Genomic DNA, 277,470 nt, shown 5'->3' with positions numbered 1-277,470 from the left:
GACAGACACCATTGGAAGGAAAAAAAGAGTCATCATGATGCCTGTGTTCCGGGTCCAAGGCCCATCACATTTCTGCAGCATGGTTTATTTGGAGAAAGCAGCATGTGGGTTACCAATTTGACCAACAGCAGCCTGGGCTTCATTCTCACAGATACCAGCTATGACGTTTGGATAGGCAACAGCAGAGGGAACACTTGGCCCAGCAACATCTCGTCCCCTCTCCCAAACAGGAGGAATTCTGAGCTTTCAGCTAACCAGAGTAGTTGGAGGATCTAAGAAACAACTGACTTCTTTCATGTTCAAAAGGTGATGCTATCCTAGCTCGGGGAGGAATGAACCAGGCTAAGCTGAAGCACATCCACTTATTTTAGGTGAAAACCCCATGTACTTACTCAAGGGCACACTCAGTAGGATGAAGAAGTTTGTGGGGTTGTCCTTCCCTCCTCACTGGTTTTGTGGTTTGTTGATGATGATCATTCAGATGGAGATGGTACACTTGTCACTAAGATGGATACTCTTCCTTCTGCAGCTTTGAGGAAATAGATAAATATGACCTCCCAGCAATTATAAACTATTGAACAGAAAACAGGACAGTAGCAGTTACTTTAGATAGGTCATTCGCAAGGCACCAGCATGTCTTTTTGACTGATCTTGATGACAATATAAAATGTCTCCATTATTTTTGGGATTTGTAAAACAGATCTTACTAAAGTTAAACTGTATATGTGAATGTCTTGAAAGAGTAAGCTGTTTTTTTCTTCTCTCTTTTTGTTTTTTTCTCAACTTTTATAGCCTTTTCCACTATGCCTCAGCTGCCTCAGAAAACCAAAATGTACTTTGATTTGCTAACTGTGGACACAGTTACATTTCTTCAAAGTCCATTTAAAAACCTTGCATTCTTTTCTGACTATGGACTTAAGGTATGTTGGTCCAGACTATATTCTGCATAGCCAAAATGAACATAGCTTTTCATAGAGTTTCTGAAATTACCCACATAGTATATTTCAGATAATTTACAGCAAGAGGAATGCCATGCTCCATCTCTTTTCATAATGAAAGAATCACACATCTCAGTCCAAAGTCCTTCTGTCCCCTCTCAGATTTACTCCCCAGAATGTCCTGGCAGAATTAGAGCCGAGAGCTTAGGGCAGACATGCACACAGAAGGTATCAAAATATTGGTGAATAAAACTGATAGGGAGACTCTGAAATGAGACCTACCATTTACTGCAGGAGTACAACAAATGTAAGAGGTCATACACATAAAATCATGGACTAGAAACATTTAATAGGGTGCAAGGAGGGTTCACTCGTGGGCAACCTCATACCTCAATATGGAGGTAAAAATAGAAGCTATGAAGTGGTGGTGCTTTATGGAAAAGCATGACCAGTCTTCCTATTTTACGAGTACACTGGCAATTTCACAGATGTTTGGCACCAAAGAGCTCCTACCACACATTGACTTGGGTGAGCTGATCCTTTCCACATTCTGTGCCTGATCAAAGACCTTCAAGAGTGTCTTGTCTATGATCTTTGGATTTCACTGGGAGAACGTAAATATGGTGTGTAGGAATCTGCAGAGGGCCCTCAATACCTTTCTAAAGGAAAAAACCTTGTCTGCCCTGTTCCATGAAGCTGAATGAAACGCACTGTGAAATGTGCTCATTTCCTTTCAAAGCCGAGTAGGTACGTATGCATCACGCTCCCCAGCAGGGACTTCAGTACAAAGTGTAATCCACTGGTTGCAGGGAAACTTTCCCAGCTACTTTCCTATGCACAACAAAGCATAAAGTATTTTAATGGTCCTTGGTGGTCAGTCTCCTCTACTGGTCTGCTGCAATGCATCAGGTATCTTTGTCGGGTTTGTTTTCATCCCTTCATAAAATGCTCGGTAGCTTCTCGAGCTGCCTGTACATCATCAAGTAGAATGGCCCCGAAGGAGTGGATCTGCAAAGAGAAATATTTGGAGCTGAGGATCCTGCATCTACAGCAGGCACATTCCAGACATCTTATTTCGGACTAGCTCCAGTCTTGCCCTGCAGCCTGAGTGCCATTAACAGTCAGACTGCAGGAGATATTCTCCTGGACAGTACCCAGTGAAGCTTGTTACCAATTAAACTGATTATTTCTCCTTCTTCCCATTGTGGGCATGGAGAACAGTCACTACCAGACCCCCTTTGACACTGAAATTGTGCTATGCTGCCTTCACCCTCTCTTCCCTCAGCTAAATGTACCCAATTGTTTGCACATTTCTTTGCAGATCATGGATACAAATCCATGTAGCAATAGGACAAGGGGTTACCATTTTAAACTAAAAGAGGGTAGATTCAGACTAGAGATACAGAAGAAGTTTTTTTTATGATGAGAGTGGTGGAACACTGGAACAAGTTGCCCAGATGCCCCATCCCTGGAAACTTTGAAAGTCAGACTGGACGGGGCTCTGGGCAACCTGACCTAGTTGAAGATGTCCCTGCTCATTGCAGAGGGATTGGACTAGATGACCTTTAAAGTCCCTTCCAACCCAGACTATTCTATGATTCTATTAAATGGCCTCTTCCTGATCTTCCATGGACCATCACCAGTTTATGCATCTTCTCAGGAGAGTGTGCCACAAGCTGCATATCTTCCTAGTGTGACACTCCCCCTCAGAGACCCCAGAATAACTTTGTTGGTTTTGTAGCAAGAGCACACACTCAACTTTCTGAAGTGTTGTTGCTCAACAGTGTTAGTCTTCATTCTGTATATGTTCACCAGTTTTTCTTTTCTATGTATAATTTTTTATAAGATTCTTTACTGGACTTCGGCTTATCTGATGACTAGTGAATGACAAAGAGCAAAACTAGAGGCAATGAACACAAATTACAATCCAGGGGGATCAGGTGGGAGGTGGGGAATCCTTCTTCCCCCAGAGTGGGGAGCAACCCTGGCACAAGTCCCCAGAGAGACAGGAGGTCTCCATCCTGGGGAGGTTCAGGTCCTGGCAGGGCCAAGCCATGGCCACCCTGACCTTTTATTGCTCATAGACCTGTTCCACTTAGACTAGAGATGTTCAGAGGCTCCTTCCAGCCAGCATATCTTTGATTGCATCATTTCAGGCCAATTCTTCAGTCTACAAGGAATATTTTGAATTCTAAACCCATTTTCTAGAACATTTTCATTTCCTCCCATTATGGTGTTAACCACAAACTATGTAAACGTAATATCCTTTCATTTATCCAAATTAGTGACAATTGGGCCTGTGGCAGATCTGCAAGACAGAGCTGAAAAACCTTGCCAGTTCAATGATAAAAACCATCTTTTGAGTTTCCTCTTTTAAACTCATCACACCCCCACAGAACTATGATTTCATTTAAACAATTTCATTTCTGGATTTGCTACAGGGAGTTCAAAGCGGTGTACTGAGAGCTTATGATAGGGGTCTTTGCTATATACATGTAAGCTACTTCAAATAGCCAAGGTCATGGTCTTCCCTTTCCCTTACGTGTTCTGTTGCCATTCATGCTTGCTTGCATTACTCTGGTGCAATTCCTTTGAATTGATTGTCCTCCCTTCACAAATTGGACCTGCAAGTAGTAAGTCAGCAGGACCTCTGCTTGGAACAATAGTAATTTCTATTCAAACTTTTGTTTACAAATACTTTCTAAATGTAATCAAGTATTAGATGCTTTCCACTTGCCCACTGTTTTTGTCACAGTCCATAATCTGACATCTATAGCAGTAATGACTGTGTGACCAGCTACTGTCTGAAATCTATAAAACTGAAGTCTCCATGCTGGTCGTAAATTTTTGAGCCATAAAGAAAAGCAAGGTGCTAAGCCCTTCTGCCACCCAGACCTAAAATCACAAGGTGAATAGTGAGCAATTAACTCTGCATCCCTTGGAGCTTGGGAAATTCTTGTTCCATGGCAAGAAGAGTACCAGAGCCATAGAAAAAACCTTCTTTCTTCCTTAAGCAAGAAAAAACATATTGTTCAGAAAGTGGCATGCTTTTTACCTGGAATAATTACACTGCAGGTAAGGAGATATGATGCTGACAAATCACGGGATGGCAGGTCCTCATGGTGTTGATCTAAAGCAATCATCTAGATGTGTCTTCTTTTCAAGAACTTGCTTCCAAACACTTTCCTGCTGTTACGAAGCTTAAGGAAAGTAACCAAAAACCACAGAAGATCCATTTAGAAGGCACCTCTAGAGGTCTCCAGTCCAACCTCCTGCTTGAAGTAGGACGATCCACCAGCATTAGATCAGGGCAGATAACATTTTGCTTGCTCATCAAATTGTCTGTAGCATCAGAACCAAAATTTCTAACAGGGCAGAAGTAATTTACTAATGAATTTAGATTAAAATTGCTAATTTAATATGCTCACTGAATTGTAGTGCATAAGATTAACACCACATATTTTAACAAAATTTCTCTACTTTCTAGAGAAAACCTTTCCAGATTTTGGGGTTTTTTTGGTTTTTTGTTTTTTGGTTTTTTTTTTTTTTTTTTCCTAATTCCCAAAGAACAGCAATTGCTGTCAGGCAACAGGTATTTTGTTGCATTGCAGCAATGGCCCTCCTCTGTAAAACCCTTGTTTTCTGTCCCTTCAGATGAGTTCACCACTCTACAATGTGAAGGATGTGGAAGTGCTGATGCCCATCTGGTGTGGTGGAGAGGACTGTCTGGCTGATTCCCAGAACATTGCTCTCCTGCTCCCCCGTGTCAAGAACCTGGTCCACCACAGGGTCATTCCCAAGTGGAACCACCTGGTTTTCCTATAGGGGCTTGATGCAACCGAGGTTTTGTACCAAGAAATCGTTGACATGATGAAGAAACATCCATAAATGTGTTGGTTTGATTTGATAGGCTTTTTGCTGATATGTCTTGTAAGATTTATGTTATCTTTAAAAGATTTTGAAATTTGTCCCTATTTGGACCACCTGAATGTAGTAGGAGTCTTTATGCTATTCCTGACTGGCACTTCATTTCCTTTCTTTTTCCTTTTTTCCTCCCTTTTTTCTTTTTTTTTTACTCCCTCTTTTTTTCTCCTCCTTTTTTTTTTTTTTTTTTTTCCTTCATCAGCCATGTTTATTTGCAAAGTATAAGAAACATAGATGAGGAAACTCAGGTTTCAGATGTTTCATTTAGACTCATCCCACTGATCTATTCTCTGAGACATGATGGGTCCTGTGTAGCCTTTCCCATGTGGTTACCTTTAAAGTGCCTGCAATTCCCTTGAGACCTGGGAGTTGGACCCCCTTGTAACTCAACTGATTCCTGGCTTCATCAGAGACACAAAATTCACTATTGCCATCTCAGAGCTGGCACTGTTACTCCTGGACCCTTAAAACTACCAACATGGATCAGAAACCAATGTAACAGGTCTGTGGTGAAAAACCACAGTAGAAATACATCTCTATAGAGGCAATACAGTACTAGTGTTTTTGAAATTCTATAAGAATTATAATTGATCACATTTTTAATGCTTTTTTTTTCTTTTGACAACTGAGACAACAAAAAGGGAGAATCGAGAAAGTAATAAATCCTGAAAAGCAGTTACAAAAAAGACAGTCCAGCATGTGATTGTGATTAGTAATGTGCAAAATCCAAATGAAAAAGGGGCTTAGGGAATGTATGAACTGCCTACATCTTAGAGTTCATCTGTCTTAAACTGTCTTAAATATGGCCAGGTTCTGAGCATTTGCTCTGAACAAAACTACAGAAGCATTTCTTTGTGTGGTCAAACATGTGGGAAGACGTTTCTTCATCCCAGCCTCCCTAAATACATGGGAAATAGAGGCTGAACCGCTATACCTGAGTTCACATGAAACAAAATTTTCAGGTCCTCCTTAAAACCCAACTCAGTATATTGACCTTTGGTTAGAAACAGAAATCTGATGTTAAACATGGTGACAACTATTTTTCCTGGTTTTAGCAATATTTTAGACTAATCAAGGCCTGTGGACCAAAAGAAAACATGTCAGGGAGTTATTCCTTGTCTTAAACAGGCCCATTTATGCCATGAGAAAGAAGCCTGCTCATCCCATACAGCACTGGGATGCTCTCTAGGTGCCGGTATGATGTTGACTAGTTGTTGTTTAAAAATAGCTATTTTTCCTGTGCTGTAGTGTAGGAAATATTTTTAAACCTTCAATGCAAGAAGAAGTCATCCTTCAACCTAGCTGAGTGCCCCCAGTACAGCACCTCTTATGATGGATTGCAGGTCTTTGCATGTGTTTCCCCCAAACAAGAGAGAGGCAAGAGTGTCTATCGTGGTGTGGAAAGGTCCCTGAGGAAAGCTGCATTTCCATTTTATGGGGACTTGAAAATTTCTTTCTGGCTTTTGTTCCCGACAGTCCTTTTTGGAATGGATGCAAGCTGTATTATTTTTGGTTGCACTTGCAGATCTGGCCATTTCATTTACCCTGAGTGATAGGGAGGTCTCACTTCTTTCTTCAATTCAACAGGCATCTGCAGAGCAACTGAATGGGTGGGCATCCAACTGGGAAGCCCCACGTGCTTCAACATGCTGCACCTCTTGCACCACAGCATTTACAGAGAAAGTGGTGACCTCAGAGATGCCATATGTTCACAATTTTTTCTTTAGCTTGAAAGAAAAACAGGTATAATAATATCATTGCTTCTGCTAGCCAAAATTCTGAGGCTCATCAGAAAAACTTGATAAAGATGCTAATGATGTGAACATCAGAAGAATCAGCTTGCTTCAACGAGGGAGAATCTAGTTGCAAGGAGAAGCAATGTTTCAAGGAGAAATTACTCAAAGTCATGCACCGAGGTAGTGCCAAATTTTCAGTCTGTCATGCTTCCTTTAAAACTTCCTGGAAGATCTGCATCACCTAGAAGTAGCTGTGAAAGGCAAAGCAGATTGATGAGAGGTGAGGAGGAACACAGAAAATAATTTTGGGTGGACACCAGTCTTTCCAAATGCTGTTGTGGGTCATTTTTGATAACAGAATTCATTACTAGGATTGGCTTGGTTGAAGTGAATGACAGTGATTCCTCTCTGATGCTGGATGTCCTTGTGCTGGCCTTGCTGACCACTGTAGGATGCTACTCTTGTGCCATCTGAAACGCTCACCTTAACATGTAACCTCAACCTGTTACCTCAGCACAGCGGGGCAAGTCAGTCAGGACTCTTTCTGCAAACAATCTCCCATCTTTCCAAGCCAGCCATAATACCATTGAATGTTCTGTGCTGGATATTGCAAGTCTTTGCCCACCTGATTTGCCAGTCTATGTAAACTTTTGGAATCTGCAAGCATCCTTTGGCAAGAAGATTCACGGAGTGACTCCTACTGAAAAACACAACAGCACACCATGGTCGTGGCACAGTGAGGATGCTCTGTATTTGTTCCTCTGCTGCTTTCTTCATAGGTCCTGTCCTAAGCCTTTCTTCTCTGAAGAACAAAGTCAGCAAGCAGAAATGAATATTTAATGAAAGATATTTATGAAGAGAAGCTTGCATTCATTACAGTTTCCTGGTATATCATGAAGCCACACTGGTTGCAGTAAATAATTAATTATTTAATTATTTCCCCCCTCTGTTTCCTTCCTAAATATGTTGCTTCTGCTTCTGCCTCATTCCAAGAAGGCTTCTGTAAAATTGTCTTTTGAGGTCATTCTCTTTCCCTAATAAGGTTTTTCAGTTCACTTGAGACAGTCTATTTCCAGTAAATACTTTTTTCTCTTCTAAAAAAATGACTTGTAAATTTTACTGGATCATCAGATTACCAGATTAGGCAATTGTTCGCTTTTCTGTCTTCAAGAAATTCTCAAAGCAGCTATCTGAAACACAAATTCTTGCTTAAATTAATCCTGTTTAAACACTTCTCTTTTTTTAATTCTCTTTCCAGTTCTGCAGAAACAATTTGCCCAAAGCAAAAAAATGCAGCTTCACTTGGTATTTTGCCATAGGTACAAAAGGGCTTTTCCCTGATTGCTTTGTCTTCTTTGTTGTACCTAAACATTTTCTTTCTCTTTTAAAACCCTGAAACAAAGCCATGACCCAAATCCTGCAAAAATGGAAATAGGTCTGTTCCCAGCAGTGGGGGTGTTTGCTGCTGAGATGCCTAGCATATGGCTGCACCCAGGAGGTGTTTATAAACAAACAAACAAATAAACAACAAACAAACCCCAAATCCTTCCCTGGGGGCAGCAGCTGTACAGAAGCGGTGGACACCCTGGGCATGGCCCCTCAGCCAGGAGTCGGGATGCCATGGCTCAGCCAGACATGGGGCATTTGCTGACTCTGCTCCCGGTGGGGTGTGCTTGGTGGGCACCCGGGGAGCTGGGAAACATGGTGCAGACCAGGAATCATGAATGCACTAATTGCCAGCCTGGGGTGATCTTTCTATGCACTGATGCTGTTTTCCATCAGTGCTTTTACCCAGATGGTGACCAACAGTTGGATGGCTGACTCAGGGCTGGACCACAGACCCCGGGACCTCTTCCCACCACCACCACTGTGACAGGCTGCATGACACCCCAGAGGCTGCCACCCTATTCCTCCCCAGCAGCCCAGTCTGGTCTGACATCCCTTGCTGGGACCACTGGGTTGGCATCCAGGTCCTCAGTGTACACCAGCACTGCCATGAGGCCATCACCGCTCTGCAGGAGGACAAATCTCTTTTATTGCATGCAGTTTTGGTGGGAAAGGGTAACTGAAGCTGACAAGGCTGCATGCTGGATTCCACCACCTGCTGAGTCAGCAGATTGTCTCTTGGCTGACAGATGAATGCTTCCCTAAATAAAAGGATGTCAAACAGATTTTTGTCACAGGGCTCATGGGCTCCTGGAAGAACAAGTCTCAACTGGCTGGCTTGAGAGGGAACTGAGCTGCTGCACCAGCTAAAATCCTGAGATCCCCAGCAGAGGATTGTGAAGGGCTCTGAAGGCAAGGGGAGAGAGCCACAGGTGTCATGAAAGGGATGGTCTCAGCACTCGTCTCTTATCAATGCCAGCTGGTGGGGTGGTCAGGGTGATCCTGTCCCAATCCTCCTGGCCCCACAGGTCTTCCCTTCTCTCTGCACAGCAAGCAGAATGGATGGATGGATGCTGGGGGCAGCTTTCCAGTGCCTGGAGGGTCCTTGCATTGCTTTGTCACCTGCTTTCCCATCAGTCATCCTGGAGGACAGGTCACACTAACCCAATCACCAAAGGACATTCATCTTGGTCTTCACCCACAAGTGCTGCCACTTGTTCTACCCTGTGATGCCTCTGGCAAAGGTTTGGGAAAGCAGTGGTCTGCTTCCATGTTAAACACCATGTCGCATCCCCAGACCCTTGCTCAGGTTGTCCTCTTGGCATCTCCTTGGGAAGCGGAAGCAGTGTCACCTCTTGCTGTCCTCCTCCACGGAGGCACCAACCCTGACCCAAGGCACATGCATGGGGTTAAGGCAGGCTGTGAAATCTTACACAAACCAGTTGATCTTGTTCAAGCACCTGTGGGGTTACCAGCCAACACCCTCTTCATTAAACTGATTCTGCGATGATTGGCAGCTGGATCAGCATGCACAGTGCCTCTGAGGGTGCAGCTGTGGGCTGCGAGGTTGGGTGCTCTCATCACTGGGATGAGAACACCATGACTGATGGACAAGGAGCCCCAGGGCCAGGCAGCGCAGGGCTGGGACATCACCCTCTTTGAGAGCACGCAGCAAGTAATTCAGTGGTTTCATGCAAAAGGCAACACAGGGACACATATTTTCCTAAGCAAAATTCCTCATGCTAAACATACATTTTAGCCAAAGGTCATGGCATACCCTGGAATGATTCCATATCAGGAATGCAGCAGCCAGAAGGCAAAAGGTAAGGTTGAAGTCTGAAGACTTCCAGAATGAGAGAAAATTGTGTTATAAGAGGTCAAACCTCAGCCCTTTGGGTTTCTTTCTACCACTGGAGAACAACAGGTGTATCACAGTTCAGACAAGGGCCAGGCACAGCACTAACTTCACCATTAATATTTCCCCTTACTTCTCTTCTACTCATGTCTTCCCTTATGTCTTCTCACTAGTTCCCAGCTTTCTACTGCTTCATCAGGGGTTGTTCCAGTGTCTAGGATTTCATTTCTGATTTTTTCTTAAGAGTTATGAACAAGAAGTGATAGCTCGCTTTTTTTTTTTTTTTTTTTTTTACCATAGACACAACATGCACTTGAGAAAGCAGGTATTTGCAGGTGTTAAATACATTTGTATTTCCACTTTCTTAATCAGAAGCACCAAAGAAGTTTGGGGAAAAAATTGTATCTGGAAAATGATATCCCAGTATTGACAAAATATACTGGGAAGAACCAGACAACAGCTGGAGGAAAGAGAGAAATTAGAAGAAGATAAACTGGTAATCCATCCCATTGCTGCTGTGATTTCTATATTCCCCAAATTTATCACCTGGCATCTGGAAAACTAGCCTTTTTGGGATGGCCTGGAAACCTCTGACTTTATAGACAATGTTTTTTCCTTACTTCTCTTAACAGTAAATACTTTAGAGATATGGGTGCACAGGAAAATTACCTCATCTCAGCTATATCCACCAGGGCAAGTCCTGATTGCCAGTTCATTTAAATCATATTGATTGATTGAGGCAGCATTTCCTTGCTGTATTTTGTTGCATATAGATGCAATAAACATTCGGAAACATTTTGGGCAAGAAAAAGAAATGAACTATTCTTTGGAGCATTCACCCAAGGAGCCCTTAGATGCTTCAGTATTTGTAATTGGTCAAAGTAAACTGATGGAGAAGTTGAGGGAGATACTGCTCTTCTCATAAGCATTCAGCACGCTGAAATGATCAGATAAATGTATCTCATGCCACAGAATCATTCGCCCACAAAAGAAGAGCTAGGCCTGGAAGAAACTGGGTGAAACAAGTGGTGGTCTGAAGACAGGTCCACCTGAATGCAAATCTCTTTAAAATCACACCAGTTAAAAGGTGAGTGAAATCTTTGTTCAGGCAAATGAGATGTCCTTCACCATACATGTGATGGTGAAGAGCTTCCTCCTGAGGTGGAGGTAACTTCGGTAGCACCCAAGGGATATATACTTCCCAGCACATCCCGCAAAACCATGGCTGCTGTGGAGATATCTTCATAAAGTAAAAATGTTCATGCCATCAAGCATGGTGAGGATTGGAGGGAATTGGCAATCGATATTGATCATTATCTATGATTAATGATGGATTGGGTTTCCTCATTTCAGCAGTAAATAAATCAGCCTAGATGGTCTGTTAGCAGGTCTGTGAGTGCACAGGGTAAGAACTCCTCAATCGCCTCAATTTGCCTCCTAACTAGTGACTCACATGAATCTATATTAGTCTGTTGTACGGTAAATATATTCCCTGGTATTTTTACCCCTTCATCTGGATCACAAGCTGCCCACTGTTTTTGACAGCTGTCCATACAATTGGTTATTAGGAACCATGTGGGAAGAAATACACCCTCACCCTATATTTTTAATTCTAAATAATTAAAGAAGTCAAACCACAACTCAGGTGAAATGTGCCCATGAGCACGTGAGTAGAAATGGGCCATTTTCAGGTTTGGGCTGGAAATCCCAGCTCTTATCTCAGAAGACAGGTCCCACTGCAGGATCTGTAGGAGCAGGGGGGCAAAAAAATCTCCAGACTGGTTTTTTTGAGTGGAGGTCAGCAAGTTTATAGCTGGGTTTGATGTGGCACTGGCGACAGACAGACCTGCTGGTCCTTGGCTCCTGAGCTACTCTAGCCTGGTGGAGCAAATTCATTCCTTGTGGAAGATCCCAGTTTTGGAAGCAATATAATATGGTGGTTAGGACTTTCTCTGGTTTCTCATCATTTTGTGGAGGAAATAACACGAGCCTGACTTCATTCCACTTGAAAGAGGAACCTGAAGTATATTGCCTGAAGGTGCAGTCTGAAGTATATATGTGATTTGCCCTCATTAGCCTCAGTATTATGTTACAAACAGTAAGGGCAACAGCCTCCAATCCTTCATAACAATTTCTTACTGTTATCAGCCTTTAATAAGGCAATCTATTGACAGATTGACTTTGGCTGATGCTCCCTGAAGTGAATTCTTCTCTTTTTACTATTCAGATACAGGTCAGGGGTTGGTATACCTTTGCAAATACTGAGCTGTGTGCTCTAGATTAAGCAGTGCCTTGCAGAGGTCCACAATGCGGCTGGTGGTGGCACCACCAGATGCCTTATGGCAATCAGTGCTTTGAGACCAGTTTTCCAGTCCCACAAGCTGCTTGGCTGACATCAGTTTGGGTTAGAGAGCAATGCTTTATCCTTTAAATATATTTTTCTCTGTGTTAAAAGGTGAGGGATGCAGAGGCTGTAAATTAATCTCACTGATTTTTAATCCACCCTGACTGTCAGCATTTTTATTTTCTTTGGATTGGAGGTCTTAAAACCTTCTGCTCTCTGGATTACTGTGGGCATCTTTTACCATGCACAGAGATTTACAGGCAGAATCATGCACAACTCTAGAGGCAAACAACTATTTTACCTACTGGTGAGCACATGTAATAAATAGATGGGGCTATGATGCTGTTAGACTAAGCATGAATATGCTCACCACATCCAATGCAAGCATTGATGAGTGGCTCTGCTGGCTCGGCAATTATCAGTGAAGTGGGGAGATGCTGGTGCCTGTTCCTTGGAAACCTCAGATCTCCCTGAGTTTCTGTTTCTGATTGTTTACCTCTTTAGTCAGGTTTTCATGCTGAGGTCTTTCTCCCAGGTCCTGGAGCTGCTGACAAGATGGAAATAGCTGAATTCTGGTCACTGGGTGACACCAAGAGGGACTTCCTGTGGTCCCAGGTCATCTTCTTCTTGGTGTCAGCTTCATCTATTCAAATTGCAATTCCCACCCCTGGCATAAAAGATGGAGCTCTGAAAACTTTGTTTGCACCACTCAGCAAGGTGAAAGACATATACAGAGGATTCATCCATACCTGGTGTCAGGCTACTCTGTTGCTAGAAGCTGACAGATTAATAGCTTTGGTAACTGCAGGACTTATCTCTGAATAGTCCCGTTGGTAAGGCAGAATCAAGAAAACAAGATGCTAGTCTACCATTTTTGGTGGGCTCTGGAAACACGTCTCAGCACTGCTTCTGGCTAGTGACATTGTTCAAGGTCCCCTGTTTCTACCCAATTATTAAACATCATTTAGCTGATTCTGCTTCTAAAGCTTCTTTCTCCATTTTCTATTACTGAATTTGTGGCAAATTTGCAAATGCTCTTGGATCTATTTCCATGCACATGCCTGCACACATACTCAAAGGAAGAGAAATGGCTTCTTCAGGTACTCCTCTGCAGATGCTGTGAGGCTCAGCAGCCAGGTAGCTCTGGTCCACATTAGCCACACTGGATGTGTAGAGGATGCTTTCAGACAACCAGCCTTGTCAGCTCTCCCCAGAGTCTGAAACTAAGTCACTGCACTGTGAGCTCCTGCCCTGTTTAATGCTGCACAAATATAGGCAAAAAAAAAGAGATTATATTCGTTGCAGAGAGCCATCAAAGAGTTAACTCATTCAGGGTAAACAGAGTTGCTGGAATTTACTCTTCTTGTCCTGATGGTTGGGTTTTTTTGTGTTTTGTTTTGTTTTGTTTTTCATTTAAACACTAAGAAGCTAGACAGGATGAACAAGAAAATCTTGGCAAGAAACTGTGTGACTGGAGATGGATAGCTAGCTGGATTTATGAGAAGAGTAAGGGCTCAACCCCTCCAAGATCCTCTTGCATATTTTATCAACAAAAAATCACCAATTTTTGAAATTTACTCTGTACAGGGAGGGGGCTCGGGTGAATTTGACTACTGCCAGCTATGCCCAGCTCAGACCCCCTCAGCCAGATGTGACCTCTTTCCTTTTCCTCCCCTGCAAACCCTGGGGACTGCCAGCTCTCACCACTCATGCCACTGGGTGCTTCTGCTTGTCTGTCTTCAGTCAGAGCTGCAGAATGCTGTCGAGCACTCAGTACTGGATAGAGGGTCCTGTATGGGGCTAAAGATGGCATGGTTTGGCAGGACCAGGCACTGGGAGCACTGCCAGCAGCGCTGGAACTTCACAGCATTTGCTTGTGCCTCCGTCACACTCGCCATCCTGCTCATGCCAACCCCATTATCCCACAGGTGCTGCAGAGAGGTGAGATGTGGCTGCTGCGGTGCCTGGCCCAGGGGCTGGGCGATGCCATCCCACACACTGGAGCGAACCACCACAACCCTGAGCAGTTCGTGAACATCATAAGTGCTGGGGGGGGGGCATGCTTTCCCATGGGGCAGGCCCAAATTCCTCCCCAAGGGACCAGTTGGAGTCTCTCCATCCCTTACCCCTGTGTCTGCACCCATGGGGAGCCAGGGGGAACTGGGCACATCCTCCCGGGCTACGCTGAGCTGCTGGCCAGAGGGTCACTGCATCGCTCCTTTGCCGCTTGTGTCACTCTCTTCCCCCATCTGCAAGTGGAACAGTTTGGCCTCTGGAGTGTCTTGGGATCCAGGGACCCTTGCTGTCTTTCAGAGGGTCTCTTCCAAATGAGAACCTCCTCAGGTCTCCTGGAGATGGTCAGATCGCATGTCCCATGTCTTGCTACTCCGCAGGTAGAAAGGACTTTTGAGGGGGCAGGGAAAGAGTCTGAGCATCTTCCTTGCATGCAACATCCCTGCTCATTGCTCGCTACTCACTGTCCCTCCAGACCCCAGTGGCAACTTCCCCAGGAAGCTGTGTCTTTCTCACCCTGGATTTCCCTCACCACATCAAGCAAAGGGCAGTACCCCACACTGGGGAATTTCCTACCCAGCTGAGCTCTATTAATATATTAAATTGTTGAGGATTCCCTAATAAGCCAAACACAACAGTGCTGAATGAGCTCTGCCTTTTCCAGGACCTACTTATCCTCTGACATATGTCATGCTTGGGACAAGGTGTGCCAGGAGTCAAGTCAGACACACCCACCTTTTTCCCCACTGGTTTCTCTCCTTGCAGAGCCAGGTAATCAATTTCCATGAGTATCTCAACAAGAAGAACCAAGTCCTGATTAGTGGTGGCTACTTCCTGACCATGAACTGGATTCCTGGTAGCAGAAAGAAGGCTGGAAGCAGAGGGCACACATTGCCCTGAAGAGAGGCTTGGCAGGTCCCTTTCTCCTAAGCAGAGAAGGCAAAGTGAGTATCATCTAAGCAAAATGAGGATTATCTTTTTAGAGAGTGATGTGACTGGAGTCTGTACTGCAAGGAGCGGGGGACAGGAAGAGATGTGGGTCCTCCGGGGAGGCAAATATGTTTTTCTCTGGGCACTGGTGGGGAGGAAACAGCCTTGAGCTGGACCTGGGACACAGGAGCTCCACACTGTTTTGCTGAGTCTGAGATGAGGCAGCATGACCCAGTGAGCCCCAGCACCTGGAGAAGGAGGGCCATAGTGGCTCCTTTCTCAGAACAAACCCTCTGCCCTGGATCAAGGTTTCCTGACAGCTCAGGGCTGGAGGTGGCAAAAATATTTCAAACTGGAGGAGAAAAAGCACCAGCAGAGAGAAGGACGTGGAGGGGAAGCTACTTTGTCCCCTGCAGAAGACTTTCCATTTGTGATATGAAAGTATCACACACCCATGGTTTGGAGGTGAAGGCAGCTCCTTTTCCATTCCCAGGTACTCTCATCAAACAATCTTTTTTTTTTTTCTGTCATTTCGAGGACCCAGGTTACTTGTGTTGCTCCAGCATGGCTTGGCTTTAGATGGTAGCAATTTGGTTTCCTGTTTCCCCAACAGCAGCCTGGGCTTCACCCTGATAAACATGAGATATGACATCTGTATCAGAAACAACTGGGGCAACAGCTGGCTTCATCAGCACCTGAACTGTTCTGTCAACAAAGAGGAGTTTTGGGATTTCAGGTGAGGAGGCCACCAAGGACACAGCTGGGATGCTGGGCTGCCAACACCAATTGCCTGGTGTGCTTGGGAGGTTGGAACATGAACACCTCCTCCAGCTTTTCCCCTTGCTCCGCAGCTTCCATGAGATGGCCATGTATGACCTCCCTGCCATGGTGGACTTCATCCTAAGGCAAACCAGGCAGGAGAAACTGTTCTACATTGGCCACGCTCAGGGCAACTCAGTGGGTGAGTGAGAAGGAGGAGCAGGGTACCAGGATGCCATGAGAGAGGGGCATCAGTATCCATCCCAAACTGGAGACTGCTGGGCACGGGGCTGTGTTGGCCCATAGGGCCGCTTTCCCCAGCTGCCTTCTTGGTCCTTCAGCGTGGGAGAGGTTTGCCATATCTTCCTCAGCCATTCTGGGCTGTGATGACATCCAGAGAGCTGCACCTTCATTTTATTCATACCCTGTGTCTCAAACAGGGGATCTGGGATGCCAGGAAGAAATTCATGTGCTTGGGTTCACATGGCAGTTACTTGTAAGTCCTCTGAGGTCTCCTGTGGTTTTTTTTTTTTTTCCGGTTTCATAGCATTTTCAAGCATGCTGCAGCTGGCTGAGAAAATCAAATGGTTCTTTGTAGTAGGTCCTGCCTACAGTTTATGTATGGGTAAAGGTCCAGTATTAAGTCTTTTCTATCTTCCTGATGCAGTAAGTAAGGTAAGTGGTGTGTTCTCGTTTTCTCATCCTAATTAGTTATGCAGTTAATAATTGCTAGCCAAAATCAGGAAGTGGAGTTATTTGTGCCACCGTGGCAAACTTCCCCCTGAGCTCCCAGTGCACTGCTGGGTTGGTGCTGCTGGGTTGACGGGGTTGATGGTCTGCCACATCGCTCTATTTACCGTGTGGATAGACATGGCAGCAGGATTGGTGAACTGTCCCCTCTCCCCATGTTTCCTTGGTGACCACACAGGTCCCTGCCATCAGCCTCATCTTCCAACCCTTGCATGGGCTTGCTCCACTGGATGACACCTCTGCCTGTTGTAAACAACCCACCCTCAGAAGGGACTCCCTGAACACCAAAACCCCAGTCTTGAGGGATGGACAATCCATGCTGATTCCCTGGTGCAACCCTCACCCTGCCAAGCCAACCCTCAGCTCTGTAGACACCTACGTACCATCCCCAGTAATGGCTTAAGGAAGTGGTCATGGAATAAACTGAGATCACTGCTGCAAGAGCACATTGCAGTCCACTGCCAACCACAAAGTGAACCAAGAGTAATGGAGAAAGCCAGTATTTTCAGCTGAATTTCTCCAACATCCATATGCTTCTTCCTCCAAGATGAAGACATTTCAGCATGAACAGTTAGGGACAGAGAAAACCGGTAAGACTCTAATTTGGATGTACCGATGGTGAGAGTTTGTTTCTGGCCGTCAGTGGCTAATGAAGGGTGAAACCAGGAGGACAGTCCTAGACTGACAGAATTGACACCAGGTTCACATGAATAAATCCTCATTGGATCGTCCCTTCCTTCAGAAAGTGAGATCATTAATTTAATTAAAGCATATTCTGAATGGTCATAGTGGGTATCTTGAAATTAAAAAAATGGATGCACCTTTCATTTTTTGCTGATTACAAAGAGTTCAACCATGGTTCATCACCACCTCATGGTCATGTTGTCCCAGGGATATCTGAAAAGCTGGGCAGAGGTAGCAGCTCTCAGAAGACCTAACAGGCTAATTTTCCAAACAATGCCCAAGAGACTAGACTTTGAGCACCCTCCAGACCAGTGCTTGCTCCCCTGCATCACCAACCTTATTGGCCATGAGCACTTCCCTGACTGGAACCACTGGGATCACATCTGAAGCCTGGGCCCCAGAGTCACTGTAGGGGAGGAGGTAGAGAAATTGGGAGCAAAGCTGAGCCCAGGGAAAAAGGGAGTGGTGGGGGAAAAATTATTTTGATATCATTTCCTAAATGTGATGTGATAATGGTTCTCACTGTCTTACTCTGTCTGTTAAGTGGTGGTGTTGTTAGTGTTTGAAACAAATAACGTTCTTTTTCTTCCCCTAACCAGTCTATCTTTTTCTTTTGCCCATGACCATAATGGGTGATTCATCCCTCTCTGTTCTTATCTCCATTCCTGAGCCTTTTGCTTTATTTTCCCCTTCCTGTCCCTGAGAGGGAAAGGGTGAGCGAGCGGCTGCATGGTGTTCCTGTGCCCTCTGGCTTAAACCACTAAAACACCCCTCAGCACATCTACAGGCAGATGATTACTCTGGTTGCTCCAATGGATCCGAATCCATGAGCAGTCCACGTACTGCCCTGGGATGGAGGAGCCATCCATTCCCATAGTCTGTGCATGACTGGCTTTTGTACCAGGATTGTCACCCTGCTCTCTCATCCCTAGAAACATCTTCTGTCACCCTATTTCACACAGATTTAGTGAGCTAACACAGTCCTGTGATTTCTCTCTGCCTTCTGTGACTACAGAGTGCCCTGGTGGTTTACCCTCCAAGCTTCTTCCTGGTATGCAGTACTATTTCTTTCCCTTGTTTTTGGAATTATTTAAGTAATAAATTCCCATGCTGAAACCCAGTCTGACTCTTGTCTTGGTGGGCATCACTGAGGTTGTGTTGCAGGGCAACTGTGCAGGACTTAGGGGATCCCAGCTCTGGGTATGACGAGCCCCTCCCCATGCACCCCTCTCACACCCAGCCCTCTGGGACTTTGCAGGGGGCAGGCAGGGATCTTCCAACACTCACTGTGCCAACACATGCAGCTTTGCTCTTCCCTCCCTGGCCACAACCACATCCTGGCAGTGGTGTGGTCATGCATGATGACACTGCAGAGCACCCTGTCCAGGGCCAGTCACTCCTTGGCTGGTTGTGGCCACACGCAGTTTGGGTCCCCTCCCAGTGAATCCACCCAACACTGTTGGCAGTGGAGGAAGGAGGGGGACGAAAGGGTGGGCAGAGTATGGTGCTCAGAAGACACTTTTACTTTCACAGGAGCAGCCCATGAAAGCAGCATGCCTTAAGACACATGAGCAGCTCAACTCATAGATCCTGCCAGTTTGAAGATTCATCCTGTACCTTTGCTTTTGAGCCTGGTTAATCAGATGGAGACCGGTCATACCATATGGGAAGGTACCTGGGGGAGTCACTTCTTCCCTGGGTAATACCTCCAATTGGGAGTATATCTCCATCTTTTCACACCATCGTCAGCTTGGCTCCTGTGGCCTTAATGCAGGAAGCTCAAGCACAGGCTGTGAACATCAGCCCTCACTCTGACCCCACAGTGTGCCCTGCTCCTGAGGCTGAAGCATCACGAGGAGATGGGACAGTGGAACAAGAGGGAAGGAGGAGGCTGGCAACACCCCTCCCATCCATCTCCCATAAAACCTGGTGCCCCTGTGCTGCTTGCTAAGTCAGCAAAGCCACTTTGTCCCCATGCTTAGATGGGACAGGGGTCACTTAGGACACTTCTGGGCTGTTTACTTACAGCACAAGTAAAGATCACGTCCTCACATCTCCTGTCCCAACTCTGCATGGGCACTCAGTGTGCAGAGTTGGGAGGATGGGCAGGCAGTTTGGGAATGTCTCACCAAAATCATCAGTGCTTTGGTGGGGGTGATCCCCTGCCTTGAGCCCTATGAAATTCTCTTTTCAACCCCTGCATTTTGTTGACAGTGTTCTTCACATGCATCTTAAACTTAGATAGACTTCACAGGTGAGTATCACACATCTCTTGGAGGTATGGATGGATGGATAGATAGATAGATAGATACAATAGATGAGTGGATGGATGGATGGATGGATGGATGGATGGATGGATGGATGGATGGATGGACGGACAGAGAGAATAGATAGGTAGATAGATATTCTTCAAACATATATGCTAAGAACAGAGTATTATTCTTAGATAACAGTGGGCCATGTTAAATTCAACTTCCTAGAAAACAGAGCTAGGATTTTGCCATAAAGCTTACCCCAGGAGGTGATACGGGTGGGTTATCTACCAGGAAAGATCTAGCCTAACACCAAGACACAGATGTTTCTCTTTCACCACCTCTTGGGTGTGTGGTGTGCATCAGCATCTCTGGATTCATTCTACTGGCAGGAATGTTTCTCTCCTGCAGTCAGAGCTCACCCCCTCCAACCTTTCCAGAAACACAGACAATGTCACTTTCCACTCTTCCTTCATCTGAACCTGCAACCCAAAGCACACACTCAATTTCTGGAGTAAAATTTTGTGCTTGCAATGCCCCGAGCCAGCAAAATCTAGAAAACAAAATAAACAGGGTGTCCTGCACATCTCACCCTGGCAGTCGGGTGCAAACACAACCCCAGTGATGCCCACCAAGCAAAGGGTTGGAGTTTGGCTGTGATACAAGGGTTTATTGCAATCTCTAGTCACAGAGGGCAGGCAGAAATTACACCATTACATTTAAGGCATTAAATCAGTGTGGAATAGGGTGATAGGAAGCATTTTTAGGAAGTGAAGAGCAGAGTGGCAGCCCTCACACAAAACACATGCCCCATGGCACATGGGAAGGGGTGGCTCCTCCGTCCCAGGGCAGCATGTGGACCATTCATGGATTTTGCTTCATTAGAGCAACAATCTGCCTGTACATGCGCTGGGGAGCATCCAAACCCCAGTGGTGGTCGAAGTGGTTCCAGTCAGGGAAGTGCTCATGACGGATGATGTTGGTGATGCGGGGGAGTAAGCGCTGGGTCTCCAGAGGGGGATTCACCCAATCCTGCCCACCGCTCCACAGGGCCGTTGGCACCGTCATGTCTTCTATCCTGTAAAAGGGAGGGGTAGCCTGGGAGGGGAGAAATGCTCCAGTTATTTACGAGCTCTGACACTAATAGCGCTAATGGATGGGGTCTGCTTCTCCTGGCATCCCATGCAGACCATGCTGGCCACTGGAGGAGGCTACTCCCATCCTGGTCCTAGCCAATCTCATCCTCTGCTCTCCTTCTACAAATGCCCACTTACCTGGTGGTACTTCTCCTGGTTCTTCTCCCCATAGTCAAACTGCTTGAACTCCCCGGTTTTGGCGGTCTGAAAGGCAGAGGCAAAGGGTTAACCCCATACAGATAACGTCCTGGATCACCCTCATCAAAAGCAAAGGGCAGCAGCAGGGTCCAGGTGAGGACACTTGTGTCAGGGCTGGCTCTTGCTGGTGCCCATCCCGTTGGCCAGAGCAAAGAGGGAGTCCAAAAAACACCAACATGGTGTTCTTACCCAGGACGGAGGTGGGTACCTGGGTGGCTCTGCCTTGGCCAGTCAGAAACTAACAGCTAACTAACAGCTGTGGCTTTTCAGACACCATGGTAGCTTCTATTGTCTTCGCCTGATTCTGCCTCCTTACCTGTGTCAGGATGATGAAGCAGCATTGTAAAATATCATATTCACCGATTAAAAGAAAAAGCATTGGTTACAGTCATTATAAATTCAGAATTTCTACCTGTCCCCAATGGAGAAGAGTTTTTACTGATGTATAGTCTGGAAAATGAGCTAGGTATACATCCAGTCGGCTCTATGAGAAAAAGAAAGCATTTTCTAAGTCAGTTGGGAACGATGAAAATCTTTATAGGAAAAAAAATAAAAATCATTCTGTCTTATAACTGCAATATAAACTTTATATTCTCCAGCAGCTTTATTCTGTTCAGAGCTAGGAGTAGCTTTTAAAGGTAAGCTAGTTAACCACTGCTTTAAAATGGAAATACAACTGGACCAGTTAATTTTTGGGTCCTTTTTTTTTCTGTAAACTTGTTGCAGATGAGGCAGGAGTTACCTTTCCTTTGCAGACAAGACCACAAGTGACCCTTTACTAATGAAACTTCCATTATTTTTAACACCCTAACACCACTGAAAGAACTCTCCAAATAACAGCTGCCTTGAACAGTGCTTTTCACACCTTCTTTTGGTTTTTTATACTCAGTTTTGTATCTCATTATCTATGTCCAGGTGTCTAGAAAAACTGGAGATGGCTGTGACCTAGAGAGGCTGATGAACCCACCACATTCAAGTTCTTGTTGTACCCGCCAATAATGAAGATCTCATTTTCACAGATTTCAGCTGTTAGTAGGTTGCTGCATGCTTTTGCAAGGATGGCTCTCTCCTTCCTCCCCACCAAAGTCAGCTGTTTTGTTCCAAATATTGCCTGAAAGAGCACAAAGAAACAGGTCACCAAGGGACCTGCAACACATGTCCACTCTCCACAAGAACCTCTTGCTTCCAAACAGCGTTGATAGGCTTTTGACATATTTGGGCTAGCCAACTTCTTGAAGAGGTTGACCTACGGTCACACCCAACTCCCAGAGCAACATGAAAACATCCTTTCCATGCCATGCTGTCATCATGCCATCCTCGTACATCATGTGTAAGGTACCAGTTTCTAAAGCTCAGCCCATGATTCCCAGACTCATACCACTCATCTGCCACCTTTGTTAACAGGTTTTCCTCAGGGGGAGAATGCCAGCTCCCCTTCCAGCCCTTCTCCAGCTGCTGGAGCCAAGGGTGGAAGGGAGATGGTGTGGGTCTGCTCTGAGCACCTTTCAGGCTACAGGACTGAGGGTGATGAAGTCAATAAGCAAAAAAATAAACAGGAATGATAGAGAGGTATGGATATTTTAAACAGTGAAATCTGGTTGTGCTCAACTGGGTGGAGAGGGACATCCCTGCTGTTTGGGGTTTGGGGATTGTTCATCTCCCCATACTGTCTTCAACACCTGCCACAGGCATGGGCTCAGGGCACGGTGGCGACGCAGGGGACACGAGTTGTAGAAAGCTTCTGGGTTTCAGTAGTAATAACACACAAGCACCTCGCGTACCTTCAGCACCACATCTGGTAAAAATGCTATCTTTAGCACAGGGCCTTTGACGTGATGAAAGGTGTAGAGAGGAGCCAGTGCAAAGAAGAGTTTGATTTTCTTAGCCAGGTGTGGCATGCTTGAAAATGCTATAAAACCTAAAAAGCAGTGAGAGATCACAATGATAACCCCAACAGCAACAATGCTCATCCCAGAACTCCTGTTTGAGACACAGGGTCTGAACAAAATGAAGTGCTCCTGGACGTGAGCACAGCCCAGGCTGGGCAACACATGGCAAACCTCTCCCACGCTGAAGGACCAAGAAGGCAGCTGGGGAAGGTGGCCCCATGGGCCAACACAGCCCCGTGCCCAGCAGTCTCCAGTTTGGGATGGATACTGATGCCCCTCTCTCGTGGCATCCTGTCACCCCGCTCCTGCCCATTGCCTGCTCCTCCTCCTCACTCACCCACTGAGTTGCCCTGAGCGTGGCCAATGTAGAACAGTTTCTCCTGCCTGGTTTGCCTTAGGATGAAGTCCACCATGGCAGGGAGGTCATACATGGCCATCTCATGGAAGCTGCGGAGCAAGGGGAAAAGCTGGAGGAGGTGTTCATGTTCCAACCTCCCAAGCACACCAGGCGATTGGTGTTGGCAGCCCAGCATCCCAGCTGTGTCCTTGGTGGCCTCCTCACCTGAAATCCCAAAACTCCTCTTGGTCGACAGAAAGGTTCAGGTGCCGGCGAGACCAGCTGTTGCCCCGGTTGTTTCCAATCCAGACATCATACCCCTCGTCTGCAAGGATGAAGCCCAGGCTGTTGCTGGGGAGGTTGTCCACCCAGTCACCACCGTCTAAACTGAACCCATGCACTATCAACACGGGTAACCTGGATCCTGAAAGAGGAGAAATTGGGTACTTCACACAAGAAAAATCCTTCCCATATAGAAATAAAATGGCCCCGTGCATCTGAGTATTATTTTCTGCAGGTTGCACATTAAATATTCCCTTCTCCCATTATTTCCTTGCCTCTGCTGGTTGCTTTCTTTATTTGAAGGACTTTTACCACCCCTGGCCCTGAACTATCAGGAAATCTTGGACCAGGGTAAGGGGTTTGCTCCAGGGAAGGAGCCACTGGGTTTAACTGGGTCACACTGCTCCATCCCAGACACAACAAAACACAATGCTGAGCTCCTGCATCCCCAGGGACAGCTCAAGGCAGCTGGGTTAAAGCTTCTCATCCCTCTTCCAGCTGCCAAAAGTCTGTCTGAAGGCATGGGTGTTTGGACTGGCTTCCCCTTGCACACTGCCTCATCTCTGAGCAGGGTCACGGCTGCTTCATCCTTAGTGAAACTGAGCCCACCTGAGTGACCAGTGTCCCCCTTGCTGTGGGGAATGCGGTTGAGGGTGAGGAAGTAACCATCCTCCGTCAGCACATTGTACTCCTCGCTGGGATATCCGTGGAAACAGATCTTCTGACTCTGCAGGGACAACAGTCCAAAGGGAGAGAGTGACCCACTGGTGTCCATCACCCCACACCTGACCCAATGACACCCACTGCCACCACCCACCCTCTCTGGTGTCACCTCCATCTGCACACAAGAGACCTGAAGGTCCATCTACATTAGAGGAAGACCATGGAGAGGCCAACCTCAAGCTGAGGGCATGAAGTGAGTGAAACCCACGCAACTAAAGGAAACTCTTGGTGTCTCAAATGCCCTGGCTGACCCCAGGTGCAGATGCCAGGGTAATGGATGGGGTAAACCCAGCTGATCCCTCAGGCAGGATTTGGGCACACCATCTGGGGAAGCCCAGGTCCCATGGGGGGTGGGTTTGACCCCCTGACACTTACGATGTTCATGAACTGCTCAGGGTTTTGGTGGCTCACTTCGGTGGATGGGATGGCATCGCCCAGCCCCTGGGCCAAGCACAGGGCCACCAGCAGCAGCCACATCTCACCTCTCTGCAGCACCTGGGGGATAACGGGGTTGGTGTGAGCAGGATGGTGGGTGTGCTGGAGGCATGAGCAAATGCTGTGAAGCTCCAGCACCACTGGCAGCACCACCAATGCCTGATGCTGCAACATGCTTTGGGTGTTTTAAGCCCAAACCACACCAGCTGCGGCATCATACAGGACCCTCTGCCTGGCAATGGGCACTCAGCAACATCCTGCAGCTCTGGCTGAAGCATTGAGCAAGAGCACCTGGTGACACATGGGTGGCTAGGGCTGGAGGTCCCAAGGGGATGCAGGGGAGGAAATGGAAAAAGGCCACATCTGGGCTGGGGGGCTCTGAGCTGGACACAGCTGGAGTTGCAGGGTTTCAAGGAAAGCCACATCTGTCTTGCCCTTTTGCCCTTCCCCAAGACTCCTCCTCCAGACACTACCAAAGGCTACCCAGACCTCTGGTTTGACCCTACAGAACTGCTTTTATGGTCCCTGCCTTGAGTGTTAAAGCCTGTTGGTGCTGCTGCTCATCACCTGGAACAAGCAAGTCCCCTCTCCAGGTGGGGGTGGCTGCTCTGCAGGGATGTGACCAGCCTCTGAGAGCCCTTTATCCACCTGAAAGCCACAGCCACACCATGTGGGTGGAGGGCCACTGACTTACGTTTTGTATCTGTAGAGGTGTCTTAATATGTCAGTATTACATCCCACCAAAATCCACCTGCTAACACTTCCCAATCCCCTACGCAGTTAGGAACCCATACCAAGCGTGTCTTGATGACCCTTCCCACCTGGCCCTGGTCCAGCTGCAACTGCAGTGTGGGACAAGCAGCCTCCAGCCATCCCTTCCCTGGGAAAAGCATGAGGATGTTTCTCAGGGAAAGAATTGTACCCCAAGCAGCAGGGGTCATGTCAGAGATCTGTTCTTCAGGAGCTCCCCTGCTCCATCCCTGATCACCACCATGTTCTCCTGGTGTGCTCTGCTGTCCCCAGCACACCAGCTCAAGGGGATCCAGACTTCAGGACAGGTCCAGTGAAGTTTATTTCCCTGGAGACCCTGTTGCAGGAGCTAGAAAAGACTCTCTGCCTACCAGAGGAGCTGTCTGGGCACATGTTCCCAGCACCCTTCCAGCATGGAAAGGTCTTCATGGGCTGCTCAGAAAAATGGGAAAAACTACCCACTGCACAGCACCATGTAGGCAGCAGAAAAAACTCACTATCACACATTACAATAAAGTGTCAACTTAAGTCTTGCTCAAGCTGACCACCAACATCATGGTGCCTCACCCCATGCAGATGAGTATGTCCTGGGTTGAAATTGCTGTGGTGATCGAAGGAAGGAGAAGTCAGATTGCCCCATGACCCTGTAGACAAACAGCATTGCTAAACCTGATCTCCCCTACTATCACTTGTCCTGTCCAGCTGCCGAACACCAGTGGCCACAACTGCAGGTGGGATCCATTGGTGCAAATCACCATTTTAAGGTGTTTTTAGTCTGTAGCCCCTCCAAACTGCATGTAGAAGGCAGGTAGGAAGGACAGCAGGAAGGAAGGAATTACAGTGGCAGCCTTCTCACCAGGCTCAATTGCACACAGACACAGGCAAGATGTGGCAGGCCATGCCAGGGGACATCAGAGAGTGACCAAATTACTGAAATAGCCACTTCAGCAGGGACCAAGAAGCCAAGCCTACACAGGAATTAGATGCCAGAGGGGCCCTCCCCATGCCAGATATAACAATATGCTTCCCAGCACTGTTTTCCTGTTGAAAAACCCACCCTGAGTGTTCATACCAATTGTATTTTCTTGATGAGCGTGTCACTTAGGAGATGCCTTCTTTCCCCTGGGTCTACACCTTGGCTTTCAAGCCTTGGCTGGACAAAACCAGGGCTGGCCTGAGCTGGCACTGGGGATGGTCCTGCTCTGAGTAGGAAGTTGGACCAGAGGTCTGCAGAAGTCCCTTCAAAAAGCCTTTCCCCATCCCCTGGGTGGAGAGTTCTCCATCCTTTCTGAGGTATTCCTGCATGGTCCATCTCCCCTACACCTGCAGCCAGCCCTTGCACATCATCATATGCAAGTAGACCTTCCACTGCCCCATGATCAACAACAGCCCACAGGCTTGTGGTTTCTGTGGCTCATGCCTGGCTCACAACCCTGCACACTTTGTGATGATTTCCTCCACCCAGTACCCCCTTTCCCAGATCCTGAGCAGTGGTACCAAGATTTCCCATGTCTTGGGGGTCACCACCATAGCTGAAGGCTTTTCTGCCCACACCGTGTCATCCGGATACTATGGTGGCATATGACAGTAGCCATGACCTGTGACAAGCTGTGCCACGAAGCCCACAGGTGTGAGTGAGGCCTTCTCGTATCCCAAGAGATTAAAGCCTTTGTGTCAAAGGAGGAAGGATTAGGAAGACAATGAACATACCTGTGGCATTCAGCAAGCAGTAATAGAATCCTGGGTTTTCATGTAAAAACATGTTAGGAACCTGTAAAGACTAGACAAAAGGACAGTCCCCAGCCTCCTGCACCCAAGCCTTGGGGTCACACCATTCATGAGAGTTGTGTCCATCCCCATGTACCCGGAGCCACCCTGAGCTGGAGCATTCCCTGATCCTGCCCCAGCGCGGGAGGACTCAGCAGAGATGTCAGCTCACTGGCAGGGGACCAGTCCACACTGCCCACCAAGCCTTGCATCCACAGAGCTCAGCCACAGCAGGGCCGTCTCCTCCAGTCCCCAACTGCCCATCTCCATCTGACCCAGCCACATGCTGCCACGCTTCAGAGCTTCAGCACCACCTGATGGCACCCGTGCGCCAGACCCTGCGTGTTCTGGACCACTCATCTCAGCTGTGGGTCCTCCCAACACTTGCTTCTGTCATCAAGCCAAAGTATGTAGCAGAGCATATCAACAGACTTGAACAGAGCCCAACAGAACAGAGACTGCAACATGTCCTACCATCCAAACCCATAAACACTATCTCTAGTGGCAAACTGCTGCTCATCTGTGAGTCCCTGGGCACAGGCAGGCAGGATGGAGGACATCAGAAGTGGTCTCTGCTCCTTCTCAGAGGTGCCATTCCCCACTCATCAGCTCTGGGTAATCCAATCAAGCCAAATCTAGGGGTGCAGGGACACCCCATGCTCTTCACACAGCCAAAATGGTTGGAGACCCAGGAAAATGTCTAACCACAGCCAGGAGTACTCACAGTGCTCCCTCAGATCACTGGGAAGTACCAGAGCTCATGCTTGCAAACAAAATATAAAGGAGCTCAGATGCAGAACGGCAAAACAGACCCTTCAGAGAACACTTTAACTGCAATGGTGACTGAAATGCCCAGGTTCTCCATGGATAAAATGAACAGCTGGAGGGATAATAAAGCCTCTCGACTCAGCTGGGATCTTGTCTTTCAGCAACAGCCTGAGCTAGAAGAAAAGCACACATTGCACATCAACCTGACCTGCTGCTCCAGGCCTGTCTGTGAAGTCGGGAGGGTCGACGGCACTGAGTGAACCTGTCCTCTTGGCTTATAAAGACACACGGAGAGGTTGGGACCTGTCTGTCAACATCTGAAAGACCAGTCCTCCAATCACACTGCTCACTCTTCCTCTCCAGCCCGATGAATCAGACACGGCATCCCAAACCCCAGGGAGCCCAGCAGCAAAGCACGACATCCTGAAGGTAGGTTGGGCAATGGCCCCATCACTGGGAACACCCAGGTCTTGTGGCATCCTGCAATTGGGAGTTGCATTTTTGGCATACCTCTGCAGAGGGATTCCAGCTGCCTCATCTGTAACGCAAAGGGCAATGTGCTCTGGGGCTGCCAGACAGGTCACCAGCTGCTCACATTGGCTTTCCTGGTGTAGGTACCCATTGGCAATGCGTGTCAGCTCTGCATGTCAGCAGCAGCACAGGGATGACCATGATGCCTAGAAGAGGTGATGCAGCCATGCCTGGGTTGAAAGGGAAGAGGCAGAGCTCACCCAGGAAAGGAGGAAGAAATACCAGGTTCACATGTCACTGACAGCCTGACTTCTATCAGTGTGGAGATCCTAAGAGTGGAAATCCAAAGGGTACAAAGCAATTCTCATGTAGGCAGGCATGACAATCAGCCCTCCATGATGGCTCTGTGTCCACAGGCTACTTCAACCACAGGTCTTCCAGCCCCATCACCTCTCATCCTGCCAGGAGAGCAATGGTGGTGGGAAGGGTCCTCTGGGGTCTGCATCCCAGCCTCCCACTCACAGCAGGACTGTCACCCGCAGCTGTGGCTCTGTCTAGCTGAGGTGGATACATATGACTGCAGAGCAGAATCCAGGAAAAAGCCAGGTGGAGGAAGACAAGCATAACCAGGCTGGCAAATGGGACAATTGTCCCTGAGCCAGCAATTCACGCATTAACAGTTTCTGGTCTACACTGTTTTCCAGCTCCTGTGCAGTGCTCACTGAGAATGGGGTCCCACCTGGGTGTACTTCTCCTGTAGCTCTCATGGTTGAGATATTGGACCTCTCCACTTTCTGCCAGCAGGGGAAAACAGAACAGTCAGCATGGGAGATGCACAAGGTCACAGCCCAGATTCTCCCTTTCTTGCACCACCCCATGACCCCCAAGAACTTGCTGAGATCCTGGAACCCCCTCTTCTGGTGGTGGGACATGAGTATTAATGCACAGGCCAAAGCACAGTGACACCTGCTGCCACGCCAGTCCTGGGAGAGCAGGCTCACAGTTCACATGACCCAGTGTATTGCCTTTGACTATGCTTCCTGCATGTAAGAAATAATAAGTCTGAAGTACTGGCCATAGACATTGTTTTGAGAGTCCTCTCCCCATGCCACAGCCCTGCTCACACCCTCCCTGGGCATTTACTGACAGCCACCTCTGGAGACATGTCTGCCATGCTGATGTGCCCTTTGTTTTGAACTGCTTTTGGATGTGACTTTTCACGGCAGCAAGGACATTAAGTAAGAAGAGTTCCTCCTGCCTGTGGGTTATTCAAGTCCCAGGAACCGCAAGACTGACAGGGGACTCCCAGTCCTGAACAAGTAAGAAATGTGTTTTCCCACCATCAGATCTCCACAGAACAACCAGCAAGTCAGGCTCTTTGCAGGTAACTTCAAGTCCGAAGCCTGTGATGCAACAGGTCATCTGGGTTAGAAGAAAGCCCAGACCAGGACCGAATTGGAACCCACTCATTTCACGGCACAACTATTCAATACTCAAATTAGGCTGCCTAATTTCCATGGCCAAACCAGCCTGACTGGGGAAGACCTCTTTCACACCAGCTCCAGCTCTCTTTCTTGGGTTCTGACTCATGAGCCTTAATGATAGAGTATGTATTGGAAGGTTATTCAAGAACATTGCTTTCTGTGGAAAGCAAATTGGACTCACGTGGCAAGATATGAGGTGATAGGATTTGTGTCAACGGCTGACTAGATCAGTCTAAGATCTAAGATCTTGGTCTAAGGCAAGTTTGCCTGAGCATCTTGCTCTTCCTGCAGCCAGGTGTATGAGAGATGAGGAGCTGCTCTGGCTGAAGGGGATGTAGGTGTCTCATGCACACAGGGGCAGCATCCACTACATGGATGCTTATTTCTCCTTGAATTAGGGTGCCAGCACAAACATCACCATCCTCTCTGAGAAACAGAGCAGCCTGTTCCCATGTGGTGGGAGGATCTCCATCTTACTGACTGATACGTTTGTTCAGCGCTAGCAAAACAAGTAGGCTTTGCTCTTGCACCAAATTGCTCTGAAGTCCTGCCCTGTCTTCCATGGACCAAGCTTATCCACAGCCCTGGAAGGACAATGTCATCTCAGTTGAAGGAGCTCAAGGAATAAGCATCCAGGTGCGTAAAGAGCCCAGCAGAAGACAGAATGAGTCATAAAGTGCTTGTGAGTCTTTCTGGGTGCTATCACTGGTGAGCAGAATATTTCCTCTGCGAGTGCAAAATACCTCTGGCTTGTATGGACCCATACTTATTATGGTTTTGACCATTAGAATTATTGTTTGTTTGTTTTTCTAAATTTAAATGTTCCCATGAAAGTACAGGATGTTACACTTTGCAAGTCCTTCATCTAATTACAGGGCTTTTGGGCACCATTCCCCACACCCAGCTGAGGTCCTGGAGGAAGCAGTCTGGTTGGATAACTCAGCACAAGGCTGAGTTTCTTTGAGCACAAATGTCAGGACTGAAGTTCAGGGCTCACAGTGCTGATTGCACAGTCCGAGCAATCTAAAAGGCAGCATTTATTTACCTGAAAACTTGTCCTGTAGCCTTTTTCCAAACTCTTTTACAGTGGCTTGTGCAAACTAGAGCGTGTATCTCTAGTGCTTCTGGTGGACATAGAGTGTTCAACAGAGGAAGTCTAGTGTTTTGAAAAACGTGAAGAGGACACAGTGCAAAACTAGTTTGGGGGGGTTTGAGTTAGCTGGGCTATTGAAGGAAAAGCAGAGAAACCAAAAGGAAGTATAGAAGACTTGCAGGAACACTTCCACTGACTCAAGCACCTACAAACTTCTCTGATGATGACCTTGCTGCTCACTGCACTCCTACTTGGTCTGGATGGCCACGTTTGCAGCCTTTCCTCCCTTGAAAACAGTTACATAGGGGTGGCAAAATATCAAGCTAGGAATGCTCTGCCCTAAGTGTCCTTTCAGGCAGTGTCAGGCATGGACCTGACAAGGCAAATGTGAGCATTCCTACAAGAGACGAGACTGAAAATCATGCTAAGAAGTGCCATAGAACAAAGTAAACATTTAATCATCAACTTGACCAAGAAAAAGATCCAAGGCTCCTTCTACACAAGATGTACCTGCACTGAAAGCCTCAACCGCAGGTACCCATGAGGAATGTAAGCACAAGTAAAAGGTTAAGAAGTGACAGGGAAAGACACCAGCATGTGATTGCTAGGGTAAAACCCATGCAAGATATTACTGGGTGCCGAGAAGGGGAAGATTTCACAACAGCTTGCCATTTGGGGCAAGATGCTTTTGTACTCTAATGACTTCTACCCGGCCCTAGAGTTACAGGAATGGTATTTCCTGTATCAACACTTGTGAAGTGTTGTCCCAGGACAGGCCAACATAATAAATTATCTCTTCTCCAGTGTCCTGCAGAACAAGATCAGCAGTTGGTGAAAGGCCCAGCAATACAGACAGATTTTAGGGAGAAAAAAATTCTCAGCAGATGTAGTTAAGCACTGGAACAGGTACCCAGAGTGTTGGTGGGATGTCCATCCCTGGAGATGCTCAAAACTGAACTGAACAAAGCCTTAAGAACCCTGATCTAGTTGGAAAATCACCCTGCTTTGAGACTTGCTAGAAGATAGAGACCTCCAAGGATCTGTCCAACCAAAACTACGTGCCTGTCTGAGGAGGACTGAAGAGCAGAAGTTCAGCAGGATTGATGCTCCAACTTGACATATTGATTGACGTATTGACATATTGATTGACATATACACACAGTGTTGGACCAGAGGACTGCTAAACAGATGAGGAAGTCTCCTGAGCAGAGGCTTTGGTGAAACTAACACCCACAGGAGAGTCGATCGGGGACTTTGCAAGGTGGGGACAGACAGGGCTGCTCTGCTGGGCCACCCAGCTCCACAAAGGAGGGTCCTGTGTCAGCTCAAGTGCAACAGAGGCTGTTGACACTGCAAAGGAGGGCACATGGGTGCATCTGAAGGCACCCATCACAGACGTTAAGCAAACAGCAGTGTGCCTGAGCTCCCCAAGCTCCTCCTGATCAAAAGAAATGTCCAGCTGTCCTATAGACCTGCTGTTCCCTATCCAGACATCATCCTCACATGTGGCAGCCTCTTCTCTGGAGACCTCCTGAGGTTACAAGGCCTGCTGTAAGGCTTTAATTGTTCCTTTGTAGTGTAAAGTACTTGGAGAGAAAACATTACATTTTCTCTCTTCCTTGCTCCATAAATTGCAGGCATTGCTCCCATCAAGTATACATGACCAACACTGAATGTGTCTGTGTGGGGTCTGTGAATGCTCCAATGAGGGGTAGGAGTCTGGTGGTGTTTTAGGTGGATCAGGAGTAGTGACTGTTCCTTACAGTTCCCCTAAACCTACAGGGCAACCACACCTGCCCAGTAGCTGCACTCAGGTATGTGCACGCTGAGACACACATTTGGCATCACTCCTGAATCCGATGCCTTCTGCCCGTGGCCCAGCTCCCATGCTGACTCATGAGGAAGCTTTGCAAGAGGTCATCTCAGCACAGAGTCCCAGCAGCAGTGTTGAGGCCTCTAGGACATTCTCCCCTCCAGCACATCACCACAGCCTTCCTACAGCTAGAGCCAGTGATGCTGGCCGTGCTTTGGTCCAAAGCTCAACCTTCAGGAAACTCCAGGAGCCTGCACAGGGCAGAGATGCCTCTTTCAGTAACCTGCTGGTCCAGTAAGGGACCATTACAACCCATCTGTCCCAATAAGATGCTGACCACCAGGTCCAAAGGCTGGTCCTTCTTTTTTTCCAGGAACAAAAAGTGGCACCCAAGAAAGAGCAGATCATGTTGGCTTGATATTTACAACAGATAAGCAGTTAAGTCTTTGGGTGAAATGCTGATGAGGCGTAACTGGTAAATCCCACCTGCAGGGACTAGGTGCCTCTTGGAAGCTTGGCCACCAGGAAAAGCCTGGGAGAAGCCTAGAGCTGTTTCCTGTAGAGCAGAAGTTGTTATCAAATAACAGGTGATGCATCTGTCCTTCCTGAAACTGCTGTTTCTTCCACTGCCCCATTCCCTGTGTGCAGACACGGTGGAGAATGCTTGCTTTTCTGGTGGGCAGAGCAGAAGTAAGAAAATTCACCTTGGAAGGAAGAGGGCAAGGGGTAAGACAGACTCCCAAGAACCACCACAGGGCCACCTTGCTCTGGGGTGGCAGTGCCACCTTCCCCAGCACCCCAAATCCTGGGGTACCCAAACTCACTGGGCACCTCCAGGCATTGGAAAGCTGTCACCAGATCCTGGGCAGCTTCTGACACTCAGCCCATGGTCACAGCACACATGAGAACATGATGAGACTGGTCGTCTCATCACACCCATGGCTTCCTCCCTGCCTGCAGAGTCCTTCACAGACCTCTGCTGCTTCCCTGGGGACCTCAAGGCTTCTGGCACACAACCACAGTGGCTTGGTTCCTTGTCAAGCTGGCAGGTCATGTCTTGCTCTTCCAGGATCCTGCGAGCCCCACAGCAAAAGTGTGTTCAGCATCCTTTTATTTAGGGATGTGTTTGTTAACACTGGCAGCCACTTGCGTGCTGCCCAACAGATTGTGGGAAGGTGGCCATAGATGTCACCGCACACAATTTTCAGCTGAAAAGGAGGAAAGATGTCACAGGTTATACAAGCTGCAGAGCTGGGCTGACACCAGCTCTTCCCCAGCGCACATTGGCCGGACCCAGGCCGCTGTACGTGTCTCAGAGACATGGGGATGTGGCTGGGCACTGCGGGAGGGAAGACTGTCTCTGAGGACTGTCAGCGGAGCCAGCAGTCGCATGGCTCCCTCCTAGGCAGACGCAGAAGCAATGAGAGAAGAGACCAGCCTTGGGAATTACATTGCCCACTTCATAAAGATGGTCTGGGAAGAGCTCTTGTATTTGGACACTGTTCAAAGACCAGACCAAGGCATTCCATAAAACCTGGTTCCCAGCCCAAAGCTGCCTTTCCCCACTACTTCCAGCATTAGGGACAGCCCCCACCAGCAGATGAGAGCCTTCTCCCTTGGCTTCCGCACCACCAATACTAATCCAGTGGCATCCTAAATTCTTACCTCCTCTTTCCCACCACCCCGGAGCCTGCAAGGGCTGCAGGGATGCTCCCCAAAGCCTGCTCCTGCCTAGCCCAGCTCACAGCCTTCAAACTGTGGTTCTCCGCAGTGCTCACACACCATCCCCAGTGCTGTCACCAGACAGGCTCAGGCAGAGGAGACTCCTGAGATGCACAGAGCTCCGCAGGAAGATCTGCACAGATCTTCTCCTTGCAGGAGCTCCCCAGAAAGTCCCCAGGTGCCGCAAAGCCAGCTCCTACCAGGAATCAGGCAGGGACACTCCCCACCCAGAGCAGCAGGTAGAAAGGAGTTAGACCCAGCTCTGCCCATGCTTCCTGAGTCCTCACAGGCAGCTTCTGGCCTCCAGGCTCACCTTCATCTATCTCAGTGTCTTGCAGCAATGCCTGATGAGTCTTCCTCAGTCCTTCAGAGGTCCTTCCTTTCACACCCTCTCCAGAAACCCCTGCTCCCCTCCATGCCTCCCTGCACAAGCTGTGAGACCACAACTCTCCCTGCGTCTACCCTCCTACTTCTCCAGTCCCTGTCCCACCTCTTTAACTTCTCCTCCTGGACAGGCTTGGCTGCTCCACGGGAAGGATGACTCCTCACTTGGCCCTCCTGCTCCCCTCAAGCCAGAGGGGATGCGTGCCTGGATGCAAGCTCTGGGAGTGGGTTATTCCCTCTGCTTGGCACTGGGAAGGCCAAATCACAATGCTGTGTCCTGTTTTGGGTTCCCAGGGACTACTGAGGCATCCTCAAATCAGAGCAAGCCTGGAGACACCCTGGCAATGGTGGGTGGAGGTCAGCGTGTGTGAGGACATCCTGGGGGCTTGCTTAGCTGGAGATGAGGAAGGGGGATCCAGCGGCATCTCTCCCTGCCCAAAGGAGATGCTGGGGAGACTCTGTTCCGAGGGGCACAGCAAGAACACCAGAGGAACTAACACAAGCTGCAGCATGGGAAACTCTGGCTGGCCCCAAGGAAACAGCCCATCCCCATGTGACTGGGGCGTCCTTGGGACAGGGGCCCATGCGGTAGGGGATCCCACGGCTCAGAGGCAGGTATCGACTGGCTGAACAGGCTCAGATGCATTTCAGTGGGTTACTTGTCAGATCCAGAAAATGATTCACTGAATCAAGACCTCAGATTTTCCTCTCAGCCAGGGCAGCACGTCAGCACAGGTCCCTCTTGGCACACCCTTCTACTTGTGAGCACCTCGTGATCTTTGCTTTGCTATTCGAGTGTGAAAAACTACTGCATATTCCCTGAGAGCACCCAGCACACATGTGATAGGTGTCACCTGCCTATGGCTTTGTCTGCCCATGTAAATGTCACTCCCAGACACATGCACCTCACCAAGAGGCTTGCAGAGCATCTGAGGAGGTTGCTTTGGCACCATCCACTCAACCACCACCATGTCTCTGTTGGCACAATTTAAACGGTGCCCAGTGCCTTCAGCACAATCGCCATGCGCATGGTCAATAATCAGCAAAATCATAGCTGGAGTCAGGATGTGCTTTCCCCCACCAAGCAGGAGCTAAGAGATACTGAGGGGCCCGGGAAGATGCATCTCCAGGGCTGGACCTGCCCCTTGGCCAAGGCAGCACACCATGGCCACACACTCCACTGCCCAGGGAGGAGCCTGCAAAGGTGCTCTACCACTCACTGCCCAGCGCCCAGGGGATGACTGCCGCTCCTTGAAGTCAACGCCATCTTTCCGCCCTGCTGCTGACCTGCCATGGTTTGCAAAATAGCTTCACGGGGAGGTGAGGGAGGGAATTAGTCATGTGAGCAGTAAAATGATTAGGTAGCAATGGAGATTAGCACAGACTGTATGAACCTTGCTTCCCCTCCTGGTGACAAAGGAGGAAAGCAAACTGAACACAGAGGTGCCCTGGGTTTTCTGGCCTTTTTTTTTTTTTTTTTTTCAGTAACAGACTTTACACTCTGCTACTAACAAACCAGAAAAACCTGAGCTCAAGTATTTTGCTATATTAAACTCAACAGCCCAGATGCACACACAAGAAGAAACATCTCACCTGCTCTGCATCAGAACACCATTAAGCTTTATAACCAGCTGAAAACCACAGAGGAATTATGGAGGGGCTTATTTTTCTCCCTCCTGCTCCTCCGCTATGGCAGAAAGAGGAAATGCAGTCAGCCAGGGCATCATGGTGATATCTCTGAGGGTCTGTGGTCCTGCCTTGCCCCACATTGGGGCCAACTTCACAACTGCAGCAGGTTGTTGAGGGCCTGAAATGACAGTATGATTTATCAATGCATTATAACGAATGCAACAAAAACACACCTATCACCCAGCTGAAGCAGCACAAACACAGTGGGTACATTACAGTTCATAACATGGATGGTGAGAGGGCTGGACAGGGCCAGGCTGCCCTTTCCCATCCTCACCGCAGAGAGGGCTCCATCCCCACAGAGCTCCTGCCCTGGGTGGCCTGGCCAGGCTGTAGAACCACCTTATGAGGTGGCACCTCATACTCAAGGACAGATAGACAACTGTGGTGGTTTTTTTTTTTTTTAAATATACCTAAACGCTACACTTTCCATGAGGGTTTGGGCAGAAGATCATCACCCTCAACAATGCTTTCACAGCACCCTCTGCTGCCCAGGCTTTCCCTTTTCCTTCAGCGAGCACAGTCCCATGGACAACAATCAGTCCAAGACATCAGTGCTTACATGACCAGACAGCAGCTGGCTGAAGAGTCGGTAGCACCAAGAAATTTAGGAAAGAGTACACAAGATTAAAGCTCCTTCGGGCACGTGGTCTCATTGGAGGCAGAACTATGGCACCAAGGAGATGGGGGACTGTGGAGAATGGAGGGCACAGTCACCAGGATGCCCCAAGGCTGTGCACCCACCCCAGGATCTTCCCAAAAGTGCTGATATCTCCACAGGAAACCCCTCCAGGAGCAGGAGGCTTTTAAAATGTTGCTGTCAAATTGCTGTAAATAGAATAAAATATTTCAGTTGGAAGGAACTTGCAAAGATCATCTAGTACCATTGCCTGACCACTTCAGGGTTGACCAAAACTTAAAGCACATTGTTAAGGGCATTGCCTCTCAAACACTGACAGGCTTAGGGCACCAACCACCTCTCTAGGAAGCCTATTCCAGTGTTTGACCAGCCTCTCAGTAAAGAAATGCTTCCTAAATGCCAAATCTGAACCTGTCCTGGTGCAGCTTTGAACCATTCCCACTCATCCTGTCCCTGGATCCCAGGAGAAGAGCTCAGCACCTCCCTCTGCATGTCCCCTCCTCAGGAAGCTGCAGAGAGCAATGAGGTCATCCCTCAGCCTCCTTCTCTCTGAACTAGACAAGCCCAGAGTCCTTAGCCACTCCTCAGAGTACATTCCTTCCAGCCCTTCACCAGATTTGTTGCCTCCCCTCTGGGTGCATTTGAAGACATTCACATCGTTCTCAAATGGTGGGGCCCAGCACTGCACACAGGGCTCCAGGTGAGGCTGAACACAGCAGGACAATCCCCTCTCTTGGCCGGCTGGCCACGCTGTGTGTGATGCACTCCAGGATGTGGTTTGCCCTCTTGGCTGCCAGAGCACACTGCTGACTCCTGTGGAGATGCTGCCAACCAGAACCCCCAGATCCCTCTCTGCAGGGCTGCTCTCCAGCCACTCCTCTCACAGTTTACACTCGTGCCTGGCATTACTCTGTCCTAGGTGCAGAATCCAGCACCTGCACTTCTTAAATTTCATCCCATTAATCACTGCCCAATACTTCATTCTGTCCAGACCACTCTGCAAGGCCTCCTGTCCTTCAAGAGAGTCAACAGCACCTCACAGTTTGGTAGCATCAGCAAACTTGCTAATGGGGCATTCAACTCCTGCATACAGACTGTTGATAAATATATTGAACAACACTGGCCGTGGGACTGAGGCCTGAGGAACACCACTGGTGACTGGTCACCAGCCAGATGTAGCCCCATTCAGTACAATGCTTTTGATCTGCCCTTCAGCCAGTTCTTCACCCAATGCCCTGTGAACCTGCTCATCTCACAGCTGGACAACTGGTCCAGAAGGATGTTGTGAGGGACAGTATCAAAAACCTTACTAAAATCCAGGAAAATGCATCCACCACCTTCCCTTCATCCTCAAGACAGTTGACATTATCATACAAGAATATCAAGCAGGACTTTCCCTTTATGAACGCCTGTTGACTCTGTCTGATGACTGCATTATTCTTTAAATGCCTTTCAACAGCACCCAGTATAATCTTCTCCGTGATTTTTCCAGGAACGGAGGTTAGGCTCACAGGTCTGTAGGTTCCTTGGTCTTCCCTCATGCCCTTTCTGTAGACTGGAATAACATTGGCCAGCTTCCAGTCAGGAAGGACCTCCCTGGACTCCCAAGACCTTTGACAGATGATCAGGAGGAGTCCTGCCATAACATCCACCTGTTCCTTCAGTTCTCTGGGATGAATCCCATCAGTCCCCACGTACCTGTGAACATTCAGCTGATGCAGCTGGTGCCTTACAATTTCAGTGTCCACAAATGGAAAGCCACTGTCCCACACTCATGGTCCTCCAACTCAGGGGACAAGGCAGCCCAAAGACTATCAGTATTATTAAAGACTGAGGCTATTATTCAGATGACCACCTCAACAAGCTCCAGTGTTTACTTTAGTCCTCCTCTTGCCATTAATGAACTTTAAAATTTCCTTCTTGTTGTCTGACATAACGCTGACCGGTTTCAACTCTAATTGAGCTTCATCCTTTCGTGTCTTCTCCCTGCATGTTTGAGCCACGGCTCTGTCACCTTCCTGTGAAACCTGACTTTGCTCCCAGAGATCGTACGACTCCTTTTTCCTCTTGAGCTCTACGAGGAATTCCCTGCTCAACCAAGTTGGTCTTCTGCCCTACTTTCTTGATTTATGACATGGGAATTGCCAGCTCCTGAGCTTCTTAAAGGTGCTTCTTAAAACTGACCAGCACTTGCCAACTCCTGAGCCCTCAACAGCAGATTCCCAGGGGACTCTGCTAAGTATGTCTGAATAGTTTAATGTTTGCTCTCTCGAAATGAAGAGTAGCATCTCTGCTGCCCTTTTTTTCTCATTACACTGACAATTTTCAACTCTACCATTCCATGATCACTGTGGCCAAGACCTACCATCACATCCCCCACAAGTCCTTCTCTATTTACAGATAGCAGATCTAGGAGGGCACCTTTCCTAATCAGCTCTCTGAGTACTTGTGGCAAGAAGTTGTCCCCTACAAAGCTCAGGAATTTCCTAGACCTTCTTGTCACAGCAGTATGATATTGCCAGCTAATGTCTGGGAAGTTGAAATCTCCCATAAGGACAAGGATCCAGAAATTGCTCCCAATTGCCTACAGAATAACTAATCAGTGCTTACATCCCATCTGGGTGATCAGTAGTAGACACCCACTACAATGTCTGCTTTGTTTTCCATCCCCCTCATCCTCACCCAGAGGCTCTTAACCACATCTTCACTAACTGTGAGGCTTGTACCATCAAACCTCTCCCTTATATCTAGTGTGACACCTCCACCTCGCCTGCCCTGCCTGTCCCTCCTGAACAGCCTGTAGCCCTCCATCTCAGCACTCCAGGCATGGCACTCATTTCACCAAATCTCACCAATACCAGTGATGTCATAGCTCTGGGAACTGACCACTGCTTCCAGTTCATCCTTTTTAGTTTTTCACAATGCATGCGTCTGCATTTCAAGCATTTCAGATACACCTCTAAGACCTCTGTGCTCCCAGGAGCCATGTAAATGTTCCCACTAGCACTGAATGAACAGCAGGGATGGACAAGAGTCTGAAGACTGAACTAGGGTATTCAGTCTTGTGGTGACATCTTTAATTTGGGCCCCAGAGAGGCAGCAAACTTCCCTGAAAAGAGGGTCCAGTCTGCAGACTGGTGCTTCCATTCTGCACAAGATGGAACCACCAATGGCCATAACTCACTGTTGTTTCTTCTCAGCACTGATCTTAATGAAGGTTTTGTTATGAGAAATTGGTCCCTTTGACTTTGCCAAGACTCCTTGCTCAGCTTCTTCCTCTGTCTCATTATGTGCTTCATCCACTGCACCCAGGGCCTCATACCTGTTCTGTAAGAGTATCTTAGAGAGTAAGAAGGGGTTTCTCTTACCACTCTGTGCTGTAACCTCCTTCCACCACTCCTTGTGCCTTGGGGTGCTCCCTTCCTCCTGGCACAAAGCACATCCTGGACTGCCTCCATAGCAGCCACACTGCGTTGGTGTCTGTGCATCAGAGATGGCTCCACTGATCCATCTCCTTCTCGTACTCTCGAACACTCCTCCAGCTCTGTCACCAAGCAGATCAGGTCATCAGTCTGATCCCACCTCCCACAGGCTGGCTTGCAATCACTGCATTGGTTCTACCAGGTACAAGAAGCTCAGGAGAAGCAGAGGACATGTTTTTATCTGGGTGGACACCATGCTGCCACCACTGCTCCGGCATCCATTGCAATCTCACTGCTCCAGTGTCCAATGTGACCTGACTTTTACCAAAACAAGTTGAATCTGGCTATGTGTGTCCCTGAAGTTCATGCATCTTTCAAAAAATTGCATTCCAAAACTAGTTTCAAAAGGCAACAAAAGCTTTCAATATTTTGAAAAAATCTAAGGAAATACAAAATGTACAAATGTTAAAATCACTAAAAAATCAATTTCAGAAGTCAAGCGAGTCCAAAACTCCCTCCTTCTACGCTGTCATGCAGGCTTGTAGTCAGCAACATCTTCAGATGTTTCCTTGAACTCCAAGTGCTCTAGTTCACTGGTTCACAGCTGGACAAAAACTGCGTCCCCCAGACTATGGGCAGATAAAACCCATGTGTGGTGGATGTTCACTCCCATGATTCACGCCGTGTACGCACAAGTCCTGTCAGAATCTGGTACTAACTATAGCACCAATGAGAATGTAGTTCAATGGTTCACCTTGCAGTTGCTTTTGAGTAATCCCCTCCTCTCTCTCTTCCCTTCAGTGGGTGTTTGTTGTCACAAGAGGAAAATAAAATAACTTTTTAAACCTCTGCAATAAGTTTGGCTTTTAAACTCAGAATTCTTAATTATTATCCCAATTTCGCAGATGGATGTTTTTAATTCCTTTTAGATGAATAAGAGGAATATATTCTTTCTCCAGTAATGACCTTCACTCTCAGCGCTGAAAGCACAGATTGTGCTGTGGTGCTGAGCCTAACGAGCACCCTACACCATTTCACTCATTAGCTGATACTTGGTACATTCTGCATGCTGCAGTCCTGCCTTCCTCATTCAGGGCCAGATGTTGGGCTGAGCTTGCAGCTGCCTGACATAAATGCCTTCTGCACCTCTCCGCCCAGCTGGGGATGCCAAGGCAGTCCAGATATCCCAGCAGCTGCAGGCTGCAGCATGCACAGGTCTCCTTTGGGCAGATAAGTCTGCCAGCAAGAAAAATCTGATGCTCTGAGATCTGACTGTGGCTGTTTTTCCTGACCCGCTTATGCCTTAACAGTCTGTGTAATAATTCACCCTCAATTAAGGTCACTCTGGGGGCCTCCCAGCACGATTTTATCAGTGCTGCAGGAGAGGTTGGTAGTCCTGGGGCTGCAGCACTGGCAGTATTGAGATACCAGCTGGGACTGGTGCAGAGAGGGGTGAGGGGATGGGGGTGCGGGGCAGGGTGGGGCATGTCTGCAACCCGGTGGTGCACAAAAGCCTCAGCAGATGTGCTGCATCCTCTCTGGAGAGTCTCTATCCCACAGCAAGAGCCACGTCATGGTCTGCATGCTGGAAATCTCTGGGGACACCCTGCTGAAGGCTCAGCTCCTGCTCTGCTCTCTCTCCCTCCATCAGACTCAAGTAACAGGGGAAGCAACGTGGCCCCAGACTTGATGTGAGGAACAGGAGTGGCTGTCGCTCCACCAGGAATCTCTCTGATGTCCTGTCCCCAAAAGGAAGGCAAGTTATGTTGGCATACACAGGGAAGAAGAGGGAGTGATCTCCTGTCGGCATATTTGATCCTGTTTTTCCAGCTTTCCTCCTCTCCCTGCAGGGGAAAATTCAAACTCAGGTCTGAGTCACCGCTCACGAAAGGATGAGCCAGGCTTTTGGCACTGCCTCCAGCTAGTCTTTAGTAAAACCCAGTCATTACAGCTTAAAATCAAGGTGAAATTATTTAGGATTTCCACAGAATTCATGGCTGCATTTCAGCAAGTGTGTCTTGGCCAGACCTGGCAGGTACTGACACCAGGACAGATGACAGGAGCCCACAGCGTGCAAAGCCACTGGGTTGCTGCAGCGTGCCAGTGTGCAGGCACGTTGACAAGGAGTGGAGTGGTGGCTTCAAAGGCAGTGCTGCCAAAAATGATACCCACAGCCCATGCTACCCCTTGCTGTGCCCGCAGGGAGCCACCAGACAGTGGCTGGCCAAAGGCGCCGCCAGATGGGAAGAGGTGAAGTCTGAGGGAGAAGTGCGGGAAGGGCAAAAACACCTAACAAGGGCTGTGATGAGTGCACACAGAGATAATTGACCAGATGGAGGTAACTGAAAATTGGGTGGGCACAGACACCCATCAGAGAAAGTCACCTATCGCTGTGGTCCAGGGGGGCATCCTTAGGGCTCAGTAAGAAAAGACATGTCCTCCCACCAAAACTGCACACAACGGCTGGTGAAAGTGAAAGGCAACTTCATCCCCAGCTTCTTCCCTCCCCAGGGATGGCTTTCTTTTTCATCTTTTAAAGAGCACCCCCAGCAGTGTTGTGGAAGAGTGTTTTAGGTCACTTAAAGAATCACTGTCAAAGGTATAACAAAAGTGATTTTAATGTGAATTTGTAAAAGTGCAACTTAACAAAGTTCAATGGCAAGGTTCACTCTACTGCTTAGACTAACATACAAAGGAAAATCAAGTTAGAATTAATTTAAAATTATTTATACAGAGACCAAAGCAATAAAAATGGTAAGGGAGACCCTCCCGTTGAGCCATGATGTTCAGATTGGACCCCCTTGTTTTCTAAACTCCTTCTCAGAGAGGAGTCTAGGTGCAGCTGGATCCAGGCTTAGTCCTAGACTTGGTCAACAGTTTATGTCTAATGGAATTAATATAACGGATAAGGAAAATATCTTGTTGAGTTATTATGCCAATTTGTTGGGGAATTATTGATTATGGCTCCTACACATCTTTGACATAGCAGCAATTTTTAAGACACTGTTATGGTAAAACAGAAGATTAGGTTGAACAATTTTTAAGAATACCTAATCATCAGCTAATTATCAGGGTGATTTAAAAAAAATAATTATAATCAACATTATAAAGTTTCCTAAATTGAATACACATACACAAACACACACATAGAGAGGTATAAGGGTTAATGTGTGAGAGTAAATTATTGGTACTAAATGATCTTTGAAACTTCATGAAATCTAATTGTAGTGAATTACTCATTATTCTCTTCATCAGCATTTGTCAACAGATGATCTTTGAACCCTTTTTCTTCATTGCCATCTACCAGCAGATGAGCTTGGAAATCTTTATGAACTCTGTTCTTCAAAATCCTCTCGCAGTCATCCCTGAGAGGTGTGTCAACTCAGAGGGCAATAATGGGTCCCAGCCTGCTGTGATATCAGAGAGCTCAAAGGGTCTCACTTAAGACTGTGATTTATAAGATTGCAAGATGATTGACTTTGGTCAGCACTTTTAAAATTTTGGTCACAATTCTTGTCAGGTAATTCTGGTATCTTTCAGAGTAGGCCATGATCCAGGCAGCAGGAGTTTTAGATAAGGTTCCCAGGCAACAGTAGGTTGGGGTAGGTTCAGGTAGGTCAGGGAGCGCCTAATTGTCCTCCCTCAGACAGCAGGAGGTTTAGGTATGGCTAGGGAGTGCCTAATTGTCCCAACCCACGACACTTGTATAAAGGACAAGAAAGTGCCAGATCATCCCAGCTCACTGACTTGCAGCCAAGACAAGAACACAATGTTGTTCTTGTCACAACATTGCCCAGGGGGTCTGCACCACCACAGGCAGACATTATGGGGACTGGGAGGGTTGCCTGACCAGGCAGTGGCTCATTACATGCCAGGAGGCAAGAAGAGCCAAACAGAGCGGGGTGGGCTTCCCACAGGAGCTTGCTGGGTTGAGCTAGCAGGCACCCTGCAGCACCCTTAGCACCTTGCACCAAAGCCAGCCCCTCACACCAGTGCCAGCCCCTTGCACCAACACCAGCCCCGTGCAGCAAAGCCAGCCCCAGTGCAGGTGAAAAGTGGTCCAGAGACTGCACATCCTCCAGTCCACAGGAGATGTCAGATGACACTGTGCCACATCAGACGAAAATAACCAACTTGTTACAGCTCTCAGCTCCTCTGTAGTGCCACAGAAATATTTCCAAGCGAGCCCAGGTAGGAAGGGTGTCTCCTTTTCAGACCAGACTCTAGCCCTCGGGTAAGTTTCATGTTTGGAGGTGGAAGGATTAGAGGGAGTGGCAACCTGTGACGCTCCTGAATATGTGGAACAGAAAGAATAATAGCCCGATGTCTGGTGGGTGAGAGTGGCGTGCTGGGCTGGCAGGGACCTCCTGCTTGGCAGACATAAGGAAGAAAGGCACCCACACGTCTTCTGCTGCAGCCCCTGGACCACAACGGGTAATCCTTCCTTCTTGGGTGCCTCTGCCTTTGCACAGGCTGCCAACCAGCGGCCATCCCTGGGGACAGCGGGAGAGAGCTCTAGGTAGTTGAAGAGCCCCGAGGATGGGACAGCAGGGCTTCCCTGGGAGTCCTGGGATGGAAGAAAAGTCATTTCTGCTCATGGGAGGGGCGGTGGGAGCACTCGGGGGTCGGGACCGTGCTGCTGATGGAGGATGTTTCACCCTGCTGCACCTCTCGGAGGTCACCAGGAGCAATCAAGGTCGCTGAGCAGAGGGACCCTTCACAAAGGTGATGTTTTTGCAGGTGCGTTTTTGGGAGGAAAAGGCCATCCCGGGCAAGGCTTTTCCCTTGAATATGCATGCTATTCTCCTGACGTTATGCCACAAAAATGCTTTCTGTCTTTCCTTGCTTTTCTGAAAGGCTCAGCCTTAAAAGTAATGAGACCAGAGTCTCCTGGGCCCAGGCAGCAGTGGAAGGGCACGTGGCTGCTGTTCTTGCTGTGCCTCCCATGTCTGCCCATGTGTACCAGAGACCCGCGTACTCCTCGGGAGCACCCCGGGAATGACCTCTCCCCGGCCTTCCCCAAGGGAAGGAGAGCCCTGCTGCACAGCAGAGATGTCAGCAGCGATGGATGATGCAACGAGGGGTCTCAGCCCTAAATCACAGCCCGGGAGGTTCAGGTGGAGGTGGGGAACCCTTTTCTCCCCGGAGTGGGGAAGCAGCCACGGGAGGTGGGCTGTCAACATTCGGGGTATGGGAGGGTCAGGGCTCTGCTGAACCAAGCCACAGGCACCCCTAGCTCATGCTGGTGGTGCCTCACTCTGAGCAGGAGCATGGGTGAGGGGTGTCCCGAGGTCCCCTCCAGCAGAGCAGCGGTGCCTGAATGATTGTCCCCGTATCTGCTCCAAGGACAGCAGAGGGAGCAGGCGGCCTTCTCCCCAGCTGCAAAACCACCTTCTTTGGCATGGGATGCCAGTTCCTCCAGCAGAAGAGAGAGGGGACAGTGAGAGTTAGCTGGGAAGTGACAGAAACCTGCTCGCAGTTCTGCCTTTCCACAGGAAGATATTCTGTAGGGAAACAATGAGATGGATGTGAGACACCTGGCACTGGTATCCCACCCTTGGTTGCTGCTTCCACCGTGCAGCCCAGCACAGGCACATGCATTCAGCAGAGATTTGGCAGGGCTCCTTGCTGTGGGCTCCACACAACTGAACTATTTAAGCACGTCACACAAGAGCTGAGACAATATTTCTGTTGCAAATTTGTTGTCTCCAACAAATAAAATTATAGTAAGATGGTTTGTGGTAGGAACATGACAAAACAGATATTTCAAAACCCTTCCCAGTAAGAACAGTGGGTCTCCTGGAGCAGTATTTCACTCAGGTTTGCAAAAACAACTCTGGTGTGTCCCAGGGTCTCCTTCAGCCATAAGCAGAGTCCAACCAAATAGCATTATTTGTTTTAATATTAGGAACAAAACATCCACGGTCCTGCAACTTAAAATTTGTTGGTTTACTGCTGATTACTTCAGCTATCAGTTTAACCAGATAATCTATCGTTCCAACTATCCGTGCCCTCATTTACAATCACCCCCTCAAAAACCAGATTTGCCTGGCAGATACAGCTGTATACATGCATGCATATTTTTCTGAATACAAGGATCTGATGAAGAACATGTGATTAAAATGTGATGGAGTTTGGATTCTGGCATTGTTCAGGATAAGTAACAGGAGCCATTTTTAGAACCAGTTAGAGTATTTAAAATTTAACAAAACTGTAGTGCTTGCCAGGTGAAGTGCATGCAATCCCTGGCTTCTGTGTCAGTACTGTTAGTGTCTCTCATGCACATTGTGTTGACAGTGTTTTGCAGAGCACCATGAAGTGGCTGTTTATGAGCATTGCTTATTTAATGTGCATCAGTGCAAAGTCAGATGCGAGCCCCGAGGTGTCCATGGATGTTGTAAGTCCTAACTTCTCTCCCTTCTTTTCCTGCTGGGGCATGCAAGCTACCTATGCTGTCATGTTCTGGGAGGGACCCATGGTCTCTGTGTGTCTATCTTCATCAGGGCCTGGCACCAGGGTTTTATTAGAGCTTTTGTCTCCCTGTGCTTAAGTACATGGAGATTGATGGCAAGACATTTTTGGGGAAGTTTAGTCCAAGTCAACAGGTTTGGTCAATGCAGTTTTCAGGCTTGGAGCTTCACTGTCGTTGCTGCCCCACTCTTCACAAACATTCACTGTAACCTGAAAAGCAACAATGGATCTTTCTTTGCCTGACCTGCTCAGGGGGTGAGGGAAACTCACACCTGCCAAAATTTTAGCTGAAGTCATGGCATCACTGCAGCATTGGTGGAAGGGACATTAGGAGGTCCCTACTCCCCCTTCCCACTGACAGCAGGAGGTCACCACCACTGTTGGCTTTGCCAAGACAAGCCAAGTCCTGACACCCTCCAGGACAGAGACTCTCACCTCCCTGGGGACCATTCCCACCCCGTCCTTCCCTTCCCACAGGGGGAAATTGTCCGCTACCATGGGTACCCCTACGAGGAGCACGAAGTTGTGACAGATGACGGCTATTACCTCACCATGCAGAGGATTCCTCGCGGCAGAGACAGCCCGGGAAGCATGACCACCTCCCATGAAGCAGAGGCACAGGGCTCCAGCCTGTTCTGTCTCCGTAAGTGCCATGAGAAGTTCTGCCTGGTACAGGGACCCTGAGAGCTTTGCTGGGCTGGAGTAGGCCATGGTCAGGGCTGCCTCATCATGGGCTGGGTCCTCAAGGATACAACTTTCCCTGTAGAATTAGCCTTGGGAACAGGAGAAATGCAGGTGCCCACCACGCTGATGACCTTGTTCTGAGAATATCTGCTCCAAAGAGGAAGGAAAAGATAAGAAGAATGCATGGGACAGATAAATATTGCTCCAGGTTTTATCCCAGCTCTAACCCAGCCGTTGGAGCAGCAAAAAGCCTTTTCTCAGCAAACCCCCCCCATGTGTCCAATCCAATGCCCATCTCGCCATTTCTGCTCCTTTCTGTTCTTGATTTGAACAGCTGTTTCAAAGTGGAGGGGGTGATGCCCCATTCTTGGCAGGGTGTCCCTGTCCTGGGAAGCAGGAGGACTGGTGTATGAACATGGCAAAGAAGTTTAAAGAGCCAGATCTCCACGCAGGACAATTTTTCCTCAGCTGGCCATGGTGGAGATGTGAGTCTTATTTTGAGGGTCTAAAAACCCACAGAAAAAAAGAGAAGACAAAAAAAAAAAAAAAGAAAGAAAGAAAGGAAAGTCACTTTTATTTCAACTTTTTCATGCCATAACCTGTGGTCGCCCTACCATATGAATTCAGATATCCTTGTGATGACCCTGTTGTGGCTGTGAAGTTGGACCTGCTTTGAGCAGGGGATTGGGGCAGAGACCTCCAGAGGTCCTTTCCAGACTAAGCCTTTCCATAATCTCTCTTCCACTCTTTCTACAGCACTTCAGGCTTCCTGGTCCTTTGTAAAAAAGATCTCGTTTGCTCTGGGGAGCTGAGACTTGCCCATATGACTTAAAATGGGCAGAAGTGGGTGAAGGAGATGCTCTTGACCCCTCCAGTACCTGTGTCTCTTGCAACGGGGCATCATGGTGTGCTGTGCCATGGGAGTTGCTTAGACTGTGCTGGGTTTTCAGTGTCTCCTGGTTAGATCCAGAGTACCTGAGCCAAACAAAAGGCACTGTGAGGTGGGGGATCTCCATGGAAAGAGAATAGTCAGTATCCAGGTAGATACGGGGCTTGGTTTCTTTCTTCCTGGGAGCATGATTTACCAAACTCTATTCAGTGTGGAGTCCAACCTTATTTTTCATCTTTGTTGTATCAATTTTCTCTGCCCTGGGATGACCAAAGACCCTACTTCAATAACACCTGTCCAAAGAGGCTGAGGACATAGATGACCATCTCCCTGCACTGGATTCACTTCTCCAAGGGGTTGCTGCCAAAGCAATACCTGGATGTGAATGGTCAATTTTGCTAGTGTTCAGAGAAGATAAACCTCCTCTTCTTTCTTCAGCTCCAAAGCCTGCAGTCCTCCTACAGCATGGCCTGGCATTGGAGGGAAGTAACTGGGTAACCAACTTGCCCAACAGCAGCCTGGGCTTCATCCTCGCTGATGCTGGCTACGATGTCTGGATTGGAAACAGCCGGGGGAACAGCTGGTCGCGAAAGCACAAAGAGTTTGAGTTTCACCACCAGCAATACTCATCTTACAGGTATTTTCTGCAAAACTGAAGGGTGGGCAGGTACCCGATACTCTCAGCAGTGTCCACAGGCTGGAGGAGCAGCACCGCTGACAGTCGCACCGTCTGCCAGTGGGCATAAACCAACACCACCAAGATGCCATTGGGGTGCCTGTACCTGCCAGAGCCCTCACCTGATCTCCAAATAGTCATGATGCTATTTGCCATGTCCTGCTCATCACTCTTAAGGTCAGCAACAGTAATTTTGTCATGTGCCTGTCTCCATTGCAGCTTTCATGAGATGGCCATGTATGACCTTCCAGCGATGATCAACTATATTCTGCAGAAAACTGGACAGGAGCAGTTATACTTTGTGGCTTACTCTCAAGGCACTACCACAGGTACTTAGGAGAAAATCAGACCAGTGTCAGAGTTACATTAGCTGCACATCCCCAGTTTGGGGGTGTTCCTGAGAGCCTGGACAGGGAGAGTAACGTCCAGGCACATCCAAACAATGAAGGGAAAAGAGCAGGTGAAAATCCCCATTTGCTTTAACAGAAGAGTTTTGAGTAGTGACAGCCCAAAACGGTAGCAATGATGTATCCCACTGCTGCCAGAGCCCCAAGAACGGCTTGTGGGAGCTGCAGCTGGGCTGAGCAGACAAGCTGGGAGATGAAATGCATCAGCAGCAAAGGCTTCAGGTCAAGCCACCAACCTGCTAGAGCCACCTCCGAGGGTCCTTCTGGTGGGCACACATACCTGGGAGTCAACAGCCCTTTCAGAAATAACAGGGCAGGGTTTGCTTCCTTCTCCCTCCCACAGGATTCATTGCATTTTCATCCATTCCTGAGCTGGATCGCAAAATCAAGATGTTTTTTGCCTTGGCTCCTATCACCACAAGTTCAAATATGAAGTCACCCTTAGTAAGGGTGTTTGACCTTCCTGAGGGGATGATTAAGGTATGTCCTTGCCACATGCTCATCTGGAATAAAGGGGAAGGAGGGAATGGGAAGGTCTCATCACCTGGAGCATGCAGTGCTTCTACATCCCTTATGTTTCCCTGCCCTTTGCATTGAGCAGGTACATTTGTGCCTACACTCTTGAGCCTGTGGGGCACTGAGCAGTGTAAAGCATCCTCCTGTCCCGTTCTAATCAGAGAACAGCTATTTCTAAATATTGGGTTTGGGTCCATCCTCTTAGGAGAAACCTTTTCTAGGATGATCAGGGCCATGGCCATTTCTGAAAATCCAAAATTACAAAGCACAGCAAAGCTGTGGCAAGGAAGACAGCAACTTTCAGGGGTGAGCAGAGAGGTGGGAGTGTCTGGAGGCAACAGAGGAACGTGAACCACACTGATCAATGCCTTTGACTTTCATAGCTCATTTTAGGACGCACGGTGGTCTTTGATAAGAGTGAGATCTTGAAGCAAGTGATTTCCAGTCTGTGCAGCTACTCCATCTTTAAAAGCCTTTGCTCCTTGGTCCTTTACTTGCCTGGTGGGTTTACCAACAGCTTAAATATGGTATGTACACTCTAGCTTACCTGTTAAGTGATCCATTGTCTGAGCCCAAGTTGTTAACTCGCTGCCTTCACCTGGCCTTTTGCATCTTCAATTAATCAAAAAATCTGTCATTTTGCAATCTGGCCCTTGTGTTGGCTATTGCGATGCTCTTGTATTGGTGCCAGAGGGAAGCCCAGAGTGCACACAAGGTGACGTGTCCATTGGGTACTTTGTCTCCCCAGTGGGGATGATGCCAAAGGGGAGAGCACAGAAATTCATTCAGCGCTTCAGGGGCTCCCAGAGTTTCTCTTTCACTAAATGATTTGTAATTTCACATGTGTTTTAATAACAAAATGGCTCTTATGGAACTAACTCCCCTTTAGCCCACTACTAGGAGAAGTGGGGCATCAGACTCTTCAGTCTACCATCCCTTAAAACATATTTATCCCCAAATCAGAACTTTTCCCTGTCACAGAGTCATAGAAAAATTCAGGATGGAGGCACCAGGGTGGAGGTCTCCGGCCTGACCCCGCTCCCACCAGAGCCAACACTACAACTACAAAAGATTGTTTAGGGACATATCCAGGAGAGATGGGTGGTCCCAGGGATGCCCCGCTCACATGAGGAATGGCTGTTTCCTTGAGGCCAGCCAAGATTTCAAGGTCCAGATCATGCCACAAACCACTCACAAGTAAAATTGGAGACAGTTCCATGTAGAGTACCAAGCAATAATAGCTTGATCATGGGTGGAGTCAGAGCTGGGCTGCTGTTTCTCAAGGAAAATGTTGGTGTAATTTCTTAATATTCCAAGGAGGAAAGAGATTAGAAACAACACATAGAGCTACTGTGATGCGTTGCACATTGTCTTTGCAAGAGGGTCCTGAGCACAAGATCCAAAGTTTTACTTTGTGGTTTGAAAACCACTTAGAGTCCTAACATGACCCAGCACCCCATGCAAATTGCTTGGCTTACTGAAGGGAGCTCTACAGCACCCTTTGAGCTGTTGTCTGTGGTTGTGTTCGCATGGCATGTGGCTGAGCTCTGCCTTCACAGAGCTAAGATGAAGCAGTTGGTATAAATGCAAGCTCCCACTAGCCTGTGTGGCTACTGAACAGGATCAGTTTTATTTATAATGGGATTTCTCTCCATGCAGAAAATAAATGTCTCCAATGGTTTCTTGCAGAGCCGCTTAGATGTCTACCTGTCCCACTACCCTGACTCAACATCCCTCAAAAACATGTTACATTGGCGCCAGGTAATATTTCCTGCTGTAAAATAAGATTGCGTGTAACCAGGGCCCATGTTCTCCTCTCTCAGCTGCCAAGGACCTCTTAGTGCTTGGGTATAATCCTTGGTTACTCTCCCTGCAGAACTGTGTTAGAGAGAAAGGGGAAAATTGGCATGAAACTGGTGCATATGTAGTTCTTCTGGCCATGACTTTCAACAAAAAATGACCAAGAGTCTTTGAAGCTGGTAGGAGATGGAGATGGAAGGAATAAATCAACACTGGAGATGGTGGAGTAAAGGCCAAATGCTGAGGATCAGTAGACACAACTAATCATACAACAACTAATCATTGAAAACATGCACAGACTCATATCCTTCTGTTGCAGACATTGACCATGACAAAGGCCTGATTTGTGTCTTCTTTGAGGCTAGCTCTTGCTGTACGCTAGGTGGGCTTCTGGGACCTCAGCCTCCAGATGTTTGCATTCTGCAACTCACCAGCTACCTGAGAGAGGAGGGATGAAAGGCATGATCAATGCCAGGCTGTGCTGAGATCTTCCTGGAAGCTGAGCTCTCCTCCCAAAAGACAATATCACACAGATAGCGTCTTTGGGCCTTAGCAGCAGGAGGGAGCAGTGCAGTTCCCCAGCCATCTCTTTTATCTTTCTTATGGTCCCCTCTAATGCTTGGATAATAAACACAGCTCTCCTCCTTTACCAGATCTATCAAACAGGGGAATTCAAATATTATGATTATGGGAGTGACAACATGCTTCATTACAACCAGGTAAGAGAAACCCATTCGCATTTGTTAGTTTTAAAAGAGGAAAAAAAAAGAAAAAAGAAAATGACAATGAAATTATTGCAGTGGCTAAGACTGTATTTTATGTGATTTAGGGAATTTACCTTACATGGTCAAACAGGCTTGTACCTTTCTTAAAAAAAAAAGCTCTGTGATGTTGTTCAGTGATGACTTTTTGACCCTCTGGTGAAAAGCACAGGAGCCCAAGGCATAGTCAGAATCTCTGCTGATGATTTCTGTGCTGTCTCTCAGGACAGGGGACAGATTCCAAGCAGCAATCAGGAATACTCTGAATGTTTTACTTGCCTGTGACCTCCTAGGCTTTCCTTCCTCAAATCACATATTTGTCTTCCAGACCACACCTCCTTTCTATGAGCTGGAAAATATGAAAGCCCCACTTGCTGCATGGTATGGTGGCAGGGACTGGCTTTCAGTCCCCGAAGATGTAAATATCACACTGCCTCGTATAACCAATGTTGTACACAAAAAGTATATTCCTGAATTCGTCCATTTTGATTTTCTTTGGAGTATGCAAGCGTACGAAAAAGTGTACAAAGAAATTCTTGAACTGATGGAGAAGAACGCCTAGAGTCGGACCAGTGGCACTAATTGTTGGTTTCTCATTTGACTTCTGTGGCTTCTTTTATTTGGAGAAGAAAAAAACAAAACAAACCCAAACAAAACAAAAACAAACAACATGAAGAAAAAGGCTCATTAAACTGCTACGCTTGGTTTGGATTAATATTACTCTGATAAGTGAGGAAAACAAGCCAATCCAATGATTGGGAAAGCACATAGGGTTTAGGTTCAAGTTGGACATGGACCTTGGACTCTTGAGTCTCCCAGGTGCCTCACTCATGTGGGTTCCCAGCAACAAGCTGAAATTTCAGTGGAATTTGGCTCCTGGTTGCCATTGCAGGCTCTGTCCTCCCTATGCTTGAGTTCCCACCTGCAAACACCTGGACAGCAGCTCAGGTCCCTCCTGGATGCTAGTGTTTAATAAGAACAGGTGTGCTTGGATGGGACCATGCAGTAGATTGGGTGATGAATCCTGCCAGTGTAATTTTATCCACCTTCTGATGACTCTTCCACGCCAAGCATCCCAATATCCTGATGTTCATTGTTTTACTTTTCAGTCAGAAAGAGCTAGAAACTTTCTGCCTGGTGACAATGTAAAGAGGTAATTTTTTTTTTTCCCTGAGAACTTGCCATTTTGCTAATGTAGGGAACATCCTTCTCAAATTCACGTTGATTTGGATGACCCCAGCCTTGCTTGTACACAAAATGGTTTTCAGTAAGTTCTACCAGGAAACACCATTTTGCCTCATTTTAAGCAATATTTCTAAGGCACAAACCGAGCTGGAAAGGTCACCATTCATCAACTCTCAGGAAATGCTTTTGTTTTCCTTATGCAGGGGAGAAAAGAAGAGTCTAATGGAAGCCAGTATTGAATCTAACTCTGCTTTCAGATTATGGATTACACTTCTTAATAATATATTGGTTAGGGGAGGAATTGTGAATTTGCCTGTTTGTGTAACTATGTCTTAAAATATGCCCTAGGAGCAAGCAGGGCAAAGGATAATGCCTTCTTTCCACAAAGGTGTACAAATAATAATAAATAATAATAATAATAGTAATAATAATGTAAGATAGGGCCCACTGGGCTCTGTGTAGTTTTACTGCCTTAAACCTCTGGAGGAGCATGGGGGGTTTCAGCACAGACATCTTGCCATGTGCAGCTGAGGGAGAGCTGCTTGTCCAGCACTCCCCTTGCTCAGGGAAAACTTCCAGTGGCGTGTAACACTGGCAGATGCCTGCCACCTATGATGCAACTAGCATCCCCCACCCTGCGCCCTGCAGGGAAGGGGTGGGTTGCAGAGGGCAGGTTGGAGGGTGAGGAGAGATATCAAGAGGCAAACTGCGGGTCTTAGCAGCACACTTTCATCTAAACGTCTGAAGATGGTGGGATGCGGCTGTTGGTGCACATCCTTGCAGGACAACTGCAGTGGGCTCTGAGTTACCATCAAGGGGGACTGGCTGTAAAGGTGTTTCACTTAGCCACCCTTACAGCTAGAACTGACCACAGCAAGAAACAGGACAGAATGAGGTAATCTCAGGGTGTAAGAATTAGGTTATAGGTTAAGATATGGTCTCTCTGGAGCAACAGTGATTAGCTTAGTATATTTGTAATGATATCTTTTTCGGTGTCATTAGTTATTTATTGCAAGGGTCTGCCCTGGAGCAGCATTCTTATAGGACTGCACTGTGTTTACGCCATGAGTATCAATGAAAATGCAAGAAGATTTTTCTGTCTTTGCAAATAAACACCTAAAGCTTGGCGAGACATTTCCTAATCAGACTTCTGAAAAGCCTGCAAGAACTTATTTATGTTTAATTAAAAAGTACTGACTTTTTACTTCTGAAAATTTGTAAAAATTTCAGGATTTTGTCTCTTCGCTTTGTTCAGGTTACAATGTTTCTGCCACTTCTGTAATTATCTGCTGCAATATTTGCATTGCACTGTCTTCATTCATTGGCCATTTCCCATGATGGAGCATTTTGGTGAAGTTCTCTGTAAACCAGGTTCTGGAAGTGCTCTGCTCCCTATTGGCACTGGTACTTGCTTCCCATCTCCTGTTAAAGGATCAACAAAGGTGAAGCAGTGCATTTTGGAAACAAACAGAACAGTAAATCATCAAGGTGTTTCTAGCATAAATATTGTGATGTTCTGTCACCTGGGATTGCCTTGATCAATAAACAAATTGAGGTACATGGCAAGTTGTGTTGATCTTCTGGGACTGGAGTCCTTGCATGTCCCAAGTCTGTCAGGCAAGTCGAAAGTCATCAGGCAGGTCCATGGTGATGACACTGGCCCAAGGCCAGGCTGGGACATCAGTCCATGATTGAGTCCAGATCAACTCAATCTCTCGCAGCTAGACTTCACAACATCTCACAAGGCCTTCACCCCCACAGTGAATGTATTTGTGGCACAGCACCGCTCCCTTTTTACTCTCTGTGCATGAACAAACCAGCCTCAGTCTTACACCTACGCAAGTGGAGGCTGTTGGTCATTGAGCCACTTAATTTTCTTCCAGATGTGCTAATGCAAAGCCATTATTTATCTGTTTGCATATGACACACAAAGCCAGAAGGACTTAAAACGGTGTCACATCCCATTCAAAATACAGTAGCTGCACCACATGTGCTGACCTAATATTCTGTCATCCTCCCAGTCAATGCAAAAAAAAGGCAGCATGTGCATGAACTGTGGAGCATATGATCAGCTCCAGGCCGTGCCCACACTGGAGAGGTGGTGAGCACGTCTACTACAGTGTCCTTCCCGCTTGAGTGTTATGCACAAGCACATACTTAAGGTGAAGTTGCACTTCTGTAAGTAACCCTAGGATTGCTTTGGTGTCTGCTTTAAGCAACATACTGTCCTACGCTGTTATTTGGAAACCGATTTGTACCTAGGTTAATCTAGGATAAGGTTCCATCCGGCTATTTCAGAGGGTGTACTGCTTTTTCATTGTTTTTTAATCCTTAACATCAAGCCTGACAACAGTTTCCAGCAGTCACCAGCACTGCTGAATAGATTCAGAGTTTTATTCAGTTGAGGACACGTCACTTTCTTATTTCAGGGACTATGAGCAATTTCAGTGCTATTTCCTATGTTATTTCCAAACTTTCTTTTGAGATGAACACTTGGAAGAGAGACCCAGTAACTGGTCTTCAAGATTTGTATTTTCATATATTGGTACTTTCGGCAGATGGGAATGCTATAAGGCCATGGAAAGTTATGGTTAGCCAAAATCATGATCAGATATAACTACCTCCAGCACTCTTCACAAGCCTGGGTTGGTCTCTGTTCCTGACCCTGGACTATGTCGTGTGGGACATGTTACTGCTCCTTGAAGGTCTCTGGTAACCCTGACCAGGGCATTGACTAAGTTGAGCCCAATCAGCTTTTCTCCAATACATTGGAATAAAGCCCAAGAGACTATGACATCAAATTTGAAAAATGTTCGTATTCTCTCATCGAGAAAGTTTGCTGAATTTGGCCCAGGTCTGTTCATGAACAAGCCAAACTCTTTTAACCAATTGTACAATGAAGAGAGATCAGAGAAGAAGTACAAGAAGTTCAGGGTTGTTCTGAGATCTTCTGAACAACGCAACAGGGGAAGAATTAGCTGAGACAAACCATTGTTGACCACATCTCAGTTATTTCACCAATAACATTTAGGAATATTTATGCTTTTGTTAATTCAGTTTCACTACTGTGAATAAAATGATTGCATGAACAATTCTATCAAGGTGGTGTGAAGAGAATTCGGTGTTTCATCAAGCTTTACTATGCAACAATGAGTAAAACCCCTAGTAAAAGTATAATCAGAGATGCTGGAGGTATCCCAGCCTAGCTGAGGGGCTTTAAGCTAGGAGAGGTACAACCAGATAAGCACTGCTTTCCTTATCAGGTTCTTTACTTGAGCAAGGTTCTCCGAGGTTACTGCAAGGGAATCACGCTTATCTGGCAGAAATGACATGAGAGTTGATGCTCTCTTATTGCTAAAACCAGAATGATACTCTCTTTCCCATTTGAGGATGCCAAGACCAGATGACCGTTAGTTAAGCATCTCCCTGTTTGTGACTGTCTTGGCAAGAGGCAGCAGATAGAAGGTAACAACCAGCAGCCTGGGCATACAGCTAGGCAGCTTGCACATGTGTGAAAGCACCAGGAGGAACACCAGAGCAGGAGTTAGCGGAATAGCATGCATTGATAGCCAAGGACATGATTAACACCAATCAGACTGGTAAACACTGAGGAATGTGTTGCTCGCACCATGATGCGACACAGAGAAGGTGACTCATCAGCAGAAGACCTGCACCTGTTAACAGAAGGACAGCAGTGGGGACACAGCACATCTCATGGGCTGTTTCTCTTCCTGTTACCCCAACAGCAGGATGGCATAGTCTTATGATACCTCAAACAAGAAAATAACAGACACCCAGCAGCAATGTTGCCTAATATTTATGGCACATGAAGTTAACAAGATGCAGAAGAAAACATCACGCCATAGTATAATAACTTTTGACTCCTAAAGGACCTTAGAGGTCAAGAAAGAGTTGACCTTTGAGCCTCAGGCAGAATCCAGAAGGCATATGGAGGACTCGGTAACTGGCAACCCTTGCCTTCCATGTGACACTCTGCTGACCACTGAGTCAGGCCAGACCACAAGATACACACATTTTGGCCCTTCAGAGAATGTGTGTATGCAAACACTGATTGCTACAGTCTGCTTGGTTAGAAAGGTTAATAAAATAGCTTTCTGTTTCTAAACAGTCTTGAGTTTTCTCACATTAGTTCCCACAACAATACTGTAAAAACATCCTATGATTGTGGTTATACAGCTTCATTTTAAGATGCCCATGATAGCTATATAATATTTGGTTGTGCACCCTACCATGTATTTCGGGATCCTGACACGATAGGTTAATACTAGTGACTATCTGCAATTCTGTTAAGTGTACAATCACAGCAGTATCGTGGTGGTATTGCTCTTTCCACCTAAACTTGCATCTATGTGTCAAAACACCCAACTCTGGTCTCCTAACTTCAAGTAACTCGAAGGTCTTAATTTCTTCCTTTGACTAAGCTACATGAGTTTCTCAGTAAAAAGCCAGCTGCTCTTTGCTGGCAGTTTCTCTTCTTCCTACCACAGTTATGATTTATAGGTACTGGTGCTAAATCCCACACTAGCCTCAGCACTGATACACTGCTCCCAGAGCCTGTTTCCAACCTCTGTTAGTACCTAGTACTAGTACTTAATCCTCCGCTAGATAACTAGTACTCATTGGAGGTAGAAGACAGCAGACTTGATAGTGGATGAAGCAGCCAACCATACAATAAAAGGTGAGGTCTGTCTTGATGCTGTTGAAGGAAACCTGATGGTAGAATAGAAAAACACAAGTCGGGTAGGGGTTTCCCCAGCCATACGGTGCTTTTTAACTCCTCTTGGGATGCATACTGGAATTGTCCTCTACACAATGTAAAATCCATCTTAGTGGGATTTTTGCAATCATGGGAGTGAGAAGACATTTTCAAAAGCCCAGGGACAGAAGTAAAGTAACAAAACAGTGACGGCTCTGGTCACACCTGCTGTCAGGAAGATAGCACCCACACACAGAGTCCCTGTGTGTCGGTGGTTGTTGCGCTGACAGAAAATTACAGTCTGGTAGATGGAGTAACACAGGCATGTTTTGGTCTGTTTCAAAACTCTCATACTGCTCATAGACTTGGGCTGGTATGAATATTAGAAGTCAACTTAATTCATGACCAGGAAGTGTCTACTCAAGCAGAGCACCTGAAGGCTCGGTCTTTTAGGTGGCTACCAAGCAGCTACAGAAAGGTGTAGGTTGTAAGGTCACGGGCTGGATGTGGAGAATGACCACTTTTACTCAGTGCAATACCTGTTGCTTCAGCCAAGCAGGCCGTTGCTCAAGCCCTCCTCCGCTCTGCCATCTATAGGTAAGATGCTAAGCTTGGTGCTTTTCCAGAAAATGTTTAAGAGTTTTTGCAAACTGCCAGTTGCAAATACAATACCACTTGGATGTAAGGGCTATGTGGAGGTTGCCTGGGCCAATGTCACTTTTGAAGAGTGGTTTTATATAATGACTGAGTGTCTCTCATCCAGGCAGTCAGTGAAGCCTGACTGTCCTTGGTGTGTCTATGGAGAGGTTGGCATGCTCTTGAGGCCTCGTGAAGCTGGTGGATCCCAAGTCCTTTCATTGCCCTGAGAACTCTTCTAAGAGGTACTCCCAAGGGCCCCCAGGAGTTAGGAAATGACCCTTTACAAAGAAAATCTTGTGACTTTTTTTTACTGTGACTATCATGAGCTCAAGGTGCAACTTCATAGCTGAAATTACTCGCTGCGTCGCTCCGGCTGCTTTTAGAAACATAATCCTTTACAAGCACAAAAGTCATGACCACATGGTCAAGCAGAGGAAGTTAAAGATATGACTAGCGTGCACATCGCTTAATTGGAGGACACGTGATGTGGTGCAGCGTGATGCCAACGTAGCAGGGTTCTGACACAACGTGTTCTTTTTAACACCGCTGTTGACAGAGCCACCACCACTCACACCACCAGCCTGATCAGACACGACAGTGGGTTCTGACTGGTAATGTATTTTCCTCCACATAATTCAGATTTGTGTGGGACCTATCCCCAGGGTAAAAAGCATTGATTGCTTTTTTTATTGGTAACTTGCCTCTTGATAATATAATGAGAGGGGTATTGGGAATATTTCCAAGGGCAGATACATCTCATGGTGTGGGAGACCCACTGGGAGGATGAAGAGGTAGAGAGTAACCATACGGCTGATGAGAAAATTTGCAACTCGTGCTACTGGATTGAAGTTAAGCTCTAACTTGTAAGATCCTGGCAAAGCATTAGAAATCGTATATAATATTAACTGTGTATATTAAAAATAAATCTCTGCTCAGGACAGAAGTCTCTAAGGCAATCAGAAAAATTTCTGTTTTTTTCAGGCTACACTTATTTAATAAACAGTCTTCCTATGAGGTTCTACCAGTTTCAGTTCATAGGCTCCCTCTGTTAGTAGTGACTTCTGGGTGCAAAATCTAAGCAACAGAGAAACAGCAAAAGTATAGACATAGTTATAGCCCGGACAACCTAAATGTGTTCCTTCCATAGCATAAACTCTTACTTTGGATTAATTTGCTCTGTGACAACTGGCCTGACAGTATTTTCTGTTGCTTTGGTTCTTGCATTATAAAGCTGTTTCTTTTCATATAAAAATGGGTCTTACCTAGTACCAGATCCAGTTTGTACAGAGGAGTATGAAGAGGCTTGTGTGGACTGTAATGGAAGCTGGAACTGGCAATCCCCTCTGCTTCCCCAGCCCAGCCCATGATATATAGTCTTCGGATATATAAGGAACTTAACCCATCATAACCAAGTAGAAACAGATATTAATAAATAATAATAATAATAATAATAATAACAACAACAATAACCACAGTATTTTACACAGATGCAAGATGTGGCTGTTTATTGCAATCCTGTTTTTGATACAAGCACCCACGAACTCAGAAGATGCTATTGAGCAGAAAAAAGCTATAAAACCTGAAACGCTCATGAATGTGGTAAGTCAGAGCTTTGAATTTCCACTCTGAAAGTCCGTGGACATTGAGCTGGGGGAGAGAGGGATGGAGGGTATGTATATGTAGAGTGCTCAGGTCACCACGTGCTGGTTTTGTTGAGCAGTGCGATATGACTTTACCTCCTTACCATCATTAACAAGCCCTGTTTCCTGAAGGACTCCTCTTCCTCCTGGCAGTATTAAGTGCAAGTATCAGCAGGTCAGCTAGAGAAGGGGGTAATCCCAGCCTGGATTTGATCAGGCTTCTTCCTGGAGGATAGAAAGTTGTTCATGGCTCCCCTCCTTCAGCTGTAGCAAGTTTCTCAGGGCTATGTCCAGGTGAGTCCTGAAAAGCCTCTAAAGGTGGGTTTAGATGGACTCAAGATGTGGGCAATAAAATTGATTAAATTAATCTCTTCTGCCAACTGTGTGACAAAGCAAGCATACGGTGATGTGTAGGCAGGATCACCAGACAGAAACTTCCCAATCTCTGGAGTTTTCAGCATAAGTAGAGCTCAGGCAGAGGAGCTCTGTGGCAAATCCTATGGGACTTGTCCTATAGCTCTTCCAGTCAACCCAGCTCAGCAGGTTCTATATGCCCTGACATCTTATCTGCCCTGCACATCAGCTCAGAGCGTGACATGACATGCTCTGCTGCCATTGTCAGCTGTCAGTAAATCCTTTTGGTTTCAGTCTTCATTTTTGGGAACATTTCAAATGCCCGTGCTGCAGGGGAGCCATGCTGCCTCCAGCACCCCTCCTGCTCACAGGCACAAGACCACAGCTGAGTGTCTCCTCTTCCTTTGGGCATCTCACGGGGACAAGTGTGGGATTCGGACAGAGCATTGTCTCTTTAAAAAGTCCTCAACTGGTCCAGAGACACCCCAGGCAAACAATGTCCCAGCTGCCACAGTTTCTTGGTTTGGCAAAGGCATTCCAGTGGATGAGGGATGTGGTCTTCAAGTTAAATGAGCATCTCGGCTACAGAAAGCTTTCCACCTGGGTTTTTCTTTCCCCAGAGCCAAATGATCTGCCACAGAGGGTACCCCAGTGAGGAGTATAAAGCCCTGACTCATGACGGCTACTATGTCAGCCTGAACAGAATTCCTCATGGGAGAGAAAATCCTAGGAACAGAGGTATGGTTCTATTTCACAAGGAACCCAACAAAAAAAAACCCAAACCAAAACAAACTTAACACAGGGATGAACTTTATCAGGCCAGGGGAGTATTTACTGTTAAAGCTAAAGTATTTATTGTTGATATGCTGGACCTTGTTCTGCTATGCTGAACCTTGATCTCACCAACAAGGAGGGGCTGGTTGGGAGTGTGAAGCTCAAGGGCAGCCTTGGCTTCCAAGACCACGAAATGGTGGAGTTCAAGAGCCTTAGGACAGCAAGGAGGACACACAGCAAGCTCACTACCCTGGACTTCAAGACAGCAGACTTTGGCCTCTTCAGGGATCTGCTTGGCAGAGGACCATGGGATAAATCCCTGGAGAGAAAAGGGGCCAAAGAAGGCTGGGTCATATTCAAGGATCACCTTCTCCAAGCTCAGGAGTGATGCATCCCAACAAAAAGGAAGTCAGGTAAGAACACCAGGAGGCTGCACGGATGAACAAGGACCTCCCGGACATCTCAAACATAAAAAGGGAGCCTACAGAAGGCAGAAGCAAGGACAGGTAGCTTGGACAAATACAGATAAATTCTCTGGGGAGCCAGGTGTCAGGTTAGGAAGGCTAAAGCCCTGACAGAATTAAATCTGGCCAGGGACATCAAGGGCAACAAGTAAAAGCTTCTATGAGTACGTTGGTGACAAAAGGAAGACCAGGGAAAATGTGGGCCCTCTCTGGAAGGAAACAGGAGCCCTGGTTACCTGGGACATGGAGAAGGCTGAGGTACTCAGTGACTTTTTTGCCACAGTTCACTGGCAAGTGCTCCAGCCACCCTGACCCAGACACAGAATGCAAGGGTGGGGACTGGAAAAATGAAGAACCACCCACTGAAGGAGAAGCTCATGTCTGAGACCATCTAAGGAAGCTGAAGGTGCACAAGTCCATGGGACCTGATGAGGTGCATCCGTGGGTCCTGAGGGAACTGGCAGATGAAGTGGCTCAGCCACTGTCCATCATATTTGAGAACTCATGGCAGTCCAGCAAAGTTACCACTAACTGGAAAAGGGAAAATATAACCCTCATTTTTAAAAAGGGAAAAAAGTAAGACCCAAGGAACTACAGGCCAGTCAGTCTCACCTCTGTACCCAGCAAGGTCATGGAGCGGATCCTCCTGGAAACTGCTGGGGCACATGGAAAATAAGGAGGCGATTGGTGACAGCCAACATGGCTTCACTAAGGGAAATTCGTGCCCGATAAATTTGGTGGCCTTCTACAACGGGGTTACAGCACTGGTGGGTAAGGGAAGAGCAACTGACGTCATCTACCTGGACTGGTGCAAAGCATTTGTCCCCCATGACATCCCTGTCTGTAAGTTGGGGAGGTGTGGATGTGATGGCTGGAGCACTCGGTGGAGAAGGAATTGCCACCAATGTGTGCTCACAGCCCAGAAAGCCAACTGTGTGCTGGACTGCACCCAGAGCAGTGTGGGCAGCAGGGCGATTCGCCCCCTCTGCTCCGCTCTCATCAGACCCCCCTGCAGTGCTGGGTCCAGCTCTGGGCGCACCAACATCAGAAGGACACGGACCTGCTCAAGCGGGGCCAGAGGAGGCCACGAAGATGCTGGGGGGGGCTGGAGCCCCCCCCCGTGAGGACAGGCTGAGAGAGTTGGGGGTTCTGCTGGAGAAGAGAAGGCTGCGGGGAGACCTTAGAGCGGCCTCCCAGGGCTGAAAGGGGCTGCAGGAAAGGGGGGAGGGACTCTGGATCAGGGGGTGTAGGGATAGGACAAGGAGTAACAGCTTTAAACTGAAAGAGGGGAGATTAAGGTTAGATATAAGGAAGAAATTCTCCCCTGTGAGGGGGGTGAGGCCCTGGCACAGGTTGCCCAGAGAAGCTGTGGCTGCCCCCTCCCTGGCAGGGCTCAAGGCCAGGTTGGACGGGGCTTTGGGCAACCTGGGCTAGTGGAAGGTGTTCCTGCCCATGGCAGGGAGGTGGAACTGGATGATCTTTAGGATCCCTTCCAACCCAAACCATGCTATGATTCCATGGAATCTACAGTACTTCTCCAATTTACAGTCAAGGCTTTAGCAGTAAGCATAGGAAAGTGTGCGTGCAGCATAGCAACCGCCTTTCATATCAAGCAGAGACTTGGTTTAAAGGCTCAGAGATGTAGGCATATCTTAAAAGAGGTCCTCCTTTAATTTTTTTCCCATAAATCTGTGACTTTGGGGTTTGAACAATCTCAGGGATGAGCCTGTACATCTGAGCTTTCACATGGTTGTTGTCAGTGGCCATGGTACTGAGCTTGCGGGGATGAGCACCTGGGGCCTGAAAGGATTAGGAGGGACACCTGCAGCTCTCCAGCTTAAGACAATGAGGGCAACCACCATGAGACAACTACAGGAAGGATTTCATCACCAGAAAAAAATCATTAAAATGCACATTTTATGTCCTCTGACGATGCAAGAAAGGATTTATTGGCCTGAATTTGGGATGACTAAGTAGAGAAATTCTGGTTCAATGAAATGTGTTGTTTCTTTCACATCCAGGGGTCAAGCCAGTCGTGTTTCTCCAGCATGGATTCCTTGGAGAAGGCAGTCAATGGGTGGAAAATCTGGCTAACAACAGCCTTGCCTTCATACTAGCAGACTCTGGCTATGATGTCTGGCTGGGAAACAGCCGAGGGACAAGCTGGTCCCGGAAACACCAGAACCTTTCAGCTGACCAGGTTGAATTCTGGGATTTCAGGTGGGCTGGAGCTGATTAGAAAAGCACAGCAAATTTCTCTGCCTGTTGCTAACCTCTAGGCAGAGGTGGGTGCCTCCAAGCAGGCAAGTCAGAGCGCCTAATCCCTGAGTAGGGCCTCGCCCAGACCTCCTGGTGATGTGCCCAGAGCGGGTGCAGGCACCTGTGCAGACCTGCCTGCTGACATGGTGCAAACACCTCCCTGCAGCTGCCTGGCCCTGCCGAGAGCTCAGGGCATTGCTGCCTGTGTGGGGACACCTATCCTGCAGAGACAGCAGCCCTACCTTGGGGCTTCTGCAGAGGCCAAGCCCCCCAGCAAGGCATCCACAAGCGTCATTGCCACCTGCCCTTCTTTTAGATGTTGTCCACAGAAGCCTTGCCCCCAAGAATGGCTTTTTAAGCTGCTACTGCCTCTCCAGAGCTGATCTTCAGAGAAGTTCTGGATTTCCCAAGCTCATAAACATGCTTCCAGTAAGAAAAACCTAATAAAGTACGTCTGTTTCACCATATCACACTAAAAGGTACATGAGCAGGAAATGGTGATCCATTCTGTTGTGGTTTGAGCCCAGAGGGCAACTGAGTACCACACACCTGCTCACCCTTCCCTCTCAGGAATGGGAAGGAGAAAATAATGCAAAAGGCTCTGGAATCAAGATAAGGACAGGGAGTAATGACTCACCCATTATGGTCACTGGGCAAAAGAAAATTATGGGAAGGAAAAGAACATCACTTTAATTCAAACACTAACAACAATGCTACTTAACAGACAGAGTAGGACAGTGAGAAGCATTACCACATCTTAAAAACACCTTCCTCCCTCTCCTTCCTTCTTCCCAGGCTCAGGTTCACTCCTGATTTCTCTACCTCCTCACCCGCAGCAGTGCAGAAGGCAAGGAATGGGAAGTGTGCTTAGTCCTGCCAGTTCCTCCTCCTCAGGGGAGCACGCCTCACACTCCTCCCCTGATCCACTGTGGGGTCCCTCTCACAGCAGACAGTCCTCCACAAACTTTCTCTGATGTGAGTCCTTCCCACAGGCCACAGTTGTTCCCGAGCTGCTCCAGCGTGGGTCCCCTCCCACGTGTCGTTGTCCTCCCAGTGCTGAACTACAACAGCGGGGCCTTCTTCCCACAGAGTTCCAAACTTCTTCGGTCACAGCCCCTGCTCTGGCGTGGGGTCCTCCACGGGCTGCAGGAGGGCATCTGCTCCCCCAGTGACCACCATGGTGGCAGGGCGGTGGCCCTGCCCTCTCCCCACGGGCTGCAGGGGAGGGTGCACTTGCGCACCACCACCACCCCCGTCCTTCCTTCCCCTGACCTCAGTGTTTGCAGAGGTGTCCTCACAACTCCTCCTCACAACTCCTCACTACTCCCACTCCTCCTCCCACGTTCCCCTTCTTAAATACATTATCACAGAGTCACAGCCACCATCGCCAATTGGCTCAGCCTCGGCCAGAGGTGGGTCTGACTTGGAGCCGGGGAGCTTTGGGAAGCTTCTCACAGGGGCCACTGCTGTAGCCCCTCCCCTGCTACCAAAATCCCCACCACACACACAGACGCAGCACACATTCCCTTCTGGGAAAGAGTGGCTCTAGGAGCAGAGCTGATGCTGTCATCCTGATGAGAGCCAGCTCTGGGTCTGCCGAGCTGCTGTGTGTTGCACCTGGACACACAGCTGGCTGGGCTCTGCACAGGTTCTTTACTGCTAACCACGGTTATGGGAGGACTAAGCCCTTTCAGGGAAGGATGAGGCCATGGCAGGAGGAATGGCTTCAGACCCTGTGCAGTTTCACTCAGCACAGGGCTCTCCTAGCTCATAGGAATTTTCTCATGGAAAATCAGTCATATATGTTAAGCCCTCCAGTACACAAGCAATGCAAGACAGCCAAAATTCACAGGTAAGTTTGCTCTCCTGGTGTTACCTTATAACTAACACACTGCTCCTGTGTTGCAGCTTCCATGAAATGGCAATGTATGACCTTCCAGCCATGATCAACTTTGTTCTGCAGAAGACTGGGCAGAAGCAAATATATTATGTTGGCTACTCCCAGGGCTGCACGATTGGTGCGTTAGAAGGGGTTGCCTGGACCATCTTGAAAATATTTACTTTGGTGTTTGTAAGCAGAAAGCAGAGAGGTCCCGTCTTTGTGGGCTGCCAAGCAGACAGGCTAGGTGGAAAGTGTCATGCAGTGAGAAGTCCCCCATGGTTTTCATACAAGACATCTGGGAGGCCCAGTGGGCTCTTAGGGTAGTAAGAAAGCTCCTGGTGACCTCTCTGAGCTCTCTGCTGCAACTATAATTCAACCTAGACAACCGAATTGCATTGTTCCACATCAAAACCAAAGGCATTCTGCATGGACTTCACAGCTTCTGCTTTCCGATGAAATGCATGGTGCTTCTTTTCACCAGCTGGGCCATCAGGGGTATAAGATAACCTCTGTGACAATGACACCTTTCAGCAGTGGTTGATGGAAATGACAGTACTGTTCCCTTCACTTGGTGAACAGGGCAGGACTTCCCATCAGTCTCATCAGCCACTTCTAACAATAGGAATAAAGGTGTTGTCTCAGTTTAGAAATCTCTAGCACTAATGTGAAGCAGAAAGGTGGCAAGAGATCCCAGATTTCTAATGGGAGATAATGCCAGCTAAACAGATCTGGGCAATGGGTCGAAGGGAACCCTTGGATTAAGCACCTGAAGAAAGATAGACCAAGTCTCAGGTTGTTTTTCTGTTTTCTCAGCGTTCATTGCGTTTTCATCCATGCCAGAACTGGCTCAGAAAATCAAAATGTTTTTTGCCCTGGCTCCAGCAGTGACAATGAAGCACACCAGAAGTCCCATCATGAAAATGTCCTTCCTTCTGGACAGGCAATTCAAGATGCTCCAGGTAGGGCATTAGTCCATGCTTTCTCCCCCCGAACACACTGGTGCTATAAAAGGTATTGTGCCCAGATGCAGTCCCCAGGGCTATAGACACGGCAGAAAACTGTTAATTCCTGCTGATTTATAAGCACAGATAAGATTCAGGTGCAGGTGCAGGTGCAGTCCTGCATGGTCACTTTGTTGAGTGCATGCCTGCCTTCCACCTGTAGGATCTTCAGGTGTTGAAATTGGTCTTTCTATAGGGGCGCTTGTTGAATGCCCGGACAGACTGCCTGGAAAAGAGCAGCTTTGCTGTGTTGATTTTAATGACAGTGAAAAACTAATTCAATGCTTGGGAGAGATGGGGGGAAAGAGAAGAGTCCCAGATACTGACTTCCCTGGTGTGCATTCAATCAGCATCACCTCCTGCAATGAGCTGTACATATCTTCGCAAGGCAGGAGGGCAAAGGATAAGTGGGTTTGACTCCTGCGGGCACTGGGTGCCAGACATCCCCTCACTGCCCAGCTGGTGGGACAGCTCATGGGGACACTGGCCAGTGGCAGGTCAGGGGAGGCAGTCCAAGGGCTAGGCTGCAGGAAGGGAAATGCCAAAACACAACCCTGACCTTTGTTCCTTCAGCTTCTGCTCGGCAGAACGGATGCCTTGCTGCGGATGAGGAAGCTGTGGAGGTTTCTTCCCAAACTGTGCAGGCACCCGCTGCTGTACAAGCCCTGTGCCAACCTCCTCTTTCTGCTGGGTGGCTACAACGAGAAGAACCTCAACATGGTGGGTGCGCCACTTGGGAGCCCCTGACAGCACCCGCTGGCTCTGCTGACCCCCCTGCCTGATGCTTGCCTCCTCCCTGCCAAACAGCATGCCCAGCCTGTTACAGCCGCTTGCCCTCAGCGCTCACGGGCAAGCAAATGCTGCAAGGGCAATGCGTGTCCTTCTGCCAGATCCCGCCCTTGCTGCTTCCCCTCCCCAGATATGAGAGGCTCTGCTGGGTGAATGCCAGTGGCCAGGTGGCACTTGGCAGCATCTCCGAGTTAGGGCTGCCTGTCACCAACACCAGGTGTACCTCTCACCAGCATCCCTGGGGCACAGCCCCTGTTCCTACCCACCTTACATCAGGTCTGCTGAAACAGCATCGGGATGACCACTAAGGACTTGAGCACAGTCCCCTGAGCCCTGATGAGGTATCTCCGGGAGCTAAGGGTACCCCCTTCTTCATCACCCTTTTACTCCTGGAGCTGTCTCAGAGCAACTGATATTTAATGAAAATTATATTCCTGAATCTGACCCAACTCTCTAGGCAGTGTGACTCAGCAGTGGCTGGTTTGGCAACTGCTGTCCATGCTCCTGTCCACTGAAAAGCAGCAATAGTTTGAATATGTTTCCTTGCAGACACAGCTGGATGTGTACACATCCCACTATCCAGATGGAACGTCTGTCAAAAACGTGATACACTGGGCCCAGGTAGGTTCCCTGAAACGCAGATGCTTCACCCCAGGGGTTGTCCCTTCACTGAGAGTCTCTGTACTCTGAGCCTGAAGTGTCATGAGAAGGTAAGGATGATCAGGTTGTTGAAGGAAAACTCCCCAACGTGAAGACCTCCAGCACACAGCTGGTCATGAGCAGGTTTTCAAAGGCACAAGTGTTGCACTGGGGCTGCCAAGGAGTTGTTGCATGCACCTTGGCTTGTCAACCCATAGCTAGGGCAGTCATGGAGCTGGAGGTCAAAGCATCTCCCTGTTTAAAAATGTGGCTTTTTAGGGATGCCACCTTCTCCTGCAATGTCCTTGTGAGCATCCTCTCGTGATGTGGTCCCTCGAGGAGGCCGGGAGATAGTGGACCCACACAGCGGTGCTCACTGGCCGCCCACTGCAGATCTATCCTCCCCTCCTAGGTGCTGAAATCGGGAGATTTCAAAGCCTTCGACTACGGCAGCAAAAACCCAGCCGTGTACCACCAGGTAGGAGCTGCAGCAGCAATGCTGGTGGCTGGAGACTCGAGGGGACTGTCCTGGGTGGTGTGGGTATGGGCTGGCTCGAGGGCGTTGAACAACAGCGGTTTCTCAGTGGTGCTCCTGTGTCCCTCCAGGACACACCTCCCTCCTACCGGCTGGAGGAGATGCCTGTGCCCACCGCAGTGTGGTCAGGGGGGGAGGACTGGGTGGCTGACTGGAGGGATGTCCGCCTGCTGCTGCCCCGCATCGCCCATCTCGTCACCTATGTCCACATCTCTGACTGGAACCACTGGGACTTCATCTGGGGCTTGGATGCCCCCGGGCGCCTCTACAGCAGCATCCTGGAGATGATGGAGGGGTCCTGGTAGAGCAGCGACTCCCCAGGGAGATGCCAGTGGCCTGGCCCCTCTCCTTTGACCAGGACAGCCCAAGGAGGTGGTGGGACATCCCCTGCTGTCCCCTCCTTCCTGCTTGCCTAGCATGCTTGTGGTAATGGTGCTTCCCATGCATCCCTTAGTCATCAGGGTTTGTCCTCCTCGCTTGAGAGCTCCTCAAGGACCGGTGGCACTGTGCAGGCAGGGCAGTGCTGGGGTCAACTGAGGCGTTGGAGCAGGCAGGAGCCACCAGCCAGGCAGTCGTGCTGGAAGTGCCCCAGGGTGATGGTGGAGCTGCATCCTGGGCTGCACAAGAGGGACGTGGGGACCGTGCTGTGACCCCCACAGTGGCTGCCCAGCGGGTCAGGACTTAGACCACCTGACGCATGAGGAGATGGGAGGGATCTGGTCTTCTTGGGTCTGGCTGTGGGGAGGCTGGGGAGTTTGAGATCAGCCCCTGACCGCAGCACAGGCAGGGATGGAGGGGGTGAATGAGGCCAAAACCTTTTCGGTAACAACAGACAATGCAACGAGGTGTCTCAGCCCTGGATCTCAGCCCAGGGGGGGTTCAGGTTAGATGTGATGAACGCTTCTTCCCGCATACAGCTTCACAGAGAAGTGGAGGGTCTCCGTCTGGAGGGGGCTCAGGGCTCAGCTGGGCCAAGCCAGGGGCTTGCCTGCATCGTTTGGTCCCAGGGTTAGGTGGCTGGAGATCCCTGGGGACTGCTGCACGGCTCAGCGCCAACATGCCGGGAATGCCCGTCCTCCATCCCTGGGAGCAGTGGCTCCAAATGCCCCGGGGCTGGGTCACAGGGCCACCATTCTCTCCAAAGCTGCCACCGGCTGGTGTGCAGCCCCCCCTGTGTGGTCCCACCCTGCTGCTTGCTGGAAAACCAGAGATAGGGAAAATGCCTCCGAAATAAATACTGAAAGGGGATTTCAGGAGCCAGTGCCACAGCTCTGACACCCCCGGCTCTTCCTTGTGTGTAAATATTGGGGGGGGGGGCTGCCTGTACCCGGGGCTATCAGGGACAAATATCAGTTGCCCACAGTGGTGGGGTGACCTCAGCTGCTTGTTGCTTGGCAGGGTGGCATGGCAGGTCTTGCCTGGGGGTCCCAGCTGGTAGCCCCGTGGTAGCCATGCCCCATCACTGCCAGGGTGGGCAAGAGGCGGGAACATCCCTCGGGCAGTGCTGGGGCAGGAACCATCACAGAATCATCTCTGTTGGAAAAGACCTTGAAGCTCCTCCAGTCCAGCCATGAACCTCACACTGATCGATCCCAAATCCAGCTTGAGGCCATTCCCTCTGGGCCTGGCGCTGGGCCCTTGGCTCCAGAGACTCATCCCCCCTCTCTGCCCCCTCCTGGCAGGGAGTTGCAGAGGGCCAGGAGGTCTCCCCTCAGCCTCCTCTTCTCCAGACTGAACCCCCCCAGTTCCCCCAGCCGCTCCCCAGCAGACCTGTGCTCCAGACCCTGCCCCAGCTCCGTTGCCCTTCTCTGGCCACGCTCGAGTCATTCAATGGCCTTTTTGGGGTGAACCCACTCCTCGAGGGGCGGCCTCCCCAGTGCCGAGCCCAGGGCTCTGATCCCTGCCCGGTAAAGAACCATCGGACAGCCTGAGGGACGGAGAGTTTTATTCCTGCCCACGACGCCTCGGACATGACCGGCAAGCGGGAGCTCTGGGGCATGCGGGCGAGTGCGGACACCCAGCGGCTCCTCCCGCGCCCCGCCGGGCCAGGCTGGCGCCGCCCCGGGGAGCCGCTGGCGCGGGAGGGGGAGAGGCGGAGGAGGGCGGCGCGGCGGTGCCAGGGCTGTCCCCGCCCGGGAAGGGTCCCCTGTCCCGCCCCTGCCTCCTCCCGCCCCTCCGCCTGCGAAGCCGGCGGCGTTCCGGCCCCTCACCCCCGAGGGAACACCCTTCCCGCGGCGCTCCCCGCCCGAGGCCCCGGGGCGGGGCGGGCGGCGGCCATGGAGCGCGGCGGCGGGCGCCGGGTGGTGGCGGTGGGCGCAGGGCTGGCGGGGCTGGCGGCGGCGCAGCGGCTCCGCGGTCACGGCTCCCTCCGCCTGCTGGAGGCGGTGGCCTGCGCCGGGGGCCGCGTCCGCACCCGCCCCTTCGGTACGGGACGGGGCACCGGCGGCGGCCGGTCTGGCCCGGGGAGCGCGGCAGCGGAGGGGGGGCGGCTGTACGGCGGCGAGAGCCGCGCCTGAACGCGGGTGGCACGGAGGGGGACTGGGGCAGGGGGTTCCGCTGGCTCCAGCTGTTGCGGGGCGCGCGCAGTGTTGGGTGGTCCTGGCACGCGTCTGCCTCGGGGTGACCCCCCCTCCCCTTGCTCCCTCCCTCCCCACAGCGTCGGGGCTGGCGGAGATGGGGGCGCACTGGATCCACGGCCCCTCGCCAGGGAACCCCATCTTCCGCCTGGCCACCAGCTACGGCCTGCTGGGCCCGGAGGCTGCCCGCGAGGAGAACCAGCGGGCCGAGGCGGGGGGCCACCCCCCGCTGGCCTCCGTCACCTACAGCAGCTCCGGGAGGGCGCTGAGTCCCCAGGTGGTGAGCGAAGCTCGTGACCTCTTCGACACCCTCCTGGCCTCTGCCCGTGCTTTTCGGGGGGCTGAGGAGCCACCGGCGCTCAGCGTGGGGCAGTACCTTCGGGCAGAGATCGCCCGGAGGGTCCCCACTTCGGCAGGGGGCGAGGAGGATGCACGGCGGCTGCAGCTGGCCATCCTCGCTGCCTGCCTCAAGCTGGAGTGCTGCATCAGCGGGACCCACAGCATGGACTTGGTGGCCCTGGAGCCCTTCGGGGAGTACGTCTCCCTGCCCGGCCTGGACTGCACCTTCCCAGGGTAAGCGCAGAGCTCTGGAGGGGGACATGGAAGAGCGTTTTGGGGCGGTCCCCCATCCCCAGCAGCACCTCCTCCCGCAGCGGCTACAGCAGCTTGCCTGATCGCATGCTCTCGGATCTGCCGGAGGGCATCCTCCTGCTCAGCAAGGCCGTGAGGACCATCCGGTGGAGAGGGTCCTTCCACGAGGAAGGGGATGAGGCCCGGGATTTCCCCGTCCAGGTGGAGTGCGAGGATGGAGACACCTTCCTCGCCGACCACGTCATTGTCACTGTCCCACTAGGTGAGGACACCAACCCCTTTCCTTGCTCTCCCTGTCCCTCCAACCAGCTGCCATGGTTGGAGACGGGCAGATGGAGGGCAGACTCTTGCCCAAACGCCTTCGCAGCCTCTCCTCTTGCAGCGGGGCTTCCTCCCACAGTGGAAGAGGGGAGGCCGGGAAGGCAAAGTATCTCAGCCCCCATGTAGGAACCTGGTGAACAGAGCTGCCCGATCTGCCCAATCCTCTGCCTGCAGGTTTCCTCAAGGAACACCACCAGAACTTCTTCCAGCCTCCCCTACCCGAGTGGAAAGCAGAGGCCATTCGCCGCCTGGGTTTTGGCACCAACAACAAGATCTTCCTGGAGTTCGAGAAGCCCTTCTGGGAACCCCAGCAGCAGCTCCTCGAAGTGGTGTGGGAGGATGAGTCACCCCTCGAGGAGTGCAGCGCCGACCTGGAGGCCAGCTGGTTCAAGAAGCTCATTGGCTTTGTGGTCCTCCAGCCGCCAGAGCAGTACGTGACGGGAGGATCAGCAAAGGGGCATCATGGCCAGGAGCGCTTTGGGCATCTTCCAGGCGATGTGAAGGAGCATCTCAGTCCCATCTGGAGCTTCAAAACCTTCCCTGGATCACTGGTGGCCCATAGGCAGCAGTGCTCCTGGGGCAGGGAGGGCATGGTGAGCAGCGGGAGGGCAGCAGGCAGCTCTCAGGCCCCATCTTCTCTCCCCAGGCACGGGCACGTCCTCTGCGGCTTCATCGCAGGGAAGGAGTCGGAGTACATGGAGACCCTGAGCGACGCGGAGGTGCTCGGCACCATGACACACGTCCTCCGCACACTGACAGGTATCACCCTCGTCACCCCAAACCCTCCCCCTGGGGAAACACACACCCGGATTTCTGGATCCCACCCAAAATCCATGCCTGCAGGGAACCCGTGCCTGCCTGCTCCCAGGAGCGTGCTGAGGTCCCAGTGGCACAGCGCTCCCTACACCCGGGGCTCCTACAGCTACGTGGCCGTCGGCAGCTCAGGGGATGACATTGATGTGCTGGCTCAGCCCCTGCCCGAGGACCCTGAGGACCCCAGGGTAATTGCTTTTGACTTAGGGGATGCAGCAGCTGGGGGGGGGGGGGGGGGGGGGGGCGGGACCCCCTGGGCACAGGGACTGACGGACAGGGGTGGGAACAGGACGCCCCAAGCCTTGAGGAGCACAGGGAGGTAGCATTCCCCACTCCCGCTTCAGGGGTCACCAACCAGCCCCCCCCTTGACTGAGCTCCGCAGCGCTGGGGTAAACGACATTTCCATAAAATCTGGGGGCACATAGCTCCTCCCAACCACTTCCCAGCATCCTCACGGCAGGGGGTGGGTCTTTAAGAAAGGGAAGGCGCCCGCCCCTCGCTCTCTAAGTGGCTGCAGAGTGGGCCAAGGATCCGTGGGGTGTCAAAGGGCAGGGAGATGAGGCTGGTTTAGTACAACCCGGTGTCCCCGCTGGGCTGGGGGAGGTGGCAGGGTCCCGGTGCTCACCTCCCGCCTCGCCGCCAGCCTCTGCAGCTCCTCTTCGCCGGCGAGGCCGCTCACCGCACCTTCTACTCCACCACCCACGGGGCCCTGTTGTCGGGCTGGCGAGAGGCTGACCGCCTCAACCAGCTCTTCGAGGGACCCAGCCCCCCTCCTCGGCTCTGAGGCGGGAAAATAAACTCCGTGCTTCCCTGCCGGACAGTCTCATTTATTGGGAGACCTCCCCGGCAGAGGGACGCGGAGGCTTCTGTCTCTCCGGGGGGATGGATGCGGCTCCTCGGCTCGGGGCTGGTGACGAAAAGGGGCTGCGGCGTTAGTACCAGTTGGTGCTGGAGATCAGGAAGCGGGTGTCGTCCAGCGGGGCCTGCGTCGGGCCTGGCTCCGGGGTGGGCTGAGGGGCTGGAGGCGGTGGGGGGGCGGGCTGGGGAGCAGGCCCCGCGGCACGAGGGGTGCCGGATCCGGCGGGGGACACTCCGTGTCCCCCGCCGGACCCGGCACCCCCCGTGCCGCCATGACCAACCGTCGGGTCCCCTGTAGGCCCCGTAGGCCGCGGCTCCGCCATCTTGCCCGCTGAGGAAAAAGCCCCGCCCGCCTCCGGCTCGCGCGCGGCCTGCGCCATGATCCCCCGCGCGTCGCGCCGGATGTGACGCAACGGAAGGGGCATGTTGCCGCCGCCATCATGCGGGGGTGGGCGGGAGCGCTGCGGGCAGCCGTAACCGGGCCCGGGCCGGTACGTGGCGTGTTCCGGGAGCGCTTTGATTTTGGCGGCCGTGATGTGGTCTCCTGGTTCCCAGGGCATATGGCCAAAGGTGAGGGGTGGGAGCTGACGCGCACACACGTACCCGCCCTCCTGGCTGCCGCCCCCGCTCACCCAGCGCTGTCTTGCAGGCCTGCGGCAGATGCGGGCCTCCCTGCGGCGCGCCGACTGCCTCATCGAGGTGCACGACGCTCGCATATCCTCCGGCACGGCTCTTCATCCCTCCCGGGGCAGCAGGAGCCTGGACCCTGTCCCATGCACCGTGTTCCCCCCTCTCCATCCTCGTGTGCCTCGGTCTCCCTCCAGGCCGCCCCTTCTCCCGCTCCTCCCGTGCCCCTTCTCCCGCTCCTCCCGTGCCCCTTCTCCCGCTCCTCCCGTGCCCCTCTCCAGCTCTGCACCAGCCCCATCAACTTTTTTCCCCACCCTCCTTCCCAGCCGGTCCCTCCGGTACCCATTCCCACACCAGTGCACAGTCACTCTCCTTAGTGGCACTCACATCCCGCTGTCTGGCCGTAATCCCATGCTGCAGGAGGCACTGGGCATCCGCCCACATGTCCTGGTGCTGAACAAGATGGACCTCGCGGATCCCCACCGGCAGCCGGTGAGCGCTGGGGTAGGGCGGGCTGGCTGGCTGGGGGTCCTCAAGTCACCGCAGGCAGGTACCATCAATGTGCCTGTCCCCTTCAGGCCATCTTGGAGCAGCTGAAGCAGCAGGGATGCTCACATGTTGTCTTCGCTGACTGCCAGCATGATAGCAACGTCAAGAAGGTAATGGGCCAGTAGTCTTTTGGCCAGGCCTTCTCCTCACTGCTGGCAGCTGGGGGCTGTGCACCACTCCAAGCCCCATGGAGAGCCACATTGCTCTGTGTGAGGAGGTCCCGCTGGCTGGTCCACACTGATCTTTATCCCCAGCTTACCCGACGCACCCCATCCTCTGCTTGGCCTCCGTTTTGTGCATCCTCCTGGCACAGCATCCTTCAAGTGAGTGGCTGATGCCAGCCCAGGCGCAGAGCCGTAGTTACAGCCCTTCTCTGTGTTTCTCTGCAGATCATTCCCCTGGTTGCCAAGCTGGTGAGCAACAGCCCACGGTACCACAGGGCTGAGGTGAGACATGGCAGCAGGGCTGCTGGTGTGTGCGCAGGGAGTCGAGTCAGGGTGGCCATCTGCAGGTCACCTCCTCCTTCAGCTGGAGAGATGAGTCTGCTTGCACACATGTCACAAGCGCTGGCAAACACCGGGTTGTTTCACTGTTGTGGCTGCCTGTTGTTCCTGGGGTGGGTGGCCCATAACTGGCTGCTCCCTGCCCGGGTCCTCCTTGCTTCCAGAACACCGAGTACAGCATCCTAGTGATCGGCGTGCCCAATGTGGGCAAGTCCTCACTCATCAACTCCCTGCGGAGGCTGCATCTCAAGAAGGGTATTTCTCTGTGGCTCCTGGGCTTGGGGAGGAGCTGCTGGCGCGGCCACGGACTGGGTGGTAGGGCAGAGTGTCGCTTGCTTCCCTGACTGTGTCCCTCCTTTTCCCGAAGGGAAAGCCACTGCGGTTGGTGGCGAGCCGGGCATCACCAAGGCAGTGCTGACCAGAATCCAGGTACTGTCCCCATGACGCAGCTGGCTGGGTGGGTGCTTGCTTCTGCCTCCCCACATTCTCTCACAGGAGTTTTGGAAAACCTCGAGGCATGCAGAGCTGATCTCAAAGGGTTGCTCAGGTCCCCTTTCCAGCAAGGCCTTAACCAAAGAGTTCGATGCCTTGCTCGTTAGCCGTGTCGTAGTCCGTGGTGCTAATTACCAAGCCATGCCTCCCCCATCCCAGGTTAGCGAGAAGCCCCTGATGTACCTGGTGGACACGCCTGGCGTGCTGCCCCCGAGGCTGGGGGACGTGGAGACGGGCATGAAGCTGGCGCTGTGCGGTGAGGTGGAGGCTGTGGCTGGGGGTACTCCCCAAATGTGGCTTCAAGCCTCCGCTGGGGGTGGTACCTAAGGCTGGGGTGGGAGTCTGCTGTTCGCAGCCCCCTCCCCCAGGCCACTGTGCACTGTCTGGGTGCCCATGGCTGGCACATGGACAGTAGGAGGGGTGGCCGGGGCTCCGAGCAGGGCTGGGGAGAGCTGGGGCTTGACATTTTTTCCCCAGGAGCCATTCGTGACCACTTGGTAGGAGAGGATATCATGGCCGACTACCTCCTGTACACCCTGAACAAATGGCAGCAGTTTGGGTTAGCTGGCAGGGGAACCAGGGAGGGGGTGGAGAAGGCTCCCCCAGGGAATTGGGGTTGGGGGGTGGGGGGGAAGCGATGCCAGTGGGTTGTGAGCCGCTTCCTTCGGCAGGTACACGCAGCGCTACGGGCTGGCTTCAGCCTGCGATGACATCGAGCCCGTGCTGAGGCAGGTGGCCCTCACCCTGGGCAGGACGCAGAAGGTGAAGGTGCTGACAGGCACAGGTGAGTGCTTGGGGGGGTGGAATCTGCTGAGTGGGGTGCAGGCACCAGGCTTTTGAGGGTCCCAGGGTGGCTCCAGGCTGCGCTGACACCTCCTTCCACACCCACCACCCCCGTCTCCAGGGAACGTCAACGTGACGATGCTCAACTACCCAGCCGCTGCCTACGAGTTCCTGCGGGATTTCCGGGCGGGACGCCTGGGCAGGGTGACGCTGGACTGACATCTGTCCCCAGGGAGAGGCACTGCCTGTGGCTGCGTGCAGGGGATGTCCCAGTGCCCCACGGGGCTGGGGCCACCTCGGCACGGGGCTCTGGTGTGTGATTAAAGTGGCTGTGCCAGGGCGGCTGCCAGTTTTGGACCCTGGGCTGCTGCGAGGGGCGGGGGGTTACAGGATGGCTGCGCCGTGGTTTCGCCGCACAGGGTGACGCGCCCCACAGGGAGCTGTTTCTTCGCTGCAGACTTGGGCCTCTCTGCGCCTTTCATCCCAAAATAAAACGTCCGTGGGGTCAGGGTCCCCGTCCTGCATCCGTCCCCCCACATACAGCCACACCTGCTTTCCACCCAGCTTTATTGCCGCCTCGTCCTCCAAACACTGCGAGACCTCCGTACAGAGGTGCGGCACGAGCGCGGTGCCTGGCCTGGCGGAGTTTGGCACGGGGCGGGCGGGAAGGTGGCGGAGGGGCTTCCCGTGGGGTCCTGCCCCAGCGGCGGCAGGTAACGGGGTGCGGCCGGACGCTGGGTGGGCGCAGCCCTGAGGGGGCACTGCTAGCCCAGGGGGGTGGGCTGAGCCCCGGGGCGGGGGCGGCGGGTCCTCGCGGCACCAGTAGCTGCACCAGGCACAGTCTGGTCCCCTGAAACCGTCAGCGGCGGAGGATGGCGGCCAAGGGGCAGAGCCATGAGGCAGCCCAGCGCGGCAGCGGGTCCCGGGCTGGCGCAGCAGAGGTCCAGGCAGCCACCGTCCAGTTGCCATCGCGGTACTCGACGCTGTCTCCCGCTTCCAGCTCGCCGGCAAGCCGGGGCTGGCCTAGGGCGGCCCCCGCCGCCACGCCGGCCGCCGCTCCCGCCGCCGCCGCCCCCGCCACCCGCAGGGCCGCCCCGGCCGAGCCGTAGCGGGGTGCCGTCGCCTTCACGCGGCTGCGGGCAGCCCCCCGGGCCCCGCCGCGGGCGGCTCCCCGGGCCCCGCCGCGCCCGCCCTTGCCGGCCGCAGTGTCACAGAAGGCAGCGGCCAGCAGCATCAGCGCCCAGCACGCCGCCGCGCTCCGCCGCATCCCGCCGCTGGGCCGCACCTGGGCACAAGGAGACCCCCAGGCGCTCAGGCACGGCCCGCGGGCACACGCCCGCGGGCAGCCGCGGGGCAGCGTGGGCAGCACCGTGCGTGCGGGCAGCGTGCGCGTTGCTCACACGTGCGACAGCTCCCCCCCCCCCCCCCCCCCCCCCAGTGTGCTCTTGCACGCGCTCGTGTGCCTGGCGACACGCATCAGCGTGCGTCTGCGCAGGCGGTGCTTGCACACCCCTGCGCGAGCCGCGTGTGCTCCCGCACGTGCCCCTCAGCCCGGCAGTGCACAGCTCACACGCATGCACGCGCCCGGCCGGGCAGGAAGCAGCTGCCTGTGGTGCACGCACGCGCTTGCACGCTGCTCACGCGCGTCCCCGGGGCACGGCTGTGCACGCACCACGCACACACGCGTGTGTTGCACCCTCCGCTCTTCCCCCCCCCCCCGCAGCAGCACGCTCGCGTGCCCGCGCACGGCCGCGGGGCACATTCACAGCCCCCCCCCGCACACACCACCCCCCCCGGCACCGTGCAGGCCGCCCCCGGCCGCGGGGCTCACCGGGCCCGGGGCTGCCGCTGCGCTCGCTCCGCTCCGCTCCTCCCCGCCCGCGCTCCCGCCGCCGCGCTCCCGCCGCCGGCAGCCTCCCCCCCCCTCCACTCCCCCTCCCTCCACTCCACGCGCGGGGCCGCGCGGCGGCGACGGGGAGGAGGGGGGGAGCGGGACACGGCGCCGGGGGGGCCGCCCGTGGCGATGCGCGCAGCTGCGGGAGGCGGCGGGGGGAGCGCGCACCCCCGCCCCCCCCGGCGCCTCTAAGCCCGTCCCGGCCGGGCCCGGGCCGCTCGGGGCCGCTCGCCCGGGGCCTCCGCCCACGGGGCCGGGCGCGGGGGGAACCCCCGGGAGCGCCCCGCCCCGCCCGCCGCCGCCTGCCTCGGCCAATAGAGACGGCGCGTTGAGGGGCGGGGCCGCCTCGGCCAATGGCCGCAGGGTGGGGCGGGGCGTGCGCGGGCAGGGGGGCGGGGCGGGGCCGCTCCGCCGATCTCCGCCATGGCCGCCGCGCTGCGCGCGCTCCTCCGCCCCGCCGCGCGCCGCCGCGCGCTCCCCCCGCCGCCGCCAGCACGCCCCCTCCTCGGGGCGCGGGCCTGCAGCGCCGGTGAGCGGGGCACGGGGGGGGGCAGCGCCTGGGGAGCAGCCCGGACCGCGTAACCGGGGCCCGGCACCGCGCAGCGGCCTGGCAACAGGCACAGGCGCGTCACCGGGCTGCGCCTGCCCCGGTCAGGCTGCGCGCCGGGGAGTCCCGTCGAGCCCCGAGCTGGCGGGGGCGACGTCCCGCTGGCTGCCGGTCACCGCTGGCGCGGGCCCGCCGCCCTGAAGGTCGCCTTAAAATAGCGGCGGGGCGGGGGGGGGGGCCGCCGGTGTCTCAGCCGGCGGCAGGCAGCCGGCTGCCTAACGGACCGGTGTCGGGGGGCGGCGGGCAGGGGCCCCGTTCCAGTATCTCTCGGTGCAGAAGACGGGGGCGCGGCAGAGCGTGGGCCTGATCCAGCTGAACCGGCCGCAAGCGCTCAACGCGCTCTGCGAGGGGCTGATGCAGGAGCTGCGGGGGGCGCTGGAGGCCCTGGAGAAGGACCCGCAGGTGGGGGCCATCGTCATCACCGGCAGCCAGAAAGCCTTCGCAGGTAGGGCGGGGCGGGGCACGGCACCGCGCCCCACCTCGGGGTTTTGGGGGAGTGGGTGTCGGTGTTGCACCCCTTTTCCCTTTGCAGCTGGTGCAGACATCAAGGAGATGCAGAGTAAAACCTTCCAGGAGTGCTATGGCAGCGGCTTCCTCGCCGGCTGGGACAAGGTCTCTCTCGTCCGCAAACCCATTATCGCCGCAGTCAATGGCTACGCCGTGAGTCCCGTTCCCCCCTTAGCGTCTCCCCCGCAGTTCACCCCCAGCACCCCCTGACCCCCCTCTTTTCACCTGCTCCAGCTGGGCGGTGGGTGCGAGCTGGCCATGATGTGTGACATCATCTACGCTGGGGAGAAAGCGCAGTTTGGGCAACCCGAAATCCTGCTGGGGACCATCCCAGGTGAGCAGGGGGCACCCGCCAAGGGGGCGCATCCCAGCCAGAGCAGGGACAGCGGGGACACTCCGGTGTCCCTCTCTGCACCTTTCCCTTCCCTGCGTGGCTGCAGGCGCCGGAGGGACGCAGAGGTTGACCAGAGCAGTGGGGAAGTCGCTGGCAATGGAGATGGTTCTGACCGGGGACCGGATTTCAGCAGCGGAGGCAAAGGAGGCAGGTGGGGACACGCTCCGGTGGTGGCGCTACGGGGGCCCGGTGGGGAGCCCACCCTCACCCCACCACCTCCCACCACCCATCCCAGGTCTGGTCAGCAAGGTCTTCCCCGTGGAGAAGCTGCTGGACGCGGCCATTAGCTGCGCTGAGAAGATTGCCAGCAACTCCAAGCTGGTGACCGCCATGGCGAAGGAGTCGGTCAACGCCGGTAGTAGGGGCTGAGGGTCCATCCGGGAACCCCACTGGGGGGGCTGCAGGGCCAGGCAGTGGGGTCCCCCCAACTTCTCCCTTGCTCTCAGCCTTCGAGACGACGCTGGCAGAGGGGACCAGGACAGAGAAGCGACTTTTTTATGCCACCTTCGCCACGGTGAGCAGAGGGCTCGACCCCGTTGCTGGTGGGGCAGGATGATAACAGTGCTGCTACAGCGCGCCTCCCCCCCCCCCCCCCCCCCCCTCATGTCTCCGCTCCTCGCAGGACGACCGTAAGGAGGGGATGACGGCATTTGTGGAGAAGCGCAAGGCGAACTTCACCGACAGCTAAGCCTGGGGTGGTGGGGGTCCCCACGGCCACCTGCTGCCCATCAGCCCTCTACGCCATCCTGTGGAGGGGTCTAGGAATTGTTGGCAAGTGGTACTCGCCCAGGGTGAGACACCCAGCAGGAGGGACCACCTTTGCCATCACTATTAAAAGGTTTCCCTGGCACTGCTGGGAGATGGGGCATCCTTGCTGTGGGGTCCCCCTGAGCTGGGAACTGTTGGGGTTCACTGAGACCCCCACTGCTCCGCTCCATCGCGCTGCTTTCTAGTGCTGGGCTGGGCAGGAGCAGCCTTGTGGAGCAATAGGGCCGTGTCTCCCCGGGGGCGGGCACAGCCCACGGTACCTTCTTGGGCACAACACTGATGGGCTGAGTTTGCCTGGCCTCAGCCCCACCTGGGCTGAACTGAGGCTGGGGTGATGGGCTGAGTCCCCCATCCCAAGGCATCATCCTCACCTGTTTGGGGTCTTTGGGCAAGCCCCAGATCTGGGGACCCTGCACTTAGCAGTAGGTTTCTGGCAGCAATGAGGAGCCCACCAGGACATGGAGGGAGGAATGGGTTTATTGTGGGGACTCAGGGGTGGGAAGGGAGGGATGAATCCCCTAGGGAAGCCCCAGGGGTGGCGCCCGGGCACTGATCTGCTCAGCCATGGTGGAGATGATCACGGTCCTCCTCTGGGCCGCTCTGCACCTCCAGGGCCAGTGTCTGGGGCAGCCCATGGGCATCATCCTCCCTGGCATCATCCTGGGGGTGGTGGAGGTGGTCGCGATCCTCCTCAGGTCCCGCCTGGGCTTGGCGGGGGCCCCACTGAGCCCAGGCACTGCTGGAGAAGACCTTTATACCTGGCTGCAGCCCATTGGAGGTCTCGCCCTCCTCCAGCGCCTCCACAGGTTGCACGCCCAGGATGCTGGAAGAGGGGAGCAAAATCAGCAAGGAAAGGTTGCAGTGTGTCAGTGTTACTAAATATCCCCCTGCCCCAAGGGAATCCCACTCCATCAGGGTGCAGGGACCCTGGTGAGGTACCCCCTCCCCCTCCAGGAGGCTGCAATTAAGATTTCAGGGGAAAAAAAGGGCTAATTTAGCTGTTTATCCTGTGAATGAGCTGGATGGGTCCAGGACGTTGGCACCACAGCACCTGCAGCTCCCCACCGCCACCAGCAAAAGTAAACCTGCCAGGGCTCAACGCTCAGAGAGTTTGGGTGATGTGGGGGGAAGATGGAGATGGAAGCCCCTTGATTTTTATTTTTTTTGGGGGGGGGGCACAAAGCAACAAAGGAAACTTATCCCCCCCTGAAATGCTTTACGTTTTGGGGTGTTGCTTTGTTGGTTTTTACAAGCCAGATGCAGGTGCTTGAAGGTGTGGGGAATGCGGCCGCCTCTTACATTTCCTTGGCCAAATCCCGCTCGGTGGCCACGCCCTGCCACTCAGTGTCCCTCGGAGCCTGTGGGGAGAGAGGAGGGTTCCAGGGGGGTGGCACAGCTCACGCATGGGTCTCCCTGTGCCAGTTTGTCACGCAGGGCAGCAGGAGGGTGAGGCGGAGAGCGGGGGCTCACCTGGGCGCCTCCAGGTGCGGGCAGGAGGAGGGCAGCACCCAGCAGGACGGTGATGCTGCAGAGCCGCGCGGCTCTCGGGCTGGCAGAGAGATGACAGAGGAGCCACGCTGGCAGTCGCTGCGTTGGCTGATGCCTCCCCGCACTCATTCTGCAGAGCGCCGGCCTGTGCCCACGGCTCCTGCCTATTCCCACGGTCCCTGCCTGCACCCACAGCTCCCTCCCGACCCCAGCACCCAGCTGTGCCCACGCTGCCTCCCCCCTGTGCCCCCTGGCGCTGCCCGCTGGGGCCGGGCGGGGACGTACCGCTCCATGGCTGCCTTCCGTGCGCTGCCCGGCCCTTGCCCTGCACTTTGCCCGCCGGCGGGTGCGGCTGCCCCCAGGGCTGCCCGGCCCACACATCCTGGGTGGTGCTGCCGGCGCTGCCTGGGGGAAACGGGCCGTGGGATTATCTCTGCCTTGCAGCAGGGTGCGTGTTCCCTCTGTGCACCCAGACACTGCAATCCCCTCGCACCAGGGCATGTGTGTCTCCCCGTGCACCACGGCTTGTGCATCCCCATCTTTACTGAAGCCATCAGCCCGTTTCTGACCTCTGATTAAGTCAACCGAGCAGTGAGCAGGAACAGTGACTCAGAGCAGACATTCACCAAGCCTTGCTGTGTTACATAAATAAGGTTTATTAGAGCACGGCGTGGCCATTGCAAGCAGTGGATGTCAGAAGGGAAGAAGATGAGGCAGCTTTAGTTCGGAGCGTGGTTTGGCTGGAAGGGACCTTCCAGGATCATTGCATCTGACCCCTCTGCCACGGGCAGGGACACCTTCCACTAGAGCAGATTGCTCAAAGCCCCATCCAACCCGGCCTTGACCTGCAGAAAAGCACAAGATTTTCTAACTTGTTGGAAGCTGAAGAGCTGGATTCACCCTCTGAAATCAAACTGCAATGGGGTGACAGCTGCAGTGATACACCTGGGCAGCAGGCCTCTCCAAGGAGAGGGATTGCCCCAGAGCCCCAAGGGGGGATGGAGGAGGTGGTCCAGGCAGAACAGGCAGGGAGTTGAAGAGGTAAGTGGTGCCTGCAAACCTGCCAGTACAGGCAGATGTCTCCCATGAGGCTGCCAGGGCACAGGCATTTGCTGAGCGGTGACATAGCCCAACAGGTCAGGTTCACTAAGCCCACCAAAAGGAGGGGAGCTTTGTCTGGTGCTTGATTACTGGGTTGAGTTTTGGGCCCCTCACCCCAAAAAGGCCATTGAATGAATCGAGCGTGGCCAGAGAAGGGCAATGGAGCTGGGGCAGGGTCTGGAGCACAGGTCTGCTGGGGAGCGGCTGGGGGAACTGGGGGGGTTCAGTCTGGAGAAGAGGAGGCTGAGGGGAGACCTCCTGGCCCTCTGCAACTCCCTGCCAGGAGGGGGCAGAGAGGGGGGATGAGTCTCTGGAGCCAAGGCCCCAGCGCCAGGCCCCGAGGGAATGGCCTCAAGCTGCCCAGGGCAGGGTCAGGCTGGCTCTGAGGAAGGATTTCTTTGCAGAAGGGGCTGTTGGGCGTTGGAATGGGCTGCCCAGGGCAGGGGGGGAGTCCCCATCCCTGGAGGGGTTGAAGAGTCGGGCTGAGCCAGCGCTGAGGGATCTGGGGGAGTTCGGAACGGTCAGGGTGAGGTTCGTGGTTGGACTGGAGGAGCTTCAAGGGCTTTTCCAACCTAAATGATTCTGTGATTCTCTGGGTACAGTGGTGGCCACGGGCTGTGTGGATACAGGACTGCAGCTGCTGGGTGTATGTGCTGGTGTGCACAGGGGTGTGGGCATGGAGTGTGGCAGTGTGTGCACATGGAGGTGTGTCGGGGCTCCGTGCCCTGACTAGCTGCTCCCCTCTCTCCCCTGCCCCACCTGGGCGGGCTTCCCTCCCTCAAGGGGCAGCCAGCCAACCTCTCCTGGGGCAAGGAGCAAGGATTAAGGCCAGACAAGCCACCTGAGTTTTAAACAGTGAAGCATTTTAAAACTCGCAGGGAAATCTGTGTCTCTGTAAGCATCACTCCCTGATCCTGTTTGCAACGATTTTTTCAAAGCCCTTTTTATCCTTTGTTCCTCCTGGAAAGGGGGAAAGGAAAAAAAGCCATTACAAATCCTAAGTTTCTTGGATAAATGCCATTCCAGCAATCTCTTTTTTATTTATGGACAATTTTATAACAAGTGTCACAGTTCAACAGGGCCCCAAGATCTGGCAGCAGCACGCTGAGCCTGGCTCTCCATTTCCAAACAATCTTTTCTGCTGGCAGGATGAGATTAATAGGGAAAAAAAAGAGGAAAAATAACCTCCATCTCAACCTGGTTTTGGGAGTAATTAGAGCAAAGGAAGGTTCCTTCTTCACATCTGACTCTACCTGGGCTTCAGAAGAGCATTTAAATTCTCGGTGAAGGAATTTTGTAAAAATTCCTTTTATTTATCCACCTAGTTGGAAGTCACTTTATTCTAACTCCCTGCAGAAATGAACTGCAAGGCACATGAATGCTTTTCCAGGCCTGGGCAAACCTTTTGCGTGGGCTCCAGAGCAAGTGCCAGGGAGCGGGGAGCAGACTCCAGTGAGATGGAGAAGGTTAGAATGAGGGACCAATGTTTTTTGTTCTGTTTTCTGTCAGTGGTTCCAGCTTCCATACAGTCAGCAGATTTTGTCTTGGAATTTCTTGAATCTTTTTTTTTTCCTCCCAAAAGGAAAAAAAAAAAAACAAAACCCCACGTAGTCTCATATCCAGCAGCTGATCTCCCCTCACCTCCACAACATAGTGCTTCGCTGCAGTCTGAGACTCTCTGGGAGCAACTGATCTACATGCTGTCTCAAGGGTTGTCCTCGTTGGGAGCTTTTAAAAACAGTGAGAAAATGAAAGAATTAAATTAAAATAATTAATTGCTGTAATCTACACCGCTCTTTGGATTCCATTTTGATTCTCCCCTGGACAAGCAGTGTGGGCAGGGAAGGGTGACTGACACCTTGCCTGCAGGCCAGTGGGGGGCATGCAGGGCTTCCTGCAGCAAGAGGGGATACGTGTTTTTTGCTTGGTGTTACCCCTGCTGCATTTTTGGCAGTAATTCCTTGCAAGTTTTTCACAAAGCTCCTGCAATCCGTGCAGCTGTCTGGAGTTTCAGAACAGCATCTACCATTTGCAAGCTCAGGCAAGATGCAACCCTCCATCTAGAAAGCCATGGCTGCCCAGAGTGGTCCTGGCACTGATGGGACCCAAAAACTGACAGCACAGAGGCAGATGGATTTATTTGTAGTTTGATTTCAGAAGGGATTAGAAAAGAGAGTGTTGTCTCAGGAGGGATAAATATAAGCACAGGTTGGCTTGAAAAGCTGCCAAAGAGAAGTGGTACAGAGGCAGGAAGGGACTGTAGCAAAGCACTTCCCAAAGTGGTGATATATCCCAAACTGCTGCCAGACGACCCCTGGTTTTGCCCTTTTGCCTTCCCCATAGGGAGCAAAGCAACTGCAAACATCCCCGCTCGGCTGCTGGGCCACTGCTGATGGTTGCAAGTGGCAGCAGCCGGCACCTTCTCATCTCACACAGATCTGCTGCACTGACCTTCAGACTTTCTTCCTTGGTCCTTTAAATCCTCGGGTGGCACCTTGTCCGAAGCAAATTGTGGATGGCACCCTGGAAAAGGAGACAGGCTTTAATACACATTAACAGCCCAACTCTCACAGGATCACCTGGACGCTTTACCCCTTGTGTAGCATTTCAAGCTCCCACAGTGAGAAGAGCAAGGTAGTGGGGGAGCAGGACATCTACATCACTAAAGTGTAATTCAAAACATGGGTGAAATACTGGTCCGCTTTCCTGTTTATTCTGCACATTTCATTTAAGTTGAAATGAAAACAGAGCTGGGGCAGGGTCTGGAGCACAGGTCTGCTGGGGAGCGGCTGGGGGAACTGGGGGGGTTCAGTCTGGAGAAGAGGAGGCTGAGGGGAGACCTCCTGGCCCTCTGCAACTCCCTGCCAGGAGGGGGCAGAGAGCGGGGATGAGTCTCTGGAGCCAAGGCCCCAGCGCCAGGCCCCGAGGGAATGGCCTCAAGCTGCCCAGGGCAGGGTCAGGCTGGCTCTGAGGAAGGATTTCTGTGCAGAAGGGGCTGTTGGGCGTTGGAATGGGCTGCCCAGGGCAGGGGGGGAGTCCCCGGGATCCCTGGAGGGGTTGAAGAGTCGGGCTGAGCCAGCGCTGAGGGATCTGGGGGAGTTGGGAACGGTCAGGGTGAGGTTAATGGTTGGACTGGAGGAGCTTCAAGGGCTTTTCCAACCTAAATGATTCTGTGATTCTGTTAAGTTCTGGAGGCCTCTCCCCTCTTTACCACTAGCTGTAAAGTGTTACAAAACGTAGTATGCCTTTGGGCAGTTGCAGTGTTTTTTTGTGGAAGCATGTGCTTGTGAAGAGCAGGAGAGCAGAAGCAGCAGTAAAAGCATGGCCTTTCAGCAACAAATCCTCCTTTTGACCTGCAGCATCACACCAAATCCAACCGACGGTTTCTTTCTGGTTTATAAGCTGTTAGGCTGGACAAGGCAGTGAAGTTAAAATGTCACTGTGGCAGCTGTTTAGGGACAGAATTTTGTTGGGCAAACCATGACGTAGAAAAGCAGGCCCAACTGGCTGTAGCATGCTGCAAGCACTTTCAGACTCCACAACTCATGGGAAAGCCCTGAAACAGCAGGGCTCACCTCGTTTTACGAGGCAGAGCTGGTGCCAGTGAGAGTGAGAGGGAGCCAAGGGCAGAGGCAAGTTTCCCCGCAGTGCTCCAGTGCAGTTGTGGGATCACAGTGCTGCCTTCAGACTGCCAGAGTGTCACAGATGAAGCAAACTCAACACAATAATCCCTTTGCTAACTGGAATAGTTCAGGCAAAACCACATTAACCTTTATGCTGAGAGACAATTAAAATTAATAAAATGACACTGATTCGGGTGCTGGGGTGAGGGTGGTGACTGTTTGATGGCTACCTTGTATCTCATACAGGTTAAACAGCACATGATGCGGGGGATTTCTAAAGTCAAGCCAGCATTAGGCAATTCCGTTTCAACTTTTTGTAAACATTTTATTGCAAAAAAAATCCAAACAGAAAAAACAGCAATGCTGCTCTGGCCTTGCAAAACCCACGATTCAGAGCAGATGTTCACCTGCTTTATTTGTGCCTTATCCTGCGACTGCACGGGAGCACAGACAGCTCCAGTGAGATGCACCAGCTCAGCCCTGAGTCAGCCGGGATGGGAAAGTGATACAGAACACAACTGAAACTTGTTTGTGTATTTCAGGACAGAGCTCTTCCTTTCAGACCCACGCATTCCGCAGCACCCTGCAAAGAGATCATGGGCGGGCAGACTAACAGCAAATTGCTGACATGGCTTTCATGGTGCCTTCATGCTCTGTCCTTCCTTACGGTTTCCTCTTTCAAAAATGGCTTTTAAAACCTATATGGAAATCCTACCTCTTTCATCTTCAACACAGAAGCACCTTGAGCCATTCTGCACTAGGCACTGCAAAATGCAATTAAGGTGGTCCCTGCCCCAGAAATTTTTGCCTATGGAGGCCAACAGTACAGACCTGGATTTATAGAGTCGTTTCTCTGGCACCAAGGGGCTGGGGCTGGCTGCAGGCTGAGGGATCTCCATGTTCTCACTGGGCCCTATTTCCATCGGGTCCGCCTGGAATTGCTCCGACATCTCCACACTCACATCCATTGGCACGCTGGCACCCTGCTTCACGGCAGCACTTGTGTGCTTGGGGACACTGCAGAGACAAAAATTTGTATCTTTTCTCAGCAGCTGCGACATGAGCCTAGAGCAAAGGAAATGATGAAACAGGTTAAGTCCAACTTAGGTGAGTTCCTGCAGGGAGGCACAGAGATCTGGCTGTGCAAACCACCAGGAGCAGCCAGAAAGCTGCTGGAGAGCTGCACAATAGGCTTGTATGAGTTTCTACTTAAGCATTCAGGGTTGCTGCATTATAGCACACAGCTTTGTCCCCAAGTTCTGTTCTTCAGTCCATAAAGTGTAACTCATTCAGCAGGCCTAGTGGGTTGGACTAGAGGGTTCACACCAGGCTACCCAAGCAAGCTTTGAAAGACTCCACAAACCAAGGCCCCTGTCCCTCTGGGCACCCATAGCTGGGCCACACCACCCTGCCAGGTAAGAAACCATCTCTCCATCCCATCACTCAAGTCTTTGAGGAAAGTGTTAAACATCAGTCCATGTATTAACCCCTGTGGTGAAAGCAGTGCTTGAAATCAGCAGCCAGCTGAAAAAGCCATTTGCCAGACTTAAAAAGTCTGCCTCTGCCCTAACTATGCTTTTGGGGAACGGGAATATTGCAAAGGGTTGGGGAGCAAAGCAGGAAATGTGCACAAAGTAACGCAGAGATGCTAGGCTTTGCGTTTACACGTGAGATGGCACGAACAGAGCAGAGCTTCAAGCCATGTGGGAAGAGATGCACTACAACATCAAGATAAACTACATAAATTAAAGTTAATTACTCAAGCTTATCCAAAGAAGGGCAACGGAGCTGGGGCAGGGTCTGGAGCACAGGTCTGCTGGGGAGCGGCTGGGGGAACTGGGGGGGTTCAGTCTGGAGAAGAGGAGGCTGAGGGGAGACCTCCTGGCCCTCTGCAACTCCCTGCCAGGAGGGGGCAGAGAGGGGGGATGAGTCTCTGGAGCCGAGGACCCAGCGCCAGGCCCCGAGGGAATGGCCTCAAGCTGCCCAGGGCAGGGTCAGGCTGGCTCTGAGGAAGGATTTCTGTGCAGAAGGGGCTGTTGGGCGTTGGAATGGGCTGCCCAGGGCAGGGGGGGAGTCCCCATCCCTGGAGGGGTTGAAGAGTCGGGCTGACCCAGCGCTGAGAGATCTGGGGGAGTTGGGAACGGTCAGGGTGAGGTTCATGCTTGGGCTGGAGGAGCTTCAAGGGCTTTTCCAACCAAGATGGTTCTGTAATTCTATAAAACATTGCCATAGAAAGGCTTGCAAGTTTATCCATTCTTATAAGCAGCAGCAAATGTCATTTCTGAGTCTCCTGGGATATAATCTTGCTTACTCTGGAAAGACAGTGCGACAGCAGAGAAACACAACATCACCTCTACAGGTGAAAACCAGTTGTGCTATTGCAGTTCTGCAGTTACCTTTTTGTTTTCTTTGGGCTATCAAACCTAAAGTCAGCAGGATAAAGGTGAACAGTGACCAAGTGATCCTTTCTGTCCTTGCTGCTCTTCAACTTCTCCGCACAGCCTTCTACCAAACACTTGTACTGAAAGAGAGGGGAAAAAAAGAAGTCATCATTGGAAAAGGCAAGTGGTGTCAGCTGGGGACATGGATGCCCTCCCCAAACAGTCAGTGTCTAAGGGAGCCAGCCCGTGCCGTGCACACCAACTACCAGCGAAGGGCTGGGCATGGCAACTCACCATGTTTTGCTTCTCAGCCATTATCTGGAAGAGCGAGTCGTGCCACTCCAAGATGTGAATGTCCAAGAGATGCCCTGACGGAAAGGAGCGCTTGCAGAAAGAGCAGACGTTCCTGTGCAGCGTGTTGTAGTGGTGCTCATAGCCCTCCAGTGTATCAAAGACCTGGCAGCACCCAGAAATGTGGCAACTGAATTCAGACACCCTGCAGGGAAATTAGGAAATCCACATCTTAAGTTAGAGCCTTAATTCAAGCTGCATCTATCCCTCTAGATGACTTTATTTACTTGTGGCATGTCTGGTGAATAATACTTAAATTAAATGCAAGATGCAATGGAACAAAGGTTACAACGGTGCTGGCAGTTGGAAACTCTTATTTGCCATTATGGTTTGAGCATCATATATATTATTGCCCTGTGAAATGGTGCTTCAATTAAGAATAAACAACAAGAAGCAATGTAAGAAATAAGCTCTTTGACCTTAAGAGTTTCAGCTGTGGATCGAAACTTTGTGCCAACTCTGTTTAACAGGCATCTCTAAGATAACATCACACAATCCTCAAAGCACCTCCTCAATTTTATATACAAGGGCAGGTTTTAAAGCAAAACGAAGATTCTTCCCCAGCTTTCCTAATTGGGGCTGTCTATACCACACAGCTTTCCCACTGTTTTGACTCAGTAAATAATAACCTGCTACTTAAATTTCCTTTGTTTAGCTACAATCCGTTTTTATTATTCCGTATTTTATTAAGGCATTATTGATGCCTTATCTGCTTGTGGAGAACTCTCAGTGAAAGGACGTCACATCCAGCAAGGTAAGAAGGCAATGTTCAGACAGACAGCTGATGAAACAGGAAATACCCATTTTTGACTTTTTCAGCAGGACGTTGAGGTTTGCAAACTATAGTACCTCGTTTTCCTTCCTCAAACTGCTTTGCAACGCATGCACGCCTTCTCCTTTGGCATATTTCTCCCCCTCGGCCTCTGAAGGCCACGGACGCGAGGAGAGCACCCGCCCTGCCTCGCCCCCCCACCCCACGGGCCGGCAGGGCTCGCGCCGCTGTGTCAAGCGAGAGGCACCGCCGCCGCGGCCGGGCCCTGCCGCACTTACTTGGGTCTCTCCGCCACCTCGGCGAGGCTGGTGAGGACGCCCTGGAGGTAGAGGTGCCTGTGAATGTCCCCATCCTAGGAAAGGAGCAGAGAGAGGCGGTGGGCGGGCAGGCCTGTCTCCCCCAGAGCACACCCTGCCGCTCCGCGGAGCCAGGCCGCGGCGGGGCCCGGCTGTCGGCGGGGCGGGGGCCTCTGAGGGTGCAGGGGGGGTCTGAGGGCGCACGGGGACCCACACTGCCCGAGCCCTGGGCGCGGGGAGCCGGCCCCTCACCTCCAGGAGCGGGTGGTGGGGGCCGAGGCGGAGGCGGCGGGGGGCGAAAGTGAAGGGCGGCGGCGGGGCGCGGGGCGGCGGCGGCGGCGGCGGCGGCGGGGGCGGGGCCGGGCTCTCCCGCAGGCGACGGCGCAGACCGGGCGGCAGCGGCAGCATGGCGGGGGGGGCGGGGCGACCCCGGCCCGTCCGGTCCCGTCCAATCCCGTCCAGTCTAGTCCGCATGCGCAGGACGCGCTTCCGGGCGCCGCTGGCGACACTTCCGGGCGGGCAGGTACGGACGGGACGGGACGGGACGGGACGGGACGGGACGGGACGGGAGGGGAGGGGAGGGGAGGGGAGGGGAGGGGAGGGGTGCGGTGCGGTGCGGTGCGGTGCGGTGCGGTGCGGTGCGGTGCGGTGCGGTGCTCCTCTCCTCGGGTGGGCAGCAGCTGCGGAGCGGAGGGACCCGCCGCAGCACTTGGGCGGGGGTGGCTCCGGCCCGACCCCACTTCCATCAGGGCAAGCGCCTCAGCTGCAGCAGGTCGCTGGGGGCCGTGTCCGGGCGAGTCGGGGTGTCCCCAGGGATGGGATCCCCCACCGCTCGGGGCTCGCACGGGGACAGGCTGTTTCCTTGGGACCTGCTGGGGTTTCCTGTGCTGCAGCTTGTGCCGGTGCCTCTGGGGCTCCCGCTGTGCCCCTCGGAGCAGAGTCTGGCCCCGGCACCTCCAGGACCCCCTTGGGCAGGGGGAGATGCCGCTGGGTCCCCCTTCGCCTCCTCGGCTCCGTCTGAGCCAGCCCAGCTCCCCCAGCCTCTCCTCGTACCTCACGTTCTTGACCCCCGATCGCTTCAGTAGCCCGAGGGGGAACTGGAGGTTGTTACTGGTGCCGATTGATGTGTCCTTTGGCAGGCAGGGTAACAGGAGGGACAGCTTTTGGCAAGTAGGGGCGAGGGGTGCATGCGATCGGGCTTATAGTGACCACTCATTGGGACCTTGACAGGCTGGTGAGGTGAGGCTCACAGAAACCTTAAAGAATTGAAAAAAATGCAAACGCTGAATCCCCAGGGCCACAGTAACTCAAACAACTGCAGAGTCTGAGTGGTGACTGGTTGGAGGGCACCTGTGTAGAGAGGAAGAGTCCAGGGCAGGAGGGTGGCCTTGGGCCAGCAGAGGCCAGTCCTCACCCCAGTGGGCAAGGACAGAGCCAGCAGGTAAAGGAGAGGGAGCGCCTCGGCTGTGACACCACTTCCAAACACTCTGGCCAGTCTGGGGCCTCTCATCAGAAAATTATAAACAAACTGAAGCCTGGGGAGGCTCTGGTGATGGTGGGTGGAGGTCAGGGCATACAAGGAGAGGCTGGGGAGCTGGGCTTGCTCAGCCAGAGATGAGGAGGTAAAGGGGGATCCAATGGCATCTCCTCCTGCCCAAAGGGGCCCTGGAGGTGCTGGGGCCAGACTCTGCTGAAAATGGGCACAGCGAGAGCCCCAGAGGCACTGGCATAAGCTGCATCATCGGAAACTGTAGTTGAGTATTAGGAAAAGGTGTTTCCACGTGAGGATTGGGGCCCTGAGTGGTGAGGGAATCTAAATCTTTAGAGATATTTAAGCTTGGACTGGATGAGGCCCTGCACAGCCTGCTCTAGTTTGACTAATGTTTAGGTGGAGAGTTAGAATGAGGCTTGCAGAGATGTGTTCCAGCCTAAATGATTCCATGATTTTGGCAAACCAAAAGTGTGTCCATATTCACATTAAACTCTGTACTTGCATGACTTAGTTCTGCAGCCACAATGTAAGTAAATTTGCAGAATTTGGTGCTTGCCTGTTAATAAAATGGACAGTAGGATATAAAAACCCCTAAACTTGGAAAAACTGCTTTTGAATAACTTCAGAAGCAGCAGCATGGGTGGGTTGCCAAAGCCAGCAATTTCAGCTGTGTCTGGAGCCTGTCAGTACATGAACCAGCACTACTTAAGACGATTCAGGAACTTTTTCACCCCTGGTGTGATTTTGAGATTGAAAAATCCTCTGCTGGTTCACCTACATTTGAGGTGGTTTTGTACCGATATAGTTAAATCAGGCACGATAATGAGTATTTCTGGTTTGCTTGCTTCCCTCCTCCCCTTACACATATTTCTTTGTTCCAGTCAAGTATTTTGGCATACCCTGCAGGCTCATAATGTAGTCAGGAAGTGAGTTTTGTGAGGATATATTTTCATTTGCAGCAGTAAAATAATAACTTGCCACCTTTGTTTTTGCACCCCAGGGAGCTTGTAGCCTCAGGTGGGAAGATGAGTGAGTTCCGCATTCACCACGATGTCAATGAGTTGCTCAGCCTGCTGCGCGTGCACGGTGGGGAGGGAGCCGAAGTCTACATTGATCTCCTGCAGAAGAATCGAACGCCCTATGTTACCACGACTATCTCTGCGCACAGCGCGAGGGTAAGCGCTGACGTAATGTAATCACAGCTGAGGGGCGTTTCAGACCTTATGGGGGGTCTGATAGAGGTTTCTGCAGCTCTGGGAGCACAGTCCTTCCTAAGGAGAAATTCAAGACTAACATTCCTTGGCCTGATTCCTCTTGGCCAGTGATGTGAACTACCTTGTCCTCACTCTATGCTTCTCTGACATGACTTTTGTGGGTGTGGAACTGGACATGTGTTGGGAGGGGTAATGGCTGTCACAAGTTTTTCTGAGAAGAATGGTGAAGTCACATTGGCATTGGTAAAAAAATGGGATAGTCTGATCTGGAATCTCAGTTTTGGCTATAAAGTAGAAACGTTATATCAGGAAGAAAGGTAAAATTCATGCATCTGGGAGAGATTGGTGGAAGAACATGAGGATTGTAAGAATTGGTGTGTTGGGGGGTGAGTTCAAAGGAGCTTATTTTTTGTCTGCAATGCTTGTTTCAAATTTTGATTAGAGGGGTTGTCCTCTGGAGGAATCAAACAAATGAAAAGTAGTAACTGTATGAAATGGGATTATGTGAACAATACTTGACTTTTTTTTCTGAATATCACCCAGGTATTAGGGATTAAAGTCTGATGCTCTCATGACCAGGCACACTTCTGTGGCCATAATACTGCTTTATATTGTAATTTTTAAAAGCAATCCATCAGTCAAGCTGCAAATGCTAGAAAATTGTTAACTCTGAAAGTTCAGATCTTTGTGGCCTGAACTGCTTATTTTCTCTAATTCCAGTCTTACACATCATTTACACCAACAGCTACAGTTTATAGACTTGTAGAAAGATTTAAGTAGGAGGCACAGACCTGCAGCCCAATGCCTTGCTCACAGCAGGGCCAGCATCACGGCTATAACAGACTGCTTAGCTGTGTTTTGAAGATCTCCAGGAGATTCCTCCATCACTCTGGCTGTGTCCCAGGGTTGCTGCTCTCTCCAGATAGGACAGTTTTCCCGGGCCCAGCTGGGATTTTCTATGTTGCTGTTTGGGGCCGTGCCTGTGGTGCTTTTGCTGAGCCCCTGGGAGCAGGGTCTGTAACCCCTTTGGGCAATGGGCAGTACTCCCCACTGTCTCCATAGCTCTGTACTGGGCTCCATCCAGTTTGCTGATGTCTCTCTTGCTTGTGCAGCCCCCAGAGTGGACCCAGTGTCCAGTTGTGGCTTCATCAATGCCAAATCCCTTAATAAACCTGCTGATACAAAATTATGTTGCTTCAGGGTGAGTATGTGCAGAGCGAGCTCGGATACAGATCTTGTGCTTACCTTCATCTTTCCTCTCTTGCAGTCCCCTCTCCATCACCTGAATGCCAGGACCCCCACTCTCCTCCAGCATAGTTATTAGTAGGAGACCAGCACTGTAGCATTCAGTCCAAAACCCATTGCCTGGGTTTGGCATAATTTGGGTACTTTGGCAGCAGCAGCAGCCTGCACCTTGTCTCCACCCTTGCACGATGCTCCTCTTTTGAATGCTGTGCTAATAATGTACACTAAACATCCGATATTAACGTGGTGTTTTACAGGTAAAGATAGCAGAGTTCTCTCGGACTCCTGAAGATTTTTTAAGGAAGTATGATGAGCTGAAGTCTAAAAATACAAGACATCTAGATTCTTTAGTTTATCTGCTGTCAAAACTCACAGAAGACAAAGAGGTTTGTGTCTCCTTTTAGAACTGGATATATTACAAGTATTCAGCAGTAGAAACTGCAATGATTTTAAATACAGCACGCTTTCTGATGACAATTTTCAGTGAAATGTGTTGAAATCAACAGATAACCAGTTCTAGTGTTTACCTTATTATTAAAACACTATTACACTTTTCTTGATATCAACCACCAAGACACAGGAATCTGTTGCAGAAAGACCTGTGGTCTGATTCAGCACAACAGTCTTCTGGTCATATGTTTTTTGCTTTAGTGTATGCTGATCAGCATTCACAAAACCTTTTCTTTTTTTGTGTATATACAGACACTTCAGTATTTGCAACAAAATGCTAAAGAAAGGGCAGAACTTGCAGCGAATGCAGCAACCAGCAGCAGCACAAATTTTTCCATTCCCTCATCTACTTCCAAGATATCTCTGCAGGAGCTTGAGGAGCTACGCAAGCAGCTGGGCAGTGTCACAGCCAACTCCAGCATACAGCAGGTACTGTTTTTTCCCAGGCTTTGCGTACAAAATCTTTCCCTTCTGCTCACATGTATAGCTGTGCTCTTAACTTTTATTCACCTAGTGGAGTTACAAATGTTCCTGTCTGTGCAGATAATCTAAATTGTCTCTCAAAATTTGTTAGGTTATATTAAATCTTTGTGCTGTTCTTAATAGAAGTGGTCTTTTGTTTAAGTCAAGTTTAGGCCATGACAGTTCTAAATGGAGGGGTTTAATGTTATTTAATTATCGCATTTCAAATGACTGCTTTAAGCTCTGCTGACATTTCCTTTTCTGCTTGTGTCAGTACTTGCTCAGGAGCTCACCAGCTCCTGTGGTGTGTCTCCACGCTGGCTAGAAGTTCCACACTCTCAGATAATGTGGGTACAATGCCTCACATAATTATTCCCCAGGTGGACACAGCTGTTGCCTCTACTTAGCGGTTTGAGTTCCTGAAATAAATGCTGCAAAGTGATCCCAAAGACAATAAGGAAGAAAAAAAACCTGTTGTAGAAGTAAACTGTATCATTACACAGGCTTAGAAAACAGTTAAGCGAGCATTTCATTATCAGTAGGCCAGGAGGCAGGAAGTGCAAAGGGGCAATTATTACTTAAATCCCAACATCTGTTTCCTATGATCATTTGTATAAATAGCTATACTGTGAGGGGTTGGCCTTGACTCACCCTGCTCAGCAGGACAGTGGGGAGAAAAATACAGCTAAAAGCTTGTGGATCGAGGTACCGGCGTTTTGGCTGCAGAAGTGGACAGTTATTTGGACAAAGGTGAAAGAGTGGAGAAGGGGAAAGAGAAAAGATGCTCAGATGTCTGTAGTGACTGAGTAATTGGACAACATGTGCAAATGCTTTCATTTAAAATTTTGCAGCTTACCTTTGTCCTGGAGGTTTGTTTCTGCCTTCTGATGACTGGTCAATAAAATCTAACAGGGGACAAGCCTCCAGGCTCTGAATGTGACTGTTTCTGAGGATGCTGCCCTGCTTGTGGATGCTTGGAAATCACACGCTGGAGTCTTCTCCATCCGCAGTCTCTGTTGTGGCAGTCCTGCGCCCTTGCTCAATGGAGGCACATTTGTGCCTCATTAGCACATGGGGTCTGTCCTCGTTGGTGAGGTGTGTGCTTCCCTCAGCTGCTCCTGTTGTGGCTCTGCTGTCTTGGCCATGTGGCAGCATTCTTATTCACGATGTGTCCCGCCAGCCTTTGCTGTTGAGCTCTCCAGCTGTGGCTGTGTATGGTTTATTGCCCGTGCTGGCTCTTTAGCAGATGTGCGGTTACTCCTCAGTCTGTGAAGTTCTTTCTGTGGCAGTGGCTGAGCAGAGCTAACACCTTCCAGGGAAGGTCCTCCTGTCCCTGGTGAAGGTGATGGCAGTAGGTGATGTCACCAAGTGGGGAGTTTGCTGTGGTGGTACTTGAGGCCATTGACAGCTAGAGGAATGGACTCTGCATATTCGGTGTTTTGGGGCACCTGACAGGTCTCTCAGCTTGAAGGGCTGTATGTGCATGTGGTGAAGGGGAATTCACATCCTAAACAGGGAGAGTCCAAGCCCCTCCCTCTGTCAGACAGTGATGAAACCAGCCTTGTTCCACATACACTGTGAAATACATGTCTGCACAGACTGAAATACATGCCTGACTCATCCAAATCCTTCACAGATGATCTGAGTCAAGTGGTTGATTTGAATCAAGAAGGGAAGATGAATTTCCAGTAAGATAACTGATCTTTTTAATAGGATTTATGTGCAGACTTCCTAAAAGAGGAAAGAAGAGTGTGGTGTTCTCTGGGATGTGCAGCTCACAACCAAAGGAATTGAAATGGCAATGCAAACCAATTAAAAGACGTGTGCCTCACTGCTGCTCCATTTATACTTTGTTGAGACTTAGAAACCCTAATGGGCAGGTGCTCAGGGCTGTTGAGTTAATAGGGCTGTGTCGACACACATAGATGAAATCTCTTGACCCAGAGTTTCTGCTAGAGCCACTTCCCAAGAGGGCTGTCAAGTAGTCATAATAATTGCAGTTGATTTATTTCTCCACCTCTTCTAGAAGCCAGGCTGTGTGCTGGCACAAGCCCTGGAGTGATCCTTCACACTGTATTAATGGACACGAGGGTCTCACTTGAGCAACTCTATTTGTGATCCTCGTGGCACCATCTTCATTCATGGGGCACGGAGGATAGCTGCCAGTGTTTCCACAGATTCATTGTGGCCCTGGTGGGAGGAACTGCTGGGGTTGTCCAGTGCAGCCTCTCTCCCACAGAGGACTGTCACCCAGACTAGATCAGGGCAGCTGTTGTCTTATACATTTGAGCCCGGCAGCCCCCCAGGAGGGAGGTACCCCACCTCCCTGCTGACCCATCCCATGGCTGCTCCCCCTCTGCGGGAAGAGGTGTCTCTTCATGCCTGATGTCAGTACCCCCAGGAGGCAGCTTCTGTCTGTGGCTGCCTGAACCTCCTGCCACTGCTGAGAGGAGCTTAGTTTCAACCATCCCCTTGATATTTGTCCTTCCTGTAGGCTGTTCTTAGACCTTCTGTTGGCCTGACCCAACAAAGCCCAGCTGCCCTCACCACTCCAAATCGATCATGTGCTCTAAGTCCAGTGTGTGCCCACTGCAGCCCATCTTCCCTGGTGCCACGGCTGCAGTGCAGGGAGCCCTTTGGTGCAGCTGGCATTCATTGAGCTCGAAGGGGAGCTCTTTTTCTACTTCAATGGATCTGGGCACTGTCATTGCTTAAGATAGCAGATGTAGGTTCATCGGCACAACAGTGGCAAACTGCCACCCTATCCTGTGGGCTTTTAAATGCCGGGCTGACACCTGAGGGCCACACTTTCAGTCACGTGAGTTTTATCCAGGCTGTCATCGAAGCCTGTAATGACAACGATCTAAATTTGAAGTTGCAGAGAAGTGATTCATGTCCCTAAGACATGGTTTGTCACCAGTGCCACAAGTGCTGTACCATCTGCCCTGTGATTACTTGACACTGTCAGATCATCTAGTGATCTTTCAGTGACTGGAGTTGCTGCTTAGACCAGTTTTGGCTCAAGAATCATTGAGGTGCTAAAAGTTACATGTTCCTTTTCAGGTATCTGTGCCATTTATAGCCAAAACTGCATCAGCTTTTTTGAACACAGTTAACAAATTCATGCTAGAGCTAGCTGAACTCCAGCAAAAGCTCCCTGCCTCTTCTTATCCCAGCCAGTTGCTAGTGAAGAGGAAGCAGTCTCTCAATGAAGGAGATTCTGCATTTGTTTCAGGGGTTCTGGCTGCTCCTTGTCACGATCACTATAAGGAATAGGCCTCAGTCCCTACCTTCTTATTAGGGACAGATGCCACAGCCCACAGCCTTACTCCACCCAGCCTGTGAGCTCACAGGAATGGTGGTGCCAGCATGCTCCCTCACAGTGCCATGAGCTCATCTCGTTTGAGGGATTTCTCTGAGGCACTAGGAGCTATTGGGCTAATTCTTGTGTAGTGTGGAAGTAGGAAAATTTACAGTAGGTATTTTTCAGGGCCAAGCAGGAAAGGAGACTGCTGGATAGGTAAGGAATTGGCTGGACGGCCGCATCAGAATGCTACAGTCAATGGCTTAATGTCCAAGTGGAAACCAGTAATGAGTGTGTCCCTCAAGGGTCCACACTGGGACCAATACTAGTTTAATGTCTTCATCAGTGACATACCTAATGGGATCGAGTGCATCCTCAGCAGGATTGCAGATGACACCAAGCTGAGTGGTGCAGTTGATACCCTGAAGGGAAGGGATGGGCCATCCAGAGGGACCTGGACAGGCTGGAGGAGTGGGCGCATGTGAACCTCATGATGTTCAGCAAGGCCAAGTGCCAGGTCCCGGCACCCACTATTGGTACAGACTAGGGGATGAGGGGATGTAGAACAGCTCTGTGGAGAAGGACTTGGGGATACTGGTGTAAAAAAAATTGGACGTGAGCCAGCAATGTATGCTTGCAGCCCAGAAAGCCAGCTGTACCTTGGGCTGCATCCAGAGCAGTGTGGCCAGCAGAGTGAGGGGGGGGATTCTCCCCCTCTGCTCCGCTCTCGTGAGACCCCCCTGCAGTGCTGGGTCCAGCTAGCTCTGCGGGCACCAACAGCAGAAGGACACGGACCTGCTCGAGCAGGGCCAGAGGACGCCATGAAGGTGATCTGAGGGCTACAGCACCTCTTCTATGGAGAGAGGCTGAGAGAGTTGGGGTTGTTCAGCCTGGAGAAGAGAAGGCTCTGCAGTGACCTTACTGCAGCCTTTCGATATATAAAGGGGGCTTACAAGAAAGATGGAGTAAGACTGTACCAGGGCCTATAGTGACAGGACAAGGAGCAGCAGTTTCCAAGAGAAAGAGAGTAGGTTTAGACAGGATTCTTCATCCCTGGTAGTGTTCCAAGTTGGGTTGCACAGGGCTTTGAGCAACCTGATCTAGTAAAAGATGTCCCTGCCCATGGCAGGGGTGTTGGACAGAATGATCTTTAAAGGTCCCTTCCAACCCAAACCATTCTGTGAGTCTATGATCTGATTTCATTTTGGCATTTGGAGACAGAAATTACTTCATGTCTGAATTTCCAAGATGTAACTTTCATATACTCCGTTTCACTGAACTAGCTCTGTTTTATGGTACTGTCTTCATACACATGTGCTGTTGACATCTTACCTGTCTCTGTTAGCTTGTATGGTCTCCCATAATTAGCGCAATGCCTCAGAAGCTTTTGGACTTAGATACTTTCTTAGTCTTCTCTCATAAGTATGCATGGTTCATGGAGATGATGTGATGGTGAGGTCAATGATTTCTGGCGCTTTTCTTCCAACTCATTCCTCCCTGCCATTTGGGAAGATGTAACGATGGCTGCCCTTCTCCTAAGCAGAAGATTGTTCATACAGCCATGTTGCACAGGGCCAGTGCTACAGGGAAATCTTCCACTCCAGGTCTTCCTTTAATGACCTGGAGCTCAAGGTGATAGAGAAATGCACATGATGATGTGATCTTTTAGCCAATGGCTGTGTGTCCAGATTGTGACTGACAAGTAAACTATTCTATACTGCTTCAGTGGATGAGTATTTTCTCACTGTATGGGTTTAAGGTTTATAAAGGAGTTCAAGTTGTTCACCCACATGAAGGACTGGATCCCATGCTGAGATCTGCTATTTTATGTTAAGTGTAGCTACCCTTTAAGTTGCTGGCAGCTTACTGGACGCTTTATCTTTCTCCATACCCTCCTGTAAGAGTCCTGTTTTTGTTAGGGGAGAATCGGAAATCGAGGTCCTTCTGGCAGATCACACATATACAGTATAAGCAGAAATGTAGCATTGCTTTGGGGTGCCTCTCTGACCTGAGGACATTATACTGGTGTTATGCCAGTGGTGAGGCTGCAGCAGACATGCTTGGAACCAGTGCTGCTTGGAGGAGTGGCCCCAGAGCTGATGCTTGTTTGAAGGATTTCAAGACCCAGCACTGGGCAGCTCTGAGAATATGAAAAATGGCCTGTGCCAGCCACAATCTGCATCAACTAACTCTCACACGTCAGAGCGCCATTCTTTAAGATTCAAAGGTCACACATATGTTTGCTTCTTTCCCAAGTTCTCTCCACTGAGACCTCCTATGAGAGTAAAATAACCCTGTGCATATCCCATTTCACATGCACATCTGTGGAGTTTAGAAATAGCATTCATAAGCATGTCCCCTGTGTTTGTGTGCTTGGGGCTCTAAATATTCATGTAGGTTGTACATCTTGCAGCTCTCTCCAGCTGATAGTTAATCTTGCACTCCATTTATTTTAGTGTCAGAGACCCAGAGCCAAGGGTGGAGAGTCTTTTGGTCTTTAAGAGCTTGCTTCCATTGCTGACTCCTCTTCAGAGTAAAAAAACTCCATCATTTTCCAGCTCTCTGTGGGTGGATTATCTGGGTTGCATCTGGCAAGCAGCTACTCAGTGGGCACTGCACAGAAACTGAGTTCAGAGATGTTTGTTAGCCTATCTGTGAGAGCCCCTTGAGTGAGATGTTACCACTTACTGCTCCTGGTGTGCATTGCAAACTTGTAAACTGCCTGGGATTGTGCATGTCCCCGTTCTGCTCCCCTGTGTGAGCCCTAACACCCAGGCTGGTGGGGAGGGGTGCAGCAAGGAGTTATTTGATGTACCCTCCAATAAAAAGAAGGCCAACTGTATAAAAAATCGCCTCTGCAGCACTGAGACCAATAGACTAGATGGCATTGGGAGACCAAATCCCACATCGTGCTACTGACATATCAGCTATGCTACTTTCTGTTCTCAAGTTACCAGTTTACAGTCAATTTCTGCTTAAAATTCAGTATTTCTCAGACTTCTAAAGGTCTCTTTTTCTCCTTTCTCTCTTTTTCCAACAGCCTCTTGAGCTCACACGAAAAATCCTCCGAGATAAGCAGAACAAGAAGAATTCTGGTCAGCCCATTCCAGTATTTCCATCCTGGGTGTATGAGAGACCTGCACTTATTGGTGATTTCTTAATTGGCACCAGTTTAAGCACTGACACAACGGTACCTATAGGTATGTGATATACAGGGAAAATTGCACTAACTGTTAATGTTTTGTATTTGTTCAGAAGTGCTGTTCAAATTTCATCACACTCAAGATGAAAGCAAAACTTGGCTCTTTGCACTCTGCATCTGCAGAGTGGGGTTCAAAAAAAAAATCCCCCAAATTGTTCACAGTGTTTCTCCTGTGCTGAATTCCAGCCCCACTGTTGATCCATAGGATGTTAATGGTTTTGACTTGCCCAGTCCTTTTTCTTTCTTGAGTCACAGCCTCCACAAAATCCTACTGTAGGAGTATCATATCTGTATTCTCAGATGAAAAATCTGTAGTCATACCTGACAAGGGAATATTCATCGATCCACCCAGCTCAATATCTCTTGCCAGTGTACTCTATCCTTAGGCTGAGCTGTGTATAGTTTCTTATTCGTAATTAGATTTAAGTATTTTTTGGAAGAGAATAGCTGTGTTAGAAACTCATGTTTCCGTTCCCTAGAACTGTGGAGGCTCCTACAAGAAACCTGTAGCTTCTTCCTGATGTAGATTTGGGCTGTGTCTAAGGGGGTCATGAAAACTGTAGGCTTATTCTTGGAAATGCCCTTAAATAGCTTGTCCACCAGTGCAGTTCTGCCAAGGCCTTTTGGGATGTGCTGTGAGGGTATGTTTCTAGCAAGCTTGTAACTGTTCTCTCACGTACAGTCCTACAAATGGAGAGGGTTTGTTGCCTTGTTTCACAGGATAAGCTTTGATGTAGTAAGTGTTGTAGCCACTCTGTTCCCTGATCTTCTAATACACTTGATTATCTTTTGGATTGAGTCCTTTATGTTTCTTTACAGCTGGCCTGTAGCTGACTGCACCATTCAGAGGCCCTACAGTTTGCAGGTCACTGGCAGCTTTTGCTGGGCTAGCATTTCTTTGTGTCTGTATTTGAACTGAATCCTGATATGAGAGTATTTCAGTGGAGGGGAGGTAGGGGGAGTTGTGAATTGGATTGGAGCTCCTCAGGTCCAGTATAGCTGAGCCCTTTTGGGTGGAAGGATCAGCAGCACAAGCTGTGAGTGATGTTCTCTTGGCCACAGATGTCAGATGTATAGCCCTGTCTACTTGGTTTGCTTTGGTTATAAAAGAGCAAAGGATTCTGTTTTCCTGGAAGGCAAGGTAGATGATTTTGGAGTTGACCCTAACTCAGTTTTATTTCTCTATGTCTTGATTCAGTTTTGTATGATCTTCCTTTGTTCTCTTTAAATGGTAGCATGTCTCCCTTTCAAGCTTCAGGTACTAGTTTGAAATGACATGAATGGACCATCAGGTGGTACTATGGCATGTTCTGATTGTCTTCTTTTTTTTTGTTGTCTCTCTGAAAACAGGTACCTTGCCATTATCCTCGCAAGAATCCATGATCGTGGAGGACTTGCTGTACGTTCTGATTGGTGTGGATGGAAGATACATCACAGCACAGCCTATTGTAGGCAGACAGAACCGAGCATTTTCAGTCGATCCAAACTTGGACTTGTCCATCAAGGAGCTGGTGACCAGGATTCTTCCTGTAGCAGCAAGTTACTCTGCTGTCACCAGGTACCAAGCTGACTTTTGTCAGAGGAGGATTTCCTCCCTTGACCGTCAGGCTGTGGAATAGAGAATCTGTCATTGTGCAGATGTTAGCTTCCAAGCTGAATTTAAACCTATGGGGATATAAAATAAGAATGACAATTTATTTGAAGTGATTTTAGCTGCATCTGTTTTTTACCAGGTTTCTCCACTGTGCTGCCAGCTCACTTCATCATTCATCTCACCTTTGCTTTGTCCAAACTTGGTCTCAGTACATTCAGGCACAGTGCAAATAGGATATGTCTGCTTATTCTGGCTTGTCTTACCATTCTGCTCTGAATTTCTTCATGTTTCCTGCTTTTTTTTCTCCTCTGAGCATCCAACACTGAGGCAACCTTTGTGTGCTTCTGAGCAGGAGAGCCTACTGCTGCTTAGTTACTCATAACTAACTTAAGTAATTGTTAAAAGGTACACCTCACTAATAGCAGATGCTTATTATGTAGGTGTCTGCATTTGATTCTAAAAGATCAGCAAAGAGAAAGAAGCATTTTAGGTTGTGATTCATCCAGTCTCTTTTACATGTCTCCTCCCAGATGATATGACTTGTGTTCAGAAGCATCTGCCTCTCTCCACTGACATCTATGGAGCCATCTAAATGTGGTCAGAGGAAGCTCTGCTGTGGTCTGTGGTGTCAGAGGCTAGCAACAGTGCTTTCCCCACATGTCTGGGTGCACATTGCTTCCTTTTGAGATCTTTTCCTGTCCTCTAATCTGTTGCTTATGCAAAGACAATTGCCTTGAAAATCCTGGCTCTCACTTTTTACATAGTGGTTTTGCAAATAATTCTAGTTCCCCTGCAGTCTGAGAGGAAACGTCTTCCCACAGCTTTCCATACTAGGAGATGTGATGGAAGATAGACGGGGTGGGCACAGAGCAAATGTGAAACCTGAAACTCCAGCTGCAGATGGGTGCGCTTTCCAACACATGATCTACTCATACAGTGTCCCGAAGATAAAAATCCTGAAAGTTATAGAAGGTGCCTTGCCTGAAAAAGTTTCCATTTTGCTTTTTACAGGTTTATAGAGGAGAAGTCTTCTTTCGAGTATGGACAGGTAAATCATGCCCTGGCTGCTGCTATGCGGACTCTAATCAAGGAATACATGATACTAATTACCCAGCTGGAACATCTTCAGAGACAGGGGCTTCTATCACTGCAGAAACTCTGGTTTTATATCCAGCCCACAATGAGGACCCTGGAGATTCTTGCTTCACTTGGTAAATTTCAAAAATACAGTTACTACATTTTGACAGGTACATGACAACTTCTGAAAGCTGTACAGAGTAGCAATACAGACAGGGTATCTGTCACTTTAATGTTGTTATATATTAAAGAAGAAAGCCAAGGGGAATTGTCATAGCACTGCTCTTTTTTGAGAGGAGTGGACTCTAGGGCTGAATCTGCCCTTCAGAGCTGTGACAAGGCAAGTCCATGCCTTTTACCTTCACAATCCATGCCTCTTGGATCCATTGTTTCCACCACTGCTGTCTCTACTCAGTTTCTTTCCAAATGCCTCTCCAGCTGTGTGTGGATGTATAACCACAAACTGAGTCAACCAGAAGGAATCCTTGGAAGTTTCTAGTCCATCCCCTTGGTCACAGCTACAGCAAGTTGCTCAGGGCCATGTCCAGGCAAGTGGATAATCCCCAGCAATGGAGATCCCCCACCGTTCTGGGCCCTTTCTCATGACTTCACCACCCTTTCTGTGAACATTTCTTTCTGTATCTCCTACTGGAATCGCCCTTCTTGTTGGTTTTTCCCTTTTGATATTGTCACTGCTCCTCCAAGGGGATGAGCTTCAACAAGGCCAAGTGCCAGGTCCTGCACTTGGGCCACAATAACCCCCTGCATGGCTACAGGCTTGGAGAGGGGTGGCTGGAGCTGTCTGGAAGAGAAGGATCTAAGGGTTCTCTCATGAGCTGGCAGTGTGTCCAGGTGGCCAAGAAAGCCAACGGCATCCTGGCTTGTATCAGCACTAGTGTGACCAGCAGGAGCAGGGAGGTGACAGTCCCCCTATGCTCTGACTGGTGAGGCCACACCTGGAGGATTGTGTCCAGGTTTGGGCACCTCAACATGAGAGAGATCTGGAGGGGCTGGAGCGAGGGCAGAGGAGGGCAACGAGGCTGGGGAAGGGCCTGGAGAATAAATCCTGTGAGGAGCCAGGGAAGGAGCTGGGGGTGTTCAGTGTGAGGAGGAGGAGGTTGAGGGGAGCCCTCATCCCTCTCTGCAGCTCCTGACAGGACGTTGCAGAGAGGCTGGGGCTGGGCTCTGCTCCCAGGGAATTAGTGACAGAACAAAGGGGAACGGCTTTAAACTGCAGCAGGGGAGGGTCAGACTGGGCATAAGGAAAAGATTTTTCCCAGAAAGAGTACTCAGAGAGTGGAACAGGCTGCCCGGGGAGGGGGTGGAGTTCCCCTCCCTGGGGGTGTTTAAGGGTTGTTTGGATGAGATGTTGAGGGATACGGTGTAGGGGAGAACTTTGTAGATTCGGGCTGAGGGTTGGACTCACTGATCCCAAAGGGCTTTTCCAACCTGAATGATTCTGTGATTCTGAGTCTCATAACATTTCCTCTAGAACCATCCATCAGATAGTGAAGGGATGATGTTTGGCAACCCCCAGCTTCATTTGCTCTTCTCTTGGCTAACAAGCCCGGCTCCCTGAGGCTCTCTTGTATGTCCTGGTCACCAGTCCCCCACCATCTTACTAACCTCTGCCAGACTCTTCATTTTGTCATTCATACTGGGACCCCAAACTGACTGCAGTGTTCCAGAGGTGGCCTCGGCACTGCTGGGCAGAGGGCAGTAATCGCCAGCAGTGCAGCCCTGTGTGCTGCTGGTGTTGGTCACTGCAAGGACACACTGCCGACCCACAATCAGCTGGTTGTCCACCAGGACACCCCGATTGTCCTCTGCAGTGCTGCCTCTCAGCCATCTGGTCCCAGCCTGTGCCATTGCATGAGGTTGTTGGTCACAGATGCAGTTATTTCAATAATTTTGGTTAAACTCTTTGGCATGAGAATACTTGTGCAATTCTCTACTCAACCCAGAGAATTTATCTGGATGTAAATAGCTGTTCTATTTACAGTCTGGATTGGATGATCCCTCTTGGTATTCACTTCTGAAATTTTCAGCTTTTCAGAACACAGCAGTTAGCCAACTACATTAAGGTTTCCTTTTATCCAAAACTCATTTGCAGGACTGTATTACTCTGTCCCTATGTCCCTTTTGTGATGGCAAAGTAAAAATTTCACTATCAACCTGCCTTAATCCTGGTGTTCGAGCTATATGCATGCCTACCTCAGTGTTAAGTTGAGAACAGAAGTGCTTTTGAGACCCGAGTTTTTTCAGGCAAGCCACTGAAGTGTGTGTTTCTTCCATTACCACTTGGAAAGTGGATCTCTATACATGGTCCCCTTGGTGTGGGAGGCTTTTGGTCTCAGCCACCACATACCTTGTGTCTACCTGAGTTCAGTTCTCTTTTCCTGGAGGGTTGGGTTTATTTGGTTATTGCTTTTTTAGACTGTGGATCATTTGGGTTTTCATTTCAGGATTTTCGGGATGTAAGCTTTTGGTTGTGTGGTGGAATGGCCTTGCATCTTCACAGCAAGGGTCTGCAGCTGACATGGAGATCTGTGACTTAGGGTGGTCAGCTAATCAACTGCTAACTTCATTAAGATTGTGTAATTATTCTCTGTCAGCTTTATGTCTTACATCTATATTTTTAAATTTTAGCTACTTCTGTGGATAAAGGTGAGTGTATGGGAGGATCAACCCTGAGCTTACTCCATGACAAGACTTTCAATTACACGGGGGACAGCCAGGCCCAGGAGTTGTGCCTGTATTTAACCAAGGCAGCCAGCGTGCCTTATTTTGAAATTCTGGAAAAGTGGATATATCGAGGCATCATTAATGATCCATACAGGTAAAGAACAGTTAAGGAATGAAAATGAAATGTGGAAGTTTAGAAATACTGCTCAGGTCTTTGGCTTCTACTTTTTAGTGCACTCATCCCTCTGTTCTGTAGAGTCTGCATAGCCTGGGGGCCTGGACACGGCAGCAGTAGGTAGACAAGGCAGCATTGCAAGGAACGGTTGCTGCTGGAGAATGTTTAACCACATTTCTTATTTGATTCAGTGATTATACAGTCAGGCACACTCTCACTTCCTTTATTTTTCCAAATTCAAGGAAATTATATGCAAAAGTCAGTAGCACAACAGTTCAAATATGCAGTCCACTCAAATTCCACCTTAGCATGCCTTTCCCCCTTTAAGTATTCTCCTCTCACATCCTCATCCTCTTCACAACAGGGATGAGCCCTCTTCTCAGTGATTTTATGTTAAATGTAGTCCACTAATATGCTAATCTGATATGAGCTAACAATACTCTTTGAAGTTTCTTGGCTTTTGTAGAATCATTTGAAGCATTTCACTGTGTCTAACATTTTATGTATTATATCAGTTTCCCACAGTTTCAGAATCCTATGGGGGCCAAAACTCAAGTTAAAATAGCTAAAATTAATGCCTTCCTGATGGTGAGAGGGCAGACAAAGGCCATTTTCCTCACCTCTACATTGGCAACCAAACAGTGTTTAGACTTGGTTTGTGAACCCTATAAAATTCTGTGTCCGTCATAATTGATTTCACATTAGCAGAAACACTGCATAAAGCTTCTCTTACTACAAATACAGATTAATTTCAGTTCTTGATTGGAATGTATTTTCATGAGACCTTATTTCTGATAGATTCTATTACCAGTTTACAGGTCAAAAAAAGTAATCCTTATTGTATCACTTCCTGCTTGTAAACATCTCCTTTAACTGTTCAGTGAGTTCATGGTGGAGGAACATGAGCTGCAGAAGGAGAAGATTCAGGAGGACTATAATGACAAGTATTGGGATCAAAGATATACTGTTGTTCAGCAACAGATTCCCTCATTCTTGCAGAAAATGGCTGATAAAATACTAAGCACAGGTAGGTAAAGATATGCTTCTGATGTATATTAAGAGGAATCTTGAGATAAACATTACCATACTTTGTGTAAAAAGTAAATCTCATCGTGCCTTGCCAGTTTATGTGGTTGTCCAGCTGAATTTGTCAGAGGAATAGAAGAACCAGATTAAAAAAGAACCCCAAATCCTATAAATAAAACAACACGTGGGAAGGAGTCCAGCAGCAAGGGGAGCTGTCTGTCTTACTGCTGTTTTCATGGGAGCAGTTTTCTAGCAGGTAGCTAGGTGGAGCTGGGCAGCTGAGGTTTGAGCATGCTGAGCTTTAATTTGGGTGTTTAAATGAAGCATGCAAGCTGATGGCTACCGTTGTTCTCTTCCCTAAGTACAAACCCTTCCAAAAGCTACTTCTGAAGTGCAGCACCAGATCTTCAGAGTTTCTGGCTATCTGCAGAGATGTTTTGATACCACTGGGAAACAAAACCATTTCTACATCTCTCCTTAAACATGATACTAGGTGCCTAATTTAAAATTCTGTATCATCTTTTGAAAGGTGTATAAATCCTTTGCAGCCTTCAGTAGAACGTAGTATAAACATTTCAGAGCATATCTTCTTCTAGAAGGAACTGGTCTGAAATTTTCCCTGTTGGATGTACATGGGTCATTCTTTCTTTTTGCTTCTAGGGAAATATTTAAATGTTGTACGAGAATGTGGACGTGATGTTACCTGCCCTGTGGCTAAAGAGGTCATCTATACTTTAAAAGAGCGAGCATATGTGGAACAAATAGAAAAAGCATATAACTATGCAAGCAAAGTTCTTCTGGATTTCCTGATGGAGGAGAAAGAGCTGGTGGCTCACCTAAGGTTTGATTACTAAATGCATGTTAAATAGATTGGTTCTGACAGTGAAGCTACGTTTTTGACGTTATCTCTCTTTTCTTGGGGTTTATTAATGTATTATCTCTGTTTTCATTAGAAAGGTTGACCTGAAAAGCGAAGATGTGGGTTTTTTCCTGATGAAAAAAGAAGTGTAAAATCATAGAAATGTTGAGTGGGGAGGATGTCTGGGGATTCCAACTTCATTGGAAGGCTGTTGCCAAAACTAGGTTAGGGCAGTCGTGGCTTTTTCTAGCCCAGTCCCAAAATCCACCCTCACGTATGGACATCCTCCACGTCTCTCATAACTTGTCCCATGGTTGTGTGTCACTCCCACCACCATCTGGTATGATCAAGAAGAGTTTAATGTGAATAAGAAATAGTTTGATATTATGCATCTCACCAAATATATGCCATGGTTACTGTTCATGAAAACATAGGTAGTTGGAATAGACTAAGTGTATTACCCCCAAGTTCCCAACAGGGTTTTTCTTAACATTGTCCTTTTTTAAAGTTAATTTTAATGAACTCTGTTTTGATTCTTGCAACACATTTGACCAATAGAAAATGCATTCTAGCATGCAAACTGCAGCTTTCTTATGTGAATCAAGCTTTTAGTTTACTACTATCCTCAGAAAACAGTGAAAACGGGAATCTTGACTATTCAGAAGGCAAGGGAGCAACAAATAGGAAACTGCAGTTGATAGCTGATTGTAAGGTAGTTTGTAATTGGGCTGAGATCTGGTACCGGAGGTGCCACTTCAAACCAGTGACACAGTGTGAAAGAAAGTGGCCTGAGCTTCCTGGGACAAAGCTGCCAAGTGACTTGCACAAGAAGTTGCAGATTGGGACACGTAAGCTGGGGCACTAATAACAACCCAAGTGAATGTGCCTAGCAGGTGAGGTGGGGTTGCTTTGGTCCTGCTTTTTGCTAGGTCTGAAAAAGTTGTAGCTGCAGCAAAGGTGTCTGATTCAGGTCTGGGAACACTACAGTTCCAGCTGAGAGAGGTTGTAGGAAGACCTGAAGAGTTCACTCCTTTGAAACTGATACGTGTCTTCCTACCCTGTGAAAACCACCGGAGAATATGTCTTGTTTGGTGAAAGGTTATAAGAGCTGTCTGAAACCTGTCTGTTGTTATGAAGACTCTTCCTAGCCTTGCTAACAACTATCATCCTTCCGAGCTTTCTTTGCTTAATAGGAATATTCAAAAGACACAGGCTTCCAAAGCTCTGGTGGTGCATGTCTTCTGTTGGGCCCATCTGTCACAGCATAGTTTCAGTTTAAGGTGTTGCTCAGCCTCTCCAGGTGGGATTGATGTCTGTGACCTCCTCATCTTCAAAACAGGCTCTCTGTTAGATCATTCCGCAGCTGTCCTGTGTGTAGGTAGTCTGCTGGGGTGCAAGTGCAGCTGGTTGAGGAGGAAGCTACTGAGCTTCCAGTGCACATGTGAGCTTTGAGTGCTGAAGTGAGATGGTTGTGATCAAACCCCAGGGACCTGTGACAGATAAGCCTCTCAGTTAAGCAGGAGTACTGGCTCTCTCTCTTCACCGTCCCAGAAATGTTGGTTGGAAGGGACCAACAACCTTGGCAGGTCTCTAGTTCAGCCTCCTGCTTGAACTGGGATTGTCACCAGCATTAGGTCAGGTTTTCACTTGGGTTTGCACTCTAGGGTGTGTCAGCAATAAGTGTCTCACTCCCCTACCTGCTGTGTCCTCAGTTAACTGCTGACACTGTCATGACCTCCTCACCGGGGGAGTTTTCTTGGTTCAAGACAGTAATGACAGTCAGGGAAACAGGGGCTGAGTATCATCCCAAATTAACAGTGATCAGGAGTCTGCAACCACATTGTGTTCAGGCTGTGCTGGTCCCGTTTTTACTCTTGAAACTGCAGTTATCCTGTGTGATCTTTGGCCAGGTGCTAAGTTAATTTTCAGACTCTCCTCTGAGCGATTTCCAAGTTCCTGGCCCACAGCAATGAACTCTCCCTGGTGCCAAGGGAAAATTAAAGTTTATGTATCCTAGTATAGCAGAAGTCAACGCAAGAACCTGGAGTACTTAAAAAATCAGCCCAGACACTTTTTCATTCAAAGGAGTCCAAGATTCTGCTCTGAATTGGCAACTGCCTTTTGGATGGATATGCACACTGTGGAGGTTGGGGTGTTGTTCAGGATAGCAGTATGAGCCTTCACCCAGCAATCTAGTGCATCTTTTTTTTCCTAAGGTTCATTTTTCAAGGAAAAAAGAAACAGCAGCAGCCCTGATCTCACTGTACAAAAGCATCCTGACTGAGGTGGAAGGGAAGAGGGGATATGCATAAAAGACTAGTCTCTGAATGGGTTATTTATGTCTGTGTGTAGTGTATGAAGAGGAACATTTTGTGATCAAACCCAGCAGGCTGGCTAAATTGATTGCTTTTGTTCCTTTATATCTAATATGGATTAATTTAGGCTTTAAAAACCATAATTGTCCCTCCATTTTCTTAAGCAGATCTATAAAACACTATTTCCTGATGGATCAAGGGGACTTTTTTGTTCATTTCATGGATCTTACAGAAGAGGAACTTAAAAAGCCTGTAGATGACATAGTAACTACGAGGCTAGAGGCTCTGCTCGAATTAGCCCTGCGAATGAGCACAGCCAACACAGATCCTTTCAAGGATGATTTAAAGGTAAGGATGTATGTAAGCAGAAGATAATTGAATTTGAGCAAAGGCCTGCCATGATTTGGGAAGTTCTGTGTCCCTGTAAGAACCTGCTGAATGTACAGTGGAGGAAAAGAGAATTGAGGCTGTCCTTCTGCAGCCCTTCTCTGGGTTAAATCCTCTTTCATCCAGATTAGCAACTGGAAGCACCCACCATGGACTGCATTTTCTTGCTGGCATTTGAGCATGGAGAAGGTGCTTTTGGGTGGCCTCAGGATGAGGTAGAAGCAGTAGTGTGTCTCTCATACTTATTCTCAGCTTGGGTGCTTGCTTTGGAGTACAAGAAAATACCCAATTAGAAGTCCTGCCTGTTAATGATTGTGTATTTTACAGATGTGAAGCAGCACAGAGGCTGTGCCTGGGGAGTATGAGATCTGAATAGACCTTACAGAGGCTGAGGGCAAAGCAGAGTGATCGGTGTAGGATTATGTTGTATGCTGGTTGTTAAATGATGCTGCATTGATGCTGCATTGTTAAATGATGCTACAGTGATGCTGCTCTGGTGTCTGCTGCTGTACCGACCCAATCTTACCACTCACTATTGCTTCCTAGGGGGTCTGGTGACTTGAGGGAAACTCTGATAATTTGCACTTCTGCCACACGTCTGTTGCTACACAGTGGTTGTGAGTATCCTGTGGCTTCATTTCTTTCCTGCCTCTCTTTTATAGATTGACTTGATGCCACATGACCTCATTACACAGCTCTTGAGAGTACTGGCCATAGAAACGAAACAGGAGAAGGCCATTATCAGTGCAGATCCCACAGAGCTCAATCTCAGCGGTCTGGAAGCATTTTCTTTTGACTACATCGTTAAGTGGCCTCTATCCCTTATTATAAACAGGTAAAGTATCAATTCACTGAAGGAGAAAAAGGCAGAAGCTTTTGCATGGGGTTGAAGCATGTTTTCACCCATCAAAATACTGGAAAGCCTGTATCTTTAAAGGGATGCCGACTAGCAGAGAATGCTTTGGGGTTGTTGAGCCCTGCTTGCTCCACTTGTAGGCTGTGAAATACGGATTGTCTCTTCAGCAGAGCCCTGCTAGACCATGTCTAAGGCATGTTTGGAAAGTCAAGCTTTCATTTTAAAAGGGGGAAAGACATAGGTCAAAAGATGCTTTCTCAGCTTGGTCCCTGGTTTTACTTGTGACTGGTCACCCAGTTTTCATTTGTCCGTGGCTATCTGAAGTATCTCCCCTGAGAGATTTCTCTCTCACAAGAGAGTTTCCATGCAAGAATGAAGCATTTCTCAGAAGTGGAGAGCCAAAAAAAATGTACTTTCTGGTATCCCTGGTTGCAAACTAGAAGGATACAGGCTGTTGCTAGAATCACTAGAGTAAGCTCTTTTACATTTAATTGAATTATGAGGGACTGAATGGTTCATTTTTCTGCAGAGGTTTGCCCTGTGAGCCAGGGCAAATGGGACAAGCAATGCTACATGAACGGGGTGACAGATGTTGAATTGTTAAATGCCAACAATTAGTTTGTCCCTTAATTTCCCCTTTAAATAATGAGTTAACACAGTGGGACTTTTCTAATGACATGATGCTTTTGAAATTATGTCTCTTTTTTTCAAGTTGAGTGTATTATCTCTGATGGTAGCCATGGAAGTGAAAATACTATTTGGTAAGGTTTCATAAACTGTATCGACTGGAGCTCAGTAGACACCTACACTGAAGTGTCTGAATGCAGACCTGAATCCAGTCCCTGAAGCTATAAATAAGCATCCCCATCTGCTTCTGACAGTGCATCGATGGTGGGGTAATGCTGCCTGTAGCTTGGTTACAGGCTTTTCTTCATCTTTTTGGAGAATGCTGGTGAATTGTTTTGGTGATTGTAGCAGCCTTAGTGCAGTGAGTACACGACCACAGGCATTCAGCCTTCTGACCCAGCGTCTGTGGAGTGACCTTTCTGCAGGTAGCTTGAGGGAATTGAAGAAGGAGGCTGGTGATGTACCCACTGGTAGGAAATATGGAGGAGGGACTCCTTGGAGAGAAATTCTTTGGGATGGTTACAAATGTGACTTTTTTCCTTTGGTTCAAATTGTTTCAGTGTGGATCTGTGTGCATCTGAAGGCGTAAGGAACATATTGTGTAAAGTCTCTTTGCCTTTGAGCAGCCTCAGCCTTCACAGCTTAGTCTGTCAATCAGAACAGGGCTTAATCTAGATGGGTTTCTCCTTTCTTTTCAGGAAAGCACTGACAAGATACCAGATGCTTTTCAGACACATGTTCTATTGCAAACATGTGGAAAGACAGTTGTGCAACGTTTGGATCAGCAATAAGACAGCCAAACAATTCTCCCTGCATTCAGCTAAGTGGTATGGCCTTTTTTTCTGCTGGATCAAATGTGAAGTTTTGGGTTTCCTTCTTGCTAGTTAAATATGTCGTGACATGGATCAGATCATTTTGATGTGAAAAAGATCCTTACAAATTTCTTACAGTCTGAGAGAGGCCAAAATATAACAATTTAGGTTTCAATAGGAAGTGCGTGTTCAATAATCTTTGAGCTGCTTGGCTCATTCCTCTGTTGGCACGAAGTTTTGGAAAGGAAGAGGTGGCCTTTAAGGTTAGCTCATTATACTCTGAACAGTTACAGCAGAGGACATCTGTGCACATACTGTCTTGGTTGCTGCTTTAACATCAGGAAGATTGGTAAGGACCCTAGTCCTTTAAATCCTCCTCTTCTGGCAAGGACTCCTGACCTTCACACAACTTGGCTAATATTTGGGGGTTTGGTGTGACACAAACTGGAACTAAGGTAAAATTGGTGGGGTGTTTTCCCAGGAAATCATTGTATCTTACTCCATCTGTGAGGGTAAATTTTCATCTTTGGGTCTGCACTCCAGGTGCTGGTGGTGCCTGTTTGGAGGGTGAGGCAGACCCCAGCACTGCGAGGTGGTACCTTCTGCCTTGCCAACAACACTTTCTTGTGACAAGGTAACCTTGACTGACCTCAGCCAACATGACTGTAGCTCTGGTTCTCCTGTAATTGTAGAGGTGTTAGGGTAAGAGAGCTGTGAGGGTCTCCAGTCCAACCTCCAGCTCACACCACAACTGTGATCAGCAGGGGACAGGGCAGCCGTGGTTGAAAACGCCTCGGGTGGCCACCCTCCCCCTCTCCGGTGACCTGTCCGAGTTTGCTCAAGTTAGTTCTTAGTTTGCCATCACAGAGCCTGCATAAATCAACACTGAAAGAACCTCTATATAATCCCACTATTCTATTTTTAAGATGAAATTGCATTAAATACCCTAAGTAGCAGGTGATCTGATTAAATGTTTGGATCCCCTGAATATACTGATGCAAGGCATAGAATATTTTTATGTGTTCATTTAACAAGTAAGGCTGGAAAGAAACATGAACCATTTATCTTGTTAAATTTTGCCCTTCTAATGAATGCATGTCTCACTTCTCACTTGATAGTTATGCTGGTTAAATTGCTTTAATATTTAGTATCAAAATTTTAGTTGACTATATATTCAAAGTAATCGTCTAGTCTACAACAGGTTCAAAACTCTGACTCTAGTAATTGAGAGAAAGCCATTTGAATATGTGGAAAACAGTCAGAGATGGTTTGCATTAACTTTATAATCCCTCTCATGTTGCAGCAGTGAATTTGCTAGGACAGAAATATTTAGCTCTGCTTGACTGTGCAAGCCTGGTGATAGTTCTCCATGGCATTTGCTAGCTCTTAAGTTGTGTGGGTGTGATTTCTCCCCTAGGTTTGCTGGTGCTTTCACACTGCGGCAGCGGATGCTGAATTTTGTACAGAATATCCAGTATTACATGATGTTTGAAGTGATGGAGCCAACATGGCACATTCTTGAGAAGAACCTGAAGTTGGTGAGTGTGTGTGCTTGAGAGAAGTTGGAACAGAAGTCTTAACAAATTTAATATAGGGAAAAAATGCCTAATGTCAGTTACTGTAGGTATCTGTTATATGTTTTGCTGGAGGCACTTAAGTGTCTGGGAACTGTTGTACTTATCACACTGCAAAGAGTGCTGCTGTTCTGCTGTTCATTACCTTTCTGCTTTATTAGTCATATATCCCTTTCCTCTGCTTCACAGAACCACAAAATCACAGAATCACCTAGGTTGGAAAGGACCTTGAAGATCATCCAGTCCAACCATTAACCTCACACTGACACTTCCCAACTCCACCAGATCCCTCAGTGCTAATTCGACCTTACTCTTCAACACCTCCAGGGATGGGGACTCCACTACCTCCCTGGGCAGCCCATTCCAACGCCCAACAGCCCCTTCTGCAAAGAAATACTTCCTGACATCTAGTCTAAACTTTCCCTGGCGCAGCTTGAGGCCATTCCCTCTTGTCCTGTCGCTTACTACTAGGTTAAAGAGGCTCAAACCCAGCTCTCTGCAGCTTCCTTTCTGGGAGCTGTAGAGGGCCATGAGGTCTCCCCTCAGCCTTCTTCAGACTAAATAACCCCAGTTCCCTCAGCTGCTCCTTGTACCACATGTGCTCCAGACCCTTCACCAGCTTTGTCCTCCTGTCTATGCCTAGCTCATACTCTGCACCCTGTTATGTAAAGGTGGTGTTCTGCTGAATGTTACCATGCACAGAAGAAGGAAAAACGATGAAAAAAGAAGGATGATGCAGGGTGCGAAGGTCATGAACCAGTCCAGTCATATTCAGTTGATTCTTTGGCTGATTTACAGTGCTCTTAAAAGCGAAGGATGTGCTTTCTCTTCCATGAAGCTGCCAAGGCCTGGCATGTTAGGACTGTCTGTTACATAACAGGGCCTTCCTTATCCAGGTGGTTATTCCACATGTGTATTCCTACTGCAGGTGGGCAAGGCTGGGGAACTTTTCCACTCTGGTGCTATCTGGCAGAGGCTAAGTTCACTTCCTACTGTTTTTGCTGCCTGACAAGGGGTATCTGGGCCATCATTTTGATTCCTTTCACAGAGATGTAGTGTTCTGAGCTGTGGGATTTTCCAGGTGTGTTACAGAATATTTCTGGTTCACTAATCCAAGTCAAGTGACTTCTCCAGACATTAACTCTTTGCCCTAGCGAAAATGGCAAGAATCAGTTTTTATCTTCTGATGGGCATGTGAGATGCCTTTATTATCTCACAAAGGAACACATTCTCAGCTAATGGCCCACCTGCCTGTTTTAAACCAAGAATGAGAAGTCATTGAGAGTTACCTTTCAGAACAGGCTGTCCAAGAAGCCCATAAAGGTCGTCTTATACCTGGTTCCTTTCATGTCAGATTTGTTGGTTCCATCCTTGACAGCAGAGGAAGAAAATCTGTCACCAACAGGTCAAGGTCTAGAGCAAACCCTTCTCCCCTTTTTACCTGACTGGTAAAGATATAGACTTTCAGGGCATGCAGAGTTATGGTGGAAGTTCATTGGACAAGCAAAGGATAACACCTGAGCACTGACAGATCTAGTGAAAGCCACAGCAATGCTGCAGGTACATGTTGTCTTTTTTGCCATCTGCCTGGGCCTAGCCCATAGCTTCTTTGTTCCCTAGGAACATGTGCTGGAGCCAGCGCACTGGTTGCCTCACCTCTCAGCACCAGTGGACCTGCATGGCTTCTGCAGGTTTTTGGCATGCAAACAAGTCTTAGTGGGAGGAAAATGAGAGTAGAGGTGACATCTTAGGTTACTTCTGTACTGCTGCCTAAAACAAGGGCAGAGACACAGTCTGTCTGCTCCACATTACATAGCAAATGTCTCCACTGGGTCCTGTGTGGTCTTAACATACAGTCTTTTGTGTTCTTCCAGTTTCAAGTGTTTGCAGCAGTCTAAGCAGGGCTGTCTTGTGGCTGTGTTCATAACATGAAGCTGCAGGGATGCATTGTGTGGGCTGGGGTATGTTGCGAAGGCCTGTGAAAGTGCTTGAGGGTACCAAGTTTGGTGGAGTAGTGTTGGAGGGCTTTGCCAAGGGAGGGAATATGACCTGCTGCCTTCTCCATGTCAGGAGACAACTTGCGAAGGTCCATAGGATGTGCTGTCCCTCAGCTTTGTCTGATGGTTGTCTTGGCATATGGCACTCGGCACAGGCAAGGGCTGTGCCAGGCAATGAGCTTATGTTTAATTAGAGCAGATGGTCAGTCATCTATTCCTTCAGCTTGTTTATTTTGCAGCATAACCTTTGTAATGGCTGTAGTAATTTTCCTTATCCCAAGGGACATGGCGTTCCTCATAGTCCTTCTCAGCTTCTTTACCTGCTGTGGTGCTGCTGTGTTGGGGCTGGTGTTGGGGTGTCACAGCTCCTGTGAGGGAACAGGAGGCAGATGTACATCACCATATTATTCTTCCCTCTGGTAGTCACCCTCTGGTCACATGCTTCTGGGTTGCACATCTTTTTCCTCTTACACTATGAAAAACATTTATCTGATGTACTAGACAGCCCAGCACTCCTCCTGCAATCTGCGTTAAGCCACAGCAGCTCTCCTGGCAGCTCTCTGATGAGCCTTGTGAATCTTCAGCAACAATTGATCCTATCTTAGTTTCCACTGTGTACTGGGCAGTTGTTCTGGGGTCAGCTAACCAACCATTTTAATGCCCTGTCATCCTTTTTCCTGAAGAATTCACAGCAGGCATCAGGTCTAGGATTGTGAGCATCTCTATGTATTCTTGTCAAGGACTTCTGAACAAGAAGAGGTTATATGTCAAGCTCCTGAATGATCTGAGAGAAGTGTACTTGCTTCTTAATTTTGTTGTAAGTTTAGGTTTGCAAATTATAATGCTCGGTTTACTTTACTTGCATTGAGGCCCTTAAACAAGTTATGCTCTCCCAGATTCTTCCGTACTGATTTCGGGTAGCGCTTCCTTTCAGCCTCTGCTGACTCCAGAAGTCCCAGAATGGACTGTTAGATGTGATAGGTACATGGTCTGTATTGACAGCATCCCCTGTTCTGAAGAAATATCTCCTGACTCCAGAGTTTTTGCAAAGACTTTCTGTCTGAAGATCTCTCTCTGCTTTGGCTCTCAGCCATTGAGTTTCTCTGTTCCTTCAGATATATAGCAGTGTTAAAGGATTTTTATTTCAGTTCCAAAAAGGAATTTGCCAGTTTGTACTGTTTCTCAGAGGAGACCATTCCCAAGAAATGTCTATAGACCAAATCATTTTGATAGCCCAAGTGGGCAGAATTTTTCTCTCACTATGGAACATCGGTGAGCCACTTTAGCCTGCCAGAGATTGTGAGACAGCAGATATAAAGGGACTTTTGGGGAAAGGAGATTTGCTCGTGCCTTCACCATATGCTTCTTCATTTTGAAATTAAGGGCTGCTGCAGCGTTTTGTAGAATGTTCCTGCCATTGCTCCCTGCGTGAAGGGCTTCTCCGAGTAATTGTGCACTAGTGACAATTAGTGATGTGAATAGGTACACAAGTCATCACTTCAAACCAAGAAAGTTTTTTTGCAAGTTAGTAAAGTCTTCGGGATGTAATCCAGATGTATGTTTGCCTCCCATCCTCATCAGTGTCCTTCAAGGCTTTTAAATCTCTAGGAGATGGAGCATGCTCCCTGCCAGTGCTGGGGCAGGAAAAGTCTGGCTCTAGGCAATGTTGTGTTATGGGCACCTGTGAGTCAAACAGCTCAGTGCTGCCAGCTAAAGAAGCTGTTTCAGCAACCACTTTGTTATGCAGTCCTTTAAAAGAGCTGCTCACCAGGGATGGCATAGCTCCAGCTACTGGGTAAAATCTTCCATGATTTAAATACAGACTCATTTATTTCCAAACAGAGAATGCAGAACTGGCTCTTTAACCTCCACAGTCTACAGACTGGGATAGGTTTTTCCTTTCATTTGCATTTTAGGAGAGAAAAGGATGATCCTCACTGGTCTCCTGTAGTGCTTTATGCTGGTTTTTTATTTGTCAGGCTTCTCTCTTGGTATTTCCACTTGAAGTCAAGGTGCTTTCTTCCTGAAAATCTAACTAGTATCTTCTTCACGACATGATTGTCTTCATCAACACAACTAGCATCTTCATTGCATTAGAGAGTGCCAATCTCTGTTCTGTACTGGTTGTTTAAAATGTTACAGGGTGGGGGTTTTTTTGACATCGATCCTGATGGAGCACTGAAGATACCTTGGCAATTTTAGTCCTATGGTTCTTTACTAAGCTTTTCTTATGTTCTCAGGTTCATCACATCCCATAAGTGTACAGAGTGAGAGGAGGTTTTTAATCTATCATTTAAAACTCAAGACTGAAACAGCTCAGTGAAGTAGCAAAGCTGGACAAAAATCTCATAAAATCCTTGCAACGCTGCATGTCCCAGTTCTTTGTTGTGCTCCTAAAACATGTTTCTAAATAACGTGTATGTTTTAAGCCTTGTAAAATTAGTGACATTAAGGTTCTTTGATTTATTTTTCTCTTTCCCACTTACTGTAGCTGACTTTACTGAGACTGTGAAGGTGGGAGTGGGCATGACAAGCAGTTTTAAAAGCAAAGGAAGTGCGTGTTCAGAAAGCAGGTAACTCCATCCTGAGCCTCCTTTCCAGTGGAGGGTTTGGATGATTAAAGCAAGCATAATTTGGTTGAGAAGGTGATGTGACAAATCAAAGGGAAAAAGCTTGTGAAGGGTTGTTGAATGCAGCAATACAAATACAGTCTCCATCTCAGGATGTTTCTCAAAGCTGGAAGGTGTATGAGAAGTATCTTAACAAGCCCTAGATCACGTCTGAGAGGTCACTGTCAGAGTCAGGATGCAGGGTTAGAGCTTTAGTCCAGAGCAGCACAGCAGCCCTGGTTTGGTTTTTCATTATTGTACTGTTCTGTCACAGGCATCTAACATTGATGATGTACTGAGCCACCACACAAGCTTCCTGGATAACTGCTTGAAGGACTGCATGCTAACCAACCCCGAGCTGCTGAAGATCTTCTCCAAGCTGATGGCTGTCTGTGTCATGTTCACAAACTGCATGCAGGTATGTACAGCCTCCCCGTACTGACCGTGCCACTGCCAGCTGCTTTGGGTGCCAGCCAGCCATGACAGTCTCTCTTTTTTCAACTCGACCCCTCTTGTCCTCGATGCACTCTGTTCCATCCCTCCAGCTGACTTTAGAGCCTGACTGCTCAGACCCTCGTCCTTTCGCCCAAATCGTTTCTGTGGCTTCTTCCTCCATGAAATTCTCTGTGCTCTTTTTCAGTGTTGGGATCAGATTCATATGACCCAAATTAGCTCTCTTCAGCCAAGTCCTGCAGCAGAAGTTGTAGGGCTCTGCAATTTTTAGTATGTTCTTTCGAGGGTCAGTGAGGACTGGTGACTGGACCCATGGAGACTGATCTCTGTGGGCACACTTTAGCCAGCACCTCAGGGAGCCCATAGCTTTAAAAAAAACCCCACCTTGCTTTGGGTTAGGGAACTTTGTGTATTAACATTGTAAATTTAATTTGAGTTAGCTTTCATGGGAATTAGTTAGCTGCAGGGCTAGCAGAACTGAGTCAGTCTCCTACTTTGCCATAATTGAAAAAACAGGATCTAACCATTTCCTCAACCCTCTGCCCTCCAAGAGGTTCACCCAGAGCATGAAGCTGGATAATGAGATGGACCGGCTCACCTTAGAGCACAGCACAATGCTGGGCCCGCCAATAGAGGAGGAGCGTGCTGAAGAGCCTGCGAAGAAGCAGCTGACTAACAAGGTGGGACACGGGATGGACAGCTGAGCCCTTTCCCCTGTGGGTGCTGCCTGGGCTGCAGTCTGGTCAGCGTTGGCTGCCCTGCCTCTTGCAGACAGACCTTCCTAGTTTCTAGAGCACCTTTGACCCTGAAAGCAGAGCCTTTGTGGAATTGTGAGCATTTTTGAGGGCAGTGTGGAGTGCTGATGGCGTTCCCAAAGTCTGCTTTGAAAACCCTGTCTCCCACAACAGCCCCTGCTCTTGTTTTTAAGTTCTTAGTTGTGCATTGGGTACCCACATACAGGCTTTCTGCAACTAGAAAACTCTCTTATTTGCAGAACTAGAATTCTGTGAAGGATGAGCCAATAAACTGTCAGGTGTGACTCTTTGCAACCCATCCCTTCATACCTGGGGTATTTGTCTTGCCCGTATTTCTGTATCCTGATGCAGACGTACTAAGAGGGGTGTTGGGCCTGCCCTGCGGTCAGCACGCTGCCTCCTGGTCTGCGGAGAGCCCTGCTCTGCGCCATCACGCTGCAGGGCAGTTGGAGGGCTCCAGAGGTTACAGCCTCTCTGAAGCAACACCCACTTTCTCCTCCCTGGCTTTTCCTCCTGATGGAAATGACAGCGTGGATTTGAGAATAACTCTACTGGGATTCTCCCAGATAGGCATAGCAAGGTTTTTAACTACCAAGGACCTTGCAACTGTTTTGAAAGATTTATTTTTAGTGGCTGAGTGACTGTGAAGTTTTATGGCAGTATTTCTGAGCAGGTTAGGAAATAGGGAAGGAATAATTGCATCTCTTTAGCAAGTGTGAATCAGCAAACACGTGGGGCCACTATGCCTTTGTCTTGATAGCTTTTAGCAGAGCATGCTGACAGCCTCCACCTGACCTCTGGCTTCGAAGCAACTATCAACAAGTTTGATAGCAATTTCTCAACACATCTGCTGGACCTTTTGGACAAACTGAGCGTTTACAGCACCAATGACTGTGAGCACAGCATGCTCAACATCATCTACAGGTGAGCCAGTTGTTTTCTCTATGTAACTTCCCCTCCTGTGGTTCCCAAATTCAGCTCAGGAAGAATAATTGCTGTTTATAACTGTGCATGTCTGTCCTATCAATGAAAACACTGAAATCACAAGAAATACTGCTTTGCATTTCAACCCAGTGCTTTAAAAGAACCAAACACATTCCTTTGAATTATGTGAAATTTGTCTATTAATGTTGTAAATGTAATGCAAGTATTGGTTTTCTTGGGAATTGTCTCACTGTGTAGACAGTGAATAAGCTGATTCCTGAATACAGCGTAAGTATTCCAAGATGAGAAAACCATGCAAAAGATTGATCATAAGTGACTATTTTGTTTGAAGCTCCCATCTTGTCTTTATTTAAATAAGCATCCCTTATTATGTATTTATTGTGGCCTCACCCAGACTTCCTAGCTTCTTAGGAATCAAAATTCATCCAGTAATACCTAAAAGTCAGGTACACAAGATCTGCTCTAGGAACAGAGAGAGAGAAGGAGAAGGAGATCTAGGTTTTGCTGCCAGGTTTATAACCTCTGTGTTTCTTTTTTAATAAAATGAGATGCACAAGGCCTTCTTTGGTATAGTTAACATTTGGTTTTGCTACAGAAAATACTAGCGTTGCTGGGCTTTTTAAGATCCATGTTACAGATTGGTGGAGGGACCTGTCCTGGTACTTCTAGCTTTGAAGAACCACAGATAATGTTCTAGGAGCATTACCCTGAGTTGAGCACATGTGCTGTGCAAGCAGAGTGCTTTTCTGATCCTGCCACCAGCGCTTTAGGAGCAGCACAGAAATAACTGCAGCTATGGAGTTTGCTGCTAAGAGCAGCTTTTAGTATTTGTGTCTGGAATATGTTTTTCAAGACTTAAGCACTCATGAAACCTAGCAGCTTGCAGACTGGAAACGTTCAGCTGAGGCATGCATATAACCACAGAATAAGAAGGCAGGTGAGGGTCAGGAGTTGTCATCTCTTCGTTCAGAGAGTCACCTTGGTGGAAGTCACATGTAAGAGCTCTTGGGCGCCAGCTGCCTCACACCTGGCGAAGGCTGTGACTCTTCACAAACGCTGTTTGCGGATTGTTAGGCACATACAACAACCAAGTCATTTTTATAGTGACTTTCTTCCCAGTGAAGAGGCAGGATATATATTGCGTATAGGCATAATTTTAAGAGGCTAGGGTTTTAGTTAATACAAAATATTTCAACACCAACACATTTTTAAGTGCTTGTTCTATGTTTGTAAGCCTAATAAATGCATTTGCACTGTTACTGTGCATGTGAGCCTAGAACACTTGAGACTTATCTCCTTTGTCATTGCTGTCAGCTAGGGCACCGAAAACAAAGCCATCCTAAGTATCGATTAGTTTCTTCATGCTGTCTGTAAGCCGGTGTGTAGCTTTATTTTCATGTGTAAGCAGTTGTTAAAAGCTCCTACAGGACTAGCCAGAAGTTAAGGTCATTTGTAGGTGTTGATTGTTTCATCTTTTTCTGAGGGAGGCCCTTGGTTTGCCAAGGAGTACTCCCTACTTTTAATAATGTTTTACATCTAAAGTTGCTTTTCAGTGGTAGATATGCTAGAATCAGTTATTGCTGATGTGTGATTTTGTTCATAAATGTGCCTGTTAACTGGTTAATCACATATATTTTCTTTATTCCCTTGGTGCTGTAGGGATTCATGCCCCAAGCCCTTTGATATTTAGCACAGAACGGAGTAGATCCTTCTTTAGTTCCTTTTAGTGACATAGGACTACAGGGTACTTTGAGCTTTCTCCTAACTGTGCTTTATATCCTCTGTTTTGTTTCCTTTTATTTAAGTGGAGTCTTATTGCTCCTCTGCTTCGTTTGGTCTTTGTGAATGTGCAGGTTTAACCCCTGCCGGGATTGGAGAGCACGTTGCCGTTGCCCCTCCCCCACCCGCGGCCGGTCAGGCTGGAAGTTAGGCCCAGACCCGGGCTGAAATAACAGGAAATTTAATACAACAGAGTGATAGAACAATCTGAACAACAACAGTAGCAATGATAACAACAATAAACAGCAATAACAGTGAACAAGACAAACGATATACAGAGAAATACCGCTAGCCGGTTTACGGACAAAGGGTTCCCGCCACCGAGCCCGCCAAAGAGCAAGGTGAAAAGGTTCCGCCCCTGGACCTGACGCCGGCATGGTATGAATAACCCGGCTGGAGATCCCTTCCCCCTCTCTCTCTGCTGGGGAAACTTAGCCCTATCCTAGCTGAACCAGGACAGTGAACTGTACTTTTTGTTGGTCATTCTCATCCTTTAACTTAACCTTCAGGAAAACCTTAAGAATATTAACCTGCAACCATTAGGTTCTGTTTGCTGCCCTTTCATAACAGCTGTCTCTGGCAGCTGGTGGATAACCCTTACACCTCTATTGAGTTGTGCTACACCTGAAAACAGAGAGAAAAGGTTTCAGGAATTTTTTTTGAAGTGAGTTGTTGTCCCCACCTCATGCCATGTCTCTTGAAGCTTTCATTTTCCTGTTCCAACAGCATCTAACAGGGATGTCTAGGATTCCTGGTACCAACCTTTGCAAACACTGTTTTGTGAAGTATTCCAGCAGGAGACTGGGCTTCCAGTTGTCCTTTACTTTTGAGAACTTCTTGACCAGCAACTACCATGCATTTACACAGCACCTGGCCTCCCGTGTTAGCATCTGCTGCTCTATCAGAGATGTGGTCACACAGCTGAGAGCAAGGTTGAACACTAAAACCTGTCATCCATGTTACTTCCAGGAGTGGAGTCCAGCCCACCAGCTCCCACAACACTGGAGAGAATTACATATTTTGTCTTCTTCCTTGTAGGATTGCATTCCTTATTTAAGGAGGACAGGGATACTCACAGGCATCTGAAAGGAAATGCAGTGCCAGTCAGGGTGGGAGCTCATCTTCCTACCACCAGGACTGCTCTTGTTGGTTGATACTCAGTTGCTTAAGTGGGAAGGTAGGTGAGGAGCCCTTCTCCACAGTCCTGATAACTCTGATTCACTCCATCCCTGAAGTGACCAGAGTCTGAGGTGTCCTCTTCATCTTGGAAATTCTTCAGAGACTTTTTTTGTGGCTGAGTGGAGGCCCCAGCTGTACAATTAATTGCTGTTTCTTTCAGGATGTAACCAGGACAGCTAACTTTCTGCAGATCCTGGTAGAAAATGATGGTGCAGCTTATCAAGGCCTTTTTGGACATTTTAAGTCAACCTTCATCTGCCTGGGCATCACTGTTTATTGTCATTGGACTGTTGTAGATTACAGGCAGGATCCATCTGTAGAAAAATTGACAGGCCAAAGGGATTAAGCAATATGCTTCCCTCGCTGCTGTCACTCCTGGGTGTCCCAGTAGCATCCAGAGTCAGGCTCATTTCAGGGATTGAGACCACAAGCAGTTGAGTCATCCAGGCAAGAACATTTACTCCTCCTCAGTGCTCCAACTCTGCTTCTTTCTTTATCACAGAATCACAGAATCATCTAGGTTGGAAAGGACCCCGGAGATCATCTAGTCCAACCGTTCTCCTAGCACAGTTCCCCCCTACAGCATATCCTTAAGCTCCAAATCGACCCTGCTCTTGAACACCTCCAGGGATGGGGACTCCACCACCTCCCTGGGCAGCCCATTCCAACGCCCAACAACCCGTTCTGTAAAGAAATGCTTCCTAGTATCTAGTCTGAACTTTCCCTGGCGCAACTTGAGGCCACTCCCTCTTGTCCTGTCGCTTTCTACTAGGCTAAAGAGGCTCAAACCCAGCTCTCTGCAGCTTCCTTTCAGGTGGTTGTAGAGGGTGATAAGGTCTCCCCTCAGCCTCCTCTTCTCCAGACTAAACAATCCCATTCCCTCAGCCGTTCCCCATAGCACATGTGTTCCAGACCCTGCACCAGCTTTGTAGCCCTTCTCTGGACATGTTCGAGTAACTCTGTGTCCTTTTTGTAGTGAGGGGCCCAAAACTGAATACAGTAATCAAGGTGCGGCCTCACCAGCGCCAAGTACAGGGGCAAGATCACTCCCCTGTCTCTGCTGGCCACACTAATCCTGACACAAGCCAGGATGCCATTGGCTTTCTTGTCCCCCTGGGCACACTGCTGGCTCATGTTCAGCCAGCTGTCAATCACCCCCCCAGGTCCCTCTCTGACTGGCAGCTCTCCAGCCACTCCTCCCCAAGCCTGTAGCCCTGCTGGGGGTTGTTGTGGCCCAAGGGCAGCCCCCGGCATTTTCCCTCAGTGAAACTCCCCCAGTTGGGCTCAGCCCATGGCTCCAGCCTGTCCAGGTCTCTCTGCAGCCTCCCTACCCTCGAGCAGACCAACACTCCCACCCAACTGGGTGTCATCTGCAAACTGACTGAGGGTGCCCTCGATCCCCTTGTCCAGATCATCAGTAAAGATGTTAAACAGGAGTGGCCCCAAAACCCAGCCCTGGGGGACACCACTCGTGACCGGCCGCCAGCTGGATTTAACTCCCTTCACCACAACTCTTTGGGCCCGGCCATCCAGACAGTTTTTTACCCAGCGAAGTGTGTGATTGTCCAAGCCTTGAGCAGTCATTTTTGCCAGGAGAATGCTGTGGGAAACGGTGTCAAAAGCCTTGCTAAAGTCCAGGTAAATTACATCCACAGCCTTTCCCTCATCCAATAAGCAGGTCGCTTTGTCATAGAAGGAGATCAGGTTTGTCAGCAGGACCTGCCTTTCATAACCCCATGCTGACTGGGCCTGAGCATCTGGTTGTCCCGCATGTGTTGCATGATGGTGTTTAGGATGAGCTGCTCCATCAGCTTCCTGGGCACCGAAGTCAAGCTGACAGGCCTGTAATTTCCCGGATCATCCTTCCAACCCTTCTTATAGATGGGCGTCACATTGGCCAATTTCCAATCGGTCGGGACCTCCCCGGTCAGCCGGGACCGCTGGTAAATGATAGAAAGTGGCCTGGCGAGCACCCAGCCAGCTGCTTCAGCACCCTTGGGTGTATCCCATCTGGTCCCATAGACGCGTGTGTGTCTGTGGGATGCAGCAGGTCACTGACTGTCTCCTGGATTGCCGGGGGGTCGTTCTCCCAGTCTCTGTATTCTGGCTGCGGAGGCTGGATTTCATCAGTACAACTAACCTGGCTATTAAAGACTGAGGCAAAGAAGGCATTAAGCACCTCAGCCTTCTCCTCATCACTTGTTACCAAATTTCCTCCTGCATCTAGCAGGGGATGGAGACTCTCCCTGGACTTCCTTTTGCTACTGACATACTTATAGAAACTTTTCTTGTTATCCTTGATTGCAGAGGCCAAATTAATTTCCAGTTGTGCTTTAGCCCTTCTGATTTCCACCCTGCACAGCCTCACAGCCTCTCTGTAATCACTGTGTGTGGCTAGCCCCTTCTTCCAAAGGCTGTAAACTCTCCTTTTCTCCTGAGTTGCAGCCAAAGCTCCCTGTTCAGCCAGGGTGGTCTTCTCTGGCGCCGGCTTCTCTTAGAGCACCTGGGGACTGCCTGCTCCTGAGCCATTAACACTTCCTTCTTAAAGAGCGCCCAGCCCTCCTGGGCCCCTGTACCCTTCAGGAGAGTCTCCCAGGGGATCCTTTCAAGCAGGTGCCTAAACAAGACAAAGTCAGCCCTTCTGAAGTCCAGGATGTCAGTCCTGCTTAGCTCTCTCCTGACCTCTCTAGGAATAGAGAACTCTGTTATTTCATGATCGCTGTGCCCTAGTCGTCCTCCAACCTCCACATGGTCCACCAGCCCTTCTCTGTTCACAAAGAGGAGATCCAGCAGGGCACCTTCTCTGGTCGGTTTACTCACCAGTTGCATCAGGAAGTTGTCTCCCACACATTCTAGGAATCTCTGGGACTGGTCTCATTCTGCCGTGTTGTATTTCCAGCAGATGTCTGGGAAGTTAAAGTCACCCACAAGAACAAGGGCAAACGATCGTGAGATTTCACCTAAGTGCCTATAAAATATCTCGTCCATCTCTCTGTCCTGGTTGGGTGGCCTGTAGTAGACTCCTACTATAACATCTGCCCTGTTGGCCTTCCCCCTGATTCTAATGCAAAGACACTCAACCCTGTCTTCTCTACACCTGTGCTTGAAGCAATCATAACAGTCCTTAACATGCAGAGCCACCCCACCACCTCTCCTTCCCTGTCTGTCCCTCCTAAAGAGCTTGTACCCATCAATTGGCGCACTCCAGTCACGGGAGACATCCCACCATGTTTCTGTAATAGCAACAACGTCGTAATTTTCCTGTTTCATCACGGCTACAAGCTCCTCCTGTTTGTTATGTTACCCATGCTGTGTGCTTGGTATACATGCACTTCAGATGGGCTGATGTTTTGCCCCCTTCCCCCTTCAAATCTAGTTTAAAGCTCTGTCAGTGAGCCCAGCTAACTCCTGCCCCCAAATCCCCTTCCCTCTCTGGGACAGGTGCATCCCGTCTAATGTCAAAAGATCCGGTGCCCTGTATACCAACCCATGATTAAAAATTCCAAAGCCCTGATGGTAACACCAGACTTGGAACCACCCATTCATCTGCTGAATTCTCCTGTGATCTTCCTCATCCATCCCCCCAACCAAAGGGATGGAGGAGAACACAATTTGTGCCCCCAAACCCTTAAGCAGTTTTCCCAAGGACCAGAAGTCTTGCTTATCAAGTGCTTACATTTTTATTATTACTAGTCCAAGCTCTAACAGACGGGCTTTTTTATGATGCTCCATCCAGGAGACCTCAACGGTAACTAACACCATGATCCAGCTGCTTGGACGTCATTGCAGGTTGCACAGGGCATGGCCAACACAGTGTTGAAGACAAAGTTGCCTGCTCTTTTAATAGAAGAGCATCGTGACCTGCCCCCCCCCGCCAGTCCTCGAGTCCTGCAAAGAACATGTGGAGATTGTCCTGTTGGTGGGATCATGCAGCTCAGTCCAAGGCTGGGGTTGGTTCTCAGCTCACCCAAGAAGTCAACAGTGTCAAATCCTTGGCCAGTCTTTACATCATGCAACAGCAGAAGCCCCACAGCCTTCCATCCCACTTTATCACGTGTGACACCAGACACTGATGTAAGGCCTTTTCTGGCAGTAGCTCAGCTGGTGTCCTCTTTCCAGCACTGCTCCTACATGTTTCATCAGAGGTTTACCTCTTTTATCATTGCCTCCCCACCCTTGTGTCAGCGTGATGCATCTACCGGGAGGGTGGGTCAGGCTGATGCTGCACCATGGAGACTGGCTGTGTATCTTCTCTGACGGTGTGTCCATGGTGCTATGGCCAGGAGCTCTCCTTTACCAGATGCCTTTGTGTTTCACAGGCTACACATGAGTGTCAGCTGTGACTCCTGGGCTGTGGAAGCTCTGCAGCCAGTTCTTCCAAATATGGAGAGGTGGTTTTTTACAACAAGTGCTTCCTGTTTTGGGAAAAAGGAGAAGTATGGTGATTCAGGCAGATTTTGAGAAAACAAAATGCTTCTCTTAGCACTTTGCATTGACAGTGCAACCTAAGCTGCAGCCAGTTGTTCAGAAGAGGGTCTGAGCCCTTGCCCCCTGGTATTTCCATGCCCTCGTTCTGTTCAGGGGCTGCAGAGGAAATACTGTGTCTTTATGCCTTCAGGTCTGTCGTCATGATCGAGTCCCCCAGTTTGGACTGTCTGGGACCATGTGAGTCTTCACCAAGATGTTGGACATAGCTGTACCTTTACTGACAAACCAGATGTCCCCATTTCCTTAACTGAAATACTGCATGTTAACAGGCCATGCAACAGAACATGTCTTTCCATTTCTACAGGCTGCCCAGTAATGTTTTTAAAAAGAGTGGAAGTCCCACAATGAATGCCCAGACACAACGTTTAGCTCTCATTCAGTCTGTAAAGATTATTGGACTGAGTCCTGGACTCTATGGCAACAGGAACTCAAGAACCAGAGCAGAGATGGTTACCATCTGAAATAACATATTTTACAGAGAGTTGGAAGAGTTTATAAGACATACTGGGTTTTTTTTCTTATAAATGATAACCTTTTTATATGAGTGCTTTTTGATGCTGATAGTCAACATGTAAGATAATAAAATATCTCTTTTATTCATAATCCTGCTTTTACTTACTTGGTCCTGGTTAATATTTATTCAGTTTACAGTACTGAGTAACTGAGGCACAACCATCATATTTGTATCACCACACAGAAGATGGAGATCCAGAGGGTTTCCTCAAAATGGGGAAGCTCACAGATCTTCAGCATGCTGAAGTCCTACTCAGGTGCCTTGGCTCCATCAGTAGCAGTGCTGACAGCTGCAGGAAATCTCCAGAGTGAGTCACTCCTTCACATCCCAGTAGTGAAAAGGAGAAGAATTACAGCATAGAGGACTTCATCAGAAGGATTAGTTAATTCCAAATATTTAGAAATCTTACCCATCAAGTGCTGTTAGCATTCATCAGATAACCTTCCTTTATCAGTTTGGAGGAAACAGCAATGACTGAGCTTAGAGTAAGACCAGTAGGACTTGTGAAGTGATAGAAACCCCAGTGGTTAAAAGTTCCAACCACAAAACAAGAAACTGAAGTGTAAGCAGTGTTTGAGGAAGTACCACACAAATTCTTAGGAGATAGTTATCAAAGAACATTTAACCCTGTAAACAGCTGAAAGGGAAGCAAATCAAAATCTGTAATTCAAGAAATTTGAAATAAAGCAACTTGAGAAATGGAACACAACCTCAAAGGAAGGATGTAAAAGAGCCCTGGCCTTATATTTGAATCAAAGTTTGGTAAATATGCCCGCTTCAGTGTCAGGTTTCCTTTGTACAACACTTGAAGGACGAAAGAGATGTAAGCTTTTCAACCAGGAGAGAGCAACAGATAAATTCCATCTGTCGAGGCTCTGTTTTCTTCAGTCACCAAAAAATGTCAAGGAACAATTTGTTGCCGTTTGTGTAAGGTTGTTAAGCAACATGAAGCTCAAATATTGTGCCCATTCATTTAGTACTGGAGCAGCTTAATTTGAGAAATGAAGAGCGTAACTTTTGTGTGATTCACAGGCTTATATCAACTACTGCTTAGTGTTCCAGGGCACATGTTTTTCAGAGCTGCACATGTTCTAGTTGGCTTTGTAGTGCAGTGATCTGCCTAAGGAAGGTGTGGAGCTGGGTGGTTTTGTGGCATCGTTTTGGATTATTAAAGAGACAGGATTATGATATTGCCGCTGTTGCCTGCTTTGGAGAGGTGTTTACAAGTATCAGCAATACTTGTGGTTTGGGATGAGCATCTTCCAACCAGTTACTTGCCTTCTTGAATCATGAATCTGTTTGAAGCATACTTGTGTTAGCAAGGGAGTGGTGGTAATAGAAACTGCAACATTTCATGGTAGTTACAGTGGATAATACGGTGGATTTTATACGGGAATTAACACTGGAGTTGAGTGGTGGTGAAGGAATGGTGGGAAGTGGCCATGAGGGTGTGGAGACTGAGGAGCCCTCACCCCTGGCACCTTGTCCCTGAGTGACACACCTTCAGGGTTGTGTGGACCAGCTGTGTCTCTGGAGAAGAAGCTATTATCAGCTGGTCCTTCCCGATGTGTTTATGCACCTGTAAAGAGCAGGTGAAGTGTAGCCTGTTGTCAAGGGATGAGCACAGAAGAGGTGGCAGAGCACAGACATCCCTGTCGCTCTGAACAAGCTGCTGTGTCTACCCAGCCTGGGGTACCCCGTGCGTGGAGCTTGCTGTGGTGTGGCTTCAGCTGGTGCCTTGGGAGAGGTTTCTGCTCTGGGGGATGGCTGGTAGGAGCAAGGCTCTGCTCAGCGGGGTGCTTGGGGAGAGTGCGGCTGCTTGAGGTCTGTGCTGCGGCGCAGGCCCCCCCTGCACGAGCAAGTGTCCTCCGCTTCCTCCCGCGGTGCGATCCGCTTCACTTCGCACCCCTCATTTCAACCATGTCCTAAAACTCATCTGATCCTATGACAGACTTTAGGTAATTTTGGATCCCCTCGCTGCCTGTGAGCGCCTCAACAAGCACGTGTGCCGCAGCACTTGCAGCAGTGAGCTCGTGGGGGCCCTTGGCAGCATTCTGGGCTCGCCGCGTGCTGCTCCTGGCAGCGTTGAGCCGGCGGGCTCTGACACATCTGGGTTTTCTGTCTCTCAGGTTGGACTTCAACGGGTTCTACACAGAGCGCTTGGAACGCATGTCTGCCGAGCGCAGCCGGAAGGCAGCTCCCCTGCTTCCCCACCTGGCCGTACCTGCCCAGTGAAGCTCTGCTGCTGCCCCTTCCAGCCACCACCTCTCCTGCACCAGCAGAGAACCGGGCGCTTGGAGCAGGGAGTACTCAGCCCTCCACATTGGCAGCACGAGCTGGAAACGAACCATAAGGGTTGTCCCAGAGAGATGGGAATGTTTGATCTCCTGAAATGTGTGTAATGCGTTTTCCTTTCTCGGAGGCTTTTGTTAAGTCTTTTTTTTTTTTTTTTTTTTTTTACTACATTGTAAAAGAATGTATTTGAGTGTTGTAAAATAAATTAAAAAAAAATAACCTGGGTTATTTTGTCAACAGAACTCGGGGTGCAAATTAGTCTTTCAGGTGACTAAATTTTGGTTGTCTCACAGAGATCTTGCTCTGCTGCCATGCGGCATTATTTTGGGGGGAGAGCCTAATTGGGGGCTCGCTGCAGTGAAGCTGATCAGCTGCTCTAACCGATGAGGTGGGGCCCAGAGCTGATGAGCAGGTACGTGATGTTTGTATCATATTGTGTGAGTCCTCAGCAGAGGAATTGCAGGTATCTGGCAGAGTTCACAGACATGAAAATTGCTTGAGATGGTTTGAGAGCAGGTGTGGTAGAGGGTGGAAGAGAGGAAAAGTGTCTCCCAGGCTGCCAGTGGTAACCAAGACATGTGCCAGAGACCCAGAGGCCTCAGTGGCAAGTGTGTGAACCTGGGGGGGTATGCGAGGGCTGTGGATACAGGTCTGAGAGCTGTTAATGGGCTGTTCTTTCTCTCACTCACCTCCTTCCTTGCAAGGATGTTCTGGAGTGCGTTGGAAGGAAGAGCCAGGTCCTCTGTTCCCTGGTGGCCTTAAGCTGGTCCTCCAGCTTGACAGAGGGGAGAGACCCAAGGAGAGGATGGAGGCCACCAGTCCTGGGTCTGGAGGACTGAGGGGCGAGGTTGAGGACCGAGACCTCCGCCAGCATCATCTGGCTCTTCAGGGAAAGGACTTGTGCAGTTCATGGGGAAGGGAAAATTTCCTGTTCCTTCCACCAAGGTGGCCTCTCAGGTCAGGGAGGCTTGCAGAAGTTGACTGGCCATTTCCATGAAGTTTCTGTGTATCTACAGATGTGACAGCCTGACCCTCGAGCTCAGGGTGCAGAGGCAGAGGGGCTCAGGTCCCTGGAAGAACCTGCTTACCTCTTGGTGCCCAGCATCTCGGTTGGTTTCTCAGAGATTCCCCTGGCACCTCACTCTGTCACCCTTGGTCACACATTTTTTACACCTATGAGCAGCATGGTAGCTGGAAAAAACTCAGTTCATGCAATTTAAAATAAATCGAGATTGAAGCCATTTATAGATTAGGAACACATTATTAACCAGCAAGCATTGAGTCTCAGCAGACATAGTAGATATTTCTAAAATGTTAATTTTTAAAATCAACAGCAAATTTCTAAGCACCCATCTGTGAGTAATCCCAAGAAGTCCTGCTCGCACCCACATGTGCACACATGCAGACAGTTGTGTGTATCCTTCCCGCAGCTTTTGAGGGGGTCGGGAAGGCCCCCCTCTCCTGGGAGGGGGGCTCCCCTCCCTGCACACGCCTTCTGTGGGAGATGTGGGTGCTCCACCTCTATGGGATCCCGTGCTACTGCCTGCAACCTGCACAACCAGACACGAATAGGAGTGTTGAAGGTGAAAGCATAAGCATGGAGCTTTAATATTTTTATTTTTCTAAAAAATAAACTTAGATGTCTATTTAGGAGGGAATTAGAGAAAAGCTTGGGTAGAAAGAGGGAAGACATTGGAGAAATGGTTGACTGCAGTGGTTTCTGTGCTGTTCTGAAGGAAGCTTGACCCTGGTGATGTAGCTCTGCAACACCTGAATTCGGTGTCCAACCCCCCTCTTTCACTAACTGCAAAAGTTAAATGTGGCGTTTCCTGGCCGGTCCTGGCCAGAAACACCAAGAAAGTATAAAAAAATCAGTTTGCAGGAGGGGGGTTCTCTCTTCAGAAGTTGCCAGGCAGAAAAGACAAGGGCAATGGGTTGCACCAGGAGAGGTTTCATCTCAACCTAAGAAATATGTCACTTGCTGGAACGAGCTCCCCAGGGGCATACGTGGTGGAGTCCCCATCACTGGAGGGTTTCAAGATGCAACCGGACAGGGTGGGAGGTAATCTCATCCCTTCCCCATAAGAGGTTGGACCTCCAGAGGTCCCTTCCAGGCTGAGCCATTCAGCAGACAAGGGAGAGGCAGCAGTGAGCCCCGTGGCAGAGTGGAGAGCTCAGGGGGCCGTACACCTCCCAGCTCAGCCCCACATGGTGGTCCCAGCCCCTCTGATCCTTTGGGGTCAGGGAGGGTCCCAAGTGTTCCACTGATATACTCTGATGTCACACGGTCCACCCAGGCCTCCTGACAGCTCAGTCTCCCACGGTGACCCCAGCCCCTCCATCATCTCAGTGCTCCCTTATCTCAAAGCCCCGCCGACAGTCCCCAACGCTTCCCCAGCCCCACTGCTGCCCTCTGGCAGTGCAGCCTCCCTCAGCTCCTGCATCACAGAATCCCAGAATCATCAAAGTTGGAAAAGCCCTTGAAGCTCCTCCAGTCCAGCCATGAACCTCACCCTGACCCTTCCCAACTCCACCAGATCCCTCAGCGCTGAGTCCACCCAAATCACCTCAGGGATGCCCCAGTGCCCCACAGACGATCCTTTCATGTCCAACAGATGCAGCTCAATGTCCTCGGGCCCTCCAGCCCCTCCGTCACCTTGGAGCCAGGCGGGCACCTCCAGTGTCCCACGGGCACCGCCCCCAGTGCCCCTCGGACCACCCCTCATCCCCGATGCCACACGCTCGCCCTCTGACACTCACACACCCGCCGCAGTGCCCCACAGACACCCCCCGACGCCCCGCAGACAACTCCCCGGTGCCCCACGGACCCTCTCCGCCCCCCGCCAGCCCCGCTCCGCACGGAGCGCCCCGCCGGGGGCGGCCCCACCGCCGCCCGGTCCCGCCCCTGCCGGTGCCGTCCCGTCCCGCGAGCGGCGGTGAGTCACGGCGGGCGGGGGCTGCCGGCGCGGCGCGGCGTGTGGCGGCGGTGCGTGGGGCCGGGCACCGCGGGCACCTCCGAGCCATGGACCCGCCGCTCCTCCTGCTCCGCCGGCTCCTGCTCCCGCTGCTCCCGCTGCTCCCGCTGCTGCTGCTCCACGGTGAGCGGGGGGGGCGGGCGCGGGTCCCCGGCAGGGCGGGCAGCCGTGCGCCCCGACGGGACGAGCGTGAAGTTTTTGGGGTGCAGGGCAAGAGCCCGGCTCCCCGGGGCTGAGGGGGGGGGTGTTCTTCTGCCCTGGGGCAGGGTTGGAGGCACCAGCGTGGGGTGGGGGCGTGATACTTTTCCCTGCAGGAATGAAGGGGACGCGTGGGACGCGGCGCGGGAGGGGATGCGCTGGGCGCGGGGCGGCTTTTCGGGACGGGTCACAGCTCCGTGAAGTGTCGGCTGCTCCGGCCGCCGGGCTGAGCCCTGGGGTGCTCAGGTGGCATCGCGGCGTCACCTCCCCAGGCTCCTCCGAAGGCGCAGGAGGGAGCAGGGGGCTGTGAGGACCAGGCTTGCCTCCCCCGCGGGGAGCGACGCTTTCGGTGACCCCACGCCGTGCCCCCCCCGCCACCCCGCGCAGACGGGGCACCCGCCGTTATGTAAAGGCACCTCGGGGAGGAGGCTCCTGCGAGCGAGAGGAAATTTGTCACCGCCAGCCTGCGGCGTGCTGGAAGGAGGGGGGGGACACCAGTGACTCAGCCGGCCGAGGGGGTGGTGATGAGGCTCCTGGCTCCCGCTCGGGCGCCGTGGGCGAGGGCCGCCAGGCACCCGCAGACGGAGAGGTCTGCTCTGCCGCTGCCTCGCCGAGGGCTCCGCTGGCCCCGTCTAACCCCGGGAGCACAGGCACGGCTGCGGGGAGAGCTCCCGGTTGAGGGCTCATTGCTGAAAAGGCTGATAAAGAAAAAAAAAAAAAGAGGATGGGAGAAGGTCTGAGCCCACCCAGACGTGGGCCATTCCCCAAAACACAGCCCCTGGCAGCTGCCAGACACCAAGTCACAGACTGGCATCAAGATGGGAAGTTGAAAAAACCTCTGTCTTTATTTACACACCGGGGGCTCGGAAGGGTTTTCCAGCCTTGGAGGGGCCTGCTTGCCCATGGGTGATGCTGAGTGCTCCCTGGGTGCCGGGCTGGGTCGGGGGCTGGAGCATCCCTGGAGCTCATCAGGGAGTTGCGTTCCCAGCAGGTATTTCAGGACTTGCTGTTCTGGCTCTTTCCTGCGCCTTCATGTCGTCCCCTTCCATTATCCCCTGACGTGGTTGTGTCTGGGCATCCTGACTGAAAGCCCTGTCACTTTTCCCAGGCACCACTGCCAGGCTGGAGCAGCAGCTCACCCATGTCGAAAAGTACGAGACAATGATACCGCGCAAGGTGCCGGTGCCTCGGGGAAAGAGGGACCTTCCTGTGCCACCTGTGAGTAACATCACCTCCCAGTACCCTCTTGGCTTTGCAGGGAGTCCGGGTTGGGAGGTGTTGGAGCTGGACCCCCTTGGCCCTGTGCTAGAAGAATGACCCGGTGCACATTTTCTTGTGTTGCCTCCACCCCAGAGGGTGGAGATCTTGAAGTATTTGATCAGATCAGCTTTCCTGGGCTGTTTTGGGTCAAAATAGGAACTGCAGATAGCAGGGTGGACTCTTGGAGGGAGGGGTGCTGCTTTCTCCAATGCTTTCTTTGGAGACATTACCTAGCGGTGCTACCTCTTGCAGCCTTGCAGTGATCTTGTGACATCTGGTCTTTGCTTAAGGAGGGATTTGCAAATTCTCGTTGAGCTGTAAGCACTTTTCTTGTTATGCTTGCTGAAGTTGGGTTTTTTGGTCCTTTGGGACAGGGGAAATAAGAATCAGAAAGTTGCAGAAATCCACATGAAAGCAAGCCAGTGTTATTTTTCTTGGGAAACCTCGTAATTTGAGGGAAGGAATGGGGTTTGACTCAGGCTTTTTGAGTGGTCGGGGTTGACGTCCATAGGATGATGGCCTTGACCTCAGAGATGCTTTCCTCATTGCCTTAAAGTGAAATTCAGCCAAATACATGGATTCATTCTCTAGGACTGAAAAGCACCAACTTTAGCACCTGATGAGATGGAAGGTCTGGGGACATTTATTTCCTAGTAAACGCTTCATACAGCACGTTCATCTGTGATTCAAACCCCTTCTGATAAACTAGCTTCAGAAACACTCCCTGAAAGCATCTGTTTTCCCTGCTCTAGAAACCTAAACTTGTCCATGAGATAAACATTCCCCAGGCTATTTAGAGACACCATCTGTGCAGGGCGTGCCAGGCGGCTCTGCACCGATCCCCCCGGAAAGGGGAGCTCACCCATCTCAGCATCCTTCTGCTTTCCAAGGCATGGGAGAAGGCATCTGCCTTGAGCTGTGTACTTCGGGACAGTCGTGGGTGTGGTGTCTACTGGGTGGCAACTGGAGTCGGTTTTGGATTGGACAGTCCTTGGATCTCCCCAGCCTGCTGTGTTGAGGGTATGCGGTCTCTGGCCTTTCAAGGCATTTTCCTTCTCTTGGATGAAAGTTGGGTTTGCTCTCCCTTGGTGAGGAAATGGTTCTCAGCAGAGGTTCTCTTGCCCACCTTGGTGGGGAAGAGGTTCTCAACAACGCTTGACCACCACCAAGCCCCTCTTTGAAGTGGAGACAGGTAGCTGGATGGGCATTTTCTTTGCCAGCTCCTCCTGTGGCTTTGTGTTACCAGTCTCTGGCTGGGAAGTGCATGAGCCAAGAGCTGGTTCCTGGGTCAGAGCAGTTGGGACACATGGGGTTGGTCCAGCAAAGCATATGCAAGGTGAGGTTGGAAGCAGACCAGCTCCCTTCTGTCTTTGCTTAAATCAAAATGCTCAGCCCTGCAGACAGGGTGGAGACCTGGGTCCTGCTACACAGGATCTCCTGGGATGCCAGCCTTCCCACTGGCCATGGTCTTCTTAGCAGGGGCATGACAGGGCATGTGGCAAACTTGGGTTCTTCATGGATAGGGACCCAAAAAAGAGCAAGAAGGGCCTTCAGAAAGATTTATAGTTACATGCTCTTTGACTGCAGAAATCACATCTCTCATCCCCATGCTCCAGCACTTCAAAGAGCTGTATTGAAATGGGAGGATGGTTTCCTGCCTGTGTAAGACCTGGTGTTGCAAGCTGCCAGCTTCTCCCTCAGCACACCTGTGCTCACACAGCCCTGCTGATCCCCTCACTGAGTCCTGGAGCCAGCTGAGCCAAAGAGGCATCAGTTGATGCAAAGAGGCTGGCCCAGCCTAGGGCTCTGCGGGAAGCAGCAGGACATTGCGGAGTGAGCGGTGGGGCCAGGTGGAGCAGGAGCAAGGGACAGTGGTGGCCCAGTGACCTGCCTTCTTTTTCTCCTCTCTCGTGCTGCAGCTCCTCTGACACACGGCATGGTGCAGTGAGCCCCATCCCTACTGTCCTACTGAGACCAGTCGCCTCTTCCCACCCAGAGAAGGAATACCCTGTGCTGGGGTGGGAGGGTAGCATCACGTCCCAGTTCTCTGCAAGCTCTTAGTAAGCTTGATCCCCAGTTCTCTGGGTCTCTTAGTAAGGCCAGCTGGAAGAAATCCCTCCTCTCTGTGTGCTGTGGCCACAGCTCTGCTTTGCTTGCTCAGCAGAGTCATGCTCCTGAGGTTAGCGGGGCTGGGGCAGAGGCAGCGCTGAGCTGCCTGCACTTTCAAAGCCTGCCCATCTGGAGCCCTTGCAAAGGCCATGCTAATAAGGAAGGGGGTGTTTCAGAGAAGCTTTATCAGGACTTTTTTTTTTAAAACTTGCCCTGCGGTTGTCTCCAGGAGATGGTTCCTGACCCACCAATCCCTTCCAAATGCTTTCCTGCCATTTCATAAGACCTCTTCTGGCTCCAGCGCTGCCAACAATAACAAAGCATTGCTTTGTTGGCAGATACGGGATGGGAGGGCCACATCAGGCAGGAGACACTGTTCATAAGAGAAGAATTTGCTGGTGACCAGTGAGCGTGCTCACAGGCCAAAGGTGTGCCTGCCTGCAGCCAGGGCTGCCTGGCTGGCTTGTGGCAACCTGTTTGGCATGTGGAGAAGATATTTTGTGGCCGGCAGCCTGCTGCTTCAGATTGGGAATATAAACTGGGTAGAACTGAGGGTGACCGAGTGATGGGCAAACCCTCTCACCTGGCCCCGCTGGCTCTGAGTCAGCAGGACTTTCCACCCAGCCCCAGCTCCTGCCAGGTTTCAGATCATCCCTCTGGGAGTGCTGAGCCATGGTATAACAGCAGCTGCTGTCATCCTCCCCAGGGAGAGGCTGCACACCTCATCTGGGAGGAATGCTGGTCCTGCAGGAGACACTTGCTATGCCTGTTGCTCAACTCTCCACCCTGGGATCCCATAAGAGCTGAGGATGTGCCCTCAGGAGAGGTTTCTGTGCTGTGGTAGCGGCTGAGGAGGTCCGTGGTGCCCAGGGTGCAGCCTGATACGGGGCACCGTGCAAGGGATGCTCATTTCTCTCAGTGGCTGCCATGGGATGGGACCTCTGGAGGTCTGTAGTCCATCATCTGCAGGTGGAGATCACAAGACTTCTTCTGGAGGATGGCTCCATCCTGGGGGTTCAGGGCTCAGCTGGGCTGAGCTGCAGCCATCCTGACCCAGCTGTAATGACTGGAGGTTGGATTTGAGATGCCTTGAGGTGCCGTCCACCAGCACTGGGGTGGTGCCTGGGGGATCTGCCACATGGTGATACTAAAATCAACTCTCAGCAGCAGGCAAGAATGAGGAGAAGGTTATTCTCTAGCCATGAGGTTGCATGTTAGATCGGTCAGAGAGAAGGAAGTCTCTGATGATGAGAGCCTTTGGGTACTGGGATCTTTGTGGTTCAGCCTGTGAGTAAGTGCTGAGCTCAGTCTCCAAAAAAGGAGATCTGTGATTGATGAGTAGGAAACCTCAGTTTCTGGCATGGCCATCTGCAGCCATGTGTCAGACACGGGAAATCAGATTTTGCTGACTCTGTTTCATTGCTGGTGACCTGTTCTTTATCTCAGGATGTGCTGGAGATTTATGTTATTGCCCACATGCTTGCTTTCTTCTTTTCTGATTTCCTGTGTCTTTGCTGGATGCCTTCAGGGTGAGCCAGGCTCCTTGTCCCTCATCTGCCTTCCAGTGGGGTCCATGCAGACCCCATGCCCTTTCTGGGCAGTGCAGGAGCCCAGAAGTCCTCTCCTCTGTAGCTTTTGCTCCTGGTGATAGTGAGTCTGTGATGTCTGTCTTTCACGCAGAGCATCTACCCAGACCACGTCCTCTACAGCGTCCGTGCCGAAGGCAGGGACTACCTCCTGCGGCTGGAGAAGAACAAGTGAGTGCGGGTGTGCATGGCGGGATGGCCGGGGGAGGATCGGTTCCCACCCTTGCCATGAACATCAGTTCTCCAAGGTCTGGTGTCACTGCATCGGTGATCTGAGACCTCAGTCCAGACCCTTGCTAGCAAAATACTGCATTTTTTTTCCCTTCTTGCCAAACCCACCCAGGGAGATCATGGGCCCACTGTACCCAACCTGGCCAACCTCATCCCAAAAGCTTTCCATCCTCTCCCCAAAACTGGGGTCAGTGCTGACGCCCCTTCCCCAACCTGCAGGGAGCTGCTGGGACAGCACTACACCGAGACACACTACTCGGCTGACGGCACGGAGATCACGGAGAAGCCAGATGTTCAGGTACGGGGCTGGCTCCTGGGACAGCAGTTTCCCCACTCCTGCAGGGTCCCACCATGCTGACAGCTGGTGCTGACCCTCTTTACACCTCTCCTCTCTCTCGGCCGCAGGATCACTGCTTTTATCAGGGCCATGTGCGAGGATACGCCGATTCAGCAGCGAGCATCAGCACCTGCAATGGGCTCAGGTAGGACCTCTGACTCCCCCGGGGCACTGCGGCTGGCCAGAGGACAGCACCGAGCCTGGCCTCGGTGCACACCATGGCGCTGCTCTTGGTGGACGTGGTGCCGTGTCACGGTGAGCTGGTGTAACCAAGCACGGGCCAGCCGGAGCTGTGCCGATGGAGGGAGAGCTCAGCTTTCCCCCAAGGAAGAGAAGAAGACATCCCTTTTCCTGCTGGCGGCAGGAGTGCTGACTGCCCTGGCTCAGCGCCCAGCAGGAAAAGCACGCGGCGTTCTGCAGCTAAGGCTGCTGTTTTGGGGGAATTGACTGATGGCACAGACAAGACTGGAAACCTGAGCATGACAGGAGGTCTGGGCAGGAGTGCTCTCCCTGGGCAGCAACTCACAGCTCGTCCTGGATCTGTCCTCTTCCCAGGGCAGACTGGACCAAACTCACCCTGAGTGCTGCAGGCAGCGGCACAAAGGTGTGCTCATGGCGATGCAGGCAGCCAGCATCTCCTCTGGGCCCTGGCAAGCTCCTAGAGCTGATGGCTGAGTGCCTTTCCAAAAGAAAAGTGCTGATAAAGACATACAGGCCAGCTGTGTCTCCCTCTACCCACCAGCTGCTGGCCATGCTGGTGCTCCTTTCTCAAAAGCTGCCTTGGGTCCACCTTCATTTAACAGCAGAAAGCATCCTTGCAGAGCAACCCAAGCCACCAGGTCCATGCACGTTGTTCATTTTGACATGGAAGATTCGCACTCTGCTTTTCTCTTTCTTTCACCAGACACTGCAACAGAGTAAGCCAGAGAGGAAGGGATCCCTTGCAGGGTGATGTGTGAAGAGGACAGGTGATCCCTAGAGCACCAGGATCTTTTTGCAGGATAAATACCTGCTGGAGCTGCATGGCAGCCATCTCCTCACTTTGAGAGCAGGGGCTGTGTCTGCAGAGACCTTGGCTTGCACAGTTTGTGCATGCATGGGACGTTTGATAGCCTTGTATAGTAGGAGGACAAGATGCGCAAGGGCACTACAGAAGACAAGGACGGTACAGACAGGGCACAGAAAGCATCTCGAAGGCTAGAGCTAGAGCTGCTCCACAGAAATGCTCTGTTAAACCTGGCCTGGCAGCACTAGGCAGTCCTCCCTGCTAAACCCTGGGACTTTTCTGCTGCCCAAAGTACAGCCACGGATGCCATGCCATGGTTTGCTCCCTCGCAGCCCAGCAGCCAGTGTCCAGCCTCCCTTACAGTCCTTTTGTTCAACTGGTGCTTCTGCAGCCTCCAAAACCAAATACTGTGTTCATGTTTCCTATGGCTCCCCACCCGCCGGCACGCCCTGGGTCAGCTCCGTCCTGCAGCACCTCCTTGATGTGCTCTTGGGCCAGGCGAGGTTGCAGGGAAGAGGCCTTCAGTCCCTTGTGTTGCTGTGAGCTCCTACATCCCGTACCTCTGCCCAGCAATGTGGGCCTTCACACACTGCCCAAGGGCTGCTTGGGACTTGCACTGAGTGTGGTTTTCATGCATGTGGGCAGAAGGACCTGACTGTCATGTCCTGCTAGTGGCTTGTGGCTCATCCAAGCTCTCTATGGAGCTGTGAAGGTGTAGGGTGGTTTCCTAGCTGGGATTTGACAGCTATATTTTGTATCGCAGGCACTTGTGAGGGTGTGTGTAGGTTTGTTCGTGTCCTGGTGGATATCTCCCCAACCTGATGCCTGCCCTCTCTCTTGGCAGTGGGTTCTTCCGGGTGAATGAGACCACCTTCTTGCTGGAGCCCCTGGCGGAGGATGTGGCCGGCTGGCACGCAGTGTACAGAGCAGCTCATCTGCGGGGAAAGCGTGGCACGTGCCGAGAGTCCAGCGCCACCCTAGAATATGACCACGAACCGAAAATTCCTGCAGCCATGAAGCTCTATCGCTGGGTTAAGGATTGCATTGCTTCTCCTTCCTGTAGCTAAATTTGCAAGAGCCTAGGTCCTGTGAAGTCCAGGAGAGGAGCGAGGCCATACTGCATCTCTTGGAGATGCTCCTCTCCCACGCATTGTTGGCTGGGTACCCAAACACAGGTTGTTCCCTGTGGCCTAGCTCCTGGTGGGAACAAGTCCTCAGGTCCTGTACCATTAGCAGGAGCATCCTCTTACCCCATGAGCTCCGTGGTGCTTGCAGAGCCTATCTCATGCCTTAAACCAGTAGCAGGCTTGGGTTTTTCCTTGTATGTTGGAAGATGTCTGAAACACCCAGCAGAGTAACATCAGAAAACAGAGCTAGAAGACCTACCTAGCCTTGAATAACATTGGAAGATGCCCCAGGATCGAACACATCCCACAGGAGGGTCAACTGCAGGGCTCAACAAGCTGCAGAGCTGAGTCCCTCTTGTGCTCACTTTCCTCTTCCCTTCCAGAAATCAGCTCCATTACACAAAGGTCCCCGATATGTGGAGCTGGTCCTGGTCGTGGACAACGAGGAGGTAAGCAGGGTGGGGGGTATGCTGGTGTCTACATTTTTGCTGTCATCAACTGCAGTGAGGAGGTCGGAGCCAGCCTGGAAATTTTTCTGTGTTTTTTCCATAGTTCAGGAAACACAAGGACTTGCGCACGGTGCAGAACCGCATGAAGGAAATCGTGAACCATGTTGACAAGGTGAGCCCAGGGGTCTGGATGTGCCCTCCTGGCTCCTACACGTGCCCCGCAGTGCCAGCACAGGCAGGAATGCAGCAGAGGAGAGATTGGCATGGGTAGGGTGGTGGAGCTGGAGCCAATCTAAAGCCCACAGGTGGGCTGCCACACAGTGACCAACTCCCTTGGCCAACGGGGTGTGCAAAGTGGACACAAAAAGCAGGTCAGCCCTGTGTCCTCAGGAGTGTGGGACAGCTGCCTCCCAGCTCTCTCCTAAGGGAAGGGGGGAGAAATTTCTGCTTGGGACTCCTGGGGACATGTCCCACAGCTACTCTCAAACTGGAGTGGGTGCTAACGAGGGGAGGATGATGGATGAAGTGCACCAAGGTGGGGTTTCTGCTTGTTTTGCTTCAGCCTCACTCTTTGGTCGGCAGTGTGGGAGCAGCATCCCAGCCTTCACTGGCCAAGAGAGAGCCCAGAGGTCCCAGGGTCAATCCTGTCCATGAGGTCACCCCAGCTTGTGTTATTTATTGAGGGAGTGACAGAGCTGATATTGTGCAGTGAGGTGGGGTCCTGGGCTTGGTTGTGGTTCCCCAGGGGAGGTGAGACCTTCCCTCTGCTTGTGCAGCTCAAATCTAAGCACTTCCTCTGGTCTGGATTCTGCCCCAGCTTTATCAGCCTCTTCGCCTGCGGGTGGCCTTGATTGGCTTGGAGGTGTGGAGCCACAAGGACAAAATCATGGTCAGTCCCAACCCAGAGGTGACACTGGACAACTTCCTCCACTGGCGGGAGGCAGAGCTGCTGCGGAGGAAGCCACATGACAATGCCCAGCTGATCACGTAAGGATGCGGGGGCCACCACCTCGCCATCCTTGCAGCCCTGCTGCCACCCAGGACACATGGCCACCGTGGCATCTCAATCCCACAGGGGCATAGACTTCCATGGCACAACCGTAGGGCTCGCCAAGAAGCTTGTGATGTGCACCAGGGACTCAGGAGGCGTCAACCAGGTGGGTCCCCCCGCCAGGCATGCACTGGGAGGGCAGCAGTGATCCCATGGTCTGTGCTCCCTGCCTTGTGTTTTCCAGAGCAGGTCTCTCCTCCACTGGTCTCCAGCTTTCCCACTTCACAGCCTTAGGGCTGGGTCTGGCCCCTAGCATCTCTGACCCTTGAGTGACTGTCCCCCCACAGAAGCCTTGGCCACAGGGGAGGAGTAGCTGTGGAAACCCAGCTGGGTGCCCACAGAGGGCTCTGATAGACCTGAACCCTGGAGAGGGTCCCAGAGCAGCTCCCACCACCTATCAGGTGGCTGGGACTTGGTTTGCAATTGCTCCTGGGCCATCCTGGCTGTGCTTCTGCTTCCTCTCCAGGGAGGCCTTCCGTTTCTGGAGCAGCCTGTGGGACCCGCAGCTGTCCCGAACCGCCACAGAGCATCGTTTCAGGGCAGCCACTATATCTAAGCACACTTATGCCCCTGAGATCCTAGTCTGGAGGTCTTAAGGGGCCATGGGACCAAGTCCAGCTTTTGTCTTCCTTTACCTCAGCATGGCAGCGTTGCAGACAGCAGCGAGACCTGGCACTGAGCCCCCGCAGTGGGCCCCGTGGTGGAGATGCTGGGGAGAGCATTTGAACCATGCTGCACTTCTTGCCCCACAGGACCACAGCATGAATCCTATCGGCGCTGCATCCACCATGGCTCATGAGATGGGACACAACCTGGGGATGTCTCACGATGAAGATGTTGCTGGCTGCCGCTGTCCTGTCCCCAAATCTGATGGAGGATGTGTCATGGCGGCAAGTGTTGGGTGAGTGAAGGTGAAAGGGGAATATCCCTGGGCAGCAAATGTTTCAAGGTGTCCTCCAGCACTGTCCTGTGGGGGTGAAGCCCGTGAGATGGTCAGGTGTGGGTGGACACTCCACTTGAAGCTGCACTCCAAAGGTCTGTCGGTGCCCTTGAGTCTGTTGGTGGCCCTCCGACTTCTCCTTGTTCTGGTGGTTGTGAGGGCCCTTGGGCTCTCATCTCTACTCATGACTGCCTGTTTTTCTGCCCCTTCAGCTTGGTTTACCCCAAGCTCTTCAGCCGCTGCAGTGAGCACGACATGTGGCAGTTCCTCGTGGACCCCAGGACCAGGTGCCTGCTGAACGTCCCCAGGGCAGACGAGCTGTACGGGGGGCCGGTGTGCGGGAACCAGTTTGTGGAGCGGGGAGAGCAGTGTGACTGCGGCACGCCAGAGGTAGGGATGCTCCCTGAGAGCCCGGGAAGGAGTGTGGGTGTCAGGGACCTGAGATCTTCCATTCAGGTTGTGCAAGCCTCTTCCCTGGATATTGTGTTTTGCAAGCCTCATCGTCCTTATGTTCCTGACGCTTCTGCCAAAAATTTACCTGCAGAGGGTATTTGTTAACTTGGATGTGTGCCCCCCCTTCGTGTGGCTGGCTGCGATTTTTGCAGGAGCTTACCTAAGAAAGATGGACATCCCTCCAGCATATCCTCCAAAGTGGTGATCCAAGGAGGGGGACATCATGGCATGTTGTCCTTTCAAGAGGGGTGCTCAGCAGCTTTTCTGCATCCCTAGCGCCCCATCACTGCAGTGTGGTGGGGGAGATTTGAGACAAACGTCCGGGCGATGTCTGGGATAAATCCCTGGGTCACATCTCTGCCCTGGGATCTGAAGGGATGCTCCCCCAATGCAGAGAGCACAGAGACCCTCCTGTCTTCTTCCTGGAGATGGGCAAAGAGTGCTACCAGAGAGCAGGGGCCCAGGTCAGGCCCAATCTTCTGAAAAATCTTCTCTGGTCCTTTGCTTTGGTGTTGGTAATGGGGGTAAAGAAGCAGAAGGAATGGTTCACACCAGGGATGATGCTGTGGTTTTTGCCCCATGGTTCAGCCCATCGTGGTTACATTGCTGTTGGCACTTGGTGAAGTGTCAACTGGGTCCCCCCAGAAAGGAAGGAAAAGGTCTTTCAGGGGGCTTTTGTGAGGGTTTCAGTCCCTCCCTGTCTCACAGGAGTGCTCCGACCGCTGCTGCAACGCCACCACTTGCCAGCTGAGAGAGGGAGCTGAGTGTGCCCGGGGGGACTGCTGCCAGGACTGCAAGGTACTGCCACTGGCGGGGGGGCCAGCCTGGCAGGGAAAGTTGCTGGCACTTGTGCGAGCCTGCCCTGATATCCTCCAGAGCTTCCTGGTAGAGGCAAGGTGTGTCCACAGCCCACTGGAGAGCCTGAAGGACCTCTGTGGCAGCCTGGCCAAAGTCTGGCCAGGGAATCATGCTTTCCAGTCGATGCACTCACTACGTGGAGTCAGCATCTCACCTGGAAAGCGGTGGGGAAGGTGAAGCAGCCTCTCTTTCTGGTCCCCTGGCTCTGTTAGGTTAGGTGCTGGATGAAAGGTGTTAAGGAACTGGGCAATGTTCAGAAGAGATTGGCATGGCCCGTTCCTGATTTGGGAAACCAACCTGACTCTTCCGTTCCATTCATCCAAGAGAAAGTTAAGGGTTACATGCATTGGTTCCTGCACGATGCCTTAACAGATGGAAGAGAACCCTGAGGCAAGTACAAAGCACAAGGTATTGCCCAAAGAGAGAGACTTAACTATGGGAAGACCCAGTCCAAGGCCTGATGGTGCTCCGTCCTGTGCAGTAGCTCAGTCAATAGCAAATGTCTTTGTGCCAGAGCAGCACAAGCTGCGGTGTCTGGATCTGTGGTGTGCTGGGAGAGGTTTTGAAGACAAGGGTGCTGCCAGGCTGTGGTGCCTGCGTGAGTCAGGGGACGCGAGAGCATTGAGGCAGTGCCAACATCCCTTTTTCTGTGCAGGTGAAGGCTGCCAGCGTGCTCTGCCGGCCCAGCAAGAATGACTGCGACCTGCCCGAGCACTGCACCGGCCTCAGCCCGGAGTGCCCGGAGGACGTCTTCCAGGAAAACGGCATCCCCTGCCAGAACGGCAAAGGCTACTGCTACAATGGGGCTTGCCCCTCGCACGGCGAGCAGTGCCGTGCGCTCTGGGGCGCAGGTAGCGCTCCCCTACCCTGTCCACCCTCCTCACCCCACGTGCTGGGTGATGTGCCTGGAGCCCCAACTCCTCAGGCCAGGGCACTGCTGGGCCGTGGTCCCCTCCTGCATCCCTAGCTGGGGTGCTATGGCCCCTGACCCAGTAGTGTGGGCGCTGGCGCTGGCAGCTTGCTGTGGGCTCTGGCTCTGCATGACCCTTTCCATGTGTCCCACAGAGGCCCAAGTGGCTCCTGATGTCTGCTTTAAGCACAACAGCGAGCAACACCTCCACCTCCACTGCCTCACCGAGTATGGGAAGCGGCCCTGCAGCCCCAAGTAAGGAGCTGGGGAGGGGGGTGCGGGGGTGTCCATGTCCGACGCTCCTCAGCCCCGTGCCAGCCCTGCCGCTGGTGCTCATGGCCGCTTCTCCCGCAGGGATGTGAAGTGCGGCACACTGCTGTGCCTGAGTGACAACGCCAGCCCTGTCCTCGGCGGTGGCTCCTACTCCCTCTTCTTCGGCCGCTTTAAGTGCAAGGCAGTCATCGCCAGCAGCGACGCCAACGAGGTGGTGGCCAAGCTCAGGCTGGTGCCCACTGGCGCCAAGTGTGGAGAGGAGATGGTGAGTATGCTGGCTGCCGTGCTGGGGGGGCTGAGGAGGGGTGACCACTGGCCGTGGGGACCTGCGGCAGCCTCAGACCCCCCCCCTGCCTGCCCCCAGGTCTGCTATGCCGGGCGCTGCCAGAACCTCCTGGTCTACGGCAACAAGAACTGCTCAGCCAAATGCAACCACCACGGGGTATGCTGTGGGATCATCCTCTCCTGAAGCAGCCGTGGGGCCTGGGCGGTGGTCCCGGCCCCTGTGACACATCCACCACCCTGATGGTTTCTCCCCTCATCTCAGGTGTGCAACCACAAGCGGGAGTGTCACTGTGAGCCAGGCTGGGCAGCGCCCTACTGCGAGCAGAAGATTTCAGAGATGACGGCAGGTACGGTACCCTCGCACACGTGTGCTGTGGAAGAAGCCTGGGGAGGTGTGGGCACCCTGCCGTGGTGCCACTAGGCACTGCTCCACTCCCGGGGGTGCCCCAGCGCGGGGGTGCCCATCCCGATGCCGGCCGTGTCTCCGCAGGGAGCAGCAGTGTGGTTGTGGCAGCGGTGCTGGCCGTGCTGGCGCTCTCCGGCATCCTGCTCGGCAGTGGCGTCGTGCTCCTCAGAGGCAGGGGGACAAGGCACTTTCAGAAAGGGTAATGCCCCCCCTCCTCTGCCCCGCAGCAGGGTTGAGCTGCGGCCAACCCTGGGGTGTGCCTGGATCAGCTCCCCACTGTCCCTGTGCCCCACAGGAGGCCCTCCAGCGGCCCCACCGCGGGCCTCGCCAACCCGCTCTTCCCCGAGGGTGGCCGGACGCGACCTGCCCGCCGCCAGCTGTCCCGCCAGGACATCGGCCACCCCAAGCTGCTCAGCAGCACAGCAGCCCGGCGGGACACCCGGGCCCTCGGGCCCTGCCGTCCGGCCCCACAGGTGAGGGAGCTGAACAGAGCCCTGGCGCGCAGCGGGAGGGAGGGAGCGAGGGCAGCCTCTCACCCCCCTTTCCACTGACCCTGCAGCTGCTGGCACCTAGCCCCCAGGTGACATCAACCTCTCCAGGATGGCCCCTGCAGGTAGCCACCCCCGTGACAGCCACCGCTGCCTTGTGGCAGGGCGGCCTGTCCTTCCTGCAGTGGGGGGCCACTCCCAGACAGCTCCCCCAGCGTCCCCTGGCCTGACCAGCCCCAGGCGTGTGGGGTGCATCCATGGGGTGGCCCAGGCAACTGATGACTGGGGGGGGGAGGGGCTTTCTCTGCCCTCTGTCCCCCTCCGGGTCTCTCCTTGGTACCCAGGTGAGGGACTGGGGTCTCTCCTCTCCTCCCACCAGGCGAAGCCGAAGCCGCCCAGCAAGCCTCTCCCGGCTCTAAAGAGCAAGGTGCCGTGCCATGGTGAGGGGCCACCAGGACCAGCCCTCCCCCAGTCCCTGCTGACACCTGCCTCGGGCTTTCAGAGGGGTGTCCCCTCCAAGGTGGCCCTGAAGCCACCCCCAGCCAGGAGGTGACCAAGGATGCTCTGCTCACCACTGCGGCCAAGGAGCTGCTGGCTCTGGTACTGGAGTGGCACAGCTGGGGAGCTGCTGTCTCGCTTCCACCCTTACTTGAATCGCTCACCAGACCCTCCCCTGGGAGGGCACCAGTGTTTACAGATATTTGAGTTGTGCCTTACGAAACTTCGAAGCCTCATGGGTGCCCAGGGAGAGCCATCAGCTGGGGGCTTTGTGAGGAGACCAGGAGCAGGGGTGATGCCAGCTCTGGTTTTGAGGCCAGTCCCGAGTTGGTCCCGGCTCTCCTGCGCCCTGGGAGCTGCTGCCTTCTCTCCTGACGACTTGAATGTGTCCTGCTTCTGCCCCTCCCCTGCCGGGGCCATGGCGAGGGGCTCCTGGCATTGCCCCCCAGGCTTGCCAGCGCAGGAGGGGTGCTGCAGCACTGGGACCGTGCCCAGGGAACAGTCTCACGGGGATCTCGACAGGGGCTTTGGCAGGTCCAAGCTGGGCTTGGCTTCCCTGCAGGGCTTCTATCTCTGAAGTCATCACTTGAGTTACTGTTCTCCTGAAAGGGAATTTCCTGGGAACCTTTTTACTGCAGCCATTAACTTATGACCCTTATGTGACCATTTTGAGCCACCTGTTGTGAAACCAGACCTCCCCATTTTTGATACAATTTAGGTTGAAGGCTTTTATACCAATAAAGACTGAAGATAGTGGTGTCAGAGGGTGTCTCTCTGCAGAAGGGGGCCGTGCAGGCAGCGGGGCAGGAGGGTGGCAGCAGGCAGGGAGCTGCCCGGGGTGGATCTGGCATAGATGAAGCCAGGGTGGGCAAGGGCTCAAGCTGAGCTCCCAAAGCCTGTGCCAGAGCCATGGGGGCCAAGTGGCATTTTCTGCCAACTGCACTCAGCAAGGCCATCACGGAGGCTGGCACAGGGGCTGGAGGATGTTGCAGTGGGTCCCCATGACCCCCCAGCTCCAGGCTCGCTCCATGAAAAAAGACTGGCCATCGTGACTCCCACAATCAGCTCTGCTCCCACTACCCCGGTCCAAGACAAGCATTTGTGCCTGCAGGTGACATCAGTGCTCAGGGAGCAGCCCGTGGGCCCCCAAGGACACCCCTCACACACCAGGGCCATGCCTGCCTGGGAAAGGCTCCCACCATGGCCACATACAAGTGACTGTGCAGCTCAGGTGGTGGCCCAAAGGCCATCAGGCCTCAGCTCCCACCACGAGCTTTGGAGATTGAGAGCAAAAACACAGCAGGACCAGAAAGTGCCGCCCCTGCTGCTCAGCACCAGCCTGCGCTCCCAGGGTGGCAGTCACTGCAGCTGAGGACATGCAACTAGATGCTGTGTTACCAGGGGGTGAGAGGCACAGATGTCCCCCCTCCATCTGCCTGCAGTGACACTGGCCTTAACACACATAAAGCCACGAAGGAAATGGTAACAAAATAATTTTATTCTGCTTTATCAAAAGAACTTAACACTGTGCATGTAAACTTGAACATGTGTATCGTGTCTCCTTAAAGAAGGTGTGGATCCAGTGGCAAACCCCTTTAGTCACAGGATCACACGGGCCTTTCAAATGGACAGAAAAAACAGTTCCAGTCCACGCTCCTGGTTGCACCCTTGTTCCCTCCCAGCCCAGAGAAGCAAAGCCCAGACTGGGGAGTTAAAGCCATAGCAATTCCCTCCTCTTGCACACCTACTCAGGCTTCTGAAGCTGTGGCTGGGGAAGCAGAGGGATGGAGTAGGCTGCTGTAGAAGGCACTGCGCATCACACACATGTTGCTGCAGGACTTCACACCACAGGAGCATCCTGCAGTGTCCCGCAGACCACGTGGGTAGAAGGTGGCTGATGCACACCGAACCAGGGCAGGATGACACTGAGCCAAAGTGACAGCCACTAAAGGAAACACCATGCATCCACCTGGATGGCGACAGGGAGGCCAGCAAGGCTCAGATGCAAAGGGAAGCAGCCCTTCCTGCACTGGCCTGGAGGGCCTTCCTGCTCCTCACCTGAGGAGCTTGCTTTGATCACTGGGAGAGCTGCGAGCTGCCTGGTTATTGCTTCTAGTGGTTCCCCTGATGCCCTTGCTTCTTGTCACCTCCAGGCTGACAGAATCCATCCTGACACCAGGGTTTGATGCCAGCACTGGGTGAGTACAACACAGACAAGCCTTATGTCCCCTCCAGGAGTGTTCTATTCTAAAAAGCCTGCCTTTATCTTAAAATTCAACTGAAGTGGCTGCTGCTGGGGCAAGGAGAGGCTGTTTCTGCTGCAAGCCAGCAACACTGAGGAGGTGGAGGCTCAAAGATGCAACTCCACTGGCTCCTGCCATGGCTGGGTTTTAAAGGAGCTGAAGCCTTGGGAGTTTTCAGAAAGAAAGACCATCTGAAACTGCTGCAAAGTCCCACAGCTGGCCAGCAGCAGGAGCAGGAGAGGCAGGGTAAGGCATCCCTGCTCTGCCCCAGAGATGGAGGAGAAGCAGCCAGGGCAGGAGCTCAGACAGGGCAGTGTAGTTACCAAACTTACTTGAGGAGAGACACTGCCATCCTCTGTCAAGTCACACAGGACCAGAAAACAGCACTGGAAAGCCTGAAAACCCACACAACATGTTTTGGGAAATCATTAGCAGAGGCTCAGGTCATTTGTTTTGGGTTGAATGTTTCACCAAGGCAAAAGCTAAGCATGTTCCCCCCCATGCCATGAGGCTGCAGACGGTGCTGGGAACAGAAGATCTGAACACCAGCACCAACTGGCCTCTCACTCCTGACCAGCCGAGCGTCTGGAGGATCACCACCAACCCAGGGCCCAGCACTGCACATGGCTGCACCCAAGGGGCAGGAAAGCAGGATGAACATGCAGATACCCCAGGCTGGCAGGGGAGAGGGGGCCTCTGGACACATGGTGGGTTCAGAGACAGGCAACGCTGCAGCGTGAGCCCTGTCCCAGCTCAAGCCCTTGCCAGTTGTTTCCCCAGCCATCGTCTTCTGGGATTGTCACAGAACACGAGAAACAGGTCCTAGAAACAAGCACATCCTCACAGGCAGCAGGGAGGGCAGAGGAAAAGGGGAAAGCAGATCAGCAGATTTCTACCCCCAGCATGTCTCTCACCGTGCAGAACCACACGGGGAGGGGTAGGATATATTACAACACACACCAGGAGAAAAGATCACCCTGCCAGCACCGCTCGTGAGCCAGAAGCCCTGCAAAACAGTGAAGCCTGGCCAGTGGCGAGGACCAGCAACAGACTCCCCGCTGCAGCTGTTCAAGGACACACACAGCAGCTCCCACTTCTTCTTGGAGCATCAGATTTTGCACTGCAGAGCAGCAAAGCCTCACCTCCTTTGCAGCTGAGGCATCAAACATCTGGTCTGCTGCAGAGCAGGGTCCCTTCACTCTTCTCTTCCCCTTCACATTGCCAGCAAGGCAGAGCAGTGGAAATTCTGCCCCCTTTCCCTGGTGAAAAGAGGGAGGGGTCCCCCTCTCCCTGCAAGGAGGCTGGGGTCTGAGCAAAGACTTCCACGCTCTGTTCCCAACCAGCTGCTCGGAGGTACTCCATGCACTCTGAAATCTTGTTTAGGATGCACAGCAAGACCCAGCCACCCAGACAAAACGTACTACAGTCAGGCCCAGGCAGCCAGTGTGCGGCTCTTGCTTGGAGAGGGGGAGTTACAGAAGGCTGTTAGAGACTACTTGCTCCAAGTCATTATCTAGTGCCACTGTCTACAGGAAAGAAGATTATGGCTATGCAGATCCTATTCAAATAATATATTCCACACCAAACCATTCCTTGCCAGGCCTCACCCTGAGCAAGAACACACAGCCTCCACCGGCCAAAGAGAGCCCACTCCACTGGAGTCCTTGAGGAGAGTTAAGATAGTGCCAGTAGAAACCTGCCTTGGGAGTCCACAAAGCGAAGCTTCATCATCAGAACAAAGGAAACCTCTTCACTTGACCTCAGTGAGGAGCACTGGGGAACCACCAGTGTGCAGCAACATAGCACTCAAAGCCACATCTCCTACCTCCAGAGTAATGCTTGCTCAATAATTGTACCTACTGCGGAAGGCTTTCCTGGTGTCTGTCTTTTAATATTCCAGTATTGGTATGTTAGTACAGGATTATCCCTCATTTGGAAGCACCAATTTAACAGGGGAAGAAACGGAAGAGGCAGAGCACTTGCAATGTGTTGCTAGAAGAAAATCAACCCAACTGCCACCTATACACAAGATGTCCATGCATGCGCTGCATCCGCCCCACCAGCACAGGGCGACATCCCCATCGGGAGCTGGGCTGGCTGTCGAGCTACACCGGGTATCCTTCCACCCCCGTCAGCCAGTGCTTTCCTTTGCTCTGAGGTGGCTTTCTCCAGAGGCCTCCGAGGCCTCCTGTGAAGGAAGGCTGGCTTCTTGGGCAGTCCTCACATTGGCTTGCTGGAAGGCACAGGAATCCAGAAACAGGTTGGGGATGCGGTCACCAAAATACAGCTTGCTGTTTGCAGCTATTGCTTGATATTTCATTAGTTCCAGATACTCAGGGGTAAGTTTCAGCTACAAAAAGAGAAACCAGAGACTGTAAGAGACAATCTTCTGGGCCCCACATCATTAGATTTCATCTCAGGCAGCTGCCTCCTGGGACATGGGCTGTTAAATCAAGTGTTTTTCCAGTGCTGCCCACCTGAACCTGATCTCTTGTGCAGAGGAAAATATAAACAAGTCTTCTTCTGACCAGCTTTCAAGTGCTCACCTTGTTGGAATCAGCCAGCTTCCAAGCAGTGTAGTACTCCGCATCAGCTTTTGCTTTCTCTCTTGCCAGGAATGCAGCATCTAACACAGCAACAGGAAAATAAGCATTAGCAAGTGAATACCTGCATAGAATAGAGCACCTGAGCCCCTGTCCCACAGGTACCTGCAAAGGGGAGGAATGATCCCAGTGCATAACCTCTATTATTTTTGCAGGACAGCGATGCCTGGGAGCCCAGTTCTGAGGTTCCACTACCTGCCACCACCCTTACCTGGAAGATGACCCCAGCAGCACGGTTACCTTCAATCTCAGAAATCCGCTTCTCTGTTTCTTTCTCCATGATCTTCTGTTGATAATGAATCCTGGCCACCTGAGCAGCCTTCTCTGCCTCTGCAAACACAACAGGCTCAGCTCAGACATTCATTTCTTGGGCCCTGAGCATCAGCACCCTGCCCCCAGCGTTCTGCCACGCAAGCAGTTTGCTCTCTGCTGCCCCCCTTTCTGCTTCGGTCCTACAGCACCAGTTTGGACTCCAAGCAATACAGTTACAGAGAGAAAACACAGTACTGATGTTCCTAGGGTTGCACTGGCTGACATCCTTTTCACAGGCGTGAGTCCCCTTGGCACAGGGATGCTTAATTTCAAACCGAAGCAGTTCCTCTGGCAGGGCTGTCACGTCTTGGCCAGCTGTAGGACAGAGGCATTCGCTGCTCTGCTGCTAGAGGGAGGTGGGACGTAGATACAGCAGCACAAACACTCATATTCTCTAAAATACACGCTGTTGGTGCAGCCTGGCCATGCCTCCTTCAGAGAGCTGCCACTGATGCAAGACAATGTCCTACCCTGGCTTACTGGGGGATGTAGAAATGGATATTCAGCCTGGCCCCATCCCCTAGTGCTCCCTAACTGGTGACATACCAATAAGCGCTTTCTTCCGGTCGGTCTCTGCCTCCTTCTCTACTACCTTCTGCTTCTGGGCTGCAATCAGCAGCTTGGTCTTCTCAGCCTCCCTGCAGGGTGAGAAAAGTTTTCACAGGGAAATGGAGCTGGGGAGCAGCTCTGCAAACCAGGGCACATGAGGCCAGGGGGACAAGGCAGCAACCAGTTGCTAACACCATGCCCTCACAGCCACGAGGACTAGTTCTGTCCTCGGCTGTGAACACATGTGTAGCCAGCAGGCCAACGGAAGGGATTATTCCCCCTCTCTATTTGACACTGGTGAGACCATATCTGGATGCTGTACACAGTTTGAGGCCCTCAGGACAAGGAGCAAGTCCAGTGCAGGGCTACTGCAGATGTGGGGTGGAGGCCAAGGCATATGAGGAGAGGCTGGGGGAGCTGGGCTGGCTCAGACGGAGCCGAGGAGGCGAAGGGGGACCCAGCGGCATCTCCCCCTGCCCAAGGGGGTCCTGGAGGTGCCGGGGCCAGACTCTGCTCCGAGGGGCACAGCGGGAGCCCCAGAGGCACCGGCACAAGCTGCAGCACAGGAAACCCCAGCAGGTCCCAAGGAAACAGCCTGTCCCCGTGCGAGCCCCAAGCGGTGGGGGATCCCATCCCTGGGGACGTCCCGACTCGCCCGGACACGGCCCCCAGCGACCTGCTGCAGCTGAGGTGCTGGCCCTGCTTTGGGAAAGGACTTGGACAGGAGATCTCCACAGGTATGTATCAGACTAAATCTGCCTGCAATGCTGTGAGTTTGCTGGAGGGGAGCTTATGGGTGAGACATCAAGACCCCTGAGCCCTGAATTCAGTTTACAAGTTTTCTACAGGTTCTCTACAGCAGATCAGCATCCCCTTTACATACAAGTGAGAGCATGGCCTTGGGATGGACTGTACATGCTCACAACCATCTTTGTGAGGGGCTGAAAGGCTTCAAGGTGAAAGAGCTATAGAAATGGAGAAACAGAACACACAAGTGCACCTAGCCAAGCACACAATGACTAGAGCCCACTTCTCACCTTCTGAGCACCAGGTAAGACTTTTCTAATAGCATTAAGCCTGTGCTGGACCCTCAAAACCAAAACCAATTAATACAGTTTTATGTACAGCTACTCACATTAGCTCAAAATTTCTTCGGATAGCTTCTGGGATTTTGGGCTTTGTAACACGCACAGCCTATGAAAAAAAAGGTGAGTGTTTAAATATTTTCATGTGAGCTGCATAACTAAGAAATGTCTTTACGAAACGAGATGCAGTGCTCGGACATTTCCACATTGATCTGAGACCACACATAATGGTTCCCAATCCTCTTGTACAGCTGAGCACAGCTACTCTCACAGAGGTGTGTTATGTTTGTAGTTCCTGTCTTTGCACCTTTTATGGCACCTAAGTGACCAAGTAAGGCCTGTGGACTGCTAAAGAGGTCCACCACCTTTGTCAGAAGCACCTCAGTTCTCCACCCCAAAGACTCTTCAAACATCACTTCCCAACATACTTCTCAAGAAAGGGGCTCACAAACCCAAAGAAATAAAACTGCAGGATCAAGACTTGCAAAACAGAGGCAGGGCTACAAGCTCGGGAATAGATTTTCTAGGAGAAAAGCTTGCAAAAGCAACCACACAATGAGACACAGCAATGAAGACAGGGGATAGCAGCAGGGCACAGGTGGCAGCTGGGAACTGCTGTGTACAACTGTGGAGCATCAAGTGTGATGTGCATGGTGATGCCAACACCACAACTCAAATACACACCAGAGACAACTGCTAAGCTGCTCTGTGGAGGACGCTCTCTGAAATATGTGGGAAACACATCCAGAGACAGGACCAGGAGCTGCTGCTGCTCATCTGGCACATTGTGTGGCTCATTACTGAGCTTTGGGAGATGCAGATTGACAGTCCGTGGCTTTACAACCCCCCTGCTTCATCTCCACTGCAGATTTAGTGCTGAACCTGCTGCTTCTTTCTGGGGTCAGTTTGTAAAGAACCCGGGGGCTTCCACGGAGGGGAATGGGATACAGCCACATCCAGGCAAGTTTTCATATGCAGTGCAAAAAGGGAACCGTTTCCATGTGACAGGCACCCTGGCCCTGGCAAACACACCCTGCCTGGGGAGAAGGAGCCAGCCTGTCACCAAAACAGGACACTTGGGAATCTCAGAATGGTTTGGGTTGGAAGGGACCTTCCAAGATAATCCAATCCAATACCCTCCTGCCATGGGCAGGGACACCTTCCACTAACCCAGGTTTCCCAAATCCCCATCTGACCTGGCCGTGAACCCTTCCAGGGAGGGGGCAGCCACAGCTTCTCTGGGCAACCCATGCCTATGCCTCACCAACCTCGTCATAAAACATTTCTTCCTTAGATCCAGTTTAAACTTTCAGTTTAAAACCATTGTCTCTTGTCCTGTCACTACAGGCCTTGGCAAAAAGTCTTTCTCCATCTTTTATAAGCTCCCTTTATATACTGAAAGGATGCAATAAGGTCTCCCTGTAGCCGTCTCTTCTCCAGGCTGAACCACCCCAACTATTCTGCTTCTATGAACAAGCAAAGAAAGCAGATTTATGGGACATCAGACCAGAACATCCTTCAGCGAAAGAATTTTTCTAAGCTCCTACCTGGAGCGCAGCCTCTCCAAGCCCCTAGAAAAGTACTGCATGGAGAAAGCTCACCTCACCAGGCACTGCAGGGCAATATTCTTTCTACCTCCATAATAACCCTTCCAACACAGGCAAAGATTCCTCAGCAATCAGGACAGATGCCAGATCATTGAAAATCTCCACTAGCTCTTTCTTTTTTTAAGCCAATAGCTCTACTGATTTAATGGTGATATCTACTTAAATCTACTAGATGGAAACACTACTGTGCACTGTTGATATTGTTAATAAGCAAATGTTAAGGCACTGGGACATGCTGGGACTAACTGGCTGAACAACAGCTTTACAAAAAAACCCATGAAGGAATCAAAAGACAAGCTGACTATATGACAGCATTTTTTTCCCTGTGGCCACAAAGTCCAGCCCCATCCTGAGTTGGACTGACAAAAGCTCAGCAAGAGGCTGAAGGCAATTTTTATGCCCCTCTACTTGGTACTGAGGAGGCTGCATCTGGATACTGCATCCAGTGTGAGGAACCCAGTATAAGGGATACCAACAAACTGGAGAGTGCAGCTGAAAGTCACCAAGATGCCAATGTAAATGTTGCAGAGAATGGGAATTGATGGTACAGTACTTCTCTCCCATTGATCTTCCTCCTTACTCACTGTTGTGACACTTGCCTATTTCCAGTTATTAGAGACCTCCTTGACCACTGCCATCTTTCAAAGATAAGAGGGTGGCTTCATGATGGCATGGGCCAGCAATTCAGCACCCTGGGATGCACCCCACCTGGTTCCACAGAGCTGTGTGTGTGTCCATCTGCTCAGCTGTCCTCTACTGTGTGTAATGCTTCACCTCTGTAGGCTCTGCTGCTACAGTAAGGAATGGGGAGGCCTAAGGGCACTCCTTGCCAGAAAGAAGTCTAAGGTGTTGAGTACTTCAGCCTTTTCCATGTCCTTGGTCATTATGTGACCTGCTCCACAGCTTCCTGGTTCTTCCTTTTGCTGTGGATGCACCTCAGAAACCCTCTGTGCTGCCCTATACAGACATCATTAGGTCCAGGTCTACTAAACTTTGGTTTTCTTAACTCTGCCCTTGCACTCTCAGTTCAACCACCTTTATCCCTCCCAGCTCATTTATCCTACTCCACCTTTTGTGAGTTTCCCTTCTGCTTTCCAGCTCAGTCAGAAGCTCCCTGTTCATCCATACCAGACTCCTCTCACCTGCTTGACTTCTGCACTTTGGGGTGTTCTTGGCAATGAAGTGGGGCCTCCTAGCTTCCTTGGCTGACTCTGGCAGTCTTCCACAGGACCCTGCCAAGCACATCTCACACAAATTGAGTTCTGTCCTCCTGAAGTCCAGGTCCATAACTCTCCTGTTCACCTCACTCCTCTAAGGACCTTGAACTCACTCCCTTACAGCTACCACAGCTCACACTGCTACCAGACTTCACCTCGCAACCAGTTCTTCCTTGTTTCTGAAAGCTCCAGCAGAGTATCTCCTCCAGTCAGCTTTGCTTAGAGTGCCAAAAACTGTTCAACACCCCTCAGAAACATCCAGCAAGGCTTGCACCCAGGCCTGCTGCCCTTCCAGCAGACACTGGGGCTATCAGAGACCCCCATGAGTACTAGGGTCTGTGAGCATGAGGCTTCCTCTGGTCTTCTACAAGCAGCTTTACCTACTTCATCTTACTAACTGGGTAGTCTGCAGAAGACAAGGACCACGTGGTCCTCCATGTTGGTCTGCTTCCTACCTATACTGGCTCTTATCTCTGCTGTTCATCATTCACCCTTAAACCAAGCTCCATGGTTTGAGCCAGTCCTTTGCAGACAGCACAACCCTGCTGCCTCACCTTCTCAGCTCATCCTCCCTCGAGAGTCTGTAGCCACCCACAGCAGCACTGTACTCACATAAGCTATTCCACCAGGCCCTGGGGACCACAAATGCGCAGAGGTTTTCAGCTTCTCAGGTTTATTTCCCAGAATGGGTGTGTTTCTGTCCACACACTTGAGACAAGCCCTAGGGTGTGCTGCTTTCACAGGGAAAGTGCAGGAGCCTACTTGCCGACACTGATGCTTCTTAACATCCACTAGCCTCCACTTTGTTTCAGGCTGTGGTCACCATTCCAGTTAGGCAAGAACTGGAACAGTTAGGAAAGTTTTGCATCAGGCAACCTGGAGGACTTCTGAAGGTTTCAATAGTCTAGTTTTAATAAATCTAGAAATAAATGCTGTGAATCTCCTCTAACAGCATGTTTTCAATAATTGTTTTCTGTGACACTTCTTTCAAAAGTGAATTGTCAGTGATCTCTGAAGTACTCATGCATGCAAACACGCTCTTCAAGAGGAAAGCACTATGCCCAAATACAGATTTATTTCCCTTAGAGCTCAAAAAACAATTTAATTATAAGTACAGTTAATGTAAGGTTAAATAAATGTAATGTAAATAAAGGTTATGCAGCTGTTATGTGGGGAGTTTAAGGAAAGCTCAGCTCTTCACCAAAGGAGCAGGGTATTTCCCCACAAGAGACACAACAGTATGGCAAGTTGTATGCTGAGGTACAGTTTTACTGGAGACAAGGGTGCAGCTCTGTTTTGAAAGGGAACTATTGGAACATGAGGGCAGGATCACAGCCTCAAGTACTAGAGATGAACCACTCTACTCACTAGTTATGGGACATATTCACACTGGTGGTCTGGTGAGCTCAGACTGGGCTGATGCAGGCAGAATATCCTTCAACTTTTGACCAACAGTGATGACTGGGCATGCCAAACTGAGATCAGATTTAGCTCTGTAATTAACATCTCCCAGCAAAGAGCCATGAGCTTTGCTTACACATTTCCATACCCTGAGATCAAAGAGTGCCTTTACATTATGACGATAATATTGATCAGTGATGAACTTTTGTAGGAAACCTCTCTGCAACATACAGTTCAAGTTAAGTTGGATAATTGGAAGAGTGGTGCCATCTCAGCTTCTTTGTGATAAGGTACTGCCCGTGGTTCACCCTCATCAAACAGAGCAAGCCTACGCATAGAATCGAGCCACAAAGCAGAACAGTATTTATTGTAGCATTACACATGTTGTCAATGGGAGGCTTTCCCTCCCCGCACACAGCCAGCCAGCCTACCTAAATGTGGGAACAAAAATGGCAAGCCAGATTTGGTCTCACTCTTCCTTTCAGTGGAAATCTACAAAGATTTTCATCTTACCCCTCACAAGACTAAGGTATATTTTTCCCAGTTGCTTGCCCTGAACTTCAACATGCCAAAAAGCCAGTATGTCCCAGAGCCCAGCTAAACTTAAACATGGTTTTCTAACATTAAGTGTAAGCAGAGAATCACTCAGGACATAACACCTTTTCCTGTCTCTGGCACAAGCATAGATAATATGAAGATCTTTTTTTCTTTTTCCAATTACCTGTAGGAACTGCACTGGCACATGGGAGCACCCAGGTCTGCAGGGGTATCAAAGGTAGTTAAATATTTTCTTGCTCTTTGTAAATTAATCCAATACCTACAGGTCTGTGGCCTAAAAGGTCCTTCTCTCTACCTTGTAGGTCTTCCCCTAACATAAAACCAGTGTTTAAAAGTGGTTACTGTCATCTGGACAGTTTTGAACTAACAAACCTCAACTCAAAGCTCAACTATTTCACATTATGGGGAAAACGGAAACAAGAAACCTCCTCAATCTAGTGGAAGGTGAGCAAATTAGAGGTGGAAAAAAGAATAATCTTTGTTATGGAATGAACCTACCTGGATGGTGAGACCTGGTGCCATGACATTGAGATCTTTCTGCAGGGCCAACTTCAGATTCTCATCTATCTGATCTGTGTTTGGAAGACAAAAGAGAGACCACTTAGCTTACCATCTTTTCTCCTACATCCTGTATAGCAGAGAGTCAACTGGCCCGGAAGAGCAGGTATCTCTATGGTGTAAGAGAAAGATGCTTTTTGAGATTGTTCAGTACATTGTTTCTCTTCCTATATACCCTGGAAAAAGTTCCCAAAAGGAGACCCACATGCTGGTGTCTCTGAAAAGGTTCAGCTATTGATGAACTCACAGTATCTGAGCTAAGGACAAATGGCTTTCAGCATCTCAGCAAGAAAAAGCACCCAGAGCGTGTGGAAGAAGCCTCTGCCTTCCTGGCCACACCCACACCAACCCCACTGCCAGCAGCAAGCTCTGCCCTAAGTCTCTAATAACCTGCAGGATCCAGTACCTGCTACTGAAAAAACCCATGTTCTGTCATTTCCAAGCTCCAGGGAGATCCTTCCACAGAAATGGCCAGTTATGAACAGATTAAGCCGCATGTACTACCAAGAAACTCCTCTCGAAGTACAGATATTTGGCAAGTCTGAGTACAGCATTCAGAGATTCAGTCTCTTAATATTAAAACCCTGACAACGTTTTATCTTCCATAAACCCATTTTCCCCTGCTCTGCCATGCAATGAAGAATGTGATGCTGTTGTGTCTTTGTGGGCACAGGCAGATACCAAAAAGTAGAACATTCAATATGTTAATTCCTGAACAGTGCTACCCCCTTGTGAAAAAACTAAACTATTGCAATGAACTGAGAGCATCTATCTTCCAGCTCTCACTTGCTAAAAACAGCCAGAAGGAAGCTTTTAAAGTAAAAAAGTCAGTTCAACAACAGAACAGGGGCCTAACAGTAGAAGTAGACAAGACAAAACCACCATCATAGTGAAGGCAATGGCATGACTGCATGCACAAGAGCAGAGTGGCTACCTTGTGTGTCCAGAATTCAGTCCTAACCAGAAAAGAACTGAAATCAAATTCTCACATGCAGATGTGGAAAGACAAAGAAATCTGAATCATTAAAAAGTAAAGTTACATGGGAAGTGGCATATGGATATACAGGAGGAGCTGGATTCTAGTTTGCAACTCCAGCACAGTGGCTGTTTGCTCAAAGGAGTCTGCTGTAACATACCTGACAGCAGAACAGGGAGATTATACAGCCCTCGCTGGGTGCATCCAGCTGCCATCCACTTACCGAACAGCTCAATGTATACTTCCTGCAGGGTATGGGCACTGCAGAACTGATTCAGTTCATGATGAATTTTATTGAAGATCAAGGTCTTATCGTAGTCTGCAGTGTAGTTTCTCACAATATCATACACTGAGAAAGTAAGAGAATGATCACAGGTCACCACTGACATGTATTGCTTTCTGCAATGCCATAACTGCAAAACAACAGCTCAGAGTATTAGGAAAGTAGCGCAGCACTGGATGGGGGGATGTGAAGGGGGTCTCCATCCTTAGGAGTTTTCAGGACTTGGCTGGCCCAGCTGTTAGTGAGAAGCCTGCTGTGAAGAGAAGGGAGGTCAGAGGAGACACTGCAGAGGTCCCCTCCACCAGGGCTGCTGTGATTGCACGACCTCAAAGAGCAGAGTAATTACAGCCAGATACACTGCATGGCCCTGTTTTATGATCTGTATAAACAAATGAAACAGTAAAGCCTGTCCAGGACCTGCATGCATACAAACAGATACTACTATAATGTGAAAACAAGTATCATTCCCACATTTATAACATGAATTCAGCCTTCAATGCCTCAGTAATAGTAGCATTTTGCATTAAGCTATGCTGCTGAAAAAAAAGAAGCTGTCTGGATCTTTGTTTGGCAGCTGGTGAAATAGGAAGGTAAGAAGCTCTTACACGGGCTTTGCCTTTGTAATTTTCCCAGGAACTGAGCTGGCAAGCACCTGGGGGCTTTTCCTGTGTATTTACTTTTACAGGTGGTCCACCCTTCAGCAGCAAGAAATAGGATTGCTTGAGTACACATCACATTTTAAATGTACAGGGGAGAAGCAATCCTAGAATTTATCTTCATCTTGCAAATGCCTGGCTCTTCGAAAAGTTTGTAGACACATGCATGAAACTAAGTGCTATGGTGTTGGGATCCATAAGGATAACAAGACACAGAAAATGGAAGTCTTGCAAACCAAGGCAGAGCTGCTACAGGATGAGTGAAGACAGACAAAGCACTGCTTGTTGAAACAGGACAGGAAATACCTGCATATGGTGCCAATTTATTCACAACTTCTATTCGGTCAATGTAGATCATAACACCGCCACTGTAAGTGAAAAGAGAATTCATTAATTACTGCAACTGTTAACAGTGGTCTGTATTTAAGGCAAAGCCATCTTTACTTCTCTTTTACTAAATTCTACTAAACTTACCCAGAACAATTCTGACTTCTTGAGCATTTTGCAATTAGAGGGTAGCAAACCCCAGCTTTGTACAGACTGGTCCCTCTTTCTGTATGTCAAAAGTGTGCTCTAGCAAGTCTGGAAAGCACTTTTGCTTCACTTATCTCCTACTTAGCCAGCAAAAGGAACACGTTTTTGAACAGAAACGTAGCTGCAACTATCAGAAAGGGGGAGTCCAGCACAACGAAGGTAAGGCAACAAGTACAGCAGATGACACCTGCAAGCAGCAGAGCAGACACAAACTGCAGATGCACCGCAACTCTTCTAAGCAGCAAATACATTTGAAGTAGAAAAGCCCTTAGTTTAAGTTCCTGCATTTACTAACTCGAGCACAAACTTGACAAGGCCCCTGTCAGAAAGGAAGAAACAAAGCACGCAACATACATTCACATTTTCTGCCTCAATGTCATGTTGCAAGTAGCTCTCCATTAACACTGCAAGAGTGCACACATGCCCAGGCACGTGCACTGTCAAGAAGCTTCAGACCAAGCCTGCAAGCGGACCTCTCCCCAAGGGATCATGTGTTGCCAGACCCGCTGAGAAAGTTGGAAATCAGAAGCAGGGCTTGATCCCAGGCTCTGCTCTTACTGATGCGGCTTTCCGCAGGTCATGCCCACACCCCGGTACCTGTGACAGCGGAGAAAAGCACAGACTCTACAGTGAAGAAAAAACCCCTTAATTTTCAACAGCTCCCAAGTCTCTTGAGAGTGTATTTTTAAAGCACAATATCTTGCCATTTTGTCCTGAGGGCAAAGGCAAATCACAAACAAGAAGCTTTAGCAGAAACTGCTTAGAGACAGCTGACCCCCAGAAGCAGACCTCACACGTTTCCAAACTTAGTCTCTGTGGTGTTTGAACTCAAACATATACCCCATGACAAACCGGATTTCTCATTTTGCAGATCTCTGGCAGTTGAAAGCTAAGCCTGCAAAAAAATCACCCAAACTTGCCCTGTCCGTGTCTGTGCTCTTCAAAAAAAAAAAATCTCCCAGGCACAGCCTGCATTCACTCTCCAAACCTGTCTGCTTCATGAGCTGAAAACCTTGGTGATAGCCTGGAGTTGTCTGCTGCAAGGGACAAGCCAACAGAAAAGATATTTGTGGCTAAAAAGAGACTTATTTCCCCTCTGAGATACTACTATTAAGAATATTAATCTCTTTTTCACTCATGATTTCTCTTTAGGCCATGGGCATTCTTGCTGGCACTCTCCTAAGAAGCATTACTATTATTTTTAAGACAGGCTTATGGATACTTTATAGGTATGTCAGGCTGTGCAAACAGTTACAATGTGCTTTCCTCTACCAGTATGTGCACTTTTCTCAATCTCATCTGTTCTGCACAACATATACAGTAAAATGACTGTTTATTGTTGCCAGTGTCATCCAACAGCACTCCTCAGGATTTTCTGAACCTGCTCTCATCCTCCTGATTTGTTCCAGTTACCTTATGACATCTCCACCAGAACAGGGAAACCTGCTACCATCTTGGGGTATCTTCTAGACATCTTGATGAGGAATCAAAGCAGAGCATGTGGATTTCTTCTACCAGAATCTCCTCCACTGCCCAACTCTATGTTGGGGTCCATTTGGCATTTCAGCTTCATGGTGATGTCGGAAGGAAAAAGAGAGCACCTGAGACAATCTGCCTCCTAAAACAGCCCCTCACCACCTCACATGCAGGAAAGGCTGGCACCTCAAACCAGAGGACTGCCTGATGCCTGTCCGACTCAACCAACACTACCCATACAACCTGTCAAGGATCTCAACCACCATGGGTCAAGAGAATGGGGCATAAGTGAATTACCTCAGTCCTGCTGGTCAGACAATGGCTTGGAGGAAACAGGTGACACTCAGAGCCCCAGTATGCCAGCCACCCATTTCCCCACTGAGGGCTTAAGGTTAAACCATGCCTACAAAGCACATACACTGCATTTTCCATCCATCTATCCAGCTGCTGGAGCCATCATCACCCTGTGTAGTGGACCCTCTGGACCCTGATGCTGTAAAACCAGGAGCCAAACTGGACTGTAACACTCTGATCTTAAAAATGAGCTTCTCAGACAAGACCTCCTCTCAAACAGCCTGGTCCAGAAGATGTTAGTTAACTCCTGCAGTGCCAGAGATACTGTTCTGGGTAGTTTCAGGACAGTTGCTCTAGCAGAGCATCACAAAGATTTAGGGTGATTCACACACCTTGTCAACCTGGAACTGTACAACTCCTCCCATCATCCACAGCTGCTTTACTTCCCCTTGGAGCCTACGGCTTAAACACTGGTTCAGACAACGCTCTTTCCTTTGCAGTAAGTCACTACCACTCTCAGAACGTCCCCCCAAGATCCTCACTGCAGAGCTGCTCATGAGGCTGGTCAGGCAGAGCAGCAGTGACTTGAGCAGGGTTTTCGGTCAGGGAGACAGAAACAAGAGGAAATCCATAGAAAATCTGAAAGGATGATCAACACATAGACTGTATGCACCTGGGAGAAGTTTAAGTGTAAGTAGGCAGCAAGTGCCTAACTTTACAGGACAAGGTGAAACTGTACAGGAGACTAACATACTACTAGCAAGCATTTCAGTAGAGCTTAGAAAGCCTCATACATTTCAGGACTTTAGGTTTTTCAGGCCAGAAGACAAAGGAAAAACTGAAGGACATTGCCATAAAAAGGAGGCTGTAAAAAAAGGTGAAAGTTTAATGCTTTAATTGCTAGAGCTGACCACAAACAAGACCAGACCAAGTTAGGCAATCAGAGAATGTAGAAACTGGACTTAAAGGTCAGATCTGGTCTATCTAGAGGTATAGGAATTAAGTGCAAGACATCCACTTGCAATATTCATGACACATTTTTCCATGTGACTAGCTAACAGGCAGGGATCTGTCCCAGAACATTCCTTCAGTGCTCTGCTTGTGTTCCTGCCAGAGATCTGCAGCACAAGCACAGGATGATTCCTGCACCTTTGCAAATAAACACCTAATGCTTGAGCAGTATTACTGCTTAGTATCCTGACTATCTACTGTTTCTTGGCATTGTGAAAACCTGTGCAACATTTAGCCTGATTCTTTCCAGTTAATTTTATAAGAAAAATGCTACTTACCTAATTCCCTCATGCAGTATCTCCACAACACCATTTTCAACCCACTTGCTGTATTCCACAATTCATATACTCATGAGTATATTCATTCTCAGTTAATTCTTAGAGTCAGTCCTCTGGAATACCTCACTCTTCTATAACTAGTTTCAGGTTTTGGAGAGCAGCAGACCTGTCATGAGGAAACTGCTGAACTTTCCAAGGAACTGTGCACACGTTTACACGTTGGGGAAAGCCAGAAATCTGAGACACCAGGGGCAATTCACGGCCTAGAGCAGATACATGTTCTACCTGCTGCAATGAAGTGGCTTTTGTCTCTGAGGTGACAGGTGTTTTACGAAAAACAGTCATCGGATGCCAAAGTATTTTAAAATCTGTATTTAATGTATTGACTTAATGCTGTCAAGTATAAACGGGACAGGTAAGGTAGAAATTGGGGATGGGACACCCACACAGCCATTCGGAAGCTGTCTCATGTAGATGAGGATCCAGGGAACAGGAATGATGGAACGGAAACCCAGCCTTTAAAATCTGATGGTTTAATACACAATTACAGAAGTTTATAAACTGTTTAGGATCTATTCTTGCAATGAGCTTTAAACCAGGATAGTGAAGTTTCAGATTAGATCAGTTTGTTATTTATAAGCTAACGTTTTATTACGGAAATGTGGATTCAAAGTTTTGGCATGGAGCAGCTGCAGACTTTGATTCCCAAGGCAGCAAATTTAAAGGCTGCTGCAGTAACATCTTAAAAATGGACAGAGCTGCTGGGACCTTTGGTCTGAAATGTATTCAATTATTAACCAAGAACTGCTTCACCAGTTGTTTGGTGTTTTAAAGCATGTTTATTACCTGTAACTTCACAACCACCTGTATTGCACAACTGGATCCTGCAATGCTAAACGTAACAGGAACTTAATGAACTAACTATACAGAATTAAACAGAATATTTAGCTCCTAAATCACAGAATAGTCGAGGCTGGCAGGGACCTCTGGAGGTCGCCTTGACCACCCTCCCTGCTCAAGCAGGGTCAAAGCAGCACAGTTTAATTTTGACCGTGTTAGCACATATAATGTTGTTAAGCGTCAGCAGAAAGTTCTGCTTGGTCTGTTAAGAAGGCTTGCAGGACAGCAGGACATGCTCCCTGGCCCAGAGACGTGATGCTGTTTTACAATGTCCAGAAGGTTAAGTATTACTCCTATTTATACTACTTACAAGCTAAAAGTTGCCATTAAACTCACTGCTAAAACTCTGCTCTGATGATGTATTTTTAACTGTGCCATTTAAAAGCTACAGATATAGAACATAATGAGTCTTACTCCTCCTTCCTGCAATTACTTTTTGCTTGACCTAGACTCTTTATCACAAAGCCATGGCTGCAGCACTGAACATTAGCATTATTTACAGATACTCCTGAAAGAGATTTGAGAATTAAAACTAAAACCAGCTACGGCCCAGGAAAACTTTATGTTAATATGTAAGCACAAGTGATGACTGATGCTACAGGAATAATTCCAAGAACTCATTCCAATAAGGGCCAAACCAGATCAAAATTAACTCTGCTTGATTAATGTTGCCACTAATGTTCAACTTCTAATTCCAACATGGTCGTTGTGTGCTGTCATTCAAATTATACTGACTACTTTTTTTTTTTTTTAAAGAGAAATATTGTTGAGTACCTTAAAGCTAAAAGGAGAATCACGAGTTTTGTTTTTATCTTGAAGAAACAGATTCAGTCATCACTTCAACTTGTGAATGAACCAACACAACAGGATTTGCAACCCAACTCAACTAGCCCTCTGCTGTTACTGCTGTGCTCGTTAGAACTATACAGATCTGTGCTGACAAAAGAATTATCTTAATTATGAAGCAGGCAGGTGCCACCCATGCACAGGATGATTCTTCATTCTTTCTCGCCCTTCACATCAGGTGAAATGACAATTCCAAAAATGCTCAAACAATTCATGAAGACTCGTTTTCCTGAGGTGTTTTTGAAATGAACCTTCTCCCATCAGGAGGATTCCCATTCATCATTTACTTTTGCCCACTGCTGGGCTCAGTGCTTGTATGAGCCACAAGATTCAGACTAGTAATACTGCAAAGCTGAGGACAGAGCAAAGCACAAGCAATGGGCTACCACAGTAATCAAGGAAGAAACCAAGAAAAATGCAAATACCCTCTGATCATCACTTTCAATGAAAATAAGAGCACTCCATCCCATACCTCCTGCTCTATTATTTCCAGGTGTGAGGTATGTATGTTTGGGACTAATTTTAGGATATGTGCCTTTACTTTTCATCCTCCATGTCACAGCATTGTAAATGACTAGATGCGAACTACAGAATAGAGTAAATCCGCTCAGCACCAGGAGACATACAAAGGGAGAACATACCTTGTCCCACAAGGCACATTTTTCACTTCATCAGTCTGTAACGTGGTCTGAAATAAAAAGACAACCAGTGCTCACAAAACCACTCCATTCTCCAGGAAGATCACGCTATGCCCAGACTCTTACAACCATTACACAGGAATGTGGAGTCAAAACCATGTTCTCCCTTCTGACTTTTGCAGGTGTGGGCAGAAGATGGACTTTTTAACTGCCTTCTGGAGACAGAAAGGCAGCTATGCTCACTTCCCTGCTCTCAGCTCCCATGGCACTAAGGCCTGCAGCTCTCCTGGGGAACAATTGGGGCTTCAGACACAGACTGTCCTCCCAGAGCAAGACATCTCCTATTCCAAGCCACACACATGCACGTTGTGGAGATTCCACCAAAAGGACAAGTCCCAGGGCACAGCTGGGTCTGGCACCGAAGGCAGAAGGAACCAAGGGCTTCACAGGAGCTGCTGCTCTGACTATGACATGCCCAAGCCCCTCTGCAAACACCAGTTGCCCAAGTCACCCCCATCCAGTGACAGCCCTACCAACACCAGCTCCCACTCACTCTCTTCCAAGATGAGAAGATACTAACCTGCACGGATTTGAACGTGGTAATGAACGGGAGCATGATGTGGTAGCCTGGTCCACTTGGACTAGTTAACAACGCACCACCCCTACAGAGAGAGAGAAAACGGGGAAAAGGCATCTGGAAAACAGTAAGCACTGGCTTTGAGAGTGAATACATTCAAAACCGTCAGGAGTCACAGCTGTGGCAGTGCAAATTACATTACTCACCTGCACTAAATTTGCCACCAATTCCCCTAGAACAGGACTGACTACATATAGTACTTGTCTGCTGCAACTTGACAATCATTTCAGTCCTGCAAGCAACTAACTTTTAGAGAAGGCAGATATTGCTAAATTCTTCCATCACTGCAACATTGCAGAGAGCTTCAAGAACACAGATTTTCCTCTCTAAATAGTTCACTGGTAACCATGGAAAAATCCAGTAGTTAATGTGATACTGCCAGTTTGGATTTCCACAAGGCATTCAGCACAGTCCCTTACCCAAAGCACAAAACCCCCCCACAGTGTCTCATGGGGACTGGCAAGCAATTAAAAGGTAGGAGACAGAGGAAAGCTCTAAGTGAGGGACTCCTGTAGTGCAGTAAGGTCTCCTGCAGCATCCCACAAGGGTCTCTGCTGTTCAAAACACTCGGAATTAGAGGGAGGAGCAGTGCAAAGCAAACTGGCCCATAGTGATGACTGCAAAGGGTAAAAAGACAGGACAGAAATACAGCAGAAACAGCAAAATATTCAGAAAGGCTGGTGTTGAATCTCTCTGTTCCTTTACTCAATTTGAACCAAATCTAGTCAAGAGGTGGCATTTAGTGACTGTGACCACTCAGTGTTGTGGACTGACAAGTTGCTCTACAGGTGCTGTTAGGGGCTGCTACATGCCCCCAGGTGAAACTCAGCCCAGAGCCATAGAAAAGACTCATTTCAAAGCAACAACGAAGTGGGTACTCTGGCTGGGACAGAGGTGACAGCCCTCGATGTAAGAGGGAGAGATCAACAGACATGAAAAGATGGGGTGGACTGAGAGCTTTGAAATACAAACTGTGACCCACAAAAAGGGAGGAAGGAGAGCGAGTTAAAGTAGATGAGGATTCAGAAAGACCAAACTTGTAATGGTTCTGGACAGAGCCAGGCTATCCAGGCCCACGCTATTTCTAGTGCAAGAGAGCAGAAACAACACGGTCTGCCCACCTCAGGTCAAAGCCTGGAGGGAAGCACAGGAGAGCGCAGTCACCTCCCAAGGCGATCGGGAGCCAGGGATGAATCCTGGCTGAGAGAGGAAAACCCAGGGAAGGCTATAGGAGCCACCAAGGTGCTGGCAGGGAACAGTACCTGTAATACACAGCCAGGTGCCCCTCCTCAACCCTGTGGATGGAGGAGTACAGGAAGAACGTGAGGAGTCCCGTGGCAGCTGCGACTACGGCTCCAGCTTGGGCCATGGTCATCCTCACATCGCCTGCTGGGCAAAGCACGTCCCCCCGCAGCAGCCCGTCACCTGGATGGACGCTGGGGCGCCGTCGGCACCAAGGTCTTCGCTCCCTCTTCTCTGATGGTGTCTCTGTCCCTTTTCCAACAACACAACTTTCTCAGCTTTTGGACCAAAAGGCCAAGGAATATCCTCACAGCACCCGGCGGGCCTCGCTCAGTATCGTTGCCGCCTCTGAGGCCGCGTTACCCCCTCACGCCGGCTACAGCGGGCGCGACGCCACCGCCAAAGGCGCACGGCCGCCTTCAGCCGAGGAGACCGCCAGCGGAAAGGCTGCACCGGGGCCCGCAGCCGCCCTGCGAGGGCCGGTGGCCCGCGGGCTGCTTCCCGGCCCGGGCGGGCCCGCCGGCGGCCCCCGCCCCCCAGGCCGCAGCGTGAGTGGTGACGGGCCCAGCGGAGAGCCGCAAAGCCGGGAGGGAGCTGGGCCGGGACCGCTCGGGGCCTGTCCCCCCCCGCTCCCCCCCCGATACCTGCCGCCGCCGCCGCGTGCCCACGTGCGGCCGAGGCCCCGCTCCCCCCACCCGCCGTTGCGGGAGCGTAAGGAGCGTGCGCCGCGCGGCGCCGCCTGATGACGTCACGGCGTACGCGCGCCCGCCCCCGCTGCCGGGCAACGGCCCCGCCGCCAGCAGCCGGCGAGCGCCGCCAGCCTCTACACAGTGTTTATTGCAGTTCACTCTATTTAAAATATATATAATCTATACATTCACATGACGCCGTGAGCAGTCGTGACAAGCGGCGGGAAGATGCGGGGGGGGGGCAGCCCCCCGTAGCTCTCCTCCCTTTCAGTCCGGGAGAGCCTCAGCAGGGCCACGTCCCTCAGCACCGCCCGCCCCACAGCCCGCCCAGCGCTGGTGCACGCAGCAGGTGCTGCCGACGCAAACAGGTTACTTGCTTAGCTGAAAGCCCCAGTAGGCAGGAGCCTGTCAGACACTGTTTGCGACTGCAAGTGGTGTGTCTGCTACAGGCCACTGTCTCGGTAACCAGTCCCGCTAAGGGTTACAGAACAGAAGGTGATAGATGGACCAGTCCCCTCCAGCTTGTCACATCAAAGGCTGCCAAGCCAACTCTCAGCATGCAGGCGTCTTGCAGATAGCAGCACGTTGGCTCCTGTGACTATTTCAGCCAGCTCCAATCAAAACTCTGAAAGAAGAAGCAAGGAAACAACTGAATTGCAAGAAACAGCTACTGAATGTAACATTTCCAAGGTGGTGACCAAAGGACACTCAGTATGCAGCATCTCTCTCTTCACAAAGAATCACACTGATCTAACAGCTGAAAAGTAATCTCACAATTTCACAACTGTTTGTCCGCAACACAAAAACCCCCATGCTTATCACGGTGCTCAGACAAGTCACAGACTGTACTCACTTTGGAAATGAAAAACCTACTGCCAGGGTTCCTAGTGCACCATGGGATATACTGGTAGTGCAAGAACATAAATAAAAAAGAAAGGCAGGCTCCATGTATGCAAGAATAGAGAAAAGGTTCTTATTATTTTTCCCCCCCTCTGTTTTTTCCCCCAAGTGAATAAAAGAGGGCAAATTCCATTTTCTCCTACTTTCCTGTTGCCTAACTTCTGTCTCCTGATGGAAGAAAAAGGGGGAAAAATCCAAACATAACAAAATGGGAGCTGATCTGCAGAGGACAATTCCACAACAATGAATAATATTTCTACACTAAAACCTGACAGAGACAGATGCTGCACCCTGGAATGAGAAACAGGGTGACAGAGACATGGACAATTAACACGGAAGAAGCCACTCATATGTCTTCTAGCTTGTCTCCAGCCATAGCAAGGAGACAAAATTGTGTTACACAGCTGATACCAACCCTGTCAGAACGGAACAAAGACAAACAGAGCATTCATGGATGAAGACCAGGATATGAATAGTTAAGGCTGTCTTCCCCACTAATGTTATTACTTTGCCTTAAATTAGCTAATTTCATTTCCCCATTCATATTGCTCAATCTATTGCTATTGCAGCTTCATCTGCAACTCCCACAAGTTAAGTTTTCCTTTCATCATCCCAAGTAACTTTGTAAACTCTCACTTCACTGTTTACCATTATTCATAAACATTAGAACATTAAAATGTTTATGAATTAAAATGTTTATGAGTAAGAGCTTCGTTTCATCAACCACCTCCATTTCCCCAACCCTCTGTTCCTTGTTATTTCAGCAGTTATAACTGGTAAACAGCTTCAACTTTTTTATCCCATGAGAATGGGAGTTATCACTAAGGAGACCTTTGAGAAACTTCTTGAAAATCCAAGTTACAGCCTATCAGTGGATCTTTGACTTCTTTACAGGACTCCAATACATCTGTGAGACAATTTCAGGCCAACAGAGGCTGTATTGACTCTTCTCCATTACAAACAGGTCAATCTGCATGGCCAACTATCCCTTTCTCATTGTATTTATACAGATGCTTCTACAAAACAACATCTAAAATCAGCTGAGAAACTCTTTTCTAAAAGATTTGTATTCTGTGGTGCTCTTCATTCTACTGGTAACTGGTCTCTTCTGAGCACTGACGCATTAGCCCTCAATTAGTAGTTCAGGAACAGAGTTTCAGATTGTGTCAAAACATCTGGGTGATCATTATTTACTTTTGTCTTTTCTTGGTATTTCAAATACCAGTTTGTGCAAAGACCCTTCTCTGGACTCTCTGAAGCCTGACTTCTGCCATAAGGAGAGCTTCAGTTAACAATCAGGAAAGGGCTCTGGAAATGGAATATCCTGCCCACTCCAGTGCAGGGATGCAAACCATGACACTCCAGCTGAGAACGCAACCAGCACTGAGAGTGAGCTCTACCAGTCAGGGTCCCACAGAACAGCCCACTCCACCACACAGAGCACTCAGCTCTGTGTCTCATTAAATGACACCTTCCATAAGACGGCATGTTAGTGGAGTCCAGGAGGGATGACAGACATCACATGCCAGCCACAGCAATTCACATCATCACAAGTGACCCTATTTAAGGAGTTCTCCGCTCCTCCAGAGGACCCTGCTGTGTCTTTTAAAAAGCAGGTCCTCAGAGGTTCATCTACAGACTTACCATCATGCTGTTGTTCTGCTCCTGTCTTGCCTCCTGCAAAAGACTGCTAAAGAGTTCGAGGTAATTCAGATTCTCTTCTATCACATGGACAAAATTTTCCCTGCAGGGAAGGGAAAGCATAAAATGACAGATTTAAACCAGAGTAACACCAACATCAAAAGGCTCTGTACTGGGGGGAAAAAAAAAAACCAAAAACCAAACCACAACAAAGAAACACCACCCCCCCCCCCCCCAAAAAAAAAAAAAAAAAGATTTATAGGAGTTCTCTGTAACTGTAGGAGCTATCTTGTAGGGCACAAAACCATGCCTTGAGGCAGCATCCTACAGATTCCCACCCTGGAAGTGTGGATTTGCACTCCTTCCCTACAGAGGAACTGCACAAACCACACTGAAACTCAGCCTTAAAACAACCAAAGAATTGAGCCTGAAATCACTTCACATTTCTTGAGTCTCTGTACAGTGCCTTATACAGTGAAGTTATGGTTCAAAGAGGAGCTCTAATGTGAACCAAAGGCACCTTGCTCAGGAAAGCACCTATTAAAGGGTGATCACCCCACATTACTCAGAGGCACAAACTGCCCCACAGCAGCAGACAGAAAAGAGGAAATGAAAAACATTGTTTAGGTTTCAGAAAAATCAAATTACTTCCAGTAGAAGTCTGCTTAGAGCATGTGTATCTTCAGAATCTAGGTATTTCCCTGACCACCCAAGAAGAAAGCGGCCAAATGGTTTGATGCTGATGTTCACAACTCCTGCCCCAGCCCCCCTAAGTTCAGCACTGCTGCGGATCAAGGGCTGAGCAGTCTCTGAAGGGCACCTGCCCTTCTGTTATGCTGAATGGAAGTAAAATTTCTGATTAAGTGAAAAGGAAAACCTGACAACTCTCTTAACTCAGCTAGGACTGGCTGAGAGGGGCCTTAATAACAAAATCCAACCCCAAGACGGAATAATATGACATGCAAAAATAGCACAGTGCTTTAGCTGAGAGCGGTATGTGGATCTTGCTCAGGACCAGAAAGTCAAGGTTTCTGAATAAAGAGTTCAACATAATTCCTGTGTTTTTTAGAGCATTAGTAACATATGAGCTACTGAAACCTTATTTTGGTAGGATAAAGCACCCAACAGAAATATCTGAAGTATAAAAAAAACACTAGATGGATTGCTTAGTACTGACTCTGACTTCAGCCCTCCATTCAAATGAAGACTTTTTAAAATCAGTAAGAAGCACTAAATATGGCCTGATTTATCTGGGACTTGCACCAGAACCTGGGCACAAAAAGAAACTGCATTTTGGTTCCAAATCTCATTGCTGCATTTTGCTGTGGTAAACTCCATTCAGGAGCTGAACAATGTTGCCTTCAGAGACAGTCTCACATGCCAAAACTCTCCCTGTCCAGCACATCCAAAACTCACCACAGGGACTTGGCGAAGACATGCCCCTCAGGCCCTCTCAGCACTGGAGAGCCCAGTGCCAGAGGACAGGATTTTAGAGTGTGTGCATACAAAATGGCTACACTGACTTCTCCAAAGCGACCTCCTTTCCCAACAGGTCTTACCCATCTTCGGGAGTTTCCACAGATGACAGAGGGTGAGGTACGTTCCCTGAGGAGTTCTGTGGGAGCCACAGAGGCGCTGCTGGAGTTGAGGCTGTCCCTTCCAGGCTGGAGCTCACCAGTGATCGAGAAGAGCTCTGAGTCTAGAAAAAAGAAATTAATCTGCCGTGATGGACAAAGGACGAATTTAGTCAGGATTAACAATTTTGTATGCAAGAGCTGCGATTCCACATGAGCACTGTTTGTAACACATACACCCAGTGTAGGCCATGCCTGTGGCTGGCAAGTCAGCTGTCCTGGTTCAGTTAGGATAGGGTTAAGTTTCCCCAGCAGTGGGGAGGGAGCTCTAGATGGGTTATTCTATACCATGCTGACATCAGGTCCTGGCGCCCAGGTGCCCAAGCAAGGGAAGGCTTTTGTTCGGGTCGGTACCCTCACTGCTGTATCTGTGTGGTGTATATCTTGTTCTGTTCATTGTTATTACTGTTCATTTGTTGTTGTTCACTGTTGTATTGAATTTTTCCTCATCTCAACCCCGGGGTTTGTATCTCATTCCCTGCCCCATCTGGTCGGAGGGTGGGGGAGGGACAACAGCAACGTGGTCTCAGGTACGGCAGGGCCTAAACCACCACATCAGCTGACAGCACTCCACAGTTCTGCAAATCGCTGGTAAAAAAATGACATGTCTTCTACACTGAAGAATCAGGAGGTGGTGTCATGTCCTAAACTGTGAGTCCTGAGCAGCAGGCAATTCTCCTGACAGGGGAAAGACATGAATGTTTCCTATGCTGCCCTTGAATGTGGGCATGTGGAAATCAGATCACTTCAGCTGTATAGTCACTATAATTGATGCAGAGAAAGTAGTGTAATCTTAAAACACCTTAAATCAACCAGGAAAAGCACCTACTTCCCTTTTGCAGCACTAAAATCATGATAGGTTTAATGTATCAGGCTCAAGTTCACCTATCCCACTGTATGGCCTCCAACAGCAGCCAACAGTAAATGTTTAGGGAATGTAAGAACAAGGCACAAGGCATGGCATTGTCTACTGTACTGCAGCCACCTCCGATGGTTTACCAGGACCAAGGACTCCTCTACTGGGCTTCTTTCCCATGAATCTGTCTACCCACTTTCTAAACTTGTGTCAGCTTTCAGCTGCTCTTCTCTACAGTAAAATCAGCCACTGTGTGGAAGTTATCTGTTTTTGGTCTCTTCAGAGTTTCATTTGACATCCCCTGCCTCTTGCACTGTAAGGAAAAGCAAACAAATAGTCCAAAATTTACTTACACAAGCAATTTTCAGCAAATGCCATATCTCTCTTTGTCTCTTGCCCTGCATCTGCATCACTGAGTTGTCAGCTTCCTTGATGTTGTTTAGAGCCACTTCAATCTTTGGAAGTAAGTCAATGATCTTCTGCTTACAGCCCAATAGCTTGCTATAATAAAAACCAAACACAAAGTTATTTTCCAGCTTGTGCAGCATTATGTTTTGGCAAAAGCAAAAACCTCACCTTAGCTTCAAGAATAACTCTGTGAGAACACCCCTTTCTCTTAGCACAGCACTGACAGCTGCAGGTACAAAACCTGCAATCCCTGGACTTTTCCAAGTCCAGATAAGACTCAAACCAGCAAGCAGATGGCACTACTAATAATACCCACAATTTAAGCTGCTCTTACTTGAAATGTAAAACATGATTTTGATGACAATGGACAGCACAGCAACTCAACCAGGGTGTTTTATTAATCTTCTCTGGTCTCTGTTCCTTTCTGTGGGCAGACCAGAGCTAACAACTTTCTTTATGGAATCTACTAAGCATAAGACACACATGAAAATAAAACTAAATCATGCTTTACTGACTACTGAGATCAGCATAATGACATTTTTTCTGAGCTACTTGAAGAATTAATCACTGTGGTATCTTCTCAGCTGTTACACTATTTCTATTTTTCTTAAGATTTTAATCCCAACCTAAACATTGTCAGAATCTGTCTTATTTTAAAGTGAACTCTTGGATGCTAACAGTAGAAGCCATAGCATTCTCCTCCCCTTCCCTCTTAACTATACACATTAGCTATATGTTTTAAAAAAGTGGAAATTCAACACAGACACAAAGGATATTGCTTTGAGAAGCATATACCTGTGGATGGAACTTCTGGGCTCTGATGCTTATGGTTTTCCCTCTCCTTTCCTGATACAAAGCTACAAATGCTGCAAGTTGCATTTGTTTGGGTTTTTTTCCTGCATAAAGTACCTGAGATGGCCAAACAGCTCCTTGAGAACTCGGTCTTGGCTCTGTACTGTCTGCACAATGATCTTCACCATGTCCGTGCTGTCACTGTAAGCATGATCTGGAAGGGCCATCAAACACATTAGTAAAATGCTCTTCAGCAAGAACCACTCTGGACACAAAACACCCAGAGTCCAGGTAAGATCTGACTTAACAAGTGCAGCCAAACAAATTGAAACATAATGAGAATCTGTGACAATCTCTCATTAGGCACAGCTTTTCCTCCACGCCTCTTCTCTCTGCAGTACTGTATACAATTCCAGCCACTCATGCTGTCTAGATACTGGCTTCAGTAAGGGCTGCAGGTAGCTGCTGAATGCATGAGTAACTAAATCTTTCTGCTCATCAGTTACTATGTTCATAACATAATAAATCCCAAACATGGGGCTCTATCCAATACAACTAAGAGAGAGGAAGAGAGGGAGAAAAGAGACTGCTCTTGGGTTGCGGCAGCAACAGAGAAACAGTAGTTCTTCCCATGTCTGTGGAGAGTAAAGCTGTAGTACTGGGGGCAGGAAAAAAAGAAGAGAATGCCAGAAGGCAGACATGTTCAGGGTAGATGCTCCAAGACTGAAACCAAAAGATAAAGCCATAGCTGAGGAACAGGACTAGAGGATTTCAGAGGGCTCTAGGCTCAGTAAAAAGAAAATCATCTTAAGATATGTCCTTGAGTCTGGTTAACTTTAATACAATAATTTGCCTTTTGCTAAACAGTATTTTCTTGGTTTGAGTTCAGAAAAATTAGTCATGGGGTACAAGTATGAAACAGTCTTTGAACCATCTGCTTCCATACCTGGAGGTCTTGTTTTTAATTGCTTGTACAGGTCTATGGCTCTCTGTTCCCTTTAAAAAGAAAAAAATGTTTCATACACGTATCAACAAGCAGGTAACAAGAAAAAAAGCATTGCAATTAAGTTATGCCTTAATGAACCTCATGCACTGGAACTGTCACCTTCTTCTACAGGTAGTATACAACGTTTGGGACACAGGGATGACCTTTCTGTGATGGAATCCAACTCTTCCCTAAAAGCTATCTCTCTTTTCCTCTGATTATGCATTTTCTTCTCAGATAACCATACCAACTGGAGGTTATTTTCAGTTTCAAATTCTCACATGGTTCAGATCTATTTTCTTTCTGTGATATCCTTAATTATGAAACTCCATTTTTATAACTATAGGTACTTCTGTACAACTGCCTGATAAATTCTTGTTCCTGTTCTGCATTTTTTTGCCTGAATTTTAGTGATATTCTGCAAATGGAGAGACAGCTGCATTGCAAACAAGAGGACAGTGTTTCTCTTCTTCCCATTAAATAAATGTTACTACTTTCAAATATTTCAAAAGCAGCCAAATACTGAGGCTTCTACCCTTGAGCAAATCTTCACTGTTCTAAATCAAAAGCCTGTCAGAAACAAGAAGCCGCTCTGCGTTTGGGCCCTCACCAGGCCTCCTCTTCCCCATGGCTGACCTTAGATCACACCAGTACTGTTTCAAGAGATCATGCAAGCTGCTTCTGCTTATGTAAATCAGCATTTCTAGTGTGCTGGATCCATCTCAAAACTTCTGCATCAGCCAAGGGTAAGGGGAGAGGTGCTTTTTACTCCTGCTGCCCAGGGAAGAGGAGAACATTAGCATCCAGCCTCGACAGGTGGATCTCTGACATCACGCAGGATGCATGTGTCTCCTGGCTGTGTATATCAAACCTTCAGCTGGTGCTCTGCAATATGCTTTGCTACAGCCCCAAAAACTAAAGAGCAGGACACTCAATCTGTTCTTCACGCCTCATTAAGAGGAGTAGCTTTACACTTGAATAATCAACAGCTTAGGGCACATTTTAAGCACCTTGCAAATCGCTGATGCAGCCTTGGCTTGGCAGTGGTGAAAGTGCATCAGTTTAGGCTGCTCTGAACGCAGGCTACTGCTACAAGAGATGCCTTCTCCCTTCCACTTCCTCCCCTCTGCACCAGTTCTGCTGCTCCTGCAACTACACATGGATGAAAAGGTGATCTAGCTCTGCAAAGAGAGAGGAGCATGCAGGAACAGGCACAGGTCCTCCCAGAATATTCAGAGTAATTCAGAATAGCTCTTATCAACAACAGATTTAGTGGCTGTTCAATCCTGACGGCTATTTGATCCCTCTCTTTCACAACTGACACTTGTGCTCTCAGCAACAGCCCAAGCTACAATAATCGCTTCCTACATCTTAAGACCAGTAATACCACTTATATCTTTCATATTTTAACGCTTTTGAAAAAATTAGTCAAGTTTCCAAATATTCAAGTATCCATGAGTTATTATCCTTGCCTTGAAAACACACAAGATTTTTAACAGGGTTTTACATTGATCTTGTAATTTTCTCACTCAGCACTACAGAATTCAATCTTTTTCAGTGCAAAAAGAAATCCTGTGCATTTCTCAGTTGAGACCAAGACACATCCTCTTCTAAGATGAAATTTCATCGTCAGTGACAGAGAAGTGTCAGCTAGGGAGGACTGGTGTTTTCCATGTTTCCCCAAGCCATTGTGCATTCTGCCTTACAATGCTGCCAAGTGATCATTAGAACTTCAAGAGGAAGGAGGACCATACAGCCACAAGTGACAGGACCTTCCCTTTTACCAGCAAAATGATCTTAAACCGATTACAAACTACTCTGTACGCAGTTTTTGCAAAAAGTGAGGAGCGCATTTTTTCCTCTTCAACAAAGGAAAAAAAAACCCTTAGACACTGAAACACACAAAATCCACTTATGGTGACAAAAATAATAAGCAAAGGACTTACAAGCTTTCCATGACCTCTCCTTGGCGCCTTGCATATGGACTCTTCTGAAGCTCTACAATCTCTGTGTGCAGAGCCATGATCTGCTCATCCAGATATCCAATATCTTCAGCCTAATGGCGAAATGTAGGTACAAATCAAACTGAAGGAGGAGAGCAATAAGACAGATAAAGATCCCCAGAATACTTGTTTGCATAATGGGCAGACTCCATGCAGAGTTTAGGAGAAAAAAAGCTCTTTGACATGACTGCTGCTACAATAATTGAGGTTACTATCTCCTTAGTGCATGAGATCATCTGGATACAAAACTCTGACCACCACACTGGATAAGAAAAAGCAGTTTCTTCATAAATTCTGTCTCTGTGCGATGCATGCTGCAGACACACACACACACTCTGTTCTACATATGTTACAGAAGATTTTTTTTCTCCTACTCTTGGAGAGAGTGTGCTCTCACATTTTACCCTCCCATATGCATTTTGGTCTGATGTTTCTTCGGTATTTCACATCTTCCTCAAAGCTATATAAAAGATACCAATCTTATGCCGAGCCCCCAAAGTAAGTTAGGCAAGGGAGCCACTAACATTTCTGAGCGTGAGGAGTAGGTACGTGGTGCCACACAGGCACTGGAGATCCCCAGCACAGTAAGAAAGCACTAGTCACCACTGTGGGTCTTAGTGCCATTGGCTGTGGGCACTGATCTACTTTCCAGAAAAAGTATTTTGAGATATTCAGCTTTTCCTTTCTGACCTGGGGCTGTAGGACCTGAGAACTGAACATTTTTCCAGAACACACCTGTTGCTGAAGCTGCCAGAAGCACTTGGTATGAGGCTATATAAATGGGATGTGAACCCTTGACCATAAAGGGATGTCTGTAGGTTTTACAGGTAAAGAATAAACCAAGCAAAAGCAGCGAGAAGCCACATAATCAAAGGAAAATCAAGGGGCAAGAAAAAGGTGAAGTAAATCCTGTTATCAAAAGAAATGTCTTTGTCTGGAGCACTCACCACACAGCGTAGCTACCTCTTGAACTCCCAGAGGTTAAGCTGCCTGCCACATAGACTGAGATACCACTGTGTATTGCAGAGTAAAACATTTTCCATTCCTGATAAATGGACAGTGTGACTATGCATGTGGACTGCATGGTTTGAAGACAGAACATAATTCTGATGGTCTGCAAAGTAACTATTTGTTGAAGTTCCTGTTTTTCTGGGAACAGCCAGTAACAGCTTTAAGTTATTGTACTAGAAGCACCCTCCCTTTCATCTTTGTTGCTTCCAACAGGGAGCAAGATCCCAAAATTAAAGAGCTAAACAGAGAGTTCAGGTGGGAATCCCAACTCCCTCATCTCCATCATATGAACAAGCAAAATCAGGGTTCCAAAAGCTTTCTGACTTAGAAGACAACTGGTAATGGATCCCAGAACCTGAACTACCCAGTCTATTCCTTTGTAGGGGGGAAAAAATAGGCAATGTAATTTATTATGTTTCTAATGGTTTCTGGGATTTTTATGTATTAATCACTGTGCTCTGCATTACCATAAGAGTAAATACAAAAACTCCCTGCAGGGGAGAGCAAAAATTCAAGGCATCAGCCCAGCAAACCACGTGACAGTCCTGGTCAGCAGAACATGCAGTGTTCTTGGCACTCCTGCAGCTAGCTGCTATCACATAGCACAAAAACGAGAGCACTTTCTGAGATATTTGAAAGACCTCTGCTCTGAGAAATACATTACAAATGTGTCAATTTTTCCTTGCATTCCTTCTGAAGGCTCCCCTCTCTCAAGCTTTATTGAGTGCATCCAGTAGAAGGGAAGAAGAAACGGCTTTTGACAGTAACTACAATCATCCTAACTGTCCCTAGTTTTCACAGCTACAAGTTATTCCTTCCCTATAAAGGTCTGGACAGAACTGTAGGCAGTTATTCTCTGTCAAAAAGATCTCTGTCTCCTCATTGTTTTCAGTGGAGGTACAATTAAAATGTTCATTCCCTGAAGACAGACATCAGAATTCTAAGCAGCAGATAAATTTCAACTAGCCTTTCTCACAGAACTCACTCTGAGAAACAGAAAGCCATTATGTCAGCTCAGCTGTCCACAAACCACAAGTGAAAACATTTGATAACTATTAGGACTACTCAGAGTAAGAACTGGCTCTAGCTCTGCTCTAAATTTCTTAAGAATGACTCATATTAAAAAATAATTTGCATGTTTACTTGCAGAATACAAGAAGTTTATGTCTGTACTCTTGTACTGCAATTTTGAAATTGCTGCACAGTAAGTGATTGGTATTATTTTCAAAGTGAGTGGTATTATTTTCAGCTTTAGCAATGGAAATTTTTGTGTGCAATAAACCCAGTCAGGAAAACTTATCTCTAGCAACACCATTTCTTTTGGGCAATAAATAATTTGTCTTCTATAGTCTACTTTCCTGTATAGACAACTGAGTCTAGCGACATTTGTGTTGGTTTTGTTCAAATCACTAGATTTGAACAACCTGGTGACTGGGGACTGTTTCTTTAAGGCACCTGTAATGATATTCTCATTCCCACAGCAGGCAGGATATGAAACACACAGAAGGGACAGAGCAGTGGCCCATATGACACAAAGTTCCCATGCTGATCTCCTTCACAGAGAGGTAATGAGGCTTCTTTAATATCCCCTACCTGTGCACACTGAGAGGCCTTCTCTTCCATCTCCTTCCATGCTTTGAGCATCTTTTCTGAAGCTTAAGAGAAGAGTTGTTAATTCATAAAAAGATATCAACGTAAAAACAAATCATGACCTCAACTTTACATACATCAGTTGAATTTGAACACAAAGATCATGATGCTGAATCTCCAAGCAGGAGTCATGGCTCAGAGATCATAAAGAGACAAAAAACTGGAACTTAACAACTCTGTGCTTGACCTTAACTCACATAAAAACCCTTCAGTAGGATTTCACTGTTTGCAATTGCTGGCCTAAATGAGTTTGAGTCTTTAAACTCCACCGTTAAGTGCAACAACTGTTACTTTTGATTAAACACAAACTGTCCAAAACCAGTTCCCCGAGTCTTTCCATTTTCCACCATCAACCTTCAACCCAGTCATAATTTTTGACTCAAGTTTCAGTTTTTAACCATATATCCAAACTATGTATAAACCTTACTGTTCTCCCCTGAACAGTATTTGTAAGACCCAGATGTTTCTGTGACATTAAAACTGTAGCTGGTGCTTTTTCACCTCATCTCTCATCTTGACTCATGCTGCATCTATCAAGCACAACAGGACCACTGCCTTAGTGCTGTTCAAAACAGTGTTTCTACAGTCACCAAGCCCGTTTGTTCTGACATGGATGGTACAGTGGAGGGGCCACTAACATCACGTGTACCAACTCTGCCCTCCACTTTATGCCCTGTAACAACTCCAAATGAATCAGACTCTGAATGAATAAATAGCAAACACTTATGTCACCAGTACTATTAACACTACAATTTTCTTAGCTTGGTGTGGTCAGTGGGGAGCAGCTGACTGCCTGTTTCCCTGTCACTGAAGGACTCCAAAAACACTTTATTTTTTTACTCTCCTGCCTTTGCTTCTGCCAAACTATTCTCCTACATCTGCCCCAGCTATCAATGAAACATACCCATAAAGATGCTAAGGAACACAATGGCAGCTCCTGCATTCATTATTTTTAAGCTAGATCTTACCCACAGTCCTTTATAGTCAGTCTGATCAGACTTTGTAGGATCAGACAAGACACTCTGGCAAGTATCACACAATACGTACATATGCCATAAGCCATCTGGTCACTGTATCTGTCGAGGTCAAGGCGAATGCTTTGATGAAAGAATTCCAGCTTTGCTTTCAGTTGCTGAGATGCTGACACCATATTGTTTTTCATTTTGATTAGGTTGGCATTATACCGAAGAAGGCTGAGCCTAATAAACGAAACAAGAACAGCAAATGTTAGTTGAAAACTGTATCTGGACTTATGCGGCCAGTGCTGTCACATTACCTAAAGGAAAGACATAGCTAGCAAAATATTTCGTAAGATCCTTGGAACAGGGAGTCTCAGTGGGATCACACCCTCCCATCTCTCATCCTCAGAAGCTGCAGGTCCTCAGCAAGAAAAAAATGGAAGTCCTTACTCATTTCCCAGGTTTTTTGTCAAGCTCAGTTAAATGGTTACAGAATCACAGAATCATCTAGGTTGGAAAAGACTATAAAGATCATCTAGTCCAACCATTCTTTGCAACACAGAGGGTTTCTTAGCATTTCTGGGGTCCTGTAAGTGCATGTTGCCCCTTTTGCTTGCCCCTTTTCTATCACCTGAGATGTATGACACTGCCCATTCTGTGATACAATCACAGGACAAAACCCTACAAATAGAACAAAGTTCCACTCACTCTGCCGCTTGTGCAATGACTATCCTGGGCTACATTAGGAAGAATGTTGCCAGCAGGCTGAGGAAAGTGATACTCTCCCTCTATTCAGTGCTGGTGGGGCCACACCCAGGTCCAGTTCTGGGCTCCCCAGTACACCAGAGACATACTGAAAAGAGGCCAATGAAGGGCTATGAAGATTATTAAGGAACTGGAGCATCTCTCCTATGAGGTAAGGCTGAGAGAGCTGGGACTGTTCAGCCTGGAGAAGGCTGAGTGGGGATCAAAATGAAGATACCCGAGGGGAGCATTGCAGAGAGAACCGAGTCAGGCTCTTTTCATTGATGCCCAGTGACAGGACCAGAGGCAATGGGCAAAGAATTGAAACACAGGACGTTCCCTCTGAACATCAGGGAACTGTTTTTTACTGTGAGGGTGACTGAACACCACATCAGATTGCCCAGAGAGGTCGTGGAGTCTGCATCCTTGGAGATATTTAAAAGCCATCTGGCAACAGTGCTGGGTAACCAGCTCTAGGTGATCCTGCTTGGTCAGAGGGGTTGGACTGGATCTCCAGAGGTCCCTGCAAACATCAGCCATTCCCTGAGTTTGTGACTACATTCAAGGCTAAAATTTTTTTGGTTATCATCAATGTCAGGCACTATGCAGTAGAATTTCTAGAGTGGAGTAAGCTCCGAACCCAAATACAATTTATCATGTAAAAGTAAAGAGCAGCAGAGGGAAGGGAGACTTTGGGTAACCAAAACTCCCAGAGATGGACATTTCCATGCAAACAGTCACTGTATTTGCATAACAATTAATCTTCTGAATGAGGAATAACAACTTACATGGCAGCTCTCTGGCCCTGGAAAAGCCTGCTATAATCTTCTTTTAGTCCAATCACATAGTGAACTGCTTCTGCCCACACCTTGCGCAGCTGAGGAATTGGCAGTTGGATTTTACTATCCTGTACTGAATGCAAGAAAACCACAATTGTACATAAATGAAAGGACAACTCTAGAAAATAACTTCCAGTTTACAACACTCCCAATTCCTGCTTCAGGTGCTTAAACTAAGGGATTGAGCCACATAAGATCTACTCAATTTTTACATGATGATGCCTAATCATGTGTAAGCTTTTCATGTAATGGCTCCCCAGGTATTTGCCAGTCTGCTGCTGGCCAGGCAACAGAGCTCATGTTTGAACTCAGAGCTACAAGAGCAGAGATTTGTTTGAGAGCTTTAGTCTACTGGCACTAGCAGACTTGGGGCACACTGCATATAACATGGCACAAGGCAGGTGGTTTTATCCAAAAACTCTATCTAAAGTACTCTTCCAAACTAAAATGGAGAAAATAAATTTGCTTTGCAATCAATTGATATTAGTCACTGTCCTGATGTGTTTTCACCTGAAAACGTCTTCAAATCTTTTGTACATTTCCTCCCAAATTTCTGATGTAGATATTTAAAGGGAAAAGATGCAGGACTTATATGTGTGTTCCCCTTTAGAGACAGGGAACTTTGGGATATCAATCAACACATTGCAAAAAGCCTTAGGTCCAAAAGATTCAGCACAATGATGCCACGCAATGAGATTCACCAGAATAAAATAGCCCAGAACACAGAAAAAAACCAATCAGAGCAAACCTGAGTGACAGTAAAAGGAGACCGGGAAAACCAACACTTCTGCAGAGCTAGACCGAAGAAAATTAAGCTGCTTAGCAGTAACTGTATGTCACAAGGCATTTACTTTACATCCAGTATCCCAGTAGATGTCTCCTGTCCCCTGACACTATCTTCTCTTTCACAGAGGTATACAAGGTCCTTCCTACAGGTATACTGGGTGTATATATACCTTCACAGAGGTCTATTAGGTCCTGCAGGTGACTGCTGTCATTTCAGGAGACATATAAGGGAAGCTGTAAGCAGAGCAGCAGCTTTCATGCATTGTCCAAAAGTACACTGATGATGCCAGGGCCAGGCAGTAGCACCAGAACTAAGAGGGACCAGCTGGAGCAGATCCCACCAGTATCCATTCAGCAATACATAAGCTCTACTCCTAACTCAGAAGGAGGGGACCAGACCTTCTCAGACATTTGGCTCTGCTTGGTGAGACCAGAAGTAGGATCAGTGCTATGGGGTCACAGACACATTATCACTAGAGCTGAAAAATGTTGGGAAGACAGTACAAGAGGTTTTGAACCCCTGCCAAGCATCTCTGAAGACCAGCTCTAACTCATAACTTCCAAAGAGGAACGCTGACAGTTCTGCAACTGGTGCAACACGGACAAACACACCATCTCAGCTCTGTGATCAGAGCAAGGTGAATTTCCTCATACAAGGCCTGAAGAATCCGCAGCACAGAATGAGGGACCCGTTCTTTCACTTAGGTGAGACACGAGAGATGGATTTCAGCTGAAATGCAACCATCACAGACAGTACAGGGCACAAAGTAATCTGTATCCTCAGGATGCTGCTATGAGGTTCAGAGGCAAAATCTAGGAGAGCTGTAGGAGGGCAACTGCTCATGAATATCCAAAGCACCCAATCTCAGTAGACAGGACTGCAAGGAGCTGAAATCTATTTGTACCTGTGACTGGGAGAAGGAATACATGCACAACTTCTACAGATGCTAAACCCCAAGATAAGAACGTCCCTGACCCTTGGTACCACTAAAGGATGTCTATGTGGGCTGTCACTCAAGTTCTGCAATCACGTCTCAGCAAGATGTCACTGCAACACACTGGGAGTGTAAAGGGACAAGACCACCTAGCAGAGCAGAAAGCTGTGCAAATGAAATCACAGCACCCAAGTCAGAATCTTCTTTCCAGGATGTGCTGTGCAGTCACAACCAAAGTTTCCCTCTCTAGGCTACAAGCTTAGGTTGCACGTATTACCTCCCAAGCCTTACTTCACACTATGGCTCTAAGTGGGGCAATGCTTAGGTTTAAGTGTTTAGGTGGGGTAAATGCTGTTCAGTTAGTTTAATAAAAGGGCAAAAACCTTAAATGAATTCTTAACTTGCTCTATAGGAAAGTTCCCAAAGGGCAGGCAACAAATTATCTGAACTACTACATTTACAAAATGTGGAGGTACAGTAGTGTAGATGAAACTTTGTTAGGCTGCTCCAGGTTCTTAAATGATCCTCTTTGAATTAGACAGTACCCTTCAAGATAACACAGAGATTTGGAAGACAAATCTACTCTCATATTACATGAGAAGCAGCACTTTCAGTTCCCAGCTGTCTTCCAGCATACTTACCAATGTAATTTACACAGTCAGACAGACTCCGAGAAGCAAAGGGTCCATCATAGACAGTTTTGCTTTTATCAAACAAATAGACCATGTAACTATCCCAGCCTCTCTGGTGAGATAAGAGAACAGAACATAAACAAGAGATATCCCAAGCATAGCTCCTACTAACCCAGAAGGTCCTGGTTACATCATGAACTAACTTTTGTGGACAGACACTCTTCTTATCAGGTGCCTTAAAAAACTGATTTTGATAGATCCCATGGAAACATAGGACCCTTTGCTAGCATGTTACTTTATTTAAATATTTAGACAGAGTATAACTATAGAAATCTGTGTACATTACTCAACAAAGGAAATAATGCTAGTTACTACACTTGTGGAGTAACTTAAGAGTTACTACAATTACAGAGCAAACTGTCTCCAGTGGGATAAGATTAAGGCAATTTATCTTTCCTAAGATTTTAAATTCCCTGAGACTGTGAAAGACAGCAAACGAACAGAATCATTCTTACTACGCCATCAATAACACACTGAGAAGCAGGTTTCCGAGGGTCCAGGCAAATCCCTGTTTCCAGCAGCAGTTCCTGATTTCCAGTACTTATTCCAGTTTCAAACTCAATCCGAATCTGAAGGGAATGAAGGCTTTCCTCGGGATGCAAGAGAAATGAAACAATCTTGGCAGAGGTCATATTTAGGATGTGTACTATCTGTAAAAAAAGTACAAGTTGATGACAAGTCACTGGCTGTCAAAAACAAAGGACACAAACGCCCAGGAGGGAGTATGTAGCAATTAGCATGTTAGAGCATCATTTGAGTTTTAATGACTACAGTAATCAAGTTCAGGAGTAAAGGCCCCACATAATAGATTCAAAGCTTGGGCCTGTAACTTTTAACTTAATGTCAAAGAAAATTACAATTCACACACACTAATAGCCTTCGGAAGCCATGCTGCGGCTTAAATAAATCAGAGGAACAGTGACAAGGCCATCCTGAGCCTTGCTGTCTCCTGATGCTGGCCAGTACTGCTCCCAAGAGAGGGAGTCCCATTTCCTTTAATCTTTCCATACAAAAAAGCTGTTACATACCAGTGCTCATCATCTCACAGCGCTCACGGCCCTCGCTGTAGTTCTAATATATCTGGGCAGAGACTGTAGGACCCGAAACACACCATAATATACAGATTTTGACAAGTCCCAATTACAGGCCTAATTTCTTGTGTTTCAGGCCTTAATTCCTTTGGAATCCTCCAGATCAGACAAAATTACCCTCTGGCTTCTACGCATGCTTGCCTCAGCTAATCTTACTCCAGCAAAGCTCCAAAAATTACTTGAAGGGGAAGAGTCAGGTAAACATAATTTCTATTCTACTACTATTGTACATGGATGTGGAGGTCACAGCATCAGTACTGGAGTTCAGGAAAACTGTTATCAGCAAATATTAAACCATTATTTGATCTTCTACTCCAAGTGTAAAATAGAGATTAATATTGCTGGTGATATTTTGCCTTCAGATATGTACTGGACATGCTGTATAGACACTCACTTCCTGATACCAAGAAAAACATTCCTCATGATCCTGCAGCTGGATGTCAGGATTATAGCTTTGCTCCACTGAACACACCTTCTGTCCTCTGAGATGCTTTCAGTAGGCCTTTAAACCCAGTAACAATCCTACTCACCTTCAAATTCAGTATGTGATCCATTATTAGGAAACACTTTGGACGACTGGTCTCGTGATCTAAACCTCCACCTCTCTGTTGTGGATCCCAGTTCAGCATCAGTTGCAACCAGTTTTCCATTGGTTCTACAATTAAACTAAAACAGAAGGGCTGTAAGAAAGAGAACGTAGACACTCTACAACACTCAGACCACTCAGGAAACCAGGGTCTCACAACAGCAGTAAGGTTACAATTCTTTGGTTAGAGACCATATCTGTGCAACACGTGCTGAACAGGTGTGAAGAACACCTGATTTCACTGCAGTTGCTCATTCTGACAGAGGAGGAAAGCCTGAAAAGGGAGGGAAGCACACACAGATTGAGCACCCCTGCTGTAACAAGAGCCTTCACTGACCTCAGAAGCACACACTCATCTGGTATACCCTGCATTACACTTCTTCTGACCCATGTTCATTGAGTCAAAAGTATCTCAACACATCAGTAAGGTGTGTTAAAATGGATGAGTTATTTTTTTGTTCTTTTTCTTTCAAAAACTATCTGCGATACACAAAGTCAAAGAGTTTTCAAAGCCTTGTCTGCAGAATAACCATCCTCATGCTGCAGAGCCACCTGGAAAGTTCTGCATGTTTATCCAAACTGGAAGTATGTTAAGTTTATTGTGAAGTATGTCTTTAAAGACAATACACAGTGCAAAAAGCTCAAAGCACTAGCACAAAGCCACTTACTTCATTCTCAACTCCAGTACTTTTCCTAGAAATCTGCCAGTTGCCATGAGTTGTCCTGCACTGCTGGGCACAGTTGAAGGCACAAGTGCTAGGTAAGTGTCAAATGATCACTCTGACCTCTGACTTGGTACAAGGCCAATTAATTCAGGTTGAAGCCCCCCCCCGGAGGTCTCTGGTCTGAACCCTAGACCAGAGCCAGGCCAATGTCACAGCTATAGCAGGCTTCTCAGGGCTGTGTCCAAGTGAGTCTGGGCAGCCCCCACAGGTGAAGATCCCCCACTGCCCAGGGCCCTGTCCCAAGAATGCATCACTAGCACAGAGAAACCTTTTTCCTGTGCCCAAATTTCACTTCCCCTGTTGTAACTTGTGCTGTTGCAGTTGGTCCTTTTGATTTGCCCCTCTGAGAAGAGCCTACATCTGTTGTCTCTGTAACACCCCAGTAGACAGACGATGAAAAAATTACATTTCCCTCTGCCTTCTCTTTGCCAGACTGAATCAGCCCATTTTCATGGGCCTTTCCTTGTATGCTCTATTCAACAGGCTCTGACCATCTTTGTGGCCTCTGCTTGACTTGTAGCAGTCTTCCCAACAGAAGTACTAGAAAATTCTGCTTTCATGAAGCAGCTCATTCAAGTACTTAGTTTGGGAGATTCAATACCATCAAGTTATTGGGTAGATGTTACTCCTTGGCCTTGTAATAATGGGTGGAAAGCAGTCACAAGAGTTCACACTGCAAGGTAGACTGCCATCCTCCCACAAACTGCAGGGGTGGACTGCTGCTGGAGAGCCCAAAGCATCAAAAAAGAGCCATGTGGCTACAGACTATTCCTTAATAGCAAATGATAGCTTACCAAGAGCTGGAAACACTTCTTTGGAGAAAGGAGGACCCCTCAGTGCTTGGGATAAAGGAGGAGCCCTCAGTTTAAAACAAGCCAAAAATTATGACATGTAGCCACAAGGACACACTTACCCACAAAGGCTGTGAGGCTGCGGCAAATGAGTACTAAAGCGAACCTCCCCATTCATCTCTTCAGAAGCAAAGATGTGTTTTGGATCCTTCTTCTTGATTTTTTCATGCCTAGAAAATAAAAACCCTCTGTGGATATACTGATGAGGTTACTTTTGTAAAAGGCCAATTGAATATGACAACAATAAAAATCGCCACAGTCTAGTAGCTTTAGAAACCAAGCTCTTCTCTTTTGGGACAAAGATGTCATTTCCAAACAATCCACCCAGAGGATGTCCAAGTGGAAGAGGGGAGCCCTTGCAATTAACACTCTCTCTGAAAACATTTTTGCACCTGCTTGCAAGGATGTCTAGAGAGCACCAAACAAGAGGGTCAACACGTAACAATTCACTGACTACAGAGCAAGCCTGCTCAACAGATTCAGCCTCTGCACTGTAATGAGACAGGTAAGATTTGTAAGTCATCTGGCAAAACCACTGTTCTTACCTTGATCCAAGTGAAACATCTAATAAGTGTTAGAAACACAGCCTGCCACTGGATCCAATACCAGGGAAAGAATCACCAGCAACTCTGCCTCAGTTTCCTCACTGTGGCTCACTTCAGCAGTTGGCTGAACCCTGCCTAGAGGTCAGCTGCTCCCGGAGCAGCAGGATTGCCCGGGAAAATCAACAGTCAGTCAGCTGTGAGGCAGCTGAATGTTCCTTGCTCCTGGAGGCTGCTAGCCCACTCTCTCTGTCAGCCTCAACTGGAACTGAAGCTAGACATGAGACGCCTGCACTGTTCTCTTCCTCCTTCTATGGACAGGGAAGAGCTGTTTCTAAACATTTAATTCATTGGTTTTCTACTACTTGCATTAGGAAATCAAGTTCTACATGTTGGAAAATAGGCAACAAATATTGAACTGTTAAAATAATAAACCCCTGAGAATTAGCAGTTAAAAAGGAAACTATGACCACATACTAGTTTTATGATAACACATAATAAATTAAGCTAACACTTGCATTAAAACCCAAATTTACTTTTTTGCCCATTATTATTTCAATGCTAACAGAAAAGCAAGTTTCATATTTTTTCTGTTGCAGAACTACCCTTTTACCAAGCTTACACACACTCCTGGTATTACAAGGTTAAGTAGTGGAAATATAAAAATTTATCTTTCTGCCCCTTCTTCCAGCCCTTAAAGAGCAAGCAGAAACCTCCATATGCAGGTTAAAGTCTTTCAGTTGTCCCTTTTGTAAAGTTACTTACAATCATGTAACTATGTGTTTACTACATAAAACAAGCTCTTGCTGTGTGTTGTTGATTGCAAACAGTAAGTAACCTCACAGCCTAGGTGAATAAAGTACTGTACCACTCCTCCCCATTACATTTTTCTGACACTGATACAGAGACCGGTTTATAATTATATTTTTTCATTCAAATTTAACTTGGGAAGGAATTATTCTGACCAGAAACTACCACACAATGTAATAAGCACATACTACAGTAAGTAAAAGTAGCAAGTCAAACCGTTATCAATACTACTAAAGTTTCAATGGCTTCTGCAAAGCTTAGCAGACCACCAGCCTCAGCACTCAAAAATAAATTTATCATTCTGGTTCATGCTGTCACCTCACCACATGCAGCAGCTGTCATTCTTATTGTCTTGCCCCACTCCTTGCAGAATTTGTGTCTTACCAGGTAAATGGCTGTAGATTATGTAAGAAAGGTCTAAATCCCGCAATGCATTCAAACACCATTGTTCCAAAGCTCCAGTAATCAACAGTAACTGAGTAGGATTTATTCTCAAAGAGTTCTGGAGCCTAAAAAGGATCATAAAAAGACACTTTGAAAGTGATATTTCAGGTCATCTATCTTCTCACGTTTCTGCGAAGACAAAGCTGCATCTAGACGTGGCCCACAGTTCCAGAGAGGCACAGGGACCCTGATGTGGCCCTGCTCAGGCTGCCCAGTGGGTCAGGCCTGGAGCCCCCAGCCCACGAGGAGATGGCAGGGACCTGGGCTTGTGGGGTCTGGCTGCAGTGGGGCTGGAGGGGGGTGCGGGCTAAGAGAAGCCCCTGACTGGGGCATAGGAAGGGATGGATGGGGCCAAACTCATCTTGGAAGTGACAGGTGATAGAGTGAGAGGCAAAGGCCTCACATCCCCGTCTGGGAGGTTCAGGTCAGACACGAGGAAACACTTCCTCCCCTGGAGAGGGAACACCCTCGGGACAGGTCTCCAGAAAGGTGCACGATCTCCATTTTTGGAGGTTTCAGGGCTTGGCTGGGCTAAGCGATGGCTGCCCTGACCTAGTGCTGGTGACAGTCCTGCTGCAAGCAGGAGGCTGCACGAGGAACCTCTGCAGGTTCCCTCTGGCACACACTTCTGTGATTCTATAACATGTGGCAATACCACACCACTTGTACACATAACAAAAAAAAAAAAAGCCTTACCAAATATTGTAATGTTCCAACAAATGAAGTGCATAGACTTCCTTGATCCAGATCTTTTGCATATCCCAGGTCTATTATTTTGTGAACAATCTGTAGACAGTTTTAACTAGTTCATCAGAAGAGCAAATTCAAACAACAAAACCCACCAAACAACCCAAAATCTGTGCAGTGATGTTCACAGCATACACTCAAGAAGCCAGAAGCCTGAATGGAAATGCTGGAGAAAGTCAATGGCGAATCTTTGACCTGTGACGCGACGTTAAGGCTCGCTGTTTCACCATGTAAGCTGGCGTTCACCTATCTCAACTGAGACTCAACTTTAAATAAAGCAGGTTGACACTTACAGCTTGGCCAAACATAGCTTTTTATCTGGGAAGTGAGTTTTTTGTTTAAAGAGTAACAATAGAGAAAACAGTTTTCACTAAGAAATCCATTAGGCTGACTCTCTGAACTAGCTCAATGTAACATGCAGCCCTCAAAGCCACAAACACCGGGATACGCTACAGTCTCATATCACTCATACTCTGTTGCAGGCAGGGTTCTTGAACAGAAGCAGAAGTTGCTTGGTTTTAATGACAAGGATTTAAGAATAAGCAAAATAGGATTTGTGGCTTCAAGAAGACGTCAAACTTTTAGTAAATTCACAGTTTTCAGTCCAGCTCAATGCCACAAACTACTTGTTCTCTTTTATTCCTCTCGGGTAAGACACAGCTGCTGACAACTTTCAGAAATGGCAGTGGAAACACCACTGACAGCAGCCACCTGACTTACCTTCCCACCTTCATCCTGAAGAACAATATTTTCAGGCTTTAAATCTCTGTGAATAATCCTGTTTTCATGCAAATACTGGACACCAGACCCTGAAAGATACATTTGATTTAACAGAAAATAAACTCAGATTGATAGACCTGATAAAAGTATCCATCTAATATCCATGACTTTGGGGTTGACATTCATAAATTTTCATCTTAAAACACCATTAAGAACTACTACTTAAAAGATTCATCAGATTTATGCTAGGACTGAACTAGCTCTGCTCTTCTGCTCTGAAGAAGTGGAGGTTGCTACAAAGTTCAGACCTCATGGCATAACCACAGGGCACATCTCTTGCCTGTAATGCAACAGAGAAGGCAGCTGAATTTTTCCTCAAACCGTAGAGTTACAAAATGAATATGACAAGCATGCAGACAAGCAAAACAGGTCTCCAAAACGAGCAGGCAGCTTGAAACAGCTCTGCATGTCCTCTAGCCAAAGATCTTGGCAAATTAGCACAAGGCAGCAAAAAGACCTACTGATGTCTGTGAGCACATTATGCAAAATGCTGATGAAAGCAAGCACTGAAATTGATTAAGCAAATGAAACAAGCTGAGTTTCTCTTTGACCTAAAAACTACTGCCAAATAGTGGCTAACAGAGCTTGTAGTAAACTTCCATCACTGCCAAAGCACCACAACACAAATCACTCCATCCGGGAAGGGACCGTCCAGCTGTGATGAAGCAGAAGCACAGATGGAGCTAAAAACTGACTCCTGGGCAGCCTCTGGTTAATGCTGCATGGAGCAGCTGACCAAGGTGTAAACATCAATGCCCTGGTCAGTATGAGCAATCCTGAACTTAGGGGCTCAAGGCTTCCCCTCCGCTGGTAGGGGACTGGTGTGCTCGAAGTACCACCACTTCTGTCACACTCACTGCTAAAAATGAAATTCCATGACTGCTTTAAGCCAGCCTACATAGGGGCTGTCCCCAGGAGAAGCACAGGTTCCCAAACTCTTCCTTTCCATAAGCAGTTTCCATGGCAGCACAAGCATTTATGGTACCACATGATCAACTTGTTCTTGGGATCAACACAGCTGGAAACTACTAAGAAAAAAATAATCAGGTTTTAGCCAGGCTGGTTTCCAGAACCTGCTCCTCACCTGGGTACAGGAGTGGCTGCTATAGGGGAGGGAGTGGGAGCATGTGCCCAAGAAAGGCAAAGAGCAGGACTTTGCCTTATAGCAACACTCCACACTTGAACTGCCTTGAGGAGACTGTGGAACCACTAACAAAAAAGAAACAAGAGAAACCCTGCCTGCGGGAAGGGGAAAATTCACTAGCAGTCCATCCACAAAACAACACCAGCCACTAAATAAAAGATTATCAAGGCAGTGTCTGCCACAGGACACAGCCACAGACAAAACAGCAAAAGATGACTTTCAAAATTTGAGTAGTCATTTGAGTCATGATTTTTCAGTCTTCATCAGATGTGTGCAAATAGAAATACAAGGTCCCATGAAAGGCCCAAGGCAGGTATTGTATTTTCTCATCTCCATCATGGCGTATTTTGAATTTTCCTGTGCAAAAGATATTCCAGCTGCACATCATGTAAAGTCTACTGACCAGCTGTGACTGTAAATTCATTATGGGATTATTTTAAGAGAAATATTCAACCAACAGGCCTCGATCACAGTTCAAACACTCCCATCAGGGAGGAATTCCCCAACCTTCACTGATTTACCACTTATTTATACGTTTAACAGCTTCTGACTTGCCGTTCTTCTCCACTGCATTTTCAAATCTTTGCCAAAGATATGCCAGAGACACTCAACTTACTATGAACACAACAGACCCCACTCTACAGGGGGAAGGGGAACAAGGATGAAGGAACGCAGTTGCACTTGATTTTGGGAACTGCAAGACTCTGAACACTGAAAGGACAGAAGCCCAGAGCAATACATCCAAAATACCTTCTCATGCCAAAACTAGCTCCATTCCTATATGTACAGATGGGTTATCTGTAAGAGAACTAGAAAACCAAGGAGCTCTACTGAGGAGCTCTCCTGGAAAGCCTACTTGCTGTAGAAACCATCTGTAGGCATCACCCTTAATCAGATGACTTGTCCTCCCCAGGGTGTCCAAGAAGCCAGGCACTCCCTGATGGACAGAAAGGCCAGTTTTAAGTCTCACATCTTTTACTTTCTTAAAGTGCTCTCCGTGGTCAAGAATTTGGCATCAAGCAAGCTAAAGCTCAACAGTTTGAAATATATTTGATGAAATACTTCGGGATACCATCAAGTTTGTGTCACAATGATTTTCAGGGATTACTATAGCCTTGGGAAATGGCTTTAACGTAGGTATCCAAAGGTATCAAATGAAATTGTTCCCTATGAGCAGTGCTGTCACCTTGAGCTACTCCCACCCTGTACAGATTTGCTGCCTGCTCCCTTTCCAAACGACAGATTCCAAAATCCACATATCAGACATCTTCTGTAATGCACATCAAGCTGATATCTGGCCAATTTTCATCTTGCCATCACTCTGCCTCCCTGTATGCTGCCTTGGGACCTTCCCATGGGCCATATACAGCACAGCAGCAGTGTCAGTGGGAAAGGAGGTTTCTTCTCCAGCTCATGCTCCCATGGTGCAACAGAAGGCTGGTGCCCCTTGCCATGCTGCTCAACAAGTACAGTTTAGTCCCACCTATTACCTTTGCGCTGGTGCCTTCTGTAGTCACAGGCTGTTCTCAGACCCTCCTCAGCCTCCCTGCAGTCAGACCCAACAACCCCATCTCTTGGTGGATCAGATGCTTCAGGCCCTGGGCAGCCTTTGCAGCACCCTGCCAGTATCTCCACATCCCTCTGGAACGTGGGGCCAGATGTGGACAACTGTATCGAGATGTACCCTCTCCAGTGCTGAGCAGAGGAGACAGTGATCTCCGTCACTGTGTCAGCCACAACTCTAATGCAGACCAACAGAACTGCTCTTCCAAAATGAGAAGCTTTGCAACATTCAGGCACATTTATATGTTGGGATCCCCTACCTAATTAACCCTCAGTTGAGGGCACATCATTAGCCAGAAGATTGCTGGACTAGCCATGGCATAGTTGGCTTCCTCTTCTGCTATGCTCTTACACACCTTGCTCTCAGCTCCACTCCAGTTTATCATCCCCTCTGTACTGTCACCCTGTCACAAAGTTTCCCTCCTACTGAGGAAACCCTACAGAGAGAAGCCACAGGGTGACTTTGGTACTTTCACATTGGATCTTGCTTTTTTTTTTGGTTTGTAGAACTTACATTCCTTCAAGTGACAAGCAGTTTGGCATCTCCAGAGCCATGAATAGAAACAGGATGTAAACAGAAAACTGTGTCCCTAACAAAACAAAATATTAAGGTCATAGTTACCTACAACTGACCACTACACAGCTTTTCCAATCCCGTTCCACAGACACATAATTAGTGAAAGCTTCCTGTCTCTGTGATCAGCAGGAATATCAAGTTATTGCTCTGGAATAGAAACCTGATTGGTTTTAACACACCTGGCCTCACTAGTCCCCTTTTCCAGAAGAGCTGAAAAAGCAAAATGCCATTACACATAATAAAAAAAAACCAAACAAAACAAAACAAACCATGAGAAAGGCATTAGACTACATACCAATGTCACTAAGCAGAGAAAGTATTTGACTTTCCTTAAGTCCGCAGCAGTTTTCCGGTTTGTTTAGCAACTACAAGACAGGAAAAGATGTTTAGACCCACACTGCAACAGCTAACAGTCAAGAACAACATCTTCCATCCCCTGCTGTCAAAACGCAGAAACCAGCACAGCTCAAATATAATACCAGCCACCCACCTCATGGTCAGGCACCTTAAAATCAGCAAAGAGCACATTCTCTGTTAACGCTGTTACTGCCACAGGCTGCTCCACTTCACACAAGTCACCTTCTTCAGCTCACAGCCCCCGATCGTGGGCTAGCTCTGCCCTGGGACATGGTCTCCTTCTTGACTGCCCTCCCACAAGGAAAAGCTGCTTGACACTTCAGCACACTGGCTAGGTTGCCCAAATAGTTAATCCTGAGCTAAAAAGCAGATCACTGGCCTGTGGACGACTGGAGTGTCCACAGCATGGACCATGACCTGAACTCTCAATCCTGCCTCCACTCTAAAGCGCTTCTTCATCTCTCTGCTCCCTTGCTCTGAATTTTTCTCCTCTTGCGAAAGGTAGGTAGAAGCACCAGAGGAACCCCCCCTCCTAATCGCTGTCTTAATGATCTGTCAAGAATTAGCTTCAGCAATTCCCTGCATACGTCCTGAGTCAATCAACATGTGATCTGATTTTTACAACACTGAAGGTGTTTATAGATGACTGAGATACACCTCTGTACTGCAGCCAGCCCTCTTCATGTTTTTGCCTGACTCACACACTTCAGGTACAACCAGCAGTCAAACCTCTACGGGGGAGAAGCCAAACTTCAACATCTCACTCCTTAAGCTCTGGGTAGATGTGCTGAACAAGAAAGGAGATAGGCAAAGTCAGAAATCAAGCTCCGAGCCCATACTACCCTGAAAGAGCACAAGCATAAAAATGAGTGTGGTCCACAGACAGAAGCAGATGCTTTTCCAAACTTTATGGAAAATTGCAGATGTGTAATGAGAAATTACTAAACACAAATGATGTCAATCGAGTGCAAGAGAAAGATTTAAAGAGCAGGATCGGAAATAAAAAAAAACCTGGCACCTTTTTTTTCCTTTAAGGAACAAAGCATTACATGCGATCAAATTAAATTAATTGTCCCAGCATCTATGCAACATCTAAGGATTCATTAGAAAGTAAATGATCACATACTGCACTGCAAGCAGTGCTAATGTAATCCCAAATTTCTTTGCCAGGGTCTCCAATTTACCTTCAACCACTCTCTAAACTACTACTGCAAAGACACAACACCCAAGCATCACCGAGAACATGGTCAGCTACACGTGTCTGCCACCTCTAAATGCTATTTTTATATATCCCCACTTCCTTTCATTGCCAATCTTGTCTTTTACTATTGTCCCTACTGCTTTAAACAACTCAAAAACATAAAATGAAGCTTAGTAAGTTACTGATAAACTAGTTGCTACTGCAGGTATGCGGTTATTGCATTCAACATCCGCTCAATCACCTTCCTCCAGTGCTATTTAACACCAGTAACAACAACAACAAAAAAAATCACCAGAAAAGTGAGCTTCCTGATCACCTACATGAAGTGATTTCAAAGCAAACCTTAAATCAACAGGGATTTGCCTCTTCACCCCTATACAAATGGCTACTTCCTGAATCCAGCTGCAATGGGAAAGGAGCATGAACTCTATAAGACCATGGAGCTGCTGCCTGGGGAACTACTGAAAGGTTCCTTTACTCTGGGGTATTGTTGCTTTGCAGAAGGGCAGTTTCCAGTTCATCAGGAAAGTCTCTGAAGCCCTGGAGGCCCCAGTACAGTACTAACAGGATCCTTCCCTGTGCTACAGGAAGTTGTACTAATGCTAAAACAGTTCTGTGAATAGACAGCCTGCATTGCTCTCTGTCCTCTGGTTTGAAAAACACAAGTCTCATTTCCAATATGTGGGGTTTTTCCCACTTTACTTCCTCACACCTGTACTTACAAAGAAAAGTGCCACAGGACATACATGGTTTCACAGACAATCACAGTTACAAAAACAGCATCACCAGCACTTGATTTTGCTACATATTGCAAAGGAAAGCAGACATTACCTTCCGGAGGTCGCCCCCTGAACAATATTCCATTGCCAGAAGAGGAACGTCATTAACCAGAAAGTTCATCTCCTCAGGAACTTCACAGGCTCTTACTACATTGGGATGGTTCAGCCTAAGCACATGGAAAGCTGGGTGAAAACTCTCACTCCTCTTTTGGAAGAATGAGACAGACGGTTAATCAACCATGTTTTATGTTTCAGGCACAACTTCTGTTCCCTGAACATGTACTTGCTGAGAAGTACACTCTTCAGTTGGTACCTACCAGTATCCAAACGCATAAACCCCACACCCTGGGAATACACAAACCAGTGACGAGCGGAAATGCTGTCTCAAAGTCAAGGCACAGGACATTGATGATAGAGATCCGGGCTCAAATTCCGGATTCCTGCACATTCCTGGCAAAGTCATTACACATGTGTCTCTGTTTCTGTATGTGGGGTCAGCTTCTCACCGGCCCAAGGGTTCCCAAGAGGAATCCTTTAATACTTTAATGCAACTGTACTAACTAGAGAGGTGGAAGCAGGCAGGTGGAATCCACATACATGGGGAAGGACTCATTTCTGTAACTGAATTCGAACAGCTGCTTCCTGACTGTCTCTAATCTAAGTTACTCTTGGGAATAAATGACACATCCAGAAGGAAATGAAGACAAATCACTTTTGCATACACCTTCCAAAGCCTCTGGAAGCCACCACAAGATCAGCTGTGCAGCTCAGTGCTTCTATTCCAAAAATTAGTATAGTGAAAACACTAGCGAGAGTGATCACCAAGCGCAGACTTAAAAACTAAGGTTGCCTGCAAGGGGTTTCCTCCAATGTCAGTGCATACAGTGAGCAGGTAAGGGTGACAGAGGCAGAGTAGGAGCTCAGTGTGCAGCAGAGGCCCTGCAGGCCTTGGTGAAGACAACTCAAGAGTAAAACTTGAGTGGCATCCCTGCTCCCACCAGTATTCCATGCTCCAGGATCTCTCTCAGAAGGGAGGAATTCTCAGGATGAGGGAACAACTGTACAAGACCGTGACACGCAGAGCTACGGCTCACGTCTATGAGGACAAACCTGGCCAGCTCTGGTTCACATGTACCTCAGAGTGACATGGTGAAGAAAATTATGGTCGGCAGCATAGAATATGTAGTTTCTTGCAATGAAGTACTAGGACACATTACTCTGTACATGCAGGAGTGACAGGAAAAAAGCAAGTCCTATACCCCTGGTCGCTAGATCAAAGATAAACGCGCTGAACTGTATGGGAACATGGGGGTGTCCTCACATCACCACATTAAAACCCAAAGCGCTGCACAGTGCGCGCCTGGAAGAATTTACGATGGACAAACTGCCCAGGCAACACAAGAGTGCAGGGGTCCCAAGTCAGGACATGAGCAGAAGCGCCTGGACACCTTGGGATGGCAGATACACCAGCACGGAGCTGCCGGGTGACACAGACTCCCACCCAGCTGGTTTAGGGGCCGGGGCCTGCTGTCCCCCTGCCCCAGTCGGCTCAGGGCCGAGGGCCCGGCAGCGCCCACGCTCCGCGGGCTCCTCTGCCCGGCTGGCTCGGGGCCGCTGGGCCCCGACTGCCCGGGCCGCGCCGACCCATCCGCACTCACTTCTTCATGATGTCGATCTCGTGGCACCACCGGTCCTTGTTCTTGACGCTGAGCTCCAGCCGGCAGGACTTGATGGCCACCCGGGCGCCCGAGTCCTGCGGGACACAGCGCCGTCAGCCGCCCCGGCCCGCCCGGCCCGGCCCTCCCCGCCGCCGCCCGGCCCCGCGCCGCCCCACCTGGTGCTGGTAGAGGCAGACGTTACCGAAGCCGCCGGTGCCCAGGCGGTCGCGCATCTCCCAGGGCCCGCAGCCGCCCGCCGGCTGCCCCCGCAGCGCCGCCCCGCCGGGGGCCCGCTCCGCGCCGCCGCCGGGCCCGGGGGAGAGGCCCCGCTCCATCGCGCCGCAGCCACTCGGCGCCGCCGGCAACTCCGCCTTTATTGCCGCGTCATCGCGCACGCGCCCGCAGCCGCCCGCCCGCCCGCCGTCAGCGCCGCCGTCAGTCCCGGAGGGTGAAGTCGAAGGGCTGGAAGTCCCGGCGGAAGGCGCGGGCCTGCGCCGCCTCCTCCGCCCGCTCGGCCGCGCACCGCCGCCAGTCGGCCCGCTGCGGCAGCGCCAGCAGCGCCTCGCTCGCCAGCACCTCCCTGCAAGCACAGCCCAGCCCGTCACCGGCCGCCCCCCCGCCGGGCGGCACCGCCCGCGGCGAGGGGTCGGGGGGGGGGGGGGGGACACACACACACCGACCTGCCAAAGTGCAGCGGGAAGCGCCCGCGGATGCGGTGGAAGAGCTTCTCCCCCGTGTCCAGCTCCACGTAGAAGTAGGGCGTCCCCGGCTGCGCCACCTGCGGGGGGAGAGGCCGCGAGAGGGGCGCCCGCTGCCGCCCCCCGCCCGCCAGCAGAGAGGGCCGCGTTCGGGAAAAAAAAACCAACAGAACAGGCGTTTCCTCCTCAGAAACGAGACGCGTCAGAAGGAACGGAGCGACCCGCAGACGCCCAACTGCACCAGTGGCTGGACTCGCGCTGCAAGGGGCGGTGAAGCAGTGGCTGGCTTTCTGCGGGGACCACCTGATGATGATGCACACTGGGCACTACTGTAACATTTTCTGTGGCTTAATTCTGCAGTTACTGCCACAGAGGCATTAAATGAGAGAACCGGGCCGTTCTGATCATTATTAACCTGAGCTAAGTCATCCCATACCAATACAGCACATTTTTAGGGCAAGAGGCATGTGAGGAGGCTACATTCACATTTCCCAGCTGAGAAATCAGCCTCTAAGCTTGCCAACACGGCTATCAACAGCTGTAACAGCTTACAAAGAGATAAGCGCACACATATGCTATTTCTGGCTCCTGTTCCAGATCAGGTCTCCCTGTGACCACTAAGCACAAAGGAAAAAAAACACCCCTGTGTCCCTACTAATTCACTTCCCTGATACTTCTTTCAAATTTCTATCCAAGGGAACCTAAAACTACCTGATGTGCAGCAGCACTGAGAGAGGGGTGGTGTTCGGTGTCAGAAGGAATGAATTCAGCAAGCCCTACGTGTATCTGGAAAAATTTTCAGATAAGTAACACATCTAGGAGCTTCACACGGAGCAGAATACATCTGGCATATCTCCAGCTCAAGTCTACAGTGGCCTCTAACAGCTTAACCCTGTCACACCAAGTGACCTCAAAGGGAAACAGCAGCCTAGACAGGACAGAGGGAAAGTAACAGGTGAAATCTCATCTCATACTTGCGTGATATCTGAGTGCTCTGGGATTTCTAATAATTCAATCTGTTGTTCCTGTGCCTGTGCAATAAACAACTCTTTAATGTCTTCAGAAGTACAGTGGTCCAATGGGACAGGAATCACCTGGGGAGGGAGGACAACATTTCCATAAAAAGAAGATAAGACAACCACTTGCACAAAGCAATCCATCACTGGAGCCTCTGTGCTCCTCAGTACCACTCAGCATCATCAAACAAGACAGGTGAGCACCTATCTGTACAGGCTTAAACTTATGAGATTTTTTTTCTGTAGGAGAGGAACAAAAAGCTGAAAACTAAAAGCTTGAAAAAGTTCTCAGCACAGCCTTCTCCTTTCTGATCTCTGTGGTAGTTTAAGGCCGCTCTGATACAGTTACAGAACTGCCAAATACAGAAACTACCACAATAAACCCCTAAATGACTGACACAGAAGGACAAAAAAGAAAACATCACATCAAAGGGCTGGTACTGGAGACAATGACCAGCGTTCTGCATGTATCTTTAGATTTTCAGCCTCCTTCAGACAAAGGTGAGCACCACGGTTCGTGTGCCAGTGTGCGCCAGTAAGAGTCAGAGCAAGGACTTGCAAGTTATCTGTAAACTGTGTGGTGTGGGCTTTTTAATCAGTTCCATGCAGGGAAAAGTTTTCCTCACCCACTCAACACAACCAACGCTGTGCTGCTGTAACAGGAAGAATTAAAGGACGGTGGCAGAACCAGCACACCGGTTTTATTTTTGCTCTGGCTCTATCTGTGGGTAGGATGACTTCTCTCCATGCTCTGGGAAGGCACAGAATAAAGAGGGAAATTTGAAGGTGAGCTTTCTTTTTCAGTTCATTTGCAGATAAGCTCAAGTTTATATTCTCCCAGGGTGACACTAAAACCATACCTGTAACTGCAGATGCTGACTCCTATAGTTTCTTTCAAATAGGACGTATCTCTTTCCCTTGCTTCTGAAAAATTCCTTCAGGGCAGACTTGTACTTGGTCACTTCTTCCACCACCTCTGCAGACAAGTCAACTACTGACTGATAGTGCCCAATAGGCAAAATCAAGACGTGATCAGGTAATAAGCCACCTTTGGCCAGGGCAAGATAGCACTAGAGTGAAACAATACGCACCAATTACTCACTGCAAGCAACACTTACCATGCTGTGGAAAGTTACTCTCTGACTGCATTCTGAGTATCCTCCAGCCTAAGAATTCTGTTTCAGGAACAGGAAAACCTTCTCCTCTATCTCACTTATTAGGGATTGTTTATTAGCAATTTATTAATTACTAGAGGAATGAGAAAGAGGGAGGGGCAGCTAAAGAGCCAAAAAAAAAAAAAAAAAAAAAAAAGAATGTCTTGTCTGCAGAAAAGCAGCTGAGTCAACTTCACCACTGTGGCTACAATTTCTTACTATGACAAGAAAATCTATTTGAAAATTGTTAACAGCTTTTAAAATAAGTCCATGGACAAACCTGTCCCCGTAGCAGTGTAAAGTGGATTATGCTGCACAGGAGCAATAACTTTAAGCAAGGTGAATATACCAATGATTGAATTAATCTCTAAGATGCACAGACTTTAAAGCTATTTTATCTTCTGTTTAATGTATATATAACAAAACTGGAACTAATCATCCCAGGGAGATCTGGCAAAACTCCAGATAGTGCATCCTGCTGCCAAAACAGGTTCCAGTTTACACTGATTTTACCTGGAAAAGTTCTGCCAGATGGTAACGTAAGCAAACTATGAGGGCTGGCACAGCAAAAAGTGTTCTGGCACCATAATCCAGCTCTGCTGCCACAGCAAAACTGGACCATGCTTCCTTTTTTTAAAAGACTTTATCTCTTTACTTAGGCCTTTTATAGGGGAGATGTGAAGAAACTGAAAACAAAACCATGAGTCAGCTTCAGATAAAGTTTGTTCGGTTTTTTTAAAGATTGAAAATTGGAGACTGATGGTTACATTGCTGTGTCTTGGCATGATTCTGCCATCAGGTAGCAAAGAACATGCTATGGGTACTTACATGCGTGCCAATACTAACAACCAAGTGCTTCTCAACTTCTGGGCTGGCGAGGCAGAACCAGCAGGGCCCCGTGGGCTGTGCTTTATTGGGAGAGGAAAGAGAAACAAGTGTTAATACAAGGCTTATTTGTCAGAACAAGGAAAAGAACAAGATCTGAAAGAGCTGTTATTTTCCAGCCACCCTTCCCAACTGAAAAAGTGCTGAAGATGTCAGAAGGACACAGCTCCTGGAAGTAGATCTGGTCAGAGAACTGGTGCCTCTGGGGAATCTCAGCAAGAGAGGAGGCAGTGGCAGTCACACCCTTCCTGACTGCCATTCTCATTGAGTGCTCCAATTTAATGGAAGAGCACTAATTCCAGGAATTTAGAGGTTACAGCTCACTAGTAAGAAAGCACCAGCAAATTTAAACAAACAAATCAAAATGAGGCAAAATTACTGCACAGATAACAGACAAGGACAGACACTGTCAAGCACACCTGTCAGTTCTGGCCTATTAATCACACCCAAAACACCTGGATTCACACCCGAATTGTGATAGCTGAGCTGACTTTTAATATAAGTTGATGGCATTGGTAAACTAGGCCTCTTAGGGTCAAACACTATATTCACATCCTCCACAAGTTGTGTACAAGAACAAACAAGCAGCTTTGCAAGTACAATAAACATATATGGCTCCGCCAAGAACTGCAGGAAACCAGACGTCTGATTCTGGGGTTCAGTTCTGAGCAAAACAGTGTAACAAGGCTCTCTTCCCATGACATCAAACTCCAGAAGACTTTGGAAGTTATGTGAATATTGCACAATGCCACACTATGTCCTACAGAAGTGATGGGGGAAAACAAGAAAACCCCCAGACATTCTTTCATCAAAACTGACTGCCATTACAGCTAGTTGTGCCTCTGTAGGCACATATAGAGCAATGACACTGTGCTCATTTTACCATAAAGTCACACAGCTCATACAACTGTTACATGCAAGGACTATGCAAAGGGTTTGTAAATCTAATAAATAAAACCTGAACAATTTAGTCGCACATAAAAAAGGCAGTCAGACTTATCTACCAGAGGCATTTTTGAAGAATATCTTCTTACCCACTAGCAGTGGGAACAGCTTTCAGAGAAACAAAAGAAGAGGCTGACACCTACATTTGCATTTTAAGCATGAATTTCTTTATAACTGAGACCAACATTTCTAAAGATACATGCTTGCAATAACACCATCACCAAGAAGTCACAATCCTTGAAGATTTCATTTCAATTTCTTCAAGCCAGACAAACTCTAATGAGATTCACAGCACAGAAATACAGAGGTAATACAGGATGGCTTCCTCCCTTCCCAGTTCATTAATACTTTGTGAACTCACAGCAGAGAACAACTGAAGTGGTGCTTCAAGAACTCATCAGCACTGTGATCCAGTCTCCCGCAGTCCCTCTGAATGGAAACATGCTGCTTTGTGAAACTGCCTGTTGTCACATTCAGAGGCCAGTCTGGTTCAGCAGGTAAATGGCGTCAGCCCAACTGCAACTGCCACAGACCCAACTAGCTTTTAAACTATGCCTTTGACTTTTCTTTCACCTATTTATTGTCAGGTTTATAAGAAACAAGGGACCCTTCATTCCTCTGTATTCCCACAGCATCTAGTATAGTGACAAAACATGTTAGCAAGCTGACGTGCAGCTCAACAGCTTGAGAAAAATGAAGAGTGAGAATGCCTCAAGGGAAGAGCTCCAGAAAAAAAAGCATCTGCATACTTACGGGGTTTTCTGGCTTGCTTAGGTTGGGAGTTCCCTCCCTCTTTCCCATCTAAGGGACGTTTTGTTCCCCGATGCTTGTTCAAATCAAAGAAAAACTGACAAGCTGGTTCTTCCTGTTTAGAAAATGAAACCGAAGCCAGTTATAACTGCACCAGAGTCACAGTACGTACAAGAATTTGTTTTTTCTGGAAGAGGTGCATAACCACCTTTGAAAAGCATCAACAGCGAATGCATCAATATCCTGGAACAGAATGAATTGAGCTCTTCCAGTACCACACAAGACTTTGCCTGCCTGGATACACAGCCTCAGACAGGGAAAAAATTCTGGGAGAGCTGTCCCAAATTGCTACATTCTCCTATTTAGCCTTATGCTGAACATTCAGAATTGCTTGGTTTTATGGACTATTCAAACCTTTTTCACTTGACAGCCAGTGCCAAAAGAATGTCTTTATTTCTTAGAGATGGTAACCTCTCAACAGACTACCACAGAGGCTGAAATGATTTGACAACATTGTCATGTATGGCAAAATGCTATTAGAAGGCTTTAATGCTGCAGAGGAAGGTGCTTGGGAAGAGGAAGGCAAAGAGCAGGGCTGCTCATGCCAGCCTCACTTGGCTCCCACACAGGAGCACAACTGCAGTCTAAAATCCAACCCATGCTGGAAAACTGGCAGGTACAGCAGAAGTGTTTTTCCCAGTAAACTTCTCAAGCTTTCATGCCTGTCTTCAATTGGACACTAAAACTTGCATTGAAACTTTGTTTCCATCAAGTTATTGAGCATTTGGTCTATTTAAGTCTTACTGCCAGGGGTTAAACACAACAGCAAATCTCAGGGGAGATCAGGAGGAGTCTACCTTGTGCCCACCCATGGTGTCAGAGCCACCGCATGCATGCTCCAGGGAGAAAGGCTGGAGAGCAATGCCTGCACTTTTTACTTTATACACTGTTCCAGCAAAGCCCAGGTGAAGCCTAACTTCAGGCTGAGTATTTCCCTCCCGATCCTGCCAATGATTTCCCAATTTGATTTCCCTACATTACACTAAGATATACAGGCACAGCTATTAACATGTCCGCATGAGTGGAGTATCCCACAGTGCTTAGAGGGCAAAACATGCTCTGCACTAGGAAATAATCTGGGTCTCTACACAGCTGAACACAATCCATTTGTCTAATTACAAAGTTGGCAATTTCAAATCTTCTGACACCAACAGCTGAGTGTTCAGGCCCCAGGAAGGAACCCTTCTGCCCTCAGGTGGCAAGCAATCAATATTTAAAGGAGCACAGAGTTGGTAACTGAGGACACTTGAGAAAAAAAACCCCTCAAAACTGTACCCAACATCTAGCTCACCAGTGTTGAAAGATAGAGTAGAAATGTATCATTAAAAAAAGTAGCAGCTGAGTAGCCAGCAGTCTAAGGGAGAAAAGGGGGGTCCAGCTGCAAAGGACTAATTTGTAGTCTACAAACTTAGAAATGAGTAAGACCATGTTTGCTCAGGTGCCCCTAGGGAATAGTCCTGACAAACAAGCAGATCTAACTACAGCATAACCATGCAGACCTGCAGGAAAAATCACAGAATGGTTTGAGTTGGAAGGGACTTTAAAGGTCATCTAGTCCAATCCCCCTGCAATGAGCAGGGACATCTTCAACTAGGTCAGGTTGCCCAGAGCCCCGTCCAACCCGACCTGGAATGTTTCTAGTGATGGGGCATCTGCCACCTCTCTGGGCAGCCTGTTCCAGTGTTTCACCACCACCATTGTAAAAAAATTTCTTCCTTATATCTAGTCTGAATCTACCCTCTTTTAGTTTAAAACCATCAGCCCTTGTCCTACTGCAACAGGCCCTACTAAAATGTCCATCCCTATCTTTCTTGTAAGCCCCCTTTAAGCATTGGAAGGCCCTTATAAAGTCTTCCCAGAGCCTTCTCTTCTCCAGGCTGAACAACCCCAACTCTCTCAGCCTGTCTTCATAAGGGGGGTGTTGCAGCCCCCTGATCATCTTCGTGACCTCCTCTCAACCAGCTCCAACTGTCTCTCCTGTGCTGAGGACCCCAGAGCTGGACACAGTACTCCAAGTGGGATCTCACCAGAGCAGAGGGACAGAATTACTTCCCCTGACTTGCTGGCCACACTTCTTCTGATGTGGCCCTGGATACAGTTGACTTAAGAAGGGGCAAACTGTAACAAACTCCCATGCACTGCATCTATACAGTTTGGTTGATGCAAATGGCTTACACAGAACCCTGAAGTGTTTTGGTCTGAAATATTCCCAGGTTAAAGCCAAACACTGTTCTAAGCTCCCTGAACACAGAGAGCAAAACCAGAGCACACACGTGAAAGAGAACACAGTGGTACCTCTGCACACAGGGGTGGTTTGGTCTTCTGCGCCTCTGTCTGTGATTTTCGGTACGGATTTTCGGTGACGTCCTGGGGCTGTTTCACTAGCTCTGCAGGGTCCATCAAGCTCATTGGCACAATGCTGAAGGCATAGAGATACTAGAACAAAAACAGACAGCTCAAATGCAAAAAGCTTTTGCCACAACTGCAATTCTGAAGAGGTTAGCTGTGAACCAAGTCACGCTGAAACATTAACACACAACTTAGCACCGCAAGAACTCAGCGAATCGGTGTTAAAGCTAACGCAGGACATGAAAAACTCCCTGTGCCAGGCTCCCACCCAGTTCAACCAAGAGTTTACAGACTGCTTCCAAGTGGCTCGCTCCTTTCACTTTAAGGAAAGATCTTTTGAAAAGCAGCAGCATACCCTTTTTGAAAAAGAAATGACCTTAATTTTTGCATTTTTCTAGGCCTTCTTTATGTCCAGATCTCCTGGACCAATTTTTGCTACCAGGCCTGGATCCTATGCCTTCTTAATCACTGCCAACCTGTCCTTCTATACCAATATTTCATAACTTTCTTAAGGGGAGAAACAGGTTAAGAAAAACCCAAATCAGCCCTTTCCCATCCCAGAAGTTAGTTATTTTCAATCATTTGTAAGGGCTCCTTTGGAATTTCACTTCCTTCCTAATGCAGGCTGTGCAAACAGAAAATATGTAAAGTAGCTGGGAAGGGGAAGGAATGGCAGCTTTCTAACCACTTTCCTCTGCAGCTGTCTTCACAGTTACATGCCATTTGACCAGGTAGAGAAGAACAGCAATGCCTCAGAACACGCCTTGCAGCCCTTACACCTCTAACATAATGGGCAAATGGTATCTATTACTGAAGTGACACCAATCCCTCCACTCCAGTCAAGCTTTTAAGTGATCAGTGCTGTCCTCTAGCTTGCCAGAGCTGGGCTTACTGCCCTATTACTTTACTTGAGAAAAGAAGAAAGATTCAACAGTGTCAGTACCTTTTTCTTGGTTGCATTGCCAACATCAGCAAGTGCAATAAACCTGCTCACATGCTGTGGGGTCTCCTGTAGCACTGTGTGATTTCTGTAAGGAAGCAAAACAGGACTGTATTGGCATATACAATATAGAAAAGGACAGTGGGAAAACCACGTCTCCTCCACGAAGCTACTCAAACAGCACGTCAGCCACATACAGTCTTTGGCCAAGAACAAGGTGGCTTGAGGACAGACTCATGAGATCTAAGAGCAAACAGCTGCACAGACCAAAATGACATCTCACTGCAGTCCAAATACAGAGATGAGAGGACAATTCACTAGTCTGAAAACAACTACACCTTTAAAGTGTTTCCTGTGGAAAGGATAACAATCATACCCAATATAAACATGTCAGCCTAAGGGTTGTTTGTAGGTTATTCTTACACCTACCTTATGTCACTAGTCACATTTTATATACAAAGTTATGATGAAAACACCACTGTCTTCACTACACAAGAGCTTTTCCATGATACGTTTTCAGTGACATACCCCTGAATTAGGATGAACACTGTTTAAACGCAACTAGGGGCAACTAATTTGGCATCAGATTCACAGCAATGTACTTGGACAAGTATTGTCAGCAATAGCACAGTTTTTGAGGCAGCAGGAATTATGGTAATAAGATGCATCTGAGAAACAACCCTGACCCTGTGTTGGGGTTGGATGATTTAATAATATTATTTTATAGTTGCCCTCCTGTATTTTTTTAAAAACTGAACTCTTATTAGAAAATAAATTACTTTTCACATGGTCTTACAAACCTGTAAGGAAGTCTTTCGTAATAGGCCTTCTTCAGGGCAGCAAAGTGGTACCTTGGTTTCAGACTTGCAGCTAGATCAGATACTAACTTGGAGCCACATTTCTTGGTATCTATTTCTCCCTACAAAATACAACCAAGTTTATTTAAAAAAACCTGCTGGGTTGCAGTGAAAAGAAACAGTTTTATACAGAACTGTGTGCTAGAAACATAGAAACTGACTATAGTGGTCCCCATTCCCTGGAAGCAGAAGAAAAGTCAAAAGGGCTCCATCTCTTATCACCAGAACCTACTCATTTATTCCATTCTGTGCATTCACTCATTTCATCAATCCAAGTTTGTTATATTTTCATTCTCTTGGTCTTGTGAAGCCAGGGCAATACAGAGTGAATTTGGCAAACACCTACACCAATCATTAAGACAAGTTTGACCACATGCCCAAAGTGCCAAAGCTTTAGTGCATGACTCAAGCAATTAGGAAAACTCTGAGGTTTCCTTAGGAAGCAAAATTTTATCCCACTCCCATCTCTGAGAAGTCAGAGCAAAACAAAACACAACCAAAGAGCAGACTTCAAACCACTTCCTTGGGTGAAGTCTCTTGTGCTGTCTTTTCCCCATTAGCCTTAGACCGAGAAGAGAAGTAGGGAAGGAGAAGGGCAAGGGAAGAGAGAAGCGCAGAAACAGCCTATGTCTGTTACCTTGTAATCTTTGGTAAATGCATGGGGAACGAGACTCTGAACTGGCAGGCATCTGTCACAGCCCTTCACTGAGGCAGCAGGACAGGCACTAACCCACCCTCAAGAAAGCAGTTTTCCTCCCTGTGCTCCCTCCTGCTCCCCTCGCAGCGGGCATGGCAGAGGGGAGCCCAGCAGCCTCTGCACTGAGGGCAGGCTGCTTCCAGCCCTACTGAAAACAGTCAGAGCTATGAAACATCTCAGGAAAAGGAAACCCACAGACTTCTCCAGAGAGACAATTCTCATCCATGCAATTTAGCTCCTCACACTACTTTTGCCTTTTGCTGAAAGAGAAACTCCAGATGACAAAGAGCAAGAGACCCAATTTTTCATTCCTCAAACTTCCTGCTTTATTTGAACAATGGGATTTCAGGGCCTTGGTGCACAAGGGAATCTCCAATCTTACTACTGAAATCCTCAAGTGATGAAATACACTCTCCAACACTATTAATATACTCCTCTGTTAATTCAAGTGAGTACATTCTCAGAAAATCCATGTCGAGGGAAGCCAAGTGTAGAATCATACACTGAACTACTACAGAGAATCCCCACAGTAATTTCAAGACCTGAGGGTTTTTTTTAAGACAGAACATCCCTACAACTTGTTTATCTCCAACTCCCTAGGCTAGTGGGGTGTTTTTGTTTGGGTTTTTTTTTTTTTTTGGGGGGGGGGGGGGGCAGGGAGTTGAGCGTTCTTTATGCTTTTAGACTGAGGATTGTATCTCTTTTTGGATGCCGAAAGATACTGAGAGGAAGCAAAAAGCGTACTTTTGCCATGGTATGTGGCCTTACTCTTCAGGAAGGTTTCAGATCACTGGAACTTACAACTGGAAAATCACTTCTGCTGAGGAATATTAACAACAGAAAATTGGACCCGAATGAAACAACATCCTCAAAATCCAGACAGAGGAAGAACCAGATCATTTAGTACAGCTGACAGATACTTAAGGAAATAAACACTAAACCACTTAAAAAGTTTTGAACAGGAGAGAAAGAACAATTAAATGTCAAGTGGTATTGAAGATGATTAGAGCACAGCATTCCATGACAGAGACTAGCAGCATCGTTCCACAGCAACTGCAGCCAGCTGAATTCAGAGCAACATTGATCATATGCAAACTCTTGACTCTGATTTTGCAGGCAGGGACAGATAAAACACCCTGAAGTTTCACAAGTCCCCCTCCCCATTGGTCATTTTTCTCTGAAGATCCAGAGCATTCACTGTTCATTTTTTACTTTCAGCTTTCTCAAGCACTCAGAGATGGCCCAATAGCCCAAATGGGCACAGCAAGCAGAGGACAATCCTTTGTTAAATGCATCTAGAAACCCATTCTATAGGAAAACACAACACTTACTGCACTGTTGGCAAAAGTCCCCACATCTCTGGGCCAGGGGGATGTCAGCAGTATATCCACACCTTTGAAGTTCGGGGTTGATAACAAAGATGTTTTTAATTCTGCCACGTCCTTTGCGCTGAAACTGTGGGCAGGAGCTGGCTCATCCTGGGACTCGGTACCACTGAGGTATGCGATCTGCAGTCCAGAAGTACCACTGTAAAGACCTCGACGGCCTGCATTAATACACCGGCACGTGCTTGAGATGTAGACACTGCATCACAGAGGGCCAAATTCAGCAGTCCTGCCTTACTTCTGCTGAAACTATCCTTACAGACAGCTCATTTTCTGTGCCCATAAACTGTGGGAAAGACAAGTTTTAAAAGTGAAGAGGCTCACACCCAACCCTCCTAAACAGCAGCAGCTGTTCAGATAACCCCCAGTCTTCTCTCCTCACTTCTATCTTGCTTCCCAAAAGTCAATCCATATCAAAAGCTTGGTATAAAGTAAAAAAAGACAACTGCAAGTGCCTTTACTCATTATGGTTTTGCCACGTGGCATTCTGGAAAGAAACTAGTTTTTCCTTTTAGCTTTGCTACAGCTTCATTACCTTTAAAGATGACACTTCTTACCTCTGCTACAGTACAGCCTCAGAGCATAGCAAAAGTAGGAAACCTTCCCCATACAAAGATGGGCATGCTATGGGAATAAGATATTCTCAAAGAACAGACTCTTTCAACCACTCTTCCTTTTGGTTAGTAAGTTCAGTGTTAGAAACAACAAAAAGAAAGCACGGTTCTCCTTCACATTTTACATAATAGATTGTATCAGCCTTTCAACATGGAGTTCAACTCCAGTCTGAACCCCAGAATAAGAAATGCCACCTTAAAATTTCCAGAAAAAGGAAGGGCTTTGAAGATCAGAAAATGTTCATGCAAGCACCACTGGGCACATGCACTTCCCTTATCACAAATCACCTGCAGCCTTACCTAAGTAAGTGATGTTCTCAGCCAATTCACAGCCACTGATGTCTGGAAAATAGTGCGCGGTCTCTTGGTCATTAGCGCCAAGCACATAGGTTGGAATTGGAGCTGAGGAAGAAAACCACATGCACTCAGTCTAATTCAAGTACATTGGCACAGGTTCAGTCCACATGTACTAGGAATCGCAGCAGGTCCTGTCCATTCCTACAGACCCCATCACCACTCCTTTGTAGCGTGCCAAGAAGCAATAAGGACAGACAAGAAACTTTCCTTCAAAATAAGTTCCCAAGCCTGCTGTTTCCACAGATGAATACATCACCAGCAGAGAATAACCTGTTTTACATACATCTTGCTCCACTGCCTACATCAGAAGATCAGCTGTGAAATGATCTACAGCCCTAAAAACATGGGTCTTTCCTAGGACAATGCTAAGTAAATACAAGAGCACAGAAACACCTGGGTATTCAGTTTAAGTTGATCTAAATTGATACGGCTATCGAAAAACTGCAAACCATAGATGTTTTAGGGGAAAAGCTCATCAGCATTTTGATTCATTTAGTAGAAGAACTCACTTCATGAGTTTACCTAGAACTGGTGAATAAAAAAAAAAAAAAAAAAAAAAGCAATGGGAAGCACCAGTTTTAATTTCTCTATGGCTGGGTGATCAATAAAAATGTATTGCTCCAAACAGTGTAAGTCGAATCTTTTCAAGCTATTACAAGTTAGAAAAGCAATGACTGATGTCAGAGACACCTCCTGTAGCCTGCCTGCCATACCAGTACACCAGTAAACTGATCAGTAGTTCATCTGGTCAGCAGGTTCTAAGTTTTTCACTGAATAAAAAATGGTAGTACTTTCCTATTTAACAAGGGAGAGCAGCAGCAATACAGCAGTTTTGCTACAGCTGTTATTAGGCTGTTGCTTGAAGTTCCAGTTCCCACTGTCAAAAGATACAAGAGATTGCTTTCAGTTGCACAGCAACGTTTGAAAACTTTATGAATGGCTTAAAACCAAAATGAAGTGACAGGAATCTTGTTTGTACTTCCATGCATATAGGTTATAAGCTATAGATTTCAAAGGGTAAAGACAATTCAAGTGAGGGTGAGCAAAAGAGCATCGGTCCAGGAAGACTTTGCTGTTAACACCCACTCTTGTCCCTGCATGCACAGGAGAGCTTCCACTGGGAGCAAAGTTTAAACCAGTAACAATTCGTATCATAGCAACAGGAACACAAGGCAACGCGCCTCGCCATGTAAGTCCTCAGCCACAAGCAGCAAACAGGACAATCTTTGTCCAGACACAGACACACAAACAAGCAGGGCATAACTGGGGAGTAATGCAGCAGCAGAGAGGAACTAGAAAGCAAGAGTCTCAGCTTCTTTCTGGTTTGCCTCATGCCAGGGGTGAGAGACAGAGTAGCACTGAAGGAAATAAGAACACTACAAATGCTCATGAGGTAGCATCTCCCTTACAAGACAGGTGTAGAAAGAGGCAGAGAAGTCCACAGAGAACTTTTCATATCCACGGCTGGGAAAATGTCTTCAGCACAAGAGCTGCAGGGACCGAGGAGGAATGGGCAAACCCTGCTCCTTTGGAAAGGCTTATGATCTCCAAGGCTGAAGAACAGAGATGCTCAGCCCACCAGCACCTCTGCTTTCCCCTTTCCCCTCAGGGCTGAGTGCAGGGAGGGGAAGAACAGCACTGCTAGAGAGGTCAGCGGTAGAAGCGTGAAGGTGGGTATGAACAAGGAATAACTGGGAATTTCTGTGAGCGAAGCACCAGGAGTGGCAGAAGGGTTACACACTGGCAGGTGTGCTGGGATCCCATAGCCTGCTGACCAAAGCACCGTAAACATCTACGTACATCTTCGCATGCTACCTGGGACAAGAAAACAAGGACCACTCCACATGGCAGCCTGCAGGCAGAAACTATAAGGAGGTGATGGCAGGAAGAGAAGTGGAACCATTAGATATCCAGGCAAGGAGACAGAAGACCCCGACACCAACTAGCAGCATTCTGTCTCTCTCCTGTGACTGCAAACAGCACTGGCCAGACAACCCAAGCACAGGCCTTCATGCCCAAATCGCGAGCCGGCCACTTGGGCAACATGCATCTTTGTGCTCCCGAAGTCTGACAGCACGACAGAAATGAGTTTTGGTTTAAAATAAACCCATCTTTTCCTCCTGTGTGGAGTTCTCCTACCTGAGTTTAACTGCTTTAATGTTACACTGCTTAACTGCAACTTCTGAATTCAAAAGCACACTGCAATGAGATGATGAAATAAGTTGTGAAATAGTGCAATCACCAGCATCCAGCGTAACAACACTTCCCTTACCTTTCTTGGCCCCTGTGCGGTATTCTGCCCATTCTGTCTCTGAAGTGGAGGCAAAAAAATTCCCAACACACAAAAGCATCTGAAAACATCAGATAAAGTGAGAATTGCCATTTGACCAAAGACACAAGATACGCAACTTCTATGCTGACATGCTGTACTGCCACAACACTGTGACATGGACCACTCCAACAACATTTTGTCTGCTGTGGTAAAGAGTTGTCTCTGTGTAGCTGCGTCTAGTGTTAAAGGCATGACAGCAGCATTCACAGCTGCTCTCCCGCACTCTCTGCTCACAGTTTATGGCTCCTTCCAACACTCTGGTGCTGCACGAGGAGGGCTGAGGGGGTGCAAAGTCCCCTCCACTGGCCCCTTCGTGTACTCAGCAGAAAGGGAAGTGTCACAGAGGGACAAGGGCGGCTCCGAACAGGAACACTTGCCCAAGCACCCGCAGCGCATCCTCTCCACGCGAAACCCACCCAGGAACTTCCCCCGTGCCACGCCGGGCAGGCTCCTGACCTGAGCCATCCCGAGAACGGCAACGGGAGCCCCACGCGGAACAGCCCCGCTCCCCCCCAGTCCCCCGGAGCCTTACGTCGAAGCGGCCGCTCTTGCCCTGGATGGCTCGGACCCGCCCGAAGAGCGTCTCCAGCCGCCCCTCCACGTCTCCACACGCTAGCCTACGGGACACGGCGCGTCAGCGGCCGGCACGGCCCAGCACGGCACGGCACGGCCGCGCCTCAGCGGCCCCCTCCCCCGCCGCCCGGCCCGGCCCGGCCCGGCCCGGCCCGCTCCCCGCCCGCCCGCCCGCCCGCTCGCTCCGCCGCACTCACACGCGCAGCGGCGCAGCCGCCATCACGGAGTCGCTCGTCCCAGAAAGGGGCCGCCGCGCCGGGAACACCCCGCCGCTTCCGGGTGCGTCGCCCAAAGCGTCCCCCGCCGCTTCCGGGTGCCTCGCCCAAAGCGCCCCCCCGGCGCCGGTTCCGCGGAGAGCGGCGGTGCCCAGGCGGGAGCCGCCTGCCCGGGGCCGGGCCGTTTCCGGCACACACAAGGGCTGAGGGAGATGCGCGGCGGCCGCGGCACTGTCCCGGCACCGGCACGGGCTCCCGAGGAGCGGAAGGAAGCAAATGTTGCCCCTCACTTCCACAAGGAGGGTGTGGGGAGCTGCCGGCTGGGCGGGCCCCGCTGCCGTTCCCGGGAACGGGATGGAGCAGCCAAGCCTGGAAACCACTCCCAGGCACGGGAAAGTGACCGGGAGGAGTCTGCGTGGATTCACCGAGGGGCAGTCACGCTCCCTCAGTCTGGTGAGGCCGCCCCTCGATTCCTGGGTTGAGTTTTGGGCCCCTCACCCCAAAAAGGCCATTGAATGACTCGAGCGTGGCCAGAGAAGGGCGACGGAGCTGGGGCAGGGTCTGGAGCACAGGTCTGCTGGGGAGCGGCTGGGGGAACTGGGGGGGTTCAGTCTGGAGAAGAGGAGGCTGAGGGGAGACCTCCTGGCCCTCTGCAACTCCCTGCCAGGAGGGGGCAGAGAGGGGGGATGAGTCTCTGGAGCCAAGGCCCCAGTGCCAGGCCCCGAGGGAATGGCCTCAAGCTGCCCAGGGCAGGGTCAGGCTGGCTCTGAGGAAGGATTTCTGTGCAGAAGGGGCTGTTGGGCGTTGGAATGGGCTGCCCAGGGCAGGGGGGGAGTCCCCGGGATCCCTGGAGGGGTTGAAGAGTCGGGCTGAGCCAGCGCTGAGGGATCTGGGGGAGTTGGGAACGGTCAGGGTGAGGTTCGTGGTTGGACTGGAGGAGCTTCAAGGTTCTTTCCAACCGAGATGATTTTGTGATTGCCTTCTGCAGCAAGGTGACTGCTCACCCTCCACAAGTCCGCAGGTCCTACAAAACTGAGAGGAGCATCTGAGGCACCGAAGGGCCCTGCTGCCATCCGGGCAGGCTGAGAGAAACCTTGTGAAGTTCAACCAAGGGAGTTGCAAAGTCCCTTCCTGGGTGGAAGAGTTACCCTGTGCCCCAGGACAGCGTGGGGTCTGAGTGTTTGGAAAGCAGCTCTGCAGAGAAGAACCTGGGGGTCCTGACTGACAATAAATTGGACATGATATAAGCTGAAATGAGAAAGAAGAGGTTTCATCTTGACAGAGAATTTTTTTACAGTGAGAACAATCAATCTGTGGAACAACCTCCCCAGGGACATGGTGGAGTCCCCATTACTGGAGGGTATCAAGATGCGACCAGACAGGGTGTGAGATAGTCTCATCCAGGCTCCCTTTCCCACAAGAGACTGGACCAGAGGATCTTTGGAGGTCCCTTCCAACCCGAGTTCCTCTGAGACCTGTGAGTTTGTGAGCCAGTGGAGTGGGCTGGCCCTTGCTAACAGCCAAGCACCCACACAGCCAATCTTCTGCTTCTTTGCCATCCAAAACAAGAGGTCTGCAGCCGCACCAAGCACATCCAAATTCTGTAGCCACACAGCTTCTCAGAGACCCCATGTCCTGTTGCAGCTCCATCAGCCATGCCCAACTGGCCAGTACCCTCTGTGCCTGCAGTGCCATGGCCAGGGCAGCACGTCCCTGCTCATCACTGGCCAACCCTGGTTCCAGCACTCCGAAGATGAAGCAGCTCCCGGGGAACTGCAGCCTGTAACTCCCTGCTGCTGCAGGCATGTGAGGCATCACCCTCCTGCCTCTCTGGAGGGTCTCGGTGGCCCTGGGGGAAGGCAGGACATGCGGCCTCCATGGCAAGGAGGAGAGGGAAGTGACATGGAGGTGCCTGGGCAGAAAGTGCCAAGCCAAAGCATGGCAGAGGCTGCTGCTCTGCACAGGGACACTGGTGGGGCTGCCATCCCAGTGGGAGACGGAGGCCAGGCTGCTCAAGACCACAACGGCCTTGGGGCTGCCGTGTGTCCCAGCTGGCATGACCGGGCTGTGGGCTGGCGTTGCCTTGCTTTGCTGGGCCCATTGTGAGGCTCTGGGCTCTGTCCCTGCTGGGCTTCCTGCCCTGTGACCGTGTGCTCTAGGGTCCCTGTGTCACCATGGAAGGGGAAGAGTCAGGTCACAGCCTTCCTTTGGAGCATGGCTTATCCTGCTGCCCTACAAGCAGTCGGGTGGCAGAGCAGATCTGGGGCAGTGCCAGGAGCTGGGCACTGGTGACTTCCTGGGAAAGGTGGGGAGTTGGAGTAAATGTGAGCTGTTTGGGGCACCAGATCATGGCCTTGGCATGCACGTGGGGTTGTGTTCCTCTCCCTCCCCACAAGACCAGTGTTCCTATGTGTGCTGGGCCTGCCTGGGGTTGAGGCAATTCTCTTCACAACAGCTCATATGGTGCTGTGGTTTGGATTTGTTTCCAAAATAGTGTTTTGGTACCCAGCAAGTAGGCTGGGGTGGGCAAGAGGTTGGAAGGGGACACAGCTGGGACAGCTGACCCCAACTGACCAAAGGGATATTCCAGACCATATGACACTGTGGTCAACAATAAAACTGCAAAAAGGTGGTGGGAACCATTGCTTAGGGACTGGCTGGACATTGGTCTGCTTGTGGGAGGTGATGAGGGATTGCCTCTGCATCACTTGCTTGGATTTTTTTGGTGTGGTTGTTATTTTTTCTTTCTCCTTCCTTTTTCCTTTTCTTATTAAACTGTCTTAGTTTCAACCCACAAGTTTTCTTGCTTTTGATCTTCCTATTCTCAGGAGAGGTGGGGGGCAGGGGGAAGTGAGTGAGCAGCTAGGTGGACTTTGCTGCCAACTGGGGTTAACCCACAAGATGTCACCTGCATAACTGGTCACTCCTTCCATCTCTTCCAGTACCTTTTCAGCACACCTTCTGCATTATCTTTCTGAGGCTCGTACTCTTCCAAAGTCTTAATTATTAGCATTGAGATTTCTCTGCCAGCACCTCGTCAACAGGTGAGTCCTACTGCTGAAACTTGGCTTTGTCATGTATGCTGCTCTAAAGCCCAGATCCTGGGCATCCACACAGGCCTTTCCTCATCCCCCCTCCCCACCTTAGACTTCCTTTCTGGCCGGGTCCCCTTTCCTCACAGTGTAATCTCAAGCAATCTGCCACCCCACCTCACAGCACTATAGGAATCAGTTTTCTAATAATCCCTACAGCTACTTTCTTCACCAGCATAAGCTCCTGTAGTAGCCTCAGTTCCAGCTATCCCCGTGAGACAGGTTAGGTTAATGGTTGGACTGGGTGATCTTCAAGGACTTTTCCAACCTGGATGATTCTGTGATTCAGTGACATGCCTGGATCCTGATCAGCTTTACTCATAGATGCTACTCTTCTTTGACTGGAGCCTTTTCCCAGAGACATCACACAAGCCAGGCACTGCACTTTTCTTACTATCCAACTCTTATCGTTCTTCCTTCAGTTCTCATAATTGCTCGACTTGTTTCTTTATCAGTGTTACTGCACCTTAGTGCTCGTATCTAATTTAGAAACCACTTCTTAATTATTTTGTGCATGTTTAACATTGCAGTTTTTCTCCCACTGCAGCTTGTAAAGCACTGACAAGATCAAACCTTAGTCAGTGAAGAGCAGAGGGTTTTTCTTTCTCCCTTTGGAAGATAAGGAGAGATACAGTTCCCATTTTTTATCACTTTGTGATAAAGGGAATGTGATAAATCAGTTGATAATCCCAAAGATCCTCTCCATGCTCCAACACAGCCTACATCAGCAGACTCCTGCATTCTTGGGTCAGCAGATTCTTTGACTCCTCTTTCTCTGTTGATTTTCTGCCTTTCTTTAGCCTTGACCTCTCAGTGTCGCTCAGCTGTAGCCCCAGCCTGGGAGATTCTGGACAAGTCCCAAGCATGATACTCCCTAAGTCAAACAATTCCCTTTTAGAGTGAGACTTGAACTGCAGCTGATCAAGAAGGTTGTTGCATAAGCAGCACACTTTTAGGAAACTAGTAATTCCTTCACTGAGTAATTATAAATGCACCACCATTGTTCATAGTGTCACTTTGCCAGGATGGCACTGCAAGTAATACTGAGTTCCAAGTCTGTCGTGTAGGATTAGCACCGATACATGTTATGTTACCACAAAGAAATCTCATAAATCACCCACACCATTAACCTGCCATCCTGCTGTACATAGTATCAAGGTATGTTGATGGAGGCCTGTGCCTCCATTCAGCTTCACCTCTCCCTAGTCCAACTTTCTGCATTATGTCTTTTGGACACAGGCCTGATGAAGACTCCGGTGAAGTGGCCAAGAGGTCCCTCCCTCCAGTGTCCCGGACCACCTGGATGCACAGGTCAGTCTCACCACTGTCCATGGGCATTTGCACTTCTATTCTTTGGCAAATCCCACTGTTCTTTCTTCTTCACCTGATTTTAAACCTTATTCTCCCTTCTTTCTTTCTCTGCACCCACCTTTTTGCCACTTATACTCCTTTTCTCTTCTCAGACTTGTGCCATAGAGAATGAGTGCCTCTAATGCCTTTTTCTCATGGTCTTGGTTCTGTAACACCCATATTCAAATTTAGTGTTTCTGACATGATTACTTTGGCCCAACAGCATACATTTGGTAGCTTTGTAATTTGAGTGCCTCTCTTCATATCCTCAGAATTTGTAGAGTGAATAGATTTTTGGTAAAACAAGTATTTGTATTCGGTAGCTTTGTATGCCATATACCTCTGATCGCCTCAAAAGCAAACAGATGTTTGTGAAAGAAATGGTTTAAAATTTTAAAGTCTAACAGCTGTTGACTTGCTTTGTATCCTGAATTTGCATGATTGTGTGTGTGAGTGAGACATACAAATAAGTACAAAGCGAGTGCGGAGTCTGGATGCACGGTTCTGTTATTCCGCAAGGAACACAGCCAGGGAAGGACGAAGCGATTGATAAATAACTGTTGTGATCTTAATATATAGTTTTGAATGCAGGTTCCCGAGTGGTGTCTGTTACACCCAGAAAATGATTGCAAACCTTTGTACGTTTTAGAATGTCTGTGGTGTGAGCAAAAGCTGTGGGTTGAGTTTGGGCAGGATATTGACTGCTCCAAGTGTCAGGTCTGGACTTCCTGGGAAAACTGAGAACGCTGTTCGTATGTGAGAAGGTGGTTTGTGGTTGGAGAAATATAAATCAGACATGGGAGGCAAGGAAAGTGGAGGAATTTTAAAGAAAAGTCCCCATGGATGTATTTTGAAACATTGCAAGGATATAGGAGGGTCCTCAGGTGGTGTATCTAATAGAAAGACTTTGATAAAGTATTGTGATTGGTGGTGGCCATTGTATAAATTAGAGGATGGAGAAAAATGGCCCAGGGATGGTACTTTAAAATATGATACTTTGCTGCAGTTGATATTGTTCCTAAGACGAGAGGAAGTGTGGGATGAGGTGCTGTATGCAGATATGTTTTTCATTTCAAGAAATCATCCTGAGGGGCAGAGGGAGTGTGGCATTAACTCAGCCCCTCAGGATCCTCTCGTATTGGCACTAGAGAAAGAACAGGAAAAGAACCAGGACAGGTTGAGACGGTGTTGTTTGGCATGTAGTATTGGAGAGAGATGCCTAAAAAGAAAGAATCGAGAGGAAAAGGCAGATGAGAAAATTGAGGATTATGTGTCCCCACCCCTCAAAATGCTAGAAGGATTCCCCAGAGAGGAGGAAGAACACAGGAGAGGGGTGGTGGGAGGTAGCACTCCAATCACTGCCCGGACTCACAGCAAAACAGGTCCACTGCCAAGTCTAACTATACAGGCACTGCTCAGACCGCGATGGGACCGGGAGGAGCAACCCGAATTAAAGTCCCCTTTAATTAATATGAGTGACTTGGACGCTTGGAAAAAGGTAGTGAGAAACTACCGGGATGACCCACTAGGGGTCACAAAAAGATTTGAATTAACAGTGAAAAAGCCGGACCCTGACTGGAAAGATATAAACTTAATGCTAGATGCTATGACAGAAACAGAGAAACAATTGGTTTTGAAAACAGCTCGTACTGACATGCAGGCACAAATTACTGCTAATGTACTGGGGTGCCTGATCAGTATGTTCCCCTGGCCGGCCCAAATTGGGGTCTGAATGATAACACTGACTATTGACTGTTAAAATGATACCAGGTTTGGGTGAAATTTGAATTAGAAAATGCAATCCCTAAAGCCATAAATTGGTCAGTTATATGCTGCAAAACAAGGTCAAACTGAAACCCCTACAGAGTTTCTAGATCAGCTGAGAGCCGCAGTGTGCAAATATACCATTTTAGACCCCTCATCTGATGTGGGGCGGCAGTGGTTGGTATCATTGTTCCTGGGACAATCGTCTGAGGATATTACAAAGAAGGTTCAAAAACTCAAGGAACCGTAAATACAAGATTTAGAAAAACTGACTGAGGAAGCTTGGAGAGCATGTGGAAGTTGGGATAATAATGACAGGAAGAAATTGGGAAGGACAAGAGCCAGGACAAGAGCAGCGAGATCTAGAACGGGGACGTTCACGGGGTGGGGAAGGGGCTCTCCGACAGGCCAGTCAGACGGGCTCCCTACACCCGCTTGATGGAAATGACGGGTTCACCCACAACCAGCCAGCCTGGCTGCTGGCCAGGTGCCAGACCAAACCAGCTTTTATTTATGTCTCCCCTCTTTTCTTCCTTTTTCTTTTGGTCCTTCTTGTTCTTCTCTGGTTTGCTGTGGTTTGAACTCAGCCAGCAGGCAATCGCCACATGGCCCCTTGCTTACTTCACCCCCGCCCCAGCTCAGTGAAATAGGAGAGGAACAAAAGAAGAAATTCACAGGTTGAATAAAAAAATTTACTAACAACAACAAGTCCAGAACAGGTGAAGGTGGTCCCCGAGCGGTGGCCGGTCCAGGCCCGTCCCCAGCAGCGACCCGACCGCACCAGAGAATCTGCCACGACCCGGGAACCGAAACGGGGCGTGGGGGAGCAGCGTCCTCCTGGACACGGAGCGTGACGTGACCCGATGTGGAATGCTCCAACCCAGCCCTGCCCTCAGCCGTGCTCCCCTCAGCCAAGGAGAGGGAACTCCCGCCTGGCCCAGAGCAGGACAGGGCTCAGCTGGCTCCTGATTTCCCCATCAGCCCGTGCACCTGCACCCGGTAAATGCAGGTGTACTCGGGGTTTCCCCAGTTGCTCTTCACAAGGAATCTGAGGAGTGAAAAGGCTCTGGGAAACGGGGCGTTCTGTGAAGACAAGAGGGAAAAGGAAGCAGAGGTGTTATGAGCGACAGTGCAGTCAGTCCCTCCCTGCCAGCCCTGCTCCTGCACAGGAACCAGCTCCCGGAGGCGGATGGGAGCGGCTGCTGCCATCGGGGTCACTGCTGGCGCTGGGGCCGCTGGGAAGGCCGGGGAACGGCACGGGGGAAGGCTCCTGGCCTCCTCTGCGTGCTGGCCCGGCTGGGGCTGCGTCCCCCTTCCCCCTGCCCCTCGCTCTGCGCCGACAGAGAGGCCGAGGAGGGGCTCCTGTGCGTGGGGCAGCTGGCGCGCAGCCCCCCGGGCCCCGCTGCCCGCTCTGCCTGCCTTCCTCCTGGCAGGGTGAGCACCGCAGAGAAGGGGATGCCCTGCTGCGAGGAGAGGGCCCTGTCCAGCTGCCAGTGGGCCACGGGATGCAGCGACGGGGTTGCCCGGCGGCTGTGGCCATCGGCCGTCCCTGTTTCTCCAGGGCACACGGGCGCCGTTTGGTGGAGGGGCGTGTGTGCAGCTGGCCCTGCTGAGGGCACTGCCTGCAGCCAGGGCCCTCTCAGGAGTCGTGCTCCCACGGCGTGACCTTGCCCTTGCTCTCCCTTTGCTACCACCACCGCCTGCTCCTCAGCCCCGCCAGGGCTCTCTGGGCAGGGGCCCGGGGCCCTGTGCCCAGGGAGGAAGCGTTCACACCCCCCTGCCATGGGCTCCCAGCCAAGCCTGGTTTGCTCCCCGGCATCCTCCCCTGCCCGTGGAGCGTACCTTCAGAGGGAATGTCTGAATGGCCTCTTTGGTCGCGTCGAAGGTGAACGTCAGGAGCAGCACTTCCTCCTCTCCATCCGCGTCCAGTCCCTTGGGGCAAAAGCACAAGCAGAGCAGTTCAGACTCAGCCCCCCAAAGAGGGGACGTGGGCGCTGGCTCAGCCCGGTCAGGTACCCGGCCTCTCCCGGGCTCCAGCAGCACTCTGACACTGCCCGGGGCGGAGCTCGATCTCCTCAGGGTCAAGAACCCGGAGGTGCTTTGGCCAGAATATCTCCCGAGAGGGATGGAACCTCTGGAGTCCTTGAAGCATCCCCCCAGGGCAGCGCGGTGCTCAGCAGAGAGCAGGATACAAATCCCAGGGAATGCACAGAAGGCCGCAGGCAAGTCCCTGTCACGGCTTTCCCCCAGGGCCAGACCCCAGCAGACCCGCCCGGTAAGACACTTACGAAGACAGCGACGTCTCTGGGGGTGCTGGTGACGGTCCCAAACAGAGACGCCTTGTAGTGCATGGTGACAGCAGTCGGATGGACTCGTGCTGGCAGCCTGATGACCACCTGGCCCTGGTGCCCTGGCAGAGGCCAGCAGTTCTTTAGGAACACATCCGGCTGCAGGCAGAACGAGAGAGCAGTGAGGGCTGAGAGTGCGTTGGGGACAACACAGCTCGTGCCGCTCGGAGCACGGGACCAGGGTGTCTGGGGGGCAGCAGCTCGGAAATGAGGCGCCTGTGAGGAGCGGACAGAAGCAGGAGGCCGCCTTCCCTGCCTGACAGAGGGGGCTCTGGGTCTTACGGAAAAGAGGAGAACACTGGTTATGAAACCACCCCAGTCAGGGCCTTACAGAAACACTCTCTGCCCAGTGGCGCTGCAGGGCACCCCCTACCTCCCGCCTCCCACCCCTGAAAAGGCACCGTTAGGGACAGGTGTGGAAAGGGGGTCAGCATGGAGAAAGTCTTTCACTCAGCTGGGACAGAGGCCTGTGGGCAGGAGGCAGCAGTTCCGCTCAGTTCAGCTCTGCTCCCCTTCTGAGGGGAACCGCTGATCTCCAGCAGGCCCAGCCCTGTGTCCGAGCTTTGGTTTCAGGAACCTGATCAGCACTGCGGGCTGGAGCAGCACTGCCCTGGACTGAGAGGAGAGCCCTGAGCTCGGTCCCAGCTTCACAGGAAGGAAGGAAACCAGCACTGATGAGTTCTGCTACGGTACCTCCAAAATAGCATTGGGAGATTTGGCCAGAAAGAACCACTCCTGAACCCTGCAGCGCCAGTCCTCTCTGCAGCTGTAGGTCTCTGAAGTTCTCTGCATGTCAATGGAGGCACCTGTAAGGGAGGGAGAGCAGGTGACTGCAAGAGGCCCCAGACCAGGAGCACTTGGTGCTCAGACACTATTTCTGGTGCCGCCGAGCAGCTCCACGTCTGTCAGTGCTGTTCTCATCCCCAGGCCGTGGGGGGGCCCGGCTGCGCGGGGCAGGGACGGCATCCCTGTGCCTGGCGACTGCTGCCGCCACGGCGCCACGAGGAGAAGGTCTGAGGGTGCTGGGGGGCAGCAGGCGCCGGGGTGACGACAGCGGAGCAAAGCTGAGGGCTCGCTGTGTGGGCAGCAAAGGGTGACCCAGCCGTTCCCTTCGCGGATGCAGCCGGAGGAAGAGCCCCTCCATCAGCGCAGCAGCGTGTGCGGGGGCAGCGCCAGAGGCACCTGCGCAGGGGCCAAGGGCAGGACTGGGAGGGAGCCCGAGAGAGCTGCTCTGCCACAGCCTGGCTCGGGGACCCCAGGCAGCATTTCAGCTGCCCCACTTTGGAGAGCACGGCCTCCTCTGGGGAGTGCTACAGGCAAGCGCAGGGCAAGGAGGTGGGGCTGCTTGTGTCCGTACCAGAGCTTTTCAGGGCCCAGTCGAACATTGCGTCCAAGACTTCCGAAGGCACTGCCTGCATGCTGTCCCGAGTTTCCTGGCGAAGCTGTGAATGAACACAGAAAAGGACCATGTCAGCAGGCAGAGCAGCGTGGCTACTAGCGCCTGCAGAGGCAAAGGGTCAGCGTCAGAGGTGCAAGTCAAGCCTTGTCCACAGAGCCGAGACACTCTGCCGCTGGTGTGAGACACGAGGCCTGAGGAGCAGTCTCTGTGGCCATGGCCACGGCCCCGAGGCGGGTTGATGAGGGTCCCCACCGTCCCATCCCCACCCTCCACGCTCTCCAGGTCAGTCGGGAGACGGTCCCAGGCCCCGCCGGCGTTGGCTGACCCCGTGAGCGTGCCTGGGTCTCACCACTGCCCCCGGGGCCCGGCCAGAGCAGCCAGAGGCCCCGGCGTGTCAAGGGAAGGCTGCTGGGAGTCCTCCGCTGCCTGAAGCAGCCCAGATAAACGGGGCCCGGAGAAGGGCCTGTGCAGCACAGCAGCTCTCCCAGCCAGCCCCTGGCAAAGGCTGGCTTCTTGTGGCCAGCCGTCTGAGCCCAACAACTCCCCCAAGGAGGGCTTTCTCGGGGGTTCTGCCCAGCCAACCCTCCTTCCCCAAAATGCAGGGTCACCTTCTCTACACTGTTGAACTCCGCCGTCAGCTGAGCCAGCTCCTCCAGCAGAAGGCCCCAGTTTTGGTGTTCCCTGAACCACAAAGCAGGCAGATCGCTGCAGGAAGAGAAAAGCCGTTCTTGTCAGAGTGGCCCATCCCGTGTGGGGGGCCTCTGAGCTCAGCAGAGAGGACAGACACATGTGCTTTCCATCCTCTGCCCGTGCAAAGGCAGGAGGGAGGTACAGGCACCCGGCTGTTGGGAAAATGCGTGCAGGGAGCCCGAGGGCGGCCGATGCTTCCGCACAGACCCAATTCCAGCTCAGGACACGTCTCTTACCGCAGGGTCTCCAGGTGTGCTAGAGACACACGGGTCAGCTCCTGAAAGGGAAGAACACTCCGTTAGAGTATCCACTACCAGAGCTGCTGCCGGGGCTTCCCAGGAGAGGCTTCCCCAGGAAGAGCCGACAAAAGGTGCTGCTTCTTTGGGTCCCCCTGCAGGGAAGCAGGAGAGGCTGTGATTTGTCCAGCCACCGTCAGAAAGGCTCCCTTGCAGGAGGTGCCCATCCCACCAGAGTCACTGACCTCCACCAGGCCCTTGGCGTGCGTGCTCCACGCTGGCAGCGAGCTCCAGCAGTTACCACCAGCTGCAATTCACATCACAAAGAGACAGTTACTTGCCTGGGGTTGCCAGCCATGCCTGCAGTCACCTTGTCTCCTCCCTGTTGCCTTGGGGCTGGGGCAGCTGGTGGGGTAACGTGGGGTGCAGAGAGAGGACGTGCCTCTGACCGGGAGCCATCGCCCCAGGCTTGAGGGGACTGCGCAGCCGTGCTCTTCGGGTGTGCTCAGTGCCCCAGAGCTGCTCCCCGTTTCCCCTCGTGGCTTTGGTGAGCACTGAGACCAGGCTGCAAGGGCTAGGAGAGGCACCTTTCCACCAGTCCCCCTGCGCGGCCCCTCTGGGAGCCCCCAGTTCAGGCTGGGAAATAGCTACCTACACCCTTCTCTCGCAGGCTTGCAGACTGAGCAGGCCATTTGCACTAGTGGCCAAGCAGCAGCATGGCTGGAGACTCCCAGTCTTACTGGTAGTCCAAAAGCAAGTGCCACTCAAGGACATACTCAGGAAGCACTTGGGCCAGGGGAGTTTCCGCACACACTGGCCCGGAAGGAAAGCTGGCCAGCAGAAAGCTGGCACCCAGCATGTTCTCTCACGCAAACTCACCAAGAGCCACTGCGAGGAACAGGAAGGCAGCTTGCAAGAACCTCTTCTTCTGCGAGGCCATCTTCTGCCTGAAAAAGAGGGAGTCCTGTGTCTGTCAGTGAGCCAAGCCTTGAGCAAACGCCGTCACAGGTGGATTTGCGTTTTCAGGCTGAAAAGCCTCTCTTTTGGAAGCCTGCTGCCGACAGAGAGCTGACAGAGCAGCGCCCAGGAGGAACGTGATTTCCATGCGCACTGTTTGACACAGCCAGCAGCTCCCGCACCAAAGTCTGGGCCTCTGGCAAACGTGTGGGAGCAAAGCTGCCGTGGGGCTTGGCTCGAGCTTCTCCCTGAGAATGGCCACAGCATGAACAGTGCTCGAGCTTTGATGCCCAAGTGGGAGCCCCGGGCTGCTGGCTGGGGAACACCCCCTGCTCTCCCTGTGGCTTGCACTGGCCCTCAGACATCCCCTTTCTCCCCCCATCCACGGCAGAGTCATGTGGTACGTACACGGCAAAGATGAACGTGCTCAGAAATCTCCCCAGGGAGATGAGGGCACCTGGCAGACGGCAAGCAAGACCGAAGACCATCCCTGGGCAAAGAAATCAGAGAAAAGTCAGGCCTGTCTCTGGAGGTCTCTTCCCAAGCATCCCCAGCCACGCACGTTTTGGCTCCCTGCAGGGAGGCGGGCACAGAGTCCTACGCACTCCCTCCCTGGGGCAAAGAGCAGGGCAGCCCCCACTTCTCCTGCCGCTTGGGACATTTGACCAGAGCTCGGGCACAGCGCGGCTCTCTGAGTTCACCCCCCAGGACTTCGCTCAAGCGGCAGCGCTGAGCTTACTTGCAACTTCCATGGCCTTGCTGCACTCCGCAGGCTCTCGAGCGCCTGAGCTGGGAGTTGGCGGCACAAATCCTGTCCCCAGCTTCACCTCCGTGCAGAGGCTCCTATGGGAAAAAAAAGAGATGGCGATTGCCGAGCGTCCCCGCGCTGCGTGAGACGAGGCCTCTGCCAGAGGTCGGCCTCGGGAAGCCTCCCAGGGGCCACCCCCGCTGCATCGAGAGAGGGCAGCACAGCTGGGCTGCTTCCAGGGGACCCCCTCTCCCCTCCCCATCCTTTGCTCTACAGGCCTGCGGTGGGAGAAGAGGCAGCAGGCTGGCAGCAGCCCCCCGCTGTGGGAAGTGCACTGTCAGCAGAGCCCGATTCTCGCCTCGTCCCTCCCTGCTCTCTGGCCCCTGGCACCAACCTGCCCCTCGGCAGGCACCTCTCCGTGGCCGTTTGCAGAGGGGGCACAGGCTGCTGTCCCCCACTGCGACTCCCCACCACTTCCCTGGTCACTGGCAGTCCTCCCACCCCTCTCCTCCCCACAGAGCTGCCCCCTCAGCCAGGCGGGACCGCGCCTCAGCGCCCCGAGGGGGCCAGTCTCCGGCCCCGGGGGCTCGGCCTCCCCGTGCAGAGACCCCTCCCTGTGCGGCAGCACCAGGTCCCCGACAGCCCCCGCTGCACGCCGGCTCTTGGCCGGGAGAGCCGGCCAGGCTCTCAGCCTACCCCCCACAGAAGGGGCTTCGCAGGCCACGGGCTCTTCTTCAGAGGCCCCTGGCGCTTCCCCACGCTGCTCTGTGCCCCAGCGCCCGTGTTGGGCTGCGTCCCGGCTGCCCCCCTGACCCAACGCCCAGGGCAGCAGCAGCCCACTTCTTACCCGCTGCTCCTCGCCGCCTCCCCCGTGGGCTGCGGATTTGCCTTGTTCCCCAAGGAGCCTTTGGAGGCCCCTTGGCATCTTCTCTGGGGTGCCTTCCTCCTTGCCATCTCTGGGCAAAGGTAGCTCCCCGCTCTGCTCGTCCGCTCAGCCCCAGCAGCGTGACCTGCTCGGGGCAGCAGCCGCACGGCATCTGTGGGCTCCTGCCCGCGCACCACGGGGCTTGGTGGGCACCAGCTGTGACGTCACAGTGGCAGCTCTGACCTCACAGTGGGGCTCCCGAGGGCTGAGCAGGGCGTGGAGACCCTGTGGACTTCCCCGGGCAACATGGCTGCTGCCCGCCCAGGCACAAACTGGCCCCCAAGAGAGATGACTGAGATCTAGAATGGGGGAGTTCTTGTAGAGTTTTTTATGCTACCTAGTTATGATATATGGAAGTGAAGGGGACTTGCTACAAGCATACTTGAAATTACAAGATCTCCTGTCCTTGCTAATGTATAGGGACCAGTAAAGTAGGACATTCAGTTTTAACGTTAACCGTCACTTGTGTTTTACTAGCTTGTGTTTTTCCTGTGTTTTACGGCAACGCATCTAATTTTGTTTATACTCTTTTCCTAACTATCCTCGTTACCCACTGGTAAGATGTTTTGCAACCTGTAACTCCTTGCCTAGTGGAGATAAGACAGGCCTTGGACAGTCTGAAAAACTCCCTGAGTACATCCCTGACAACAGTGGCCTACAAACAAGCGCCTGAGAAGACGCCAGTGTCAAGAAAAGCAACTGGAAGCTGGTTTAAACCAACCCCCTTGGAACAAAGAGGAGCCGAAGGATGGGTGAGGTCACTCCATGACCATGTATGGACACGGGAAGCCTAAAGTTCAGCTAGCGGGCAGTGTAATGAAGACGATGTGGACCACCAAGGCGCGGAGAAGACCCTCACTCTATATTCACTATGCATGCTCAGACGATGTAGATGAATTCTGAGAACCTGTTAGCATAAGACTGCCTTTTCCAGGAAATCTGATGCATATGTATGCTTTTTGTGTATATTAGTCAGAGAGTTTTGTGAGTAAGCGTGGCACTCGTGGTGGAGCGATCCCCAGTGCTGCCCAGCGCTGTGAATGAAGAATCTCTGCTGAACAGTTACACTGAATTCTGACTGCTGAGTGAAGCTCTTTGTTTCAGAAGTGTAAGTTTTGCAAGAGCACTTCATTTTATGGGGGAACAAGACACACCAGCTGAAAGAAACAAAGTTCATGGACGTGTCATTTCATCAGTGCCAAAGATATGCTGACAATGCACAAACCACACCATACACCCCCACACACCTCTGTGGGTGTGTTCCTAATCATTTCTGGATCCAGAGCCTTTTGAGCAGTGTCGCCACGCTTCCTGTGTTAAAGAGCACAGTTTAAGGCAATGAGAACCACCTCCCACTGATTCTGGCACACGTCACCTACCAAAGATTGACAGAAATCTGTACAATACAACACACAACAAGTCTGTCACCCCAACCAAAGCCAAATCAAGTGCGATCACCTACCACCGGTGCTCTCAAACATAAACCCCAGATTTGTCTAGCCTTACTGCCCTACTGAAGGCAATGGAAAGAACGCCTGAGAACAGGTTACCTCAGGGCAGGGTTTCTCTCCTCCACTGATGCTTCCACCCCCTGTCCCTGTAAGCGGCAGCCTGCGAGTCTACAGCGCAGGGCGGGGAAAGGCAGCCTGCTGCAGCAGACACGATGCCGTTGCATTCCTGGAACAAGACGCAGCAGACAGAGCCAGCAGTGTGCCTTTTAGTGTGTGCAGCGAAGACGAGGTGCCACCAGGAAGCACCTGCAATTTCACACCTGGGGCATAATGGTCATTCCTGGTGAGTCACATGAACTTCCTTTGCTGTCACCATTACTGCCTGCACACTCTAAAATGATTCGCTCACACTCATTGCTCCTCAAAGTCTACTCATAATCTGCTGTTTTCAGCAGTTACGGATGTATCAGAGGAAGGTTATCAAACAAACCAACCAAGAGATAAGACCAAAGCAAAATGGACAAGGCTGTGGAAGATTTCTCCCGAGGTTCTTCCATTACGGTGCTTCTGATGGTCCCAGTCAATGGCACAAACATCTGAAGAAGCTACTGAGGGGTACTGAGCGATCACATTTCAGGTAGTGCTTGATAACCATGTATTTTCTGCACGCTTTACTTCTGGAATTATCTTGCATTTATCACAGCTGAGGAGTTTACAAGCACCCATATTAACAGCGGACCAGATGACTTTTTTCCCTGATAATTTGATTCCCCCATCCACGTCTCAATATCCCACAGAAATCTTGTTAGTTTGTTTGTTGAGCCCCTGGGGTTATGTTCATCATGGGTATTTATTTACTTTCATACCTACAGAAGATCTCATCATCCATACACATACGTAAGCACTGTGGTGTCCTGTAGCAATGAGTTCCATCTCATAGCTATTCATCACGGCAAAATAAACTTTCTATAATATTCAGGTAGGTTAAAGTCCTTTAAACTGCAAAAACATTGCACAGTGTTCAGTTACAGGTCACTCGGAGAGGATTTGGTCTCTAAAGCCCTTGGCAGAGGTCTATTTCTTCCAACACCCCAAGCTCCATAGCACTGTAAAGCGTAAAGCCACAATCGGGAATCTAAAAGCCCGGCACGCAGACACACGCACACGGCTCTGGTCGGTACCTTAACCTCTGAATATGCTTGCAGCTGCCTGGTGAGACAGGACATTCATTACTGATTCGCTTTTAATTCATTTAATTAAATAATTAATTAAAGCACTGAACTGTAGTGTTCCCTGCAATCCATGATCCCGCTGACTTTAGTGGGTTTGGGGACAAAGTTCAACACTCTGCAAGTGCTACCGGTTTGCCCTGCGTGGGGTATGAGAGGATCCGCTCAGTCTGGATCAGAAAGAGGTGCACCAGGATCACTCATCATCTCTGAGCTGCCTCTCATCATCCTGCCTCGCAGGCTGCCTGCGAGAAACTCCCAGCTTGTAATCGCCCCCCACTGTCCCAGGAAGAGTATCCCCTACCTGCTTCCCCCCGGCTCCTTCCAGGGGGAATAAGGATGCTCATTTCCCACTCCGTGCCCCTTCTCCCATACATACTTTTAATCCAAGGATGTCACAACGCTCTCCCATTCCAGTATGAGATCTGCTGTCAACCAAGCATGGCCCCAGCCACTGTAATGTAGAGTCAATCACACTTTTCCTGATTTGAGTGCTCAGGTTTCCACAAACAATTCTTGAACGCAACCAGCGCTATCTGCTATATAACTGCTTGCACCAATTTTCTGGAAACAATTCCTTATTGCAGCAAGGAGACTTCATTCAAAATTACTGCCTAGTGTAACTTTCAAAAGATTTCTCAAAGAATAGACAACTATTTATCTATGTGGTTTTTCTGCTGAAGACTTAAACATCATCCTCTTCTACAGGAGACAAACAGGTTTTTGCTGTTATGAAGATGAGTGCGAGCCACTGGGTATTTGCCAGGCAGTAAAATTTGTTATTTCCAAGAAAATCACGGCCCCAGATGACAGGCTTTTCTCAGATAGGCACCGATTTCCCTGTATGCACATGGAACCAAGACCACACATAAGAAAACAAGCAAAGTAGAAACTATGCAGAAACTCAGCCTACGGAGCCATGCAGGGAAGTGTCAAAGGAAAACCCGCCTACCCGTACCGGTTTGGGGAACCACAGAGGCAGAGGTTTCAGTAAATGAAGAGCAAACTAAAGTGACTGGGATGATGGTGCCAAGAAACGCCATTTGATAGGTTACGTACACACTGAAGGTATGTGTGCATCGTCAGAGCAAAGACGTTTGCTTGAAAAACGCCTAAAGCTACAGAATTAGTTAATGCAATGAAGGATAAAGTACAGGGTACCTGAAGCCAAGAAAAATGCACCTCTGTGATCATGTTCACTTGGCAGTGACAGTGCAAATGTGGCGACATTTAGCAGGGAGCCCAGAGAGCTGCTCCACGGACACCAGGGTGCGTCCGGACTTGCCTTCCCACACTGTGACGGACCCACGGCCACCGCTGACGGCAGCATGAAAACACCCTGTAGCCAAGAGAGAGTCTCTTTCAGAAGGGAGCTGGGAGCATCAGTGCCGAGGACTGCGGGGACCTGCGGGTCCCCCCTGCAGCTGCGCTCAAGGATCCAGATTCTCAAAGGTTTTGAGGTCCGAGAACAGGCTGAGACCAAAAGTCGCTGCCGTGTGAGCGGTTGTGTCCGCAGCCCCTGAGCACATACTCCTGCTGCGCCTGTCCCAGCTGCGGAGGGGTCAGGCGGCCGTTTCCAAAGGGACAGGTTGCTCCGTTTGGCATTCCTGACATGCTCAGCGAGGTGAGCGGAGGCTTATGTCGCGTCTCACACAGAATGTTCTGTTCGTGTCAAAGAATGAGCCCAATGGCTCAGGTCACCAGAGGATGCTCGTGGTGGAAAATTAATCCTTCACTCTAAGAAGTGTCATTTCCTGGAGTAAGAGATAATAACAAACGCAAGAGTCTCCAGCTGGTAGCTTTGGATAGGTGATCTCTGCAGGATGAGCTGTTGCCTTGGAAGTGAAACAGCAGTAGAGAATCTCTGAATAGAGAGTATTTGTTCTGCTACACCCAGAGTTATTGGGCTCATAAGTAACACAGCAAGAGCATCCAGTTTTTTCAGTGTTGCATACATTAAGCTGAGTGTATATATACAGCTGCATATTTACAGAGCTACTTGTGGTTTTATTGCACTATTCAATTAAGTATATTCAATATTTCTGTGTTGACTTTTCTAAAATAGAAAGAAATACACAATGAAATTGTTCCAGAGTGACGCCACAGGAATATTTACGCCACTGAGAAGATGTGAGGCAGGATCTAACAGAGAAGAGGACAAACTATCACCAAAAAACTCAGATGTCACAAAGTTTGATTAGAATGGAAAACAATGCAGATTTTCAGTCTAAGTTTCTATGATATTTGTTTCCTGTGGACTGTGTGTACACAACAGCCCTGAAACAGGCTGTCATTCTCAGGTCCACCTGCAATTAAGCCAGTTGTTTCCACGTGGAGTGACCCTCTTGGAAATTAAAACATTTCAGAGAAGCAGAGGCTCTAACAAGGAATGAGGAAACTGCTTTGATGAACACTGAATCTCAGGTGTAACTCCTCTGACAACAGAGCGAAGGAATCCCCCAGCTATTATTTATTACTAGACTGTAGGGATATAAACGTTAACTTCCCCTTTTTTGCATTAAAAAAAAAAAAAAAAAAGTAAAAAAAATCATACTGAGAACTTGCTTACTCCAGGAAATAACAGATATCATTCTACTCCTATAATTATGCAAAACATTTCTCAGTAATGGGTAAGCTTACTCCAGAAGGGCAGTGGCTTTTTCCATTTTAGCTTATTTTGCTCCAAAGACAATTCACTGCAGAAAATTCAGCCTCTGCTTTAAAATTATTAAACCTTCCAAAGCTGAAAGTCTCTTCTGTCTGTTTTTTATGACTGAAGATTATTTTTACAAATTAATCTATTATGTAACAATTTTGTCCTTGCTGATGCTGGACACATACGCGGTACAGCATGAACAGTCGCCTACATCTGCTAGACAAATTCAGATGTGCCTGCTCAGACTCATGTGTGCCCGCTGGTTCAACCAGATGCTGAATCCAAGAGTGAAGCCAAATCAAATGGTTTGACCCCACTTACGACTTTGCCAAATCCAGTTTTCCACCAACAGACATTTCGCATGTGTGCAGCCAAAGGAAAAAAAAACATCGTCCACCTAGTAACGAGCAAAGGGAGGAAAAGCAGCCTGATTTTACAGACCCTGAGCTACCGACTATCCGAAGCTACGAGGGCGCCCCACGGGCCGGGTCGCTCCTGTCCGCAGGCACCCAGCTCTCACGCTCTTCTCTTTGCACCAGCTGTGCAGCACGGTACGTTTTGGAAGGAACATGGGGTTGATGTATCGGAAGTTACTGAAAATGAGGTGATATGGGAGTGGTTTATTTTCAGTGCCTGATTTGTGAGAGAATGTGCTCAAATATTCCAGAATACTGATCTATCAGAGAAAAATGGGTGCAAGGTAAGGGGTGTCATGCTGCATTTCTTGCTAAATGTATGTTTTCATTTAATTCCAACTAGAAAGTAAACAAAGATTGTGGCTGCAGAAGAATTCGAATAGCTTTGTTTCCCGGGGTGCACATACAAGCACTGGGGAGCAGTTTCCAGGATCAGAAATTCAGCCAGCTTTGGGTGATAAACCCTCCAGAGAGGAAAGAGAAACCCCACGTTTTTAAATACAGTTCTACCTCTCTTAATATTTCTTCCTGTTAGATTGTGTTGGTGGTCAGACTCTAGGGACGTGCTTGAACTGTTAAAAAATCAAGACATTTAAGGATTATTTACTGTATTAAATCCTCTCACAAGCAGTGCACTCTATTGCGCTGTGTACAGTATAATGGCATGACTGCCATGACTGGTAATTTTCCTTTTCTTTCCTAGTACAAGGATGCGTTTGTGAAGGTGAATCCAGGGTACAAGTGGTGCCCCACAACAAACAAGCCTGTGAAAACCCAGACATTAATTGAGTTGCCGAGACTCTAGTTGAGCCTCTGCCTAATAACCTAAAATATTCCTCAGTGAATCGTTGCTTTCAAGAGTTGAGCCCAGGTGTGTGGCATATCACCACCCATACCTCATTTGGGGTCCAGATATGATTGATTTTAAGTTCAGGCTTAACTGCGGTTAGAGATCTTCATTTTCTAGTCAAAATGGAAAATGCTGATTGTGTGCATTCTTCTTCTCTTTCAGAGAGTGCTGTGCTATGTTTAGTAATTTACTGTTTACAGAAATAAATTATGGGTGTCCATGAGGTTGGAGGTGCTAATGTTCTTGTGGATGAGTGTACCAGTGGAGGCAACTTTTTGCACTGAAATTCAGAGAAGTGTAATTTAATTTCACTTAAAATGGGCTCTTTTGCCCATTACACCTTGGAGGTTAGATTCTAACCGTTTAAACATTTCAAAAAATGAAATAAAATCAAATCCATGAAGCAGTGAAGGTGGAGCACCTGAGGTGGTGAAAGGCAGATAATCTCTCACTGATATCCACAAATAGCAGAACTCTTGCAATCACGGCCTTGAAATACAGAGATGTTAACGTTAAATACTGGCAGCTTAAGAAGCTAACAGTCAAGGTAGAAAAGAATTTTTCCCCCACCACACTTTTTTCTTTTTTTTTTTTTTCTTTCTCTTTTCACTTTAAAGTTTCTGATTTTACGCCTACTGATCTATTTGAAACTTTGTCATATCCTACCCAGTTTATGACAAGTGTGTGGCACTTTTCTGCTTACGGAGATTGTGACCTGGAGAGTGGGAAACGGTTTAATGGAACAAGTGTGGAAGGATAGAAAGGGATAAAAAGCCTTGTATACATTTTTGCCAGTTTAGCGGTATGAAAATTCCTGTGATGAAGTTCCTTCTGGCGAGGAAGGAACTGTGGAATGTGGTCAAAATAAAGCTTTTCATGCTACATAGTTGTGATACATGGAAGACCAGTTCTAAAAATCTCCATCCCCTTCATCCCGTTCTGCTTTTGCCATCAGAGTAGTAATTCTTATGCTCCTTAAAGTTTATTGACTAAACAGAAAGAACAATTAGCAGGTTTTGGTCTGCCTGGCTCCTGTCCCCCAAGACTCCTGCCGGGATTTCCCACTCTAGAGCTTCTTGAGTAGAGAGAGATCTTCAGCCGACACCTGTCAAAGCAGAGGACAGAGAACTCGAGAATGAATTAGAAACTAATTTAACCCACTGTTTTATCTATAGAGCCATTTCTTTCTGAAGAAGTCCCTCTTGTCTGCTATGTGTGATTTTTTTAGGTTTTTACTATTTATTTTCTGCAGAGTGAGTCAGTGCCACTGAGGGTAAGCCGGGAAGAGGAAAGAGGAGAAGAAATGAGATGCTGAGGATGTTTTATTGTGGTGGGAAATGAAATGTGTGCACTGGCATGATCTGTGCACCCGCTCTCTGGTGATTAATTATTTCAAGGCTTTGACCAAGTCGGGCCTGGCAGAAGGTCGCAGTCTGTGTCTGTGTGTGCCCCCGGGCACAAACAGACCCCACCAGAGAGCAGCGAGATCTAGAACGGGGACGTTCACGGGGTGGGGAAGGGGCTCTCCGACAGGCCAGTCAGACGGGCTCCCTACACCCGCTTGATGGAAATGACGGGTTCACCCACAACCAGCCAGCCTGGCTGCTGGCCAGGTGCCAGACCAAACCAGCTTTTATTTATGTCTCCCCTCTTTTCTTCCTTTTTCTTTTGGTCCTTCTTGTTCTTCTCTGGTTTGCTGTGGTTTGAACTCAGCCAGCAGGCAATCGCCACATGGCCCCTTGCTTACTTCACCCCCGCCCCAGCTCAGTGAAATAGGAGAGGAACAAAAGAAGAAATTCACAGGTTGAATAAAAAAATTTACTAACAACAACAAGTCCAGAACAGGTGAAGGTGGTCCCCGAGCGGTGGCCGGTCCAGGCCCGTCCCCAGCAGCGACCCGACCGCACCAGAGAATCTGCCACGACCCGGGAACCGAAACGGGGCGTGGGGGAGCAGCGTCCTCCTGGACACGGAGCGTGACGTGACCCAATGTGGAATGCTCCAACCCAGCCCTGCCCTCAGCCGTGCTCCCCTCAGCCAAGGAGAGGGAACTCCCGCCTGGCCCAGAGCAGGACAGGGCTCAGCTGGCTCCTGATTTCCCCATCAGCCCGTGCACCTGCACCCGGTAAATGCAGGTGTACTCGGGGTTTCCCCAGTTGCTCTTCACAAGGAATCTGAGGAGTGAAAAGGCTCTGGGAAACGGGGCGTTCTGTGAAGACAAGAGGGAAAAGGAAGCAGAGGTGTTATGAGCGACAGTGCAGTCAGTCCCTCCCTGCCAGCCCTGCTCCTGCACAGGAACCAGCTCCCGGAGGCGGATGGGAGCGGCTGCTGCCATCGGGGTCACTGCTGGCGCTGGGGCCACTGGGAAGGCCGGGGAACGGCACGGGGGAAGGCTCCTGGCCTCCTCTGCGTGCTGGCCCGGCTGGGGCTGCGTCCCCCTTCCCCCTGCCCCTCGCTCTGCGCCGACAGAGAGGCCGAGGAGGGGCTCCTGTGCGTGGGGCAGCTGGCGCGCAGCCCCCCGGGCCCCGCTGCCCGCTCTGCCTGCCTTCCTCCTGGCAGGGTGAGCACCGCAGAGAAGGGGATGCCCTGCTGCGAGGAGAGGGCCCTGTCCAGCTGCCAGTGGGCCACGGGATGCAGCGACGGGGTTGCCCGGCGGCTGTGGCCACCGGCCATCCCTGTTTCTCCAGGGCACACGGGCGCCGTTTGGTGGAGGGGCGTGTGTGCAGCTGGCCCTGCTGAGGGCACTGCCTGCAGCCAGGGCCCTCTCAGGAGTCGTGCTCCCACGGCGTGACCTTGCCCTTGCTCTCCCTTTGCTACCACCACCGCCTGCTCCTCAGCCCCGCCAGGGCTCTCTGGGCGGGGGCCCGGGGCCCTGTGCCCAGGGAGGAAGCGTTCACACCCCCCTGCCATGGGCTCCCAGCCAAGCCTGGTTTGCTCCCCGGCATCCTCCCCTGCCCGTGGAGCGTACCTTCAGAGGGAAGGTCTGAATGGCCTCTTTGGTCGCGTCGAAGGTGAACGTCAGGAGCAGCGCTTCCTCCTCTCCATCTGCGTCCAGTCCCTTGGGGCAAAAGCACAAGCAGAGCAGTTCAGACTCAGCCCCCCAAAGAGGGGACGTGGGCGCTGGCTCAGCCCGGTCAGGTACCCGGCCTCTCCCGGGCTCCAGCAGCACTCTGACACTGCCCGGGGCGGAGCTCGGTCTCCTCAGGGTCAAGAACCCGGAGGTGCTTTGGCCAGAATATCTCCCGAGAGGGATGAAACCTCTGGAGCCCTTGAAGCATCCCCCCAGGGCAGCGCGGTGCTCAGCAGAGAGCAGGATACAAACCCCAGGGAATGCACAGAAGGCCGCAGGCAAGTCCCTGTCACGGCTTTCCCCCAGGGCCAGACCCCAGCAGACCCGCCCGGTAAGACACTTACGAAGACAGCGACGTCTCTGGGGGTGCTGGTGACGGTTCCAAACAGAGACGCCTTGTAGTGCATGGTGACAGCAGTCGGATGGACTCGTGCTGGCAGCCTGATGACCACCTGGCCCTGGTGCCCTGGCAGAGGCCAGCAGTTCTTTAGGAACACATCCGGCTGCAGGCAGAACGAGAGAGCAGTGAGGGCTGAGAGTGCGTTGGGGACAACACAGCTCGTGCCGCTCGGAGCACGGGACCAGGGTGTCTGGGGGGCAGCAGCTCGGAAATGAGGCGCCTGTGAGGAGCGGACAGAAGCAGGAGGCCGCCTTCCCTGCCTGACAGAGGGGGCTCTGGGTCTTACGGAAAAGAGGAGAACACTGGTTATGAAACCACCCCAGTCAGGGCCTTACAGAAACACTCTCTGCCCAGTGGCGCTGCAGGGCACCCCCTACCTCCCGCCTCCCACCCCTGAAAAGGCACCGTTAGGGACAGGTGTGGAAAGGGGGTCAGCATGGAGAAAGTCTTTCACTCAGCTGGGACAGAGGCCTGTGGGCAGGAGGCAGCAGTTCCGCTCAGTTCAGCTCTGCTCCCCTTCTGAGGGGAACCGCTGATCTCCAGCAGGCCCAGCCCTGTGTCCGAGCTTTGGTTTCAGGAACCTGATCAGCACTGCGGGCTGGAGCAGCACTGCCCTGGACTGAGAGGAGAGCCCTGAGCTCGGTCCCAGCTTCACAGGAAGGAAGGAAACCAGCACTGATGAGTTCTGCTACGGTACCTCCAAAATAGCATTGGGAGATTTGGCCAGAAAGAACCACTCCTGAACCCTGCAGCGCCAGTCCTCTCTGCAGCTGTAGGTCTCTGAAGTTCTCTGCATGTCAATGGAGGCACCTGTAAGGGAGGGAGAGCAGGTGACTGCAAGAGGCCCCAGACCAGGAGCACTTGGTGCTCAGACACTATTTCTGGTGCCGCCGAGCAGCTCCACGTCTGTCAGTGCTGTTCTCATCCCCAGGCCGTGGGGGGGCCCGGCTGCGCGGGGCAGGGACGGCATCCCTGTGCCTGGCGACTGCTGCCGCCACGGCGCCACGAGGAGAAGGTCTGAGGGTGCTGGGGGGCAGCAGGCGCCGGGGTGACGACAGCGGAGCAAAGCTGAGGGCTCGCTGCGTGGGCAGCAAAGGGTGACCCAGCCGTTCCCTTCGCGGATGCAGCCGGAGGAAGAGCCCCTCCATCAGCGCAGCAGCGTGTGCGGGGGCAGCGCCAGAGGCACCTGCGCAGGGGCCAAGGGCAGGACTGGGAGGGAGCCCGAGAGAGCTGCTCTGCCACAGCCTGGCTCGGGGACCCCAGGCAGCATTTCAGCTGCCCCACTTTGGAGAGCACGGCCTCCTCTGGGGAGTGCTACAGGCAAGCGCAGGGCAAGGAGGTGGGGCTGCTTGTGTCCGTACCAGAGCTTTTCAGGGCCCAGTCGAACATTGCGTCCAAGACTTCCGAAGGCACTGCCTGCATGCTGTCCCGAGTTTCCTGGCGAAGCTGTGAATGAACACAGAAAAGGACCATGTCAGCAGGCAGAGCAGCGTGGCTACTAGCGCCTGCAGAGGCAAAGGGTCAGCGTCAGAGGTGCAAGTCAAGCCTTGTCCACAGAGCCGAGACACTCTGCCGCTGGTGTGAGACACGAGGCCTGAGGAGCAGTCTCTGTGGCCATGGCCACGGCCCCGAGGCGGGTTGATGAGGGTCCCCACCGTCCCGTCCCCACCCTCCACGCTCTCCAGGTCAGTCGGGAGACGGTCCCAGGCCCCGCCGGCGTTGGCTGACCCCGTGAGCGTGCCTGGGTCTCACCACTGCCCCCGGGGCCCGGCCAGAGCAGCCAGAGGCCCCGGCGTGTCACGGGAAGGCTGCTGGGAGTCCTCCGCTGCCTGAAGCAGCCCAGATAAACGGGGCCCGGAGAAGGGCCTGTGCAGCACAGCAGCTCTCCCAGCCAGCCCCTGGCAAAGGCTGGCTTCTTGTGGCCAGCCGTCTGAGCCCAACAACTCCCCCAAGGAGGGCTTTCTCGGGGGTTCTGCCCAGCCAACCCTCCTTCCCCAAAATGCAGGGTCACCTTCTCTACACTGTTGAACTCCGCCGTCAGCTGAGCCAGCTCCTCCAGCAGAAGGCCCCAGTTTTGGTGTTCCCTGAACCACAAAGCAGGCAGATCGCTGCAGGAAGAGAAAAGCCGTTCTTGTCAGAGTGGCCCATCCCGTGTGGGGGGCCTCTGAGCTCAGCAGAGAGGACAGACACATGTGCTTTCCATCCTCTGCCCGTGCAAAGGCAGGAGGGAGGTACAGGCACCCGGCTGTTGGGAAAATGCGTGCAGGGAGCCCGAGGGCGGCCGATGCTTCCGCACAGACCCAATTCCAGCTCAGGACACGTCTCTTACCGCAGGGTCTCCAGGTGTGCTAGAGACACACGGGTCAGCTCCTGAAAGGGAAGAACACTCCGTTAGAGTATCCACTACCAGAGCTGCTGCCGGGGCTTCCCAGGAGAGGCTTCCCCAGGAAGAGCCGACAAAAGGTGCTGCTTCTTTGGGTCCCCCTGCAGGGAAGCAGGAGAGGCTGTGATTTGTCCAGCCACCGTCAGAAAGGCTCCCTTGCAGGAGGTGCCCATCCCACCAGAGTCACTGACCTCCACCAGGCCCTTGGCGTGCGTGCTCCACGCTGGCAGCGAGCTCCAGCAGTTACCACCAGCTGCAATTCACATCACAAAGAGACAGTTACTTGCCTGGGGTTGCCAGCCATGCCTGCAGTCACCTTGTCTCCTCCCTGTTGCCTTGGGGCTGGGGCAGCTGGTGGGGTAACGTGGGGTGCAGAGAGAGGACGTGCCTCTGACCGGGAGCCATCGCCCCAGGCTTGAGGGGACTGCGCAGCCGTGCTCTTCGGGTGTGCTCAGTGCCCCAGAGCTGCTCCCCGTTTCCCCTCGTGGCTTTGGTGAGCACTGAGACCAGGCTGCAAGGGCTAGGAGAGGCACCTTTCCACCAGTCCCCCTGCGCGGCCCCTCTGGGAGCCCCCAGTTCAGGCTGGGAAATAGCTACCTACACCCTTCTCTCGCAGGCTTGCAGACTGAGCAGGCCATTTGCACTAGTGGCCAAGCAGCAGCATGGCTGGAGACTCCCAGTCTTACTGGTAGTCCAAAAGCAAGTGCCACTCAAGGACATACTCAGGAAGCACTTGGGCCAGGGGAGTTTCCGCACACACTGGCCCGGAAGGAAAGCTGGCCAGCAGAAAGCTGGCACCCAGCATGTTCTCTCACGCAAACTCACCAAGAGCCACTGCGAGGAACAGGAAGGCAGCTTGCAAGAACCTCTTCTTCTGCGAGGCCATCTTCTGCCTGAAAAAGAGGGAGTCCTGTGTCTGTCAGTGAGCCAAGCCTTGAGCAAACGCCGTCACAGGTGGATTTGCGTTTTCAGGCTGAAAAGCCTCTCTTTTGGAAGCCTGCTGCCGACAGAGAGCTGACAGAGCAGCGCCCAGGAGGAACGTGATTTCCATGCGCACTGTTTGACACAGCCAGCAGCTCCCGCACCAAAGTCTGGGCCTCTGGCAAACGTGTGGGAGCAAAGCTGCCGTGGGGCTTGGCTCGAGCTTCTCCCTGAGAATGGCCACAGCATGAACAGTGCTCGAGCTTTGATGCCCAAGTGGGAGCCCCGGGCTGCTGGCTGGGGAACACCCCCTGCTCTCCCTGTGGCTTGCACTGGCCCTCAGACATCCCCTTTCTCCCCCCATCCACGGCAGAATCATGTGGTACGTACACGGCAAAGATGAACGTGCTCAGAAATCTCCCCAGGGAGATGAGGGCACCTGGCAGACGGCAAGCAAGACCGAAGACCATCCCTGGGCAAAGAAATCAGAGAAAAGTCAGGCCTGTCTCTGGAGGTCTCTTCCCAAGCATCCCCAGCCACGCACGTTTTGGCTCCCTGCAGGGAGGCGGGCACAGAGTCCTACGCACTCCCTCCCTGGGGCAAAGAGCAGGGCAGCCCCCACTTCTCCTGCCGCTTGGGACATTTGACCAGAGCTCGGGCACAGCGCGGCTCTCTGAGTTCACCCCCCAGGACTTCGCTCAAGCGGCAGCGCTGAGCTTACTTGCAACTTCCATGGCCTTGCTGCACTCCGCAGGCTCTCGAGCGCCTGAGCTGGGAGTTGGCGGCACAAATCCTGTCCCCAGCTTCACCTCCGTGCAGAGGCTCCTATGGGAAAAAAAAGAGATGGCGATTGCCGAGCGTCCCCGCGCTGCGTGAGACGAGGCCTCTGCCAGAGGTCGGCCTCGGGAAGCCTCCCAGGGGCCACCCCCGCTGCATCGAGAGAGGGCAGCACAGCTGGGCTGCTTCCAGGGGACCCCCTCTCCCCTCCCCATCCTTTGCTCTACAGGCCTGCGGTGGGAGAAGAGGCAGCAGGCTGGCAGCAGCCCCCCGCTGTGGGAAGTGCACTGTCAGCAGAGCCCGATTCTCGCCTCGTCCCTCCCTGCTCTCTGGCCCCTGGCACCAACCTGCCCCTCGGCAGGCACCTCTCCGTGGCCGTTTGCAGAGGGGGCACAGGCTGCTGTCCCCCACTGCGACTCCCCACCACTTCCCTGGTCACTGGCAGTCCTCCCACCCCTCTCCTCCCCACAGAGCTGCCCCCTCAGCCAGGCGGGACCGCGCCTCAGCGCCCCGAGGGGGCCAGTCTCCGGCCCCGGGGGCTCGGCCTCCCCGTGCAGAGACCCCTCCCTGTGCGGCAGCACCAGGTCCCCGACAGCCCCCGCTGCACGCCGGCTCTTGGCCGGGAGAGCCGGCCAGGCTCTCAGCCTACCCCCCACAGAAGGGGCTTCGCAGGCCACGGGCTCTTCTTCAGAGGCCCCTGGCGCTTCCCCACGCTGCTCTGTGCCCCAGCGCCCGTGTTGGGCTGCGTCCCGGCTGCCCCCCTGACCCAACGCCCAGGGCAGCAGCAGCCCACTTCTTACCCGCTGCTCCTCGCCGCCTCCCCCGTGGGCTGCGGATTTGCCTTGTTCCCCAAGGAGCCTTTGGAGGCCCCTTGGCATCTTCTCTGGGGTGCCTTCCTCCTTGCCATCTCTGGGCAAAGGTAGCTCCCCGCTCTGCTCGTCCGCTCAGCCCCAGCAGCGTGACCTGCTCGGGGCAGCAGCCGCACGGCATCTGTGGGCTCCTGCCCGCGCACCACGGGGCTTGGTGGGCACCAGCTGTGACGTCACAGTGGCAGCTCTGACCTCACAGTGGGGCTCCCGAGGGCTGAGCAGGGCGTGGAGACCCTGTGGACTTCCCCGGGCAACATGGCTGCTGCCCGCCCAGGCACAAACTGGCCCCCAAGAGAGACGACTGAGATCTAGAATGGGGGAGTTCTTGTAGAGTTTTTTATGCTACCTAGTTATGATATATGGAAGTGAAGGGGACTTGCTACAAGCATACTTGAAATTACAAGATCTCCTGTCCTTGCTAATGTATAGGGACCAGTAAAGTAGGACATTCAGTTTTAACATTAACCGTCACTTGTGTTTTACTAGCTTGTGTTTTTCCTGTGTTTTACGGCAACGCATCTAATTTTGTTTATACTCTTTTCCTAACTATCCTCGTTACCCACTGGTAAGATGTTTTGCAACCTGTAACTCCTTGCCTAGTGGAGATAAGACAGGCCTTGGACAGTCTGAAAAACTCCCTGAGTACATCCCTGACAACAGTGGCCTACAAACAAGCGCCTGAGAAGACGCCAGTGTCAAGAAAAGCAACTGGAAGCTGGTTTAAACCAACCCCCTTGGAACAAAGAGGAGCCGAAGGATGGGTGAGGTCACTCCATGACCATGTATGGACACGGGAAGCCTAAAGTTCAGCTAGCGGGCAGTGTGAGGAAGACGATGTGGACCACCAAGGCGCGGAGAAGACCCTCACTCTATATTCACTATGCATGCTCAGACGATGTAGATGAATTCTGAGAACCTGTTAGCATAAGACTGCCTTTTCCAGGAAATCTGATGCATATGTATGCTTTTTGTGTATATTAGTCAGAGAGTTTTGTGAGTAAGCGTGGCACTCGTGGTGGAGCGATCCCCAGTGCTGCCCAGCGCTGCGAATGAAGAATCTCTGCTGAACAGTTACACTGAATTCTGACTGCTGAGTGAAGCTCTTTGTTTCAGAAGTGTAAGTTTTGCAAGAGCACTTCATTTTATGGGGGAACAAGACACACCAGCTGAAAGAAACAAAGTTCATGGACGTGTCATTTCATCAGTGCCAAAGATATGCTGACAATGCACAAACCACACCATACACCCCCACACACCTCTGTGGGTGTGTTCCTAATCATTTCTGGATCCAGAGCCTTTTGAGCAGTGTCGCCACGCTTCCTGTGTTAAAGAGCACAGTTTAAGGCAATGAGAACCACCTCCCACTGATTCTGGCACACGTCACCTACCAAAGATTGACAGAAATCTGTACAATACAACACACAACAAGTCTGTCACCCCAACCAAAGCCAAATCAAGTGCGATCACCTACCACCGGTGCTCTCAAACATAAACCCCAGATTTGTCTAGCCTTACTGCCCTACTGAAGGCAATGGAAAGAACGCCTGAGAACAGGTTACCTCAGGGCAGGGTTTCTCTCCTCCACTGATGCTTCCACCCCCTGTCCCTGTAAGCGGCAGCCTGCGAGTCTACAGCGCAGGGCGGGGAAAGGCAGCCTGCTGCAGCAGACACGATGCTGTTGCATTCCTGGAACAAGACGCAGCAGACAGAGCCAGCAGTGTGCCTTTTAGTGTGTGCAGCGAAGACGAGGTGCCACCAGGAAGCACCTGCAATTTCACACCTGGGGCATAATGGTCATTCCTGGTGAGTCACATGAACTTCCTTTGCTGTCACCATTACTGCCTGCACACTCTAAAATGATTCGCTCACACTCATTGCTCCTCAAAGTCTACTCATAATCTGCTGTTTTCAGCAGTTACGGATGTATCAGAGGAAGGTTATCAAACAAACCAACCAAGAGATAAGACCAAAGCAAAATGGACAAGGCTGTGGAAGATTTCTCCCGAGGTTCTTCCATTACGGTGCTTCTGATGGTCCCAGTCAATGGCACAAACATCTGAAGAAGCTACTGAGGGGTACTGAGCGATCACATTTCAGGTAGTGCTTGATAACCATGTATTTTCTGCACGCTTTACTTCTGGAATTATCTTGCATTTATCACAGCTGAGGAGTTTACAAGCACCCATATTAACAGCGGACCAGATGACTTTTTTCCCTGATAATTTGATTCCCCCATCCACGTCTCAATATCCCACAGAAATCTTGTTAGTTTGTTTGTTGAGCCCCTGGGGTTATGTTCATCATGGGTATTTATTTACTTTCATACCTACAGAAGATCTCATCATCCATACACATACGTAAGCACTGTGGTGTCCTGTAGCAATGAGTTCCATCTCATAGCTATTCATCACGGCAAAATAAACTTTCTATAATATTCAGGTAGGTTAAAGTCCTTTAAACTGCAAAAACATTGCACAGTGTTCAGTTACAGGTCACTCGGAGAGGATTTGGTCTCTAAAGCCCTTGGCAGAGGTCTATTTCTTCCAACACCCCAAGCTCCATAGCACTGTAAAGCGTAAAGCCACAATCGGGAATCTAAAAGCCCGGCACGCAGACACACGCACACGGCTCTGGTCGGTACCTTAACCTCTGAATATGCTTGCAGCTGCCTGGTGAGACAGGACATTCATTACTGATTCGCTTTTAATTCATTTAATTAAATAATTAATTAAAGCACTGAACTGTAGTGTTCCCTGCAATCCATGATCCCGCTGACTTTAGTGGGTTTGGGGACAAAGTTCAACACTCTGCAAGTGCTACCGGTTTGCCCTGCGTGGGGTATGAGAGGATCCGCTCAGTCTGGATCAGAAAGAGGTGCACCAGGATCACTCATCATCTCTGAGCTGCCTCTCATCATCCTGCCTCGCAGGCTGCCTGCGAGAAACTCCCAGCTTGTAATCGCCCCCCACTGTCCCAGGAAGAGTATCCCCTACCTGCTTCCCCCCGGCTCCTTCCAGGGGGAATAAGGATGCTCATTTCCCACTCCGTGCCCCTTCTCCCATACATACTTTTAATCCAAGGATGTCACAACGCTCTCCCATTTCAGTATGAGATCTGCTGTCAACCAAGCATGGCCCCAGCCACTGTAATGTAGAGTCAATCACACTTTTCCTGATTTGAGTGCTCAGGTTTCCACAAACAATTCTTGAACGCAACCAGCGCTATCTGCTATATAACTGCTTGCACCAATTTTCTGGAAACAATTCCTTATTGCAGCAAGGAGACTTCATTCAAAATTACTGCCTAGTGTAACTTTCAAAAGATTTCTCAAAGAATAGACAACTATTTATCTATGTGGTTTTTCTGCCGAAGACTTAAACATCATCCTCTTCTACAGGAGACAAACAGGTTTTTGCTGTTATGAAGATGAGTGCGAGCCACTGGGTATTTGCCAGGCAGTAAAATTTGTTATTTCCAAGAAAATCACGGCCCCAGATGACAGGCTTTTCTCAGATAGGCACCGATTTCCCTGTATGCACATGGAACCAAGACCACACATAAGAAAACAAGCAAAGTAGAAACTATGCAGAAACTCAGCCTACGGAGCCATGCAGGGAAGTGTCAAAGGAAAACCCGCCTACCCGTACCGGTTTGGGGAACCACAGAGGCAGAGGTTTCAGTAAATGAAGAGCAAACTAAAGTGACTGGGATGATGGTGCCAAGAAACGCCATTTGATAGGTTACGTACACACTGAAGGTATGTGTGCATCGTCAGAGCAAAGACGTTTGCTTGAAAAACGCCTAAAGCTACAGAATTAGTTAATGCAATGAAGGATAAAGTACAGGGTACCTGAAGCCAAGAAAAATGCACCTCTGTGATCATGTTCACTTGGCAGTGACAGTGCAAATGTGGCGACATTTAGCAGGGAGCCCAGAGAGCTGCTCCACGGACACCAGGGTGCGTCCGGACTTGCCTTCCCACACTGTGACGGACCCACGGCCACCGCTGACGGCAGCATGAAAACACCCTGTAGCCAAGAGAGAGTCTCTTTCAGAAGGGAGCTGGGAGCATCAGTGCCGAGGACTGTGGGGACCTGCGGGTCCCCCCTGCAGCTGCGCTCAAGGATCCAGATTCTCAAAGGTTTTGAGGTCCGAGAACAGGCTGAGACCAAAAGTCGCTGCCGTGTGAGCGGTTGTGTCCGCAGCCCCTGAGCACATACTCCTGCTGCGCCTGTCCCAGCTGCGGAGGGGTCAGGCGGCCGTTTCCAAAGGGACAGGTTGCTCCGTTTGGCATTCCTGACATGCTCAGCGAGGTGAGCGGAGGCTTATGTCGCGTCTCACACAGAATGTTCTGTTCGTGTCAAAGAATGAGCCCAATGGCTCAGGTCACCAGAGGATGCTCGTGGTGGAAAATTAATCCTTCACTCTAAGAAGTGTCATTTCCTGGAGTAAGAGATAATAACAAACGCAAGAGTCTCCAGCTGGTAGCTTTGGATAGGTGATCTCTGCAGGATGAGCTGTTGCCTTGGAAGTGAAACAGCAGTAGAGAATCTCTGAATAGAGAGTATTTGTTCTGCTACACCCAGAGTTATTGGGCTCATAAGTAACACAGCAAGAGCATCCAGTTTTTTCAGTGTTGCATACATTAAGCTGAGTGTATATATACAGCTGCATATTTACAGAGCTACTTGTGGTTTTATTGCACTATTCAATTAAGTATATTCAATATTTCTGTGTTGACTTTTCTAAAATAGAAAGAAATACACAATGAAATTGTTCCAGAGTGACGCCACAGGAATATTTACGCCACTGAGAAGATGTGAGGCAGGATCTAACAGAGAAGAGGACAAACTATCACCAAAAAACTCAGATGTCACAAAGTTTGATTAGAATGGAAAACAATGCAGATTTTCAGTCTAAGTTTCTATGATATTTGTTTCCTGTGGACTGTGTGTACACAACAGCCCTGAAACAGGCTGTCATTCTCAGGTCCACCTGCAATTAAGCCAGTTGTTTCCACGTGGAGTGACCCTCTTGGAAATTAAAACGTTCCAGAGAAGCAGAGGCTCTAACAAGGAATGAGGAAACTGCTTTGATGAACACTGAATCTCAGGTGTAACTCCTCTGACAACAGAGCGAAGGAATCCCCCAGCTATTATTTATTACTAGACTGTAGGGATATAAACGTTAACTTCCCCTTTTTTGCATTAAAAAAAAAAAAAAAAAAAAATCATACTGAGAACTTGCTTACTCCAGGAAATAACAGATATCATTCTACTCCTATAATTATGCAAAACATTTCTCAGTAATGGGTAAGCTTACTCCAGAAGGGCAGTGGCTTTTTCCATTTTAGCTTATTTTGCTCCAAAGACAATTCACTGCAGAAAATTCAGCCTCTGCTTTAAAATTATTAAACCTTCCAAAGCTGAAAGTCTCTTCTGTCTGTTTTTTATGACTGAAGATTATTTTTACAAATTAATCTATTATGTAACAATTTTGTCCTTGCTGATGCTGGACACATACGCGGTACAGCATGAACAGTCGCCTACATCTGCTAGACAAATTCAGATGTGCCTGCTCAGACTCATGTGTGCCCGCTGGTTCAACCAGATGCTGAATCCAAGAGTGAAGCCAAATCAAATGGTTTGACCCCACTTACGACTTTGCCAAATCCAGTTTTCCACCAACAGACATTTCGCATGTGTGCAGCCAAAGGAAAAAAAAACATCGTCCACCTAGTAACGAGCAAAGGGAGGAAAAGCAGCCTGATTTTACAGACCCTGAGCTACCGACTATCCGAAGCTACGAGGGCGCCCCACGGGCCGGGTCGCTCCTGTCCGCAGGCACCCAGCTCTCACGCTCTTCTCTTTGCACCAGCTGTGCAGCACGGTACGTTTTGGAAGGAACATGGGGTTGATGTATCGGAAGTTACTGAAAATGAGGTGATATGGGAGTGGTTTATTTTCAGTGCCTGATTTGTGAGAGAATGTGCTCAAATATTCCAGAATACTGATCTATCAGAGAAAAATGGGTGCAAGGTAAGGGGTGTCATGCTGCATTTCTTGCTAAATGTATGTTTTCATTTAATTCCAACTAGAAAGTAAACAAAGATTGTGGCTGCAGAAGAATTCGAATAGCTTTGTTTCCCGGGGTGCACATACAAGCACTGGGGAGCAGTTTCCAGGATCAGAAATTCAGCCAGCTTTGGGTGATAATCCCTCCAGAGAGGAAAGAGAAACCCCACGTTTTTAAATACAGTTCTACCTCTCTTAATATTTCTTCCTGTTAGATTGTGTTGGTGGTCAGACTCTAGGGACGTGCTTGAACTGTTAAAAAATCAAGACATTTAAGGATTATTTACTGTATTAAATCCTCTCACAAGCAGTGCACTCTATTGCGCTGTGTACAGTATAATGGCATGACTGCCATGACTGGTAATTTTCCTTTTCTTTCCTAGTACAAGGATGCGTTTGTGAAGGTGAATCCAGGGTACAAGTGGTGCCCCACAACAAACAAGCCTGTGAAAACCCAGACATTAATTGAGTTGCCGAGACTCTAGTTGAGCCTCTGCCTAATAACCTAAAATATTCCTCAGTGAATCGTTGCTTTCAAGAGTTGAGCCCAGGTGTGTGGCATATCACCACCCATACCTCATTTGGGGTCCAGATATGATTGATTTTAAGTTCAGGCTTAACTGCGGTTAGAGATCTTCATTTTCTAGTCAAAATGGAAAATGCTGATTGTGTGCATTCTTCTTCTCTTTCAGAGAGTGCTGTGCTATGTTTAGTAATTTACTGTTTACAGAAATAAATTATGGGTGTCCATGAGGTTGGAGGTGCTAATGTTCTTGTGGATGAGTGTACCAGTGGAGGCAACTTTTTGCACTGAAATTCAGAGAAGTGTAATTTAATTTCACTTAAAATGGGCTCTTTTGCCCATTACACCTTGGAGGTTAGATTCTAACCGTTTAAACATTTCAAAAAATGAAATAAAATCAAATCCATGAAGCAGTGAAGGTGGAGCACCTGAGGTGGTGAAAGGCAGATAATCTCTCACTGATATCCACAAATAGCAGAACTCTTGCAATCACGGCCTTGAAATACAGAGATGTTAACGTTAAATACTGGCAGCTTAAGAAGCTAACAGTCAAGGTAGAAAAGAATTTTTCCCCCACCACACTTTTTTCTTTTTTTTTTTTTTCTTTCTCTTTTCATTTTAAAGTTTCTGATTTTACGCCTACTGATCTATTTGAAACTTTGTCATATCCTACCCAGTTTATGACAAGTGTGTGGCACTTTTCTGCTTACGGAGATTGTGACCTGGAGAGTGGGAAACGGTTTAATGGAACAAGTGTGGAAGGATAGAAAGGGATAAAAAGCCTTGTATACATTTTTGCCAGTTTAGCGGTATGAAAATTCCTGTGATGAAGTTCCTTCTGGCGAGGAAGGAACTGTGGAATGTGGTCAAAGCTTTTCATGCTACATAGTTGTGATACATGGAAGACCAGTTCTAAAAATCTCCATCCCCTTCATCCCGTTCTGCTTTTGCCATCAGAGTAGTAATTCTTATGCTCCTTAAAGTTTATTGACTAAACAGAAAGAACAATTAGCAGGTTTTGGTCTGCCTGGCTCCTGTCCCCCAAGACTCCTGCCGGGATTTCCCACTCTAGAGCTTCTTGAGTAGAGAGAGATCTTCAGCCGACACCTGTCAAAGCAGAGGACAGAGAACTCGAGAATGAATTAGAAACTAATTTAACCCACTGTTTTATCTATAGAGCCATTTCTTTCTGAAGAAGTCCCTCTTGTCTGCTATGTGTGATTTTTTTAGGTTTTTACTATTTATTTTCTGCAGAGTGAGTCAGTGCCACTGAGGGTAAGCCGGGAAGAGGAAAGAGGAGAAGAAATGAGATGCTGAGGATGTTTTATTGTGGTGGGAAATGAAATGTGTGCACTGGCATGATCTGTGCACCCGCTCTCTGGTGATTAATTATTTCAAGGCTTTGACCAAGTCGGGCCTGGCAGAAGGTCGCAGTCTGTGTCTGTGTGTGCCCCCGGGCACAAACAGACCCCACCAGAGAGCAGCGAGATCTAGAACGGGGACGTTCACGGGGTGGGGAAGGGGCTCTCCGACAGGCCAGTCAGACGGGCTCCCTACACCCGCTTGATGGAAATGACGGGTTCACCCACAACCAGCCAGCCTGGCTGCTGGCCAGGTGCCAGACCAAACCAGCTTTTATTTATGTCTCCCCTCTTTTCTTCCTTTTTCTTTTGGTCCTTCTTGTTCTTCTCTGGTTTGCTGTGGTTTGAACTCAGCCAGCAGGCAATCGCCACATGGCCCCTTGCTTACTTCACCCCCGCCCCAGCTCAGTGAAATAGGAGAGGAACAAAAGAAGAAATTCACAGGTTGAATAAAAAAATTTACTAACAAGTCCAGAACAGGTGAAGGTGGTCCCCGAGCGGTGGCCGGTCCAGGCCCGTCCCCAGCAGCGACCCGACCGCACCAGAGAATCTGCCACGACCCGGGAACCGAAACGGGGCGTGGGGGAGCAGCGTCCTCCTGGACACGGAGCGTGACGTGACCCGATGTGGAATGCTCCAACCCAGCCCTGCCCTCAGCCGTGCTCCCCTCAGCCAAGGAGAGGGAACTCCCGCCTGGCCCAGAGCAGGACAGGGCTCAGCTGGCTCCTGATTTCCCCATCAGCCCGTGCACCTGCACCCGGTAAATGCAGGTGTACTCGGGGTTTCCCCAGTTGCTCTTCACAAGGAATCTGAGGAGTGAAAAGGCTCTGGGAAACGGGGCGTTCTGTGAAGACAAGAGGGAAAAGGAAGCAGAGGTGTTATGAGCGACAGTGCAGTCAGTCCCTCCCTGCCAGCCCTGCTCCTGCACAGGAACCAGCTCCCGGAGGCGGATGGGAGCGGCTGCTGCCATCGGGGTCACTGCTGGCGCTGGGGCCGCTGGGAAGGCCGGGGAACGGCACGGGGGAAGGCTCCTGGCCTCCTCTGCGTGCTGGCCCGGCTGGGGCTGCGTCCCCCTTCCCCCTGCCCCTCGCTCTGCGCCGACAGAGAGGCCGAGGAGGGGCTCCTGTGCGTGGGGCAGCTGGCGCGCAGCCCCCCGGGCCCCGCTGCCCGCTCTGCCTGCCTTCCTCCTGGCAGGGTGAGCACCGCAGAGAAGGGGATGCCCTGCTGCGAGGAGAGGGCCCTGTCCAGCTGCCAGTGGGCCACGGGATGCAGCGACGGGGTTGCCCGGCGGCTGTGGCCACCGGCCATCCCTGTTTCTCCAGGGCACACGGGCGCCGTTTGGTGGAGGGGCGTGTGTGCAGCTGGCCCTGCTGAGGGCACTGCCTGCAGCCAGGGCCCTCTCAGGAGTCGTGCTCCCACGGCGTGACCTTGCCCTTGCTCTCCCTTTGCTACCACCACCGCCTGCTCCTCAGCCCCGCCAGGGCTCTCTGGGCGGGGGCCCGGGGCCCTGTGCCCAGGGAGGAAGCGTTCACACCCCCCTGCCATGGGCTCCCAGCCAAGCCTGGTTTGCTCCCCGGCATCCTCCCCTGCCCGTGGAGCGTACCTTCAGAGGGAAGGTCTGAATGGCCTCTTTGGTCGCGTCGAAGGTGAACGTCAGGAGCAGCACTTCCTCCTCTCCATCTGCGTCCAGTCCCTTGGGGCAAAAGCACAAGCAGAGCAGTTCAGACTCAGCCCCCCAAAGAGGGGACGTGGGCGCTGGCTCAGCCCGGTCAGGTACCCGGCCTCTCCCGGGCTCCAGCAGCACTCTGACACTGCCCGGGGCGGAGCTCGGTCTCCTCAGGGTCAAGAACCCGGAGGTGCTTTGGCCAGAATATCTCCCGAGAGGGATGAAACCTCTGGAGCCCTTGAAGCATCCCCCCAGGGCAGCACGGTGCTCAGCAGAGAGCAGGATACAAACCCCAGGGAATGCACAGAAGGCCGCAGGCAAGTCCCTGTCACGGCTTTCCCCCAGGGCCAGACCCCAGCAGACCCGCCCGGTAAGACACTTACGAAGACAGCGACGTCTCTGGGGGTGCTGGTGACGGTTCCAAACAGAGACGCCTTGTAGTGCATGGTGACAGCAGTCGGATGGACTCGTGCTGGCAGCCTGATGACCACCTGGCCCTGGTGCCCTGGCAGAGGCCAGCAGTTCTTTAGGAACACATCCGGCTGCAGGCAGAACGAGAGAGCAGTGAGGGCTGAGAGTGCGTTGGGGACAACACAGCTCGTGCCGCTCGGAGCACGGGACCAGGGTGTCTGGGGGGCAGCAGCTCGGAAATGAGGCGCCTGTGAGGAGCGGACAGAAGCAGGAGGCCGCCTTCCCTGCCTGACAGAGGGGGCTCTGGGTCTTACGGAAAAGAGGAGAACACTGGTTATGAAACCACCCCAGTCAGGGCCTTACAGAAACACTCTCTGCCCAGTGGCGCTGCAGGGTACCCCCTACCTCCCGCCTCCCACCCCTGAAAAGGCACCGTTAGGGACAGGTGTGGAAAGGGGGTCAGCATGGAGAAAGTCTTTCACTCAGCTGGGACAGAGGCCTGTGGGCAGGAGGCAGCAGTTCCGCTCAGTTCAGCTCTGCTCCCCTTCTGAGGGGAACCGCTGATCTCCAGCAGGCCCAGCCCTGTGTCCGAGCTTTGGTTTCAGGAACCTGATCAGCACTGCGGGCTGGAGCAGCACTGCCCTGGACTGAGAGGAGAGCCCTGAGCTCGGTCCCAGCTTCACAGGAAGGAAGGAAACCAGCACTGATGAGTTCTGCTACGGTACCTCCAAAATAGCATTGGGAGATTTGGCCAGAAAGAACCACTCCTGAACCCTGCAGCGCCAGTCCTCTCTGCAGCTGTAGGTCTCTGAAGTTCTCTGCATGTCAATGGAGGCACCTGTAAGGGAGGGAGAGCAGGTGACTGCAAGAGGCCCCAGACCAGGAGCACTTGGTGCTCAGACACTATTTCTGGTGCCGCCGAGCAGCTCCACGTCTGTCAGTGCTGTTCTCATCCCCAGGCCGTGGGGGGGCCCGGCTGCGCGGGGCAGGGACGGCATCCCTGTGCCTGGCGACTGCTGCCGCCACGGCGCCACGAGGAGAAGGTCTGAGGGTGCTGGGGGGCAGCAGGCGCCGGGGTGACGACAGCGGAGCAAAGCTGAGGGCTCGCTGCGTGGGCAGCAAAGGGTGACCCAGCCGTTCCCTTCGCGGATGCAGCCGGAGGAAGAGCCCCTCCATCAGCGCAGCAGCGTGTGCGGGGGCAGCGCCAGAGGCACCTGCGCAGGGGCCAAGGGCAGGACTGGGAGGGAGCCCGAGAGAGCTGCTCTGCCACAGCCTGGCTCGGGGACCCCAGGCAGCATTTCAGCTGCCCCACTTTGGAGAGCACGGCCTCCTCTGGGGAGTGCTACAGGCAAGCGCAGGGCAAGGAGGTGGGGCTGCTTGTGTCCGTACCAGAGCTTTTCAGGGCCCAGTCGAACATTGCGTCCAAGACTTCCGAAGGCACTGCCTGCATGCTGTCCCGAGTTTCCTGGCGAAGCTGTGAATGAACACAGAAAAGGACCATGTCAGCAGGCAGAGCAGCGTGGCTACTAGCGCCTGCAGAGGCAAAGGGTCAGCGTCAGAGGTGCAAGTCAAGCCTTGTCCACAGAGCCGAGACACTCTGCCGCTGGTGTGAGACACGAGGCCTGAGGAGCAGTCTCTGTGGCCATGGCCACGGCCCCGAGGCGGGTTGATGAGGGTCCCCACCGTCCCGTCCCCACCCTCCACGCTCTCCAGGTCAGTCGGGAGACGGTCCCAGGCCCCGCCGGCGTTGGCTGACCCCGTGAGCGTGCCTGGGTCTCACCACTGCCCCCGGGGCCCGGCCAGAGCAGCCAGAGGCCCCGGCGTGTCACGGGAAGGCTGCTGGGAGTCCTCCGCTGCCTGAAGCAGCCCAGATAAACGGGGCCCGGAGAAGGGCCTGTGCAGCACAGCAGCTCTCCCAGCCAGCCCCTGGCAAAGGCTGGCTTCTTGTGGCCAGCCGTCTGAGCCCAACAACTCCCCCAAGGAGGGCTTTCTCGGGGGTTCTGCCCAGCCAACCCTCCTTCCCCAAAATGCAGGGTCACCTTCTCTACACTGTTGAACTCCGCCGTCAGCTGAGCCAGCTCCTCCAGCAGAAGGCCCCAGTTTTGGTGTTCCCTGAACCACAAAGCAGGCAGATCGCTGCAGGAAGAGAAAAGCCGTTCTTGTCAGAGTGGCCCATCCCGTGTGGGGGGCCTCTGAGCTCAGCAGAGAGGACAGACACATGTGCTTTCCATCCTCTGCCCGTGCAAAGGCAGGAGGGAGGTACAGGCACCCGGCTGTTGGGAAAATGCGTGCAGGGAGCCCGAGGGCGGCCGATGCTTCCGCACAGACCCAATTCCAGCTCAGGACACGTCTCTTACCGCAGGGTCTCCAGGTGTGCTAGAGACACACGGGTCAGCTCCTGAAAGGGAAGAACACTCCGTTAGAGTATCCACTACCAGAGCTGCTGCCGGGGCTTCCCAGGAGAGGCTTCCCCAGGAAGAGCCGACAAAAGGTGCTGCTTCTTTGGGTCCCCCTGCAGGGAAGCAGGAGAGGCTGTGATTTGTCCAGCCACCGTCAGAAAGGCTCCCTTGCAGGAGGTGCCCATCCCACCAGAGTCACTGACCTCCACCAGGCCCTTGGCGTGCGTGCTCCACGCTGGCAGCGAGCTCCAGCAGTTACCACCAGCTGCAATTCACATCACAAAGAGACAGTTACTTGCCTGGGGTTGCCAGCCATGCCTGCAGTCACCTTGTCTCCTCCCTGTTGCCTTGGGGCTGGGGCAGCTGGTGGGGTAACGTGGGGTGCAGAGAGAGGACGTGCCTCTGACCGGGAGCCATCGCCCCAGGCTTGAGGGGACTGCGCAGCCGTGCTCTTCGGGTGTGCTCAGTGCCCCAGAGCTGCTCCCCGTTTCCCCTCGTGGCTTTGGTGAGCACTGAGACCAGGCTGCAAGGGCTAGGAGAGGCACCTTTCCACCAGTCCCCCTGCGCGGCCCCTCTGGGAGCCCCCAGTTCAGGCTGGGAAATAGCTACCTACACCCTTCTCTCGCAGGCTTGCAGACTGAGCAGGCCATTTGCACTAGTGGCCAAGCAGCAGCATGGCTGGAGACTCCCAGTCTTACTGGTAGTCCAAAAGCAAGTGCCACTCAAGGACATACTCAGGAAGCACTTGGGCCAGGGGAGTTTCCGCACACACTGGCCCGGAAGGAAAGCTGGCCAGCAGAAAGCTGGCACCCAGCATGTTCTCTCACGCAAACTCACCAAGAGCCACTGCGAGGAACAGGAAGGCAGCTTGCAAGAACCTCTTCTTCTGCGAGGCCATCTTCTGCCTGAAAAAGAGGGAGTCCTGTGTCTGTCAGTGAGCCAAGCCTTGAGCAAACGCCGTCACAGGTGGATTTGCGTTTTCAGGCTGAAAAGCCTCTCTTTTGGAAGCCTGCTGCCGACAGAGAGCTGACAGAGCAGCGCCCAGGAGGAACGTGATTTCCATGCGCACTGTTTGACACAGCCAGCAGCTCCCGCACCAAAGTCTGGGCCTCTGGCAAACGTGTGGGAGCAAAGCTGCCGTGGGGCTTGGCTCGAGCTTCTCCCTGAGAATGGCCACAGCATGAACAGTGCTCGAGCTTTGATGCCCAAGTGGGAGCCCCGGGCTGCTGGCTGGGGAACACCCCCTGCTCTCCCTGTGGCTTGCACTGGCCCTCAGACATCCCCTTTCTCCCCCCATCCACGGCAGAATCATGTGGTACGTACACGGCAAAGATGAACGTGCTCAGAAATCTCCCCAGGGAGATGAGGGCACCTGGCAGACGGCAAGCAAGACCGAAGACCATCCCTGGGCAAAGAAATCAGAGAAAAGTCAGGCCTGTCTCTGGAGGTCTCTTCCCAAGCATCCCCAGCCACGCACGTTTTGGCTCCCTGCAGGGAGGCGGGCACAGAGTCCTACGCACTCCCTCCCTGGGGCAAAGAGCAGGGCAGCCCCCACTTCTCCTGCCGCTTGGGACATTTGACCAGAGCTCGGGCACAGCGCGGCTCTCTGAGTTCACCCCCCAGGACTTCGCTCAAGCGGCAGCGCTGAGCTTACTTGCAACTTCCATGGCCTTGCTGCACTCCGCAGGCTCTCGAGCGCCTGAGCTGGGAGTTGGCGGCACAAATCCTGTCCCCAGCTTCACCTCCGTGCAGAGGCTCCTATGGGAAAAAAAAGAGATGGCGATTGCCGAGCGTCCCCGCGCTGCGTGAGACGAGGCCTCTGCCAGAGGTCGGCCTCGGGAAGCCTCCCAGGGGCCACCCCCGCTGCATCGAGAGAGGGCAGCACAGCTGGGCTGCTTCCAGGGGACCCCCTCTCCCCTCCCCATCCTTTGCTCTACAGGCCTGCGGTGGGAGAAGAGGCAGCAGGCTGGCAGCAGCCCCCTGCTGTGGGAAGTGCACTGTCAGCAGAGCCCGATTCTCGCCTCGTCCCTCCCTGCTCTCTGGCCCCTGGCACCAACCTGCCCCTCGGCAGGCACCTCTCCGTGGCCGTTTGCAGAGGGGGCACAGGCTGCTGTCCCCCACCGCGACTCCCCACCACTTCCCTGGTCACTGGCAGTCCTCCCACCCCTCTCCTCCCCACAGAGCTGCCCCCTCAGCCAGGCGGGACCGCGCCTCAGCGCCCCGAGGGGGCCAGTCTCCGGCCCCGGGGGCTCGGCCTCCCCGTGCAGAGACCCCTCCCTGTGCGGCAGCACCAGGTCCCCGACAGCCCCCGCTGCACGCCGGCTCTTGGCCGGGAGAGCCGGCCAGGCTCTCAGCCTACCCCCCACAGAAGGGGCTTCGCAGGCCACGGGCTCTTCTTCAGAGGCCCCTGGCGCTTCCCCACGCTGCTCTGTGCCCCAGCGCCCGTGTTGGGCTGCGTCCCGGCTGCCCCCCTGACCCAACGCCCAGGGCAGCAGCAGCCCACTTCTTACCCGCTGCTCCTCGCCGCCTCCCCCGTGGGCTGCGGATTTGCCTTGTTCCCCAAGGAGCCTTTGGAGGCCCCTTGGCATCTTCTCTGGGGTGCCTTCCTCCTTGCCATCTCTGGGCAAAGGTAGCTCCCCGCTCTGCTCGTCCGCTCAGCCCCAGCAGCGTGACCTGCTCGGGGCAGCAGCCGCACGGCATCTGTGGGCTCCTGCCCGCGCACCACGGGGCTTGGTGGGCACCAGCTGTGACGTCACAGTGGCAGCTCTGACCTCACAGTGGGGCTCCCGAGGGCTGAGCAGGGCGTGGAGACCCTGTGGACTTCCCCGGGCAACATGGCTGCTGCCCGCCCAGGCACAAACTGGCCCCCAAGAGAGACGACTGAGATCTAGAATGGGGGAGTTCTTGTAGAGTTTTTTATGCTACCTAGTTATGATATATGGAAGTGAAGGGGACTTGCTACAAGCATACTTGAAATTACAAGATCTCCTGTCCTTGCTAATGTATAGGGACCAGTAAAGTAGGACATTCAGTTTTAACATTAACCGTCACTTGTGTTTTACTAGCTTGTGTTTTTCCTGTGTTTTACGGCAACGCATCTAATTTTGTTTATACTCTTTTCCTAACTATCCTCGTTACCCACTGGTAAGATGTTTTGCAACCTGTAACTCCTTGCCTAGTGGAGATAAGACAGGCCTTGGACAGTCTGAAAAACTCCCTGAGTACATCCCTGACAACAGTGGCCTACAAACAAGCGCCTGAGAAGACGCCAGTGTCAAGAAAAGCAACTGGAAGCTGGTTTAAACCAACCCCCTTGGAACAAAGAGGAGCCGAAGGATGGGTGAGGTCACTCCATGACCATGTATGGACACGGGAAGCCTAAAGTTCAGCTAGCGGGCAGTGTGAGGAAGACGATGTGGACCACCAAGGCGCGGAGAAGACCCTCACTCTATATTCACTATGCATGCTCAGACGATGTAGATGAATTCTGAGAACCTGTTAGCATAAGACTGCCTTTTCCAGGAAATCTGATGCATATGTATGCTTTTTGTGTATATTAGTCAGAGAGTTTTGTGAGTAAGCGTGGCACTCGTGGTGGAGCGATCCCCAGTGCTGCCCAGCGCTGCGAATGAAGAATCTCTGCTGAACAGTTACACTGAATTCTGACTGCTGAGTGAAGCTCTTTGTTTCAGAAGTGTAAGTTTTGCAAGAGCACTTCATTTTATGGGGGAACAAGACACACCAGCTGAAAGAAACAAAGTTCATGGACGTGTCATTTCATCAGTGCCAAAGATATGCTGACAATGCACAAACCACACCATACACCCCCACACACCTCTGTGGGTGTGTTCCTAATCATTTCTGGATCCAGAGCCTTTTGAGCAGTGTCGCCACGCTTCCTGTGTTAAAGAGCACAGTTTAAGGCAATGAGAACCACCTCCCACTGATTCTGGCACACGTCACCTACCAAAGATTGACAGAAATCTGTACAATACAACACACAACAAGTCTGTCACCCCAACCAAAGCCAAATCAAGTGCGATCACCTACCACCGGTGCTCTCAAACATAAACCCCAGATTTGTCTAGCCTTACTGCCCTACTGAAGGCAATGGAAAGAACGCCTGAGAACAGGTTACCTCAGGGCAGGGTTTCTCTCCTCCACTGATGCTTCCACCCCCTGTCCCTGTAAGCGGCAGCCTGCGAGTCTACAGCGCAGGGCGGGGAAAGGCAGCCTGCTGCAGCAGACACGATGCTGTTGCATTCCTGGAACAAGACGCAGCAGACAGAGCCAGCAGTGTGCCTTTTAGTGTGTGCAGCGAAGACGAGGTGCCACCAGGAAGCACCTGCAATTTCACACCTGGGGCATAATGGTCATTCCTGGTGAGTCACATGAACTTCCTTTGCTGTCACCATTACTGCCTGCACACTCTAAAATGATTCGCTCACACTCATTGCTCCTCAAAGTCTACTCATAATCTGCTGTTTTCAGCAGTTACGGATGTATCAGAGGAAGGTTATCAAACAAACCAACCAAGAGATAAGACCAAAGCAAAATGGACAAGGCTGTGGAAGATTTCTCCCGAGGTTCTTCCATTACGGTGCTTCTGATGGTCCCAGTCAATGGCACAAACATCTGAAGAAGCTACTGAGGGGTACTGAGCGATCACATTTCAGGTAGTGCTTGATAACCATGTATTTTCTGCACGCTTTACTTCTGGAATTATCTTGCATTTATCACAGCTGAGGAGTTTACAAGCACCCATATTAACAGCGGACCAGATGACTTTTTTCCCTGATAATTTGATTCCCCCATCCACGTCTCAATATCCCACAGAAATCTTGTTAGTTTGTTTGTTGAGCCCCTGGGGTTATGTTCATCATGGGTATTTATTTACTTTCATACCTACAGAAGATCTCATCATCCATACACATACGTAAGCACTGTGGTGTCCTGTAGCAATGAGTTCCATCTCATAGCTATTCATCACGGCAAAATAAACTTTCTATAATATTCAGGTAGGTTAAAGTCCTTTAAACTGCAAAAACATTGCACAGTGTTCAGTTACAGGTCACTCGGAGAGGATTTGGTCTCTAAAGCCCTTGGCAGAGGTCTATTTCTTCCAACACCCCAAGCTCCATAGCACTGTAAAGCGTAAAGCCACAATCGGGAATCTAAAAGCCCGGCACGCAGACACACGCACACGGCTCTGGTCGGTACCTTAACCTCTGAATATGCTTGCAGCTGCCTGGTGAGACAGGACATTCATTACTGATTCGCTTTTAATTCATTTAATTAAATAATTAATTAAAGCACTGAACTGTAGTGTTCCCTGCAATCCATGATCCCGCTGACTTTAGTGGGTTTGGGGACAAAGTTCAACACTCTGCAAGTGCTACCGGTTTGCCCTGCGTGGGGTATGAGAGGATCCGCTCAGTCTGGATCAGAAAGAGGTGCACCAGGATCACTCATCATCTCTGAGCTGCCTCTCATCATCCTGCCTCGCAGGCTGCCTGCGAGAAACTCCCAGCCTGTAATCGCCCCCCACTGTCCCAGGAAGAGTATCCCCTACCTGCTTCCCCCCGGCTCCTTCCAGGGGGAATAAGGATGCTCATTTCCCACTCCGTGCCCCTTCTCCCATACATACTTTTAATCCAAGGATGTCACAACGCTCTCCCATTCCAGTATGAGATCTGCTGTCAACCAAGCATGGCCCCAGCCACTGTAATGTAGAGTCAATCACACTTTTCCTGATTTGAGTGCTCAGGTTTCCACAAACAATTCTTGAACGCAACCAGCGCTATCTGCTATATAACTGCTTGCACCAATTTTCTGGAAACAATTCCTTATTGCAGCAAGGAGACTTCATTCAAAATTACTGCCTAGTGTAACTTTCAAAAGATTTCTCAAAGAATAGACAACTATTTATCTATGTGGTTTTTCTGCCGAAGACTTAAACATCATCCTCTTCTACAGGAGACAAACAGGTTTTTGCTGTTATGAAGATGAGTGCGAGCCACTGGGTATTTGCCAGGCAGTAAAATTTGTTATTTCCAAGAAAATCACGGCCCCAGATGACAGGCTTTTCTCAGATAGGCACCGATTTCCCTGTATGCACATGGAACCAAGACCACACATAAGAAAACAAGCAAAGTAGAAACTATGCAGAAACTCAGCCTACGGAGCCATGCAGGGAAGTGTCAAAGGAAAACCCGCCTACCCGTACCGGTTTGGGGAACCACAGAGGCAGAGGTTTCAGTAAATGAAGAGCAAACTAAAGTGACTGGGATGATGGTGCCAAGAAACGCCATTTGATAGGTTACGTACACACTGAAGGTATGTGTGCATCGTCAGAGCAAAGACGTTTGCTTGAAAAACGCCTAAAGCTACAGAATTAGTTAATGCAATGAAGGATAAAGTACAGGGTACCTGAAGCCAAGAAAAATGCACCTCTGTGATCATGTTCACTTGGCAGTGACAGTGCAAATGTGGCGACATTTAGCAGGGAGCCCAGAGAGCTGCTCCACGGACACCAGGGTGCGTCCGGACTTGCCTTCCCACACTGTGACGGACCCACGGCCACCGCTGACGGCAGCATGAAAACACCCTGTAGCCAAGAGAGAGTCTCTCTCAGAAGGGAGCTGGGAGCATCAGTGCCGAGGACTGCGGGGACCTGCGGGTCCCCCCTGCAGCTGCGCTCAAGGATCCAGATTCTCAAAGGTTTTGAGGTCCGAGAACAGGCTGAGACCAAAAGTCGCTGCCGTGTGAGCGGTTGTGTCCGCAGCCCCTGAGCACATACTCCTGCTGCGCCTGTCCCAGCTGCGGAGGGGTCAGGCGGCCGTTTCCAAAGGGACAGGTTGCTCCGTTTGGCATTCCTGACATGCTCAGCGAGGTGAGCGGAGGCTTATGTCGCGTCTCACACAGAATGTTCTGTTCGTGTCAAAGAATGAGCCCAATGGCTCAGGTCACCAGAGGATGCTCGTGGTGGAAAATTAATCCTTCACTCTAAGAAGTGTCATTTCCTGGAGTAAGAGATAATAACAAACGCAAGAGTCTCCAGCTGGTAGCTTTGGATAGGTGATCTCTGCAGGATGAGCTGTTGCCTTGGAAGTGAAACAGCAGTAGAGAATCTCTGAATAGAGAGTATTTGTTCTGCTACACCCAGAGTTATTGGGCTCATAAGTAACACAGCAAGAGCATCCAGTTTTTTCAGTGTTGCATACATTAAGCTGAGTGTATATATACAGCTGCATATTTACAGAGCTGCTTGTGGTTTTATTGCACTATTCAATTAAGTATATTCAATATTTCTGTGTTGACTTTTCTAAAATAGAAAGAAATACACAATGAAATTGTTCCAGAGTGACGCCACAGGAATATTTACGCCACTGAGAAGATGTGAGGCAGGATCTAACAGAGAAGAGGACAAACTATCACCAAAAAACTCAGATGTCACAAAGTTTGATTAGAATGGAAAACAATGCAGATTTTCAGTCTAAGTTTCTATGATATTTGTTTCCTGTGGACTGTGTGTACACAACAGCCCTGAAACAGGCTGTCATTCTCAGGTCCACCTGCAATTAAGCCAGTTGTTTCCACGTGGAGTGACCCTCTTGGAAATTAAAACATTCCAGAGAAGCAGAGGCTCTAACAAGGAATGAGGAAACTGCTTTGATGAACACTGAATCTCAGGTGTAACTCCTCTGACAACAGAGCGAAGGAATCCCCCAGCTATTATTTATTACTAGACTGTAGGGATATAAACGTTAACTTCCCCTTTTTTGCATTAAAAAAAAAATAAAAAAGTAAAAAAAATCATACTGAGAACTTGCTTACTCCAGGAAATAACAGATATCATTCTACTCCTATAATTATGCAAAACATTTCTCAGTAATGGGTAAGCTTACTCCAGAAGGGCAGTGGCTTTTTCCATTTTAGCTTATTTTGCTCCAAAGACAATTCACTGCAGAAAATTCAGCCTCTGCTTTAAAATTATTAAACCTTCCAAAGCTGAAAGTCTCTTCTGTCTGTTTTTTATGACTGAAGATTATTTTTACAAATTAATCTATTATGTAACAATTTTGTCCTTGCTGATGCTGGACACATACGCGGTACAGCATGAACAGTCGCCTACATCTGCTAGACAAATTCAGATGTGTCTGCTCAGACTCATGTGTGCCCGCTGGTTCAACCAGATGCTGAATCCAAGAGTGAAGCCAAATCAAATGGTTTGACCCCACTTACGACTTTGCCAAATCCAGTTTTCCACCGACAGACATTTCGCATGTGTGCAGCCAAAGGAAAAAAAAACATCGTCCACCTAGTAACGAGCAAAGGGAGGAAAAGCAGCCTGATTTTACAGACCCTGAGCTACCGACTATCCGAAGCTACGAGGGCGCCCCACGGGCCGGGTCGCTCCTGTCCGCAGGCACCCAGCTCTCACGCTCTTCTCTTTGCACCAGCTGTGCAGCACGGTACGTTTTGGAAGGAACATGGGGTTGATGTATCGGAAGTTACTGAAAATGAGGTGATATGGGAGTGGTTTATTTTCAGTGCCTGATTTGTGAGAGAATGTGCTCAAATATTCCAGAATACTGATCTATCAGAGAAAAATGGGTGCAAGGTAAGGGGTGTCATGCTGCATTTCTTGCTAAATGTATGTTTTCATTTAATTCCAACTAGAAAGTAAACAAAGATTGTGGCTGCAGAAGAATTCGAATAGCTTTGTTTCCCGGGGTGCACATACAAGCACTGGGGAGCAGTTTCCAGGATCAGAAATTCAGCCAGCTTTGGGTGATAAACCCTCCAGAGAGGAAAGAGAAACCCCACGTTTTTAAATACAGTTCTACCTCTCTTAATATTTCTTCCTGTTAGATTGTGTTGGTGGTCAGACTCTAGGGACGTGCTTGAACTGTTAAAAAATCAAGACATTTAAGGATTATTTACTGTATTAAATCCTCTCACAAGCAGTGCACTCTATTGCGCTGTGTACAGTATAATGGCATGACTGCCATGACTGGTAATTTTCCTTTTCTTTCCTAGTACAAGGATGCGTTTGTGAAGGTGAATCCAGGGTACAAGTGGTGCCCCACAACAAACAAGCCTGTGAAAACCCAGACATTAATTGAGTTGCCGAGACTCTAGTTGAGCCTCTGCCTAATAACCTAAAATATTCCTCAGTGAATCGTTGCTTTCAAGAGTTGAGCCCAGGTGTGTGGCATATCACCACCCATACCTCATTTGGGGTCCAGATATGATTGATTTTAAGTTCAGGCTTAACTGCGGTTAGAGATCTTCATTTTCTAGTCAAAATGGAAAATGCTGATTGTGTGCATTCTTCTTCTCTTTCAGAGAGTGCTGTGCTATGTTTAGTAATTTACTGTTTACAGAAATAAATTATGGGTGTCCATGAGGTTGGAGGTGCTAATGTTCTTGTGGATGAGTGTACCAGTGGAGGCAACTTTTTGCACTGAAATTCAGAGAAGTGTAATTTAATTTCACTTAAAATGGGCTCTTTTGCCCATTACACCTTGGAGGTTAGATTCTAACCGTTTAAACATTTCAAAAAATGAAATAAAATCAAATCCATGAAGCAGTGAAGGTGGAGCACCTGAGGTGGTGAAAGGCAGATAATCTCTCACTGATATCCACAAATAGCAGAACTCTTGCAATCACGGCCTTGAAATACAGAGATGTTAACGTTAAATACTGGCAGCTTAAGAAGCTAACAGTCAAGGTAGAAAAGAATTTTTCCCCCACCACACTTTTTTCTTTTTTTTTTTTTTCTTTCTCTTTTCACTTTAAAGTTTCTGATTTTACGCCTACTGATCTATTTGAAACTTTGTCATATCCTACCCAGTTTATGACAAGTGTGTGGCACTTTTCTGCTTACGGAGATTGTGACCTGGAGAGTGGGAAACGGTTTAATGGAACAAGTGTGGAAGGATAGAAAGGGATAAAAAGCCTTGTATACATTTTTGCCAGTTTAGCGGTATGAAAATTCCTGTGATGAAGTTCCTTCTGGCGAGGAAGGAACTGTGGAATGTGGTCAAAGCTTTTCATGCTACATAGTTGTGATACATGGAAGACCAGTTCTAAAAATCTCCATCCCCTTCATCCCGTTCTGCTTTTGCCATCAGAGTAGTAATTCTTATGCTCCTTAAAGTTTATTGACTAAACAGAAAGAACAATTAGCAGGTTTTGGTCTGCCTGGCTCCTGTCCCCCAAGACTCCTGCCGGGATTTCCCACTCTAGAGCTTCTTGAGTAGAGAGAGATCTTCAGCCGACACCTGTCAAAGCAGAGGACAGAGAACTCGAGAATGAATTAGAAACTAATTTAACCCACTGTTTTATCTATAGAGCCATTTCTTTCTGAAGAAGTCCCTCTTGTCTGCTATGTGTGATTTTTTTAGGTTTTTACTATTTATTTTCTGCAGAGTGAGTCAGTGCCACTGAGGGTAAGCCGGGAAGAGGAAAGAGGAGAAGAAATGAGATGCTGAGGATGTTTTATTGTGGTGGGAAATGAAATGTGTGCACTGGCATGATCTGTGCACCCGCTCTCTGGTGATTAATTATTTCAAGGCTTTGACCAAGTCGGGCCTGGCAGAAGGTCGCAGTCTGTGTCTGTGTGTGCCCCCGGGCACAAACAGACCCCACCAGAGAGCAGCGAGATCTAGAACGGGGACGTTCACGGGGTGGGGAAGGGGCTCTCCGACAGGCCAGTCAGACGGGCTCCCTACACCCGCTTGATGGAAATGACGGGTTCACCCACAACCAGCCAGCCTGGCTGCTGGCCAGGTGCCAGACCAAACCAGCTTTTATTTATGTCTCCCCTCTTTTCTTCCTTTTTCTTTTGGTCCTTCTTGTTCTTCTCTGGTTTGCTGTGGTTTGAACTCAGCCAGCAGGCAATCGCCACATGGCCCCTTGCTTACTTCACCCCCGCCCCAGCTCAGTGAAATAGGAGAGGAACAAAAGAAGAAATTCACAGGTTGAATAAAAAAATTTACTAACAAGTCCAGAACAGGTGAAGGTGGTCCCCGAGCGGTGGCCGGTCCAGGCCCGTCCCCAGCAGCGACCCGACCGCACCAGAGAATCTGCCACGACCCGGGAACCGAAACGGGGCGTGGGGGAGCAGCGTCCTCCTGGACACGGAGCGTGACGTGACCCGATGTGGAATGCTCCAACCCAGCCCTGCCCTCAGCCGTGCTCCCCTCAGCCAAGGAGAGGGAACTCCCGCCTGGCCCAGAGCAGGACAGGGCTCAGCTGGCTCCTGATTTCCCCATCAGCCCGTGCACCTGCACCCGGTAAATGCAGGTGTACTCGGGGTTTCCCCAGTTGCTCTTCACAAGGAATCTGAGGAGTGAAAAGGCTCTGGGAAACGGGGCGTTCTGTGAAGACAAGAGGGAAAAGGAAGCAGAGGTGTTATGAGCGACAGTGCAGTCAGTCCCTCCCTGCCAGCCCTGCTCCTGCACAGGAACCAGCTCCCGGAGGCGGATGGGAGCGGCTGCTGCCATCGGGGTCACTGCTGGCGCTGGGGCCGCTGGGAAGGCCGGGGAACGGCACGGGGGAAGGCTCCTGGCCTCCTCTGCGTGCTGGCCCGGCTGGGGCTGCGTCCCCCTTCCCCCTGCCCCTCGCTCTGCGCCGACAGAGAGGCCGAGGAGGGGCTCCTGTGCGTGGGGCAGCTGGCGCGCAGCCCCCCGGGCCCCGCTGCCCGCTCTGCCTGCCTTCCTCCTGGCAGGGTGAGCACCGCAGAGAAGGGGATGCCCTGCTGCGAGGAGAGGGCCCTGTCCAGCTGCCAGTGGGCCACGGGATGCAGCGACGGGGTTGCCCGGCGGCTGTGGCCACCGGCCATCCCTGTTTCTCCAGGGCACACGGGCGCCGTTTGGTGGAGGGGCGTGTGTGCAGCTGGCCCTGCTGAGGGCACTGCCTGCAGCCAGGGCCCTCTCAGGAGTCGTGCTCCCACGGCGTGACCTTGCCCTTGCTCTCCCTTTGCTACCACCACCGCCTGCTCCTCAGCCCCGCCAGGGCTCTCTGGGCGGGGGCCCGGGGCCCTGTGCCCAGGGAGGAAGCGTTCACACCCCCCTGCCATGGGCTCCCAGCCAAGCCTGGTTTGCTCCCCGGCATCCTCCCCTGCCCGTGGAGCGTACCTTCAGAGGGAAGGTCTGAATGGCCTCTTTGGTCGCGTCGAAGGTGAACGTCAGGAGCAGCACTTCCTCCTCTCCATCTGCGTCCAGTCCCTTGGGGCAAAAGCACAAGCAGAGCAGTTCAGACTCAGCCCCCCAAAGAGGGGACGTGGGCGCTGGCTCAGCCCGGTCAGGTACCCGGCCTCTCCCGGGCTCCAGCAGCACTCTGACACTGCCCGGGGCGGAGCTCGGTCTCCTCAGGGTCAAGAACCCGGAGGTGCTTTGGCCAGAATATCTCCCGAGAGGGATGAAACCTCTGGAGCCCTTGAAGCATCCCCCCAGGGCAGCACGGTGCTCAGCAGAGAGCAGGATACAAACCCCAGGGAATGCACAGAAGGCCGCAGGCAAGTCCCTGTCACGGCTTTCCCCCAGGGCCAGACCCCAGCAGACCCGCCCGGTAAGACACTTACGAAGACAGCGACGTCTCTGGGGGTGCTGGTGACGGTTCCAAACAGAGACGCCTTGTAGTGCATGGTGACAGCAGTCGGATGGACTCGTGCTGGCAGCCTGATGACCACCTGGCCCTGGTGCCCTGGCAGAGGCCAGCAGTTCTTTAGGAACACATCCGGCTGCAGGCAGAACGAGAGAGCAGTGAGGGCTGAGAGTGCGTTGGGGACAACACAGCTCGTGCCGCTCGGAGCACGGGACCAGGGTGTCTGGGGGGCAGCAGCTCGGAAATGAGGCGCCTGTGAGGAGCGGACAGAAGCAGGAGGCCGCCTTCCCTGCCTGACAGAGGGGGCTCTGGGTCTTACGGAAAAGAGGAGAACACTGGTTATGAAACCACCCCAGTCAGGGCCTTACAGAAACACTCTCTGCCCAGTGGCGCTGCAGGGCACCCCCTACCTCCCGCCTCCCACCCCTGAAAAGGCACCGTTAGGGACAGGTGTGGAAAGGGGGTCAGCATGGAGAAAGTCTTTCACTCAGCTGGGACAGAGGCCTGTGGGCAGGAGGCAGCAGTTCCGCTCAGTTCAGCTCTGCTCCCCTTCTGAGGGGAACCGCTGATCTCCAGCAGGCCCAGCCCTGTGTCCGAGCTTTGGTTTCAGGAACCTGATCAGCACTGCGGGCTGGAGCAGCACTGCCCTGGACTGAGAGGAGAGCCCTGAGCTCGGTCCCAGCTTCACAGGAAGGAAGGAAACCAGCACTGATGAGTTCTGCTACGGTACCTCCAAAATAGCATTGGGAGATTTGGCCAGAAAGAACCACTCCTGAACCCTGCAGCGCCAGTCCTCTCTGCAGCTGTAGGTCTCTGAAGTTCTCTGCATGTCAATGGAGGCACCTGTAAGGGAGGGAGAGCAGGTGACTGCAAGAGGCCCCAGACCAGGAGCACTTGGTGCTCAGACACTATTTCTGGTGCCGCCGAGCAGCTCCACGTCTGTCAGTGCTGTTCTCATCCCCAGGCCGTGGGGGGGCCCGGCTGCGCGGGGCAGGGACGGCATCCCTGTGCCTGGCGACTGCTGCCGCCACGGCGCCACGAGGAGAAGGTCTGAGGGTGCTGGGGGGCAGCAGGCGCCGGGGTGACGACAGCGGAGCAAAGCTGAGGGCTCGCTGCGTGGGCAGCAAAGGGTGACCCAGCCGTTCCCTTCGCGGATGCAGCCGGAGGAAGAGCCCCTCCATCAGCGCAGCAGCGTGTGCGGGGGCAGCGCCAGAGGCACCTGCGCAGGGGCCAAGGGCAGGACTGGGAGGGAGCCCGAGAGAGCTGCTCTGCCACAGCCTGGCTCGGGGACCCCAGGCAGCATTTCAGCTGCCCCACTTTGGAGAGCACGGCCTCCTCTGGGGAGTGCTACAGGCAAGCGCAGGGCAAGGAGGTGGGGCTGCTTGTGTCCGTACCAGAGCTTTTCAGGGCCCAGTCGAACATTGCGTCCAAGACTTCCGAAGGCACTGCCTGCATGCTGTCCCGAGTTTCCTGGCGAAGCTGTGAATGAACACAGAAAAGGACCATGTCAGCAGGCAGAGCAGCGTGGCTACTAGCGCCTGCAGAGGCAAAGGGTCAGCGTCAGAGGTGCAAGTCAAGCCTTGTCCACAGAGCCGAGACACTCTGCCGCTGGTGTGAGACACGAGGCCTGAGGAGCAGTCTCTGTGGCCATGGCCACGGCCCCGAGGCGGGTTGATGAGGGTCCCCACCGTCCCGTCCCCACCCTCCACGCTCTCCAGGTCAGTCGGGAGACGGTCCCAGGCCCCGCCGGCGTTGGCTGACCCCGTGAGCGTGCCTGGGTCTCACCACTGCCCCCGGGGCCCGGCCAGAGCAGCCAGAGGCCCCGGCGTGTCACGGGAAGGCTGCTGGGAGTCCTCCGCTGCCTGAAGCAGCCCAGATAAACGGGGCCCGGAGAAGGGCCTGTGCAGCACAGCAGCTCTCCCAGCCAGCCCCTGGCAAAGGCTGGCTTCTTGTGGCCAGCCGTCTGAGCCCAACAACTCCCCCAAGGAGGGCTTTCTCGGGGGTTCTGCCCAGCCAACCCTCCTTCCCCAAAATGCAGGGTCACCTTCTCTACACTGTTGAACTCCGCCGTCAGCTGAGCCAGCTCCTCCAGCAGAAGGCCCCAGTTTTGGTGTTCCCTGAACCACAAAGCAGGCAGATCGCTGCAGGAAGAGAAAAGCCGTTCTTGTCAGAGTGGCCCATCCCGTGTGGGGGGCCTCTGAGCTCAGCAGAGAGGACAGACACATGTGCTTTCCATCCTCTGCCCGTGCAAAGGCAGGAGGGAGGTACAGGCACCCGGCTGTTGGGAAAATGCGTGCAGGGAGCCCGAGGGCGGCCGATGCTTCCGCACAGACCCAATTCCAGCTCAGGACACGTCTCTTACCGCAGGGTCTCCAGGTGTGCTAGAGACACACGGGTCAGCTCCTGAAAGGGAAGAACACTCCGTTAGAGTATCCACTACCAGAGCTGCTGCCGGGGCTTCCCAGGAGAGGCTTCCCCAGGAAGAGCCGACAAAAGGTGCTGCTTCTTTGGGTCCCCCTGCAGGGAAGCAGGAGAGGCTGTGATTTGTCCAGCCACCGTCAGAAAGGCTCCCTTGCAGGAGGTGCCCATCCCACCAGAGTCACTGACCTCCACCAGGCCCTTGGCGTGCGTGCTCCACGCTGGCAGCGAGCTCCAGCAGTTACCACCAGCTGCAATTCACATCACAAAGAGACAGTTACTTGCCTGGGGTTGCCAGCCATGCCTGCAGTCACCTTGTCTCCTCCCTGTTGCCTTGGGGCTGGGGCAGCTGGTGGGGTAACGTGGGGTGCAGAGAGAGGACGTGCCTCTGACCGGGAGCCATCGCCCCAGGCTTGAGGGGACTGCGCAGCCGTGCTCTTCGGGTGTGCTCAGTGCCCCAGAGCTGCTCCCCGTTTCCCCTCGTGGCTTTGGTGAGCACTGAGACCAGGCTGCAAGGGCTAGGAGAGGCACCTTTCCACCAGTCCCCCTGCGCGGCCCCTCTGGGAGCCCCCAGTTCAGGCTGGGAAATAGCTACCTACA

The 277,470-nt window shown here is 50.1% G+C and overlaps 13 protein-coding genes, 5 long non-coding RNA genes, 1 other non-coding gene and 1 pseudogene across 27 annotated transcripts; 9 read left to right on the top strand and 11 right to left on the bottom strand.

Moving 5' to 3' along the window:
* LOC141968922 (lysosomal acid lipase/cholesteryl ester hydrolase-like) overlaps nt 1-4,763 on the top strand; it is a 6,240-nt pseudogene extending 1,477 nt beyond the window's left edge.
* A 15,672-nt stretch (nt 4,764-20,435) lies between these two features.
* Nucleotides 20,436-24,613, bottom strand: LOC141968921 (lipase member M-like). Its single transcript, XM_074924180.1, has 9 exons — nt 24,512-24,613; nt 24,023-24,140; nt 23,357-23,555; nt 23,132-23,241; nt 22,687-22,823; nt 21,873-22,016; nt 21,318-21,389; nt 20,846-20,911; nt 20,436-20,669 (listed from the first exon to the last, which is right to left on the bottom strand). The coding sequence occupies exons 1-9, from the start codon at nt 24,611-24,613 to the stop codon at nt 20,436-20,438; spliced, it is 1,182 nt and encodes a 393-aa protein (XP_074780281.1).
* A 22,274-nt stretch (nt 24,614-46,887) lies between these two features.
* Nucleotides 46,888-53,340, top strand: LOC141968920 (lipase member M-like). Its single transcript, XM_074924179.1, has 9 exons — nt 46,888-46,971; nt 47,523-47,688; nt 49,057-49,255; nt 49,514-49,623; nt 50,045-50,181; nt 50,601-50,744; nt 51,907-51,978; nt 52,671-52,736; nt 53,107-53,340. Exons 1-9 carry the CDS (start codon nt 46,888-46,890, stop codon nt 53,338-53,340), a joined length of 1,212 nt encoding a protein of 403 aa, XP_074780280.1.
* Nucleotides 53,341-60,813: 7,473 nt separating this feature from the next.
* On the top strand, nt 60,814-69,961 carry LOC141968919 (lipase member M-like). The gene is made up of 9 exons (XM_074924178.1): nt 60,814-60,918; nt 61,934-62,051; nt 64,573-64,771; nt 66,719-66,828; nt 67,506-67,651; nt 68,267-68,413; nt 69,032-69,103; nt 69,534-69,599; nt 69,728-69,961. The coding sequence occupies exons 1-9, from the start codon at nt 60,814-60,816 to the stop codon at nt 69,959-69,961; spliced, it is 1,197 nt and encodes a 398-aa protein (XP_074780279.1).
* A 1,550-nt stretch (nt 69,962-71,511) lies between these two features.
* On the top strand, nt 71,512-74,884 carry PAOX (polyamine oxidase). Of its 2 annotated transcripts, XM_074924192.1 has the most exons (7): nt 71,513-72,080; nt 72,313-72,805; nt 72,886-73,085; nt 73,319-73,574; nt 73,791-73,903; nt 73,988-74,145; nt 74,602-74,884. In XM_074924192.1, exons 1-7 carry the CDS (start codon nt 71,627-71,629, stop codon nt 74,740-74,742), a joined length of 1,815 nt encoding a protein of 604 aa, XP_074780293.1. In that variant the 5' UTR covers nt 71,513-71,626; the 3' UTR covers nt 74,743-74,884. The 2 variants fall into 2 exon arrangements, with proteins under 2 accessions (XP_074780292.1, XP_074780293.1); XM_074924191.1 differs by having other exon boundaries at nt 71,512-72,080; nt 73,319-73,903.
* A 222-nt stretch (nt 74,885-75,106) lies between these two features.
* On the top strand, nt 75,107-78,110 carry MTG1 (mitochondrial ribosome associated GTPase 1). Its single transcript, XM_074924193.1, has 11 exons — nt 75,107-75,386; nt 75,466-75,530; nt 75,831-75,935; nt 76,022-76,102; nt 76,382-76,438; nt 76,660-76,750; nt 76,863-76,924; nt 77,147-77,243; nt 77,465-77,546; nt 77,659-77,771; nt 77,892-78,110. Exons 1-11 carry the CDS (start codon nt 75,257-75,259, stop codon nt 77,987-77,989), a joined length of 981 nt encoding a protein of 326 aa, XP_074780294.1. The 5' UTR covers nt 75,107-75,256; the 3' UTR covers nt 77,990-78,110.
* A 1,948-nt stretch (nt 78,111-80,058) lies between these two features.
* On the top strand, nt 80,059-82,022 carry ECHS1 (enoyl-CoA hydratase, short chain 1). The gene is made up of 8 exons (XM_074924300.1): nt 80,059-80,193; nt 80,519-80,716; nt 80,804-80,931; nt 81,013-81,112; nt 81,219-81,323; nt 81,408-81,527; nt 81,619-81,686; nt 81,795-82,022. Exons 1-8 carry the CDS (start codon nt 80,088-80,090, stop codon nt 81,858-81,860), a joined length of 891 nt encoding a protein of 296 aa, XP_074780401.1. The 5' UTR covers nt 80,059-80,087; the 3' UTR covers nt 81,861-82,022.
* Nucleotides 82,023-82,146: 124 nt separating this feature from the next.
* Nucleotides 82,147-86,260, bottom strand: PRAP1 (proline rich acidic protein 1). The gene is made up of 4 exons (XM_074924301.1): nt 86,171-86,260; nt 83,411-84,273; nt 83,240-83,298; nt 82,147-82,763 (listed from the first exon to the last, which is right to left on the bottom strand). The coding sequence occupies exons 2-4, from the start codon at nt 83,927-83,929 to the stop codon at nt 82,499-82,501; spliced, it is 843 nt and encodes a 280-aa protein (XP_074780402.1). The 5' UTR covers nt 83,930-84,273; nt 86,171-86,260; the 3' UTR covers nt 82,147-82,498.
* Nucleotides 84,954-92,426, bottom strand: ZNF511 (zinc finger protein 511). The gene is made up of 7 exons (XM_074924177.1): nt 92,205-92,426; nt 91,935-92,008; nt 90,828-91,029; nt 90,549-90,673; nt 88,984-89,169; nt 86,981-87,052; nt 84,954-86,257 (listed from the first exon to the last, which is right to left on the bottom strand). The coding sequence occupies exons 1-6, from the start codon at nt 92,424-92,426 to the stop codon at nt 86,983-86,985; spliced, it is 879 nt and encodes a 292-aa protein (XP_074780278.1). The 3' UTR covers nt 84,954-86,257; nt 86,981-86,982.
* Nucleotides 92,427-92,437: 11 nt separating this feature from the next.
* On the top strand, nt 92,438-134,480 carry TUBGCP2 (tubulin gamma complex component 2). 2 transcript variants are annotated; one of them, XM_074924165.1, is made up of 18 exons: nt 92,438-92,475; nt 94,445-94,619; nt 96,161-96,289; nt 96,606-96,782; nt 103,160-103,319; nt 104,672-104,879; nt 105,927-106,126; nt 108,642-108,831; nt 109,734-109,879; nt 110,539-110,719; nt 113,220-113,400; nt 114,102-114,274; nt 115,621-115,749; nt 117,152-117,272; nt 122,189-122,332; nt 122,919-123,047; nt 123,883-124,046; nt 134,157-134,480. In XM_074924165.1, the coding sequence occupies exons 2-18, from the start codon at nt 94,470-94,472 to the stop codon at nt 134,260-134,262; spliced, it is 2,688 nt and encodes an 895-aa protein (XP_074780266.1). In that variant the 5' UTR covers nt 92,438-92,475; nt 94,445-94,469; the 3' UTR covers nt 134,263-134,480. The 2 variants fall into 2 exon arrangements, with proteins under 2 accessions (XP_074780266.1, XP_074780265.1); XM_074924164.1 differs by having other exon boundaries at nt 113,217-113,400.
* A 7,585-nt stretch (nt 134,481-142,065) lies between these two features.
* ADAM8 (ADAM metallopeptidase domain 8) lies at nt 142,066-151,817 on the top strand. Its single transcript, XM_074924176.1, has 20 exons — nt 142,066-142,125; nt 142,545-142,621; nt 142,901-142,979; nt 143,087-143,163; nt 144,869-145,055; nt 145,535-145,600; nt 145,704-145,772; nt 146,418-146,587; nt 146,676-146,757; nt 147,404-147,552; nt 147,804-147,981; nt 148,753-148,995; nt 149,558-149,753; nt 149,968-150,067; nt 150,167-150,350; nt 150,450-150,527; nt 150,633-150,717; nt 150,861-150,975; nt 151,072-151,249; nt 151,644-151,817. Exons 1-20 carry the CDS (start codon nt 142,066-142,068, stop codon nt 151,815-151,817), a joined length of 2,547 nt encoding a protein of 848 aa, XP_074780277.1.
* Nucleotides 151,818-153,242: 1,425 nt separating this feature from the next.
* On the bottom strand, nt 153,243-174,374 carry ERLIN1 (ER lipid raft associated 1). The gene is made up of 12 exons (XM_074924170.1): nt 174,311-174,374; nt 173,687-173,918; nt 172,368-172,449; nt 171,791-171,837; nt 166,117-166,178; nt 165,095-165,220; nt 163,836-163,909; nt 158,605-158,663; nt 157,467-157,558; nt 156,849-156,938; nt 156,552-156,631; nt 153,243-156,355 (listed from the first exon to the last, which is right to left on the bottom strand). Exons 2-12 carry the CDS (start codon nt 173,797-173,799, stop codon nt 156,137-156,139), a joined length of 1,044 nt encoding a protein of 347 aa, XP_074780271.1. The 5' UTR covers nt 173,800-173,918; nt 174,311-174,374; the 3' UTR covers nt 153,243-156,136.
* A 137-nt stretch (nt 174,375-174,511) lies between these two features.
* CHUK (component of inhibitor of nuclear factor kappa B kinase complex) lies at nt 174,512-205,449 on the bottom strand. Its single transcript, XM_074924166.1, has 21 exons — nt 205,222-205,449; nt 205,046-205,140; nt 203,440-203,554; nt 201,346-201,415; nt 197,707-197,795; nt 196,936-197,025; nt 196,180-196,304; nt 194,506-194,613; nt 192,812-192,947; nt 191,646-191,840; nt 191,140-191,242; nt 188,727-188,850; nt 187,283-187,434; nt 186,179-186,240; nt 183,518-183,627; nt 181,533-181,582; nt 180,704-180,800; nt 179,740-179,887; nt 178,456-178,595; nt 176,900-176,999; nt 174,512-174,980 (listed from the first exon to the last, which is right to left on the bottom strand). Exons 1-21 carry the CDS (start codon nt 205,378-205,380, stop codon nt 174,954-174,956), a joined length of 2,295 nt encoding a protein of 764 aa, XP_074780267.1. The 5' UTR covers nt 205,381-205,449; the 3' UTR covers nt 174,512-174,953.
* On the bottom strand, nt 205,373-220,921 carry CWF19L1 (CWF19 like cell cycle control factor 1). Of its 3 annotated transcripts, none has more exons than XM_074924168.1 (14): nt 220,855-220,915; nt 220,617-220,696; nt 220,025-220,103; nt 217,696-217,797; nt 216,728-216,942; nt 214,643-214,761; nt 213,846-213,930; nt 212,849-212,989; nt 210,497-210,608; nt 208,742-208,821; nt 207,620-207,829; nt 206,718-206,837; nt 205,726-205,823; nt 205,373-205,625 (listed from the first exon to the last, which is right to left on the bottom strand). In XM_074924168.1, the coding sequence occupies exons 3-14, from the start codon at nt 220,101-220,103 to the stop codon at nt 205,481-205,483; spliced, it is 1,506 nt and encodes a 501-aa protein (XP_074780269.1). In that variant the 5' UTR covers nt 220,617-220,696; nt 220,855-220,915; the 3' UTR covers nt 205,373-205,480. The 3 variants fall into 3 exon arrangements, with proteins under 3 accessions (XP_074780269.1, XP_074780268.1, XP_074780270.1); XM_074924167.1 differs by having other exon boundaries at nt 205,390-205,625; nt 220,617-220,701; nt 220,855-220,921; XM_074924169.1 differs by lacking the exon at nt 206,718-206,837 and having other exon boundaries at nt 205,390-205,625; nt 220,617-220,701; nt 220,855-220,921.
* Nucleotides 206,998-207,139, bottom strand: LOC141969076 (small nucleolar RNA SNORA12). Its single transcript, XR_012634986.1, has one exon. It is a non-coding gene; the product is annotated as a small nucleolar RNA SNORA12 (small nucleolar RNA).
* Nucleotides 220,922-220,979: 58 nt separating the features above from the next.
* LOC141969029 (uncharacterized) lies at nt 220,980-224,796 on the top strand. Its single transcript, XR_012634980.1, has 2 exons — nt 220,980-221,325; nt 221,861-224,796. It is a non-coding gene; the product is annotated as an uncharacterized LOC141969029 (long non-coding RNA).
* Nucleotides 224,797-230,566: 5,770 nt separating this feature from the next.
* On the bottom strand, nt 230,567-233,065 carry LOC141968998 (uncharacterized). Its single transcript, XR_012634966.1, has 3 exons — nt 232,631-233,065; nt 231,997-232,058; nt 230,567-231,906 (listed from the first exon to the last, which is right to left on the bottom strand). It is a non-coding gene; the product is annotated as an uncharacterized LOC141968998 (long non-coding RNA).
* Nucleotides 233,066-233,111: 46 nt separating this feature from the next.
* On the bottom strand, nt 233,112-234,659 carry LOC141969000 (uncharacterized). Its single transcript, XR_012634970.1, has 3 exons — nt 234,304-234,659; nt 233,448-233,551; nt 233,112-233,198 (listed from the first exon to the last, which is right to left on the bottom strand). It is a non-coding gene; the product is annotated as an uncharacterized LOC141969000 (long non-coding RNA).
* Nucleotides 234,660-244,110: 9,451 nt separating this feature from the next.
* On the bottom strand, nt 244,111-251,069 carry LOC141968999 (uncharacterized). 3 transcript variants are annotated; one of them, XR_012634968.1, is made up of 5 exons: nt 249,335-251,069; nt 248,479-248,582; nt 247,662-248,229; nt 247,028-247,089; nt 244,111-246,937 (listed from the first exon to the last, which is right to left on the bottom strand). It is a non-coding gene; the product is annotated as an uncharacterized LOC141968999 (long non-coding RNA). The 3 variants fall into 3 exon arrangements; XR_012634967.1 differs by lacking the exon at nt 249,335-251,069 and having other exon boundaries at nt 248,479-248,939; XR_012634969.1 differs by lacking the exon at nt 249,335-251,069 and having other exon boundaries at nt 244,111-246,823; nt 248,479-248,939.
* Nucleotides 251,070-259,893: 8,824 nt separating this feature from the next.
* LOC141969002 (uncharacterized) lies at nt 259,894-266,082 on the bottom strand. Of its 3 annotated transcripts, XR_012634972.1 has the most exons (5): nt 264,348-266,082; nt 263,492-263,595; nt 262,675-263,242; nt 262,041-262,102; nt 259,894-261,950 (listed from the first exon to the last, which is right to left on the bottom strand). It is a non-coding gene; the product is annotated as an uncharacterized LOC141969002 (long non-coding RNA). The 3 variants fall into 3 exon arrangements; XR_012634971.1 differs by lacking the exon at nt 264,348-266,082 and having other exon boundaries at nt 263,492-263,812; XR_012634973.1 differs by lacking the exon at nt 264,348-266,082 and having other exon boundaries at nt 259,894-261,836; nt 263,492-263,812.
* Nucleotides 266,083-277,470: the final 11,388 nt, after the last annotated feature.

Source organism: Athene noctua, chromosome 21, assembly GCF_965140245.1.
Source record: "Athene noctua chromosome 21, bAthNoc1.hap1.1, whole genome shotgun sequence".
Lineage (NCBI taxonomy): Eukaryota > Metazoa > Chordata > Aves > Strigiformes > Strigidae > Athene > Athene noctua.
The sequence above is the reverse complement of the archived record's forward strand: the minus strand, read 5'-3'. Positions and strand labels throughout refer to the sequence as shown.

What these genes read in the sequence shown, in the direction of transcription:
- ECHS1 (XM_074924300.1), top strand. Translation starts at nt 80,088, where the DNA reads ATGGCCGCCGCGCTGCGCGCGCTCCTCCGCCCCGCCGCGCGCCGCCGC. An exon ending in CAGCCAGAAAGCCTTCGCAG is followed by an intron (nt 80,717 to 80,803) that starts GTAGGGCGGGGC and finishes TTCCCTTTGCAG; the next exon opens with CTGGTGCAGACATCAAGGAG. An exon ending in AGCGGAGGCAAAGGAGGCAG is followed by an intron (nt 81,324 to 81,407) that starts GTGGGGACACGC and finishes CACCCATCCCAG; the next exon opens with GTCTGGTCAGCAAGGTCTTC.
- TUBGCP2 (XM_074924164.1), top strand. Translation starts at nt 94,470, where the DNA reads ATGAGTGAGTTCCGCATTCACCACGATGTCAATGAGTTGCTCAGCCTG. An exon ending in TGACACAACGGTACCTATAG is followed by an intron (nt 103,320 to 104,671) that starts GTATGTGATATA and finishes CTCTGAAAACAG; the next exon opens with GTACCTTGCCATTATCCTCG. An exon ending in TGTTCACAAACTGCATGCAG is followed by an intron (nt 122,333 to 122,918) that starts GTATGTACAGCC and finishes CTGCCCTCCAAG; the next exon opens with AGGTTCACCCAGAGCATGAA.
- PAOX (XM_074924191.1), top strand. Translation starts at nt 71,627, where the DNA reads ATGACCGGCAAGCGGGAGCTCTGGGGCATGCGGGCGAGTGCGGACACC. An exon ending in CGTCCGCACCCGCCCCTTCG is followed by an intron (nt 72,081 to 72,312) that starts GTACGGGACGGG and finishes CCCTCCCCACAG; the next exon opens with CGTCGGGGCTGGCGGAGATG. An exon ending in CATTGTCACTGTCCCACTAG is followed by an intron (nt 73,086 to 73,318) that starts GTGAGGACACCA and finishes CTCTGCCTGCAG; the next exon opens with GTTTCCTCAAGGAACACCAC.
- PRAP1 (XM_074924301.1), bottom strand. Translation starts at nt 83,929, where the DNA reads ATGCCCTGGTGCGAGGGGATTGCAGTGTCTGGGTGCACAGAGGGAACA. An exon ending in CCGCACCTGGAGGCGCCCAG is followed by an intron (nt 83,299 to 83,410) that starts GTGAGCCCCCGC and finishes CTCTCCCCACAG; the next exon opens with GCTCCGAGGGACACTGAGTG. An exon ending in CGGGATTTGGCCAAGGAAAT is followed by an intron (nt 82,764 to 83,239) that starts GTAAGAGGCGGC and finishes CCCCTCTTCCAG; the next exon opens with CATCCTGGGCGTGCAACCTG.
- CWF19L1 (XM_074924167.1), bottom strand. Translation starts at nt 220,877, where the DNA reads ATGGCGGCTGCGCCGCTGCGCGT. An exon ending in TGAGAACATCACTTACTTAG is followed by an intron (nt 216,943 to 217,695) that starts GTAAGGCTGCAG and finishes GTATTAATGCAG; the next exon opens with GCCGTCGAGGTCTTTACAGT. An exon ending in AGCACTCAGATATCACGCAA is followed by an intron (nt 205,824 to 206,717) that starts GTATGAGATGAG and finishes CTCCCCCCGCAG; the next exon opens with GTGGCGCAGCCGGGGACGCC.
- LOC141968920 (XM_074924179.1), top strand. Translation starts at nt 46,888, where the DNA reads ATGAAGTGGCTGTTTATGAGCATTGCTTATTTAATGTGCATCAGTGCA. An exon ending in CCGAGGTGTCCATGGATGTT is followed by an intron (nt 46,972 to 47,522) that starts GTAAGTCCTAAC and finishes CCCTTCCCACAG; the next exon opens with GGGGAAATTGTCCGCTACCA. An exon ending in CTCTCAAGGCACTACCACAG is followed by an intron (nt 49,624 to 50,044) that starts GTACTTAGGAGA and finishes TCCCTCCCACAG; the next exon opens with GATTCATTGCATTTTCATCC.
- ERLIN1 (XM_074924170.1), bottom strand. Translation starts at nt 173,799, where the DNA reads ATGACCATGGCCCAAGCTGGAGCCGTAGTCGCAGCTGCCACGGGACTC. An exon ending in CCACGTTCAAATCCGTGCAG is followed by an intron (nt 171,838 to 172,367) that starts GTTAGTATCTTC and finishes TTTTTATTTCAG; the next exon opens with ACCACGTTACAGACTGATGA. An exon ending in CACCAGGTCTCACCATCCAG is followed by an intron (nt 158,664 to 163,835) that starts GTAGGTTCATTC and finishes TTTTTTTCATAG; the next exon opens with GCTGTGCGTGTTACAAAGCC.
- ADAM8 (XM_074924176.1), top strand. Translation starts at nt 142,066, where the DNA reads ATGAGGTTGCATGTTAGATCGGTCAGAGAGAAGGAAGTCTCTGATGAT. An exon ending in ACTCAGGAGGCGTCAACCAG is followed by an intron (nt 146,758 to 147,403) that starts GTGGGTCCCCCC and finishes CTTGCCCCACAG; the next exon opens with GACCACAGCATGAATCCTAT. An exon ending in CCAAGTGTGGAGAGGAGATG is followed by an intron (nt 150,351 to 150,449) that starts GTGAGTATGCTG and finishes GCCTGCCCCCAG; the next exon opens with GTCTGCTATGCCGGGCGCTG.
- MTG1 (XM_074924193.1), top strand. Translation starts at nt 75,257, where the DNA reads ATGCGGGGGTGGGCGGGAGCGCTGCGGGCAGCCGTAACCGGGCCCGGG. An exon ending in CCCAGGGCATATGGCCAAAG is followed by an intron (nt 75,387 to 75,465) that starts GTGAGGGGTGGG and finishes GCTGTCTTGCAG; the next exon opens with GCCTGCGGCAGATGCGGGCC. An exon ending in GAGGCTGCATCTCAAGAAGG is followed by an intron (nt 76,751 to 76,862) that starts GTATTTCTCTGT and finishes CTTTTCCCGAAG; the next exon opens with GGAAAGCCACTGCGGTTGGT.
- CHUK (XM_074924166.1), bottom strand. Translation starts at nt 205,380, where the DNA reads ATGGAGCGGGGCCTCTCCCCCGGGCCCGGCGGCGGCGCGGAGCGGGCC. An exon ending in TGACTGTGTAAATTACATTG is followed by an intron (nt 188,851 to 191,139) that starts GTAAGTATGCTG and finishes TCTTGCATTCAG; the next exon opens with TACAGGATAGTAAAATCCAA. An exon ending in CAGGGCCAGAGAGCTGCCAT is followed by an intron (nt 187,435 to 188,726) that starts GTAAGTTGTTAT and finishes TTCGTTTATTAG; the next exon opens with GCTCAGCCTTCTTCGGTATA.
- LOC141968921 (XM_074924180.1), bottom strand. Translation starts at nt 24,613, where the DNA reads ATGTGGCTGCTGCTGGTGGCCCTGTGCTTGGCCCAGGGGCTGGGCGAT. An exon ending in CGCTCAGGGCAACTCAGTGG is followed by an intron (nt 22,824 to 23,131) that starts GTGAGTGAGGAG and finishes ACTGCTTTTTAG; the next exon opens with GTTTTATAGCATTTTCAAGC. An exon ending in CTCTTCTCCATTGGGGACAG is followed by an intron (nt 20,912 to 21,317) that starts GTAGAAATTCTG and finishes TCTGCCTTTCAG; the next exon opens with ACCGCCAAAACCGGGGAGTT.
- LOC141968919 (XM_074924178.1), top strand. Translation starts at nt 60,814, where the DNA reads ATGTGGCTGTTTATTGCAATCCTGTTTTTGATACAAGCACCCACGAAC. An exon ending in ACGAGAAGAACCTCAACATG is followed by an intron (nt 68,414 to 69,031) that starts GTGGGTGCGCCA and finishes GTTTCCTTGCAG; the next exon opens with ACACAGCTGGATGTGTACAC. An exon ending in ACGTGATACACTGGGCCCAG is followed by an intron (nt 69,104 to 69,533) that starts GTAGGTTCCCTG and finishes CTCCCCTCCTAG; the next exon opens with GTGCTGAAATCGGGAGATTT.
- ZNF511 (XM_074924177.1), bottom strand. Translation starts at nt 92,426, where the DNA reads ATGCGGACTAGACTGGACGGGATTGGACGGGACCGGACGGGCCGGGGT. An exon ending in CCCACCACCCGCTCCTGGAG is followed by an intron (nt 92,009 to 92,204) that starts GTGAGGGGCCGG and finishes CTCCTTTCCTAG; the next exon opens with GATGGGGACATTCACAGGCA. An exon ending in TGGCTGAGAAGCAAAACATG is followed by an intron (nt 90,674 to 90,827) that starts GTGAGTTGCCAT and finishes CCTCTCTTTCAG; the next exon opens with TACAAGTGTTTGGTAGAAGG.